Genomic DNA, 288,358 nt, shown 5'->3' on the forward strand with positions numbered 1-288,358 from the left:
AACTCTGGACACACACACACACACACACAGACGCATATATACACATGCAGATATACACTCATCCCCCCCTCCAAACGCCTTCGACGCTTATTCCCTTCCGATGCTGACGGTGGATCAAGGAGACCAGCGCATGTGCTGCAGGCCCGGATGCACTGTCTACACTGGCTGTCTCTCACCCTTTACCCACCCCTGTTGCTTGTCATGTGTTTCTTTGGTGTATTAAGAGTTTTTTCATGTGCTTCGTGCAGAGGTGTTTTTTTTTTCTGTTCTCAAACTGATCTCCCTGTTGGAGCTCAGTCTGGGGGGAGTTATTTTTTTCTCCTTATCCTTCCTCATGTGGTGCATTTTCCATTGTTATACCTCTCTGACCCGTCTTCCCCATGTGATGTTTTGTGTAATGTATGTATGGTCGGAGGGTAAGATGGCGCCGCCATTGCGGGCAATTGGTCGGCAGCCTTAACATGAAATTTCCCACTCGTGGGACTAATAAAGGTATCTTATCTCTTACTATAACGCAGAGCCATAAAGATACTTGCAAAACAGGTCATTATTTTATATATATCCTATTATCTAAACCCTGTTCACTACAATCTATTTACTAATATAAGCAAAGATTTACACATGAAAAACACACAGAAACATCAGATATCACTTTTTTGGCTCAACACCTTCCGTCTCCTTTCAGCTTTACATTTATTAGCTCTACAAATGCACAGCAGCCTCACTCAATCACTTGCATTTTCCTCCCTCTTTGTTGGATTAAACCTGCTACACCTGCAGGATTTGCTATTAATTTCAGTTAATGTAGGAGGATGCTTGATCCATCAAAGACTTGCATACTGTACAGCAGTTTAAAGGTCCATGTTTTCGCACAAGTTTACCACAAATCAAAGCTGAAAATATAGATTTAAAAAAGGTAATTGCTGCAAAGTAAACATTGACCCTGGGGGAGCTCAGAGAGTTTTGGGCTCCAGGACAATTACCTGTTTTCCTTGGCTGCTAACCCAGCCTGGCCTCTACAACGAATCAAGGCAAAAACTTTTAACTTATCAAAGTTTACATGTTCAGGGTCATTAGGACCAACAGGATAATTTAGCTCCATCTCAAACAACGGAAATATCAGCAAGTAAATTTTTTTCCGTTTAGCCTCTAGGGGGCAAAAGGAGGCTTTGGAGTTTGGCTTGTAGCTCCATCTCTGTGGGTGCTGCTCTTCTCAGTGCAGTCACAGTGACTCCTCTAGTTTCATAGAATCAAACTAAAGTACTCTAGATTCATCCACAGACGCATTAAAGCAGCAGGCAGCGAGTCTGCGTGGTTCAACACCCACTGCTGATACATAACAGCGGCCTCTGCGTGGGTGACAGCGTGTGGATGGAGGATTCGTTTTATTTTTTTAAATCATAGTCTACAAAACTTATGAGATTTTTATTTTTTTTAAGGTCAGCTAAAAAAAATTCACAGAAGCGGGCAGACGGAGTTAAATTAGGCTCAGATGTGATGATGCAGAGTGCGGACATGTAATCAAACTGTGAACCACAGCTCCAGAAATAATGATGATCTCATGACTTTATGCTGGTTCTCACAGGACGAAGGTTGAGAAACAGAATAAAGTTCCCTACAAAAAAGAGAGAGAGCAGAGTTAGAGGAACTGAAAACGCCTTCGACATCTCAGTGGGAGCGTTATGAAAGTCTGGAGTAGATTAAGGATCGTCATGCTGCAATTAAGACAATAATCGGTTTAAGAGTTGCTTCCTGAAAAGTACAAAGTACAAAGAGAGGCGAGTCTTCAGCTGTCAGGCTGCTCTCCTGTGTTACCGGCTCTCAGGTTGAATCGAGCTTACACCTTCTGTAGTTTAAGATTTGGCTTTAAACTTTCATTTTGATAACAGTTATGCCTCTGCTGCATGTTATTAATGTTTGTCTACTCTCTCCTGTGTGTGCTTCATGGTCTCTCTATGCTACTCCCCCCCCTCTTCCCTTTCCCTTCAATCACCAATCAGATGGCGGCCCCCCTCCCTGAACACGGCCCTGCTGGAGGTTTCTTCCTGTTAAATGTTCTTCCTTCCCACTTTCACCAAGTGCATTCTCACAGGGGACCATTTCATTGTTATGTTCTTTCTCTGCTATTGTACTGCGTTTATTTCACTACACGAAGTGAATGTTTTTTGTTAAACGCTGACAGAATTGAATCAAAGCTGTGAAATGCATTTCCCCCCGATTCAAGCATCCCCCTTCGTCAAACTCACAATGGCATTCGCTCATAAAAACAGAAGTGGTTCAGGGAAAATACCACATGGGTTAGATCACTCTCTGACACCAGCTGCTAAACGATGAGTTTCAACAGCCATGTCAGCAAATGCATACCCACAGCCAGTGGGCAAAGTCTGCTGAAGCCCCTCTGAGTGATATTTTACTGGAATTTAACAGCACAGTGATACAAACACTGAGTATGTGCATTTATTATACTTCAGGGCTGTAATTAATTGCAGTTTCAGGGTAGTTGTACTTGACAGTTGAGTATTGAGCACTGGATTTCTACTGCTCTATGGGAGCTCAAAGGAAGATGAATTTTTTTTATTTCACAGCGTTAGTTTAGTAGTGGATTTAGACATTTTGACACAGTAAATTAGGTGGCAACAAGTATTTGTGCATACTGTTGCTGCTATTCTTATAAAGATTGGAGTCTATCTTCCATTAATCATATGTTTTCCATGGGAGCTTGTTGCGTTCCTGTGGAAAACACATGATTGTGTAATGATGGTCGATGTCAGGAGAGGCTTTTTACTCACCCACAAGCAAACAACACCTAATTATTCTGTTTGATTTACGCTCCACAACATGCCGTGAGGCTCTTATTTTAAAGCTGTGGTCACGTCAAGTTTCTCCTGCTCACAAATCAGCAAAGCCTTTTATTTTTTTCATGTTCATTCATAAGGTGTCACTTAAACCAGAAGCCAAAACGGATGAAATGGCGTAAGAATGTATTAACGGCTCTTTTACTTTGCATCTGACATTTACCGAAATAAAACGCAAACACAGGTGGGCGGTGGCTTTTCTCCCAGCCGGTTGCGACACAGGGAAAAAGCTGCCAGTCCTGTTTTAACTTCATACTGGGTGGGCAGCCTCCTGCAGGCCTGTAAAGTCACCCACTTCCACATTTCGAAACGCCCAAAGCTCTGAAGCAACCAAACCCCTCCCCTCCTGAGAGTCCACACGCTTTCTTGTTGCTTGTGAAAATCCCACCCATTATCTGCTCTAATAAAATTACAGTTGCTATATATTAAAGCAAGGGAGAGGAGAGAAGCCAGCATGTGACCTCAAACCAACAACCTTCATATCATTGATCTGCCTCCCCAACCTTTGACCTACTGGACCCAGACAGTCACCAGTTAGTTCTGCAGCCCCATCCTGATACAGCGGGCTAAAACCACCTGTCATAAAGATACCCCATTACAGTAGTGTCACACTTATCCTTGATAATAGTTGCCTAATTAATTGTCAATCATCATTTGTGCATGCCTCTGTAATGAGTGACAAAACAACAGCTAAAACATTCCTTTTAAGCTTATCTTACCTGCGTTTCACACAGACTACACAAAAACTACAGCTGGCTTAGTCAAGTGTGAAATCTGGTTTGAGCTAATAATTAATGAATGATTCAGAGGTCATCTCAGCGAGGCTGCTGTATAATCTCACATTAAGGCTTTCTGAGCCTATATGTTAACTCTTTGCATGCATTACAGTATAAATAAAAGCGACTGTGGTTTGCTTGAGGGCTAAAAATACATTTTGTTAGTGATTTGTCACAGTACACGGCTCTATGCGGAGTAGTGGGTGGGGAGGAAATGAGCAGAGAAAGGGGGATTTTGTTGGGCTGGCTTCAAATTTGTTCTCCTGGAAAAAAAAAGCAGCCTATGTGTCTATTAATAGCTGCGTGGCTCTTTAAGGCTGACTAACGGCTCCTTTCATACGACGCAGGGAGAAAAGCGGAGCGCTGCCAGCGTTTTCATCAGCGGCCTCTCTGGAGCTGCTGATGACGTGCTTCAGACGCCACTGACCGTTTTTACAGACGCACTTGAGGACTCACATGCAGTCAGAAGCAATAACACTGCATTAGTCAGTGCAGTGTGAGTGGGAAAGAGGCCACTGATTGGGCTCTACGCCGCTGACAAATGCTACAAAAACCCTGAAAAAAGCATTGGTGGTGCGCAACAACACAACTCTCATGTCATACTTATTTAGCTGTAGGTTACTAGTGGTGTAGAGAAAGTAATTATACAAAAGCAGTATGCAGTGTCTTTACTTCACAGCATTTTTTTTAGCTTGGTCCCTGCAGCTTTGGCCAGGAGCTGCTTATCTTAGGAGAGATTTGTATACTTTCTCTGCCTAAAGGCAACAATATTTATCTATTACAACATCTAAAGCTCATTTAAATTACATGTTTGCTTGCTAGTCAGGCCAATATCCTTTTATAGGCAAGTCCTGAAACTTGGTAGCCAATTTGGATTAGATTTAGGCAGTCATATGAAACTATAATGTTTAATTTCAGAGGTCACTGGGACACAAACGCATAGAGGTTTCAGTCAACATATCAAGGCATGATTTGAACATGATTCTTTAACTGGTACCTTTTTCGCTCTTGGATTGGCTCTTTGGGGACAGAAGCAGTACAACTGCCATCTTTAGCTTTGTAGATTTCTTTCTTATCAGGTTTCTTCGAGTGTCACGTCTCATAACGTGCATTTATACCATCTCCGGTCAAGCTAGCTGTTCACCTTATCGTCATTTGTTATGCTAAGCTAAGCTAACTGGCTAGAGAGATAAACACAATCTTCTTCTCAAATAGTTCATGAAAAAAGCAAAAAGAAACAAACAATTTTTCCCAAAATGTCAATCTATATCTTTGAACATGAGTTAATTCTTGAAGTGTCTTCATAAGGCTTTGGATACACACACCCACAGGCCTAGAGACTGGTTAACGACTACTGGTTATAAGAGAAACACATGTATTCTGCAATTAGTCGCTACAGTTTTCTGGCTGTCACCAAGAGAAATTGATCAGAAAGAGCATACCACCAAAAATCTTCTTGTAAATGTTTTGGTTGCTAGCAGACTGCCACAGTCGACCTGACTAGCCTGCAAAAAACTCTCCATTTGCTCACTGAGCTGTAGTGAAACTTGAAAAAGCCTTTAGTCTTTATTTACGGTTTATATCGCACTTTTCACAGGGTCAGTACTGCTTACTGAATAGTTTGTGAACATTTGGACACTAATCGGTGTATTTCATGTAAGCTACATGTGGCTGTGCCAATCTGCTAGCGACCAAAGCAGATTGCGGCAGCACCTCCTTTCAACTAATTTCATGGAGGCAACAGCAAACAGTTGTGAAATATACACTTTTTCCTAGTGACCAGCGTTTAGTCGGGGCTCCCTGACCACTTGTAGGCCTGTTGACTGAGGCTTTAGCAATGTATATCACACAAACGCTTGCTAACTGCAAGGAGGATGCTAGATGGTTGCTGTCTGGTCTCTAGGCCTGAGTGACATCTCTTAAACTCCACTGGTGGCATGAACACCATTTTTCCAAAAAAAAATCCCCTCATTAGGTTTACATAACAGTGACTCACAGCTTGTCCTGCTCATTAAACCATTTAACTCTTTGTCGTCCTTGAAGAGGCTGCTCACATCGAAATGACGTTTGTCATCATAAGACAAGGATGATCACTCAGACCAACTGTATGTGGTAACGTGCTTCCCTGTAAGGAGATAAGTGAAAACGATCTGCTAAAAGTACCACCCCACAGCATAACACAGTCACAAGATACCCTCGCTGCAGGAGTCAGGCTATTTTTTTAATTTGTGGCTGTCAGTGCAGACATTTGAAACATTTTCCATTTTCACTTCACCTCCTTCAAGCTCAAATTAAAGTCAAGCAAATCTAAAAATGATGTCATACGAAAAGGTCAATCAAAAAAAGGAACAAAAAGAGGAACATTTTTGGTTATGACCAGTGAATGACCAATTAAAAAAAAAAAAAAAAACAGCGGCTGCACAGAATTTCATAACTGATCTGCTGATGGATCATCAAAGGGATGTAATGCACCAAAACACAATGAGCACTCACTGAAAGCTCCTTCCTCTTCAACGAAATCCTTCTACTGACATATTACTGCCATATTGTGTTACATTGTGCCACATTATGCCAAACAGTCCTTTAGAAACAATGACATAAATAGAGATGGTTGCATTGATTTTGCAGATATTTTTAGATAAAGTGTCAAAGACACATTTCCGGGAAGTTGTTTAATTTGGGCGATATCCAGAACATGTCTATCATAATAGCTGGCGCCAAGCTACAATAAGGGTTTTGATCTCTTATGACCTCATTTTAAACAAGTGATGCTGAGGTACAATTTCATATTGGAACAATGTAATTATAATAGTTATAGTGCATCCAGCATCCGTCTGGCCACTCTACCATACAGGCTTGATTGTTGGAGTGCTGCAGACATGGTTGTCCTTCTGGAAGGTTCTCCTCTCTCCGCAGAGCAACGCTGGAGCTCTGTCAGAGTGACCATCGGGTTCTTAGTCACCTCTCTGACTAAGAGCCATCTACCTCGATGCTCAGATTGGCTGAGTGGTGCTTCCAAACTCTTCCACTGAGGCCACGGTGCTAATTGGCCACCTTCAGTGCTGCAGAAACTTTTCTCTACCCTTCCACAGATCTGTGCCTCAATACAATCCTGTCTTGGAGATCCACAGACAATCCCTTGGACTTCATGGCTCAACTTCATGTGCTCTAACATTCACTGCCAGCTATGAGACCTTGTATAGACAGACGTTTGCCTTTTTAAATAATTTCCAAACATTATAATTTATTACAGGTGGACTCTAATCAAGATGTGGAAACATCTGACCGATGGTGAGGGGAAACAGGAAGCCCCTGAGCTGACTTTTGAGTGCCATAGCAAAGGGTGTAAATACTTATGTACATGTTATATCTTGTTTTATACTTTTAATAAATTTACAAGAATGTTATGCCAACTTTTATCACATTATGGGGTATTGTGTGTAAAATTCTGAGGTGAAAAATAAATTTAATCCATTGTTGAATAAGTCTGTAACAAGTGAATACTATACTATACTTTCCTGATGTGCTGTATGTACTTCTCCAAAGTGATTACTGTGGAAAAGTACCATCTTTTATGGCAAATACACCTTTTGAGACAGTTAAAAACTTTCATTCTTTTTAACTGGTAAAATTGTACCATTTTTAATAAGGACATGATGCAAAGTGATGGTGTTAACCGTCACTCGCTGTCATCCAGCAGTCACAAGCACTAGAAGAACCCAAGGTCTTCTGTTTAGAATAATGAATAGAAGACGTCTTACATAACACTGGCATTATTCACACCCCTGAATAAAAAGAGAATTGATGGCATTTTTATGCCAACTTCAGAAGGTCAATATGGAAAAAGCTTTACAGTCAAGTCCTGTTAGTGTCATTACGCAACCGTTTTAAGAGGAAGGGAAACATTAAAAATGATTTCTAATGGGACATTGAATATGTTGTAAGTTGTTTAAAGATGTCATGAACTCAGACAGTATCCTGTTCAGGGTGGAACAACACCTTTCAGTGATAGTAGCCAGGACAGGCTACAGCTAAAAATCTACAAGCAGGTGGGCTTTGACAGAAACTATTCTTGGCTTTGAGGTAGCGACTGAAGCAATGAGGGTGCAGGATACAGGAGGGTTAATGACATGGTAGTACTTTCCTAGGGTTGCCTAGGCAACTGGAACTTGCATATCCGCTAGTGTCCAACCATCAGCTTTAAAGATAAACGCAACAAATGAATCGTTCGCTGTGTAGATGTGGCTTTAAGGGCAAAAGTATGGCATTGTGTAATAATCCCATCTTCATTCTCACCAGCTTCATCCCTGTCTTACTGATATTTTGAGAATTTTCAGACCGTGACTCGTGAGGTTCAATTATTTTATGGCACTGCTTCTGCATTTTGGTTTAGCTTTGGTTAAATTCTGTCACGTTTTGTTCCACTGACTTTATATTGACCTAATTTCAGGATCAGACGATTTTTTTTTAAATAAAACCTTATAACTGAAGGAGGTTGTACTTTCTTTTTTCCATGACTGTATACGTATAACGCTTTAAGCCTCAACGAGTTGTGATAAACATGGTAACTTTCGCAAAAACGTAATCGGTCTGATGGTCTAGAATTCAAAATGGTTATCACAAAGATAGCTGGACGTGTTTTTCTATAAATGTGCTCACATTTTGTTTCCTGTTTCCGGTGACCAATGACTTCATTGCTCACTCATGTGGTTTGGATGGGTGGATCTTGAGAAAAGGGCAAAGAGTTCTTCCTGCACAAGATCAAGCCCAATCACACACACACACACAGGCCTTATGAACTAAACATCATAATTGCCTGTCAATACTAGCTGTTTCCCCCGTCCGCCCCCATCTTCATATCTGGGACTTCAGATCTGGAATTGATCTTTTAATTCAGCTCTAAGGAAGGAAGTGAAGCTCATTCAAAAATGTTTACTTTAACAGTTCAAACGTGGGTCTTAACCATGTGACCTGGATTACGTTTCAAACAGTAAGACAAACAATAGCTTGATGAAATCAAATTGTCCCAGTACACTGGAATTCAGTTACACTCCACTCACAAATAACGGTAGCCAGAACAGGAAGCCACCTCCTCTTCCTGTTTAGTCTAAATTCTGATTGGTCCCTGAGTTTAAGAGCATTTCCATAACAAAGCAGTCAACACCATATTCTTCAAGTTCTAAAAAAGAGAAAAATAAGCAACGGATGCGGCTGAAATAAAGACAAAACAAAAGAGGAACCAGAGATTAAACATGCCTCCTTCAGCTTCCATAAACTCCATTTTTGGACTTTTTGTGTGTGTGTTTTCAAAATAAGTGCCCTCAATAATAAGCTCATGAGAAGGAAAGCAAAGCCAAGTTCAGGGAAAGTATTGTGATAAAATCTATTCAAGTGGCTCAGTGTCTTTTGTGGTGCTTATCATGAACAGGTGACTGAGAAGTGTGTCAAGTTTTATTTTTTCCGGGATGTTACATAATTGGCCAATCTCTCTTTTTGGTATAAAGTTTCATGGTGGACCAAAATGCACAAGAAAGTCTTGAAAATACACCTCATGATATGAGGAATTCCCCCAGACAAACCCATCTTCCTGTCTGACCTAGGGGAGTTAGGCTTAATCTGCACGAGTTTTTTCAGACTGAGCAGGGAAGAAAAAGGAAATGACATCATCAGCAGACTGATGTAACCCTCATGTAAAAGATTACTAGGTGAGTAAAAAGCAGACATGGTGTCATTCCTTCTGCTCCACACGGGCCCATTAAAATGCCTTATTAGGACATCTGTGTCGGAGCGGTCAGCTGGCAGATGTTGGTTTTTGTTGTCACTTGTTTTTTTTCGGTCAGCCTATCTTTCCTAACATCCCTCACACAGCCCTGAGTCATGTGATTCCTGTGAAGGTCAGGCGACTTGGCACTTTCTCGCCATGGGACTCTCGCCTAGTGGGATGTTCGGTAGAAGATTAAACAATAGCCCTGCAGGTTCATTTTCGGGAAATGATAAATAGACAACTAGCTTTCCTGTAAATCAGAGAAAGAAAGGGATTTATTACTCTGGCGTGCCTCCATGCCAGTGTCCAGGTAAAGATGCAATTATAGCTCCGGGTTTCACATGGTAAGCTCCTGGCAAACCCTAAATCTGTGCTGTTAGTCTGGGATAAATTACAGCTTTCAGTCCCAACACAAACAACTAAGTGTTATTTATAGACCTGAGTCTCATATGTCTAGTCCAGTGATAACTCTTCTTTAAACCTCCCAGCTTCCCTTTCTGATCCCAGGTCTGTCAAGAGGTACATTTCCTGTCACCGTTTCATTCTTAATTAATAGTCAAAACCGAGGTCTACAAAGTTTACAGTCAACAGCAGCATACGTAAAAATGTATTGCTAATGCAAACATGCAAACTGGCCCTGCTGTCAAAAATGTTAAGCAGTCTCTCATGTTTGCACACAAAGGTAAACCTGATAAAACTTTGAAACAACAAACTCTCTGAATTTGTGTGTTGTTGCTAATTTATGCAGCTTTTACAGTGCACTAAAAATGCCCACGAATAAAAATATAGCAGGCCACAGCATTTAAACCACTTGCCTGAAATAGTGTAAGCCCCCAGCCTCTTTTTTTTTTAAAGGCTTGATGCTTTTTAAGACGTTTACACAGAACTTCTGGGTCTAACATTTAAAATTAGCATGTCGTGTTAGCATTTGTCTCAAAGCACTACTGTGTTTTAGGTGAGAGTGTAGTTCTACATATAGGCACAGTTCTCACAATGAAAGAGTTAACATACTGATATTTAGCAATAATGTTTACCGTTTCTAACTATCTTAGTTATGTTTGTTAGCATGCTAACATTTGCTAAATAGCACAAGTGCTACATCACAGAGTAGCATGTAGTAGAATAAGATGATTTTAGAGCTTGGATTTAATAATGAAACAGCTAGATTTAATGGTTTTGAAGCATCTGCACATCTTTATTATCAACGACTATGTGAGATATATGACTTGGTTATTGGATAAACAAGCTGCAATAAGTTAATACATTTCAATCTGGCTTTTATAGAGCTCACTCCAATGAAACAGCTCTTCTTATGGTTTCCAATCAGCTCTGCTGAGACTGGACCCCAGCGTTTGATCATTAAACTGTGCTCAATTGACTGACGTACTGGGTGTATCAGCGTTAGCTTTTGAGTGGTTCTAATCATTCCTGTAGCTACTCCTAAGTTCTCTTCCACTTCCCTCGTCTACGGTGTGCCACAAGCTTCTGTTTTGGGGCCTCTACTCTCTCTGTTACATCTGCTACTTCTTCAGCATATTTGGAGTGCTTTTAGAGACATTTTTTATCACTGCTGTGCAGATGACATTCGATTGTATATCTTTTTTAAGTCCCAAGATGTGCTTTGACTCTATTAAAAGTTATGTGGCTGATAACTATCTCCTGCTTAATAAAGAGAAAACAGAAGTCAATGTTTGTGATCCCAAATGAATTATGCCTTAATCTTGTTCTCCTTGCTACGTTTGCTAAATCTTCTTTAAGGAATTTGGGGTAAACACTATTGCTTGAGCTCTATTGTATCTTGCTCTGAAATGGAAAAACTGTTATTTGTGCCTTTATTTTGTCATTCTACATATTGTAATTTATTGTTCACCTGTCTTAACAATGTCTGCAGGTTATTCAGTACTTGGATATTATAAAAGTCCTTTTAGCCACATTGGTAGCCATCTTGGTAATGTCTTTATTTTATTTGGGCAGCTCTTTTTAATTCTTATTTAAATTTCATTGGTTAGTAGGACATGGAACAACTCGTAGAGACTGACCAGTCAAATATGATCCATACTTTGCTAGCGCTGTCCCAAAATACGATTTTAAGAAGACTTTTCCTCCTGGCTGTTATAATGCCATGTGAGTCTTTAGACATTTCTCTGATGTTATGCTACATAAAAACTATATTTTATTGCATTGTGGTATTAACCTAGCAAATACCCTGCTATTTTCACAGACTACAAACAGTAAACATCAGCTCCATAAACATCCTGCATTTCCATTAAAGCTTGCATGAGGCATATCTTAACTACAAACACACTGACTTACATAAGCTAAGTAACATCCTGAGGAAATTACCTCTCCCTTAAAACCTACAGTATGGGTGTTAGCTTCAGGCCACAAAAAAAGAAAGAACTAAACAAAGAAAAGGGATTTGTGTGAGGTTAAATAGATTTTCAACTGGCTATACAACAAATATACAGTATTTTAGCCTCCTCAGACTATACATTTGTGATGTTTCAATCCTTGTCATATGCTGAAACACCTCATTTCTTCTCTTCCTTCTTCTTAAACCATTTCCTTTAGTTTTGGTTAAATAACAGTAAAACCTGACTGTGAAGCCAGACTGTAAAACAAAGCCCCACCAGTAACTTCTTTTGAAAAACAGAGTCACTTCCTTCTGAAACCAGAGGCCTGTTTCACTTGTCCGGGAAGGTGTGACCTGAAGCAGATAAAGGATTTTTTTTACCTCCTGATTAAATCACTCTGAGTGAAAGACCACCTCTCGTCACTTAAATGTGTCAAACCCATAAAAGTATGTAAATAACTGTTGGACTAATTGCTTCACTTTTATTGCGCCACAGAAATTCTGTGTTATTTATATTTTTCATGAGTAAAGTTAGGCCATGTTACTGATACTAATTACCTTTCCAAATATGTGATCACTGTAGTTTTGTAATAAAAAATGTATTTAATATTTGTATTTAATTTATGGTTTTGTTGTTGTTATTGCATTGCATTGCGTTGTGACCTACATAGGTTTTAGGTTTGTATCTTTTACGTTATATTAATCTTTTATGGTTTAATTTTATACCAACCAGGACTTCTGAGAGTAGCAAAACATAAGGGGACAACTGGTCGTACTGTTTATGTATTAGCCTATCAAAGCATATGTCCGAGCTAACAGTACATTTACACAGAATATATAAATTACCATTTCTATTTCCTTTCCTTAAACTCCTTCCTATAACAATGTAAACGAATGGTGTGTGTGATGGTGTGCATGAAGAAATCTGAAATAATCACAGTCTTATCAGTGTCTACAAATTGCTGATCATGTCTTAACGTGCCAGTATTAATGTCTAGTCATGCTTGTTGCAGTCAGTTCTCACCAAATGAGCGAAGGTTAGAACCAACACCTCACCTTTCCATACCTAGCTTTAGTTTTGTTATTGTTTGCTTTTAGAAAGATATGTTTTATTGTTATTGGCTCCATGTACAGAAAGTACAAGATAATTGAAATTCAGCTTCTCTCTCACCTTAATATAAAAAGAAGACTTAAGAAAAGATAAATGATGTTTAAGGGAATATATAAAAATCAAATCTATGTACAATAGTGGCAGTAGTGCAAGTGCAGTAGCAGACATTTGCATGGACAGTAGTGGAAACGACCAACAGCAGCAGGAATGGTTGCAGTAAAGTGCCAAAGACAGTCGGCAGCGTTAAAAGATTTGAATGTGTTGATTCCTTTTTGAGTCCATTATGTAGTAGCATGCTTGCTATAACCCTCCACTTCACAGGCACATCATTTAGAGCAGCTATTCTAACATCAAGGAACACAAGTTGTTGTTTTTCTCCGTGCCATGACCCAGCCCATTCTCAAAACAACTCAAGAATGACAAAGTTATGTAAGGCGTCTACTTGATCGCACTCGTCAAACGGGACACTTGTCATACCATACATGGACAAAAAATCTACCCCTATCATGTTGTCTATTGTAGCAGATGTTTTGCAACACAACAGACGACCCATAAATCTATAGTTACCATTCCTGTTTTCATAACTCCACGCCTCAACCAACTTCCCCTTACAGGTGAACTTGTTTATCACTGAACACAGTTTACCAATGCGTGTGGCGCTCGAGTAAGAAAGCGGGCAGAAAAAGGCACTGCTGTCACACTGACATGATGCTCGCATTTGGATAAAATGGATTTCGAAGGTTTTTTGGAAGCATATGATGCGATTCCTGGTCAAGGACTTAGCAACAAGTTGCAAACGACAAATGTGATACAAAGTAACAGATACAAGGTACAATATATTTCCTTAAATGTAAGTATAACGTAAATACAGAAGCTCTAAGTTAAATGTATTAATGGCATTGACATTTTGTCTTATATAGACTTTTGAAACAACCAAATAAATAAATAAACAAATAATTTGGTAGGCTAATTAAAATTCTCTGCAACCATATTTTGAATTACTCCCCCAGTAAAAAGACGTCAGTGGTACCTTCTGTGCTCTATGCTTGTTTTCATGTTCTGAGTCTACTATTGATCGCTTTAGTGAAGTATTTTTAAAAAGACTTAGAGTCTACCACCATAATAACGGCTCTGTGGGCCTTCATAGGAGTATTAGCATGTCAAACATCAGCATTAAAGGTGTCCACCGGGAGCTTCTTGTAATGGGTTTTCATGCCTGAGCAGTTCTTATATTTGTAATTTGCAGGTGGCCCAGTGATTTTGTGCATATCCTCCGCATGAACTTGAAGGTATTAAATAAAAATCTGTCCTCAGTAAATTTCATAGAAATCTATTCAGCAGCTTTATGGAATTCTTAAAGCAAAACTTGAAACACTGAGTCACTGAGCATCATTTTTCATATCTCTGGGTCACGTCAGCACGTTATTCTGTTTCTTGTACCTGGAGGGTTTCAGCCTTGACGCCAGACTAACAGGTAGGTTACTTCAGGCCAATGTGATGCTCGGCATCTGACAAGGATCGTTTTAAGGTAAAAGTTCACAGCATTCTTTTTAGCGTTCTTTTTATAGTGCTTGCTGCGATAGAGGCTGGAGGAACCGCTATCGCTTCAATGGGACTCACAGATAGCAAACTGGAATGCAGCCTTCATTGTTGAGCGCTGCAGATAGGCATCAATAAATGGCATTTGATTTAGAGCACTTGGAAAAAGGAGAACTGGCCATAACACAGCTCTACCATGAATGGATTCAAGTTTACAGTGTAATTTTACTTCCTTAAAAGTTTTCTGCTTACTGAGTTTCCAACTACAGAGATGGTCCATCTATCGTTTTTATGAGGCTGCATGACAACCAGGACAGAGGTTACAAAAAATCCTGTAAATAAGAGGGCAACTCTCATAACAATTTGTTCCCAGTGACCACAGAAACCTGTTCTTTGGAACAAAGCCTAATTTCAAGTTTCAGGTTCACTGGAACTGGAATGGCCTTCAGGTCTGGGTCACTCATTATCCATTTCTATAGCTTCCACACCTTGGCTCAGGCGATTAGAGGATCATCAGGGGGTCCTTTTGTCCCTCTGTGGGGGGTTACTCCCACTAGGTTTATATCTGGGACTCTCCACCATTTGACCTTAGAACTGAAGAAGCTTCTCGGATGAGAGGTGAAACGTCTTCAAGTAATTTAAAGAAGTCCAGACGCTTTTCTTTGCAAGCTCCTTTGACTGTCTTATTGGAAGTGCAAATTCCTGAATCCTGTCTTGGCTCAGCTGTGAAGAGTGCTGACTTTGACCATTCGAGCAGCTGTTTTGTTAGTGAAGTGTTGCAGTATCTTGGACTGCCCGTTCTCCTGAGGATGCCTTTGTTTGCCAACAATTACTTATAATTACTCCTTCAAAGACTCGCTAATTGGTTTCAGTCACAAGCAGGAGTCGGGGGATTTGAAATAAGAGGCGCCAACTGGTTTTTGAAGAACTGGGTGTGCCTGTATCCACCAGAGCCCCTGGTAATTATGTGGCTAATTGTAAAATCTAAAGAATAATTTGTCTTTGACTGCTGGGGATTGTCATGCTTTGTGTGCTGCCCCATCCTCTCAACTGGGGGAACAAAGAAGCAGTCTCTCCAATGCAACATGGTGCAACATGCCTTTACATGCTCAAGGACTGCAGCTGCACCCCTTCCTACGGGACGTCTTGGATGGATGCTGAGTCTGTTCTTGCCTCCCGGTGTAACATACGTAGGTGGGTGGGTGCATGTCTGAGATGATCCATTATGTCACCAGAGCCCTAAGAATAGTTTCTGTGTGTCCCGCTAAGGTACTGAGGCAAGTGTGACGTCCAGAACTTAGCTGTTGTTGGGCCAAACCCAGCAGAAACAGAGGCCCTACTGTTTCACAGCGTCAGGCACACCCAGCCGCACACACACACGCACAAATATACGGACACATGGAACCGTTTAAAGTTTTCCTCTGCCACTGTTCGAAATGCCCCCAGAATAAACACCCAGAGCAGATCTGAACCAGCAAGGCCAACGATCCTCATTAGAGAGGCTGTGACGCAATGCGATGGTAACGAAAGTTAGTGGGTTTCAGATGTTTGCTCAGTGTGGTATTGCACATGTGGTTAAATAAAGAAATGTGAAACTGCTGGAGGAGCACGGTGACACAAAATATCACAACTTTTTCTTTTTTTAGTTTCACCTACTTTTGGAGAATGACAAGAAATATAGCAAGTCTTAATCTTCTTCTTCTCCTTGGATCATCTAGCTCCATATCAACCGCTGTCACACCAGCCGTCTGCGTGTCCTCATTCACTTCCTCTAGATTCCAGCAAATGAAAAAGGCAAGACTGACAGAAATAAAATTAAAATTAAAAACAAGCTGTGTGAAATACCTATTTCAAACTGAATATCTATGGATGTTTGACCTTTACTTGGACGAAAGGAGCTCTCTAAAAGTGAGAACCTGGACCAAAAAAGGGAAATTTAGATCATCAGATCATTAATTTCCACATTTCGCGACTAAATGTGCAGGATTATATTTGCATGATAACAAACTGGGTCAGTGGATCAGGTTGCCTGGTTAAATAACGCTGCTTTTGATTACTCTGTGCACTGTAGAGCTTTTTTTTTATTTTATTGTTGTCACCCATATTCTATATAATGTGAAAATATTATTATTTCTGGAGAAGTGTGTGTAAAAATGACAATGCTTCCCGTTGTGAGAAAAATATAAAAGAAAATCCAGGGTACTTGACCGCCCTGATACTACAGTGAAAATGTAAATAAGTCATAAATTAAGACAACAGTTCCAGTAAGTGAAAGCGGGTCTATTGTTGCCCGCCCCGTCTTGCCTGTAAATCCCTCTCTTATAAATCATCGCTACTGCCCTGTGGCCCCCACCACAGCACCCCCGCTCTGCTCGGACGCAAACGCTCGTTCGCGTGTGACGTGCTCGCGCCTGCGCTGTTTAAAAACGGCGGTCCCACGGGCGCTCGCCTCATCCAACGTTTCAGAGAGCAGAGAAGAGAGGTGCGAGTCAGTCAGTCAGTCAGTCAGTCAGTTCTCTAACCGCACAGAGTTCACACAGAGAGGAGCTTCGGAGTTGCTTTGCGGTTACAGACAGCCGCACAGTTCTGTGCAGGATTGCAGAGTTTCACCTGCCCGAGATCACGGGACGCTACGGTTCACCTGAGCGGCACCAAAACGTCGTTTGCATGAAACTGAAGCCAGGTAAGTTTCACGTCCTAACAAGTAATTTGGTTGTCGTGTAGCGCTCTAAACGATGTATAGAAAACAACAACAGTTTGATAGGTGTTGAAACTCTGCTGGGAATATCTGCTGAGCAAATATAGGAGGGTTTTCTCAGCAAGTTTTAAGCCCAAGTTTGGAGACACGTCGGGTCTAGCCGAACCCCGCAGCAAAATCAGCTCTTTTAGAGTTATCTCGTTTTTTCTAATAATATTCACTTCGCACGCTAACTTTGAGTTATTTTCAATCATCTTTTAGATTTTGGTTGTCAATTCGGCTTGGATGTATTGAGCGAGGAACTGAAGCAACTGCTTACTGACAGTCTTCTGTTCTTATTTTCTACAAACGAAAGCATCACAAAGCGTACGTGCCACTTATTTTGGATGGAGGGTTATTCCGGGCATCTATGAACGTGTTCTGCGTGAAATAAACAGGCTCACATGCTCGGGGTAAATGTAAACAAAATGTTCTTTCCACTTCCACTTGTAGATATTTGCATGAGCTAGTTTTATATTTGCGTGCACGAGAAAACGACAGTGTATTCTGATGCACGTAAAGTGTTACCTGGATGGAAATTTGGGATTACATTTCTCTGATTGTGCGTCAGAGACTTCGGTTAAATGCAAAAGTGTGTGTGTGTGTGTGTGTGTGGAGGTGTGTGGACCCACACAATTAACTGTACCTGTCCATGTGTGCACTGGTCATATGTAACTGTACCAAAACCTGCAGGTTTGGGCTCTACCTTTGCTGTGCTGTAGGCTGAACCTGCAGCTCTTTCATGAGATGACACACTTTTCATAAGCATGTCATTGTGTTGCGGGAAAAATGCTTAGGTGGTGGGGGGGGGGGGGGATGCAAAGCTGTTTCCTGCGCAGGGGTTTGAGCAACAATGGCCACCACCTTAGAACAGTCGGCGGTTCTCTGTGCGAGTCACTTCTGAGGAGGGAGCTAGGATGTTGAAAGAATGGCCAAGAAAAGGGAGAGGAAAAAATATAAGGAGCAACACAATGGAGAGCAGGCAGCTCTGTCGGTATGTAGGATAGGAGAGACAATGGGTGGCCAGATGTGGTTGCATAAGACTTTTTTATTTTTTATTTCTCTGCAAGATCACAAAAGCCTTTAAGTCCTCCAGAAGTGGTGTAATTGAGTTTGCAATGCACAGTTCGTTTTGAACATGGCCTTAGTGTTTGCCTGTGTCACTTTAGCTTTTTACAGTAATCTTCCATTTGTTCTGGCACGTTTCCAGTTCCATCATTGTGTTTGTTTCTTAAGAGTACAGTGACAGCGAAGCCCAAGGCAAACCTGTCTGTAAATATTTAATGGGTGCTGTCTGTCTGTAGGGACTGAATACTTCACTGACTGTGCAACTTCTGTAACCAAACCTGTTTGGTGACTTTGTCTCTTTCCCATTTGCGAGTTGTGATGACTTGTCTCTTTTTGCATCATAAGTGCAACCTTGTTTTTGTTACTTAATTTATTAGAAAGTACATAGCCTCTCATTTTGCCTGATTTATCCCCTGCTCTGCTTATCGGTCGTCTCTGGATTTGCTAACGTCACCGTCTTCGTCTGCCTCATTTCAGATAAAAGCAGTGGATGCAGCCACGCTCCATTTAAAGGAGGGTGGAAGATTGGGAGACGCGCTGACGAGAACCCGGTTACGACTAAAAGTTCCAAGCCCAGCCTGAAACGCATCATGTCCCTCAGCACCTTCCACCTCATGCAGACCCTGAAGAACTCGCCCGCCGAGCTGCGGCGCAGATTCCGCCGCGACCAGACGGAGTCCTTGTCCCACGGCGACCCTCTGTTCAAAGTGCACTACCTGGGGACGGAAAAGATCTTTTCTCTGGACCGGGAGCAAGCAGAGGAGGCCATTTCTCACTTGCTGGAGGGTATCGCGAACGGGAAGAAGCTCAGGAAGGACCACGCCCTTGTCGTGCGGCCCAGATACGTCGAGGTCAAAGAGCTGAGCACGGGTCGGCAGCTCACGAAGACCTACCTGCAGGACATTGCGTACTGCGCCGCCGACACCAACCGGCCCAACGTCTTCTTGTACATCTGCAAGCACCGGGGGCAGCAGCTGCAGTGTCGGGTGTTCTGGTGCAGCCGTGCGGAGCGAGCGCGGGACATGACCGCCTGTCTGGGACTCTCCTTCCAGCGGGCGATGAGCGACTGGCAGCAGACCGGCGTGGCCACGATGCCGTCGGGAGAGGTGAAAGGAAAACTTGCAGAGGACTCGTCCAATTCTCAAGTCAAAGCAAAGAGCTCCACGCTGCCAGCCGGTCTGGGAAAAGGTGAGAATTCAGCACTGCCACATAAAAGTTGAACCAGGAAGACTTTAAACTCAAGCTAGCCTTATTTGGTGCCAACTTACCCAAACAATCACACAGTGTGCTTCTCTCAGATAATGACAACCTAGGCCTGTCTAGAGGCTGGCTTTCACTGTTTATAATTCAGCTGCAGCAGCCAAGCCAACATCCCTGACTCTGTCCTTTTCCTTCACAGTTCGCTGGAGGAAGAGAGGCTCTGTATCCCGCAGCCCCATGAGAACAATCACCAGGAGAGGATCGTCCTCTGACAGCTTGAACTGAAACCTGTTCTTTTTTCTTTTTTTTTGTTGTTGTGGTCAGATGTGGGACCACTTTATTGACAACCTCGCTGAAGGGAAGCGACTGATTGAAAAATACAATGAAGACCACAGTGGATGTTAATGAGACATGAGAAAGGTCCATATTTGGATATAAGGACTGGTCATGGGTGGATGCTGCCGTAATCAGTGAGGACTTGGAGATAGGAGATTTTTTTCTTTTTGACTGGGCAGAGTTGCCTTTGGACTTTTGCAAGCGCAGAGTCCAACCGGGCACAAGATACTGAACTGTGACAGGCCGCAAGGCTGTGTGAGGACTAGACTGGGACATACCCAAACTGTCTGTCATGGGTTTTTAATTTTGTTTTTGGGCTTGTTTGATGTTCTGTTTGATGCTGAAGCCACCAAAGACTTTGATCTGCTGGAAAGAGACAGTTAAACCAACCAAGTACCTGCTCTTGGCCAAACAGTCCCCCGGCAAAACTGGAAAAGCACCACGAGAACCTGGAAGTCCTTTTTTTTTTTTTTTTTCTTCTTTTTCGAGATTTATTTATATTTAAGTGACACATGTGACAGAGTCATGAAGTAGTTATTTTCTTTTTCAGCCTGTTCCATTAATGAGCATTTCTTTTTTTTGTTTTTGTTTTTTTTTCCCTACTTTTGTAGTTGGATGAACAAATTTAAGACGACTAAGACAATGCGGGCATGTCATACCAAAGTAAAGTTTAGTTTGTTTTTTCCTTTCCCCACCAAGTCTGTGATATGCATAATTAGTCTGAGCACATTCGAGTCCTTTTTAAGATGATCTCACTCAGGAAATTGAAGTTTTATTGATATGAGGTCAGTTCTCAGTGTAATGCATGCCGGAGGGAAAATGGACATTATCAGAATAGAGGTGTTAATAATAATAATAATTTTAAAAAGTCTCTGCTTAACCTGCAAAACAAAAAAAGGTCCTAATTGTCTTTAGCAATAAATAATTAGCATTTATGTGAGGGGTGGGGAAGCCTCAGCAGTGACTTGCTGGTTGTTTGTGTCCCACACTGGGAACACTGTGTTCCTGTGTGAAGCCTGCGTGAGGAATGCCGGGCCATGCACCTGCATTCCAAATAGGGGGGGGGGAACTTGAGATGAAGGGTGGCGGCGCCTTTCTTTCCTAGAAAAACCCCAAATTCTTCTTGTCCACCCGTGACTTTGCATATTGAGCAGCCTTGTCGGTAAACAGCACGCCGTGCTTTTTTTTTAAATTGCTCCTTCACATCAATAAAAGCCATAAAAGGTGCCGGAGTCCATCTAGAGTGACCGTTCTGGTCACACACGTGTGCCGTGTTGCGTAACTTGTGCCATGATGGTAATTTTTTATCTCTAGGTTTACAAACATGAGAGACAGGAGGATTGTTGATGAAGCCAGAGGTTACTGTTAACTCCATTTTCTGTTTTCTGACCAAAACGAAGCTAAAAATGTCTTTTCTTTTTAAACAGGGAAGGTTTTTTTTTTTTTTTTTTCCTGACTGATGTGCAACCAGGTTGTTATCGGTTAATTTTAACATGATGTACCTGACTTTTTAATTACAAACGGCACAAGCCTCATCTCAGAAAAGGCGTCGATGTGCCCGCTTTTAAGATGTATTTAACGAGTGTTCTGTTTTTATGTTGTCGTACATATTTAAATATGTATTTTATGGAATATTAAAAGTTTTTTATAAAGCATTTGTTTGCCTGTGCATTTTGTACTCTTACTACTCTGACCCTCGATTAATCATTCTGTTTCCAGGCTTCCAGTTTTAAAATGCTATATTTGGTCTGATGAAAACCGATTTAAGTATGTGGGAGTGGGTGGAGAGCAAGAGATTGAAGGTTTTAGGGGTTACGGGGCAGCACGTTCAGATGTCCTGGGATTTATTTAGAATTTTAGTCATGTGACTCATTTCCCACGGTTATTTCTCTAGTTCTTTAAAATTGTTAATATCTGACACCTGCAACCAAAGGTGATTCATCTCCATCTGCATGGGTTACTGCAGCGTTTGAGAATTTCATGCCTCACTTTGGAGGAAAAGTGAAGAAGTCCATATATTTTGGAGTTAATTTTCCTAATGATACGGAGCTCCCCGATAGCCTGCTTCTGCTTCCTTCCTATTTTGTACCATGGCATGATTTACAGTTCAAAATAATCCTTATTTCTCTCATACTAGGCTTCGTGCAGCCCCTCACCTCATCCTCTGCACCAACAAGATACTTTAGCCCCTCCCCCTTTAAGCCATCTTTCTCTTGATTGGCTGCCCCTTGCAAACAGAAGCACCAAGCACATAGAGCACTCTGATTTCTGAGCTTTTGGCTCACAAGGATTACTAGTTTTGTTTTTTGTTTTTTGTTTTGTTTAGTTTTGTTTTTGTTCCTACATTAATAAAAGGCCAGCTTGATGTAGCTCACAGTATATGCAAACAATCAGAATCACTCTTCTGCAGAAGAGCCGTGCACCGCGGCGCTGCCGGAGCTCTCTCTAAGTCGCTGCAACTCGAGCAGGGAGTGTACATGAAGACGCCTGAGAGGCTTCACCTCTTCCACCACTGAAAGGAAGAACAAAACAAAACATCATCACGGACACTCAGCAATGCTCTTAAATGATTATGTATCCAAGCTAAGTATGTTAGGAGAAAGGCTTCAGGTTTCATGCCTTTAAAATATAGCTAAACAGCACCACCTGCTGGTATAGTAAACCAAGAGTGATAAAGGTTCGCACCTTTATCATAATGCAACTCGTCCCGGTTGCCGTAAACCACGTACATCTCCAGGAAGTTAAGGAGAGCTCCCGTGACAAGAAAGCGTTCGGCGAGAGGAAGACTTTTGATGTAACGCATGTCCAGGGCGAACGGGTTGGACGGAGAGGGAACGGTGCAGAGGCACACCAGCTCACTGACAACGTCCCACACACGAATTGCTGACGAAGGACAAAAGAAAGAAAAGTTTGATGTTTTTATTGTGAGATGTCATGCACTGCACATAAACATATATGCATTAACCAAAGCACTAGGAGCCTTTTTCCACGGCCCTAATCCACCGTAAATACTGATCTCCGCGAGGCTCGAGCTGCAGCACAGACACATCTGCATCTGATTTAGCTCATGGAAAATGGTGTAATTATTGAATCAGTGCACTAAAACAATAACTTTCTCCTGTTAGGATTCCACACATTGTTTCCATACCTCGCGTCTGCCAGTCTGCAATGGACTTGAGTTTCATGGGCGTGTCTTTGACCATCGAATCTGTGCCACCGATGTTGACTAGGCGCTCGTGATTGGAGCGTATCCACGCGTAGGGGCGTCCGTATTTGACGTAGCCGGCCAATAGAAACAGAGTGCAGTTGACCTCCTGTTAGAGGGGGACAAAGTGTGGGCTGCGAGGCTGAGTGAGCAATTTAAATAACAGAGGCAAGAGAAGAACGCTTATACTGGCTTCTGCACTTCGCCTCCTTGCAGGTACTTACGGGTACTGCTATCTCCCTTTCACTGGGAGATGCTGGGAGAAGATGCTCCTCGATGCAGGCCTCCCTGTGACTGCAGAAAGAGCTCCAATGATTTATCAGTTTCATGCAAACCTGGAGAGCCAGTAGGAAGTTTCTACTCATACTTCCACATCTAAATCCTCTTACATGTATCATTTTTTACCCAGTTAGGAGGAGATTACTTTCCACGATGCACAATAAAAAATATTGCAATTCTTAAAATGCCTCAAACAACCCAAGCTGCCCTCTGAACCCAAGCACATATGTGTTACTATCCACACACACACACAAACTTGCAGTCAATCACCTGGCAGTCTGTGGCTGTGTCTTGGTATGTGACCGGGAGCCTCGTGGGCCCGGAGGCTCCCCGGGCAGGGGGGAGCTGCTACGGCTGGTCAGACTGGGAGAGCTGCTGCTGGGAGAGACATCACTGCTGTTACAGCTGCTGGTGGAGGAGTAGGAGGAGGCTCTGGACACCATAAAGCCTGGGGAACGCCAACCCTGCGAACAAAAATAAAGGGAAAGGGAGAGAAAGCTGCTGTAGAAGTCATAGATGTGCCCTAGATAAGACAGTGAGACTGGGGAGGTGTGTGAATGTTTCACTTGGACTGTACTGCCAAAAGTATTCACTCACCCATCCAAACCATTGAATTTTGTAAAAATCGAGCACCTAGGCATGCAGATTGCTTCTACAAACATCTGTGAAAGAATGGGTCACTCTCAGATCAGTGAATTCCAGCTTGGTACTGTGATAGGATGTCACCTGTGCAACCAGGCCAGTTGTGATATTTCCACACTACTAAATATTCCACAGTCAAGTGTTAGTGGTATTATAACAAAGTGGAAGTGGAAGAGCGGGTTCAACGAATGACCTCTGCACACCAACTTTCTGCAGAGTTAAGACGCGTTCTGTGGAGTGGCGATTCACGCTTCTCCGTCTGGCAATCTGATGGATGAGTCTGGGGCTGGTGATTGCCAGGAGATGGTACTCGATGGTGTCTGACTGCACTGTGCCAAATTTAAAGTTTGGTGGAGGGGACAATTTCATGCTTCCAACTTTGTGGGAACAGTTTGAGGATGGCCCCTTCCTGTCCCAACATGACTGCACACCAGTGCATGAAGCAAGGTCCATAAAGACATGGATGAGAGAGTTTGGTGTGGAAGAACTTGACTGGCCTGCACAGAGTCCTGACCTTAACCCGACTGAATACCGTTGGGGTTAATCAGAGAGGAGACTGTGAGCCAGGCAGTGTCTGACCTCACAAATGTGCATCAGGAAGAACTGTCAAAAATTCCCATAAACACTCCTGAACCTTGTGGAAAGCCTTCCCAGAAGAGTTGAAGTTTTTATAGCTGCAAAGGGTGGATTGACATCATTTTAAATGCTAGGGCTTAAGAACAGGATGACACTCAAGCTCATATGCCTGTGAAGACAGATGAGCAAATACCTTTTGGCAGTATAGTCTATATAATCACCCAGTTTCTCTACAGAAACTCACCAGATCCTCATTAACAACTGTCAGCAGCAACTCCTCTTTCCCCCTGAGCCAAGGCTGGAAGTATTTAAAACCCTGCAAAGGAAGCAATGTGATTTTGTGATTTTGCGAGAGGTGAGCCGAGCGTGCACGCGCATGCTGGTGTGGCCAAACCTGCAAGGATCCGAGCAAAGCAAGGTCACCGAGGAAGTGCTGCAGTTTCCTCTTCTGCTCCCTCTCTCGTTTCTGTTCACACATGCACACAGACAGCACAGCGATCTGAACATAACGATAAAAACGACGGCACCACTCCAGCGGGCATCAGCACCCTCTCCCTGCCTGGTATCATAGCAACACTTGCAACGCCTCCTCCTCACCCTGCAGGAGCACCCTGCACCCCCATCAATATTAGTGACAATAAACCCTCCGTTTGTGAAATGAGTCAAAGCACGGACACATGCTGAGAACAAAGAGTGGCATGCTGATATAAAAATGGATCGGGCTGCTCTAAAATCGCACCGATTCACAAACCCCTCACAGCTCATCGTGAGGTAAACGATACTCACACCGGAGCTGCTCATCTTAGGCCAAACTGCGGACGTCGTCGTCTCCCTCACAGGCGCGCACGCTGTGTTTCTATAAGCTGCTGCATGTCAGCATTGAGCCGTGTATTCTGCTGCTTAACGCCACTTCGTTTCTGGATGAACGCTTAGATTTGCACAAAGAGCCTCGGCTTTCAGCGGGTGTTGCCTTTCTTGGTCTGTCAGTAGCATCAATTTGGGGGAAACGAAGCCCCTAGCGGCCGTATCTGCGTACTGCAAGTAAGCTATAACTTTATAGAACTGATGCTTGAAACACACAAAAATAACTTAACTCAGTGGTCAGTTCATTAGGTACACCCTTTCGACTGATTGTTAATATGTAAGTATCTAATTAGCCAATCACATGGCAGCAACAGAATAGGTTTAGACATGCAGTTATGGTCATGGTGAGCTGCTGAAGTTCAAACTGAGAATCTAAAGGGGATTTAAGTGACTCTAAAAAGTCACGGTTGTTGGTCAGAACTGCTGATCTGCAGAAGCACTGGACATTTTCTCTGGAAGGAAATATTTTGTTGATGCCAGAAGTCAGAGGAAAACGCACAAAGGCACTACACATGGGCTACAGGACTTATGTAAGAGTGAAGTCAGACATTTGAACCAAAACAATCATTTTATTCTGATTCAACAGGCACAGCAAATTCACATCTGATCAACAAATCAACACATGTGCAAAAAGAGCATTAGTGAACAGTGCAGCAAAGGATAAAGAGGCTTTATATTGTGCTGCTGTGATTTAGCTAAAGCTTGGTGATCTTCACAGAAGACAAAGGAAAGCTCAGCCTAAAAGTTCCTGGAGACAAAGTGAACAAAGAAGGTCCTGATCTCTTTGGGGGAGATGGTCACAGTGAAATTGTCATCCCGCGTCCGCTGCTGTTTGTTGTCTGAAGGAGAGAGAAAGCAAAAATGGGTGAAGGGATTATTTTTGTTTTGTTTTTTTATAAAAACTGAATCAGTTCAGATATATTCTGTGTTTCTCACCGTTTTCCAAGTTATCTGCAGTTTTCCACTTCCACCTCTGCAGACTGGTGACATCCCAGGTCCCTGTCAGAGAACGCTCCTCCACACCCTTCACTTCGCCCATGCCTTGCAGAGCTTCCTGTTCACCGTTGTAAAAAAACAAAATAAACAAGAGTAAAAAAAAAATGAAAATCTCAACTTTTTTCATTTGTCAGTATTAAATTTTCTTTTTATCTGCACCTTTAAGTTTATGGTGACCGGCTTCGAAAGCTCGGGGTCCTCTCCCTCTTCGAAGAGATGCATAATTCTCAACAGGATCCGATCATAGTCTGGCTGCGAGTGCAAATCTTTACCTGGATGCAGGCCACACGGAAATTAAATCAAACAGTGGAAATCTGCAAAACGGTAATAAATACTAGCCCACAGTTTCTCACAGCTGACCTGACTGTATGTGGCTGAGGTGAACGCTGTGATTGGAGCAGTAGTTCCACCCGGGGACGCTGAGGCTGAGCAGGTGGAGGTTGGGCGGCAGAACAACCGAACGCAACAGAGAACCACGCTTGGGCTCCTTCACCTGCCAGGGCTTCTCTGAGTGTACAAGAGTTTGAGAAGTGGTGTGAAAGGTTGAAATTAAGCTGCTTGTATGGACATTTTACTGACGTGACAATGAAAACCACAGATGAGGATGATGACTCGCAGGGTTGTACTAGTGGCCCACCACTGCATGTGGTAAGCACTTACGAGGCTGGTCTATGGGCATGACGACAGGTCTGTGCTGCAGCTGCACTGCCTCCCTTTGGTACAGCTTTGAGGTGGCACTCACAGAGCCCAGCATCATCCACAGCGTGGGCCTCACAACAGAGCTGTCATTTAGAGTCAGGTTGTACCCGAGGTTCCACTGCAAGTTGTTCCAAAGCCGCCGATGGAGCATGACCTGGAGCAGAAGATGAGATGTTAGGTTGCCTTCTGGGTGAAGGGGCTGCACGGCCAGCTTGTTTGCACGTCTTTTTGTTTTCTATACCTCCAGCTGTCCGTCAGTTTGGCTCGACACACCGTGAGCTCTGTCGCTGACGAGCACCAGCCTGCTGAGGTCATCCTCAATGTAAGCCGTGCGCACCATAGGGAAGTAGTTCTGCAAAACGTGACATATATAGATTATTCGACATGTTGTGCTAGAATGTCTCAAGAAAGGCCTTCCTGAAAACACCTACTCGTGCTAAAGTGTTGTTTGTGAATTTCCTGTATGTCCTCTTCATCATCTGATAGCCATTGTCGTCCGAGTACAGAGTCCTGTTGTTCTTCACTGAGGTGCTGGTCCTGAGTACGACCTCTGTGTTGAGGCTGAGTGGGCCCAGAGAGTAGGTCTGCTCCAGCCTGTGGCACGGCAGCTTGGTCCCAAAGCATTCTGGGACACGAGTGGTAATGGAGTAGGCGTAGTCTTTATCGCTCTCCTCTCTAGAACACGGAAGATTTCAAAATGTGAGCATGATCATAACAACTAGTGGTACTTTTAGCAGTAAGAGAAGAGCAAGATAACTCCCATAACAAAAAATATAACCTACGTAAATAGATGATAAACTACTCGTCACTGTTGCTCACCTGTAGAAGTACTGCCTGATCTCAGTGACAATCTTCCCTGGGATTATCTCCATTTCCACAGCCTTGTAGGCCCGCACAGCTGAACCATTAGCGCTGAAGATGTAGTTATCAGAAATTGGCCCTGCTTTTACGTCTCCATTGGCATCATATTCCCAGAAATCCTGTGTGATCATTACTCTCCTTTTCTCCTCACTGCCGTGTATGAAAAGAGTTGCAGAAATGTGTGAAAACAACTTCTGTTCATTGAAGTATGACAGCTGAACAAGAGTTATGAACTGATGGAGGCTTAAACCCTTACAGATAGGTGATGCTGTGCAGTAGATTGGTGTCCTGGTCGAACAAGAGTTCGTAACATTCGCTGAGAACAGGAAGTAGTCGCCTCCCTGCTTTCGCCCGGTCCTTCACGCTGCGTCTCTCGAACGAAGCGGCCTTAGCTTCAAAAGCCTTGGAATTCTCTGGGAATTTAATTAAGTATTTCCTGTACTGAAGGCCTCCAAGTTCCACTACGATGAAAAGGTCGTAGGTCGCATTGGAGTGTGCTGACCCCTGGATCTGAAAGAGAGAGGGGAAGAGTTGAGATTAATACATACAAATGCAGATAAAACTGCTCATTTAGGAAAAATTAATCACTTGACTCTTAGTTGGTCTGATATAATTAAAGAGGACTTGATGGCTGATGCTGCCAGCTTTAGCTATGCAGATGCTTCTATAGGTACTGATACACTCTGCTTTAGCATTGTTTACTATCAACATACGGTACTGTGCAAAAGTGTTGAGTGACTCCTCAAAGAGATATTAGCAGAAAACTTGGCACATCTCAACCTGATATCTTAAAGAATGTGAGGAAACTAATAAATGCAGGACAAAGGCCTTAAAAGCTTTCAGCAAGATGAAGAGTATCTGGAAATTACATCCTTAAGAAATATGCAAAAACCCCAGTAAAGACCTTTTAGAGCACCCGAGAGATGCATCAGGACCAGTATGTACTCCATCTATTGTAAAAGTGATGATACCCCCCCATCATATACTGCATTTTCATGCATGTTTGCACATTTCTGTAAATCTCTGCACATATTTCCCATTCACCTATCAACATATAAAGAAACCATCAAAACAACAGTACCTGCGCAGGGACGGGCTGTCCATCATCATCAAACACGGCAGCGCTCGGCTGCGTCACGGTTACATTGACGATTGTGGTGATGTTCCACGCCAAAGGGTTATAAACGATGACATGCTGCTCCAAAGCCTGATCAACATCTGCTACAGAGCAAATCGATGAGCAGTTTACTTCCTTTTCGACTTTTACATGCGAAGACATGCACTGGCTAAAGTGCTCTGTTTAGCTCAGTTAATTACTATAAAAACTTTTTCTTTTTTTTAAAGTGGAAGCACTGCAGAAATATCAGATTATTGAAACCTTTTGTAGGGTAGTGCTCGCCAAGGGTGCTGGGACTCATGAGGTTGTGGGGCAACAGAAAGAGAGCAGCTAGGAGCTCCTCTGCTCCCATCATGGCCTGCAGGAGATGCTGCTGGTACATGTCAGCCACTTTGGGAGACTCCGTGCCAGTGATGCCATCGTGATGCTGCACCTGGAATACCAAACCACTCCAAACTGAATGTTCAAACTTAATTACAGAGAAGTATTTAGCATGATGATTGCTTTGCCTTCTAATCCGTATATATTTATTGGACCTTCAAAGTCTTGCAGTATTTGTTATTTCACTATTTTTCAGGAGTACCTCGGAAACAGCCCAGCGCAGCGCTCCGAGTTTGTCCAGGGCCCAGTCCTTGGCCACAGGTCCATCTGGGAAACTGATTCGGTAGCGGGCGAAGAGGGTCTCTGCTGCGTACAGCTTTGAGCTGGCATGTCGCGCCACGCCTTTCAGGACGTTTCTGGAGGCGTAAAACCCCGTCCACGCCTGGTAGGGCTCTAAAAAGTGCGACACATTTCCAATTTACATGAAGTTTGTACGAGACAGCGTGTCGTGTTTTCAAATACACAGTACTTTATGTGAAGAGGACCTCTTCACCGTTTCGTGTTAGGATATCGATTTGTTACCAGTTGAATATGGCAGGAAGTCTTCACTCCCACGCACCTCCCAGGTTAGATTTGATTGGTAGATGGCTTGGAAGTATTCACTCAGAGTGGCGTACTGGACTGTTACCCCAAACTCTTTGCTGTTCTGGTTGATGTACTTCATCAGAGGGTCCATGTTGTTAAACTGTACTGATGAGTTGTAGAACTGCTTGTCACAGCCCTAAAACGGGACGATCGCACATGTGAGTAGGCTGTTTCACAAAACTAACTCCTACATTTTGTCCCGAACCTTAGATACGTTTACCATAGACTGTATATAAAAGATGGACACTTCCACAGTAGAGTCCCACTTTGAAACTTCGTTTTGAAGTTTCCCATTTTTTCTTTGTAACAGATCATATTTGGAAAAGAGAGTGAAGTGGTAAGTCATCAGCTAACAATATCTAGCTTGATTAGGGTCATAGTCTCTCTGAACAAATAAAAGATTGCTTCTTTTATGGTTTATTGGTGCCGTTACCCACACCAAGCAACATTATTTGTCAGATAACATCTTTAAAAACAAGAAAAGAAGTTCTTTAGTTTTGTATTGCAAGCTTTAAATATGCTTCTAACCCAAAGTTTAACATTTCTACAAAGAGGTTCTCACTTTTTGGAGCTTGCCTTTTTTGGGGGCTTTAGACGAACTGCATTTCATCCCTTAAGATTGTTACTTGGATTTGATACAAGATGGATGGATGGGCGGGTGGATGATTTACAGTTCTTTTTGACTTACCCATGGCCAAAGCACATGATGAGTTCTAAACCACGCTGCTCTCTGCTTGATGTTCTCCACCATAGTCTTGGCGTAAGCATGGACTGTCTCCTTGGTCACAGGTAGGCTCATGTTGGGGTAAATTCCATCTTTAGGTGGGTCCGGAAACAAGGCAACTCCATTCCAATAGAAACCAGACCTGAGACATAAGAGGAAGAACAAGAATAGTTATTAAAGATATACCGTATTAATGACGACCACAAATGTAACATAAGGCACCAGAGAAGCTAAAAATGAAGCACCGGTTGGAGAATGGCAGGTAGGATGGAGTGCAATAGCTGAACTGGTCCATGGTGTGAGTGAAGATCTCTTGCTGTGATTTCAAAGAGGGAGAGCCTCGCCATACAAACTGCAGTTTCTGTGTTGGAAAACATAAAACTAGATTAGCTATAAATATTTGGAGCACAGATTGAGACGACCATGTGACTGTTGTTTTTATGCTGCGCTACCTTGTTTTTCTGCATGGTATCCTTAAGGTCATAGTCAATGCGAGAGATGAGATGTGCATTGAATCCAGCCAGGGCAAACAGTACAGGGGTGGTGGCAGAGGCTCCGAAAGGATCCACATGCCATGAGAACTGAGGACGCACCCCAAACGTCTCATACAGGAAGCCGTGACCCTCTGAAACAGCAGGGAGGTTCTCAGTTACTGTGGATTTTTCCTTCCCGCTGTCACCAAGCGCTTACTTATATGCTGTCACTTGATCATTGGGGTTTTCTCACTATTACTCTAGGGTTGTTACCTTACAATATAAGGCACCTTGAGGTGACTGTTGTTGTGACTGTGGTGTTATATAAATAAATAAAACTAAACTGTGCACACCCCTGTTAAAATCTCAGGTTTTTGTGATGGTTTATTGTGGTCTTATTTTTATTTTAACAACAGAAACCTGATATTTTAACAGGAATTGTTCACATCTTTAGAACCACTGTATGTTATTGCTGCAGCTGTGGACTGAAGGAGCAGGAAGTGTGTGGCGTTACCCATCATCTGCAAGATGTCATCGTCCAGGTCAGTTACAGCCTCATCGTGCATCACTTGACCTCCGATGATGAACTCAAGACGACCTTCTTTGATAAGCTGTCGTACCTGGAGAGAAAGAGAGAGGAGTTTGCACAAAAACCACAGCAGGGTTAATCTAAGAGAAAACAGCTGGGATGTTTAATTTCTGGGGCGTTATCGTGTACCCTCCATAGTCACGTAGCCGTGAATATATATCCTCACCTGTTTCTTTTGTGTGACCGAGGCCACGGTGTCCCACCAGAGACGGAAAAACTCCTGCTCCACAGCGATAAACCTGCGCTCTTTAACCTTTGACAGCTCCTCAGTCACACTGCTGTACACATTAGCTGCATAGGCGTGCATACTCTCCTGCACTCACATTTATAAACACATTTACCCAGATTAAAGCCCAATCTGCGCGTTATATGCATCTCAACTTTTTAGCCGGGTTAAAGACACCTACCTGGATAGTGTACACCCAGCCAACATCCATGTGACTGTGAGGGATCACAAACGTCTGAATCGGCTCTTCTTGCCCTGCCACTCCATGCGAGAACCAGCAGCAAACAGCAAACACGACAGCCGTTACAAATCCCATCTTTGAATCCCATACGAGAGAAGACGGCTTAGATAACTTGGCTGACTTCCTTATTATTGTTGTGCTACGGCATGTGACTGTGACGACGGAAGCCCAGACAGGCCAAACCGCCGACTTGTCGTGTCGCCTTTTTTTTAAAGGCACCAGTGACCTTTTCACCGGAAGCAGTCAGTGTAAACAGTGCGCACATTTGGAGGTGAGAGCGATATTTTTCTACCCAGCAGAGAAAATGTCTAAAAACACGAAAATAATGTTGGTGTTTGGAGGGTTTGTGACGGCCGTTGCTGCTGCGTTTTACCCCATATTTTTTTACCCCCTCACACACAAAGACGAGTACAGTAAGTTGTCTTTCTTTGCTTTCATTTAGTTACACAATTAGTTTAGAAAGCCTGGCCTAATGTCGTTTACAATTCTCCTTAGTTACGGCTGAGCTAAATGTCATTTTACTCCACAAATGATAAGCAGTCCGTGTAGGTTTGTTTAGCTTAGCTAGCATAAAGAGTGCCATTGAGGTAACTCATGTAATCTAACACATACATTCAGTTAGAGCGCCCGTTAAGAGTCAAAGGTGATTATGAACATTATTTGACTTGAATAAATCCAGCTACTACATTAATACTGCTACATTTCTTCCCTGTTTTAAAGGAAGTTATGTCAGCTAAGACAAATATAGTCCTTATCAGGTACATGGAGAGCTGTCGTCCTGACATACATGGGACATGAAGACAGTAAAGACTGGTAATAACCAGCTGTAGTGTTTAAAAAAACAAAGGAAATTGTTTATATCAGTGACTTTAGCTGCAAGTTGTTGTTGTTTTGTTTTGTTTTTTTGGTTTTTTTAGCAGATTTACCCAAATTGCTCTGTTATTCTGTCCTTGCTAGGAGAAGTCCAAAAGGTGAACCGGGCAGGGATCAACCAGGCAGATGTGCAGCCTGCGGGTAAGTGTGAGCTGTTATCAGCTTGTTTGTACAGCTTGCATACTGTACATACAAATTCATGAATTACAACATATATCTTAAGAGTAAAGGGGATCGCTATTGTTATATTTTCTCTCTAGTACAGTACTGTGCAACGGTCTTAAAACACTCCTCATTTCTTTATATTTTGCAACGAAAATGGGAAACGGCTTCAGTAAGTTATTGTGCAAACATACATGGAATTACAGTATATAAAGGCAAAAACAGAGTTTGTACAATCCTAATGAGTTTGAAAGTCACTATTTGGTATGACCACCTTTATTCTTCATCACAGCCTGAACACTCTTACGCAATTCAATTTTATTTATATAGCGCTAAATCACAACAGCAGTTGCCTCAAGTTAGCTTTCTTGTCGTTTCTTTAAGTAGTCTTCAAGAATAGTTCTCCAGGCTTCTTGAAGGACATTTAAAGCTCTTCTTTGGATGTTTCTGCCTTTTGTTCTGTTGTCTGTTAAGATGATCTCACACTGCTTCAACGATGTTGAGGTCCAGCATCTGGAGAGGCCAATCCATGACTGATAGACTGATTATTATTAATGAGAGCTCTCTGTCTCTGTGTCTCTTTTTTTGTCTGAAGGTATGAAGATATGGTCTGATCCATTCAAGGCTGCAAGCAAATGATGACCACAGTGACCCCTTCACTGAGACGCTGCTGCAGACTCTGAGTACAGAGTGTCTTTTTGATATGTGCTTGGTGTGTGTGTGTATGTGTGTGAGTGAATGACTGTTGAGTGTTAAGTTACCTGTTAAATAAACTATAATCAACTACTTAAGAACCCAAACGTGGATATCTTTTTATTATATTGTGTTTAGATGGAGGACGGCTAGCTACACAGAAGCACAGATACAAAACAATGGCTGTTTTGTTTTTACCCTAAATTCAACCTAGAGCCACCTGCTGGTCTCCTGTTGCCCACATGAGGGCGCACCACTCCTGTGTGTTCCCGCTAAAGGCAGTGGACTGTGTAATGTCTTGTTTGTGCATCTGAGATATTTTGGAAAAACCATTGTATTTCCAAAAAAGCTTTGCTCTGGTATGCAGCCTGTAGGAAATTATAATAAAATGCAGTGGTTTGTTTACCCATCTCATTCACAGGAATCCCTTTTGACATTTTATTTTGATTTAGTTGATGTGAGAGTCATTAAATCGGTTCAGCAGATGAGGGACAATGTCCAGAAATGTGCGGTATCATCTTCCAAAATGGAAACAGTAGAGACAGAGTTATTCCAGGACACATCGCTGTATTATCATTTCCCTGTCACGCAGGCGGGGTTTAACTGTTGCTGTTTAAATGACATGTGACCGGCTATGTTTTGCCCATAGGCTGAAAGGACGGGGCACGGCTCCACCATCCTCTTGTTCAAATCCTACTCGATGTGATCCAGACTGGCTTTACGAGTCCACGGGTGCTGTAAAAGCAGAGAATTCCAAAACTGCCATTTTTTTCCCCCTCCTGTACTTTTGTGGTTTCCTGACATTGACCAGCTTCCCCCTTTCAGAGTTTGGTCCATCAAAGTCCTTCTGGAAGAAAGATAGATTAAGAAAGAACTAAAGCATGTGTTTATGGTCCTTCAGAGATGGGGCATATTTAAAGTTGCCCTTAAATCTTTCACAGTCCTCGATGTAGCCTGTACTTTCGAGCTTTTAGGGCCATTCGCGAGGCCCGCTGCCAGCAAAACTGACAGCGCAGGCCAGCAACGGCCACTCTCCTTCACAACCCCCAAATCAACAAGCCCCATTGTTTATGAGAGGTTGTTATTGTTGGGCTGCATTCAGAAACAAGAGAAAACTCAAGAGCCCGGCTGTGCAGAGGCGTCCAAAGTAAAGAGAGCGAAAGGAGTGAGGGGGTGGTTAAGGAAAAACGAAAAGCAGAAATTCCTCTCATTCCCCACTGGTGTTTTCCAGATTCCTCAAGCGACAGCTCCTCGGCTGTGCGAGTGAAGTAAGCAGGCAGAGGGGGAAATTGAAGCAAACGGCGAGAGGAAGAGAACCACATTCTTGAGGGGACGCGTCACCTACACGCAGGATAGAAAGACACTCGATCTCTGTTTCTCGCCTGGCAGTGTGTAACAGGTTGTGCAGCATGTACCAGGCTTTTATGGCTGCTTGTTGTGGAGTCCTCTTTATGCTGCCCTTATCCCATGATAGACACCCTTCTCTATAAAACGTTCAGCAGGGTCACAGCGCACTATAAACCAACATGAACTCAACAATGTCGCCTCTGCAGTGCTTTTACTATCCCGCTATTAACCCATCACACAAATCTCTCTCAGCTATTGAGGGGGTTTAGGAAAGTGGTGGCACGCCGTCGGCCGCTCTGAGCACTTTGTTAAGCCCGAGTTTGAGAGCGGCCGATAATTGGCAAAGGTTTCTAACTAATTGCCATGGGAACAAGGGTCGACAGACAGGTCAAGGGGTTGCAGCGGCAGCAGCAGTGTTCGGGAAAGGGTGGAGAAGTATGTAAAATACGAGCAGCGAACACCTCGTACTATATCGAGTGTGGAAAACCGGAGCGAGAACATCAGAAAGCTCTCAGAGCGTTGCGATGGCACATATGACGACACAACTGTGGTATTTGTTTCTCTTTCAGGAAGTGTGACATTTTGGGAAGATGACTCCTGTTAAATGTTTCGCAGTTTATGCAGTACACGAGTAAACAAAGACGCTTACAACTCAGTCGAACCTCCTTGCAACTAGGAAAAATCGGTGGTTGCACAGTGATTGCTTGAATTTGTTCAGGTTCGGCAAATTGCAAATAGCTGCAGCACCCAACTGACTGTCCAAAGGTTGAGCACGCAACTGCCTCAACCTCTGGATGACCATTTTTGGAAGAGGTTAACTGGTGGGAGGCAACCTGTCTCCAAACAATTGGAGTCCAAGTTGGACTGACTGTTATCACTCTCAGACAGACTGGTAAATGATTGCCAGTAATTGCTTTTTAATTCATAAATTAGATTGCCAACACATTGCGATCAGTTTGAGTTTGTCTGCAACTTGACTTGATTAGTTAGCAACGTAGCTAACTTTCCATATGTTGGTAATGGTAATGGTGCATACAGATCAGTTGAGCAGTTACTAAATTTCACCAAAGACGATGCCAAATGTGAAAGGACAAGAATCTCCTTGTCAGATTATCACTTAAAAATAAATGTATCACACACTGGTACAAAAATACCCCCACAGTTAGCTTTATCGCAAAAAATTAACAGCATCTACATTTCACATCTCGCATATGCCGCTAAGCCTCGTAAAACAATGTACCCGAGTGCTGTCCGCATTCTTGGGTCAGCAGGCGCACGGCTGTGGAAACAGATAGTAAGTCTGAAGCAACGTCTAGGACAAAAGACGCAGGCCCGGCCCACAGCAGGCCGGCAGAGCAAACTGTCCCATGGACACCAAGACCTGTGAGCTAGTGTTACGTTTATTGCATGCAGGAGTGTATATGTATGTGTGTGCATGCATCTTTCAAGAAAGAAAGCGAAGAAGTTCAGCTAAGAGGAACCCAGAATCCCCCCGAGACTAAACTGTGGTTGTGGAACTTACTGGAACTCCAAACATCTTGTGTGTGCTTTTGTATTATGTTCTTTTTTGCCCCAAGCAGGACCACAAATCGATAATTATGGTTTGTTTTAGGTTGCATCCCCTTTGCCCAGTCGTGAAGGCATTGCAGTTCATTGCTGCGGTGTGTCAGTTCTTAGTTAAAAGGGGACGGTGGGGTTGTGCGCAGAGAGCCAATGGTAAAATAGAGATGATGCAAAGATGCATTGTCTTTGCATCATGTGTGCTTCTTGTTTCCTGCTGCAATCTTACAGGAACTGGTTATAAACAGACTGCATGGCCGTTTGGCCACCCAGCAGTGCACGTGTGAAAACATGTTCTGTGGTTTTTGCCACTTGCAGTCTGTTATTAGCCGAACTCATTACAAACATTCATGTAGTAATTAGTAACAGTTACATTTTGTGGCATGGTAATTTTCACATTATTCAGAGTAGTCATTAGCACAATTCATGCTTTCAACTTAAATGCACTTCAGTCATCCTGAGCTTTTTTTTTAAACATAGTTTTAGCCATGTTTAAAAACAGTGTGCGCCTCCAACCTGACCCCTCCTTAGAAAGACACCATTTTTAACTTCAATATATTTAATGAAGCCATGCGCAATTTAATCTTTGTATCAGTGACAGGCCTGAAAAGTACATAAGGGTTGGTGGAAATCTGGTGCTTTTGATTTGTCTTATTGTTTCCAGCAAGTTTTTGAGGCCTCGTAACGTACATGAGTGTTGAGGCATGACATTTTCAGAGCTCACAGTTTCTCAGCTCTGCTACAAACTGCAACCAAATCAATTTTACATCCACTTTAACTGTCACAGTCCAAAGCAAGAAATCTTGTTGTTTTTTTTTTCAGAACTTTTTTTTGTTTTTCTGTAATCAGCAAGAAGGTCGTAGGTTTGAATCCACTATCTTCACGTGTAATTTCTATGTGGAGTTTGCATATTTTCCCTGTGTTTGTGTGGGTTTTCTCCGGGTACTCCAGCTTCCTCTCACAGTACACTTAGTAGGGTTAGGTTAATTTGTGATTTTAAATTGCCAAAAGGTGTGAATGTGTTGTGTGTTAGTCCTGCAACAGACTGGTGACCTCTCCAGGGTGTACCCCGCTTCTCCGCCCATTGTATAAGTGGAAGAAACTGGCTCGATGGATGGATGGACCAGCTTTGAGCATCAGTATCATTGGATGAATAACAGTTTCAATGGCAAAACTGCACTAATTCAATATCTGGGATGATCTCTTATCCAATAATTCACCAATGACGACTTCAAAAAGTATTTTGGAGCAAAGCTTCGAGGGTACCTTTCACCATGTGGGGATAGCTAACTTGTCTAAACAATGCTCCCTAGAGTATGAATCTGCATAAACCTGTGATCCATCCACCCATTTATTTTCTTAACTGTTTATGAGATTTAGGGTTCACAAAGAATTTGCAAACATAAACTGACATTACTGTGAATTATATTCATGCCACTTTTATACCACATGTTACATTAAACAAGCTCAAGAAGATGGTAATATGGTGGTAATAAAGGCTGCTTTACTGCTGTAATTTAATGTTCAGTTCAGTTCTTTTTTATTTCAAACATATACATTCACCAACGTTTCATAAAACCATTCCATGCAGTTGTTTGAAAAGGAGTAGGCAGAAGTATATACTTATTTAGCCCTACCCCCTCAGGTTTACATCCTCATCATCTAAATTTAAACAACAAAAACGTATACAACGCCTTCAACTTAGAACATAACATCACAAAAAAAATATTTTCTCATAATGTAACATGGTCAGCAGCGATACTCAGGGAGGCCGCGTTGTTTAAACGCTCAGTTGGCACTAAGAGGTCTAAAGTGTGCCAAGAAAATATCCCCCACACCATCGCGCTACCAGCAGCCTGAACTGTTGATACAAGGCAGCATGGATCCAAGTTTTCATGTTGTTTATCCCAAAGTCTGACTCTACCATCTGAATGTTGCAGCAGAAATCGAGACTCATCTGACCAGGCAACGTTTTTCCAGTCTTCTATTGTCCAGTGTTAATGATCCTGTTTGAACTGTAGCGTTAGTTTCCTGTTCTGAGCTGACAGGACTCGCACCCAGTGTGGTCCTCTGCTGCTGTAGTTCATCTGCTTCAAGGTTCAATGTGCTGTGCGTTCAGAGATGCTCTTCTGCAGACCTTGATTGCAATGAGTGGCTATTTTGCTACTGTTGCCTTCCTATTCCTAGTCTGTCCATCCTCCTTTAATCAGCATTTTAACTGCCACGCACTGGATATTTCTCTTTTTCACACCATTCTGTGTAAACATGTACATGTGGGAAAATCCCTGCAGATCAGCAGTTTCTGAAATACTTACACTAACAACCATGCTACGTTTAAATTCACTTAAATTATGCTTCTTCCTCATTCTGATGTTCAGTTTGAACTTCAGCAGGTTTTCATGACCGTGTCTCCCTGCCTGCCCTGAGTTCCTGCCATGTGATTGGCTGATTAGATAGTTGCATAAACAAGCAGTTGAACAGATGTCCTTAATAAAGTGACTGTGAATGTACGTTTTTCTTTTATTGGCTAATATCCCCTGTTGCAAGTGTATGCAAGTCCAGTCGTATACAATTAGCTGATGTTTTGCTTGTTCTTGGATGTGTAAAACTGTAAAAATGACAAAACACGAAAGCCTGCAAAGATTGCTAACTTACTGTGGGTCTCCGGGGGTTAAAGAAACACCAGTTGAACTTCATAATCCTCATAGTTTAACTCATTTGGGTCTTCTTTCTTCATGGCTATTCAGACAGGCAGTGAATGTGATTGAGCAACACCTCTGAAATGAGGTAAGTAGGAAATTCTCAAATGCGGCTCAAAGAGAGCCAAAAGCCCGCCGCTTTGGCTCCTGTTAACATATGGATCAGTGGAGGAAATGTTTAAGCAATTAATTATACGTTTAAGGTTGGAAAAAATACGCAAATTTCTTTTATAACATCTTTTTTTTGCAGAGGAGAGGAAAATTTTTGTTATGGACAGACCTCATCATCGCAGGCCATCTTTTCCTCTTTTGTAGCCCCATGTTCCCTCTGTTGATGTGGAAGCAAAACGCTGAAAACCACAATTACATTTAAATCAGTCAAACTGTCTGATTAACAGAAAACCGCACACACGCACACACCGCTTGAAACGTTACTGTCACCCATCCTAAACACACACCATTACGGCATCGCAGTCTGAGCCCGTGTGAGGCTCGGCCGTCAATCAAGGCATATAGCAGGTTTCCGTCTTTGAGTCCCAAATATGATATTCAGTATTTCTTATGCAGTAAAGCAGCGGGGCCACTGTTGACTTAGGCAAGGTTACTGACAAAGAGGGTCAGAGCTGTGAGCAATCATGCTGTTCTTCCAAGCCTCTCGGAAAGGTTTGGAAAAGAGAAAAGAGGGAGGGTGATTTATTAGGAACCTCAATATTTGACACACTCATTTGTGAAAATAAGTCTGCAGCCTATCAAAGCCATCGCTTACATTAAAAAACCCATGGAAAGCTCTTTTGAAACTACTTTTGTTGTTTTTTTTAACTGGGCAGGCCGGTTTTCATTCATATTTCCTGGCACGGCACTTTACTCCCTCTCCATCTGAGGGACTATATCAAAATAAACAGCTTAACCCCGAGACGGCATTTAAAAATTATATTGTGAACAATACAGAAGGTATGCCGTTTCCCAGAGCCCGCTTAACAGCATGTAATGCAATAAAGCTCGATTAAAAATGTGTAATATTATGATCTAATATAACCACTGAGTCTTTAGTTGGAGATGCCGTGCAACGGGACCGAGTGATTCATAGTGCTGAAAATATTCACAATACCCTCTTATTTTTTCTTAATATTCAGCTACAGGAACTGGGTCTTATTATTAGTGGTTTACACACAATGTTAATTAATTCAAGGAGTCAAACTTCTATGCATACAAGTCACTGTATTAAAGTGAATTAAATCGTTTTAATGGATATTAAATAACCGCAGGGGCGTGCAGTGAGTCATATTTGGAGTGTATTTTCATTTTAGTGTAAATGGCGTGTGGGTGAGCAGACAAGATCCTGCCCCTGTGCTCCCCGTGGGTTTTTATTAGGGCCTTGACAACAGAATATATGACTTGGCTTCGTATGGGAATTCTGGGAAAGTCATGGAATTTTGGACGTCTTGACGGAACACAGGCACACAGGTCTTGGCCCATTCCCTTGTGGAGATGGAGGAAAGAGGAGGAATCCTTCTGCAGTGTGCGTTTGCGTCCTTGTGCACATATACGGTGGCCCTGAAGGAGATCCTTATGGAGCTGACCCAGAATAATGACAGGTTTACAGCACAGCACCAAGCAGCAGGCCCACATGTGGCTGATATCAAGCAAAGAGCAGGAACGCGCTGACGCAACCAAGTCGATCATCCCGATGATGATTAGAAAGGCCGGTGATCTGTATTACTGCCCAGGTACAGGATCTACTCTGTCTGTTTAATGCATTTATCTTCCTTTAGTCACAAAAATCTGCAAGCCTCGTAAAAAGACAATCTTCCATCTCTAAGGATTCACACAGTCTCTTAAATTTTGGAACAACCATGATTTAGATTTTTAACTACTTCAGTTTTCCAAGTCAAGTCACATTTTATTTATATGGTGCATTTTAAGTGGTTTACAGGGACACTCATTTGTAAAGCCAGGTCACCAAGAACCCAATTACAAATATGGGACTCACATAAAGAGACAACATAATACAAATAACATTTGAAAAGATATAAAAATAAAAGCACAACTGAAGTCTAATAATGATTAGACAACAGTCAAACCACGAGGGACCTCAGGCTTAACTCTTTACCTCTTGAAAGCCTACTAGGAATAACTCTTGAATCTCTGTTCTGACACGAGTGGTTTCTGTCATATTTCAGTCCTGCTGTCAGAACAAAGTCGATGTGTTTGCATCACTAGTTAATGAGAGTGGTCTCTGCCTATGCAGCTACACTTGGAAACACCTAGAAAATAGTCTTATGCTTGTCAACCAACATCTTTATTGATAGATACCGAAGTGTCAAAACTGTGTACATCGCTGAATGCAGTTAGGCCCTTGTTTTAAAGTCGTCAATCCACCGAGTGCGTGTCCTAATTTGTGCCCAGTTGTCATTCTGGCACGCCATGAAATAAATTTCTAAATGTCATTGTTGCACATTCTGCCATGTGGTGACACGGAAACTTCTGTAGCACCTCCGTTTGTATCTTTCACTTGACAACTAAAAATAAAGTGTGACTTTAAGTTTCATATCTGTGCTTGTAGGGCTTTAGACCTGAAAGTTCATTTGAGAAGTCAAACTGAAGTCACAAAACTAAGGACGTTTCAGCTGAGTGCTGTGAAAGTCCTTCTGTTGTCCTTAAAGCCCAAAGGCCGGAGACTATGTCTTGTATTAATATGTGTTTTCCAGGAACTCCATGCCTTAAGAACCAGCATAGTTTTTTGTCAGGTTTAGAGAGTTGTTTGTTACGTATTGGTCGCAGTATGATTCTGTGTTATTGGTAAGATATCGTGCATTATAATCATGATGGGCAGAATCTGTGGGCTGCATCTGCGAATACTCTCCGGCTGTCTCGTCGTAGCCCCTCCCGGAGCCACTGATGTCATCAGTTTCCAGCAAATTTGCGGCGTGTGCTGGCGGTTTGGCATCGGCGTCTTCAGCAGAAAGGCATTTAACAGCGTTCAGATTCTGCAGCGCTACGGCTTTTCTAGAAAAGGGGAAGATGAGACTCATCTCGGACCCGTCTTTAATTGCGGTGACTTAATGTGAACGTATCTGTCGGGACTTGAAAGCCTTGAGACTCGACTTGAGTGTTGCCGTTGCAAGAGCTGCAGCTTGAATGATTTTGTCATCGGGGATTCGCGATGTAAAAGCAGAAAGATTATTGCTGGGCTTGACGCTCGTCTCAAACTCTTCATGAGTAACTTTAGCTTCGGCTCGTCCCAAATCGTTTTTAAATTGAATATGACTTGTTCTTGGCCGCAACCACCTATGACTTGATGCGGTTCATACGAATTTGAGACTGCAGAGAAGTGATTCATAACATAGATATGACCTGAGGCTTGTCTTGGACTTTGATTTTAGTTTAGTTTTAATTTTAGTCCTAAGTAGAAGACTGACTTCACAAAACTAGACACTTCGGACTTATCTCAGATGAGTCCAGACAGTACTTGAAGGCTTTTTTTTAATAAAGAGTTCTTTTAGGATGTGCTATTAGAGGAGACCTTCAGAGAGACTCTGCATGTTATGTTTTCCCAATAGTCAAGCCACCAAGGACAGGTTCATAAATTTTAATTCAAGCCTGTGGAAATCCTATTATTGGATCCTTTCAAATCACTTTAAAGCCTTGGAAAGGCTTCACTTTCCACAACTGCCGAAGAACTTCATTATTTCCTTCATTTGTTCGCCTGTACGTGCAACGGAGGGTCAAAAATAAACCATGGTCATGTCATGTGCATAACCCTAAACCCAACCACAAGATTAAATAGCACCCATATGTCCTGATGTCAGTAGGAAATTTGCAAAAACGATTGAATTGCATGTGTAAACCTCATCCTCATATTCTGTCCAAAGGGTATACTTCTGCTATTTAATGCCATCCACAGAAGAAAGCCACCCTGACATGAAAGCAGAATCATATCCCACCTGAGCTACAAATGATCTCTCCCTTTGGGCCATGAGCTTACTTTGTGGTCTCCCATTTCCCTGCTCCCTGTTCTCTTCATCCATCCATGCCTCCGTCTGAGCTCCATTCAGAGAGAGAAGCAAACCACATGTTTCAGGGAGGAATCCTCAACGGGCAGCATCCCAGGCCAAAGTACCTCCAGTTCTCCTGCCCCCTGGCATCACTTAGTTCTACCCTGTCATTAAGGACAAGGCTGGATGATTTGTGTTGGAACGCAGCCCTTTATTAGAGCAGGATGGGTGCAGAGAGGGGAAACAGAGGAATGATGTCACCTCAGGTCGGGGCTGGAAGTGGGTTGAGACCTGCGGCGGCAGGATCGGTGTTGTCTTTGGGCTCCAATGCAGGAAAAGATGCCGCATTTGTCTGCGTGGATGGAGATGGAATGATGTGGAATATGGAGAACAAGACTGTGTAATTTGATATGTGTGTATTTGATCTGTATCTGAGTGAATGTGTGTCTTTTTCTGTATTGCGGGCACGCAAGTGTGTGCATGTTGTGTGCGTGTGTTTTTGCTACTCTGTGTGTGCAAAAGCATGCGGTTGGAAAAGTATAGGCTGTTTTATGTTGCATTCGTTCTTTGTTTCAGTGTTTCTTTAGTGGGCGGATGGTTGAATGAATCATTTGGACAGAGGCTGAGGTATCAGAAAGTGTGGTTTGGCTCTGGGGGAGAAAGGGGGAGACAAGAGAGAAGGAAAACCAACTTGTACTTGTGGCTTCTGGAGTCCTAATGTGCACTACTGCACAGTGATGTGTGTCTGCCTCCCGCTACCTACTGCATGTCGTGTGGAACGTATCACACAAACCACAGACAGCAAAGACTGAAACTAATTATGCAAAGCATTTCTGTGCAAGTATAATGGTTAACAGTGTTGGCCAATGTTAACTTTATATGAAACTTGTTATGTTAGAGGCAATTTATTGCGATAGTGCGTTACTGGGAGAAGTACCTCAGTAGAGTACTTTTTTAATTAAGAAAAATGAACGTCTCCTATCCAGTTAGCCATCATATGTTAGTTACAGTTAAGGTGAAAAGTTTACACCCACCCATCGTCGGTGGTAATTTGGGGCTTTTAAAGATTTTTTGAATTGTTCTTTTTCCAGGATGGAATGATTGTACGACATACATCTTTAATGACTTTAAAAAACAAGAATTGAGTGCACAAATTTGAATATATTCTGGATTTTCTCTAATCCACACAGTCTCAAGGATATACATACACCCCCACTAATATTTGTTCCACTTTCGGTAGTCATCGACAAGCTTCTGGAATAATTCTGGCTGGATGTTTGACCGCTCTTCTTGGCAGAATTGGTAGAGTTCATTTTAATTGGTTGGTTTTCTGGCACAGATAGATTATAAGCGTAATCCACAATTTCTTTAATAGGTTTAAGGTTGGGGCTTTGGGAAGACCATTCCAGAGGTTTAATGGCCCATTTCTAAAGAACTGCAGATTCAGACCGCAAGCAAGACTCCTTGCCTTCAAAGTAAAAGCTCCACTTTTTGAAATGTGTTGGTTGCAGCAGTAAGGCAAAACTTGTACTTTGACCTCGAATGTTGTACGCTTCTGGTTTGCATGACACATTTTGCTTCCCCCCCCAAGTTTGACTATTGCATAGAGATCAAATGCAGAGTGTTTGAAGACAAGTCGGCGTCTTCCATGTAAGCTATGGGTGGCCGCAACAATCTGCTAGCACCTTAAGCAATCACAAGAAGGTTTTTGGTACAGCACCCTCTTTGCCACCAATTTAATCAAGAGTCAGCCAGCGATCACTCACAACGACTTAGGGAATACACATTTTTCCCATGTGACCAATGGTGCCATGATGGTTGCTAACCAGGCCTGTGCAGCTAAGGCCTTAATACAGGGTGGGCTATTTATATGGATACACCGTAATAACATGGGAATGGTTGGTGATATTAAAGTCCTGTTTGTGGCACATTAGTATATCTGAGGGGGCAAACTCCTCAAGATGGGTGGTGATCATGGTGGCCATTTAGAAGTCGGCCATCTTGGATACAACTTTTGTTTTTTTTAATAGGAAGAGGGCCATGTGACACATCAAACTTATTGGTAATGTCACAAGAAAAACAATGGTGTGCTTGGTTTCAACATAGCTTTATTCTTTCATGAGTTATTTACAAGTTTCTGACCACTTATAAAATGTGTTCAATGTGCTGCCCATTGTGTTGGATTGTCAATGCAACCCTCTTCTTCCACTCATCACACACTGATAGCAACACCGCAGGAGAAATGCCAGCACAGGCATCCAGTATCCGTAGTTTCAGGTGCTGCACATCTCGTATCTTCACACCATAGACAATTGCCTTCAGATCGCACATCCTTGTGGGATGTGGAACCAAATAATGTATTTTTTGAGACTGAATCCATGAACATTAATCCTGTGGCCAGCTCCAGTGTTAATGGCCTTGATTATGAACTGCTAGGCAATGCTTCCATAGACAATGATATTATTGGCATTTTTCATGTACCTGAACTAAGTCATTCAAAGTCTGACACTCTGCCAGGGTCATGTGGTGAGCAGAGATGGGCAGTAACGCGTTACACGTTACTGTAATCTGATTACTTTTTTCAAGTAACGAGTAAAGTAAGGGATTACTATTGCATCCATCCATCCATCCATCCATCCATTCGCTTCCGCTTATCCTTTTCAGGGTCGCGGGGGGTGCTGGAGCCTATCCCAGCTGTCATAGGGCGAGAGGCAGGGTACACCCTGGACAGGTCGCCAGTCTGTCGCAGGGCTAACACACAAGGACAGACAACCATTCGCACTCACATTCATTCGCACATTCACACCTAGTGACAATTTGGATTATCCAATTAACCTATCCCCACAAGCTGCATGTCTTTGGACGGTGGGAGGAAGCCGGAGTACCCGGAGGGAACCCACGCAAACACGGGGAGAACATGCAAACTCCACACAGAAAGACCCCGGCCTGGTGTTGGAATTGAACTCAGGACCTTCTTGCTGTGCGGCAACAGCATTACTATTGCAAAATCGGTAATTAGATTACCGTTACTTTCCCGTAGGAACGCTGCGTTACTGCGTTACTAAAACCGTGATTTTTTTGCGAGAATGTCTCATGACAGTGACGTAAGCGAGTGCGCCGTTGGTGACAACAGCTGTGTGCAGATCAACAGTGCATCATATATCGACTGTGGGAGAGAGTATGAGCGTGCAGCGTTTAAAGCGTGGAAGTATTGACCTTATTTTGAGTTTGATTCCATAAAAAGTGACAAAAACATTAGTGTCCATCGTGCGTGGGAAGAAAACTTCTTTTTACAGCGAAAAAAACCCTAAACTTCCAAGCAAGCACCGAGTGCGCAACGACGTAATGGGAAACTCACAGAGAAACTCGCGGATTCTTCAACTGACCGCGGCACACCTGCACCAGCGTAAACCTCCGCCTACTCTACTCCTGCTTTACAGGTGAAAGTAGAGCAACAGGACCTCTAGTCTTTGACTTTATTTATTTTCTGCTGTGTTTTACTTGCATCTATTTGAAAGAGTGAGTGTAAACACAAAAAAAAAAATTTATGTGCTGGAATGTCCTGGCGCGTCAGCTGGAGGGTCCGAGGGACCCGTCCAGCATCATGTCTCATCAGCTGGGGGGTCCGAAGCGGCCGTCCAGCCACCTGGGCCACCACCTGTGGCCTCCACGCAGTTGCCTGCAGCGCCGACGCCCGGTCCTGCCGACGCCCGGTCCTGCCGACGCCCGGTCCTGCCGACGCCCGGTCCTGCCGACGCGCCACGTCCAGCGCTCCCCACGTCCGCCGCCAAGCCATGTCCAACGCTCCCCACGTCCTGTGCTCCAGCATGGCTGTTTCCAAGGCCTGTCAAAACAGCCTGTCCATGGAAACGCACCAATCCACCCAAGGGGTCATATCCACATCCACACCGCCGTCGACCATCAGCCAAGTCATCAAAGTTTGGTCATCCATGCCTGCTTCACCACCGCCACTTTCCACGTGGCCGGCCCCCTGATCTGCTCCATCGCCTTTGCTGGACCCGTGGCTGGCCGCCTGAACTGTTCGGTCATGAACTCCTGTGCTGTCGGCCTCTGGGTCGGCCCCTGAAATGTTTATGAACTGCTCCCTGAGCTCCAGTGTCTTTTGTGGACTTTTGTTTTGGACTTTTTTGTGAGCTCCATGTTCTCTTTTGCTCTGGCTTTGGTCAGTTTTCGGTCAGTTTTTTGTTATGTTTAGCTCACCCAGTTTAGGTTATGATTTAGTTTTTTCTTTGCTTTAGTTTTTCATTGCTCAAATCAGCCTTCAATAAACGGCTCGTTTTCAGTTAATAGTAAGTCTTGTTATTTTGCGTGTACGCACTTGGGTCCAACTTCTTCACTCCCTATAGTTTGCCTCTGCCAGACTGTGACAGCTTCTAAATAGCCATAGCCTCAAAATTTCACCTGACGACACTGATGGACAGTTAATATTACCCCGGAATGAAAAAGTACAAATGTTTTCAGCGTAACATCTATTCAAACATGAACAACAGGGATGTAAGTTCTTTCTCTATTTTTTTTTTCTCTAGTTGACCTCCAACTCTGAGCACAGTCAGTTTTTACTTTCGATTATAAATGTTTATTATTTCATTTTTTGCCAAGCCAAGAACTCTGAATTTGATTATTTTAGAGTAAAGTCTGTGGGGCAAAAACAGTTTGAGTCATGCCCCATCCCCCAGGAAAGTGTTTCATTCAAGTGGAATTGCAACATCCATGGATGCAACAGCTCAATCAGCCTCTTTCTGTTTGGTCTGAATCTGCGGGCACACTGAGTCTGCTCGACATTTAAAAAATGTAAGGCCAATACTTTTCAGACTTATATCTGAAAGCCTTATGTTTATTTATACAATACCAACGGACTTGCACATAGCTAAAATTGGTCCATGACTAAGGTCTACTATTTATACATATAGCACTGTTATTTGTTGTTTTGATTTATCCGCCATTATAAATGCAGATAAATATGGAAGCGTTCCACCACTGGAAAAATAAATCCAAATTTCAAGTTATCTTAAATATTTTTACTCAAAATTTCAAAATATTTCTAAGTAAGCTGAAATTCTCTATGTGTGTTTCCTAACTCTTCCTAGACACATTAATCAGTCTTGATGAAACTCAGTATATAAACTCCCTAGGGTACAATGATTATTAACATCTTTATAGCTTTTAGGCTCTATATTTATAAATTTAATGTAGAAACAGATCTGAAAATGGATTTATGTACGTTACGTATGCGAATGTTGTTGACATTATGTGCATTATAAGTGTACTTTGTTGACATGGCGCCTACCTTACATGTATATGTACATTGTGAACGTTACACCTGCGATACGTCTACATTACGTGCATGTTGTTAACATTACATGTATGTTACGTGTACATTGTTTGTAAATAAGTTTTGCTAAACACGTTAAGCCCCTGCAGGCTAGTTTTTCTGTGAAATAAATCAAATGACTATCCTCTTTTCCCCAGCAGTAGGGCTGGACTGGGACAAAAAATCGGCCTGGGCATTTTGACTAGAGACCAGCCCCCCAGGTATTATAGGAAAAGCCTTTGAATGAAACAGACGCTGTTGTGACAGTGATGTACAGTCTTGTTGGTATATGTATGATTTCTATACATTTTACGTCAGATAAAAACTTTGGTTGTAAGATTCAGATAATTATTTAATAACAGCTAGACATTTTAAATGAGAATAAGAACGCATTTCTTTGTGCCCCCCTTTCCCTGTTAATGCCCTACCTGGCCCCCTGGCAAAACTTTGCTAGACCCGCCCCTGCACAGTTACCAGCTGTCAGCTACTTAGAAAAGGATCTTGGTGTTATTTGTCTCTCAGAAACAGTTCATAACTTCCCTTCAACTCATTCATGTCACCTAAAAGGTAAACCTGTTTCTCCATCACCTGTTCAGCTCTGATGGTTCAGTAAGGACATCTCCTGGTTTCATCTTCACGTTTCCCTCTCACCAGATATACAAACCGACATCATGACCAGCAGCTTTACAGCTGTGGCTCCAGCAAACATCAGCTGATCCTAGAAATTAATATTAAATAAATTCTAACCTGTTTAGCGTGACATCCGCTGGTTTCTTCTTTCTGGCGCAAAGTGGGCGATAAACAAACAAGAGAGAAAAGCCGATCAGCTGATCATTGATCAGTTTCATGATTGAAGTAGCAACAGGAGAGGGAGGGGGAGAGAATGAGCAAAGAAGAGGCAGCTGACAGCGTAAAGATAGAATAAATCCAGCTTTGTGTCTTTTTCCATCCTAGCTGAAGTACGGGACAAACTGTGTTCCTTTTCAGCTCAATACGAAACGCGTAATATTTTCTCTGAATGCGGGACGATTCCGTCTTTTTACGGGACGGTTGGCAACTCTACGGACTAACCTTATGAATAAAATAATGTTCACTATCAGTAACATCATAGCACCGACCCAGCTGTATAGAAACTCTGTCATGCTAGCTAATACGCAGTATGAATTATTGTAACTGGCTGTAAAAAGTCAGCATAACGAAAATAAACTCCACCTAAACTTGGTTTATATCTGACCCAGATAGACTGCAGGTCATAACTTCTTACCTGAAGTTCAGTTCACCGCCTCGGGTCTCTCCTCCTCCTGCCTCCCCTCTCCCTCATCTGGCCTCCACCACTTGCTAATGTTACTGAATCTGTGGAAGCTCCACGATGCCACCACCAAACAACCGAGTTATTTTTACACACCGGCCAGCATCTGGCCAATCCACCACCTTTCATTGTTTATACCGTTACCCAAAAAAATAAAAAATCATCGGCCCATAACAACGAAAAATCCCCATGCCCGATGGCCAGTCCAGCTATGCCCAGCAGTAGACTTATCTGTTCACCTTTGTTGTTACTACAGTTGTCAGTTGCTTTTGCAGGGAAACCACGTCATTGCTGCATAAGGATGATGCATCTTTTGACTCTGAGCCATCTTTCAGAGCGAGCAATCAGATTAACCGTAAATGGAGCGCAGACAATTTAACGTCAAGGCCAACTTGACGTTGGCCTTACTTACACATCCTTACTGTGAAGCGCACTTTCGTTGACCAGCTTTACCAGTACTCACAGCCAACTGTGGCTTTTGAACCAGGAACTTCACTTTTACACTAACATTTTTAAGCCGCTCCACTGAGCCAGCGGTTACATATGTACCCCTCTCGTATTAGCACATTCATTTCAAATGTAAACGGCTAAGGAAGTGGACTTGCTGTGCACTCTCAGTGTTATTTCACATATTTATTGCAACTTTTTATTATCTCTGCCTCCAATAATATTTAGATGGAAGGGGACTGATAGGAGCAGAGTTCCAATAACAGAGATTAAGTGCTCTGGGGGTGATTGTGCAGCGTTTTTGAGGAGAGAGGCGTCTGCCTAAGTAAACTCAGCCTAACACTGAGGAACTGCGCTCTGGAAGGTGGTGGTGTAACCCGAGCACTGGTTTGGGAATAGCCCAAGGGAACTAGGCTCACTTTTCCAAAAGCCTCTATCTCCTGCGATATGTAGCGTGATTTGAGGAGAAGTGAGCTGTGTGTGTGTGTGTGTGTGTGTGTGTGTGTGTGTGTGTGTGTGTGTGTGTGTGTGTGTGTGTGTGTGTGTGTGTGTGTGTGTGTGTGTGTAACAGGGGAGGTGGATGGAGGGCTTACGGAACGGCTAAGTCAGGAAAACAACCCTCAGGAAACCTTATACTGCACTCTGGCACCGACACAGACGTTCTTTCTTTCTCTCTCTCTCTGTCTCACGCTTTCTTTCTGTCTCTCCGTCAGCCTGCCTGTCTTGCTGAACCTCTTCTCTGCCATTTTCTGCACTACAGGAAAGCAGGGTGAGAGCAACAGCAGAGAGACAACAAATATTTCACACTTGGTGCTGTTGAAACCTTTGTCACGTGTCAGCTTTTTCTTTTGCCCTTCTTACATCGATATGGAGTCTTTGGGAAGAAGAAAAATAAAAGTACAATCAAAACATGAGATAATTCCCAACGTAGCATAAGGTAGAGATCACATGGACACGTGATGGATAAGCAGTCATCCTTCTTATGCTTTATTCAATTTTACTTGAAGAATAGTAGCAGTAGGTGTGCATAGTTCCTAAAAAAAACCTGGCATATGGATGTCCAACAAACCTTGTATTCATGTCTGACAGAAAAATTTACAAGGAAGTCAAGCATCAGTTCAATTCAACTGAATTTTATTTATATATGGTAAATGGCCTGTATTTATATAGCGCTTTACTAGTCCCTAAGGACCCCAAAGTGCTTTACATATCCCGTCATCCACACATTCACACACTGGTGATGGCAAGCCACATTGTAGCCACAGCCACCCTGGGGCGCACTGACAGAGGCGAGGCTGCCGGACACTGGCGCCACCGGGCCCTCTGACCACCACCAGTAGGCTACGGGTGAAGTGTCTTGCCCAAGGACACAACGACCGAGACTGTCCTAGCCGGGGCTTGAACCGGCAACTTTCCGATTACAAGGCGAACTCCCAACTCTTGAGCCACAATCGCCCCAATATAGCACCAAATCTGAACAGTAGTTGCCTTAAGGTGGTTTAACTTGTAAGGTAAAGACCCTACAACAATACAGAAAAACCCCAACAATCAGATGACTACCTACGAGCAAGCGCATGGCGACAATGGGAAGAAAAAACTCCCTTCTAACAGGAAGAAACCGACTAACCTCATGTTGTGCATTTGTGTCTCCCCATCGGGGACCCTTACATTGACTTTTATCATAAGGAAAAAGTTGACACTCATCCTCCATCTTCAGTTTGCTAATGTGCTTCTATTAACCTAAATATAGCTCTTTAGCTAGCAAACAGGTAACACGCTATATGCCAGCTGGCCTAACTTCAGTAATCCTTCAGATACTGCTGCTGTTTAGCTCTGTCTTCATTTATGTCCAAAGTCATAGCCGAGCTCAACGTTTTAGGTTTTTAGAAACTCCTCAGTCAGAATATGGTATATCGCCTTTCAAGAGAAACTAGCAAGCTAACTTCCTGCTAACTTCAAACTCGTAAATCCTCTTTTTCATGGATAACATGACGTTAAATTTTATCCTAACACCTGGAATAGCATCCACACCAAACATTTTAACTCCCAGTGATTTGGTTGAGTGTTAGAATAGGAGAAGAAGTTAAATGTGAAAATGACGTCAAACTTAAAAATAGTTTTTTTTAGGGCTTTTTGTCAGCGTAAACCAAAACAGGGTTAAAAGACATTGAAACCTGAAGCTAAGGAGTAGTACAGGCTCGATCGATTGATTAATTGGTGTTAAAAAAATAATAACATTAAAATTTTTAAGAATCTGCATGTTTTTACGAAGTGTTTCCCTCTGGATCTAATAGGTTTGTTATTTCTGTGCTTATCTTTTCCCAGCCTTTTATCCTTCTCAAATTTCCTGCTTTATCTCTTCCTCTTGCCCTCTTGTCATCTCTCTATTGCCTCAATTAAAAAATACTTTGTATGTTATCACTAATGTAAACCACATTAGCTACCTCTCTTTCCCTCTTTGTCTCAGTCTGTTGTCCTCTCGGCCTCTCAAGCACACATGCACACTTCTCCCTCCTGCGCTCCTTTATCTTATCCCTTTTCCACTATGCTTAAAGCACTTGTCTGTCACCCCCCCCCCCCCCCCCCCTTCCTCTTTCCACTGCTTTTCCATTCCTTTCTCTATCTTTTCTCATTATTCCTCCCCTTTCTCTATCTCTGGACCCCTCACTCCACCTCCCACTACAACAAGCACACCAATGTATAACCCACCCACACCTCCCCTTTCCTTTCTTTCCATGTGTTTGCTGCCATCTTTTTTTCCTTACCCCAAACCTTCTCGACACATCATTCTCCCCATCTTTCTGTTTCCCCCCGTCGTTATCAGCCTCTGTTTTTCCGTGTCTCTCTCGGTCTCCATCCTTATCAGCTTGTCCTCTCTCTGCTCTATACAGCTCTTCCCTCCGTTTCCCCCTTTTTTTATCCTTCCCTCTCCAGCTCTCTCACTGTTTTCCTCAGTGTGTCTGTGGGGGCAGCGAGTGGTCAGGCCTGCCCGCAGGCATCAACAGCACAGGGCCACAGCCTCGAGCGATGTGTGTGTGTGTCTGCGAGGATGATTGGAACTCTGCCCAGACCCACCTCCTGTGGTGAAACTCTTTTTCTTTGCAGTCTGGACTGCTGCCCAGATTGACCCTCACAAACTCACGCACACATACAGACATGCAAACACATTCACAGATAAGCTGAGTGGCACACAGATGTGGGCCCTTATTACACACTGTGACACACACACACACACACACTGAATGTAGAGCAAGAAGCTAAAGGTTTATAGTTTATCACTGAGAAAACCTCAATCAAGATCGCACTGACATTTAACATTTTATATTAAAAACTATAGAATTGCACAAAAGTCTCGAGCTAGCTCACATTACTTTATATATGCTAGGAAAATGCAACAAAAGGTGCAGTGATTTACTGAAAAGCATGTGCAAACACAAACGAAATACAGCATTTCAAGGGAAAAACTGAGTTTCTAGAAATCCAAGGAGCTTGAAAGTCAATATTTGGTGTGACTGCCTTTATTCTCCAACACAGCCTGAACTCTGTTAGTCAAGCTTTCTTGTTGGTTCTTTAAGCAGTCTTCGGGAATAGTTCTCCAGGAAGGACATTTTGGATGTTTCTGCCTTTTGTTCTGTTCTCTGTCAAGATGAGACTCTGCTTTAATAATGTTGAGGTCTGCAAAGGCCAATCCATGACTGACAGAGTTACAATGTGTTTTTCTATCAGGGTATGTTTTTACTGCACTGATATTCGTGCTAAAACGCAAAAGACACTGTTGCCAATCTAATAATTTCAAGATGGTATTACATAGTAGATCAAAATCTGATGGTACTTTTCTCCATTTATAATTCCATCAGTTTGCTTTGCTGCGACTGATTTTCAGTCCAGTTCTTGTGTGATTTGTAATACCCTGTTTCCCTTCCTTAGGATTGTCTTTTTGACAGCCACGCGTACACTGAGATCATTTCTGATGAGGCTTCAGTGAACAGTAGAGTCAACTGAAGGGCCAGATCTTTTTTCCTGTTTCTTAAGGACATGACTTTCGGATACTGTTCATCTGCTGTAAATAGTTTTTAGGCCTGACACTTCTTTTTTACTCCACTTGTCCAGTTTCCTCAAATCTTTTAAGGACGCATGGCATATCTCAGCAAGGTGTATAAGGTTTTAGCTGAGCTATGCCATGCCGATAGTACCTAGGGAATATTTGCACAAATATCATTTTATGTCTGTCAAACTGTGCTATCTTTGGCAGCGTTCATGAATTCAGCTAAAGAAATTAGAACAAATAATGCAGTTTTGTGAAAGTCTACAAGCGACAAAGTACCGAAAGATACAAATATGTCTTTGCTAAATTAGGGAGCCTTTTTGTGCCTGAATGATTCATCTGTTGGTGTTAACTGGCTTAACAGACAAAAAAGCATCCATCCATCCATCCATCTTCATCCGCTTTGTCCGGGGCCGGGTCGCGGGGGCAGCAGCCTAAGCAAAGAGGCCCAGACCTCCCTCTCCCCAGCCACCTCCTCCAGCTTGTCCGGGGGAATACCAAGGCGTTCCCAGGCCAGCCGAGAGATATAATCTCTCCAGCGTGTCCTGGGTCTGCCCCGGGGCCTCCTCCCGGTGGGACATGCCTGGAACACCTCACCCAGGAGGCGCCCGGGGGGCATCCTTGTCAGATGCCCGAACCACCTCAGCTGGCTCCTTTCGATGTGGAGCAGCAGCTGCTCTACTCTGAGCCCCTCCCGGATGGCCGAACTTCTCACCCTATCTCTAAGGGAGAGGCCAGCCACCCTTCGGAGGAAGCTCATTTCTGCCGCTTGTATCCGCGATCTCGTTCTTTCGGTCACTACCCACAGCTCGTGGCCATAGGTGAGGGTAGGGACGTAGATCGACCGGTAAATTGAGAGCTTCGCTTTTACACTCAGCTCCCTCTTCACCACGACGGACCGGTGCAGCGTCCGCATTACTGCAGCTGCAGCCCCAATCCGTCTGTCGATCTCCGGCTCCCTTCTCCCATCACTCGCGAACAAGACCCCGAGATACTTGAACTCACAGAAAAAAGCATTCCTGTGAAAATGCTCAGGTACAAGGACTGGACTGGAAATGAGAGAAAAGGCAACCAGTATCCAAACAAAAACTTCGAAAGACCTCCAGAAAAGCAGAAGTATTGCTCAAGATCACTTTAAAATATTACAAGAAAGCCTGGCTCCTTGGAATCAATATTGAAAGAAATGAGCGGTGACTCAAGACTTTGCACAATACTGTAAAAATGGAGCCTTTGAACAGAGTTTTCCTCAAAGGTAAGAAGTGGAGAATGCTTGTGCCTGCGGAAGTCTACCACCAGTTCCTTGGTTTTACTGGCGTTGATCTGGAGGTAGTTCAGCTGGCACCAGTCCACAAAGTCTTGGGTCAGACCTCTGTACTCCTTGTCGTCCCCATCAGTGATGAGGCCGACTATTGCAGAGTCATCAGAGAACTTCTGCAGGAAGCACTGGGTGGAATTGTGGGAGAAGTCTGCAGTGTAGATGGTGAAGAGGAACGGAGCCAGAACCGTTCCCTGTGGGGCCCCCGTACTGCAGACGACCCTGTCCGACACACAGCCCTGAGTCCTCACATACTGTGGTCGGTCGGTGAGGTAGTCCAGGATCCAGGTAGTGAGGTGATGGTCCACTCCAGAGTTCACCAGCTTGTCCTTTAGAACCGAGGGAAGAATGGTGTTGAAGGCACTGGAGAAATCAAAGAACATGATTCTCACAGTGCTTCCAGCGGTCTCCAGGTGAGCGAGGGAACGATGTAGGAGGTGAATGACACCGCCTTTGCCTCCGCGAACACATCGGACTACAAACACGCACATTACCAACTCCGGAAGACGATCAAAGCAGCCAAACGTGAGTACAGGGACAGGGTGGAGCAACAGTTTGACAACCCTCGGAGTATGTGGCAGGGACTAAACACGATCACAGACTTTAGAGGGAAAACCAGCACACCGCAGACCACGGCCTCTCTATGTGAGGATCTAAACGTATTCTACGCTAGATTCGACACAGCGAACACCATGAGACCGGACAATGTGCGCACCGCGGATGACGTCAGTGCGCACACTGTGTCTGAGGAGGATGTGCGGAAGTGCTTCAGGAAGGTGAACGCACGCAAAGCTACTGGTCCGGACGGGATTCCCGGCCGCGTCCTCAGATCATGCGCGGCTCAGCTGGCTGGAGTGTTCACGCACATCTTCAACCTTTCCCTCTCTCTGTCTGTAGTCCCAGCCTGCTTCAAAATGGCCACCATCGTCCCTGTACCCAAATCCTCCACCATCTCCTCATTGAACGACTGGCGACCTGTAGCCCTGACCCCCATCGTAAGCAAATGCTTCGAGAAGCTGGTCAGGGACTTCATCTGCTCTGCACTACCCGACTCACTGGACCCTCTACAGTTTGCATACCGCCACAACAGGTCCACTGATGATGCCATAGCCCTGACACTACACACTGCCCTGTCACACCTGGAGAAGAGAGACACGTATGTGAGGATGCTGTTTGTAGATTACATCCATCCAGAAATGCATACACTATTATATATTGTACATATATTTATTAGTTTCAGGTTGGCCATTCTTGTATTTTGCTCGTTTGTGTTGTTGTGTTTGCACATCTCTGTTGCTTGTGGGGCTCGCACACAAGAATTTCACTCGCATGTGCTGTGCCAGTGTGCCTGCACATGTGATGTGACAATAAAAGTGATTTGATTTTGATTTGATTTGATTTGAAGTGTGGCTTACTTTACATGTTTACACAGGGTGTGGTTCAACATTTACATTATTCATATGTGCGTGTTTGAGAGTTTTCTTGACAGCCAGTGTTTGTTTCCATGCTGCATACAAGGTGCGGTCAAGATATTGTCAGAAACCAGACTTCATTTAAATTTGGCCACAATCCTCAGCACCCCCTGAGTATTTTGATGCGCTCTTTCAAATCAAATCAAATCACTTTTTATTGTCACATCACATGTGCAGGCACACTGGCACAGCACATGCGAGTGAAATTCTTGTGTGCGAGCCCCACAAGCAACAGAGATGTGCAAACACAACAACACAAACGAGCAAAATACAAGAATGGCCAACCTGAAACTAATAAATATATGTACAATATATAATAGTGTATGCATTTCTGGATGTGTATACTAAATATTTTCCTACGTGTGTGTGTGTGTGTGTGTGTGTGTATACACATTTTTACAAATTAAATAGTAAAAAAATAAAATAAAATAATAATAATAATAATAATAATAATAAAATATATAAAATATACAGAGTTGAATATGTGCAAAACAAGTGGCATTTATATACAGTGTGGAGTGCATAATGTTGAAGTTCCAGTAGTGAAGCTGAGGTGTCTATGACGTGTCTATGAATCCTCTGGATCCCTGCCACTGCGTTGTGTTGTAACTCAAACGCGTTTTCTCTTTGCTGAAGATGATCAAGTCAATTCCAGGGTGGTGAGTGATGATTTTGTTGGTGTGGCCAAAAAAGTTCTGCCTTTTCATTGACACACTGTGTAACTGGTTTGCGGTAGATGTTTTGGCAAAGGTTACAGCAGAAGTCAGCATTTCAAGTCTGGCCCTAGGGGGTTGTTCATGTTCATGTTTTGTGTTGCACAGCCAAGTAAGGAAAAAAACAACAAGCACACTGCCAACCTGATGCACCAGAACCTTTTGATTATATCTTCTATAATACTTTTATGGTGTTTGAATTAAATTGCATTGTATCTGCAAAAAAGCGAAAAGCTCTTCTTTGCAATAAGTAAGAATTCCACCCTCAAATAAATACCATTCATCTGAAACCACCAGTGATTTCCCAAGTGTTACTGTCCAGTTAAGGATTCTTCCAAAGATTTCAATTGCTGTTTTCTGTGTGAACTTCTTGGCCTTATTTGTGGAAAAAACTAAGGTTCAAAATGCTTTATGTGCCTTGGAAATTGCTAACTTTAAAAATAATCACCTACATTTCCAAAGTATTCAAAAGGCCTTGGCTGAAAGTGGGTCATGCAACAGGACAATGATCCCAATCAATTACTTAAAAAGGAAAGAACTGAGGTGCTGCAATGGTCCAGTAAACATCCAGACCTCATCCTGACTGAAATCCTGTTGTGGGATCTGAGTTTTATATGCAATAAAAAATAAAATGTGTCTGCTATCAACCTTCATCACAGTAAGTTCTCTACGGTTTTTCAATATCGACCCCTTACGTGAAAAAAAAGGTTTTCTGTCAAACATCACACTAACTGAACTTGAAGCATTGCGATGTGATATTGATTTTCTGTGTGTAAACAGGAAATTCACTAAACCGCACTACAATATAAGCGTTACTAAATTCTTCTTAACGTGTCAGAGTCGATTCTTTTTTTCTTCAGCATAAAAGTTAACAGAGCAACGCCTCCGAGCAGAAATCATACGAGGAGAAGCTTGTATTTTATCAGTCCTCTGGCACATGTTGCACAGCTGTGTCACTCTTTCCGTGTCACGGTCAGATAGCATGTGGCTGCTGGCCTCCACTCTCCTGTAGCTGCTGCTCGAGGCCTTCGAGGCAGACTCTAAAACGCAAAAAGCAGTTCTGTTTAGTCTTTCTGTCAGCTGCAGCCTTGGCGCTGCCTTCTATTTCGTCCCAGTCGCTCTTTTCATTGCTCCGTATTCGTTCGCATTAGTTAATACTCGTTACACTTGTTTACACATAGAAAGATGGAGAGATAGACTGAGAGCTCCTGCAACTTATCCCAGATGCTTTCCCCAGCTGTGGTGCAAACGAAGGCCGGCGTCAGGCCACTAGCAACCTCGGCTGCTTGTTCCCTGACACTTGGATGCCAGCTCCTCTGTGGTTTCAGCCAATGAGCTCACCCCTCTTGAAAATAACAACAGTGACATCACCGTTTTGGCTCATCGCAGCTCCCACCCAGTGAAGAGTCCAAGGTAACCCGCAGCGCAGGGAGCAAGAGACTGAAAATGAATGGAAAGGGGAAAAAAAGAGGGGGAAATGTTTTTTTTATTTAAAGGTAATAAGGTTGGTTTTATAGGCAGAAGAAAGGGAAGGAAAAGGGAGAGGCCAGACTGAGGACAGACAACGGAGACATATAAATAGATACACATTTCTCTGGTGACCTAAAATGATGTTTTGGGTTCACTCCTTGTCTGCTTGTATTAACATTACATTTTTCTTGGTGAGGGTTTATTTCCAGATCATCTAGACTTTTACTTGCCTGTCGTTCTGTCTTCTTTCCTCTCTTTTTTAAAATTGCTGGCATAATATACACACAGCAGCTGCTGTTCACGACTCTTTCTGAAGCTGATCTTTTGACCTTTCAACATTGACCTAAGCTGGAGTCCCCATCCCCCCACACACACTTTCATTGTTAAAGCAGTAAATCTCAGTCAGACCACCTGACCCACATTTAAAAGGACACTTATCCGAAGTGTGTAAGCAAAGTTACATTGTGCAATAGAAATGTAAGGATTAAATTGCGAAAGGGTAAAACTGGGCTGCATAAGGGGTTAGACCACACTACAGTCCATCTATCAATGACTGTATGTGAGTTGTCAATAAAGGAACCAATAAATGATTTAATATCTGACAAGAAAATCAATGCATCTGACACTCTTACTGGTTTATCACGTGTGCAGATGAGCCATCTAGGGCCCCGCTCACTAAGACCTAGAGAGTATGAGTATTTTACCTAATTAGCCGGCGGCTGCTTGCCGGAAATCAGAGTGAAATCAATCGCTAAAGCCACGGTCATGTAGGCCTAGAGACTGGTCAGTGATTCCCACCCCTACTCCCCAGGCAACCACAGTTCCCTAGGGTGTAGTCCCCAACTAGTTGGCAAGTGGTTGCTGGAGGTTGCTAGGTAAAATTACTCGTACTCAGCAAGGAGGTCAGGGTGTCTGAGAGTGAAGTAAGCAAAGCATTAAAAATGAATGGTGCTGCTAGCTGGTCGCTAGCAGATATCCAGAGTTGCCCCGTTTGTAAGGAAGATGTTGACTTACCTGCAAACACTTTTCAGCTACTACAAAACGCAGCCTTTCAAAATGTGTTGGTTGCAGTGGTAAAGAGGCAGTTTGCAAAAAAAACGCCAACGCCTCACCCAGCAGTTGCAAAACTGTGAAAAGCGCGACACAAACCGTAAATGGAGCCGGTTAACCTTCAAAGTCAACCTTTTGAAACATTGTGGTTTCCGGTTTAGGCACAACTTTTAGTTTGAAGGTGAACATTCTCGGTTTCTGGTTTACGTTGCAATTTTCCAAGTTTCACCACAGTTCGGTGGTCTGTAATATTTCACGCAAATCTGAGTCTTTCATGCAAACGTGCTGAGAGAACAAGAAGCCACTCGCTGAATGGGTGAGTAATGCACATTTTTCCTGTTCAATTTCATATAAATTTAATTTAATTTAAACAGCAACAAATCACAATTAACAGTCATCAGGCTGCCAGGTGTTTGTGAACCAGCGTGTTTCAGGAGTTGTGTCCCTTTGTAGAGGTATTTGCTTACTGGATGGGTGGGGGGTTCAAACATGCTCCTGTGTAGTCCTCTAAAATCCCAACTGCTTGATGTTGTTGACGCTGTGTTAGTTGAATGCTGCCAAGTTGGCTGGAATATTGAAATAACCTCACAAAGTGGCTGTAGTGGACACTTTTCATTGTTTTTAACAATCTGTTTCACTTGGGGCTTTTTGTACATTATAACTTTGGTATTCTCAGCAGCTTGTTGATGGACCAGTAAGCAAGAGTAACCCACACAGCGGTTGTACCAGATACTTTGGACACAGCCCCCAACTGACAATATATGCTGTCTGCAAGCAGACGGGCAGTCCAAAGCTACCCACGGAGGAACAGCTTTACAGATTTAGCCTGAGGGATGAATAAGATGCAATATCATAGACCAGTAGAGTGCACAGTGGAAGGAGTTCTGAGCGAATGGATGAATCAACAAAACATTGGACTTTGACACAAGAGACCACTGTTTGTTTCTTGTCTCAAACCAACAGTCAGTGCTCGTTATGAAAACTGAGCACCATACATCGGTGTAACCCTAACATGCTTCTTTAAATACAGGCCAGAATCTTTCCCTTTCCCATGTCTTTCTTTTTGTGTGGCTAAACCAGTTTGGACCATAGAAAAATATAAAAGTCTCATCTTTCGACAGCCATTTGCAGTGGTTTTAGAGTTCACCAACAAATGTTGTGGCTATATATACATATATGTATATATAGTGGAGTGTACAGACAAATTAGGTATATTGTCAAATTTATCTTAACATCCATCTAAACCAGGAAACTGCAGCGTGACCATCTGAACAGAATATTTAAAGATGCTGCGATCAAAAAAAGGTTAACTGCTACCTGTTTTTAGCCTTTTAACGCTAACAGCTACTACATATAAAAACCACATACATCGAAGCATATTCTTCCAGCCCGTTGGCGTCAGCCCATACTTGATTCTGTTGCAGGCTTCACAAAGGAAGTCAAGTGGGACCATATTCGATTTTGGTAAAGCTTGAGGATTTCTCCAAGACGCCCGCCAACGTGATTTGAATCACCAACCTTGCAGTCACAACCTCACTTCATTAACCTTGAGAGGGTTAATGTCACCCTCTCCAAGCAGTGATGTCATGTTCGGTGATGGGGGGGTGGGTGGCAGGGCGCTCTAAAGGGGATCTGTGTGTGCGTGTGTGTGTTTGAACTTAGTAGTGGAGGAAAGGAGGAGGGGGATCCTATTTGTTTGTTTTGCCCTCCAGACGTGTCCGAGAGCAGATTAAAGGATTTAGCTTTGGGGGGTGGCAGGAGGGTTTTAAACTCCCCACTATCTACATGCATTGGCTGATGAACACTCACACACCCTGAGGAGGTCAAAGAAATCAGGAAGTTTTCTTTTGTTTGAGATAAAAGCATCAGAGGCTGCTGGATAGATGTGAGGTTAGGTTAGAAGAAATTTATTAGGAGATGAGGTGCTAGAGCTTCATCGCCATCTGATCTTCTCTTGTTAAACCCCAAACCCAACTATAAGCACCAACACAATTAGGATCCCAAAGTCTAGTAGTTCTGCACGCTCTCGTATTTGATGGCTTTGTTGGTGGATGGGAACTCCCGTGACAGCAGGTAAAAACAGTCTTCTTATTACTTCATATATTTAAATTTTACTTTAAACTGCTGTTTAAAGGACTATAATTTGTTATGCTCACTCTAAAATGTCTTTCTGAGAGCTGTAGTCACATATAGTCTATTTAGGCCAACTGATTAATTGACTAATAACTGCCACCAGACATATGTTACGGACTTGGCTTTGTCCTTACAGTAAAATGAATGCAAAGCACCTCACCACCACCGCTACCTCCACGCAGCGCCAGCCTGCCACGCGCACATGCAGGCTGTGTATGTAATTTTCTGTGGGCTTCAGAGGAAGGGGGTGTGGTTGCGAAGGGAGAGGTAATGAGGGTGGTGGTGGTGGGTGGAGGGGCGCAAAGGGCAAACAAACGAATGAACGCCAAGCTCAAATTCAACCGCAGGTTGGCGAGGCTGAGCCCGGGGACTACCGTGGTGTGGCTCTTTTGTAATGTATATCAAGTTCAGCAAGGGCCTTTTCATCTGACAGGCCATTGTTAAGGAGCGCTAGCCAGCGTTCCACTCCCCTCTTAACCCCACCCACCCGACACGGGAGCAGGTTGGCTTGCAATTGTTTTATGGAAATGCACGCGGGCCTGGCCGGGTGTCTGTCAGGCGAGGACGGCAAGGGTGGGGTGGGGTTTGATTTTGTGTCTGTGGATGTGTGTGTGTGTGTCTGACTGTGAGTAGGTGGGGGGGTTGGCGAGGGGCAGTGGGGGTGGATGTGACGCCGACCCCAGCGAACGCCCCTGACCCCGAGCAGATGGCGAGGCAGGGTCTCTCCGCTGAGCCAGAATTAATAGCGTGTGCCATGTCACATTGTCTGAGACAGGCCTGACTAAAACTCCCCCCCCCCCCCCCCCACTTCCATCCTGATTTTTGCCCCCCCTCCCACACACACACACACACACACACACACACATATCTGTTTGAATATCTGCTTCACCATTTCTTTTTGCTTGCCCCCCTCCTCTTCCTTAAATGTCCCCTCCACCCTGTTCTCCTTCTGGATCTTTTTTTTTTTTTACCTCCAACACATCACTCGTCTCTTCCTCCTCCCCCCTCCACCCACCCATCATCCACAATCTTCTCCAGCTTCCCCACAGAGTGCTTACTCTTCCAGGCACTCGTTTGCTCATTCATTCACTCATTCATTTATTCACGTGCGCCTCATTCATCCCTCTTTTTAACAGACACTCATTCACAGGTTTGCCCACTCGCCGAGGCTTTATTGGAGGACAATTAAGGCACCTGCGTTTCTAAAGCTCCCCCACTGAATGCCTGCCACCCCATTTCCTCACCCGTCTGTTCACACTACTACTACTGTTCCCTCGCTCGCTTGTTCTAATATCCGGCCTCGCTCGCTAATGTACAGTGTCGCTGGCTCAGCCCAATCGCTCGCCGTCATTCAGTCACGCCATATAAAAATGCAGGCAGAAGATCACTTTTGGTCTTCCATTTATGCTGAGGCCACTGAAAGCTTTTCAAAGATGCATCCCAAAGTGAATACATCTGAAAGTGTTGGTATCAAATTGCCCTGCAGATGGGAGAAGTGGTGATTTATGACTGCCGTGTGATGGATTTATGAGAATCTTGATTTACTGGTGCATAAAAACATTTTTCGCAGTGAAAATCTACTTGCAGGTGCTGCACCAAGTGGCCTTCACGGGGCCAAAATGGGGATTAGCAATTTTATTATGTATTGCAAACACGCACATTGCTCCAAGCGCGAGGCTGTCTTATCAGACCTTATCTGCTTTGTTTTGTCGTGCTGTACACATAAAAAAGGTTTCACCCCTCTTTTGGTCAAAGGTGTTATCTTGGACCGTTCCCCAGCTGGTTGCTGAGTAGTTGTAAACCCCAGTCACGGCTCGCCAGGTGCAGCATGCTTGTAAAGTGTGTATTTACTGTAAACAGTCTTTATTTGATGTTTCCGACTCCAGCCAGACAGCTTCCCAGTTGTCTTCCCTCCGCTCAGGTCCTGCCGTCACTGAAATGGGAAAGATCGTGATTACTAAATTCAACACAGCTGCCCTGCCAGCCTTCCCGGCACTGACTCGCACTGCCCCTCGAGTCCGCTGCACCACCCCTTCCCTGCAGCGGAGCCTCTGCCACAGTAGTGCTGGAAGTTGCTGTCTGTCACTTGGTGAAATCTGTGATAAAAAAGGGTCCTTGTTGCAACGACGACCGTTAATATTTGCCTTGAAGGTAAAAGTTGAGCCTTTTTAAAAATGTCATTTGCAGCAGTTTTTACTCTGTTTCCAGTTTGTGTCACGTTTTTATTAGTTTCACTATTGCTTGGCGAGCAGTTGGTGAGCGTTTGCAGACAAGGCAGAATCTTCCATGCAAACTACTGGTAACCAAAGCAATCGTAAGGAGGTTTTTGCCTCTTTGCAATTTAATTTCTCATCAGCGGGTTGCCGAATAATCACTTTTCCATAGAGACCAGTGACTATCAGGGGGTCAGTGACCAGTTTCCATGTCTGCATGATTCGGTCTTAGAAATCAGTGAATACCACCATCTCCAAACCATCATAGCAGGTCTCATTACCTCTAAACCAAAAACAAGACTTAGCACTGAAGTCATCATGTTGACTGTTTATTGTGAAAATGATAACACCCTTTTTGGTTTAGTGTGAGCATGCTAAATTTAGCTCATTCGCACTAAACACAAAGGGCAGCTGGTGTTGCTGGAATTTTAATAGATTTGAAGGCATTGAACTTGATGCTAGTCCATGCAGCAGTTGTTAAAACAGAGTCTAAATCTGCTCGACTTACAGACCGACTGACCGGCATTGCCTTCCATGGAGCCGTGCCACTAGGTTGGCTAAAATCCACACCCATGCCGTGCTGTCTTTCAGAATGCGGATGTTCACTATCTAGTGTGTGGGTGTGGAACGATCACAAATATTTGCAGGGTCTTTCTCTCTCTTCTCTCCTGGAGCAGCAGGGTGGCTGCCTGGAATTGGACAGAGGGTCAGGGGTATGATCATCCCCCCCTCCGTTCCTAATCACCAGTCCTCTTCCTGCCCCTCAGCTCCTCTCCGACCCCTGCCTCCATTCTCTCTATCAGCCCCCAGACGGATAGCTGGGAGATGGAGGAGGGAGGGAGAAAGGAGCACAGGGTCACGGCCCCAGCGGTGCAGCCACTTGGCCAGAGATTGTTTGTGAGTGTGCGCGTTTGGATGCTCCATGTGTGGGCGTGTGTGCAGCTTGCACCGACTGTATCACCTCTTCCTCTTTGTGTGTCAGAGATTTTTTTTTTCCAGCTTAATTTTTGCGGACAAGGCAGGCGCTGCAAAATGTTTTGTGATGTGCGAATACATTTGTGCAAGCGTTCGTGTGGAGACAGAGAAGAAGAGAGAGAGAGTGTGGGCGTCAAGGAGGCAAAGGTCAAGGTTTGAGAGGTTCACTTGGCTGAGGTTTGTTCCCTCCAAAACCCCCACCAGCCAAATATGCTGCAGTTAACAAAGTAAAGCTGTCTGTCTAAACACGATCTACTAAACAATTGCAATACTAGCCCAGACTTTTTTAAGTCATGTAAATATACAATATATCATGTTTTACAAGTTCACGAGTGCACGAGGAAGAGGAAGCTGGGAGCAAACGTACACGGATATTGGTTTAAGAATCACTGGAGCAACTGATATTTTTCGTCTTGCAGAAACAATCCATTTGAGATGTCCTCAACAAACAAAAAATGCACTTCTTTGAGGTTTGGGCTGAGCTGAGCAAGAGTACTTTGTGCCCACTAATAACTGTCTATCAATCTTTTTGTCATGATATAATACCACCTGTCACTTGCTCTTGTTAAAGAAACATTAACATTGTGTATTGTAACATTATCGGGCTGCTTCTGCTATGAGCCTTCACCACGCTTTGGCCTTAGAAGTCTTAACTGACGAGGGCGGCAGGCCAAGCTAAACGAGTCACGGTCCTAGTTTACTGAATGTGAATATATCCCGGGAGGTTTTTCACAAAGTGGAAAGCCTTACTTTTGTTGGAAGCGTCTATTGTTATGACATTTTTGACCCTGTTCCTGATTAGTCTCTTAAGGGTTTGCATTTTGGAGACGTTTTGGCTCTTTTTCTGGCAAAGAACGTCACTGGCTTCCGGCCTAGCCGACCGTGATACTGGATCCGTAGGCTCAGAAGATGGTGTTTCAACCACATCCTGACAACAAACAAAGTAGCTCGTGTTGAAGTTAGAGAATTTTTGCAGCATATACTCCTTACATCTTCCATAAATCATGCTTTTGATCCACGCGAGGGGGTCAAGAAGAGATTCGTTTCGGGGCTGCACGCATCGATTCAGATTTTCTGAGGTGGAACGCGGCCATCGCTCACATCCATAGAAGCTTTGCATCGCAGCTAAATCGCCAAAGAAGGTGTTGTTTGGATGTTTATGACGAACATCCTGATGTTTGAAACAATTAAGTTGAGCTATTTGAGATTTCTGACTCCTATTTTGTTTGTGAGTCATTCATTGAAAGTTTTATGACTTATTACAACACACACACGATATTATTACACACACTTTTGGGTTCCTGGCTGTCGTCTCTTTACTTAACAGCTCCTCTTGAGAAACAAGGATTTATGCTTAATAAAACGGCTTATGGGAGTCTCAGCGGTAGTTGTTGAGGGGCTGGATTGCAGTACACATTTACTTTCCTCACTAACAGTCCCTTAGCTAGACTGAGAGCTGGAACCGGCAACCTTTAGGAAGCCTGCTTGGCTGACTTTGTAGGATCTTGTGCTTGTAATCCCTAAAAGAGCAACTAAAATGTCAGCTTACTATCTTTATTTCCAAGAATGATATGATAGGGTAAATATTTATCCCAAAGAGATGGAAATTGGATATGGTTAGCTGAGCTTAGCATGACCAGAAGTAGGGGAAGCAGCTAGCCTGTCATTTTATCCACACAGGACAAGTATATTCCTGTCACTGATTAGCTTTTCCTGCTATAGTTTACCATTTTTCCAGCTTGCTGAATTATAATATATGATGATGTTTCAATCTTCTCAGTAGAGGTGAACCAGTCAGTTAGCTTAGCTTAGCATGAAGACTGGAAAAGGGAGGAGAGGCCAGGTAGACACTCAGTAAATGCAAAGCTTCTCAAGAAATACAGGGAGTGCAGAATTATTAGGCAAGTTGTATTTGTGAGGAATAATTTTATTATTGAACAACAACCATGTTCTCAATGAACCCAAAAAACTCATTAATATCAAAGCTGAATGTTTTTGGAAGTAGTTTTTAGTTTGAGCTATTTTAGGGGGATATCTGTGTGTGCAGGTGACTATTACTGTGCATAATTATTAGGCAACTTAACAAAAAACAAATATATACCCATTTCAATTATTAATTTTTACCAGTGAAACCAATATAACATCTCCATATTCACAAATATACATTTCTGACATTCAAAAACAAAACAAAAACAAATCAGCGACCAATATAGCCACCTTTCTTTGCAAGGACACTCAAAAGCCTGCCATCCATGGATTCTGTCAGTGTTTTGATCTGTTCACCATCAACATTGCGTGCAGCAGCAACCACAGCCTCCCAGACACTGTTCAGAGAGGTGTACTGTTTTCCCTCCTTGTAAATCTCACATTTGATGATGGACCACAGGTTCTCAATGGGGTTCAGATCAGGTGAACAAGGAGGCCATGTCATTAGTTTTTCTTCTTTTATACCCTTTCTTGCCAGCCACGCTGTGGAGTACTTGGACGTGTGTGATGGAGCATTGTCCTGCATGAAAATCATGTTTTTCTTTAAGGATGCAGACTTCTTCCTGTACCACTGCTTGAAGAAGGTGTCTTCCAGAAACTGGCAGTAGGACTGGGAGTTGAGCTTGACTCCATCCTCAACCCGAAAAGGCCCCACAAGCTCATCTTTGATGATACCAGCCCAAACCAGTACTCCACCTCCACCTTGCTGGCGTCTGAGTCGGACTGGAGCTCTCTGCCCTTTACCAATCCAGCCACGGGCCCATCCATCTGGCCCATCAAGACTCACTCTCATTTCATCAGTCCATAAAACCTTAGAAAAACCAGTCTTGCGATATTTCTTGGCCCAGTCTTGACGTTTCAGCTTGTGTGTCTTGTTCAGTGGTGGTCGTCTTTCAGCCTTTCTTACCTTGGCCATGTCTCTGAGTATTGCACACCTTGTGCTTTTGGGCACTCCAGTGATGTTGCAGCTCTGAAATATGGCCAAACTGGTGGCAAGTGGCATCTTGGCAGCTGCATGCTTGACTTTTCTCAGTTCATGGGCAGTTATTTTGCGCCTTGGTTTGTCCACACGCTTCTTGCGACCCTGTTGACTATTTTGAATGAAACGCTTGATTGTTCGATGATCACGCTTCAGAAGCTTTGCAATTTTGAGACTGCTGCATCCCTCTGCAAGATATCTCACTATTTTTGACTTTTCTGAGCCTGTCAAGTCCTTCTTTTGATCCATTTTGCCAAAGGAAAGGACGCTGCCTAATAATTATGCACACCTGATATAGGGTGTTGATGTCATTGGACCACACCCCTTCTCATTACAGAGATGCACATCACCTAATATGCTTAATTGGTAGTAGGCTTTTGAGCCTATACAGCTTGGAGTAAGACAACATGCATGAAGAGGATGATGTGGACAAAATACTCATTTGCCTAATAATTCTGCATTACCTGTAGTCTGAGGATTAGCCCGATTAGAGGCTTAGTGAGGCAGTTTCAGGTATACCTGTGGGTTTTATGAAGGTGGTTCACTTCTTATTGGGATACATCAGAATGTAAAATAAGCCAGGCCAAATATATACTGGGTATGCTGACAATGCAACATTATTACATTTCAGTTCTTGCATGGATTGAACATGCATCCATCCATCCATCCATTTGCTGTGGCCACAGCAGTCTCAGCAGAGACCTTACACCAACCTCTCCCCAGGCACTTTCATCAACTCTTCCATGGAGTCATCAAGGCACTCCCCAAGCCAACCAAGAAATGCAATCTGTCCAGCATATCCTGGGGCTCGTCTGGCACCTCCTCCTAGTAGGACATCCCTAAAACACCTCACCTAGGATGTGCACAGCAAGCATCCTAGTCATATGCCCACACCACCATAAATTATTCATTTGATGGTTCCTAAAAGACCAAGGTCTTTACACTCAGTTACATAGAGTGGGTCTACCAATAAGGAGGCTGATGGATTGATCCCCAGCTCTTCCAGTCCATCTGCCAAAATATCCTTGGGCAAGATACTAGATGCTACTATTCGGGAAAGATCAGGTTTCCTCCAATTTTTCTATCCGATAGAAAGCGTGACTGGGCGAATGAGACACGAGGGGGCTCACATTGGTGCAGCTTGCAGCCCACAGTGAAGCAGCAGGAATGAGAATCAGCGCCTCGAATCAGTGACAAAAAAGGCTGAATGTCCCCAGAGTGATCTGCCTTAAGTGGGGGAGTTTAAGTATCTTGAAATCTTGTTCTTGAATGATGATGCGGAAAGTGTAACAATCTGTTGTGGCAAAGACAGAGATGAGAACGACTGCTAAGCTGTATTTAAAATACAGATTAAAAATGTGTTCAATGCTAATTAGACTGGTTGTTACATAGCCACCCTTATTTTCGTACTAAGCTTTTGGTTGATGGACTTTTTCACTGTTTGAATGAGGCAGACCAGTTATTATCACCATTAATGTTAGCCTTTTAGCTAAATGAAGCTAACTAAATGCTATTTTCAGACAAACGTGTGAGATCGGAACAACTTTCTTTTATTAGTACGCATACTTAGGATCCTTTTATGCTTGAGGAACACTTTAAAGGTGTGTAAAAGTGAAAAGAACTTGCAGGTGATTTAAAAAACCTTTTTCCTTCCTTAGGCATATGAACAAATAACTCGACATGATGAATGAGCTACATTTTCTGTTGAACGTAGCCTACAGTAGCCTGACCGTTCCCATTATGTCTTATTTAGGTTGCTGCAGAACTCCTTCAGCATTATTCTGAGTAGCAATAATATGTCATTATAAAATGTGTTTCATATACAGAAAAGGGCAAAATTTATGTTTGGCTGCTTTGATTAAACCCATTGGCATGCATCAATATTCCGAATATTCCCCTCTGACATTGTCACGTTTTCCACCGGACAGTCTTGACTTTCCATAACATAATGCATTCGGCATGTTTTCAGAGCTCACAGTCAGCTCTGCTTTTTTAATCAAAGCACAATACCCCGAGGCAAATGCTGATTTAAAAAGATGGCGACAAGAAACAAAGCCAAGCCGGCCCAGAGCGAGGCTCACATAACTTTTTATGAGAAAGCCTTCCCTCTGGTGAAAACAAGAATGAAATCCGCTGTGCGTGACCCACAACAAGATGATCATCAAAGTGCCATGGCTGCAACGGTGATGTAACTCCTCAGGTAACGGAGCGAATGCGCTATTTTTACTGATAACCATCGCACTAATGGATTTATGGGTCTTTGTGATCGTGTCGTGCTTGTGAAAGTCTGTAATCTAGCTCTATTACAGCATGTGCGAGAGGATAATTAATGAATACACGCTGTGGATTTCTGTGATCGCTCTTCATTATAAATTGGGAATGTGATCAGTTATCAGACAAACAATAGATCATAAAGGCTCTTATTAAACCCATAAGCCCTGGATTGTGTTTCTTAAAGCAGCGGTGTAAGTCAATCATATAACATTTCTTTTCTCTTTTTTTTTCCTATGTGATATCCAAGCTGTGGGTTAAGGAAGTGTCAGAGCTGCCAGATAGCGTGCCTGTGCAGTTCTCGCCCCACATACGTTTGGCAGCTTGAACTCGCCGTGAACCGTTCAGAGTCCAGGAAAGGGGAAACGTCTCTTTCCTCATGCCTCCCATTCGCCTCTTTCTTTCAGAAGAGCGGGCTTGCAAAACAGGCCCTTCAGCTCCCTTGGCAGTCTGCAAACTTATCACCCTGTCGTTCTCTGCAAAAAGCAGTTGGGCACTGCGATGTCTTTGGGACCTAATTGTAATGACAGTCATGTGATAAAAGTGAGGAGGCTTTGAATGGAAGGGCGAGAGGGGGAGAGAAGGCGCGCCCCTTACTCGGACACATCGTCCTTCCCATTTGTCAAACTGTCTGCCCTCGTCCGCCCCAGGCTTTTCCCACGAGGCCTCGGCAGCGAGACAGATGGACCTGACGGATGGACGAATAGACAGGGAAGCCCTTTTCTGCCGTGAACTCAGACTCACACGAGCCAGAGTTGATCAGTTTGTAATTTTTATTCTTACGATAACGCACTGATGAGTTTGTTTACAGCAGTAAGTGGACTTTTCCTGCAACCGAGTCCATCCTTCATGTCCGCATCCATCAGCTCGCGTGTCTTACATCTGACCCAGTGTCTCTCGGCCCACCTTCCTCTGTCTGTCGCTGCTTTGCACTTCTACTGTGCTGTAGCGTGTCAGGAAGTTTCACCACCCCGGCTGTAATGAGTAAGTCGAAGAGTTGCTCATAAGGAAGCTCGATCTGCACTTCCCTAATTGGTTCACTTTCTCTCTCGCGCTTTGTTCGACTCGTCACATCTGCTGATGACAATCATTTCCCTCTTTTATGGCTTCTTCTTTTTTTTCTTAGAAGTGTTACTAGGGCCTTCAGCTTAGCGGGATAAGCTGGATGTGAAAATTGGCCAAACTCACAGAACAATAACGCGTTAATTTTGCAATTTCAACTCAGTACTCAAAGGAAGGGGAATTGTGAGACTTTACTGTCGATTGGTGCAACACCACCCTTCAGCCCAAACCGTTCAGACTGCGGCGCTGATGGGATGATGTACGAGTTAGTGGCGTTTCCGCTGGGGACTAGGATTTCTCTCGCCCTCTATCTCAATCTGTCTTTCATTCTGAGCCACAAGCTTAAAGCAGTCAAGTGCGGGGATTTATAGACCCGAGGCTTACGGCTTAGTCATGATTGCCTGAATTGGCCCTGGCTCTGGTAAAATAAATGGTTTTTCACTCCTAATGAGAGAACGGGACATGGAGGGGAAGGAGGAAGTTGAAATGATGAAGAAAAATGATCAAGAATCCAAAGCTTGGAGCAGGAGAGAAACATGTATATGACAGGAAAAAGCCTTAAAATTGTGTTTGCAAGTGGCCTTTTAAATCGAGTTACGTTTAAAGAGAACCAGGAAAGGTCAAAGATCAGACTTCGAAGTTTTGGAATTGCTAATAGCACTAAAATGTAAAAGTGAAGTAGCTTCTTCTCTTTTTCTATTTGACTCTTATTTTCTCTGAAAACTGTAGTTGCTCTTTTTTTTTTTTTTTAAGCTTTTTTTCCTTTTACTGTGTTCAGCTGTAAAACATTTGAGGAAACTTTATGCTTCCCCTTTCAGCTCTGAGTGTAACTGGAGGTTCTCGGATGGCTATAAAAAAAAAGAAGGAAAGGAAAAATGGTTGAGGGCAGGATGAGGTCCTCGTCTCTGAGGTCTCTGCGTCTTCATAGAGCGGGCTGCAGGCCAGGCACACTCTATGCAACTCTTTAACTCGCCCTCCTTTTTTTCTCTTTCTCTCTGGCAGAACAGTGAAGCTCCGTAAAAATGAATTATGCATTTGAAAGATATGAAATGGGTAGATTTATACAGTGTACGCTGGGGGATATCACATCTGCTACTTTACACAGAGAATCTGTTTGGTGGTGCTGCGCACTGACACTGATAGGTTATCTGTCACGGACGGAGGTGAGCAAAAACTGCTATTTCATGCGCTCACACTTTTTTGATTTCTTCTTGATTCGTATCATATCTCACAGCGAGCGGAATAGTTTGATATTTTGGAAACTGTTTGCTTTAACAGTTCATTGAAAAGATACCACGCTCATGTTCCTGTGCTGCCTTTGCAGCTGGAGCCAGCAGCCAGTTAGCTTAGCGCAGAATAAAGACTGTCTAAGAGACTTATATAATGCAGGTACTGAGGACTTTAAATCGCCAATGTCACCAATTTAGTGTCCTATCAACAACCTGTTTCGTGATGTCACAGTGGCCTTTTACTGACAGACTGTATATAAAAGATGGTGGTAGCCAACACCGCATCACCCACTGACTCTGAAGCCTCAGTTTTAGCATTTGGACATCATAGTGGAGCCAGACAGCCTAGCATGGTCAGAAGTGTGCATTCACATAAAAAATACAGATATCTGCTAATCAGCAGGCAGAAATAACATATCACTGATATATAAAAGGTCTTGGGTGGTCTTTCAGTAAAATTAAGTGCACAGCAATATGTATTATTTGTCAGGTAATTACCATAAAAAATACTTCAAAAATCACCACTGCAGAGGCAGATGCTGTCAGTCAAGTCTTAAATTTTATTAAGATTTGACTAGCAATGTCAAGTCTTAATAAAATTAAGGTGAGCTATAAAGGTAGCGCTGAGATTTGGTGGTTAGCACTGTTGCCCTACAGTGAGACAGTCCTGGGACTGAATAAACCAGCTGTCTGGAGCCTCTCTGTGTGGAGTTTGCATAGTTTTCCTGAACCGTCCTGAGCCAGAAGTACCGGGAGAACTACATCTACACTCTAAAGATATGCTATAGTAGCTGTAGGTAGTAATATGGTAGCAGTTTAAGTAGAGACACTCAGATCTCCCTCTTCCGGGGGCTCTCCGAGGCATTCCCAAGCCACATCATCTATCCAGCATGACCCCAGGGCCTCCACCCACTGGGATATGCCTGGAAGACCCTCTAATGTGGAGGAGTAGCAGCACTATACCAAGCTCTGCCTCCTGGACTCAAGTGTTAAACTTTGATTATATTTTCCACACCGTGAATCCACTACTGTTGCTTGGGTTAGAGTGATGCAAGGTTCATCATTAAACGTGGAGTGCAATGGTTTGAGTGGAAGTGGATGTCCATGTCTGTGTCAACAATAGAGCATAATCAACGTTTTAGCCCTGCAACAGACTGGCGGCCTATCCAGGGTGTATCCCGCCTCTCACTTTATGACTTTTGGTTGCCAGACTTCAGGAGTCTGGCAACCCTGAACTGGATGGAGGACATGGATGGATGAATCCATTCACTTTCTTTCCAAACTGCTTAGACTACCATGACCTGGATGACTGAGAACCTATACAGACATGTTTATGTCTCCTGCAACGTCTGACACCTTAACGTGGAACTCACATTTGAAGCCTGCCTCAAGTGGCCATTTGAGGAAATGCACTTGTTTGCAATAGAGATTGACAGACCACGTGACTTTCGCGCATTGCACGCCGGGTACTCGTGGCAAAACAATCCAAGCAATGCATCAAACGCAAGCATTTGCAGCACCGCAAAACGTTCATTCTCCGGTTCCAATACCTTCTTGCTTTTTCTTTGCCCCCCCAAAAAATTTATGTACAAAACGAAGTAGAACAATGCCGGTCCGTACAAAGACAGACTTGATGAAAAGTCAAAGAAAAGATACGAGGAAAAAATCAAAGGAGTGAAAGGGTTAGACCCTTACGAGCACGTCTTCATTTCAAAACAACTTAAATATCCCACAAAAACTAATGTTAAGTTGATATTTTAATCAATAAAAAACAACTAACTGTAAAAACTCAAATATAAAAAGATGAACATATTTCCCAATATATTAAATTACCCATCTGTCATTACCCATATATTTTAATACCTTAACAAACAATTGCCAGATGGATTATTTATTGACCTTTTTGATTAATTAAAAAAAAGAAATTAAATATTAATTTGGATATATGAGTTTTAATATATATCATATTTGCAACATTCAGATTTTGTGTGTGTGTGTGTGTGTGTGTGTGTGTGTGTGTGTGTGTGTGGGGTTGGGGTTGGGGGGGTCATACTGACAATTCAAAAAGCCTCAAAAATTGACAAAAAAGTGTATTGAAAAATATACACTTGACATTACAAGGTTAAGAAAAAGCTTTAAGCTTAAACTATTTTCCTTAAAAATATTGTGTGCATTTACACATAACAGCAAATCTCCCAAATATCCCTTTGGTGTTTGTCTATTTTTTTTTCTTTTTGATCTTCTTCATTCGCCCAAGAACCACTTTTTCCACACAAAACAGCCAGAGGCAGATCACTCACACAACATCTAACAAACGAAAGCATTGACTTGCCATCGGTGTGGTCTCAGAAGCCTTCTTTTCCTCTTTGAAGTTGGAAAAATTCCCACCAGAAGTCACTTGTTAGCTGAACAAAAATCCCAAACAGGTTTAAATGAAGGCTGTATGGGCACAAACACACATGGGGATGGGGACCTACATGAAGGTTTATGGCTCTTAGACCCCCTCCCAGATAAACAAGAATGGCTTGAGCTGTTTGTTGTGGGGATGGTATAACACACAAACTGTTGGAAATGCACTTGAGGGAGGGGTGGACGGGGTGGAGTAGGGGCAGAAGCAGACAAGAAAAAAAAAGGGGGGGGGGGGGCGGGGGCTAATAAAGCTTATGCCACATTTGCAAGCATGATCATTCTAAATAATAGCCTCCCTTGTACTTTGGGCTGAGGTTTGGTGTGGAGGGTGGTCATGGGACTGCCCAGTGTGATAGCAATGCACTAATCTTCTCTGCATGGTCCATTCGCATGTGTTCACACCATTGTTTCCACATTCTAAACAGGGACTGTAATGTTACCCAAGGGAATTGTATATTTGGGGCGTAGAAACCCTCCATTAATTTCTACTCTCATTTAAAGTCAGGGTACCCTTGCAGGTTTGCTGTCTGCAGTCAGCTGGGGAGCATATATGGATGACAATTTGGCTTGTAATTGCACACAGCTGTAAACGCAGGGACTCCACATGGAGACAGGATGCCTACAACAAAATGCGCGTGAGCCTGGGAAAACAAAAATCAAGGCTTTCCTCACCACTATCGTTTTTCCCCCTCTCAAACCAATCGGTGCTGTAATTTATTACCCGGTGAACACGTGGGAATAGTATTTCAGCGCCACAAGATAAACAAGTACTCGATTTCACGCATATCTCGCGATAGGGGACGCTCCCTCTGTGCTCGCCTATTGTGAGAGTTTTCCAATTCTCGCGTGAATTCGGAAGTTTCCCACGCCTGTTGTTGTGGCGTCTGCCCTTTTCGCTCACTCTCTCTCTTTCAGTGAGTGTGTGTGTGCGCGTGTGTGTGAGAGAGAGAGTGTGTATGTGTTGCTGTTACCCGCCGCCTCCCCTTTTTTTCTCTCCGTCTTACTCACCCACCCCCTTTTCTCTCCGACTCCCTCGTCCCTACACCTCCAGTCCTGCTCCTGTTGTCTCGGCGGATTGTTGGGCTGTGGGAGAGAAGGGGATATCGCGAGTATTGGAGTTTTGGTGAGAGTTTGTGGAAGATGGCGCCTGTTGTGACAGGGTGAGTCTGAGATTCGGGGCGGTGGGGAGCGGAGTTGATAAGAATATAACTTATTGCCATGAAATAGCTCACTTTTAACCCACGCGTTGTATCATCGAGCACACTGCACGTCCTCTGGCCGATGGTTTAGTAGCCAGAAGGCGTTTCTTTGTGTCAGTGTCTTTGCGTGCGAGTGTTTTTCCCCCTCTTTGACCAGTTACTTGCTTGAGCTGACTGTTGCTGCAGTGTTTTGTGAGCTAGCCCCTCTGCTAAGCGATACTTCACCCCCGGTGGTCCTTTTCTCCCAGACAACGGCGAACTGTTAGCTGCCAGGCTAAACAGCTAGACATGTTTGCGGGAGTAATTTGACGTCGATATCGCCGTTTCGTTTGAACCCTACCGACTGGGCTCACGCTGAGAGCTCTCGTTTTAATTCCTCGCCCTGTATTTGTTTTCGAAACGTGCTCAACATCCAGCTAGCCGGGGCAGCACGCTTACGAATCGGGACTCACGACTTAATGCGGCTAGCTGTCCGATAGTGGACGCTAGCTAGCGGTGTCTGACTGAAACACGTTGCGGTTTTGTGGCCAAACTGTCCGTTTAGCATCGTTTTTAAAACACTGTTGGCGCCGTGGTTTTCGCTTAATACGGCGTGTTAGCCGTCAATATTGAAGCTACCCCCCACACATGCATATACACACACAGTGTATAGCATGTACTTTTATGACTTCAGCTCTCTCCAAGAAGTGTAGCACTGTTGTATTTACTACATAAACTGCGACGTGGCTCTTATGAAAACCTAGTTCTCAAATGTGGAGTGCATCTAAGGACAAAATGCACAGCTCACGGCCATGTGTTTTTTAACCCCATCATCGCTGAAGAAAAATGTCCATTTTTCTCCAGTTAACCCGAGTGATCCGTCTCGTTTGTCTTATTTATCATATCTGTGTGACAGCTGCGACTTTTTGCTAATCTACACCGACATCCCTAAATATTAGACGCCCATCTTCGTAAAGTCATAAAGCATTGTGTGTAACAGTCAAATCTAATGTTTTGTATTTCCACCTTGAAATTTGTGACTGGGTATAGTTGGCGAGGATTGAATAATTGCAGCATCTCCATACTTTTAATAGGAAATGTGACTTGCTTAACATTTTCAAACATCCATTGATCTGAATGTCGCTGCTTGTTTTGTCATCACTCATCAGTACTGTGTGACCGTGTTAATTCAATGTAAATGGGCTGTAGACCAGGTGGTGCTGTGTATAACTGAGCCGATTGGCTTTTCTACTCTGGTCAGGCTTTAGAATAAATCCTGATTAAAATTATTTGGCTTCACATTAGCTAGACACAACCTTTTTTTGTGGGTCTGGTTGGCTGCTGCACTGTGCAGGCAGTAATCCCCACAGACTAGGCACAGTGGGTGACAGACATGGTGCAGGGCTTGCTGGAGGTGTGTGTGTGGTGGTGGTGGTGGTGGTGGGGGGGTGCTGCTGCTGCTGTGTATGTTCATTTGGGGTTTTCCAGCAGAAGTGAACTGATTTTAGTTGGGGCGGGGGCAGAGGGAGGGAGCACGCAAGAGGGCAGGCGGGTCAGGTCTGGGTGGCTGGCCACCTGTCCAGATGATAGCTCCAGATTCGTGTGTGTGTTTTTCTGCTAGTGGGAGGGGAGGGAGTCAGTGTGTGCGAGAAGGATGGGGTGGGTGCGTGAGAGGTTCAACAGAAAATTAAAGTGCCATAAGGCCTTTTTTTTTTTTTTTTTTTTTTTTTTTTTTCTTCTTTTTCCAGCTAGTGGCAGACCTTGTTCATTGTAACGGTCAGAGGGGCACCAATGAGCCTAAACACACCCTGTTGCCCTAGTATATGGTTTGTGTGGTTCTGGTTTTAAACTGGGAGGGGCTCTGTAACCACACAGTTGTTAATAGTATCACAGCTCCTCTGCTGTGTTGTACAAAGGCTGCAGACAAAGATTTGTTTGACTTTGCTATCGTAGTCTCTAAAGGTGGATGCTGAGTTGTTAGGGGGCGGGCCAAATGTATGTGCCAGAAAACAAGCATCTGTGTCGGGCTTTCAGTGCATGTCTCTATAGCTCTGGTTATTATCAGATACATTAGAAAACACATGATAAATTATTCACAATTTATCTATCAGATCTCAGGCAGGCTTGAAAAATGTCCGAGAACAGTTTGTAATTTCCTCTTAGACAAAGATGAGGAGCTGCGGTCAGCTTGAATTCGTGTTATTTACAGCCTATTCGATTCCTGATAATAAAGAGGTCCATTGATGAAGTTCCCTGCAACATGTCCTTTTCCTTAGTTCCCCTTGATCTGCTTTCTAAGCTAAACATGCAGCATTAAAACATGAATAGTTTGTGGAGCACCTTGATCGGGTTTTCTTTATATGTTAATTCACGTTAACTGCACATTAACTAGGTTATACATTGATTTGCTAAGCTAATGGTTGTTTTCATTGTTGACTAATTTGTTGATTAAATCAATCAATACATCAGTTCATCATTTTGTCTGTGAACATGGTTTTTCCTGTGCATGTAAAAAAAAAAACAAATTGGCACCCTTCAAGGTTTTTTTTTTTTTTTTTTTTTTTTTTTTTTTTTTTTTTGGCCTTCCACCAAAGAAAAATCGTGGGCTTTTTTTGTTTGTTTGTTTGTGAGGTTTAATTTGCTGAAGGTTTTTATTTATGGTCAGAATTGCCACAAAAATGCGCAGACTTCTACACTCACAGAAAACACAGACCATCAGCCTTGACTGTATATGCTGACTTGTGTCATGAGTGCCCCCAAAGCCCATTTTGAGCTAACAAAAAAATGTATGATGTAAATTTCTAACTAAATATGTAAAATGAGGCCAAACGAAAATGCATACATGCGGATTCTGTTTCGTTTTTGGTTGTTTTTTTTTTTGGGGGGGGGGGACACAATTAACAGTGCACACAATCTTCTCCCCTGATTTAACACACTCATATGTTGCAACCACAACACAAATTAGCTACCCCCCCCAAAAAAAACAACTCTCGAGCCTTCCTTTTTTATGTATTATTATGTATTAGAAGACAAAAAGAAACACAACCATGACCATATATGGCGTTGCTTTCGTAATCCCCCCTGCCAGAGAAACTGATTGTGATGGCTGAAAGAGCAGCACTGTTCACCTGGGATGATAAAAGCATGAATCACTTATTTCAACACTGCTCTGCCTTTGCTGTGTGCCCCAGGGGGACGAGATTCCATTTAGCTCACCCCCCCACACTCCTCGTCTGTCCCCCTGCCAAAAAAAAAAAAAAGAAAAAAAAAAAAGAGAGAGGAGTCTTTCAGGCCAAAAGCCAAGTGTCTCTGTGCTGGTGTAATGATAGTACTGAGCCTGTCTTTGAGGCGCAAACTTGTGTTCTTGTATTTGTTTGGATGAGCGTGTGCTTTGAGCTCCGGGTCTGTGTTCATCCAGTTTAATGTGCACGTTTGAAGGGTGTACCTAGACATTAAAGTTGATCTGTGTGTGTGCATGTGCATCCACTCCCCAGAGTCCTCTCCTCTTCCCTGCTTCCTTTCATAAAAGGACAGATTCAGAGAGAGCAGCAGATGTCGAAGCGCTGACCTTTATGGTGGCAAAGGCTCAGGCTAGAGTTAAAAGACATGCCGAATCACCCCCCTCCCTCCCTGCTCCACACTTCTACCCCACACTCATGCACACACCCCTCAAGGCAGCAGCAGCCCCATGTCCACCTGCGTGTGCACACACACACTCAAAGGCAGAGCGCTCCTAGATAGGTTAACACTGGAGAGGATACTGGAGAGAGCTACCTGATCTGTAAGCCACCTCAGGATCCTACAGCCTCCGCAGCTGCCTCCTATCCACCCAGAGCTGTGAAAATCTTCAAAGTGTGTGGCATTTGGGGGTTACGAGCCAGGGGAGGGGGGCGTGAAGCTGCACAGAAGTCACAAGCAAAAGCACCAAAGCAAATGTGCCACAGCCAGACATCTTTAGGGGAGGATTTATTTCTTGTGCACAGTAGCCTATTGTTTTGGAAGTTCATACATATCCATTACTTCACATGATTGAAATATTCCCCGAAGCCTATAGTTTCTTTGAGAGTTCAGATTTGGCTTGTTTGTTTCGAAGGACCGCGGGTTGCTTAAAAGCCCCACACGCCCTGCTTGACTCAGTGTCTTCATTCTCTTGTTTCCCTATTCAGGCTGTTTGTGTGCGTCTGTCTCGGGGGAGCAACCACAGGAGACACCCAGGGGGATAGAAATGCACATTTTTTCGTAATTTGGCCTGGATCGCTGCCAAGTCAGCCGTCTTCGTTCTTGGTCCTCAGCCACGAGCATAAGTGTGCGCAAACTAGACATACCAGCATAACACCCCCTCCACTTCTGCTTATTCTAAGTGGCTGTATGTGTTTTAATGACCTTTTTTAACATGGGTGCATGGCTGGAAGGGAAAAAAAAGCCTGATAACAGAGTTGGATGCTTCATGCAAAACCACAGCACGAGGGGGATTTATTTACTTGTAGAAGGCGTACATTAGTCTGAGCTTTTTTTTCTTTCTTTCTTTTTTTTTTTTAAATCTCTGGCATTTCCCAAAAATCTCGCTGCTGTTTGGTTCAGCAAGGATGAAACAGATCGTTCTGATGTAAGTTTTGAAAACATCCCTGCCCTCATATTTGATAGAGGCCCAGCTCTTATTGGTAGTGTTGTTGTTGTTCTTGGCCTCTGCTTCATGTCTTAGCTAAAGCTGGCAAGAGAACCAAAAAGCTAAGACAAGGCGAACACGACAAGCGGCGGTACATACTCCTCTGCCGATTCTGGTTTTGGAGCGCTTCTTTCTCACTTCCAGGAGAGTTTCCTCAGACCCGGAGTTTGCCTTTCCCTGCCCCTTGTTCCTTTGCTGTTTGTTGTGATTACAGCCATGCCAAGGGAATGGTGGTTTCTACTGTGTCAGCACTTTTTGCCCCCGCCGTCCGTCCACATTCAGGATGTTTCATTCAGAAAACACGAGCTGATTCCCCCTGTCTGACTCCTGTTTGCGTTCTCTCTGGTTCAGTGAGCAAACCATTGCCCACTTCCTAAGCAGGAGCAGCTGAACTCGTGAGGAAAAAATATTAGACTGAAGGCTGTAACGATTGTGTATTTGCTTCTCTCTGCCCTTTTGTTTTTCTTCCATAAAAGGATATAAAAGCAACAGGGCAGTCGTGATATGCTGCTCTAGATTTCAGGACAATTACTAGAGAGATTTATTTTCTTTATTCTGTTGACTCAGGTAATTGGCCTTTGACTATCATATGTAGTTTGTGGGGCTCAGAAGCATTGTTGTTAGAGCTTTCTGTTCTCAGATGACCGCACTCGGCTGCTTCATCCATTCAGAGGAAGGGTAGAAATATACACAGGATCTCCCGTGTTGGGAAAGCCCCCAGTGAAGCCGCCTCCCACAGCTGTAAGCAACTGCCACTATTTCTGTATTAGATAAGAAGGGAGTGGCAAGCAGCAAATCAGCCTGTAGTAAACCTTCTACAAACAAATGTTGGTTTATTCTTGGGTTTATGATGCAAGGTCCGCTGATAGCCACACAGCGGTATCTGACTCGTGCCTGTGCTGGATACAAACACTGCTTTTTGGCTTTGATTGATGCTCGCAAGTCTGTTTTTGAACAAGCAATTTAACAGACCAACATCGGTTTATGTTCAGGGATGCATCTGTTTTTGTTTTTGTACTGTCAGTGATGAAGTTTGTGTGTACCATGAGCTAATCATGCTCTTTGTGCTTATTTTTTGCAAGTCATTTCATTGCACGACTTGCAACACGTGTTTGTTATAGGTTTGTCCGACCGTTGGATGAGATTATTAAATGTTGTTGTCCAACCTGGCAGCAGAATGTAGGTTGGCTCATATAAACACTTGACTGGAGTAATGTGTAACAGGCTGCCAGTGAACACTGTAAATTTGATTGTATGAATTGAATATTGATTTTAAACAAAATTATGACATTTGCATGTGAAAAAGAATAAGTGTGTGTGTGTGTGTGTGTGTGTGTGTGTGGGGGGGGGGGGGGATAAGCAGCACTACACTACCGGTGGCTCTGTGTCCTCGATAGCGGCACAGAATTTTAACCCAGATTTCCACTTGAAAGGTTAATACACCCAACGATGCTGGTGCCTTAGCAGGGCTTCATTAGCTCTGTGGTGTAGGCGGAGGTGCGGGTCTCGCTGTGCAAGACTTCTGACATGCCACTCCCAATGTTTGAGCGAGAGAGAGAGGTGTACGATTGAGACTGCTGTAATTGGTGAACATAAGCAACTGAAACAAATTATGTAAAGCCATAACATCTGTGTCGTTTGCTTTCTTGCTTGTTTTTTGTTTTGTTTTGTTTTTATTTTGTCGTTCTTGGTTCTTTTGCGTGTGTGAATAGGTTACAGTAAGCTGACTGCATGCATGAGCTAGGTTAGTGATTGTAGTTTGTCTGAAAAGACAATTCTCTGATGCTTGGATATGATGTGGGTGTAATGGGTTTGATTTGGTGTGGAAAGGGTCTGCAACATTGCTATAATAGTCTATAGCCTCGTCCTCAGCTTGGCTCTGTTTCAGTTTGTTTTCCATTACATTTGAGTACCACCTTGATGTGGGTCAAGTCGTTATAGCAAGGCAGCCTGAAAGTCTGTGACGTCATTTGTACACGACACAAACGCAACACATCAGCAGAGGACATGGAGGTGATGGTATACCTGCTACTTGGTCTATAGCTTTTTGTCAGACTGTTTACAAAAAAAAAAAGGGTGGCTAAAAGAAGAGAGCCAGTGATGGGATGTGTAGCCATGTCCCTCATTGCTGGGTTTGAGTTGTGTGAAGGAGTCGAAGTCACTCCCTACCACCTAATGGGAAGGCCTAAAAAACGAGTGGTCGAATAGGTGCTAGTGGGAATAAAACCATATGCAGCTAAGGGAGCTACTTGGATGGCTCAGTTGCTAGCAGTGCTACGAAATATTGGCTACACTGTTTGCACATTGTACGATCCAAACTCACACATGCTTTGGACTTGGTGGCTGGAAGGTTTTAGGCTGGCTGATATCCAATCTGATAGCGATGGGAATTTGTGCTCTCACATGCACATGTATCTGATAAGTCCTAGAAAAGTTCAGGGCTTTGACGCACATGATGAATGTGTTACATTCGACAGATAAATTTGATGTGTGTGTGGAGTGAGATGTATTTTGAAAGCGACATGTAAAAATAAGGTTGGATCACTGAAGCTTGTGATCGTTTTGATATCGCTTAAAGACACTCATTATTTATTTATGAACGAAGTTTAACCTCATCTGTTAGACTGTGCTCCACTGTGACTGTTTTCGGGTGTGTTTTTTTTTTTTTTTTTTACTCTTTCTCTAACATGCAAGTTTAGAGAAGGTTATATTTTCTCCAATTTTAATAAATTAGTATATCGATCTCCAGGAGCATCCCTAGTACGTTTTTGTGTTTTTTCAACCAGACTATTTCTGCAAACCGGCCTTTGGAGAAACAACCAGGGAAGTGATGGCAGGCCTGGAGAGATGAGCAGTCTGCACCCCCCCTCTCTGCAAAGGAGAGAGCGAGGGAGCAAACAGTGCAAGTAATCAAGTGTCAGGAAAATAACAGAGACTGGGGATCTGGGATTCCAGGAAAGACAAACTGTTATCTCCAAATGTTGTTTGCATTGTCCGATTGTTTGACTGAGGCTGCTGGAGAGTTTTACTGAAGAATCTGCCTGGTGGCATTCCTGTGGCTGTTGACGTCAGGAGGTTTTGGCCTTTGCTTGGAATCACAATGAAGTAATGGACATGTGTATCGTATTCTGGATCGGTCTATTGATTGTGGTTTAGGAAACAATGCTTTTTTTGGTCTGGTTCATGTTGTGGACGATCATCTTGCACTTGTGGCTGTAGTTTCAAGTCCTCCACCGTTGCCATCATAATGGAAGCACTGCTGAAGAAAGTATGTGAGGTTTCCCATGAGCTCATGGAAGGAAGCTAACTTGTTTATATATTTTTTCTTTTAAAATCTACGGATTTATTTAAAAAGTCACCAGCAAAGTTTCCCCAACTTATCACTACTGGATTCTTTGGAATTGAGCCTCAATGAGCCCAACTTGAACACCAGCTGCTCTTAAATAAACCAGACTCTGCTTCATTATGAACCACTCTCTATCAGCAACTAATGAATTCCACACTGTTAATATTTTTTTTAAATCAGAAAGTCGTAAAAGTAAATAATTTTTGTCCAGTGTGTGTTTGTGTGTGCGGCTGGCTTAGATTCTTGTGTCACATGCTTTTAATGACAGCGCTGCCTATTTTGGGAAGATGTTATGTTTTGAAGAGGAACAAGTAGCAGGAACAACGTCCCCTTTCCCCAACACGACAGCAGCAGCGAAACCAGACTGCAGACTGGAGCTGACAAAGTCATTGCTGTACTGCTAACGTACACACAAGCACACTGAGGTTTCTTCGTTTTGTTCAGTTTGCAGCGGATCATCTCACAGCCTGTGAGCTAAAGGTCATGTCTCGCTCTCCCTCGGTCTCTGGTTCTGCCAGGAATTCTATTTTTTCCTCTTGTTGCAGCGCAGTAAAGTCCTTTGGGTGGTTTTTGAGGCAAGGGCAGGGCAAGAAGACAGTGGTTAGTTTGCCTGAGCTGATAAATGCCCATAAACTGAGCTTAATTTTGGACCGTCCCAATTTAAAAGGCAGACATGTACGCTGAAGAGATACAGTCCAGTTTTTGATCACAGATTACTCATTCAAATCAGCTTACAACGAAAAAACCAAATAGCTTAAGGTGTTGACTGGACGAAAAAAGACATTTATAGAAAACGTGTAGTTTTGTAGGAAGCTAACAATCTTTACAACAACAACAACTAATTCATCCAATGAGAATGATTCAGCAGGTTTGATTTGTAATTCATCTTTTGCCTTCAGTGATGCTAACTGGTCATTTTGTGGCAGTGTTTGAGCGTCATGTTAAATGTTTGCATTACATGCAGTTTGTGTGTGCAGTTTAACACCGCGGTGTTCCTACACAAAGCCTCGCTCTAGTGCAAGCCAAGCTTGAGATGTTTTTGCAAATGTTTTAGTAACAAGGCCACTCGACCTGTTTTATGGCGAGGCGACAGGGAAAGGGTGCACGCTCAGAGGAAAAAAAAAAAAACAAGTAGCATTCGAGTCGGCTTCACGCTTCAGGGTGAAATGCAAAAATATTAAGTTTGTTCTGTGCGATCGGTGTCTGGTTAAGATGAATGATATTGAAATTCAGTATGTAGGTAACAGGCTGCTGTAGTTGTGAAATGGGACACCTGTGACGGCAAGCATCTGCAGAAATCTCCTCTCTAGTTGATGAATGTGCCCTGGGCTTTGTGGAATAAAATAAATAATGCATCCAAAATGGAAACATTTGTGATGTTTTCAGGAATTTTTGAAAGATTCAAGAGGTATTCTGAAATATTTTGAAGCATATATTGTCTTGGTTACCTAATTGTTTTGTGTACGTAAAGGTTGATTGTGCCTCCTCCCAGTCTTTGGTGTGTTAGGTGAATGTGTAAACCACTATACCAGGGATGGCAAACTCATTTTAGATCGCGATGCACATACCTCCCACTTTGATCTTATTGGGGTCTTTATCAATTGGATAAGCTTTAAAACTTATGAGAATACAGTTAAAAGTTCAAAATCTATGCACTTATTTCTGAAGATGTCTAGAAGGTGGCTTATCTTATCTTTAACGCCGCTGCACTACACTACAGAAAGAAACACCCAGGTGTATCCTGGTGTAGTAGTTAACACATTTGGCTAATGGCTGAGGTTATTAGCCATCATGTCTTACCTTTAACCTCCTAAGACCTAAACTCTTCCATGGCATGCATTTTTAATTTCTCTTTGATATTTGGGCATATTGGTACCCGATGAATTTATTTTTTTTTACCTGATTTTTGTTTCTAAGACAAATAAGAGCCACATGAGGATATTTGTCTAAAATTTCAATAGAACAGTAGCAGTATAATGTCCTCGTAAGTGGATATCAAGCCCTTGTAGAGCAAAATTTAGTATTTTGGTCTAAACGACCCAAAATGTGATGTCCACATATGTGGACACCAGGTCCTAGGAGATTAAAATTAAAAGAGCTGAACTTTTAACCTTGAGTATAAGCCGGTTTGTTTGTTCCGTCCAGCACGTTCAAGCACAAGTGCAAGTACATGCTTTTTAAAAAAAACAAAAGGAGCCGAGTCTCTGACAGTTCACACATATAAACTGCATCAAGTTTCGTTCTCACAGCAGCCAGTGTGGTTAACGTCCTTGACCAGATCAGCTACCTGCACATACATTAGTACTGCTGCAGCTGATCTCCACTCCTCACTATACCTCCTCCCTGGGTTCCCATTCGTTCCAGCAGTGAGTCATCAGCTCAGCAGAGGGGGAGAAGGGAGCGGGAAAGGGTGGTTCATTCAGGGTTCAAGTGTCCCTTGCCTCGTCCCCTCTCTTCTCATTCCTGACAGTCTCCCCGAAGCACATGACCTGTTTCAACCCCAAACCCCAGCCGCTCTTTGTGGTTTCTCTAGGCTGTAGTCACACTTGTCACTTCTGTGGATTTTTTTCTTCTTCTTTTTTTGCTATCAGTGTCTAATTCTGTAAGATCATTTTCCTCTACATCTTTGCGTTTGGCCTATTTTATTTATTTTTGTTGTTTTTTTTCCTTTCTGATGTGGCTGTGCACATGTATATGTGCTATTTCTATTCTCCACCATTTGTTTAAACCTAAAAACTTGTGTGGTTTAAGTGTGACATGATTGGGTGCTTGCGTTGGCATAAGCTTTCCCTTCTATTTTTCTTGTGTTTTGAGAAACTGTTTTAATAACAGCCACACAGACCTGGACAGTGGGGGGAAAAAATCATGTCGAAATGATCGCACTCTTATTAGGATCGTGCAAGAACAAAGTGTTCATGTAATCCAAAGATGTTATCTGCTCTTTTGTTTTGCTGCACACTGACAGCAACATTTTTACTGAGCTGCAGGTGAAGATGCACAGTTAAGTGTTGAATTTCATTTACACATTGGCCTGACATCCTTTTACGCTCTGTTCGACATCTTTGCAGTGCTTCACAGCTTTTGACTTTAGTGTTTCCTGCCCAGTCGTTCTTCCTGAATAGAGATCACTGATGACTTTTGGCCTTAAAATGTGCATCAGTTCTCTTTACCTTTACCAGCTACACTCTTGTTCCTACTCCACACCTGCCCTGTACTCACACTGATCTTAACAAGCAACCTTCAGTTTGCCTCAGTGTCTCAGCTCCTGTCTCGCTCTTTCACATGCTGTTGAAAAGTGTTCCTGCAGAGCTCGGTGAGCTTCATAATTTTAAGATTTTGTCTTAATTGGGCCATTTTTTATTTATTTTTTGGTTTGGAAACAGTGGGACAGTGCTCTGTCACATGCCTCATAGATTTAATTGTTTAGTGCAAGGATTTTCATTAAGGCAGTCATCATTGAGGGTAGGACTAGAGATCAGTGCTTATTTGGCAATTTTAAAGAGCACACTAATTGCTTAAAATGCCAAAATCTGGCCCTGCTTCTTCGAGCAAGTCTTGAAACTGAACACAGCACTTACACTAGCCAAGTTAGCTGCAGGTTCGGATTGGTGCTAGCACAGTATGCATTTCCTAGCTTGTTTTTTAAGAACTGTTAACTAAGTATTAACAAACTGTATTTCTCTACCCTGCTGCTGTTCATTTAAATTTACTTGAAAGGCAGATGGTTTGGTTAAGAAGCAAAAAATAAGTCCAATAAAAGACCAATAAAATCAATCAATATCTGTTTTTACCTCAAGTTCAAGACTGTAAATTCACTGGTTCTTATGTAGTGCTTTTCACTCAGACACACTTTATACCACTTGTCTCAGTCACCCATTCATACAAGACCTCCATGCCTAAGTGTTTTCTATCCATCCTTCACAACTTGGGCTTCAGTATATTTCCCAAGGCGTGAGGACGGGAACAAACCTCCTGATTAGTTGATGCCCTGCTCTACTACCTGAACTATTGCTGTTCATTTATGTTTCCTTATAGGCATCACTGTTGTGCATGAAGGTGGTTTCCCATGATTCAGTGCTCATACTCTGGTATAGCTTATATGACTTTGTCATCATGCTGGAAGTGGAATTTTTCTCCCACCCCCTGCAACAGCGTAGCAGGAACTGCACATACACTGAACTGTTTGTCTGTACAATGGATGGATAGGGCTGTGTTGATAGAGTAACAGCTGCTGGGTGGTTGAACAACCTTTCATGCAAAAAATCCTGCTATTTCCTTAATGCAATCTGACCTAGGATATTTAACCTTCTGCTCTGTAGCACTGAGTTTCCTGTTGACTTTTTAAACCAAGGCAAATGAATTACTTGTTAGATCCACTGTGACTGGGCAGAAGTGTCCTCGGTTTAGGACGCATGGTTATCTGAGGACTGGGTGAAGGCAGGTGGCAGGCAGTATAGAGGAGACCAAGGAGACTTCACTTAAGATAGAATGAGCTTTAAGGTTTTTTTGTAAGTTTGAGTACTGGTTGGCTCCACAGCACTCGCTGGAAACTTCATTACTTTGTTTTCAGGCCTTTATTATATATGCAGTAATGTAATGGAGTATGTATTTTCTCAGTATGTTCCAGCGCCTGTGCCAGATTACCCTCGTTAAAGCTGTACAGTTGGTGTGCAAGTAAGTGTACGTCTGGATGTCTTATTGATTGTGTGCCAGGCCAAGAGGAGTTTTTAAAAAAAAAAAAGCCTGTCCAGAAAGCTCCATATGGAGCATTGATGTTGGAGAGTGCGGTCAAGAAGGAGAGAGATGGAAGGGAGGAAAAATGAAGGGAGGGAGGAAACGAGAGACACGACGAGAAGGCCTTTTCTTTGGCTTTTCTGCCTCTGTCATTAAGCTCTCCCATGTCAGAGACAGATGGAGCTGGTGCCTTGTGTGTGTGTATATGTGCATGCAAGCACTTGCAAGTGCAGGCTGATGTGATCCACCCAAATGCACACACAAACACACACGCACAAACACACACACTACTGAGCCCTGCCCTTGATTCTGCCCCCAGCGGGGCGTCTCAGGGCAGCTACCAGACTTCTGCCATCTGCAGTAAGTCAGCCTCGAGGGTCGGACAGCTCATCAGCAGTCAGATAACTTAGTCAGGTCTGCATGCAACTGCTCACGCAACATAAAGGTTTTTCTTTCTTTATTTCTTTTGTGGTTTTTGATCACACTTTAATCTTCTTTGTTGATGAAGTAGCAGTTTGAGTAATTTTTTCCTTTTGGGGGTTTTCCACACAACCTCTATCACCTTCACATTGTGCCAGTCTGTTCAAAGACAATAGATTAGCTGAAGAGTGTGTACAGAATTTGATGAAGCAATGCCTGAGATGCTGTTTTGCACGAGTGTGAAAACGTCTGCTGTCGACTGCAAGGAAAACATTATTCGTGCTGCATACCCAGCCAGCTCCCTCTCCCAAAACAGATGGAGTATTTCCAGTAGTGAGAATGAGAGTGAAGCAGAATATCTGCCGTGTGGTGTGTCAGGAAGGGCATCCTTGGACAGTTTGATATTTATTTGTTTTAAACCAAATCTTCTGGCATTATGTGAAATATGAGTTTAGTGCTTCGTCTCGGCTGCCATCACAGCAACAGTTTTGTTGTTGTTGTTTTTTATTCAATGATTGAATATATGCATGTGTGTTATATCCATGTTATGGGCCACAGACAGAATAAAACAGTGTAGTGAAGGCAAAAGACTGATTTTAATGCTTGATTAGTGTTATAACTGTGCAACACTGTTTGTGACATCAACATGCAGGTATTTTTTTAAAATAGGCTCCCAGGACTAATGTAGCCGGCAGGTATGAATTTCCACATTTCTCCCTTAACTTTAGTTCCCTCCACACCTCTCCACATCCACTTGCTTGGTGAGACTTGTTGTTTCCAACCATTTTTCGTCTCTGTCTGGTCTTGAAGTTTTGAAAGCGTGTCGTTTATAGGTAACAAGGAGCACAGTTTCTCAGTCTCAGCCTGTTCTTGTCTTTCAGATGGTGCTGATTTATTTATTTTTTGGCTGGGCTTCACTACGTTTACTAACTTCAGAGCATGTTTGAACTCCTCACAAGTCTTTTATAGTTCTTTTAGTAGTCTAGCTTGGTAACTGTAGCCCATAATTTTTCTTTAGTTATTGTGTCTGGCATGTGTCAGTGCAGTAGTTGGCAGGTGTTGACTAATGCAGGTCTTGGGGAAATTAATAAATAAATAATTTGGCATTTCAACTGAAGACCAGTTTATGTGCTCAAGTAATTAGGTGATTACATGAGTTCAACTAAAATCTAATGAGAGAATTGGGATTCAGATTCCAACTCAGTTCTACGTCAGAAGATCCTGATATGATGGATGGTTTTGGCCAGATTGACCAGTCTTATTGCTAGTTTCCTTCTGCCCTCACGCATGAACTCAAACACCTTTTCCACCTCAACGGATGAACGCACGACCTGCTCTGCTAGACTGACACAGGTGTGTGTTCACAACAAAGGCTCCATTCAGTATGACTGATGCTTTACTTTTTTTTTTTTTTTTTTTTTTTTCCTCTTTTGGAAAGTTTTTTGGCACTAATCAGATGAGATCAAATCCAAATCGACCGTGTTTATGCCTGATTTGTATTGGCAGCACCTTAGATGTCAGAATCGCATGATGGCAGAAGTGTGTGTGGTAAAAAATGTTTCAGTTTGAGTCCCAGAGCAAGTTAAAGAGGAGGAGCGTCACCTGTAACATTTTGGCAATATGCCATGCGGTATCTAGCACCTACAGCATGGTGGCAGGGAGTCAACAGCTTATTGTTGACGCTTGACTGTAGTAGTAAGAGGATAACAGGATTTTTTCCCCCCCATGATTACTTTTTTCAGTTGCATAAATTGAAAATGCGCTGAAATATAAAAATTATTAAACTTTAAAAAACAAAACAAAAGACATAATGAAAAATAAATCTTATTACCTTTACACCCCTAGTGTACCCCATCAATACTTTGAGTTGTCACAATACTGGTATTTTAAACTTGATACGGACACCCAGGAAAATACTCAATACCATGTTCAGTACCACAGGGAAAATTTTAACCCTGGAGATTTAACAAAATAAGTATTTTTAAAATTAGATTTAGAGGTTTCTTTCATTTTATGAATTATTTAATTGCATTACATGTAAATAAATAAATAATTATTTATTATTTATTTAATAAATAATTAGTAAAATATATTTACTAAAAAAAAATATATACCCACTAGCTCGATAGCTAGCCGGGGGCAAGGCTCACTAGAGCCCGTGAGAACACCGGACTCCCGGCAAATCGTTTTCAAACCCCCCGCCGTCTTTCGCTACTCAGGTTAAATATATATGAGTCACTTAGATAACTTCAAAATGTTATTGTTTGGCTTTTTTTTAGTATTTTATTTATTCCTGAGTAAATCGGTTTGGCTGAGATTAAAGTTATAGTTTTTCACAGCTGAATAAACCTCAAGCAGACAGCTGATTATCAGAAGTGTGAGATGCTCGAGAATATACTCCGGTGTCCCGTTATATTTTAGATAGCAAGGAGTTTATTAAATTTTAATGAAATTTGCAGATTGTTTCGGTGAAGTTTAATAAACTATCATCTTGTCTTTATTTTTAGTTAGCACAGACCTTAAACAGTTAAAGCTGTAAGCTAATGATAGTTATATAAGAGCAGATGCTGCTGGTGCAATAAGCTATACGTTTTATGTCCAATGGATGATGATCTGATTAGTCGACTAATCGCAAAAATAATCCGTGACTAGTCGACTATCAAAATAATCGTTTGTGGCAGCCCTAGTGTCTATTGGTAAATGTAGCTATTGGGTAATTGCTTATAGTTTGAGGGCTAAAGTTCTCATGTGTGCCAGCTAGCAGGTTAACATTTATGGTGAGTGTTTAATGCTTAAATGTTGTGGAAACTGAAGCTTGAAAGCTTTTGAAATTCCTCCTGAAGTGTTGTTCAGTGTTATGAATGTTACCTACTTCAGCTGTTATTGAGGGGGAGGAAATGTGCGTCTGTCTGGAGGCGGCAAAGAAGGTACCATTTGTATCGATACTGTTGCAAATAGGGCTGGGCCATATTATACCGTTCACGGTAATACCGGTATAATGTTAGGCAACGATAGGAAAATGAAATATCGCGATAGAATGGGAGTAAAACGCGCATGCGCAGTGCCTTTGTTTTCATACGCACATGGCCGATTGTTGAGTGAAAGAGATGAACCAGAATTGGTTTGTAAAAATGGTGCAACTTCAGTGATGTGGAACTGGTTTGGTGTTTGTCCATCAGATACACAACAAAGCACATTTTTTTGCAGAACATGCAAGCGGCCGTTGTTATTGTCATATTTGTCGGACTAAGATGCTCTTAAATCTGGGAGTAATCTGGGTCCTAAACTCCGTATGCTTCAGGTCAAACAACACTGCAGCATCACTTAGAGTTAAAAACTGTCTAAATTCTTTCATCTTTAATAAAACGATCAGCATTGCTGCTTTACCAGGTGTAACTATAAAGTTTAACTTCCAGGCATCCATGAAAACAAAAGTTATTACATTTAACGGAGTTAGACGTTAGCAAGAAGCTAGCGGAAGTTAGCTCGCTAGTTTCGCTAGTTACCTAAGCATGATATAGCATGTTCTGACGGAGAGATTTCTGAAAAAAATCAAACGTACAGCTCTGCTATCACTTCCAACATAAATGAAGACAGGAAACTAAACAGCAGTGACGTTTGTAGGGTTACTGAAGTTGGGCTAGCTGGTATATAATGATGTGCTACGTGATCGCTAGCGACACAGCTATGTTAGCATAACATAAACAGTGAAGCTGGAGGACGAACACTAACACTTTTCCACTTATAAAAGTTAAAGTGAAGGTTCTTCATGGTTAGAGACAAATGCAATCGCATGGCAGGATACTGTAAACGGACCAAACTTCAGTCAGGAGAACAACTGAGATAATCCATCCACAATACGAGGTTAGTCATTAATATACTGCAACAAAATGGGAATAGAGCAGCTGCCAGAGAATTCAACATTAATGAATCAATGGTACAGAAGTGGAGGAAGCAAGAAGAATGAGTTTAATAAAGTTTGATTTATCTGACTGCTTTGTTTCGCTTAATGTGCCTTATAATCCCGTGCACCTTATGGTCCGAAAAATACGTACTGCACACTGCAGTTTAATGTTGCAAAGCACCTCTTTTTAACTTCAGTGGATATTATACATGGTTATGCTCAGGATATGTCAGCCCATTTCTACTGGAAATGCCTTTTGGTTAAACTTTCAGCAAGGAATTTGCATTTGCACTGTTACATTTTTATAAAGCTTTAATGTACATAAAAACCAGCTTCTTGTTTAAGTGAAAATAAATGGAAGGTTGTCTTTTTGCGCTAGTAATGTTGTGGAGTTGTATTTTGTCTCGCATCAATTATATCGTCAGTTATATCGTTATCGCAAATTTTCAAATATATATCGTGATAAATATTTTTGGCCATATCGCCCTGCTCTAGTTGCAAATGCATCTTCATTTAATATTAATTTTAGTCATGATTAATATCGTTTTATCATTTTTTTTTTTTTTATCAATTTTTAAACACAATTTTTGAGAGGGGAAAACCCTGAAGACCAGCTACATCTAGTAACACTTTTCAGAGAACAGTTGTATTTTCATTTCATTGAAGTATATAGTATCTTGCTGTATTTCAGGAACAAATATTTAAACCACGTGAATGTTGGAATTGAAGCATCATGAAAAAAATTAAAGAAGTGAAAGTATCTGCAAGCCGTTCACTGAATCTGTTTATAAAACTGCTGATGCCGCCCGTCTTGCTCTTTTTCCATTCCAGCTTTTAGCTTGTGTTTGACCTTTTTTATTTTATTTTATTTATTTATTTTTATTTTATAAAAGGTATTAGGACCAACTTTGCACACAAAGAATATTTCCCCCCCCATGGAGGAGCCCTTAAAATCAGTTAAAATCAACTTTCTCCAAGCTTATCAGTTCTTGCATCAATGCAGGCATGTTTTTCTGACTGTTGCACATTGCAAAATGATGACAACAAACTTGTGGCACACCACAGTCACATGCATGCCTTTCTACCACAGTTTCTCCAATGTGTTCAGGCTTACATGAGTGTGCAGTTGCACTGATGATGAGAACCTGTGTTGTCCTGCACCGATAATCAAAGCAACAGGAGAATCTACAAAGAATGAATCATGTAAGTAGAATAGGGCTGCGACGATTTGATTAATTTGAATCATTAGATTTATAAAAGATCCTCAACACACATGCTTTGCTTTGATGCAGAGCTGTTTCTATAATCACAGTTAAACCACCTGGTCAGTAACTCTGTCATGAAGAAAAGCAAAGATTGTAGCTACTCCATCCTCCGCCATTTGTTTTATGCAGGGAAAAATCTGCAGTAAGCCTCCAGTGGTTAATTTAAAATATGCAGATGAGCTGTTAACTTGTCTGACAGCTGTTCTGTTTTATATGGACGATACCTGCAGCAAACAGGGGTGAGTCTAAAGGGGGACATGGGGTCTACTAGACCATATTAATTTCAAGACTTTCATAATATTTTTCAGATTGAAGGTGCAATAATATAAAATATTGTGTTAACTAAACTGCTTCTATAAAAAGGAGAAGCTTTTGTTCACAAGCCAGTAAAATGTACGTGGGCCAGTAAAACTCTGAGGCACTGACCTGAGGGTTGTTAGGTTGGACATTAAATGATTATTAATTAACGCCCACACCATCATAACGTCTTGTTTTCAGCAGCGCGGAAACTTTGCATCAAAGCACAGGGCAAACTTTAGAATGCTGATATGCTTGCTTCTCTTTATTGCAGCCACCACATCCCTCTTTAAATGCTTACAGACACAAACGCATTTGTTCAGTAGCACACTTAAACATGCAGACACACATGCACAAAAACTCTTAAACACGAACACACACCAAATCTGCCTCGTCCAGGAGATAAAACACTGTCAAAACTCATTTTGCCTCCTATTATTGTCAGAAAGCTTTCCAGGAAGACAAAGTAAAGGTAATTTTTTTTCCTCTTTATTTCTCACTAATAAGACAAAAGTATTTCTTAACCGATTAATTGGTGGTATAATCTATAGATTGCTGGATTGCTAAACTAATCGTTAGCTGCAGCCCTAAAGTGGAATCCATAGTTCTTTTTCTACATAGTCTGTAGACTCATGCTCTGGTTGTTTGCAGATTTCTGCTTAACAAATGTTGTAAGAAAGAGAAAAGGAGTTGCATCCAACTGTGGACCATGTTTTTAGCCTCGTTTCGAGCAGGGTTCATATATTTGGTGTCACTCAGAGGGCCCGTGGCTACAAAGGCCAGTGGAAGCTGTGAGGTGGCAAGGTGTTGAAAATGAGGTGTACAGCCACTCCATGGAGTTGTGATATCTGCTATCAGCCCTCAGGCTGGGAAACCAGGCACCTTTTTTTTTTTTTTATAGGCCTAATCCCTCATCTTATCCCTCCTGTCTCCTTCATGCTACTGTCGGGTGTGCTCTGTGTTCAGCGGCTAAAAGGTGTAAATGCAAGTACATACATAGATTCAGACATGTGGTTTCATATTCACACATGGCCTCTATCAGAGTGTACTCGGCCACAAGTGTGGCGGATGTGTGAAAAGCAGCTTAATTAGGTGCGGATTGAAATGCGTACTTGGTAAGTACAGGGTGACTTAGTCATAAGAAATTGCTTTTAATGAAATGTCTGGAAAAAAAATAGTGATTGGAACACCTTTTTAATTATGTTGCGGTCTGCAGTTAACAGGGGAAGCCTCGTGCTTCTGCTTGGAAGGTGGAGAGCAGTTTGAGGGCAGACCCGTCATTGTTTGGTAGTATAATGTGGATCAGGCCACGTCCACACGCACCAGCGCACCAACACCCTGCCTTCTAGTTGACCCCAGAGGCTACACCTTAACCTTTGACCTCGATCACATGAATGATGGCGTCTGGCGTCTGTATGTTGTGTTTCGGTCCCCGGGGAAGCGAGTGGGTCTACAGAAGGCAGATGTGCGCGCTTGTCTCTGTGCATGTTTCTCTCTGAAATGTAGACAAAATATGGAAGTTCTCAACTAGAGATGTCATCATTTCCACAGCATCGGAGCTGAAGTTTAAATGACGGCGGAGTGATTTGTATTGTAAACTTTGGAGATTTTACGAGACATGCTGTGTCTTCATTAGCAGCCGCGTAAGCTGGAGCAGCACAGAAACCCCCGTCACTGTTGATTGTTTTGAAAAGGAGCATCAGCTACAGTAAATGCATTCATTTGAAGGGCATATGAGTTGCAGATTGCTAAGGCTTCTTTATAATCTAGCAGTGTCACCTGCACAGTCATTTTATATCTGCTTCTTACTCATCTAACCAGTGACCTTGTGGTAAGGAAATGTAAGAAAATATCCTGCAACTGATGTTGTCGTCATCAGCGCCGACGCTTTCTGCGCCGTTTTTGTCAACGTTGGTTCAGAAAACAGCAACAGGACCTGTCGTCAGCAGGCTTAACTTTTCAGTAGTGCTGGGTTTCCTTTGAAGGAGTTTTTTTTTTCCTTCGCCACTATGATTTCATGTTGCAATTGCAATTAAGACTGTATATATTCATTATATTTATAGTTACATGAGCTTCACCTCCTTAAAATGCCACAAAAAAAAACATGTTGTGAGGGCAGGGAGCTAAATCTACAAATCATCTGCCTTGGATGATTTGGGTTTTGTTTTATATCTGGTGCTTTTTGTGTGCGTGTTGCAACACTTCTAATCATGTTATCTAGAAAAGCTGCTCTAAGTGCCTTTTCCTGACCACAGATATCACTCTCCATCAGTATTATGTGAGAAATTTTTTAGCTCTTGTGTATATATATATATAACGTGACGCCGCTCGGCTTGATAAGATGCACCACCTTCGTCTGGTGTTGCAGTACTTCTCTGCTGAAAGCAACCACTTCTTCTTCTGCTGAACTTTGTCACTTCCTTCTAGGGATGCTTGAAAACAAGCAGGTCTGAAATGTCAACGAACAGCAAAAAATTTGCATAACAGTTTATGCGGCCTGCAAATATCACTCGTTGAAGGGCATATAGTCTAAAAAATGTCTCCTTTTTAGAATCAGGACTTGAAATTGCTATAAAAATGGAGTCTTCTTACTACATGTGTTTCCAAGGACTGGAGAAGTTTGAGGAACAGAAAATGCAACTTTCCTCTTGCTTGATTTGTCGTATCAGATACATGCCTGAGCAACAGAGCAAAAAGCATGTATGTGTTTTTGGATGTGCGTTTTCAGTCGAGCACACACCGAGGCCGTGTCGGGGTGTGCATTTCGTGTCTCTTCTGAGCCTTCGGGTGTTGACGTGTTTCTTTTTTTTCGTTCCTTCCTCAGCACTGTTTGGACTGTCAGTCACAGCTGTCAAACACATCCCCGTCTGAACGGCAGGCGGAGTTCACACTCTCTCAATCAGCCCCCCGTTGCGTGTGCATGTGTCGATGTGTGTTAACGTGCGCTCGCGTGCTAGCACGCGGAGGCGGGTGGTGGTCCTCTATTCATAGTAACTGCCAACCCTCTCTGTCACAAATACCTCATATGTCATGCTACCTGTCAGAGAAGGATGGGAGACAACCGCCCCGTTTCCCCACCACGCTCCACCCAGAGGTTAATTTTATTCGAGAGGAATTACAGATGTGTTGTTCAGAGTAATAATTCATCAAGAAAAGCACCCCCCAATTAAAATGTTGATGCCAGCTGCAGACTGGGGGGAGGTTTAATATTTTTTTTTTTATTTCAGAGAAGCTGCAACCAGCAATTATGGTGTTTGATGAATCAATTTAACTTATTGGCTCTAAAGTTGCATTAGAGAGTCATTTGATGGGAGTGGATGAATGGTTTTCTGTTCTTGTAGCATTTCGATTTGCATCGAATAAAGTGACTCAAATACTTGATTCAATCAGATTTTTAGGTTTCATGTCTTGACGTCAGCTGTCTCTTGTCTACATTTGACAAACGTGCATGCTTTTGTCTTAGCGATGGTCGCTATGACTTGTGTGCATATGTTGTGCGGAGGAGGCCCGAGGGGAGGTTTAGCGAGGAGTTTCACTCTGCGTCTTAAGTCGTGTCTGCTGCTGGTTAGAGGTTCTGGGTTTTAATAAGCTACCACAAGAATACGGTCTGCCACCTTGTCTCTGCTCCTGTGTTCACCCTCTGAGAAATTAAAGTGTCAGTCTGGTGTCAGTTTGTGAATATTTGTGGCCATCTGTGTGCACTCCCAGTCAGCCTGAATCACAAAGAGGTGCTTTTGGGAATTAGTAATATAAACAAATGATATTGGCAGTATTGGGGAAAAACCTTTTTTCATTTTTTTTTTCCTTCTTCCTTTCGGTACGGTTTTGCTCCAAACACTATTAAGAACAATTCGTTTGGTGAACCTAATCCATCACTGGAAAGGTGAAGCTTGACAGTCTTTGGTTTGCAAAGCTGCATAAGAACGGAAATACCCAAACTATTCTGTCACGTTCCCTTCAGCATCCTAGATTAATGCATGCGTTGGTTCAGGCAAACAAACAGGTGACATGACAGAAGGGAGCACTCCTCTAACTTTGTGCTCCTCAGATTTTTCTCTGTCAAAAACTTTCAGCCGGTAGCTATCTGCTGTGCTGTCAGGACCCTCATTCTGTCACTCACAAGCCAGTGAAGCCAACAGACGGCGCAAAGCGAGATGCTTCTGGTAGTCTGGTAGTAGAAAATGCAATAGAAAAGAAATGCTGATGTCAGACTCGGTGTATTTTTGATACTGAGAATGTGCGGTTGTATTAAGTCGGCCTTTATCTTGAGGAAAAAACCCACAATTGTGGTAAACTACACATCAACTGTGCATGCAGTTGTAGTTAAAATGTGGCTGTGCATTATTTAATATATACAGAGGGGGTGGGGGTGGGAGGAGAGTGCAGCAAATTAAGAGGAAGAAGTGTGGGGTGGACCTTTTTGTTTGTGATTTTTCTCCCAGTGATAACACCATAAAATTCCAAATCTGAAAACAAACTGCCCTTAAAACTTGATTACAAAAATCTTTTTTTTTTTCCCTTCTAAAAATATCAGTGTCAAGTCTATGCTACAATTTTGAAATCAGGGCTGTGGTTAATATACATCATCTTTGACTCATCTGTCTTTACTTTCCACTTAGAAGGATTTAGACTGTAAGAAATTCTGACAGTATGATGAAGTGTGTTTAGATTGTCTTTGTTTAAAAAAAGTCCGAAAGAGTTTGAGTTAACCAAAAAGAATAAAAAACCCACAAACACCATCAAATTCTCAAGTTTGGAGAACCAAAAATAGGAAGCGGTGGGCATTTGCTTTCTTGAAAATTCATTTGTCTCTCAAAAACGTTGGCAAATAAATGACCAGAATTGCCTCACAGACGTGTCACAATACCTGAAATTTAGAAGTCTGTGACAGTAGGGTTGCACACTTCTCAGTACCCACAAAAACCTGCATGTAATCCTAAATTAATTTTATTTAAAATATTAATTTCATAGATTTATGAGAAGACGGACCGAAATGTTAGGGTGGTTGCTGTGTAGCCTGCTATCGTTACTGTGAGGTATAAAGTTAGTTATATTATGTTCGCTTGAGCATTTGGATAACCTTAGCTACTGCAAAATTTAGCCTATAGAACGTAGCTGATTTCACAAAGTCTGTGGCAAACAAATTGGAAACCACTTTCTTCTTCCTACAATACTAAACTGAAAACCCAAGTCCCATAACATTTTCAGATTTTGTGTCCTGACTAACTCCATGCCTGCTTAGCATGATTATCGCTGTCTGTCTTTTCAAAATATGGAATTAAAAACATTCTCTTATTGTACTTATCTTTAATTGATTATTACTGAATTACATATACATACAGACCAAGACTCAAAAGGCACCAATAGTACACCTTTGTAAGCTGACAGAGACATCACTCATGCTTTCCATTGGAACTCCAGAGTAAGGGCATAGCCTTGCACTGCACACTTGTAAATAGACTCACTGTCCCTGCTCATATCTATTCACTGCCCTTGGCACACTAACCCATAACTAACCATGCCAAGGTAAGCTACTAGCAAGTTGGCTTAGCATTTTAATGGGCCTATCAGGTTCCTAATAGGATATGGCCACAATACAAAGGGCCATTACAGGGTTTATAAACACACATGTAAAAGACTGAAAAAGGGGAGGAAACAGGGAAAATATTGGTGCTTGCAGCAAGTGGGAACCAAATGATTGAGGAGGATAAAAGTTTGGCTTTAATAAGTGAGTTTTAAGACAAATTTAGAAAGGAGAGCCACATGTGGAAGGAAAGGTGACATAACAAAACATGGGTTTGAGTTTGCAGCACATTTAAAGGGGTTACAACAGATACATGATAAAGCCAAAACAGACTTTTTTTGCACTGTTGCTTTGAAATTCTCAGATTGTCTTGAGTTATGAATCACATGCAGCCCTGTCTCTTACAGAGTTGCGCTTTCGTCACTTCCTAAAAACCCAATTTCAGGGTGGGGGTTTTCCTGCTGGAGCAGCAATGACTAAAAGACAGCCCCGGGTCACAAAATCTTTGTTGGTTGGTTGTCAACTTTCCTTCATCGTTTTTGCCCTAACAAGCATTTGCTAGTATGACCTCACTCCTTCCTGGTTAACTGTATCTCCTCCACCGCATCCACCTTCAGTGACGGCTTAATGAGGTTTTATTCTTTTCTTGTTTTCTTCTTCTAAGGCTACCAACCTACCTGTTGCGGCTGGCTATTTAGCAGTAACTCAACTTTCAAATGTCCCATTTAAACTGCTTATGAAACCCTGTGTCTCGTCATGTTCATAGGAAAGTGTTAGAGGAGGAGGAAGAAATCAGACAAAATTCTTACTCATTCCTTAGGTCATGAAGTCCAAAGGAAAAGATGAGACATATTTTTATGTTTAGTAACTTGTTGTCTAGCACCCCAAGGAGATGCAAAGTGCATTAAAATGCTGGCGCAAAGTGAGGCATCAGCTGAACAGGAGTGATGAACGCAGTGAAGCATGCAACATTAATAAGTGAATGAAAACTATTCAAGAAAGGCTCAAGTGTAGCTAAAAATCTCCGTGCACTCCGAGGATTCGCTTTTGATGGGGTTCAGGTTGCTTTTTGTGCTACCCTTGAGTCACCAAAGCGCGAACTGAACTTTGATGAACTTTGGCACGCAACGAGACATCTGACTGTAGGCAAGCCTACCCGAAAACTGCAGCTGCAACAGTCAGCATGCCTTTCTTTTGCCATTGCAGCTCTACCTTTTGTGGTTTCCTGTGCTAGGTCTTTTCTTGTTGGTGTTTTGTGTCTCGAGTCTGTGGAGGTGAATGGAAATGTGGACTGTGGTTTTTCACAGAACTTGCTAACTCTTTAACAATTGACCGCCTTGATCTCTGTGCTCTACTTTGCAGTAAAATCAGTCTTGCCATCCGCAATGTTTGCATATAACCCCAATGAAGAATCAGAATGTGCGAGATTAGAGATCAGTGCGTATTGTAAATTCTGTCTATAATCAATTTTGCAGGCTTTACTTTCATTTGATAGTAGTGAATTCAATACACACACACAAAAAAAACTAAGTGCAGACATAGAAAAGAAAGGAAGCAGTCTTTATTTTCTTCTTCCATCCACCTCTAAATCTTTAAATTTGATCTCCTCACCCTGTATCCTCTATGCACCATCCTCTCGGTGTTGCTCGCCTCTCCTGTAATCTCCCCTACACTTTCCCCGTATTGTTCCTTCCTCGCTCGGTCCCTGCTTTCAGTGGTTCGGGTGAGGTTTGGAAGCAGGGGGAGAGAACAGAGAGCCGTCTGGAATCCATTAGCTTGTTGAGGCATCAGTGTTTCACTGTGGGAACCTTATTGATTGTCCTCCTTTATAATTATTCCACCTCCACTCGCTCCGTCTGTCTCTGGCACAGATCATGCTTTCAGTTTCTCTCCCGTTCTCCTGGCCTTCATCCCCTCTTCCCCTTGCCTTTTTTTTGTTTTGTTTTTTCGTGCTATTTTTATCCATCTTTTTGTGGCATCAAGACTACTTTTCTAAAAGTTGCGCCCAAGGTTTGCATGCTAAAACCCCTAACCAGTTGAGTGACACAGTATCTCTGTGTTTACTGATGCTATCTACGATGTAGTGACATACTTACAGGCAGCATGCAAAGCTACCACATCCTACACGAGAATGAAAATCCTAATCAACTTTAAAATAAATAAATAAATAAATAAATTTCTTTGTAGAGGCACTGGGCACTTTTATATAACCACCTTTTAATAACTTAATATGTAGATCTGCAGACATAAGCCCTTAAACCCAGCCAGTTTTGTGATAGCAGGTATGTGTATGTTTGAAGGTTTGACCAACCATTTGCCTTTCAGACTCATTCTCGTGTGTGACGGTGAACCGATTCTTTCTTTTTGGGTTAATGTCCGACAAAATGGGATATTTTAACGATGGGTCCTTGGTCTGTGTGAAATTTATTTTGCAGATTCTGATTCTTGGGGTTTAAATTTAAATAAAACTTCAGCCTTGAGTCAATAAATAGAAAACCGACACTGTTTTCAAGCTCTTATTTCACCGAGCTGTGCACAAAACTCTGATGCTTCCAAACCGCTCTATTACAGTATAACTGTCGAGCTAACCGGCCTCCGTTGAGATCACTTGATTCGCTGGTAATTAAGCCACACATTATAAAGAGTGTGCAGCGTTTTTCATTTGAGAAACTGTTCAGAGAATATTGGAGCCTTTTGTGTGGAAGAAAACAAAAAAAGTGTAATTTCCTGACCACCGACACCCGCTCTTGTAAAACAGAAGGTGGTCTGAATGTTGGATTCTTACTTAATTGTATTTTTTTACTTTATTTTTTTGCCACCCACTATTTTTTGATTTAGCGCTTGTAATTTTGACGATTTCACGCTGCTTCACATCCAAACCCTTATTACGATCGTTTAGAGGCTTCATCCAACCCGAGTACACAGGATCCGAGTCGTAATGGTCAGTCTCAGACAAATGGCTTTTCTTTGTGCTCCCACTGAGGTTGTAAGGTGTAGGTGCAATCAAGCACACGTATCCATGCCGACTGTTTCTACCGTACTGTGCAAAAGTCTTGGGCCCCTTTTTTTCCTTTTCCCTTTCCTTCCTTTTTTCTAAAGCATGTTTTTGAGCGATACCCCTAGGCTTTCTCTACATCTGTCAAAGCTTTTCTTTGGATCTTGGCTGCTTTTTCAGTCCAGTCCTTATAGCTGACTAATTCCAACCAGTAGTGTAATGTTAACATACTTAACTCTGACCTGTTTAATCAGAGTTTAATTAGAGAAGCGCACCGAACTCGACAGACAAACCAGTGTTGTGTCTACAACTTGGCAAAGAAGTCTTTTTAAATTGTGTCTTCAGATACAGCCTGTCACAAAACCACATCATTTGTTCCCCTTTTTTTACATGTTTTCATTGGTTAGCAGTGACTTATTACCCTAAAGAGATTTTGTTCCTTGCAGATTTGTTTCTTTTTTTCAGTCCTGAGGAGAATAGTGAAACAGTTTCTCTGTATTGCGTGTAAAAGGCTCGACGTGTTGCTTTACAAGCATAAAAGAAATAAGTTGACCATAAAACCGTCACACTCAGCTGAGATATGTTGTAACTTTAGACCCCATCGTCGCACATGTGGTTGTTTGCGGTAGTTTCCTTGCTACATCTATTACTAAGAGTTTGAGTATGACTCAGTGACAGTATATTGATTCATCAGTTTTCCAGCACACTGAATTTGACTTCAAGTCAGCTTTCAACATTTGGGGCAGAAACTTTAGTGATTGGTAGCGTGTGACGTCTTCATAGTCACGGAAATTTGAGGACTTTAAAGTCGGGTCATGAACCTTAAGCCGAGGGCGAAAAATGGTTACCTGACTGATCCTGTAATCTTCTTCTTTTGTTGCGTTTGGGTTTAAACTGTGCAGAGCAGCCCACTCAGCACAAACTCACGTCACTTTGTTCCGTTTGGGTAGAATAAACGATCTATCCATCCCAGTCATGATTCACCCAACAGTTTGAGTTAAATTCAGGCTTTTGTATCATGACGAATGTTTGCAAAATCACCTCGGCTCGAGAATAAATATACAATTCACAAATTCTTCCTTCTCTGGTCACCATGCTGTCTTCTGTTAATGGACATTGTTTTAGGCACACACACCTTAAAAGCTTGGACTGTGCCCTTAGTTTATTTATGATGAACTGTATGCGTTTTAATTAGCGAGTTTAGCTGCTGCCTACCAACCAGCCCCTGCTGGGTCCTCAAAGCGCCATTTATTTGCTTCTCCTGTTATTCTATCAGAGGACCTGCTGACTGAACTGCAACCACAGCGTCTTACACGGCTGCTACCCACAGCAGGCCCTGCTCTGCTTTCAGAGTTTATCCACATAGAACCTGCAACAGGACAGGATAATGTAAATGTGGAGCACAAAAACATTTTAATAACAAAGGACTGAACTGAATTTTGCTCACTGTCAGACAAAGGTAGATGTAGCAGTTGTAGTAGAGGTTTGATATTCTTTCATGCTTTTAAATCAGAGGGTTAAGCACTTCCTCCATGTTTGTTCTGTTTCTCTTTTCTTATTACGGATGTTTTGAGTTGGTGTGTAATAGAGTAATGACTCCATACATGGAGGGAGGGGAAATCATCAATCAATCAACCAAACGAGTCAGTCCAGCTCTTGTTTCATTATGGTCCTCGGCTGACTCACATTAACTAAGCACGTTTACCTTCTCTGCTTATTTGTATCGTTTCCCTGAAGAATCATTGAACCGTCAGTATAACGGAGACCTTTTTAACCTGAGGAGTGCCGTGCCACGGAGCGGTCTTTCTTTACAAAATAGCAGGCAGAATGTCAGTGGGTTCAGCTAAAATGCTTTTCGATCTGTATTTTTGCACACTCTGAATACTTTAGAATAATTTGCATTCACAGGAGAAATTAAAAAGATCAGTTTTCTTGTTGAAATTCACGCTTTTGCTGTTAATTCAGAAATACCAATGAAGTAATTAAATTGCTGCAGTACCAGTATTTAAAAATGAGAATTTCTGTCCCCGTGGTTTGTAATTTTTAAATCGCTGCAATATGCCTTCAGCACCAGTGCATTGGAGGCACTGCCAAAAAATTCATCAAGTCAATGTTCTTGTTCAGGTTTTACAATTTAGATTTGCAAACACAAAGCCAGAAATGTGCGTGCGTGCGTGCGTGCGTGCGTGTGTGTGTGTGTTGGGTTTTTTTTCTTTTGTTTTTGTTTTTTTTGTCTTTGGGGTGTGTGTTGTGAAGATCCTATTGATAGCAAGGCTAAATTAATGTGTTGTTTTAAGATTATAGCTTATAGTCACACAGATAAATATGGTTAGGGCTTCTCTGAGCACCATTTAAAATCTCTGTAATCTCAAACCCTTCACACCTGTTTGAGTGCGTCGGCTATTGAAGAACCGTCGTTTGTTCAGCTGCTGAACTTGAGTTTCTGAAATTCAGTAGTAATACTAAATATACCGATTAGCTGATCTGAACCCAGTGGGGGTTTTTTTCCCATTGATGTTCAACGTGTCTCAACACGACGGCAATTAGTTTGAACAAAATTCATTCGCTTTAAGTCGTGTTTTCACGGCAAACAAGCGGCGCGACGTTTGGCACAGACTCTGTTTGAACACGCTGCCATTACACGCTGCCAAGGCCACGCTGCTTTTTATGTGCGTTTGTACATGTGCTGTTTTTTTGGTTTTTTTTGCCATGCACTGTTTACTGTGCGTGTGTTCGTGGTTGATAACCAACCCACTCATGTTTTCTTCTCACTTTGTGTCTTTGCAGGAAGTTCGGGGAGCGCCCTCAGCCACAGCGCCTAACAAGGTGGGTGTGCACACGCACTCGTGGTCCCTTTAGAGCTTGTTTTCTTGTCATAGTGCTGGGTTTTGTGTGTTCCTTTGTTTATGTATGCCGTTGTGTTCTTGTGAACACCTATTCTACGGACCCGCCCCTCCCCAAGGTATTTGCTACCTTTTTTTGTTTGTTTGTTTTCTAGATTTGATTTTGTTTTGATTATTACTATTTTGGACACATTCTCAAAAGAATGAAAGTATAGAGACCCTCTGAAGTAACCCTAATATGTGGCTTACTAATACCACTCTGGGATTACCAATAAAAAAGAAACCTTTGCAATAAAAAACATCAAAAACTACACAGTTTTTTTCCCACCCTGTCGTTTAACTCCACGCCCCTCCCCTTTTTTCTTAAAAACATAAGCTTAAAGCTACTTCAAATCACTTCACCCAAACCTAGTGTTGGGTGATTACATTAGTGGGTGGATATCAGCTGCAAGGCTCTAAAGTTATTAAGTGATTTATTTCTCTTTTCTTTTTTACTTAGACTGTTAGTTCTGCTTATTTATCCAGTTTTTTTTCTTTTCTTTCTTTAGCCTGTTTTCTCTTGTTAGATCATGATTATGATTGGTCCGTGTAGCCACTACACCCACACACACACACGACACACGCACATTACCTTCAAAGCGTGCAGAAGTCCAAGCATGAACTTTGTACACGCGCTGGTGCACGCCCATACCCGTCTGTTTTGTACATTGAGGGCACATGTGTAACTGTGGCGTTGCAGAAACAGTTTAAAATGAAACTCATCATGTGACAGTGTCAACTTGATGCATCGGTGGGGATGTTAGTTAAAAAACCTCCTTAGTTGACAAACTGTCACTATTAACATGAACGATTCTCGACATTGTCCACCGGCACATCCCCAACTGACACCATGTGAATAATAAATACCTCGCTTTTTTCTTTAACAGGAACTTTTTTGTTTTTAACTACGATTTCCACGCCTAATTTTTACAAGCGTTTTAATAATTTTATATTCACCAGCAGGTTTGCCACATAAAATCTGTTGAGGCAGCGAGGAGCTCATTTCAGGCTGTGATTTCCAGAAGCGGAGAAATGCGTCTATAACAACCGCTGCAATGTTGTTGTTGATACAATAGCGTACGACATGTGCAGCTTTACTGTGGAGTCCTGCACAGCTGCTTTCTGTTGACCCCAGCTTTGCTGTATTACCTCATTTTTGTTCTGCTATTGATCGCTCATTACTTAGATCTCTGCAGACTCGCCTCCTTTGGGACTGTTTTAATGTGCGTGTGTTGAAATGAACCGTGCTATTTTTGCCGTTGTTTGTGGAGAAACATGCTAGAGAAGCAATAAATAACCCTTTCTGAGGCCTCACGGTCCGAATGTGCGCTCTCTGCGCTGTACTCGTCTTACTGTGTGTAGCTTTTTTGACGAGCCGTACTGCAAGTTTTTGATTATTGAGTTCGTCTTAAGTTTGCTCCAAGTTACTTGGAGTAACATTTGGGTGAATCCAGACCGTTGATGGATGATGTGGGTTGCTTTTTAGGGATTGTGTGTGTGCGCGCACGCACTTGTTTGCTTATTGGTGTTTGCTGTTCTGAATAACAAAGAGTGTGTGTGTGTGTGTGTGTGTGTGTCAGTGTCACTCGGCTTTTGCGCGTGGCACTCAGCGGGGAAAATGAGGGGGTTGCGTGTTGCTTGGAACAGCCGAGCGTGGTTTTGGAAAAAGGGGCCCCTGCACCTTTTGATGTGTCCCCTCTTTATTCATGTGCTGCCAGTCCGCTGGCTCGCACTGGCCCTTCGATTCGTCTGATGGTTTTTGATGGCCAGAAATATGACCGACACAAAACACTCTTTAACAAACAGCCGAAAGGCACAACAGAGCTCGTTTAGTTCATGTGACTATGGTTATGGTCTTTGTTGGCCTGTCAATCTGCCGTAGAGTCTTCGCGTCCGCAGGTTTTCTTTGGGTGCTGCTCTAAAATTTTGCAGCATCCCGCAGGAGCTTTTTATGGCAGCCGAACCTCCAGGTCCTAGAGGTTCACACTGTCAGGGAGGCTACTCGACTGGAACAAACACTTCTAGGGTTCAGACACATCCGCTTGCACAAATTTACACAAACGGACTCAACATGAGAATACAGGCTGGGTTGCCAAGTTTACTGGCAACTAATTTACTGTTTGTTTGGTTTTTTTTAAATAACAAGCAAAGCAACAGAAAATGGATCAATTTACACATTCAGTCTAAAAAGTATAAATTTGCTAATATAAAAATTTGGAAATTAGTCATAAGGGATTACAGTCTAATGGGCACGTAGAGTTTGACTTAAAGGACTTTAAAACCAATACTGATTTTGATATTTGGTGATTTTAACAATTCAAGATATGGGCCAATATGTTTATTTTCTTTCAGACACACAAAAACAAAAGCAGTTTCCCTAACATTTTTGCCATTCATCAGTTATAAATGCTGATACCAGCATATCTGCAGGAACTGTATTGTCAATAGCATAAATGAGCCATTTCAAACTGTTAATCACAGCTACAACTAGAAGAAAAAGCAGGTATTTATTTATTTCACTTCTCTGGTCACAGTGGGTTGATCTGGCTGTTTGATTGTATGTTTTAGGATCAGATTACACCTGCCATATCATATATGGGCGATCGTGGCTCAAGAGTTGGGAGTTCGCCTTGTAATCGGAAGGTTGCCGGTTCGAGCCCCGGCTTGGACAGTCTCGGTCGTTGTGTCCTTGGGCAAGACACTTCACCCGTAGCCTACCGGTGGTGGTCAGAGGGCCCGGTGGCGCCAGTGTCCGGCAGCCTCGCCTCTGTCAGTGCGCCCCAGGGTGGCTGTGGCTACAATGTAGCTTGCCATCACCAGTGTGTGAATGGGTGGATGACTGGATATGTAAAGCGCTTTGGGGTCCTTAGGGACTATTAAAAGCGCTATATAAATACAGGCCATTTACCATTTACCACTGCAATATTCTCCTGAGTGATCGGTGACGCTACTTAAGCAACGACACCAGTGCTGTTTTAATTCGGATTCTGTTTGCGTATTTTAATTTTCTCACGTTTTGTCGTTGATGCAGAAATGTCAAAGCGGAGGATTTACTCTGTTTACCGTGTAGCAAATGATCAGAGCTGAGATGAGTGCAAGCTGTAGCAATATCCCACAGTTGTCAGCAATTTTCCATTTGTGTGTGTGTGTGTGTGTGTGTGTGTGTGTGTGTGTGTGTGTGTGTGTGTGTGTGTGTGTGTGTGCGCGCGCGCGCACGTGAGCTTACACGGCTCATCCGGAGGTCAGACATCAAACAGTGAGGGGTGTGTGTGTGAAGGCCACGTCTCCTAGCCTTGTAAAAGGAGGCTAAAGTGGCTGATTGTTAATGCTTTAACCCAAAGCCCCACACTACAATTGTGTGTAATCTACCTTTTGTGATGCACAAGGTGCAAACTAATTACTGTCTGATCATCTTAATTGAGCTGTTTCACCGCGCATGTGTGTATTAATGGGGCCCCGCCCCTCTGCTCTTCGTGTGCGTGTGTTTGAGTGTGTTCACAGGGGGTCCTATGACAGTGCTGCTCGGCTGAAGACGCTGTGGCAGATGTACGGGGCAGATGCCTGTCTGCTCTGCTGCATCTGTAGCCTGACTTAACCTCACCCCTCCTTTCTCTCTCTCTCTCTCCCACACACACACACACACACACACACACACACACACACACACACACACACACACCGCCTGCTGTTAAAGATATGCCTCTTTTTATAAATCTGTCTGGCACATTTTTGTCTCACCTCTCAAGCGTCTCGTCTTTTGTTTCGTATGTTCCGATTTTTCTTTTGCCCGATCTCCTCCCCTCACGTTTTATTTCTGACCTCCCTCCTTCTTTTCACTCGCTGTCACAGACTGCCTTTTAGCACATTTTTTGGACCTAAATAAAGCTCGTCAGAAATTAAACCTGCAGCTCAGATGCTGTTACTTTTCTGTGTGAGTGTGTGATGTAGACTCTTATCTGTGGTTATTGGTTTTATTACATGTGGGCGTACTCGGTTTAAATGAAGTGACCCTCGTTTCCTGTCTCTGCATGAATGAAGGGCTGATTTATTATTTATTTATTTATTTTTACCCCCAGTTTTGTTTTTTAATCCCTCAAATACAAATGAACACAGTGTAATGTTTTGAAATTTGGTCTTACTCGTATTTTGATTTGCACTGGAATTTCGTGCATCTGCTGCGTGCTAGTCTTGCACAGGAAGTAGAGCTGATTCTGGTCACAGTCTCTCTCACTTCTCCTTCCGTCTCCAGCGCTCAGTCTGTGTGGCGTGCGTGCGCTCGTGTTTCACTCTGTATAAGCTACAGATGATTACTCAAGACGGCCCTGTCGTGTTAGGGTGAATGTGTTAGATCAAAGCCGCGTCTTTGTCGATATCGATGCGAGACGTACGAATAAGAGTCATTTAAGAGACGGGAATCTCGTTACTCTCCTGCTGCCACCTGCATTTTCTAGCACGAAAAAGATTTTGGAAGCATGTCCCGTTTCCATTGTCTTTATTATTAATACACACATGGGCATAACTGTTTGTGTATAAAAGAAAAAATATATATTTCTGGCACCTCTGTTTGGAACAAAATGTATGTTAGGCAGTAAATATCATACTGAATTGTCTGTTTTATGCTTCAGTAAGAAGAAAAAAATTTTTTTTTTTTTATTACACTCGTATTCCTTCAGGGGGGGAAGCCCAAACGTTTTGGGTGGGGTGACAGGAAAAACCCTGTTGACACATTACTGAAGACTGAATAATAATGCACAGCGTAACAGTGCAATATAGAGAACAAATGCACAAATACTGCTTTAATCCATTTTTAGGGTTTTCCCCCTCTGATACACAGCTCCCGCGTAAAGTCCTGATGTTTCTGGTTCACTGCCTCGTGATAGTCATCTGTCATCTTTTTTTATGTCTTTTGCATCATTTTATACTCGTCTCCCCCGAAATCCTTCGAGACATATTTGGTATCTTTATAAAGCTCTTGTTCCCCGCTAGATTTTCATATAAAATTCTGCGGGTTTGAACAAAGCTTGGCTACACAGCACAAGTTTGGATCGATGGACCCAGTGTTGGGGACTTTTGTGTTGTTGCTTTTTTCTTTTTTCCATCTGATCATAGGATATTCAGTTTCACATGATTGCTGCCACATGTGGTGCATCTTTGTTATCTATTCAGTGGTTGTTTGGAGGCGCTCTGAAGTGAAAATCGGCATGCATAAAGAGCCGCTGTGAGTCAAAGCGCGATCGTGCCAAAGCATTTGTGTCTTGATGGGGAATGGTCTCTCCCCAACTCAGCCACAGTGGTCTGGAAGGGTTTGGTGAGCGCTGAAACGGTGTCAACCACAAGCCGAGGCTGTCGCACGACACTTAACAAACACTAGCATTACATTTTGTGGTCGTGCAGTAACTACGTGCCATTGTATTTAAATATTTGATCAAACTGCTTCCCTTTTTTATGAGCGTGACCCTGAATCTGAGGCTGGCTGATATCACGTTTCTTTTTTTTAATTTGGTGTTTTATTTCCTTTTGTCAGGAGCACAAGAACTGATTCCAAAGTGTTGACAACATGAGCTTCAAAATGAGTGACGGAGCCCAAAGATCTCATTAAGTATGGCACCGAATGCATGGTCTGAGTGGACCGTTATAGTCGTGCTGCTCTTATAAGGAGGTCAGCACATGCATAGATGATCTTTGTAAGCCCAAAGACAAGGATTTGTGTTTTGTTTTCTCTACTCATGACTCCGTATGAGATCAGTGAGAGATGATGTCACTTACATGGTCCTATACCTATTGTTTTCTGTTTGCAAGGTGCAGCCAATCAGAAGAAAGCTGGTTTAGCAGGAGGGGGATGGCAGATAAAACTGCCTGGGTGTGCACCCAGACCATTATTAAAGATAAACATAGATTATTTTAAGTGTGACTTATATAAAGCTTCTCCATTAGTGAGTCCAAGATTTTAAAAAAACACAGCTGAAAATGGGGGTAAAGCATCATTTAAAGATGTTCTCTGATTTATTTAGGTGCTTGAAGCTAACACTGTTGGATGTTTTAAAGGTTATGCAAAACTGATAGGTTTAGTTTAATGTCAGATGCCATTAGAGAGGCTGTGTTCCTGTGTTATAGAAGTTTCTCATGTGTACTTTGCTCAAGGTGTCTGCCATATTGGACACGATGCGTCCTCTGGTCACCGATTGGTGGGGGAGTGGCTCCTGGAGGCTGCTGGCTGTCACTGGGTGAAATGACAAACGGGGCGAATGCACCAAAAATCTTGTTGTGACTGCGTTGGTCCCTCGCAGATCGCCACAGCAGCCTGTAGTTTACATGTAAGCATATGAAGTCACTGAGCGGTAGTATAAACTAAAAACCTGCAGAAATGTAAAGTCCATCCTCAGAGTAAAAGTTGTATCTTTTGAAATGTACTGACTACAGCAGTAAGGCTACAGCTCTGAGTAGTTGGAAACTACGGCCAACTGTGGCAGTCTGCTATCAGTCAACACAATCGCACGGAGATTTTCACCATCTGGTCTGTGAATACACTCTTCTTCCATCACTGGTGTTTGGCAGACTGTTGCAGAGCAGTCTCTAGGCAGACAAGCTAAGATCCCGCTGTTAGGGGGCCACATGATTGCCAAACTGAAACTGTTCATGTATTTTACTTGTCGCTCCAAATTGTATATCTTTATCTTTTTTTGGCTTGATCTAAATGTTTTTATTTAGGGTCTTTAGGACATGCATAAGATGCAAACCATCTTTTAGAAGCTTCCTCTAAGTCAGGGGTCCGGTGTCCCTGCAGGTTGTAGATCTCACCCTGGGTCAACACACCTGAATCACATGATTAGTTCATTACCAGGCCTCTGGAGAACTTCAAGACATGTTGAGAAGGTAATTTATCCATGTAAATCAGCTGTGATGGATCAAGGACACATCTAAAACCTGCAGGACACCTGCCCTCGTGGACTGGGATTGGGGACCCCTGCTCTAAGTGGTAACTGCCCTAATCCTCTGTGTGTGTGCGCGTGTGCGTGTGCGTGTGCGTGTGCGTGTGTGTGTGAGTCATCCTGCCTGTGGGAGCAGTAGGTCACAGGCCGTATCAGAGGTGTGACATGTGCCCTGCAGGGTCTGACATCAGCAGGCCTGGACTGTGTTTTCTCTCCATAATCAATCAGAGCTTTGAGCACAGGAGTCCCCCCTCCACTCCACCCGGCGGGATTAGAGTGTGTGTGTGTGACACCAGCGATTCACTTCCCAGAGAAGGGTTACGTCCTTTAATAACGTAATCACATTCTAAATGCATCCGTGGGGAGAAGTCCAACGTTTTAACGAAACCACTGTTTTCCACCGAGTCGAACTGGAGTCGTACGCACTCCCCCGTCCACCCCGGCTTGATATCATTTTCTCCATGTGGTGTTTAAGTGATGTCAGGCTGTGTGGAATTCCAGGATCGTACCTCTATTAGTCTCATTTATAGCTGCTGGCGATCAGCAATTTAGAAAAAAACAGATTTTTAGTGTTGCAGTGAGACTGAAATAATCAGAAAAATAATTGCCTCATCATGCTTTCTCCTCTTCTTCTGTATCGCCCACTCCCCCGATTGCCCCTGTGTCCCGCACACACACTGAGGAGGCCCCTTGCTTATCATAACAAAGGGCATGTCTAAGCAGAGTGTGCGGCCTAGTATAACGTGCTAGAGTGAAAAGCCGTGTGTGTGCGTGTTTGAGTGGGAAGCCCTGTGAGGATCCCCTGGCGTGTCAGGTGACACTGACATCTGTGCGTGTGTAGCGATCGGGTCAAAGTGTGTTGCTCTCCATGCGCATGACGTGCTTTAATTGTGCGTCTAAGCCCGATCTTTCACCTCCGCGCCTCTCAGTCGAGCAAGCTTTCGGCTCGCGCCTGTGAAGGGGGGGGTGAGGGTGTAGCGGGAGGTGAGAAGTTTTGGCAGAGTTGACAGAAGTAATCGGAGCTCGACCCTCGCAACATTTTTGACACGACATGAGGAATCTTTGGTGATGAGCTCAGCTCTGTTTTTGTTTTTTTGGCTCTGGTGTTTTCTTGCTCCCCCCTTAAACCTCGGATGGACCCAGGGAGAGCTCAGCTTCTCTGCAAGCATATTGTGGAGGCTCTGGCTTTTCAGAGGTCGCTGCAAGTGCATGTATGCACAAGGAGGGTGGCCTCCTCTTAAGTCTTCTGTGAAGTTGCACTCACGTCACTTCCTCTTTCAGATTAGAACATAGCTGGTTTAATTTATCTCTCTTCTTTTTTCTCTTCCTGCAGAGAAGCGATGAGGAATTACCTGAAGGAGCGAGGAGACCAAACTGTCATGATCCTACACGCAAAAGTTGCACAGAAATCCTATGGCAATGAGAAAAGGTGAGTTCAGTATGAAATGGGAGCTTCTTGTCTAATGTTTTTTTTCAGGTTTTGGGAATCCTTAAAAGATTTTGGTCTTGAATCTAAAGCAAATCTATTAATGCCGGTCAGTGTTTCACCCTCACAGTAACACATCACACAATTGATTCTTTAGCGGCCCCTGCTACATTTTATCCTGGAGTCTGCAGTTGTTTAGACGCGTAGGACTTTGTGGGGGAGGATTTTTGTTTTATTTGAATATTTTAGTGGTCTGCCTCCTTGAGAACGTCTCACTAAATAACTGATGATCGCTGGATAGCCCTTCACGTGACCAGAAATGCTCATTATTGTCATCACTGCCATTGTATGGATTTCACCATGGAGTGTATTTGCGATCATCCAGTCTCTCATTGGTTTCTGTTTTTAAGTTGTCAGCTCGGTGGTTTTGTTTGGTTTCAAAGAAGAAAATGACGACTGTAAATCGCTCTGATCAGCCCTTTTTAAAAGCTCATCAGTCTGCTGAATGTTTAACCCCTTCTTACAAACTTAAAATCATAAACAACACTCTGAGATTGTGCGACTCACCACACAAACAAACAGACTTTTCAAATTTCCAGCTTCACTGTCTGCAGACGCGTCTCAAAAAGATGTGAGAAAAATACGCTGGGCACAGCCACACACACCTGTGGGTGAGATCTGGGTGGTCAGCAGTGTTGGCCAAGTTACTTAAAAATAGTAATTAGTGGATTAAGTTACTTAAAAAAAAACATGACACACAACCTGAATATGTTATAAAGCAATAGACCTTTCAGCCTGCTGCATGGTCGTACTCTCTCCCACACTCCATGTTATGCATTGTTGATCTGCACACTTCGATGTCGCACACTTGTATGTCATTGTCGTGAGACACTCTCACAAACAAAGTCATTGTTTAGTAATGCAGTTTGCTTACGGGAAAGTAACAGCAATCTTATTACCTTTTTTTTCAAAGTAATCCTTTACGCGATACTTGGAAAAAGTAATCAGATTACAGTTACTTTTAATACGTTACTGCCCATCTCTGGTAGCCAGCTGGCTAAATTTACTTCCTTAGTGATGCTGGCGGCTTCTCGTCTTCAGCCCGTGGCGATAATGCTGCTTAGATTGCGATCAGCCGACAGTTCTTGTAAACGCAGTTTATTTTTCCTCAGAAGTTTGATTATTTATAAACGTGCTACAAGCACTTATTTATCTGTTTGCATCACAATAATTCAAAGAACGGACACAGTTTAACATCTAGTTAAAAAAAGCAACAAAAAAAAAAGTTTTTAAATTTTAGTTTGTTTGTTTTTTTTAAAGGAAATTTGGATATTTTTGTTTGTTTGACCCTTTAGCCGTCCCCACTGGTTGCAGACACCTGTGGCCCAGAGGCATTTATACTATCCTCTAATCTATATTCAACTATTGTGGCAAATACAGGTAGTGTACATTAGTCAAGAGGGGTCGGGCGAAAGCACATTCCTCAGCACGGTGCCTCTGTGCTGAGAGGCTGTGTTGACCCCTCTGACCTCTGATATCTGTGGAGGTCAAAAAAGGAAGCGAGAGGCGACCTTTTCCACGAGGCCACGTTAAAAACCACAGAGAGCCGGAAGAAGAAGGAGCTGCGACTGAGAGCTACGAGAATAAAAGAGGAGGAGGCGGCGTCTCGCAGCACCGTGAAGCCTTTCGGTGTGAGCTTTCACGGGCGAGCGCACGTGTGACAACCTAATGTTGTCATTTTCATGCCGTACCTGATGCTGCTGGTTAAACGCAGGGTGATAGCTCGCCATCGTAACACATGCTTTTTTTTTCCTTTTTTGGATCTGTTCCTCTTAGCTCATCTTCCTCGGGCCCTTCCTGTAACTATGCACTCACCTTTTTATCTCTCACTTAAAAGCTTTTTTTATAGCGCTCCTCCACACCTCATGCTCATTTTGCAACTCTCCTGAGCCCCCCCCCCCCCCCCCCCCCCCAATCCCCCCCACCACTCGGTTTCTTGGCCAAGGTGCAGCGCTGCTTGCGATCTCATCGGGGCCTATCTCTTGGTAAATCGGCTGTTGTGCGCCAACTCCCAGACACCTCTGAGAGTTGGAGCGCAACAGAAGACGGAGCGAGGGAGAGAGATAGGAAAAGAGGTTGAGACGAATTCTTCTGAGGACTTTTTAAGCCATCTCATCCAGTTAAAGTGACAGCGAAGAGAAACATTCAAACACATCTGTCACACATATTTAATGCTGCTCTTTTGTGCATTGAGGTTGAACTTTTTCAGGTGATAAGCAACTCCCAAAGGCCGTGTTCGGATGTAGCTGCAGGTATTTGTTTAAACATCCTCCTGGCCTGCAAAAGGCTGCGTTCATGTTTTGCGTCAGACCGCTTAATTCCTCCTTTTTTGTGCCTTAACAAGAGAGCGCCCCAGGAAAAAACCCCCAAAAGTGGACGCACTGAGAATGTTAATGTGCCGTCTCCCTCTTTCTAAGCTGCCTCTCTCGCTGTCTGAGCTTTTTTATAGGAGGTGAAAGTAGACAAACACCCACAGAGACAGACACTGGTGTTGCGAAATAGGTCGCTTTCCAGTTCCACACTGACGCACATGAATTTATTTGAAGTGTGTGCTCGTTCTGTAATGAGTGGATTTCTCTTTTAACAAAGCTGAACTTGCGAGTTATTTCAAGGCAGTTCTTGTTTTCACAGTAGTAACGTGCGTTTGAAAGGAGAAGAGAAGTAAATGAGGGACCTTTTTAAAAATGGGGGAAGGAAAGTTAGATTTCATTCAAAATGCTGCTTCTCGTTTCTTGACAAATCATTTAGGTTCTGGACCGATCACGGTAACATCTGCAGAATGAAGTGTGACAGCCTTTAGATGTTTTACTGTAGCTGTACACAACAGCTTGTTGACCCAAGTTGGACTCCAGCTGGAGCTTGGTGCAAGAGTGCCCTCTTCTGGTTCAAATTAGGAAGTGCACATTCAGGTCTTTTCTGTTCCTTCTCTTATTCCTCCTCTTCTCTCTTTTATTTCCCCATATTTACACCTATCATCTGCTTGTTAAGCCACTTAACATTGAGCTATGACTCCTTCCAGCCTAAAAACGCCCCCAAATCAAGGAACGAGCCAGAGTTAAAATTGAGGAAACTGGACAAGTTCAGGACAAAAGAAGCAACAGATCTAAAAACCACCTGCAGCAGATGAACAGTATCTGAAAGTCATGAGACTCAGAAATGGGGGGGGGGGAGATCCGGCATTGCCAGAAACAGGACCTGAGAGATGCATGTGGCTCTTCATTAAAGCCTCATCAGACATGGACTCAGTGGAAGTGTCAAGAAACCGTTCATAAGGAAGGGAAACGGGATGAAAGGCTGAGGTGTGCCAGAATACCCAAGAACTCGACTAAAACTCAGTGACAGCACATCTGGTTGGATCTTTTTTTTTTTTTTTTTTTTGGGTTCCAGTCATCGTGTATATTGTGCAGAGTTCAGGAAAGATGTACAACCTGAGTGTTTACAGCTGTAAGACACAGTGGAGGCTGTGTCATTGTCTGGGCTGCATTTCAGTCAGTGGTGTCAGAGATCTTGTTAAGATTAGAATTATGAACCGAGAAAAGTACCGTCAGATTTTGATCCACCGTGTAAAATCATCTGGAAAGCATCTGATTGGCAGCAGCTTCATTTTTCAGCATGACAGTGATCCCAAACACACTGCCAGTGCAGTAAAAGCATACATGGGTAGAAAAATGCAAAGTGAAGCACCTTCCGACATGGATTTGCTTCCCCTGAGCTCAACCTCAACATTATTGAAGCAGTGTGGGATCATCTGCACAGAGACGAGAGTAAAAGGCAGAAACATTTAAAGAAGAGCTTTGGTGCTTCAGGTTTTTTGGCAACTCTCAACAAATCTCTGTCTCAAAAAATCACCACAAAAACAAATTTATTTCATCACCTCTAAAGATTTAGATGCTGGCGTTTATAGCTGCACGTGTGTCGTGTGTTCCAGGTTCTTCTGCCCTCCTCCCTGTGTGTACCTGATGGGCAGCGGCTGGAAGAAAAAGAAGGACCAGATGGAGCGAGACGGCTGCTCCGACCAGGAGTCGCAGCCTTGCGCCTTCATCGGCATCGGCAACAGCGACCAAGAAATGCAACAGCTCAACTTAGAGGGAAAGGTACAACACGCACCCACCCACACACATACTGTCACTCTGTCACTTACCTTGGCACAGGAACATGGAGTTACTCAGCAGAAGCTGCCATAGCCGTGCGGTATAGCCTCCAGGCACCCTGCAGTACAGAAACAGGAAGTCTGTCACATGCCTCCAGCACATTTGGAGCTTGTTTTTCTCCTGTAGTGCTTAATATGTTTAATATGCATGAACAGAAATGAATCTGATTGTTTATGTCTTTCTTTTTCTGCCTCCTCATTCAGAATTATTGCACAGCCAAAACCTTGTACATATCCGACTCTGACAAGAGAAAGCACTTCATGTTGTCTGTCAAGATGTTCTACGGCAACAGCGCGGACATCGGCGTCTTCCTCAGCAAGAGGATCAAAGTCATCTCCAAGCCCTCCAAAAAGAAGCAGTCCCTCAAAAATGCTGACTGTGAGTCATTTGTGATAAGTTTAGAGGTTCGCTGTGAGTGTTTACCTTTTAGATTCACTCTTCATGTCAAATCAGTGTGTAGCTCAGTCTGCCAGAGCTGTAAATTTAAACCCTGACAACAGCCTTAAACATATTAACATGCGCTTAACATGATTTACTGCATAGCCAGCTAGAGCGTTTCATGGGTCTCTCTTCTGGTTGGCTCGAGCCGCAAAATCATTCAAGATATTCGGTACAGACCACGGCCCGGACGTGCCGGCCTCGTACCCTGACGTCTGTTTGTAAAGTGGCTCTCTCTGTGAGCCTCTCGGCACTTTTGCGGTTTATTTTATGGTTCGTTTTCAGGCCTGTCGGTGTTGTAAGTTACTGCCGATGTAAACTGTTGCTGCTTCACACTCAGGGCAGGATGCTTTTATTGTGAAGACTTGATTGGATTTACCACAGAGTCAGCAGAGCTTCATTAGCAGCTCAGGGAAAAGTACTTTGATTCTCACTGCAGCTGGAAAACATTGGATTGGTTGTATCTCTTCTAAGATTCGCTTACCCTGTAAAAGTATGGATCAGCTGGAGTGAAGATGCCTTTACTAACACGCGTGTGTAGGGGGGGTGTTTAGACAAAGTAAGAGCGTAAATGAAACCACAATCCAACCAGAGTCCAAGCAGAAAGACTGCTTTGATACAAAAGACTAGAAGTGAAGGCAAGAACAGAGGTTAAAACCTTGGATGAACGTTAAACAGGAGGAGGCGGCACGTAGAAGACATAGTATTTAAGCACCAATGGGTGTCTCCCCAATTCCTGCACCAAAACATTTAACAGTGAATAAGGTTTGATTTCTTTTCTTCTTTAGGGAGCCAATAAGAAGGCACATGTGGGGGTTTTCTTACAGCCATTGTGAGGATATTGAGAAAAAGCTTAAAACCTTGATCAAAGCCTAAATTAAACTGCTAATTTGCATTGTTTCCATCTTGCACTGAATATTCTGAAATGTAAATGATATTTGAATTTGTCTTCTAACTTCATTTTTCTACTTGTTTTATTCTTGCATATTTTATAGCCTTAGTTTGTTCATTACTTTTTAAAATATGCTCAGAATTTTATGATTTAATGTAATTTTTTTAAAAACAAGGTGTTTTGAGCTAATCGGTTAGTCGATCAATACTATTTCTAACCACCAGAGGGCAGTGTAGTGAAAATGGAGTGTCCAGTAACCCAGTTATGTCACATGTGGCACACCTGTGCTACACACAGGACACGTCCTGCCAGCTGGCAGACGTCTTATCTCTCTGTTATCGCGCCGACCTGAAAGCAACTTGTTTTTGGTGCGTTATGTAACCGGCCGTGTCTCCACGCTTTCGTCTCCGCCCACAGTGTGCATTGCATCGGGGACCAAGGTGGCACTGTTCAACCGACTGCGCTCCCAAACAGTCAGCACGCGGTATCTACACGTGGAGGGTGGCAACTTTCACGCCAGCTCCCAACAGTGGGGCGCTTTCTACATCCACCTGTGTGAGTCTCCATCAGGTTTCATATCTGTTACACAAGCTTCTGATCATTGACGAGAACAGCGATGCAGTTTGACAGCCTTGTCTACATGTCACCCTCTCACTGTTCATTGTAGTCGTAGCTTTGTTCTTTGTTGTAGTAATTACACACGTGATTCATCGCAGACAAAGAACGTGACGGGCTGATTGATAGATTGAATGTTGGCTTTAGTGTATAAACCAAAGCGTGTGCGTGTGGGCAGCTGGTTGCAGCATTGACTGCCTGTTCCTGTGCTTGGTGTTTGCAGTGGACGATGAGGAGTCAGAAGGAGAGGAGTTCACTGTGAGAGACGGTTATATCCACTACGGCCAGACGGTCAAGCTGGTCTGCTCCGTCACCGGCATGGCCCTGCCCAGACTGGTAACAATCACTGTTTCACAACAATGACACAATATGAAACTGTAATGCAAGGATGGACGAATCCAGCCTTTCCCGGTTAACATACTTAAGGTATTGAGTCAGATGAACGTGAACTGGACCAACCAACTAGTCTAAGACTAAGAGAAACACGTTGATATCGAATAAATGTGAGAGCTGTTTAATAGACCATATCAAAAACTGTCCAAACAACAGTATTTGAAACCATTAATCACATTCTTCAGTGATGAGTCATGCAACACTGCGGCACGTCGCATCGTGCATATTGAAGATGGCACGTTATGCTTCAAACACACTTAGAATAAACTGGCTACTACAAAAGATGTTCAATTATTATTAAAATATGGCAAATTAAGGGTCACCTCTGTGTTTTAATCTGGACCTCGAGACAGGAGCATTTGTTCAGCAGATTTCCCTGCTCTAGAGGGACCTTAAAAGCTACTAATGAAATCTTAAAACTGACTGACAGCCAATACGTGGTATCACTAGCACGTGCCAACTAATGACCGTGCTGCAGCGTTTTGGACCAGCTGCTGTTGGCTAAAGCGGTGACAGACTGACGTCCAAATACAGAGCGTTACTTTGATCGAATCGAGATGAAATCGAGGCATGGATAGCTCAGTCTCAAAGTCTCTGAACCAGAGGAAAAGCTTCCCCTTTGCAGGTGACTGGAGATGAAAGAAGCTCGTTCCAACAACATCATTAATTTGTTTATCAAAAGTTAGATTGATGTCAAAGATCACTCCCGAGAGTTTTATAACTCCTTAAAAGGGCCGCGGTCATAGAGGTTAGCGGCACCAAACGCAGTGACCCCTCTTTTCCGTTTAAGTTAATAAAATTTAAACCTACCTTTGTGACGTATCCATGGTAAAACTTGGCAAATGCTGACCGTGAAATAGCAGAAAGCCTTTTTAATACTGAGTTTTTCTGAAAGCAGCAGCCTGATGTTTGTACCGTATTACTCATGTTTTGACTGAACTTCTCGTGACATTGTTTTCTTTTCTTCTGTCTTTTCTGCTTGTGTGTCCTGTCCCCCTCCTCCTTAATCTCCCTGCTCATGCAGTCCTGCATTTCATTCCCCCTTGCTTCCAGATCACTGTCATTTTTTCCTTAATTCAGTTTCTTTCTGGTTTTTTGCACTTAATTTTCTCCAACGCTCACCCTGCCCGATTCCTTTTTCCCATCGTGCAGTCGGCTAATCTGTTCCCCTCTCATGTCCTTTCAGATCATCCGGAAGGTGGACAAGCAGACGGCGCTGCTGGACGCCGATGACCCCGTCTCCCAGCTCCACAAGTGTGCCTTCTACCTGAAGGACACAGAGCGCATGTACCTGTGCCTTTCCCAAGAAAGGATCATCCAGTTTCAAGTCAGTGTCACTCTTATATCTCTACGCATCATTTCAGGGTCGCGGTCGTGTCACCCTCAGATTAAGTCAATCATACTATTCACCGATGACTGAGGATGATTGCTGTAGCGTTCTGAAAAAGGCTCCAGGCAGCCTGACTTGACATTGAATTTGAGTTCATTTCTTCTTCTGTGCCTGGCTTATTTTCCTGTGGGTAGATGTTTTGGTCAAGTTGTCTTGGGTCTCCCCCCCCCAGGCCACTCCATGCCCAAAGGAACCAAACAAGGAGATGATCAACGACGGCGCCTCCTGGACAATCATCAGCACAGACAAGGCCGAATACACCTTCTACGAGGGCATGGGCCCCGTCCACTCGCCTGTCACCCCGGTGCCTGTGGTGGAGAGCTTACAGGTATACAAAAGAGACAGTTTAGATTTTTTTTAAATTCCCCCCTTTAACAGGACATTTCACCTGCACTACATCCCAGGTTTGTTTATCTTGTTTGTCTGCAGCTAAACGGCGGCGGGGATGTCGCCATGCTGGAGCTGACGGGACAGAACTTCACTCCAAATCTGCGGGTCTGGTTCGGAGACGTTGAGGCTGAGACCATGTACAGGTGGGGCTTTGTTGGGATTCACTGGGATGTGCTTTGTGTCTCAGCTTTCTGCTGCTTTTTGAACATGTTCTAGGTTACCAGGTTAAGTGAAGGGGGGAAAAGAAACCACCGTGGCTAGCTTTTTTCTTTTTTATCCCAAGATTGTTGTCCATTATGAGTAATCTGAAGAGGTAATATGCACTGTAGTTACTGATAGTTTTGGTTTGCTAATTTCCACCTTTATTTATGGACTTCACTAGAGTTGCTTTGCATGATTCAAAGTTTGAAATAATCCTCACCTGTTCTTTTCCTGACCTTGGTGCAGCCGCTCATTGTAAAACAAGCCACTGTCCTTCCCTTTAAGCCAGTTGTCTTTTGATTGGCTGCCCCCTGTAAACCACAGCAGGTGGGCGGGACTTTTGTGCTCATAGACAGAGTTGTGGCTCAGGTGGTGGAGCAGGTCGCGTACTAATCATTGGTGGTTCAATCCCCGTCTGCTCCTCTATGCTTCAAGGAGCCTTCCGCGAGATACTATCTCCAAGTTCTTCTCAGAAGAAAGCACTTACATAGAAAGTGTGTGAGGGTGAATGAGGCAAGTGTAAAGCCATTTGAGTGCTCGGAGTAGAAATGAACCAATCCTTTTACCATTTACCTTTTAGCTGTGTACCTGAGATGGACACATTAGGAGTATCCCATTTCACTGATGTCATACAAAGCCCCTATAGTAGGAAAAAACAGCTGAGGTTTTAGAGCAGTCTGATCATCAGAGAGAAAGAGCCATCCATCTCTTTTCCTCTGCTTATTTAACTCAGAGCTGTGGGAACAAGGAATTTCTTGTAAATACACTGTCTTCATGTTTTGAGAGTAAGGCTCATATTAAACATGACCAATGTTTAATATGAGCATAAATGACGGATTCAGTTAAAGAACAAAGTGTTTACTCTCTTGCTCTTAATACTTATTAGTGGCAACTTCAGATTAGTTAATATAATTTGCCCATTTTGTGTTAGCTGTATGTATTTATTAGACAATATACCACACATACCTTGTAAAATCCCCCTTAACTTATCCTGTCATGTTGAGTTTCTCCGAGCGACTGATCTACATGTGTTTATCGTTGCCACACACGCAGTACAGGAACATCAAAGTGACCACCTACCTAAGTCAGTGCAGGTCTACCGAGCCTCCAACCCATGCACTCTGTGGATGTGTCTAAACATATACCGAGGTCCCCACACTGCTTGGGTATAGAATAGAATAGAATAGAATTCAACTTTATTGTCATTGCACATGCACAGGTACAGGGCAACGAAATGCAGTTTGCATCCATCCAGAAGTGCTTTAGTGATATAGATATATTACAATATATATTAGCAATAATATAGATATGTGAGTATATTACAGAAATGGGTCTATTATGGTATGTTATCATGTACACGGTATGAAGTATGTTGTGAATATTCTATAACTATAAGTATGTACAGGCTGTAGTGAGTACAAGCTATGTACAGGATATGAACAGGATATAAATATGAAAAACTATACAGAATATGAAATAAATAACTTTACAGAATCTGGGATATACAGCTATACAGAAATGGGAACTATGCAAGTTGTAAACAGTTGTAGGATTAAAGATTATCGAATGTACAGAATGATTATTTACACAGAGCTATACAGTAGTGCAGTTAAGATAAGTGAGATATAATTCCTACAGAGGCTATATAAAGTGCTAGTGGTTGTGAGTGGTGGTTCAGTCCATGTTATTATTGTGTTTGAGGGTACAGTTGTCCATTGTGGGTGTGTGTATGTTCAGTCCATGAGTTTAACGTGGGTCAGATGTCAGGAGGCAGAGTTCAGGAGTCTGACAGCTGTGGGGAAGAAGCTGTTCCGGTACCTGGTGGTCTTAGTCCGGAGGCTCCTGTAGCGCCTCCCAGAGGGCAGGAGGGTGAAGAGTCCATGTGATGGGTGACTGGGGTCTTTGATGATTTTCCCAGCCCTTTTCGGACACCGCTTCCTGTAGATGTCTTTTATGGCAGGAAGTGGTGCTCCGGCGATGTGCTGGGCGGTTTTCACGACCCTCTGCAACGCCTTCCGGTCCGAGGCAGAGCAGTTCCCGTACCAGAGTGTTATACAGTTGGTCAGGATGCTCTCGATGGTGCAACGATAGAAGTTCACCAGGATGTCTGAGGACAGGTGGTTCTTCCTCAGAGTCCTCAAGAAGAAGAGGCGCTGGTGAGCCTTCTTGACCAGCTTGGAGCAGTTGGTCGTCCAGGTGAGATCCTCGGAGATGTGGACTCCCAGGAACTTGAAGCTGCTCACACGCTCCACAGCCGTCCCCTTAATGTGGATGGGTGGATGTGGGTCAGCATTCCTCCTGTAGTCCACGATGAGCTCCTTGGTCTTCTCGGTGTTAAGCAGCAGGTTGTTTCTGTCGCACCACTCAGCCAGACGATCCACCTCCTCCCTGTAGGCGGCCTATATATTTAGGTATATATTTAGACTTATAGGTGATAACGTTGGGCAGCAGGGAATTTGTCAGCTGATATATTACTCACTGTACATTATGCCATGTGTGAGCTGGAGAATCTGTAAACAGCACTGCTTTATGGCAGTAATGGGTTTGTTATGGTTCGGTCATGTTTGCTGAATTAACCAGGAATCCCAAAATGGTTTTACGAGTTGATTTTCAGTGTTATGTTTCTTATATGTAAAAACCCAATTTTCCAAAATCCACAGAGAGCTGATTTACTGAAGCGTGAGCTCCTTGTGACTCACTGATTTGGTCTAATCCTTATAAAGTCAAAGTAAAAACGAATAGAAGCTCCACCCTAACTCCAGACGGAGTCTTTCCTGCAGTGTGACTCCATCATCGTGTCTCCCTGCAGGTGTGCCGAGAGCATGCTGTGCGTGGTGCCCGACATCTCCGCCTTCCGCGAGGGCTGGCGCTGGGTGCGACAGCCCGTCCAGGTGCCCGTCACTTTGGTGAGGAACGACGGCATCATCTACTCCACCACACTGACCTTCACCTACACACCAGAGCCGGGACCGAGGCCACACTGCAGCGCCGCCGGCGCCATCCTGCGGGCCAGCAACTCGGGCCTGCTCAGCAACAGCAGCCAGGAGGCTGGCTCCAGCGTCTACGGCTCCAACAGCACTTCCAACGCAGGAGTCACGTCTTCTTCCTCCACCGCCGCAGCCGTGGTCTCCTAACGCACACATGGGGGGGGGCACTCATACATGCCTTGAGAGCAAATATACCCTGAGGTATATGAAGACTATAGGAAATAAACAAAACTGACTCTAAAAGTGCTGCGTTCATTTTGGATACAAAGAAGCTGCAAAGGAAAACAAAACAAAAGAATCGGTGGGACAGGGGAGCCCTACGCAGAGGGAAATCTGAAGGAGTGACATCACAACGTTGTCAGCTGATGGGAATAAACGTATATAAAGTGCTCCTTGACACGCCTCCCCACCCCAGCCCCCCCACTCTCTTCTCCTGTGGTTACTTTAGGGACCTGCCTGTCCAGTTCTGGTGTTGGGAATGAGTGAATTCCTGCAGGCTCAGAGCACCAGCACCTTTCTACAGCTGTGAGGACGGAAACCACAACAACAGTACATCCACCGTGTGCATCCCACCTCCCCTTTATCCTCCCCGCTCCGTTTTAATTTTTTTGTAATTATTCCTTTTTGTTTCTCACATTCACGTCTGAAACCCTTACCAGGGGTGGGGGCGGGGGTGGTTTGGATGTGTTGTTGTTGGAGGGAGTGCAAGGATGCAGAGGGACACACATAAAACGTGACGATAACATAGTTTTTATGGACCAAGGATCTTGTATAAGCTTTAGTAAAGGTACATTTTTCTCCATACCTTTTTTTGTATTAAACATATAGTACACTTTTGTTACCAAATAGTTTCTATTCTTCCTCTGAGCTTGGGCTTTGTTTTTATTTTTATTTTTTATTTTTTCTCCCCTTCGAGGTCCAAAATCCCAACCTGTATGTTATTGTGACCTTACTTCAAACGCCTTTTTTTGGGTTTCATTTTGATATACTTGCTTCTTCTTTTTGGGGAAAAGTCTGAAGTCTTGGGTTGGGTTTTTATTTTATTTTTTTTTTTTTTAAGATTTTACATAAGCAAAGATCTTTTTGTTTGTTTTGTTCTGTTTTTTTGCTTTTGAAAGGGGACAAACCTCAGAGGGCCTATTTTTATCATTGGTTTTTAATGAAGTCTTTAAGAAAAAAAAAAAAAAAAAAAAGAAAAGCTTTAAGCAACGCCTCTGCCTTGCCTGCAATACTCTGTGTGCGCTGTGTCTCCTGGAAAGTATACACATCAGTACATGTCACACGGAGCCATAGCAACATCTGCAGAACACGAAAGCGGTCTTCTGCGAGAGCAAATCCGTCTGCCGCTTTCAAACTAATGTACCGAGCGTAGTCTTCGACTTCAAAGGATAGCCTTAGTACTGTATATTCTTACTGTGTATACAGGTAAGCCAGTCACATATCTGATAATATCCTTTATCTGTCACTGCTAACGTATCCAATAATGTAGTGTCTCGAAACTTGCACCTAGCAAAGGTGTCTTCCAGTCCGTGCTGTAGTTCTGGTGGCATTTATCTCCAAAAACACAAAAAACAACAGAGGGGGGGGGAAAAGACACTTTCAATTTGATGTGGCCTTACTGAAAACTTCAAATAGAAGAAGGAAAAACACTTCAGTTTTCTTATATGCTGTTTACTCACCTTGGGAGAACCTGTGCATAGCACAAAAGCAAGCCGACGCCTCGCTTCTCTGCTGTTTGGAGCTCATCGCCGCGGCTCTCCAACCACCTTCCCCGTGCAGAGCAGCCTTCTGAAGGGAGCCTTCATTCCCAGTGTACAAGTACAATAACCCACTTTTTTTTTTTAAACTCTCACACTGGTGCCCGGCACCTTCTCACTTTTTGGTACAACGTCTCACGAGCACTGTAAGCTCTTTTTCAGCCTTCTTCTTCTTTGGTTTTTCTCAATGTTATTTTTCTTTAAAGAAAAAAAGTCCTGTGGTTTAATATGTTGGCCGAGCAAGCGTGTGTACATTGTGAACTCACTGTCCGAGTAGTTGCACTCATTCATGTTCGATGGCGAGACCTGTAGGAGTTATAAAGGCCTTCTAAAAGTGTATTACTGAAAATGTGCATTTCCAAAACATAACAGCAATATTGTACAGGTCATCTCATCAGTTTTTGTTTTCGTTTCGGGTTTTGTCCGCCTGAGCACTAGTTCACCAGCCAGCAAATATATATGTGTATGTGTGCGTGCGTGTTTCATATACAGTCGCTGTAATCGGTGTATTGAGTCAGACTCGCTCCGCGTCCTCTCCGAGAAAAAGGAAAAAACAACTTTTATTGGTGTTTTTTTTTTTTTTTTTTTTTTTAAATGTCTTCCACCGGGATCTAAACGTCTGATAAATGTGGATAAAACATTCAAAGGCAATACTTGTGATCGCAGTATTACAGTACAACTGTATACAAAGAACAATACTGTGACTTGAATGTGTGCTTAATGAAGTATTTCAGTTTTTCTTATTCGCGCCCTCGAAACAGGAACACACAGACTCATTTGCCCCCCCCCCCCCCCCCCCCCCCCCCACACACACACACGCTTCCATGTAAAAAATAAAATAAAAAAATAAAAATATTAATAAGAGAAAAGTTTAAATTATGCCCCTCCCCCTTCTTCCCCCATTTTGCCGTTCTTGCCCACCTGTGTGTCGTTAATGTTAAATGTTTTATATTGTAATATTGATATTTTTTAAATTATTGGTACAAAGTTTCCCCTTGTCTTATGTCCACACACAAAAAAAGAATTAAAAACGGAAAAAAAACCTAGAAAAGTGCATTATTGGCCGTGCTGCCTGAGTCTGGCCGCTTCCCGTTTGTCCTGGAAACGTGGAGGAAGTCGTAGAAGGTGCTGCAGCTGCCGCCGCGTAGCATCAAAAACCCAACATTTGGCGCTTCTTCTTCTGCAGCGTGTCGAGCTGCAGGTCCAGCCCTCCCCGCCCCAAAGCCCTTTATTCTGCAGGATGGAGGTCACGAAATCTGAACTGTAGATTTTTAACTTCTTTGTCTTCGAGCTCTAAATTCAGCGTCTGCATCGCCTCCGCCGCTTTAGGCTGACCACCCATCCTCCTCCTTCCTCCCCTTTGGCTACAGAGCAGCTTCGCCACTTTTGTTGTAAACTAACACACACAAATAAGGGGGTGATGCACGCTTTTCTCTGAAAATGTGTCGCCTTGACAATCCGAGCTGGTTTACAGTTTTGTTTTGTTTTTTTTCTCTCTCTTAAAACATCTGGAGTTTTAAGGGACAAAGGGAGGATACGCGTAACCAGATTAGAGGGGTGATTTTTAAAAAAAGAAAAATGTTACATGCCTTCTTTAAAGAAAAAAAACTTTCGATAAAGCTTTTTCACGAGGAAAAAAAGCAACAAACCACCATCTCATTGTCTGTTTTGCAGATCTTTTTCACATTGTGTGCATGTGTCTGGTCTTTTTTTTTTTTTTTTTTTAACACCTCCAAAAGCAGCTGTTTTTTGTTTTTTTGTTTTTTTTAAATAATGAGCTCTGAACAATGTATGTATCCTCTAATATGCCAAATGTCTTTTATAATGTAGTTTTCATGCACTGCTAAACAAAAACAGGGCAGAGTGAGAGGCAGCTTTAAACAGACTTTTGTTTGTGTGTTTAAAAAAAAAAAAAAGTTAAAAAAGGAGTGTGGAGCCCTTTCTCTGTCGCACTCAGCCTTACTTCTCCTCAAGACTTATTCGGCTGTTTGCACTACAGAGCGCTAACTTTTCTATTTCTCTCACACGTTTCATCCTCACTCACATTTTCCTCGCCTTTATTTTCTTCTTTTCCCACCTTTTTAACACGCAGCCTGTTGCGCTTAGCTTGCAGATCACCTTTTATTTATCATTTCCTCCTCCTCTTCTTCCTCACACCCCTCCACTATCTTCCACTTCTCTCACTGTATCTGTGTATTATTCTAGTAAAAATGGTAAGCAGAGGTGTCATTGTGGTAGTATACTCAGTGCTCAAAGGGTTGCTGATGGTAGAAACCTGTGCCGTTTGTAACATTTAGCAATAACGTCAAAAACAAAGGGGACGGTTCTTTTTTTGTTTTGTTTTTTATAACATAACGTTAGTTTGTTTTTTGTACATATTGCAGCTCCAGATCATTGCTCAAATCTGTATGTCATTAAAAGAAGAAAAAAAATGAGAAAAAAACTTGCAATATTGGCATAAAAATGAGAAATAAAAAAAAAAGTGATGTAAAATCTCACTTTGTGTGTTTTTATGATGATTCTTTGATTATTTTTAGCTTGAATCATGATTGTAGCTGAAGAGAAGAAATAACCCATTATTGACATTTATTTATTTATTTGGTGTGTAAACAACAGCGTCCAATGACGCTTCAACATCTGGTGGCTGCAAGGTGACTGCAGGTGGGGAGGTTTGGGCATTTACCAAGCCCAAATGGAGCTCTTATCTGACGAACTCCCAGTGGATCGTCTTTCCTTTAAGTCCTCTGTCTTTAAAGCTGTTAAAAGCTCTGAATCGCTCTGCTGAAGTGTGCGCACGCACTGACTTTATATGGTCGATGGATCGCAGATTTGCAGGAGATCACAACATCTTCCACCAAAGCCAAACTCAGGTGTATATTACAAAGCAATAAAAATCACTTGACTCACTTTTGTACATTCAGGTCTGAACCCATTACCTCGATATTGAACGAAACACGCAGCCATTGCACTTTAAAGTAATAATTTACAGTGGAACATTAGGGCTATATTTACAGTGAAAAAGTTGCTACATCAGTGCTGCTATATTTAACATTTAACTGGAAATTGGATGGATAATACCAGGAATTGGCCCTTTGAAGAGGAGTTGCAGGTGTTTTGAGTCCCAGAAAAAGATAAGGCCCCTGCGTGCCCACGAGGTGGGTCAAGGACAGCAGCAGAGCAGTTTGTGCAGCGAGCGATTGAGTTATGGCTGATCTGCAGCGTGGGGATCAGACGACACATAAAATGTTGTTTTCAAGCACAAGTTTACACAGCTAGGTGCTTAAAATTCCTAAATATCGATATTATAGCTCATTTCGAGCCTGTTTACACTTGGTTTGAAATGCATCTTGGGCAATCGGGTCACAAGCGGACAGCGTTATATACACGCGTAAACAACCACAGAGATGTGATCACTCAGACCCATTGCCTTGGTGGTCCGGGACACATTAGGCAACGTGCTTTTTGTGGTGTAATAGTTAATGTTTCCTGGTCTGTGCCCAGCGAGGACGTCATTGATGCAGGATGTGGTGGTAGCAACTGACCTTGTCCTGGCTGATATCAATTGCCGGAAAACCCCATACAAGCATATTGTTCATTGAAAAACATTTCAATTTCATCCAGACTGGCGCTTGTCTAGTGCTTTGACCTTCTTGAGCAAGGATGGGCAATTCATTTTCCCAAGGGGCTACATAACAAACTGGGACTGTTGTGGAGGGCCCAGTTTGTTATGTGGCCCCTTGGGAAAATGAATTGTCCACCCCTGCTCTAGTGGGACTTGTGGAGCTAGTAAGAAAATGAACTGAAGTGGTTAGCTGAACACCTCGAAGATGCATAATAGGTGTTAACAGCAACGTGTCTCCGCTATCCACTTGTTTGATTCATTGAAATGCATCTTATAACCAAATGCAAATAAGGGGTTTGTTTTTTCTCAATGTCTTCTAGAGGTGCTTGTCACAAGCATCGAGCTAAACATCAAGCTAAATGAGCTAAGCATCTTTGCGTTAGCTCATTTAGCGCTCAGAAATTTTAAACTGGCAACACTTAAACATTAAAGGTTACTCAGTGTCTTTGACTCAGATTCTGCCTAATAAAGCCGACATGGTAATCACCAGCTCAAAGTAAATTTAATTTTATTGATTGATTAGGTATTCTTGGCTTTGTAAAACTGATTAGATAAGTTTGAATTTCAATCTGTGGTGTAATTGCTAAAGTCTCACTAATAGAGGGAATTTTGGTAGCAAATTAGGAACAAGTAAAAAATTATACATTTTTCACATCATTTGAATATGAATACTTGTAAATTCCAGTGGGAAGGTACAATTTGTGCAGCTGTAACAGTACAGTTGGACTTTAGTGACAATAAGCTTTAAAGGTTACATAAATAAAATACATTCCTTCAGCAGAGAATCTGTCACACTAATGGACTGTAAAAAAAAACATGACGCTCCCAGCCAGTTTTAAATTAAAGCTCTGAACATAACCTGTCCCAGACAAGGTTATAAGTTGTCATGGAAATATAGTCAGACTAAACAAAAAAACAAAAAGCATCTTGCTAACTCGTTATACAACCCTCTAATCTTCAAACTATACTTGTAGCTTGAACTTTTTTTTATGTATATATAAAATCTGGAATTGCATGTTAAATTGTTATGTCATTTCTCGTAACAGGCTAGCTATGCAGAAATCATCGCACTAGTTTGCATTGAAATAGCTTAACACAAATAGCATAATTGCAAAACAAATATTGCATTTGTATTTGTACATGTGAATTACATATAAAAGCAGCAAAATATTAGTGACCTTTAGAGCCAGTAATAGTAGGATTCTTCACGAGTATTTATAGAGTATCTTTTATCTGCCATTAAAAGCATTTTCCCGCCTTTTCCTTCAAAGCTTTATTCCACTTTCCCGCCCTAAATAGCCTTTTTAATGCTCTTCCCACCATTAAGAGCTTTATTTCAGTTTTTCTTGCCATTAATAGCTCTGTTTTACATTTCCCACCAATAGTGTTTTCTAGGTTTCCCGCCATTAATAGCTTTACTTTACTTTTCTTTCCATTAATAACATTGCTAATTGCTAAGCTAGCCACTTGATATCCAGGTTAAATGTTTTCTTTAAGTCGGCCTTTACTTATGTTTAAAAACTTGCTGTTACGCAACAACTTTAATGATTCTAATAATACAAAGAATAACACATATTAAAAGCTTTAGAAAGCACATTTGGATACATTACAAAATAACTGGAAATCAGTGGTTGTCATTTATAAATGAAAGCTAAAGCGCATTTGTTTAGTTTCTCATTTGTCATTTTATAAAAGATAGTTGGGTTTTTATTTATTTATTTATGCTTAAAGGTCATGTTGGCTTAAAAGGTCATTTTTCACCATTGTAATTTATTGGGATTAACGTCATCAAATCTTTAGATCAGCTATTAAAAAAATAAAAGTAAAACTTTATTGAACTTTCAGTGCATCAATTAACCCATTTAAAATGATAAAAATTGACCTCTCTTTGGCACTGCGTGTTATGTGAAAAGCTGCCCACGTAATGCACGTGGATCAAATGAAGCATGTGTAAATACTGTTTGGTTACTGTACAGTTCAGAAGCAGTTTCTAGCGTGTATAAAACAAAAGCAAGTAAAATGAAAACTGATTCTCTGCTTCATCAGAACTTTGCACTTTTCCGACAAGCTTGTGGGCCCTAAAAGCAAGTATGAACAGGCATCACTTGGCCACTCTGCAAGCTTTATGGAAACATTTATGATAAAGTCACAGCTGTGACTTTACGGACGGCACACCACATCTGCTCCACAGTCTCTGCCTACTTGTCACATTAAAATAGTGGCGCTAAAGCAACATGTTTGCTTAGTCTCGAAAGCACTGTGACAGCTTTTCGCAAAAACAACAAACCACAGCTCTCCATCTTATGCTTGCACTTGGGCCAGTACACTTGGTGCACAGACGGATCAATCCGACTTAAGTCAGCTCACTCCAGGCTGATGCACGGATGCCTGTGTAGGTGAAGCGTGTGCTGCTTCCACTTGGCGACGTGTGACCATTCTGCTCAGGGCTCTTGGGCCCTTCTCGCGGTCTGCCCGCTTCCCCTTGGGTTAGTCTGCTTCCAGCTGACCTCGTCAAGCCGCTACTGCCTCCACCACCCCTCCTGAAACAGCTGCAGCAGGAGAAGGTAGCCAGCATACCCTGGCGGAAGCGCTTGTTCATGAAACAGTAAATGATGGGATTGACGCAGGCCGAAGTGTAGGAGAGCAGGTGGATGAAGGAGATCGGCGCGCCGGTGAGACGGTAGGCCGAACGCCGGTCGAAAGCTTGCCATGCATTGACCACGAAGACCGGGGTCCAGCACAGGAAGAAAAGAAACACAATGACCAGCAGCATTCGGATAACGCGTTTCTTAGCCATCAGGTTGGACGTGGAGCTGCCGCTGCCACACACGCGGCCCATCATGGAGCTACCGGTGTTCATCGTCAAACTCTTCTTTTTGGATGGCTGCAGGTAACAGCCATCGCTGTCACCTGGCTTAATGCTGCTAGTGCTGGACTGTCTGTCTGCAAGGGAAGATAATAATAAACGGATTTATCGCTAGCATAAAAAAGAAGTTCAAAGCCGCCAATTCCATCAGTGAGCAAGTGAAGCAGTCCCCCCCAAATAGCCCATGTTTTCAGAAACTTTAGCTAGAGTGCCCCAATGTTAAAGTAGAGAAGATACAATTCATATTAATCGATCTTTGCTTTTAACTGTTAACATTCAAAATAACCACATTTTAAAAACTTTTGTTACTTTCTGTGCTCAGGTACCATACCTCTGCCAACTTTCCTGTTGGACATCTCAAACTTGATGCCCCGGTAGAGCTCTATTGAGATGAGTCCATAGGCTGTCATCATTACGATCCCAGGGATAAGGAAGAGCAGCAACAATAGGGACACATACCTGGAAAGAAAGATATTTCGGGTGGGGTGAGAGAATCCATGAGCTTCACACATACCTCAAATGTGTGGTTTCTCTTACTGTTTGTACTTAGTGAATACCAGAACCCCCTCATCAGTCACTTCTACACTATTTTATACATTTAATTGCTTAATTGTTGAGCATTTAAATTTTAAATCTTCCTGTGCAGCATTTGTCTTGACTGATTAACAACATTAGCAGCAACTGAAAAATGAAAACTTTTACTTTGAAGAGTCAAATCTGTGTCTCGCATAAACATCTTCCCAAAAAGATGTCTCTCGCCAGCAGCACCAAGCTGAGAAAATCAATAAAGTGCCCATCTGAAATTAGCAAAGGGATATTTTTTGCTACCTCTCAGGCCGAGTACATCCAAGCGTGAAGATGCCTCAGAAGGACAGTTTAGCACTTTTTTTTGGGGGGGGGAGTTTCAGCTCACCAGGACTGCTGGATGATGTCGTTGGGCCACACCAGGCGGCACATGTGCCCAGTGCTGTTGTTGAGGCGGGTGAAGGGCTTGAGGGTGCTAAAAATGGGGTAGGGCAGCATCAGTATAAAAGACCCCAACCAGGTGGCAGTGATGACCTTGGCAGCGTGGGATTTTGTCTGCCACACCCTGGAGGTGAGGGGGTTGCAAATGGCACTGTAGCGCTCCAGGGAGATGGCCACCAGGTTAAAGGTGGAGACGCTCACAGAGACACCTGCAGAGGTCAGAAAATCCACACAGTTCTGATTGGCTGAAACTTCATTCATTACATCATCATTACAGACTAATGTAGAACACTGCATTTTTTTCTAATGTGTTACATTTGTTTTAAAAGGAATATCAGACAAACCAGCAGCAGCTGCGTGACGCTGTCATATCAGCAGCCTGATTAATCTGTGCCGTGAAGAATTAAAGCAACTCTGTGTTTGTGTGTTTTACAGAATAGTCATCGGAACTTGTTTGGCTTTACCACCACATATAAAACCACAACAAGTGCATTCACTCTTTACAACGAAATTACAACCAAAAGACCATTAACCTAGCTTAGCATAAAAAAAGTAAACTTAATAAAAAAGGACAGCTTTACCCCACATTCATCTATATTTATTAAATCTGCAAATTTAGAAAATTGTATATTTAAAAAATGGCCTCAAAATGACTCGTATGATAATTTACACTTTGGTCTTATTATGTTTACGTCTCTCTTCTCTTTGCTTGTCTCCTCTGCCTTGTGTCTGCTTTGCCAGGACACACAGAGGTGAGCAGAGAAAGACCAGATAGTGAAACAGAGAGCAGAGGAGTGTGGCTCCCAAGGGTCTTAAACCTGCTCTTTTTTTAGCCAGCAGGGGGCGACTCCTCTGGTTGAACCCAGTTCTGTCGAAATGAAACAAATACGTGTGAAGTAAGAACTGAAGTTTAGGCATCTGTAATCCTTTGACTACCAATTCTCACTTCATCCACAGACCTGCTTTGCATTTTTTAGAAAGATGCCACCGCAACACTAATCGTCTATTAATAAGTGTTAATCGTCATCTTTCTCTCCTCCCCCTGTGTGCTGCATCTCCCACAAATCATCCTCACAACATGTCACTGACTTTACAGTAATGTCGCTGCACACGTTAATGCTCCACCACATTAAATTTAACTGCTGAGCTGCGACAGAGCACATCCTGCGCTGCCTGTCAGCGCGGCAGCAGTGGCGCGCTCAGAAACAACAACAGGATGCACAAACACACTTGAAATAGCTGCTTTGTGCAATCCGAGAGGACACACAAACAGACAGATGATGCAACAATCCCGGGAGAGCTTTGTGATTTTGAGGAATGAGCTAAATGAAAAATGAAACTCACATTTCCTTGCGGACGTGTAATTTAATGAAAATGAAATATTAGCAGTCGATACAACATCGGTAATGAATGCACCTTATTACAGAGCTCGCAGCGAGAAAATGTGATTCACATGTCTGATGGGACTGACTCATCTCCTTTGAAGCTGTCAGTATGGAAGTTTTCAAATGCCCGAATAAAGATAAATGAAACTCTGAAAGGAAGTGACACAGAAGGACAAACTGAGGCAGCGAGTCTTAAAAAGCAAAAAACTCCAAAGAAAAAAGATTTATGTTGCTTTTTGTTGAAAGTACTTGAAAATATTTTGATTGTGACTTTTGAAAAATGTTTAAATCTTCCATAGATTGTGGCATCTGCTGCTAACTGCATGGAAATGATAAAACTTTTTGACTGTAAAACAAACAAACAAGAAACAGGAAACCCCCAAACACTCACTGACGCCATTCGGCACCACAAACCACAGATCTACCTGTGGGGCTTCGTACTCTGTGCAACGCGCAGCCCTCTCTATCTTTAGACCCTTGTTTCCGGTTTGGAAATCCATCCTCCATAACAGAGACCTCAAGTCTCCATAACAGAGACCTAATGTCTGGTGATGGTGATGAGCTAAATTACTGGAAGCAGATGCATCATGGTCTTCAGCTGTGCAGCCTCAGTGGTATAAATTGAGGCTGTGCAGTCCAGAGGGGCTGGATGAATGTTACATTTGATGTCACTGATCCTTTCAGACTCGTGTTGGCCGGTTGGATGCGTTTAATTAGAAACGATTTATTTATTTTTCTCCCCCTCATTGAAAAAAAAAAGAAGCCATGTGATTATGCAAAGTTGCAATTATTTTTTGCACCTCACCATGATTGGTTTAAGAACTTGCAATAGATGTGTGTGGAACGATCCAAATATCGATAGTATCGATACCACCGCTATCGGATCGATACTTTGCATCTTTACTCTGAGCTGTGTTGAATAAAATTACACCTCAAACATGCACTGTGGAAAATGTCTGAACCTTTTTTGTTGACTGTCATGTGTATTTTATTTATAGCCTATAGCACATTTAAACAATAGAAGCTGTTGGGTAGATTTCAATTTCAGGTCTCAAAAAAATCCAGTTTCAAAATCCATGAAAAGCTGAAATGAGTGTTTTGTTGTGTTAACTGATTATTGTGGAAGGTAGAAATGAAAGTTTTTTTTAATGGCCATTAAAACGTCTACAAAAATTTGTAATCTGAGCTGCCTTCCTAGTGTAAAAGTTTCAGTATCGGTGTTGGTATCGTGCCCTTGCATTTAATTGCATTTACTTGATATCTGACCGATACCAAAATTACTGCTCGTTATTGCACAGCTTTAACTATCGATGATATCCCAGAAACCTGCTGGTGTGGTGCATGCATGAACGCAAATTCCGCCTTTTCTGAATTCATCTTATAATACACCCTGATTTTATCTATTTTTATATTTATACTGACAAACTCATAAAAAAAGCTCCACTCTCGTGTTCAGCGTGTCTGAACATCTCTGAGCCACGCTGTTTTTAGCTGACTCTCATTAAAGCTCCGGGAGGATTTGAAAATACAGGGAAATGCGGGCTCTGGACATGCCCTCAGATTACTTTAATTAGCATCTGTATGATTCCATTACCAACACAATTCAAAACACGATAATAACTCACAGAGCTGGGGAACTGGGTCATGTTTGTGTGGCATGTTAGGAAGCCTTGAACTGGAGGACAGATGTGCACTGGTGTGAAACTTTATTTAGTTCATTCAGACGCATTTGGACATATTTTAACTGATTAAATCAACTAAAATAGTCATGTTTTAACAATCACAACAATAAACAACTTGGGCTGTCGATTAATATGAAGAATCGTGGAGGACACGTACCCATGAAATACATCACCAGCTTGCATGTGCCGTTGCCGAAGATGAAGTCCCTCATGAGGTTGGGGATAAGGGTGAAGGGGATGCAGACTAGGGACACCATCAGGTCGCTGACGGCCAGAGACAGTAGGAACAGGTTGGTGACGGTCCTCATGCGCCGGTTCCTGACCAGGACGGCGATGATGAGGCTGTTCCCCAGCACGCTGAGGAGGAAGATGAGGCTGTAGAGGGCGATCCGCACTGTCTGGTTGATGTCTGTGGAAGTGGGGCACAGTACGAGTTTACACGCACACAGATACCAGTTTCTATATTTATTTAAATGAATGCACAGCCCGTATGCTAAAACCCCCCATAATGTTTATAAAATAGCCACTCATATGGAATATCTTCAGGATTTGTATTCATTTTGGGGGTTTTAGCCTCAACAACGTCGCCACTGATGCGTCTTTGGTCTCTATTTAAGTCCTCAAAGTGCACAAAGATAGTTCAGTTCATTTGACATATGCGGACTCAGTGAGCAGTGACAGCATTATGTGTCACTACTCACATACAGCGGACTACATTAGCTTTGAGAAGGACCTGAGCCATATGCGTAATGCGCACTGACGCACGAAAAATGCCCAAAGCAGTCGCTCTTACGGTACAAGCCCGAGTAGAATAAACGCGGTTTGAGCAACTAAATAAATACTTTTTTTTAAAAAAAAGGAACATCGGACTTTTGAATGGAGTGGTCTAAAATTGCACAAGATGTCCCTCGGCATTTTGCTGGCGGATAAAGTCGCTGTACCTTTGGGTTCTGGTAAGATGTCTTGCTCGCTCTCGCACTCGGAAATATTCTTGATCCCAAAACTGCACAAAATCCTGTTGAGGTCCGTTGAGTTTATCAGCATGTCGTGGATTGTAAACGTCTCCATTTCGCAGTTTCTCCTATAGCCTCGAGTAGAAATCAGTCATATGAACATCAACCGGAATGCTCCTTCGAGAAAAGAAAAATGCTCCAGGGTATTTGCACGGAGAAATACTAAGCATCCATAGTGATTTTATTATTATTATTACCTTATTTAACGAGGCAATAAAAAGTAGAGGGGATGAGAATAATAAGAGCAGGACTGCTCTCTACAAGTTCCCGTGCGCTCTCGGCGTAGCGTGCTGGGCTCCTCTGGTGCTCCACATTTCCAACTCCTGACAGCATGTGGAAGGGTCTCGCTCTTGAAAGCTCAGCCCGCCTCTTTGGACCCCCCCCCCCCCCCCCCCCTCCTCCTTTTCTTTAAATCACCACGTGTCAAACCATGGCACTGATAGAGAGAGAGGGAGAGATAAGAAGGGCTGATAGATTATAGTCCGGCTCATTTGGAGGAAGGTTGAAGCCAAAACGTCAAAAATTCAAATGTACCGAATTGCAGTCCTTCACCTGCCGTCGGCTATCCATATATCCCACGCCCCCCCGCCCGAATTTCACCGTGGAACTGCAGGACTGGAGGAGCTCTTTTACCTTTTACTCTAGTTTGAGTTGTTCTGACGGGTGGAGGAGCAGGCTGTCGTTATCGCCAGCTCCAATATTTAGAAGTCAGTCACACTGACTATTGTTTCACTCCCTCACACGAGAAGAGACAAGTCATAATTATAGTCTTGGGAGTTGTTTGATGAAATTCTTAATAGCGAGAGAGAGAGAGAGAGAGAGAGAGAGAGAGAGAGAGAGAGAGAGAGAAAGCTGTTCACGGTTCTCAGAAGCAGTTGGTGGTGTTTTGGGTGGGTTTCTGCTGTAATCTGTTATTATTTAAAGCCGCTTCGACACAAACCCCGTTTAGTCTGGTTACAGCAGCACCTGCAAAAAAAACAAACAAACAAAGGAAGTGAAGAGCAGAGAACTAATAGGCTATCTCAGGTGCATCTGGCCAGATGTGAGACCACAGCAAATAACATGAAGATTTTTTTTTTCTATTTCACCTCCAGTTAAACAGATGCAGTTATATCATTTGGGTCATTTCCAGTTATCCTCCAGAATCATGAGCCTCGGCAGTTTATTAATGGAGCGCATTCAAAAACATCTCATGCTGAGCAGGTTTGCTTAGTCTGGACAGAGATGCTCGTTTATTACAAACTCAAACACGTGTAAATCATCTGTAGTGTGATGGTAATACATGACGTATCACTGTGTGAGAAGCTTTATAATGGCTTTATTTCATGTTTGGTAATGTATAGAAATCCTAACCTGCAAAGTTTTATTTTATTTTATTTTACTTTTGTTTTTTTTGTTTTCAGTTTCAGTTTTATTCTCATTATTTTAAAAAGTGTTTGTCTTTTAATTTAAAAAAAATATATTTTAGAAATCTTTTGTTATCAGTGAGATTTCAGAACCTCACGCAGTGTAAACACTTTGCTCACACACAAGGCATAGTTTGTGTGAATTCCTGTTTGGGCCTCAGGGGGTTTTATTGGGGTGTGTTCCTGTGAAGAACTGCTGACGTGATTCAGTCAAAGTCAGCTTGACAAGTCCCAACCTGAATAAGACTACATTTTAAACCCATGAATTTTTAATGTTTCTTTTTGTTTTGTTTTGTTTTCCAGACAATTAAATAACCACAATCAAGAAGAACTAGTTTTCACTTATATTAGCTTTACCACTTCTCAGTAAGGCTATAACAAGTATCCATGCAAAATAGTGCTTCACACTTGATAAACACCTTAGACTTACTCAGTTATGATGACTGTGTATTTATGATACAAGTACCTGGTATACCACAGGTCAATGGCATCCATGACAAAGATGCACAAAGGTCAGCCGCAGAGATTTTCTATCACTCGGTTGTGGTGAGTGCAGTGTACTTTGCTGTGGTCTGCTGAGGGAACAGCATTAGAGTTGGTGACACGAGCTGATTGAATAAAGTGATCAGGAAGGATGGCTCTGATTGGCTGCAAACCAGATACTTTTGAAGCAGTAGTGAAGAGGAAGAGGAGGTGACTGGACAAACTGGACATGTTTATATCTACGTGGCAAAAAATATTCTGCCTCACTACTACTACTACTATTATTATTATTATTATTATTATTATTATTATTATTATTACATTTAATCATTAGAGTTGGCGCTCTTCTAAGGTTTGTTTGTGTTTAGAAGCTCGATATCTGCATAATATCTTACATTTCTCTCTCTGTACTTAAATCTATATTTTTGATAGTACAATAAAAACATTAGTTTCGAGTTATCAAGCCAAAATATGGAGATATTAACTAGAAATTTTGACATTTGGATGGGAAAAAAGGAGGTCGGAACTAAAGTGTGTGGTTCTTGTTTCCCCTGCGGACACGCAGCCCGTCCTCAGTTGCTAAGTAACCTCTGCAGGGGGCGGCTGCTGGATGCTGACAGTTTAGCCGCAGTGAAGCGAGCCGCTCGGCTTCAGACGCATAACTGAACGGGCTTTGACCAGAAGGAGGATGGACGAGGGCATCGAGCTGTCTCTGACCATCGCTCAGATCATCCAGCGGCTCAGAGGAAGCCATTTACACTCTCAGATAGAGAGGCAAGCCAAAGTGAGTGAGCTAGCATGTGGCTAACGACACGGTGCTTCTGCTTCTAGCTCACCTTTAGCTAAAACCACAGCATCCAGGCCACATCATGTCTAAGAATGTGAAGCATTGATTTCCCCATGTCCCCATTGTTTTCAGGAGTGTTTACACCAGCCTGACGTAAAACTGGAGTCTCTAAAAGAGGACGTCCGCAGTTTTCTCAAAACATCAGGTAGCAAGCTGCAAGAAATCTCTTCTCACAAAGTCATAATTAAGCTGTTGTCTCTTGTCTGTTTAGTGATAATAATATTATAACATATAATAACAAATTCCAATGTTTTCCAGGCTGGGAAAGAAAGCTGCAGAATGCAGTGTACAGAGAGCTGCACATGTAAGTGACATTTGGTGTAAAGCTGTCCATGTATGACGAAGCACTGCACACACACACACACACACACACACACACAGTGGGGTTGAATTTACTCAAGCATGACAGTCATTGTGTTTGGGGTTTCTCAGCCTCAAAATGATTCAAAGCTAGTTTTGTGCCATGCTTGCGTTTGGTATCACTCTATAAAAACTCATCATGGCTTCAAGCATTCATCCATGTCTAACATTCGCATTTATTTCGAAATTTTTTTGTATCAAATTTGAGCTTTTTCCCGAGATGAATTTTCCCAGGATGATAGTAAAATGGTCACCTACTCAACCAGTGAGCTAAACTGATGCCCATAATACATTTTAAAATAGATATTTTGAAATGTGTTTAATTTGCTCGAGCATAAAACTGTTAAAAAAAACCAAATAGGCAAAACAGAGAAAAATGCATTAAAGTAAACAGTTTTTTCTTGTATATAATAAAAAAAAAACCAGAACTATTTTATCGGGTTTTTTTCTAAATTGGGGATTTCAAACAAACAAACAAACAAACAAAATGCCTCCAGAAAAGAGCAGATGTGTAAGTGTAAATATCAGATAGAGCGTCCTCCATGCGGGCCAGTCATGCTTATGTGTGTAGTCACCTGTCAAAGGCTCGTTGTGAGCCAGGAAAAATCTCTGCATTCATAAATTAAATAATGTTAGGCTGTCAAAATAAACATTTACATGTACTAATAGCCTCTGTGAGGATCTCTGTGCATTTCAGTTTAGATGGAAACTGAATGCTTACACATTAGGGATGGAAAATTTGTAAACCTCTGCTCATGATTAGCTTATTAGATATAGTGGAAATTTTAATTTGTTTTGTCTCCTAGCAAACTAAAGATGCACAGCTCGATCTGCTGAGTCACTGCTGTGTATTGCTGGCTAATATCAGCCTACTGATGGTTGCTGGTAGACTTCAAAGGGGTTATTGCTTTTTCTATGGAAGATTCATTTTCCTTGACAGAAAAGTAGGAACAAACAAAAATAAAGTTTCCCCAGATTCTATAGTTAAACTTTGGTATCTGCATATGACAGCAAATATGCGACATATGAAAGTCTGTCTTCATCATCATCATTATCAGGCACACAGAGGATGCTGTAAAGACACATGAATGTAGTCAGGAGTCAGGACACAATCACTCTGTATATCTACAGAGTGAAAAGCCATCAAATACAAATCATTTTATTCATCATGATTGCTAAATTTGATTTATTGGCATCTTTGGGTAAAATTTCTTGTGATATCTGTGTATATGGCTGCTTGACAAACACCCCACAATGCAGTAGGGCATGTTTCTTTATTCTTGATTATATGATTGATTACGTGTACCTCCAGTGAAGGAGATGCTAGCATTGGGAAACTGCTTCAGAAGAGCTGGGCAACCTAGACCAGAAATCCTGTCTTTGTATCTTTTGGCTTGATGGCGCCAAAAACGATCTCCCTGTTTAAAAATGTAGTACACCGAATATCCCAATATCTTGTAAAGGTGTTGCTAACTTCTAATGGAAAGTACAGTGGTGGTTAGAAGTTAACATCCACTAATCATGGGAATTAATCTCATGGAAATTTTGGGTTTCAATGACTGTTCTTTGAACTGTTCTTTTCCAGGTTGGTATGATTGTACAGCATACATCTTAGAACACTTTAAAACAAAAAGTGGGTGTACAAGTTTGAATTAATTTTTAATTTGATCTAATCTACTATGGAAGCCCGTTTCTGGCACAAAAAAGTATCCATAACTCAAAATTTCGAGTTATCTTTATCAAAATTTTGACTTAATTTTCTCAAAATTTTGAGTTAATAAGTCAAAATTTCGAGTTTGCGCTGCCAATCAGTAATCTACGTGAATAACGTAATTTCTTTGTTACCCGGAAGCTGAAGCCCTCAGCTACAAATGCTGCAGCTAAGTCACCAGTATTACAGCCAGTCATGTATGCACAAATTGCTGATTATTTTCAGCGTGGCTTCACAAATGATGAAATCCTTGTGTTATTAACTACATCACATGGCGTTACTATCAGCAAACGTACTCTTGAAAGTGCCAATATGTTCGATCTGGTTTTGAGTGCGCATTCCTCTACGCTAGATCCTTCCAGGTAACAAGAAAATGATGTAGATTACTGATTGGCAGCGCTAACTCCAGATTTTGAGTTAATAAATCGCAATTTCGAGTTAATATGTCAAAATTTCGAGTTATGAATATTTTTTTTGTTTTTTTTACTGGTGGAAACGGGCTTCCATAAATCCACACAGGGTCAAAGTATACCTGCAGGCTCAAATATATACAAATATATACATACACTCACTTAATCTTTTAAAAAGTGCTCTTAAAGGTTCTACAGTGTCTTTTAACTTGACAAACCCAAGGCCTATTAACGAATGATCACTGGTTGATCATTGTAGTCAACCAGTGATTGTGATCGACTACAACCGGTCACTTCTCTTTCTAGCACAAAAAGGATTTATTTGACACCATTCGATGGATTGAACAATACGCAGAACACTGGGAAAGTCCAAGGAACTCAGTGAAGATTTGAGGAGGAGAATTGTAGATTTAGACAAGCTGGGAAAGTCTCTTAGAGCTCACCTTCAAGTTCAACTGAAATTAGCAGCTACATGCGTGGACAGGCCACATACTTTCTGGAGAAAAGTTTTTGCCATCACAGAGTGGATGGAATAATGAGAAAGTAGGACTACCTCCAAATTCTCCAACTTCACCTGAAATCAACAACGTGGTTGAAACCTGGACACAACTGGGTCTTCCAACAGGGCAAGATCCTAAGAACACATGGTTTTGGAGCGGACAAAGCAAGCTAATGTTAAATAGCTGGAATGGCCTTCCCAAAAATCTGACCTCAACACTGCTGAAAATCTGTGGACTACGCTTAAAAGCCAAGAAACCAAGAAATTTAAAGGAAATCTACCAGTTGTGCCAAGAAGAGCGATCAAATATCCGCCAGAATTATACCTGAAGCTTGTTGATGACTACAAAACGCATCTGGTCAAGGTGCAAATTGATGGCAACCTTCTTTTGTGAAGAGTAGCAAATGTTTTCGAGAATAGTCGGGTAAAGTCTTTGAAGTCTTTGAAACACATTAGGGGGATAGAGATGATCTATATAAGACTTAATGTAAACAGAGAGCTGATTATAGAAGGAGACAAGGTTGGATCAAATTAAGGTGAGGCTGACAGTCACAAAGGAAGGATGTCAGGCAGATGAAGACAAAACACCATCGGGGAGTCAGAGGGAAGACAAACTCAAGAAGTCAAGGCAGAGAAAGACGCACAAGGACAAACAATTACCAAAACACAACAGGAAGCAGTTACACGAAAGATGAGAGAAGTCGTGAAGAAAAAAGAGAATCCAAGAGACAGTGGGGAAATGATCAAAATCGAAACAAGTAGGAAACTCAATAAAGTCCAGCACCATGACAAAGGTTTGTGCAGAAAGTCGCTGCTTTTTTCTTTTCTTTTTTTAAAGAAAGTTTCCAAATAAGTTGGAAATAATGAAGACGTGTGAGTGAGTGGAGCCAGGTTTACTTGCAGAAGCAGAGGGAGAACGGGGTCAGGAGCGTGCAGTGACTCAGAGCGTGCACAACAACACGGGCACGGCTTCATGGAAGAGACTGGTTACGTAACCCAACATCAGACTGCGTTAATGTTATAGATTCATCTCATTCTACACCTTGTTTACACATAAATCCAACACGCACAATATAATAACACAATATATAAAAGCTGGTACACTACTATCTATTTAAAGGTGATTAATGCAGGGTTTTTTTTAAAATTTGGTAGAAATGTTGCTCTCTCCTGCACAAGTTTGGCTCCTCTGCCTTTCCCTCTTAGTGTTATTGGTTTACCTTTAAAAAAATGTTTGGTTTTAAACACTGAAATTGTAGCTAAAAAGCCATTGTTCCCTGAACGTTAAAGACTAACAATCCCTCCACTGTTATCCACATTTATGCACTCTTTTTATCTGAAATCTCCGTTTGGCTGGAGGCCTTTTTGTCTCTTCCGTAAAAAGCTCGGAAACGTGTGCTGCACTCACTTATCTCGAAGAGCACCGGACTGTCTCTCCTTAGGCTCAGTCTGAAACAAGGACTTAATACGTTGCTTTGAGAGGGTGACATATAACAGTGACTAATGGCTCCTTCTTCTGGCGCTATGTGCTCTTATAGGTGTTTAGATTGGGGTGAACGTTGTTTAACGCTCTGAGACCTTGAATCATTCGGCATGCCCTAAGCAGGCTTAGCTGGGGGGGGGTTTGTGCATTTGGAGATGTCTTCTGACTCATCTGGTGTCCATTTGTGGGCTCTAATGGAGACTGACTGCCTGCTTTTTGTAAAGGGGAAAAAAAGTAAGATTTCCCTTTTGTTTGACAGTTTCCTCCTTTCAGCTGTGTTTCTTTTCAAAATAAGATGCTCTTTGTGCCACGACCGGCTTCATTTTCCCCAAAGCTGTAAGTGTTTTGTGAAAAAACACAGTGGTGTTATTTGTGTGTCAGTCGGCAACGTTGTCTTACTTGCATTTGCTCATTCCAGCCAGCTGCCCCCGAGGCATCCCCCGGCTCCCCCGGAGCATCTCAAAGAGCCGCTGGTCTACATGCGCAAGGCACAGGTCGGCCCGTCTGCTTTTATTTCCTCACTTTCTCTGCTTCTCCCTGACTCCTATCATTTTTGTCTGCCAAATTCACTTTTAAATCACTAAGGTGTGCGCATGTGTGTGTCTCTTACACAGGCCAGCTGGGAGAAGCGTGTCCTCAAAAGCCTGAACAGCATGAGCACAGAGCTTGGAGTGCCTCTGGCTCACATGGTAACTAAAACATTGACAATCACAGCCAAGTTTATAGATTTTAGTTTGTAGGGTTTTTTGTTTTTATTTTGCAACATCTTCTCTAGAGATGTTGCAAATAGAACAAATTAAAAACCCTGCATCATTTTAACCCTGAGCCAACTGAGCTATGAGCTGCGGCTAAACCCGAGCAGCTTTTTTAACTGACGATATCCAGACTGTGTTGTTTGGAGTCTGTTTATCAGTTTTACTGCTTGCTTCTGCACAGGCACGATTGTATTTATGACTTATTATTTCGAACGCAATACTGACGTGACATTTTTAAGACGGGATGTGCGGCATTTGTTTGTTGAAATCTTGTCTTTCCGCCTGCTCCACAGAGGCACGCGGCGGAGCAGAAGGAGCTCACCAACAAATGGAACGAGATGGGCACAGATGAACCAGGTCTCAAGACACTACCCAGGAGATTTGGCCTCGAGCAATCTGCCTTTTATGATAGATTAGTGTTGATGCGTTCAGGCGCTGCTGTATTTATCGCCAGCTTAGAACATCTCAAAACCAGATCTGCTACTTCCGTGTTTGCTTCCTAAGCCGCGCTAATGCAGCCAAGGCTTTCTAAGGCACTCGGGCTCTGTAACATCTGCATAGCGCACAATGTAGCTTTTTGCAGAGCACACGCTGGAATTGTGCTGCCAAGCCTCCCCATAGATGACTGAGCCTGTGCTATGAATTCATTTTTGTTGTTTAAAAAGAGTTTTTATTGTTGTCAGAAGATACGTACCACTTTGACTTCAGGCCACCGCGTTTACAAAGAACACCCTAATCTCGTGTCCTAACAGTGCTATCAGTGCTCAGTGGTGTATAATAACATTTAGGATGTGCCGTCCTTCGGCTGTAAACATTTTGGATCGTGAATCTAGAAGCTGTCCAGACTCCTGGTAGGGAGATAACCAGCAGCACCCCTTCCTCTCGTCGAAAGCCTTAATGTGGCCTTGTTCTGAGGATGACACGGGACTGGAACTTACTGCCGTGCTATGAAGACGGTGGACAGAAGTTCCACTTAGAGCTGGCCTTTAATTTGCATAGATGTGTGTTTAAGTTGAAGTTGATAAATTAAGTTCGCAAAGAAATGGCTTTTTTGACTGCTGTTACATAACACATTGTAAAGATTGTTTACGTGTTTATATCGCTGCAGATTTGAGTCGCTTCAGGCCTGTCTATGCTCCGAAAGACTTTCTGGAAGTAAGCACATTCCTCGCCTTGTTTTTTTACTGCTATTATCAGGATTGAACTCCATTATGTTACATAAATGCTGTCTAAACAGGTCCTAATCGGTTTGCGGAACCCCAACCACGATAGCAGCGAGGACATCAGCGTCAGGAGTCACTGGGGACTCATCCAGGTTCCTCTCAATGTCAGGGACATCCCACACCTGGTAGGGATCTGTGTTCCTCCCCACTTCACTTCACATGTTTGTGGGTCATAGGGATTTGGAAAAACTTGTCCTTGTGAGTGGGATCAGACACCAGCAGCTTATTCAAAGGATAGCTAACATCACTCCAATTCCTAAGTCTCTGGCTGCCAGTTTAAAGGCTTATTAGCTGTTTCTCAACCTGAATATCCCTGATATTCTACAGCAGTATCGCCCAGAGAGGCCTCGTAGCTCAGTGGTAGTGGTGCCCAGAGCAAACTCTGAACAAGGGGAAATAGCTTTTTGTCATTATGCAGCAGTGAAACTCCCTGGCTGCTCTTCAAGCTATTAAATCCTGACTAATAGCTGTGTTGTTTATCACTTATTTTCATAACTCGTCACTCATGCCTTATAAGCAAAATATGAAGAAGTCATGGGTGTCTTAATAATGTCTCTTAATATATTTCTTTTTCTTTAACGTTTTGTGTTTATTAATAAAAACGTCTTGCATTGTGTTGAGGTAGAAGTGTATTCTTTGAACTGAAAGAAGAATAGATTGTACATTTATTCATGTGTTTTGTGTCTGTTGTGTTAAACTCTCAGAGAGAGGCCTACTCAGAGCTGAACCTGACCAGTGGACAGATGGGGATTGATGACCACGCACTCATCCATCCAGGTATTACTCCTTTCTTGGAAGGAGAAGGATGAGAAGGCTGATAGCAGATACTTAGCTTGGTAGTTATCATGCCCTAAAAGACATGTTCAAACTGTAACGATAACATGCTGGTGGTTGTAGAGTTTTGTAAGTTTATGGCATACATATGTGAGAGTGCCATCAATGTTTTCATCTAACCATCAAGAAAAGAAGCTCCCTGTTACAGCGCTGTGTCAGCCGTTTGGCAGAATCAGAGGCTCATTAGTTTTAAAAACTTTCAGAGGACTTTTTGTCCTATAAAATACATAATTTGTAGGCAAGCTTAGATCATAACAATTTTAATTATCACTCAGCAGCATTTTAATACCAGACCTAAACACATTTCTGGTTGTGATTAAGAAAGAATACTCTAGAATAAATGTGTTTACCTAATGAACAGAGAGCTTTAATGGTGTATATACCACAGGGACTTCATATCAGTCCTTGTTCCTTTCTTGTGCCACAAGGGCCGTCTGGGATTTCTCAAACAACATCTCGGTGAAGGCCACATATCGACATTGTTACACTTTGGTGTTCAGGCTTGAAATAGAATCCAGCATGTCTGTTTGTAAATCGAGCAGATAGCACCACTGATGGATCTGTGCTTTCTTTCTCGTTCCTGTACAGACTTGTTTGAAAACGAGTATGTGCAAATCGGAAAAAAAGGTCAGTGTTTGGTTCTTGTTTTTATTCCTTTTTTTTTTTTTTTTTTGTGGAAATGCTTTGTTGAGCTCTATTTTCTTCATGAGATTTTGTTCATTGTACACTAAATTACCAAAAGTATTTACTCACCCATCCAAAATGACTGCATTCAGGTGTTCTAATGAACACTTCCATGACCACATGTGTATAAAATCAAGCACCTAGGCGCACTATACACCTCACCTAGGTTGAGGTGTATAGTGCGCTGAGGTCGCCCACTTTTGCAGAATCAATAGTGACGGACCAACAAACTTCATGCGGCCTTTGATTAGGTCAAGAACTGTGCGTAGAGAGCTTCGTGGAATGGGTTTCTATGGCTCAGCAGCTGCATCCAAGCCTGACGTCACTAAGTGCAATGCAAAGAGTCAGATGAAGTGGTGTAACGTCAATGTGGTGTGACTGAACCTTATTTGTCTGGCAATCGGATGGGCGATTGGTGGAGGGGTCATTTTAGACAAGTTCACGCTCCCAACTTTGTGTGAACAGTCGGGGATGGTCCCTTCCTGTTCCAACATGACTGCACACCAGTGCACAAAGCAAGGTCCATAAAGACATGGATAAGTGAGTTTGGTGTGGAACAACTTGACCGGCCTGCACAAAGTCCTGACCTCAACCCAATAGAACACCTTTTTGGATGAATTAGAGTGAAGGCGTGTCTGACCTCCAAATGTGCTTCTGGAAGAATGGTGAAAAATTTCCATAAACACTCCTAAACCTTCGAAAGGTTTTCCCAGAAGAGTTGAAGCTGCAATGGGTGGACCGGCATCATATTAAACCACATCGACTAAGAATGGGATGACCCTCAAAGTTCATTTATGCGCGTGAAGGCAGACAAGCGAATACTTTTGGCAATGTAGTGTAAATCCACATCCTATTGGTCAAGAATGTACCAGTTTGTTTGTCTTTTGGGAAGGCAAGGAAGGAAATACATGTCCTTTCAATGAATATAACATGAAATTTCTCTTAAGAAAACAACAAAAAACAAGGATATTTGCTTTGAATGCCATTTTTGCCCATACATTCCTCTATGCTAAGTACAAATATGTAGCAGCTTAAGTGTCCTAACAGAGGCAACCAGGAATGTCATTACCTCGTCATTTTTTAAGACTTCTAAAGGATAACTCCAAATAAGACAGAAACTTGATGAGCAGACAGTCTTGTTTCTAATTTTTGTATTTAAGAGCCTTTTTATGGAGATCTTTTCAAAACTAATCTAATTATATCAACTGTGACCCATTTATGGAAGCCCCAAAATAGGCACAAGTGTTACAAGCAGAAAGTGTGATGCAGAAAGAGTACTGAGAAGTAGTGCTGTGAGATATTGTATGTTTTGGTACTGATCCAATACCAAGAGAAAATACAGGGCTAGTACTGCCACTACTAATATTGATACTTTTAGCCTACAACCTGCGTCTGTCTCTAAAGGAAACCATGTATCCATCCTATCTCAGTAGTACTGATCCAGTACCAATGCCAGCGTTGCATCAACAATATCGATAATTGGATCGATGCGCCCACCTCTAACAGTGAATGACTGCCGCCTCTGAGTGGAAGCACGAGCATTCAGATTGGTAACACTTTAACTGTTAGCTCGTTGCTCTGTAACAACGCCACCTATATCACAGCCAAATCAGATATCAGCCAACAAGAGTCTTACAAACACAGGCAGTAGTTTATTTACACAACCACGACCCTCGATCTACCGTTCGCCTCTGTGCCTAAGCTGCGCCTTGTGGTCCAGACGAAGCAGTAAGTGCACTCGAATACGAAATGTAGGAAACGAGGAGCGTGTTCGTTTATGTTATGACTGACCAGCACCTTAAGTCAAGAGCTGTGTGTTTTTGGCTCCTGTCACAACAGAGATTTAGGGCAGAATGGGGAAGTTCAAGAGTTTGTTTCCAGCATGCGCCTGAGTGATTTCTTGGAAAGCTACGCAGAATTTATGGGAATGTCTTTGTTAATATTTTTGATATTTATACATTTTTTTGAGGAGAAAAACATCCTCCACACTCAGTCTTTTCATTTTTGTGCTACTTGTCGAGGATTCTTGCAGAATTCTCAATAAATGTTGAATATTTTGAATATCTTGTATACAGTCGTGAGCCACCCTTCATTTATTTGTTTTTGCTAGGACAATAGGAACGTCCTATGTCAGGTCTTTGCTTTATTCAAGATTTCTTCAAGCTCTTTAAGGACATGACTTTCAGATACTTTTCATCTGCTTTAGTTGTTTTGTTTTTTTAGGCCTGCCACTCTTTTCTCCTCCAGTTGTTCATATACATACATGTGTTCTTCCTCCAGTCTACTGTTTTACCTTTATATAGCCAATTGAAAAAGAAAGTAGACCCTCTTTTAATTCTAAGGTTTTAGGTATGAGGACTAGAACGTATCTTCTGGTCCTTAGGAGGACTTGAATGAATTTAAATACAGCACAACAGCACATATTACACTGTGTCATTATTTAACAGTAACTAAGTCATTTCCAAACAATCTGAAGTCCATCATTCAGCAGTGAGAAAGATTATTCACAAGTGGAAAACATTCGTGACAGCAGGAGAGCTTCCCAGGAGTGGACGCCCCAAGGCTGCAAATAACTGGAGAAATCCTCTTCTCTATAAAAAGAACATATCAGCACGGCTTAGGTTTGTAAAGGTGCATCTAAACAAACTTATGGAACAATGTGCTTTGGACAGACGAGACCAACTTGCAGATATTTAGACAGCATATCGGCACAAACGCCTCATAACATCTGTCAGCACGATGGTGGAGTTGTGATGGTTTGGGCTTGGCCACAAATAACATTCGTGTATTTACATTGAACGTTAAGACGTACTCTTACAGCAATTACAAATACCGACACAAATCCAACTCCTGTGTAGAAGAAGAATACATCATTTGAAATTCTCGCTTCTGGAATATGACTAATTTTTTTATGTAATCCATTATTATTTCTTGAATTCATCTGTCATTTAGTCTGTCAAATGTCAGAAATTTGTCACAGTTAACCAGACAAAAACACTGACTTCTTAATAATCAAATGTTTTATCATCAGGGTTCAGAAGCAGATTTTTGTGATATTTTTTTTTCACTTCATGAATTACTGAGAGAAGTTTAACATTTTGGGAACTTTTTTTTAAACCCTCTTTCTGAATGTTACGTGGGGAATTGCCAGGTGAAGGAAGCCTGGTCCTAAGGTGAATAACAGCTGTGCTATGCACCCATTCTCTGTTTTGTCTTCATGTCTCTTGTGTAGTGGTTATGGAGGAGGATAGCGCAGCAGCACAGCAGTACAGCAGGCAGGGCTGCCCCACCGGGCTCCGGGCAGACCTGTGGGCCCTCATCCTTAACGCCACGAACCAACCACAGGTATAGTACACTGTGCACACACACATGGCCGAGTTGCACTCTGGTGGCCACCGTCAGCTGGCTGTGTTTGCTGTAGAGCAGCCGTGCACACACAGCTGCAGTGATTCCCAGAGGGCATGTTTACTACAAGGGGAAATTTTCAGCTGCATCCATATTCACGCTTAACGGTTTGGAGCTGAGGGGCCATTGGACCTCAGGTGTATTCGTTTCCCTGGAGAACGGCACCAGGATTAAACACTTTGCATCCTTGCATTTATACCATGCACTAAAAACCAACACATGATGTATAACACCAACTGAACTGCAATTTCTACACTAGACAATCCGTGCATTCGCTGGTGTGCTGCTTATCGGCTCGCTGCGACTGTTTGTAGAAACGTTAACATAATCAGATGCTGGGGGGTGTAGCACAGTTAGCACAAACAGTGTGGCTCCCTGTGTGTGTGGCAGAGGTCTGTGTAAACGCTGCAATCCAGAGTCTCATGTTGGTGGCAAGTTGCAAAAACAATGCTTGTGATTAAGAGATTGATTCGTTAGAGAGAGCTATGTGGGCAAACCGGCTGAGGTCTGGAGAGCGTTAGCACGGCTTTGGATACCACAAGGGCAAACACATTAAACAGTCACAGTTGGTTAGTTACAGACAGGATAAATGTGGCTGGTGCAAAATTGTCTGCATTGTGTATATTATGAATTAGAATTATCTTTCAGTAGATCTAATATGAAGACTGTAATCTCTTCAGTCAAATGACTTGGGTGTTGCTTTGATAAATGTTAAATAGTCTCAATCTAATTTCGAAAACAAGTTTGGGACGCGGTGTAATTAAACTAAATAATGCAAAGTGCAAATCATTTAAATCTTATATGTAACTGAAGAAGAGTACACATTGGCATTGTAAACAGTTGTTAACAAGATCTGCGATGGTGTGGCGGCGCATTTAGCGCAAATGGCACACATGCACAACTGTGGAGGTGTCATTGATGCTGAAATATAGACATTTACAGGCCATTTTAATAGGCACACCTGTTCAACTTGTGTAAATCTCGAATCTCTTTAATTTCTGCCAATCACACGGCAACAGCTCAATGCATTTAGGCAGCAGATGTGGTCGAGATGAACTGATGTCAGACCAAGGCTCAGAATGAGGGAGAAGGCTGTCATTTTAAATGTTGCATGGTTGTTGGTGCCTGATGATGAGCTGGTCTGATTATTTCAGAAACTGATGATTTTCTAGGAGTTTCCCCACACAATCATCGCTAGGATGTGGAAGAATTTGTCTGAAAAAGAGAAAATATCAAGTGAGTGGCAGTTCTCTGCCTTTGGATGTCAGCGGAGAATGGACAGACTGCTTTGAGCTGACAGGAAGACAAAAGCAACTCTACAGTCACCAGATCTCAGTTTAATAGAGCACCTTTGGGATGTGCTGGTGAGCTGCGTGATGCTGTCATGTTACTTTGGACTTAAATCTCTGGGCAATGTTTCCAGCACCTTGTTCTTCCCCTGAAGGGAGGAAGTGTGCAATCAGTTTGTTTGTTTTGTCTGTTTGTTAGCAGTCTAACGTTCAAAGTTTTCAAGGTATAATTTTCAAATTTTGTGTGAGGGTAGATGCTAGGGATGCACCGATACTACTTTTTTGGAAACGAGTACGAGTACGAGTACTTGCATTTCAGTACTCGTCGATACCGATACCGAGTACTTAATAAAAACATGATTTAAATTTGCAGGTAACAGCTTTAGTCCTACAATTTAACAAAAAACAAACAAACAAGGGACTAGTTTGGAATTAAGAACATTTATTTAAAATGAAAAGCATGTTGTATGCAACATATTACAGAATAAATACACTGAACAAAAATATAAACGCAACACCTTTGTTACTGCTCCCATTCCCCATGGGATGGACGTAGAGACCTAAAATTCATTCCAGATACACAATATAACCATCCCTCCCAAACAGTGGTCACAAATCAGTCCAAATGTGTGGTAGTGGGCACATCTGCTATATTGAGATAATCCATCCCACCTCACAGGTGTGCCACATCAGGATGCTGATCTGACATCATGAGTAGTGCACAGGTGTACCTCAGACTGCCCACAACAAAAGGCCACCCTGGAATGTGCAGTTTTTTGCGCTATTGGGGGTCTGGGGACCCAGAACCGGTCAGTATCTGGTGTGACCACCATTTGCCTCATGCAGTGCAACACATCGTCGCATGGAGTCTATCAGATTGTCAATTGTGGCCTGTGGAATGTTGGTCCACTCCACTTCAATGGCTGTGCGAGGTTGTTGGATATTCGTGGGAACTGGTACACGCTGTCGTATACGCCGGTCAAGCACATCCCGAACATGCTCAATGGGTGACATGTCCGGTGAGTATGCTGGCCATGCAAGAACTGGGACATTCTCAGCTGCCATCTGCCCTGAACAATGTGAACCATGATTCATCCGTGAAGCGCACACCTCTCCAACGTGCCAGACGCCATCGAATGTGAGCATTTGCCCACACAAGTCTGTTACGGCGACGAGCTGGAGTCAGGTCAAGACCCCGATGAGGACGACGGGCATGCAGTTGAGCATCCCTGAGACGGTTTCTGACAGTTTGTGCAGAAATTGTTTGGTTGTGCAAACCAATTGTTCCAGCAGCTGTCTGGGTGGCTGGTCTCAGACGATCTTGGAGGTGAACCTGCTGGATGTGGAGGTCCTGGGCTGGTGTGGTTACACGAGGTCTGCGGTTGTGAGGCCGGTTGGATGTGCTGCCATATTCTCGGAAACGCCTGTGGAGACGGCTTATGGTTGAGAAATGAACATTCAATGCACGGGCGACAGATCTGGTTGACATTCCTGCTGTCAGCATGCCAGTTGCACGCTCCCTCATTGCTTGTGGCATCTGTGGCATTTTGCTGTGAGACAAAACTGCACATTCCAGGGTGGCCTTTTGTTATGGGCAGTCTGAGGTACACCTGTGCACTACTCATGATGTCAGATCAGCATCCTGATGTGGCACACCTGTGAGGTGGGATGGATTATTTCAATATAGCAGATGTGCCCACTACCACACATTTGGACTGATTTGTGACCACTGTTTGGGAGGGATGGTTATATTGTGTATCTGGAATGAATTTTAGGTCTCTACGTCGATCCCATGGGGAATGGGAGCAAAAACAAAAGTGTTGCGTTTATATTTTTGTTCAGTGTAATTATAAAAAAACAAAATTTAATTTTACATTTGTTCGTCTGTTTCTCTGTTTAGAAGTCTCACTAGCACAGTCACAGCTGGGATGACATCAGAGGCTAGTGCGTCGTAGCTGCTCACTTTTTTAGTTAGTTCCTCAAAGGGGGCGAGGATGGCAACAGTCGTCTCCATAAGAGCCCATTGGTGAGCGGTGAGATAGTCAGGGAGTTCGTGCTCGGACACATACACGCCCAGCACTTGCTTTTGCTCAATGAGGGACTGGAGCATGTAATACGTGCTGTTCCAGTGCGTCTGTACGTCCTGCTGCAGTCTCTTTATTGGCTGGTTGAGCTGTCCCTGAATGTCCTCGAGGCGGGAGTAGGCTAAAGCGGAATGTTTAAAATGCCCAACTATTTTCCGTCCCACTGCTATAGCATCAGCTATGCTCCTCTGTGCTAATAAGCGTGGGTAAACTCTTTGTACTCGTTGTTGTGTTGGGATTTTAGGTGCTTGATTAAATTACTTGTGTTAAATGCGCTACCTTTAGAGCCTCCTCTGGACAATTTCGCTGAGCACAATTTGCAGTCCGCCTTTGTTTTCGCGTCTTCGTTCACTTTGAAATAGTTCCACACAGCTGATATGTCTCGCCTCGCTTTCTCCCCGCTCTGAGCTGCAGCCGGGGCCTGGGGGCGGGCACTCGGGGCCTTTGATTAACCCCTTACATGCCGCTCAAACATAGGCAGGTCTCAGACCGTGGTATCGGTCCTTGGTATTGGGGGACTTTTAACGAGTACTTTAGAAAATGTGGTATCGAGGCCGATACCCGATACCGGTATCGGTGCATCCCTAGTAGATGCCAATAACAGCTCGACCCTAAAGGTCAGAGTAAAAACTTTGTATTACCCACAGTGTTTTTTGGATCATCTTCACAACAATATATTGGGCCTTGGCGGACATGAGTACCTAGGTGGGCTAAACATTTGACCAAGGTCAAAATTGATCTTGAGCGCTAACACTACTCAACACTATTGATTAATATATCATATGATGGGGCACAGAGAGAGCTTATTTTTTCAATATGACGCTCTACGAGGTGACGCCACAGCAGGCTGACATCACCATAAAACATCAAAGTTTATTATTTATTTACAACAAAACAAACCGGTATACACAACACACTTTGATTCAGCAGCGTAAATACAGACTCTATAAACAGCAGGACTTTGTAGTAAGAGCCAGGCTGCATCCCTACTTCTGAATAGGGATCCTCAGCTTCCTGAGTGCTGGTCATAAACATGCACTCTTTTTGTGATCCTATTGTATCACACAGTTTGCCATTTTACACCTGATTTAACACAGTGGGATATTTCTTATTTTTTTATCTTTTATTTTTAAAGTTTTGTAGAGTGGTGTCCAATTCAGATCTATTTCACTATCCACGAATCTAACCTGTAACGTGAACTGCTGTGACCCATGTTTCCACTCCATACCAGCAGGAGATATAAACTTGAAGTATTTTAGCAGAAGTTGTCGGAGCTATCTTTTGCTGACGCTGTCCATATTACCACAGTGCTTTCTGTGTCCTCGCTCAGCTGTCAGAATCACAGAAACGTCTGTTTTTGCTCTCAGTTCACTGCCGATCATCGTGTAGATGCTCTTTCTTTGGTTCATTTATGATAACCTGTCTCAAACCGGAGGCGCGCTTGATTTTAACCATGCGGTCGGAAACACGTCACCTCTGCGTGAAGCCTCGTTCAAACCTGCTGTAGTCACAGACAGAGAAGGTGCATAAATTTGACTTAGAGGGATCTGTTAAAGAGAGTGAGGTATATTTTAAATAATAAATGGGGGGGAATATTCCTGTTACGTTTGCGATGCGATTTATGGATTCTGGATGTGAAACCGCCTGAAAGTTGACATTAAACCTGTTGGCTCTCTGCTGTTTCAGGATGTGATGCATTATGAACAGTTAAAGGCAGGAGTCATACAGCATAACCTGCTGGTGGACAACCTTATCTATAAGGTAAGTTACATTGTCACTGTGCTCATCAATAATCTGTAACGTTACGTCATTCTGAGATCATTGTAATTTCAAAACGTCCTCTCCGACAGGATGTGAAGCTCACCGCCAGTAATGACGACTACTACTTTGTGTTTGAAGATTTCCTCTATCAGGTAGGCTCTCTTCTCAGTTTACTTACCACACCAGGAGTTGTGTTTCAAAAAATGTTGTGACCTGAGCTCAAATATTAATGAAGTGCTTGCTTGGAACTTGTTACTGTTTAGCATTTCAGCATAGTTAAAACTTTGTATCTGTTGACATGTTTCTAACTTCTATCAACAGAGTTAAAGGCTTGAAACCTGCCCGTGGCCTCCCTTATCAATTTGTTACACTTATTTTGTTGTACAGTTCAGTTGTTTACACTGTTGCAGATTAAACAAAGTCACTGTTGTGTCTTCCATATTCCTGTGAGATAAGAGCTTCTACGTCACCCAGAAACCGATTGCCCCAAACATTAAAACTCGTTTTAGCTAATTGTCACTTAATAGCAACGCTCATCTTTATCTGCCTTACTTGTTCAGCCCAGATGCGGATACGACCTTGTATTAATAGCTTCACTGGCACTCACTGCTCGGTTTCCCTTTAGTGCTCAGCTGATAAACACTTGCATGTACTGGGCAACCGGTTTATTCAGCGACTGTTTGCCCATCATGCTCCCTAATGCTAAACCGACGAACACATACGTACATGAACAAAGCTACAGTATTCCTGTCAATGTTGACTAATGTTAAACTCACTAGGCACTGAAATAATCCACGTATTGTTGCTCTTGAGCAGCTACGTAAGCAGAAGTTTAGAGTTTTCCAGAAATGTTATGCCATATTATAAAAAAGCCACACAATGAAACACTGTCAGTCTTGGATTAGTCTGCCCAGAGACTGGAACTGAACATTATTGAAGCAGTGTGGCATCATCTCGACAGAGAACAGAACGAAAGGCAGAAACTTCCAAAGAAGAGCTTTGAATGTCCTTCAAGATGTCTCGAGAACTATTCCTGTAGTCTACTTTGTCACAGTCGTTTAATGAGGCAGGTAACAAAGGTACAAACAAAGGGCAAACTGAAGCAAAACCAACATTAACCTAAACTTGGTGAACTAAAAATAAGCATGAAAAAACCCTCAACATGAAACTTGGCCTGGATGCAACAATACCTGAAACATGGAACCATGACGTGAACAACAGACAACCTGACCCCAAACAAAGGAGGACTTAAGTACACAGAGAGATAACAAAGGGATGGGGAACAGGTGGGAATAGGGCTGCTCAATTAATCGAATTTTAATCACGATTACGATCTGGGCTTTCAACGATCATTAAAAATGACTGAGCCGATTATTAGCCCCTCCCTCATTTATCCGCGACACCTTAAAGGCCGGTCCGTGAAAATATTGTCGGGCATAAACCGGTCCGTGGCGCAAAAAAGGGTGGAGACCGCTGATTAAGAGGACCCGAGGGAAGCTCGGAAAGCTAAGCAGAAGTTATTTGGAGAGTGACTGCCGTTGGTTGAAAAGAGAGTTTAAAAAAAAAAAAAACTTCAGTGGTGTTGCACACTATTTTATATTATTTTTTAAAGTCATTGTTAACCCTTTAAAGCCGGTCAGAGCAGCACGCTCCGTTTTGCGTAACTATTTTTAAATCCCTGTAGCACCTGAACCGCGTAAGCTAGCGCAATAATTTGTTTTGCATATGAAACCGGAGGAGTTGTACTTACATCTGATGCCATCAGCTTGTCCTCGGTCACGGTTTCGTTCCACATATAGCTTTGCAAAAACTGCATAAAAAGCGCTTGCAGGAACAAAAACATAATATTCCAGAAACACGTTTTGCCGTTCCTATCAGCTGTTCGTAACACTTCCCACAGTGAAATGATGCACATGCTGTTTTCTTTGCAAATTTGCATCATAGGATTGTTTTTTGTTTTTCCTGCAGTATATAAAAATTGCTGTATCTCCAAAATAAAACTATGAAAACACTCAAAATAAATTTCCTGTGGTGGGAAACTATTTTTTGCAACTTTTTTGTATTTAAAGTTTTGAGGGATAAACCTCTTAAACTTCTCCAAGTAGAAATATATGTAAACAAAACAAAAGCGATTTTCAAATTTTTTTGTAGTTTATTGCACTTTTTTGCAATTTATGTAATTACTATGCACTTAATACATACATATTATTAAAATATGGGCTATAACAGTTGTATTGATGTATAGCAACTTGAAATGCTCCCACAAATGGCACTACAGCATGTAAAATAAATAAATAAAAATAATATAAGCTCTGGTGGACTTGGTTCTATAGTAGGTCTTAAAGGGTTAAATAAATATCGTCAAATAATCGTGATCTCAATTTCAGTGAAAATAATCGTGATTATCATTTTTGCCATAATCGAGCAGCCCTAGGTGGGAACACAGATGGGACAAATCAAACCTAATGAGACAAGGGGAAGCAAAACTAGATGCACTGCACATAGGACAGGGACCTTCACAATAAAACAGGAAACAGCATGGAACTCAGACATTGCAACACAAACTTGGTAACATACAACACATGGCATGAAACATAAATGGTGAGGGAAACTTAGATACAGGGGTAGAAAACACAAGGAATCTAATAAACACCAAAAAGACCAAGGAGATCATTGTAGATTTCCGGAAGAAGGGTCATAACAACCATCTGCCTCTCTTCATTGGCAGTGAGGCGGTGGAGAGGGTGAGCAGTTTTAAATTCTTGGGGGTAACTGTGACCGAGGACCTGTCCTGGGGCAACCATATCACCTCAGTTGCACGGAAGGCCCAACAGCGCCTCTACTACCTGAGGAGACTGCGGAGCGCACACATACCCAGATCTCTGATGTTGAACTTCTACAACTGTGCCATCAGCAGCGTTCTGACGTATGGATTTCTAGTGTGGTTCCCCAGCTGCACCAAAGCCGATCAGCAAGCACTCCAGCGGGTGGTGAAAGAAGCTGGCAGAATTATTGGAACAAGTCTGCCAGAGATCAGTAATATCTTCCCCACTCGCTGTCTGAGGAGGGTGCACAGTATCCTGCGGGACCAACATCACCCTGCGCGCCACCTTTTCCATCTGCTGCCCTCAGGGAGAAGGTACAGGTCTATACAGGCCAGAACATCCAGACTGGCCAACAGCCTGTATCCACAGGCTGTGAGGCTCCTGAACTCTCTGCCCCCCTCTCACGGACAATAACCATATCCAACTTCTTAATAGCAATGAACTGGTCTGCATTGGTGCATCATATCTTTATTCTCTTCCCCCTCCTGCCCCCCCCCCCCCCCCCCCCACACTCTTTCTTAAATAGATAACTATCATATCTGATATCATATCTCACAGTACAATAATATTGAATGGGTTGCATTGTTGTACTCTGTCATGTTTTCTCAGGTCTCTGTCTGAATTTCTACGAACATTACGTGTCATGTTCTCATGTTATTGCTAAGGATTGTCTTATTGCATTGGAGTCACACTGGGTTAAATATGTACACTTGGGTTTTAAGGGGTATTTATTATTTTCTTCTTTTTTTTGGGTTGTATGGAAGCCCCAAACGCAATTTCATTGTTCCGACAATGACAATAAATAAATACTACTACTACTACTAAACAAATGAACTTAGCTAACCTAATGAACTTAAACATAAACATCAAAATAAACTAAAACTTAAAACGCTGGGTCCACAGCCCCAGAAACTTGACATACTTAAACAACAAGAAAGCTCAGAGTTCAGGCTGTGTTGAAGAATAAAGTCATACCAAACTCTGTTTTTCCTTCATATACTGTATTTCCATGTATATTTGGAGGTTCAGTAAATCAGTGCAACTATTTCCCTTTTCCATTGTAAGATATAAAGAAGTGAGTGTTGTCTCGAGACATTTGTACAGAACTTTATATGTCTGGAAAAATCCAGATCAGGTCTTTTGGATAAACATATATTCACGTGACATTGTTAAAGTCATTAAATCGACATTTAATACAAAAATGTAACTGTCTTGATTTGAGTTTGGATCTTTTTTTATGCTTCAGTCAAAGACTTTCCACCACAGCACTGTTCTAGTCATACAATGTGACTGCATTGATAAGACTGCTTTATTGTCTGTGTGTAGAAATGGTGAGGGTATGAAAGTTGATTATATAGAAGTCTCAAAAACTCACAAAACTCATATCATCTAATGTGATAGACTTGGCATTAGAGGGTTAAAGATGGCTAAAATGCATTTGAATTAGACCTGAGAAGTAGTCCCACAGTGACATCCCATCAAATAATCTCAAAGGTCAAGCAAACTCACGATTTGCTGCAGTCCTCATCCGCCTTCAGTCTTAAGTTAACTGTACGAATTTCTGGTTTCATCTTTTCTCTAGAGATTATTTTTCCGCGCTGATGTAATTCAGCTTAAGTGGCTAGAGGAAATGAAATTTGTTCGCAGAAATATACAGAAGTTGGACTGTAATGGAAAGATCTCTAACTCATACGGTCCTTTTGTGAAACAAGCAGCCACTTAAGGCTCGGTAACTGCCTGCTTCAGTACATCCTGAAACCCTAACCCCAGATGTTCTGCTTTAATAGATTTCTTACCCAAGAGGAATCAGGGCCACTCAAGGCCATCACCAGCACAGAGCAGATAAGAGTATTAACTGCTGTCTGTTTTATCCCCGGTTGTCAGGCGGGGGATACTGTTACATATTAGGAACATATCCTATATACATCCCTCATGAAATTTAAGCATCGCAAACCTTAAATCCACTATCTGATACCATCATTTTTAATCAGTTCATGAAAATGTGTCTGACTCCGTGTGTTTGTCCTCCCAGGTGTTGTTGTGTTTCTCCCGTGACACGGCCGTCCTGGAGCACTTCAAATACAACAGTGCCACACCTCCCAAGTCATACATCCAAGGTGAGATTATTAGCTAAGGACAAATATACACAGTTACGCATCTCTTCATGGCGCGAGGCCAGAGGAATGCCCCTTCACACGTATAACATGGGTTCTCATACACCGATGACTTTGCATGTTAGCTGTGTTTATTTCTTTGAACCTGACCTAAGACGAGTGTGGGATGCAGAGGGGTGAGCATGTCTGTATGGTCAGGAGTCTGTATTTTCCAGGTCATTTGAATAAATGCCATTATTGGAAAAACAAATCAAAACACTGTTAAATGTATTTTCACTAAAATCCTGGTGATTTTATTTTCAAGAAAGTCAAAATCTCTTTGGTAGCTGCTACAATTTTTTATTTCCATGATAAGCCTTGCATGTGGTTAAAATGACTAAAAGATTAGAAGCTAATGTCATTGCTTGTCTGTCTCACAGGGAAAGTGGGAGATGAGGAGTGTGCTGTTGTTTATCCTCCCAACGGTGAGCTTTAATATTATTTCACATGTTCTGGTAGTGTTATTTCTCTGTTCAGCAATATTTTATGTAACGGGCCAAATATCTATTGAGGGAGTGATTAACTAGAAGAATAAAAAAGTAATAACTGAAAACGGGAATTCAACATATACCTGTAGTAAAGATAACAGCAAGAATTACAAGTGAAAATATGATATAATGTTACAAAATGTACATGTAATAATATGCTAAACAACCCAGCCTTGCCTAAATGTATTTTATTACACTTCTTCCTTTAAGTCACTACCTCACTGCAGACTCAGCTCATCTACATGTTAAATTAGAGAAAAGTAAGATGGCTTCGCTAATGAGATTAACTTTCCTATAGCTACCACTCTGCAACTGGTTGCAGAATACACAGTTTCACATAACAACCAGTGGTTGTCATGGGTCATGACCGGTCTCTAGGCCTGCATTCAGCCAATGAAATTGTTTTCGCTGCCAGCAGCCACTCACAAATAGCTATTGAATACACACATTTTTCCCTAGTGTCCAGTAGTTGCCACATGGTTGCCAACTGGTCTCTTGGCCTCCCTGTGATTGAGACCTAAGCCGATTATGTTAAGCACTGCAACATGGATCTGCTATTTCCAGCGTATTCCTCCATGATATTTTGTACAAACTGAGTACAGTGGTCCCTCGTTTATCGTGGGAGTTATGTTCCAAAAATAACCCGCGATAGGTGAAATCTGCGAAGTAGCCAACTTTATTTTTTACAATTATTATAGATGTTTTAAGGCTGTAAAACCCCTCACTACACACTTTATACACTTTTCCTCAAACAGGCATGAACATGTTCACACTTTTCTCACTTGTTTAAACACTCAAAGTTCAAACCTTCTGTCTTACAAAGAATGAAACCAAACACACCTGCGGCTGCCTTTGATGGTGCAAAATGTTTCATCGACATGTGTTGTGTTTGTTGGGGAGAAAACTTACAAACATACAGTGCAGCACTTCAGAGTCACACTGCTAGAGATCGAAGATTTATTTAAATTTGACAAGCTGAACGCATTCTGTACTGGACAGGAGACACAGCATGAGATTGAGTCACAATGGTCTACAGCCAATCAGGACACAGAACACAATGCGCTGTACTACAAAAAAAAGCATCAAAACAAATCTGCGAAACAGCGAGACCGCGAATGGTGAACCGCGTTATAGAGAGAGACCACTGTAGTGTGTTTAGGAGTTTACCAGTGATGTGTTCATCAGTTTTTGTGTTTTTTTTACTGTTTGTGTTATTAGGAACTGAAGTGAAATACAAAGTACTTTTGGATGTTTAAACTTCCTTATATACTTTGTCAGTGTTCTACATTCTGGCAACGGTGTGTACTCTTATTTAGTATGGCAGCTAGGCTCACATTGCCCTGATCTCTAACCTATAAATCCATGAAAATAAAGACGATTGGCGCCATTTGTTTATCAAACCATCTCTATATAGTTTAATATTATCATCACCGAATGCTTTTCTTCACATTAGATTGAAAATCTTATATCATCACAGGCGGTATGGGGGCAGAAGCACAGCATTTACACAATTATTCACACATTCAGACAAAAAAAGTTTACCTGGAGTCTAAAGTCAATATGGCTTGTCACGCTGAAAACCTAACTGATGTTTATGTGTAAGAAATTTACTGACTTGCATATCTTTTTTGAACAGGTGTGATTCCTTTTCATGGCTTTTCAATGTATGGTGAGTATGTTTGTGATTATGAGCGGCACTCTTGCTGCTTTTTCCAGAAGTGAGACAGTATAAGCAGGATGTGACAGGGAGTGTGTATTTGAATTTCTCCCACAGTTGCGCCTTTGTGTTTCTTGTACAATGAGCCTTCCAAACTGTACAACGTATTCAGGGAAATGTACATCCGATACTTCTTCAGACTGCACTCCATTTCCTCCCACCCCTCGGTAAGATTTTGTGTTTGCTAAAAGTCAACATCCAAACGTTCTCTTCTTCTGTCTTCATGTGTGTACTTGATGTGGTTTCTCGTGTGCTCCTGCAGGGTATACTGTCTTTGTGCCTGCAGTTCGAGCGGCTGCTTCAGACCCACCTGCCGCAGCTCTTCTACCACCTGCGACAGATTGGGGTGCAGCCGTGAGTAGCACACTCCACACTGTGGTCCAGTGTATCTCACCAGGAACATGCGGCTAGCAATGCTATTGAATAATTAGCTTAGAATAACTTCCTGTCCAATCAATCCCCGCTGTATCCAGTCCAAAACCAGTTTAAAAGTGTGCTTGGGATCATTGTCCCATTGGTTAGTTTTAACGATCTAGTGGTTGCCTGTCCTCTTCTTTCATTATGCCATCCACTTTTTGCAATATACCAGTACCGCTAGCAGCAGAACAGCCCCAAAGCATTGTGTTACCACCACCATGCTTGACAGTTGCTGCAGTCTTCTCACCTTTACTCTTTCAAACATACTTCTTGTCAAACATACATCTTGTTGTGGCTAATTGTTTGTGTAGCTCAGGGGGTAGAGCAGATCATCTGCTAGTTGGAATGTCGGTGGTTTGATCCCTGGCTGCTAGTGTCTGCATGCCAAATATCCTTGGGCAATATCCACAAATCATCCATCGGAGTGTGAATGTTAGATGCACTTATGTAGAAAAAGCGTTGAAAAAAGTGCTTGTGTGAATGGGTGAATAAGGCAAGTTTTTTAAAGTGCTTTGAGAAAGAGTAGAAAAGTGCTATATAAGAAGCAGTCCGTTTACTAAATAGCTCAATCTTTGTCTTGTCTGAGCATAACATTTTCCTCCAGAAGGCAACTGACTTGTCCAGCTGCAAATTTCAATCAAGTTTGAAGCTTCTTTTTTATGGCGTTATTTTTGTGCCACTATTCTGAGCACACGTAAAAAACAATTGAGCGCACGTAAAAACATAATTTGCAGGGGCAAGTGTTGCATTTTGAGGAGAAATTTATTTTGAGCAAAGAAAAGCTACATTTGAGTGAACAAAATTCATTGCTGCTTGCAAAAAATGTATTTCAGTGTTTGCTATTATCCACACACACACACACACACACACACACACACACACACACACACACACACACACACACGCACACACACACACACAACAGCAGCCCCTCTCGCTCAGTTTTTGCATTTGCGCTTGCTCGCAATGTGTTGCTCGCGCTTTCAGCATTTCTGCCCGTGTGCGTTCAACTCTTTCTGTACACCGTTATATTTGTGCCACAAAACCAGCCAATCACAGACTTGGATGCAAAAAAATCCGATTGCCTGTTTTGGTCTCCAATCAGCTCGAAATTACAAAATGCAATATCCCAGAATGCATTTCGTCCAAAAAAAACTCAAACGAGGCAGTGGCGGAGGAACACAGAGTGGCAGAGTTTGAAATATTACTCTGGGTCACAAAATAAACTTTAAAGATATTTTCATGCGAGAATGGTGCTGTGTAAACTTCAAATATCTGCTCGTTTAACAAGACATCACATATTTGCAGTATTTGCCATACTTTTTTGGTGGGTACCCTCTGAGTCCTCGAGGAGATAAAACTGGTCACACTGTGGACAGGAATGCTGGTGTGCCAGCATTTTCCAGTTCATGGCAGGCTTGACCTTTGGTGGTTCCTGGGTTGTTCCTGAACATCCTCACCAATTTCTTCATCTGAGGATTACACTTTTGGTCTTCTTCCAGACCCACATCAGAAAAACTTGTACTTGAACTCAGAAAAACCTGTTTGAACTGATGATCTTGGAATCCGCAGTTGTTTAGAAATCCAACAGACTTTCGCAAATTGTGTAAATCTACCATTGTCTTTCTTGGATCTCCATAGAGTTATTGCACTTACCCAATGTTCTGAGTATTGGTCAATCCAATGAGTGCTGTCCAATAAATCCTTTTGATATTGCAAAGAGAAACTACCAGTTGTAGTCAGTCAAGATTACTCATGAGAAGTTAACAGACCTTGTCAAGTTAAGATACTCTTGAACCTTAAGCACCACTTATGAAAAGTTAAGTGAGTGTATGAAGTATATATTTAAGCCAATATCTGTACTATTGACCCTGTGAGAATTGGAGTGCATCCAGTTCTTGTTTTTTTAAGTCGTTAAAGATATATACTGTACAATCACCTTGGAAAAGGATAAATGCAAAGAAATCCTTAAAATCCCCAAATTAACATGACATTCACGCTCACAATCATTGTATTTAAACTTCATGCATTCAGTCATAGTTGCTTTATGAAGTATGACAACTGGCATTAAAAGATGGAGCATCACATTTAATTTTCCCCACTTAGCCTGAAAAGCTCGAGGTATTGTTGTCACCATGCCGGCTGGTTGGGTCGGCACTGGGCGATGTGAACATGATAGCATAAGACTGAAACAACATAGGATTTTCAAATGAAGTGGATCTACTAAAAATCTCAGGTAAGTTCAAATGTCTATGACATTGATCTTGAGATCAAGGTCAGAGGTCAAGTTGAATGAAAATCTTGCATTGGTTAAGGTATGCAGCTAAAATACTAGTAATGCGTCTTTTCATTTTATGACCACCCAGCAAAAATGGCTTCAAAAAAGGGTTTCATTTACAAACAACCCAGCACTTTAGGATGGAAAAAAGGAGTCTGAGATTTGGCTGTGCTGGCCCACAGAATATCTAATCCGTGCAAATTTAAACACAGGATCTAAAAAGCTTTTTAAGGTTTATTATGACAATGTTGGTTTAGTAGATTTAACAAATGGAGGGTGAATGGGTGGATGGATGATTTTCTCTATACATTCAGATAAGGACAAACAGTTGCAATTAAGGACGAAACCAAATCACAGTGCTACTGAAACGTTAACACATGGCTCTGGTGTAACACAACCATACATGTGAGTGATGAAATATCTATTTAGACCTCATGGTAATTACATATAAGGTTAAACAGTCTTCTTAATGTAAAGAGTCTTTGTTCTCAGCCTGGTGGTGAGGAGGTAAAAGCCTACTAGGCCAAAGGGGTGGAGTCATAAAGACTCCTGGGTATTTCCAACAGATTGACAGGATATGATGTATACTGGTGTGGGGAAGTTGGAAAGGGGTTTTAACAGTATATGTAATAACTATTCTGATTAGTCACTCCAGGCACTTGGGTTTCAGTGTTATTTCCATGGCAATATAACAAAAAAACCTATAATTCTTACCATTACAAAAAGTGACAGTGTTTTTAGTGGTTTTTATTTATTATGATTTTAGTATTTATTATTCCTGGTTCTTACGTAGACATTTTCCTTTGAATTGATATAGTAAATAAAGTCACTAAGGCTCATATGCACCTCATTAACCTCTACAGAGACCTGGTAATTGTCTTCTAGAGCTTGTACTCCCATGAGATTTGTGCCATTTACAGATTGTACTGCCAGGAGGCTGAGTGGTAGCTCTGGCGGCCACCGGTTTTTTGGTTGTTGTTTTTTTTTGGTCTAGTATTCTTGTCTGTTCCTGTTTAGGCCATCAACATTCGATGTTTGCCTATTCGTATGGTATAAAGACTTATAGTTATCAGCTGCTCCCATCTAGTGTTGAATTACTGGAACTACAGTCTTAGTACTGATTCAGGGATCCTTTAAAAATCACTTACGATTAGTATAGTACAAGATGCTGGTATTTTACCCCGAGTTGCTTGCTAATATGACACATTTGCACAACTGTAGCCATAAAATCAGTTTACAAACAGATGTTTTTGTCTCTAGGTTGCGTCTAGCCTTTAAGTGGATGGTACGGGCCTTTTCTGGCTACCTTTCCACCGATCAGCTGCTTCTTCTTTGGGATCGAATCCTTGGATATGATTCACTGGAGGTAGTTGCAGGTAAACAACAGTAACATGCTTGTCTCGTCTTTTTTTTTTTTTTTTTAATTGTAATGCCCTCCATGCTTGAGTCTGATTAGCTCTTCCTATCCAACTCCCATCCTTCTATTCCAGTTCTAGCAGCTGCTGTGTTTGCCTTCCGAGCCGAGAACCTGATGGAAGTGACGTCGCTGGCTTCAGCCGAGGTACATGTGTCTGTTATATTTGACTTGTACTTGTGTGTGTGCATTTGAAACTTTTGACTTCAGTCCCTCTCCCTGTCCTCCTCACATACTCCTGGAAGGCTGTAAATAGCCTCTGATGATCATTCAGTACCAGTAACCCAGTCATCTGAATGCAGATGTCTGTAAAAACCCCGACACTTAAGAACCCTCTTACCCCGCCCTGTGCACAGCACACCAACTTCTTCATCCAAATCCCAGCAGCACTTAAAAGGAGATTTTGTCATTAATTTCAATTATTGCTGGAGGTCTTGTAACAAAAGATCAGCTGCAGAATCATCATCACAGCTTTGAATTAGTGCAGCCTGCGGTGACTCCTGCACTGTCGCTCGTGTTACACTAAATGCAGGTCTTTAGCATGTTTGTACTGTACGCTCCGTCCGCTCCCGAAACCAGGAGCAGACCATACAGTGACTCCCCTCCCTCCATCCACCCTCCCTCCAAGGGGTGAGGCTGGGGTTAAACTATAATATGATGCATGAGACCGGCACTATTTGCTTGCTCATTTACCACCTGCCCCAGTAGAGACAAGATATCATAACACACTGCTCCTTATATTATATATTTAGAACCTTGGGGCCTGCATTGAAATGGTAAACCTTCTCTCTAAACATGATATGCTCCCTAAATTTAATCTCTCACTGACTCTCAAAAGGACAGGGTGGGGAACGGTGTACTCTTAAGCAAGGATTGTCAGTTCCCAAGGATCCTGCGTCGTCATTATTATGCGTGTCGGACCTGTATGGTTGCATTTTTTTGTCTGTTGAGAAGTGGGGCGGGGGAGAGGGTGTGCTTCACACAGGTGAGATGGGGAATGAGGTCAGAATTCTTATTTGTGTTTTCTTTGACAAACTCACTGCAGGCTGTCCTCGCTGACCTTTCAACTCTGAAGGTCATGCCGCTCATCCAGGTCTTTCTGTTTGCCACGGCCATGTGAGGAACGCTGACACGGCAGCACGGGCCGTGTTACGCGCATACCATCGCCGGGAGGGATAAAGTGCCACTTAGCTACTACGCCACACCCGCACCGACATGATTAACGGTCCGATAAACAGACGGTTCAATTCCACACCGCATCTCGCACCGCATCCCAAGGAGAAAGTCGAAGCCACCTTTAGCACATAAACTGTAAATATCGTGTTATGAGATGCTGTACAGTATATAAGCATAGACTACAAACTAGTAAAAGGCTAAGCTGGCCTCCTTAAGCCATATGCTCTGCAGGGAAGAAGACACGCACACACTCGCAGGCAGCAGCGGTTGGATCAGCTCATTAGTAGACGTGTTGCACGAAGCAGCGATTGTATTGCGAGAGAGAATAACAGTAACGTCTCCAAGCTTGGCTAATGAAACGTTAATTAGCGCATGCAATTTATTCCGCTCTGTGGCTCCTGCTTGTTACGACGCTATTAAATAATGCCGATACAGATGAACGAGGAGACCGGGACGCCCCCAGTCTGCACCAGCATATTGAAAGAAAGCCACAAACTGAATTACGCTGTTGCTCATATATACAGTAATTAGAAGCTGCTGCATACGTACATGGTTTATTGTATAAGGAAGGAAATGCAAATCACTGCACCCTTAAGAGACGTTTAGCGCCTTCAGTGCCAGTATTTAATTTACACCATTGTCTGTGCTTTATTATTGTATTTAAATTTTAAATAATGTATTTAATTCCTGAATGTATTCAATTATTTATGCAGTTTTTTTTTAAATTCAGTCAAATCCATTTTTGTCTGTACTTGGGTCAAAGTATTCTCTGCCAGTCAGTGTCAAGATCGTGTTTTTGGTGGTTTTTCTGCACCAGTTTTCAAATAAAATCTAATTTTGGTGAGTTTCTTCCTCTGTGATCCTGTAAAGTCGTGAATTATGTCGACCTCTGTGGGGTTCCTGCTTCTTTGGGACCAGTTATTTGGACATGCCGTACTGTAATCTGGACTCTCACCATAAGTCATTTGCAGAGAGGGCAGAATGGGAAAGTGACCAGGAAGCAGCACCGAGGGACCCGGTTGCTCTCCCTCCTCCTACATGCGGCATCTGCTCCATTTCTCCTTGGTCGCTGGCTACTCTCCTCCCCTCTCCCTCCCTCCGCAGGCTCGTATCGAATTATGCTGTTCTTCTCTTTCGTCTGCTGCTCTCCGCTGCATCTGCCACCTGTTTACTAGGACTCCCACGGCTCACTCTTTTATCAGCCGTTACACCTCCTTTGGCCTCCTGCAAGTCTGTTACTCTTGACGAGCATCACCTGCTGCTGTAGCTCGCTCACGCAGCAGTTCCTCCTGGTGGCTGAAGTGTTTCATTGCAGGGCGGCATGCGTTGTGTCCGTCAACACCGAGGCTGGCCGCCGCTGAAAGATTTCTTGTTGAGAGCCGTATCAAGTACAGTGGGCTTAATAAGTGTTTGGACAGCAGCATGAATTGGCTCTGTGCTCTTGTTACTGCTGATATGAAATGACTAAACATTTATGGGGTTAGAGTTTTAGGCCATGGCCGCTAAAACAGCCTGCCTTACATTCCACTGTGCTAGACCGCTTGGATTACAATTCCATACAATAAAAATCTTATTTATAAGCTTGATGGAAGGTAAAATGCATGTCACAGTTTTCTGACAACAAAAAGAGGAATGAGCGTAAAATCAACCAGCAATGAAAGCGTATGATATGCAGAAACATGTCATTCTGAGTAAATGTGGAAATAGTATACTGGGAAAAATAACATGGAATAATAAAGGTCTAATCTTTTGTTACAATCCATCTTTTGCGACAGATAAAGTTTTTTATGAGTGCTTTTGTTGCGCTCGCTTTCACCAGCCAGGTTTTTGGGTGAAAATATTCGTGAATAAGACGGGGTTTTGTTCTCAGCATATCTATACCCATACATCTCCAAAAACGATTGAAACTCCCCAGGAGTGGCCGGCCAGCCAGAACACAGAACGGCATCTAAAGAACTGCAGGCCTCGCTTGCCTCAGTTAAGTTCAGAGTTCATGATTCATCAATAAGAAAGAGACTGGGCAAAAATGGCATCTATGGGAGAGAATCAAGGGGGAAACCATTGCTGACCACAAAGGCTCATCTCACATTTACCAAAAAACATCTTGATGATCTCAGAGACTTTTGGGGAAATATTCTGTGGACTGATGAGACAAAAGTTAAACTTTTAGAAAGTCTGGGTCCTGTTACATCTAGCACAGAACTAGCGCAGCATTTCATTAAAAGAACATAACACCCTAACAGTTAAACATGGTGGTAATGTGATGGTCTAGACCTGCTTTGTTGCTTCATGTCAGCTTGTAGTTCTTACTGCCAAGTTTAAGGGTAATTACTTTTTCACACAAAGCTGGGTAGGTTTGGATAATTTTCCTTTAATAAATAGGATCATCATCAGGTATTTTTCTTTGTATGATATTAAAATATGTTTGATGATCTGAATCATATAAATGTGACAAATATGAGAAAAAAAAACCCAAATACTTTATAACCAGTGCGTTTTCTAAAATTGAACCTTTACTTGTTCATCTTAAACTCTTGCATGGGATTATCAGGGTGCTTTCATATACTCTCTGTGGGAAAAGTACATTAAAAAGCAAATACAAACTCAATTTAAATCAACTTATGGTTGGTTCACGTTGGTCAATGGAGTGTCTCCAGTAGGGTTGCCAACCGTCCCTTAAAATACGGAATCGTCCCGTATTTCGAAACAAAAGTACACGTCCCGTATTGAGCTAATAAGGGACGCACTTTGTCCCGTAATACAGTGAGAATCAAAAGTAGTCTATAAATGTTTATGGAATTAACACTTTGTTTGAAAACATAATTCCCAGCCCCTCTCCTGCTTTGTGACCAATGCGCTGACAGCACACTTATGACAATTCGAGTATGACAATTCAGATTACCGCTCATCTCATTGGTCGAGGAAAGGTCGCTTGCGGAGAAAATACCGGAAGACAACAGATGACCACAAGAAGAAGCATGGCCAACAGGGGAACAAACGCCGACACTGCGGTGCACGTCTCGGATGACAGTACACCTAAAGCTGGGCAGACACTGTGCGATTTTTTTCAGTCACGTTATTCAGCTCCTGCTCAAACTGCACGATTGACTCGCAGGGGTTAGAAGTTCGTATGTCACGATGCAGGTCTCACACTATACGGCCCGATGCTCTGATGCGACCTGAGTGCTCACACTTAGGGTTGCCAACTCCCTGAAAAATAAATAAGGGACACCTCGTGGCCAGGGCCGGGCGACCCAGTTGTCTTCACCCTTCCCAGTGTGGTGAATTTTCTAGCTCTTTTTTTGTGTGTGAAATTATTTTTTTAACCATTTGACTTGAAGTTGATTTAAGTAGATGCATATTCTATTCTTTGTGATATGAACACATGTGAAACAAATGATCATTTAGCCATTTATTTTTAGCTCAAAATGACAACATTAACACAGTAAAACAGGTCTCTTTCTTAAACAGAAGCCTGTCATGCTTAACTTTTGAGAATATAAGTAAATCTTTCTTTAAAAGAACTCTGTCCTGCTTAACTTAAAATTATATAAATTAATAGAAAGCAATAGAACGAAAAATATTCTTGTAACAGTGCACATTTAGTGCATTTAGTACAATTGGCTTCAGCTGAGGTATTATTTCAGCTTTTCTAATGCTAATCAGCTGCTCCTGTTTGTAAACCCGCTTGTTCCCATGATTACATCTTAACTCATCATCATTATTCATCTATGTATTACTTTTATGTATTAGTCATCTATTTGTTGTAATCATCTATCCTTGCAGTTGTTTATTACACAAAATAAGTTATATTATCACACTTCTGGCCACATAGCGCTGATTTTCACTGCACATGCCCATATTAACTTTTTCCAGCCAGGTGTTTTCCTTTTCCCCATTCTTCCCTTTCTCTGAGCGAACAAACATTGCTGCTCTAATGCTGGGCTTACACTGTGCGGTTTTAGGCCCATTTTGAGACGATTTTTGAGTGATCTTCATCGTGCATCGTGTAGTATACGTGGGGTAACGAGAAGCGATTAACACCTCACGACCAGCTCCCGATCATCAATCGCTCGTGAGCCGCTCACACTGCTCACTCGCAAACGTAAACGTCGGTGAAAAAGATGGAGCAGCACGGCTGTGCAGCGTGTGATCTGGACACAAGCGATGGAGGCACAACTTGTAGAACTTTGGAAAGCTCATCCGAGCCTTTTCGATGTGGCCTCACAAAATTATCACGACCACAACAACCTGAAAATAGTTGGATTTACACTGCTGCTCAATCACAGCTGCCTGATCAATGTTTTTCATTAGCAATTTAGCAAAGTTGATGGTGGTGGTGTGCGTGTCTGTGTGAGTGAAAGACAGAGAGGGAGAGAGAGCGACAGATTTTCTGTTATAACCTTCATGTTATGGAGGCACAGTGTGAGCACTCAGGTCGCATCAGAGCATCGGGTGGTATAGTGTGAGACCTGCATCGTGACCTACCAACTTCTAACCCCTGCGAGTCAATCGTGCAGTTTGAGCAGGAGCTGAATAACGTGACTGAAAAAATCGCACAGTGTCTGCCCAGCTTTAGGTGTACTGTCGTCCGAGACGTGCACCGCAGTGTCGGCGTTTGTTCCCCTGTTGGCCGTGCTTCTTGTTGTGGTCATCTGTTGTCTTCCGGTATTTTCTCCGCAAGCGACCTTTCCTCGACCAATGAGATGAGCGGTAATCTGAATTGTCATACTCGAATTGTCATAAGTGTGCTGTCAGCTCATTGGTCACAAAGCAGGAGAGGGGCTGGGAATTATGTTTTCAAACAAAGCGTTAATTCCATTAAAAGTTATAGACTACTTTTGATTCTCACTGTATTACGGGACAAAGTGCGTCCCTTATTAGCTCAATACGGGACGTGTACTTTTGTTTCGAAATACAGGACGATTCCGTATTTTAAGGGACGGTTGGCAACCCTACTCACACTGTGCCTCCATAACATGAAGGTTATAACAGAAAATCTGTCGCTCGCTCTCCCTCTCTGTCTTTCACTCACACAGACACGCACACCACCATCAACTTTGCTAAATTGCTAATGAAAATCATTGATCAGGCAGCTGTGATTGAGCAGCAGTGTAAATCCAACTATTTTCACGGTTGTTGTGGTCGTGATAATTTTGTGAGGCCACATCGAAAAGGCTCGGATGAGCTTTCCAAAGTTCTACAAGTTGTGCCTCCATCGCTTGTGTCCAGATCACACGCTGCACAGCCGTGCTGCGCCGTCTTTTTCACCAACGTTTACGTTTGCGCGTGAGCAGTGTGAGCGCCTGTGGTGACACCCTCACGAGCGATTGATGATCGGGAGCTGGTCGTGAGGTGTTAATCACTTCTCGTTACCCCACGTATACTACACGACGCACAATGAAGGCCAAAATCGGTCCGATCACTCAAAAATCGGCCAAAAACCGCACAGTGTGAGCCCAGCATTAGAGCAGCAATGTTTGTTCCCCTCAGAGAAAGGGAAGAATGGGAAAAGGAAAACACCTGGCTGGAAAACGTTAATATGGGCATGTGCAGTGAATATCAGCGCTATGTGGCCAGAAGTGTGATAATATAATTTATTTTGTGTAATAAACAACTGCAAGGATAGATGATTACAACAAATTGATGACTAATACATAAAAGTAATACATAGATGAATAATGATGATGAGTTATGATGCGTAATCATGGGAACAAGCGGGTTTACAAACAGGAGCAGCTGATTAGCATTAGAAAAGCTGAAATAATACCTCAACTGAAGCCAATTGTACTAAATGCACTAAATGTGCACTGTTACAAGAATATTTTTCTTTCTATTGCTTTCTATTATTTTAAGTTAAGCAGGACAGAGTGCTTTTAAAGAAAGATTTACTTATATTCTCAAAAGTTAAGCATGACAGGCTTCTGTTTAAGAAGGAGACCTGTTTTACTGTGTTAATGTTGTCATTTTGAGCTAAAAATAAATGGCTAAATGATCATTTGTTTCACATGTGTTCATATCACAAAGAATAGAATATGCATCTACTTAAATCAACTTCAAGTCAAATGGTTAAAAAAATAATTTCACACACAAAAAAAGAGCTAGAAAATTCACCACACTGGGAAGGGTGAAGACAACTGGGTCGCCCGGCCCTGGCCACGAGGTGTCCCTTATTTATTTTTCAGGGAGTTGGCAACCCTAGTCTCCAGTCAATAAAGATGAATAAATGAAATGCTTCTGTTACAATATTTAGTTTTGCAGTACATTTTTGTGGATATGAATGTAGAAATGCCCGAAACAGAAGTAGCAGCCACTTTCCTCTCAGTAAAGCACCGAGTTTACTCGTAATAAACCCAGTATAATCCCTTAACGTCGCTTTGTTTCCCGCGCTAAACATCCTCAAAAGAGACAAAAAAAGATGCCATGGGAGGCATCCAATCAGATTCTGCCATGTTGGGACAGCGCAACCAATGAGAGCGCTCAGCACGGAGGAAAACTTGGCTGTGCCTGGAGAACAATGAGGCGGGCATCACCGAGACGAGAAAAACCCCAAAGTTTCTTTGGAGGGCTCCTCCGTGACCACCATTAAACTGCCCGAGGGAGTGAGTAAAGAGCGGGTACCTCTGCGTGTAACACCGGGGTGGTGCAACCGGGTGGCGGTGCTCGTCTTGGCTCGACAAGCTTCGCTGAATTTCCCTAAAAACAAAAACAAATCCCTCCCGTGGTGACCTGCACGCGGCAGTGGTTGGGGCAAATTAACCCCCCCTCCGCCCCGTCGTTGCTTCCTCTCCCGGCACTCCTCCTCTCTCCCTCCTCCTCCCCCGGCTCCTGATGTCAAACCATTTTGCATACCGACTTCCGCCCCGCTCGGCTTCCCTTCCTACTGGTCTGCATCAGCCGGCGAGCAGCTGATATGACTGGAGGGGGATACAGTATCGCGCCGAGCCATGAGAAGCTGACTTAAAAACTTCATTTGGAAAGTAGGCGGATGTCGTGTGCGACAGATACCGGTCGGAAAAGGTCTAAGGGACAGGAAACGGAGCAAGAAGAGGCGCATATATATTTATATTTACATCTAATATTTTTACTTGATGCAGTGGGATTTGCTGCTTTCGTGTGAAGAGGCGGACCTACGAGACACTGCGAGTTCAATATGCTGAGGCTGTCCCCGGTGTTTGTATACTATACGTGGAAGTACAGAGACTATTTTCTTCCAACTCACTGCTCCACGTAAGGATTTAACAGAGCACTTGGCATTAACTGTAGCTCCCGGATATCCTCGGCTGCTACCATTTTTTGAGTCTGGTTTTGTTTTGGATAGGGAATTCCTACACATAGGCTGCATGTGCTTCCCTCTAATACACAACCTGGTCGTGTTTGGTAGCTAACACATATAAATACATAAATATATATTTTTGAATGCATAGATTTGGATATGGGGTTGTCATTTGTCCTGCCTCCCAGCAGACACCCCTCTGAAACAGCCAGTAAAGCCATTAGAGGCTATTAAAGTGATTTCTTTTTTTCTTTTTTCTTTTTTAAAGAAGGGCTTCTTTCAGGGTAGTTTGGCGAACAATGAACTATTATTTCGTGGGCTTTTTCCACGCTCCTGTGAGGTTTTGTGCCGGCAGTCAGTGACTGGCTCCTGTTTTTAGCTGTCAGTCCACTGCAGGATTATTATTATTGTTGTTATCTTTTGAAGTTCAGGTGCCTTTTTTGTCGTGACACCACATATTTTCCGCTCTAAAAAAAGACTAGATTTTTATTTTTACTGGGGGTTTTTTAATCGTTGGCTGTGTTCACCAGTCTGTCCTTTTTTTTCTGGGGTATTCCCCCCACCACCACCTGTGATTTAAATCTCCATCTACACTGTCAGTCCCACGGATTACTAGATTTTCACCTCATTTCCACAATGAGTTACATCCACAGGGTAGTGAATGTATTGCTACGTGGACTCGTCATCTATGCGGTACTCGGCTTGGAGTGCTCTTACTCGAATGATCTACCCAGCCGCTCGTCTGATGCTCAAAACGTAGCCACCACAGGTAAGCGCAGTCCATGTCGGACACAAGTGTCTCTCATTTATTTACGCATGTACAGTGTTACCCCCCACACTCACCCCTCCCCTCCCTCTGTCTCCCTTTGGGAAAGCCGAGGAATGCCCTGCGCAGCAGCCTAATGGAAGTGATGCATCTTATGTCGACTGTCACCTCTCTGTCTCTTTCTCTGTTTCTCTTTTTTGAATTCCTCTCCTTTCTGTTCATTGCTGATGAATGCGTGACATGACAGGAATGCAGGCTGCACTCACATCCGTGCCATCAAGGCTGCTGCGATGACATGACAGGTGCCCTTATGGTGTTATAATGCACAGCATAGCTCTATAATGCTGTGTGTTTTGAGCCCGGTTGATCATTTCCAGAAGGCCACAGGTGACTAAACCCTCCCCAGCTAAACTGTACTGTTGACATAACCTTATTAGAGCAGGATTTCCATCAATTTGCATCCAGGCAATATTTTGAACCAGGCCCTTTTTTATACACCATGCTGTCCTGAACTGACAGCATTATAAAAAAGCCTTGTACTATTTCCTTCTCTGTTTGTTAGAGTTACCTTGACACAAGGACTGAAAGGGATGCTGAAGCTAATAAGCAGCACCTGGCCTTGTTTTAGGGCCTTTATAGTCGAGTTTAAAACGATACACCGGTTGGTTTGACTGCATACCCGTGTAATGACATAACAGTTTGTTTCTGGAGGCACTTGACATACAGGTAAATATATATGTATATAGGTGTTTGCTGTTTGAGCAAATATACATTTCAGTGTTATGTAACCGACCTCACTGAATCTGAAGGCTCATGTTGAAGAGCAAATTAGTAAGCTACAGTATAAGATATTTAGTGGTGGTTAGTGTTGGATTACTAAGGGGGTGGATCACTTCTTTTATTGTTCTTTGTGTAGTGGGGAACCCCTTGGAACCTAATAATTAAGTAAGTGACAATGATCTGAGTGCAGTATTATACTGAAGGCATCTGGTGAATTATACCTGGATAAGTTCATATAGATACTTTCATTGTGGTGTCCTTGCTAATGTATTGGGACATCCCAGCATAAATTGTTTATGGCTGTGTGCTGATCCTTGACCGTTTGTGGTAAGTCTCTGTTAACTGAACTGAGCATTTAAAGGAGTATTTTAACATTTTCAGAAGACTCCTTTTTCACTCTCTTGAGTGGGACCTGTTGCCAGGCAGTCGGTGGAATGTCCAGGAATAGTTGGGAGCCTTTACCGTCCACTTTTGTACACATTTAATCAAGGAAGATATAATTATGTCAGGATTATGTCACCGTTGGACTGACTCAGTTTGTTTCCATTATGTAGGCTTCATGTGAAGCTATGTGCTAACAGGCGGTTGGCTGACAGATGAGAGTGGGATAACTGTTTCCTCCTAATTTTCTGCAGAAAAAGTCCCCCACACATGCATTCAGATAAAAGACTAATTTAAGCAGATATTTCTTTATCTGGTTAAGTGAACAAGCTCAGGCATGTATTAATGGTTTGATTAACAATCAACCAAGTCATTCTAGACCAAAACAAAATATCTGACAAAAGTATATTTGCTGGGAAACTTCTGGAGCATGTATATGGTCAGGGCAATCAAAGTTAATCGATATTTTGTCACTTTGACTATCTTCAGACTTCTTAAGCCTGCTCAAATGAGCTTTGTCATCAGAACTCTAACAAGTTATGCACCCTACCGGTAACACAAAACAATTCAAATCAAAATGCTCTTTATGGGAATTCGCTTTGAAAAGACTGTTTATTCCCACTTTCCTAAGCTATGAGTTGACAGTCAAAAGGCTGACAAACAGGAATCAACCTTAATCCTAACTCTTGGCAAAAAATATACAGGAATTTCCACAAATGTCCAACTATTCCTTAAACTTAGTCTGGTAACGTGAGCGTCCAAAGGCATGAACAACAGATTTGACTGAAAAATAAACTCAGTCATATCTCTCTTGAAGTTATGCAGTCCTGTCACTGTTAACTACATGGCATTAACTTGTCCACCACTATAACTCTACATGGTAAACTATAATTTTGGTATGCTACTGTTCAGCAGTTTGTTTAACTGCTTGTAGTAAAAATAGTATAAAAAGGTATAACACTGGCTAACTAACCCAGCAGTAACATTTTCTTAAAGTTAGCTAAAAGTCATGAACTAATAATCAGATCAGAGAAGCTAAGGCTACTGAGGTTTTGTAGATATGTGACCATTAACCACGAGATGCTATCTTATCCACAATTTTGAAAGTGTGGCAATCATGATGACAAGTGAACAAGGCCCAGTCATACAGGTATAACCTTCTAACATGAAAATGGGTACTTCCCAACCAGTTGGTACATGGTTGCTTGCAGTCATTATGAAATTGACTTCTAAAGCCTTAGTGGTGCAGCCCTAGAAACTATTTAGTGACCCCTGGCAACCATGCGTTGCTAGGGAAAAATATGTATTTCTCGACTGGTTGGAGAAAACCTCCTTGGGATTGCTGCAGTCCTTAGCAGATGGTTGTAAATTCTAGGATGGAAGATGGTGACACGTCTGCAAACGCTTGCTAGCTATTACTTGAGCGATAGTGAAACTATGTGACAAGTTGGAAATGGACTGGCTGCCTTCGAAGTAAAAGTTGCACCTTTTTGAAATAGGTTGACTGCAGCGCTGGGGCACAACTTATATTCATTTTCAAGTTTTTCTACCGCTTGATTAGAAGTTAGCAAGCATTACAGGCAAGCTGGAGTCTTCCATGTAAACTAAGGGAGTGATTGCAAAAGTCTGCTAGCAACCAAAGCAATCACAAGGAGGTTTTTGATGCAACACCCTCTTTGTTGATGTCCCCCAGCAACAGGTAGCAACCCCCAGGAACCACTCAACAACCATTATCCATGTGTGACGGCCCACGAGAAACCTTAATACATAGAATCCAAACAAGGTCTATTTACAGGGAAATTACAGGATTGTACCATTTCAGAGATGGGGGTTAGGATTCTTGCCCTACATATCTGATAATCCTTTACCAAATACCAAAACTTAAGCATATCATTTTACAGCTAATATTTGATGTTTTGTTACACTTTGTAGCCTTAAACTCCACCCTAGTTTAGTTATATTCCTCACTTGCATCTTCTGACATACCCTCACAGGTAGATTTTAAAGTGGAAAGTTGTCTCTGAGCCAAATGTTAGCATGAATTGTTATTACAATTCTTTAATCGCATGAAGCTTAATTTCAAATGTTAGCTTTTGGGCTTTGTCTTTGACTTTTTGCAATTAGGGACATTTGCACAAACTCAAAATGAGCTCTGTGCTATGTTAACAGAACACTGCTAGGCGCTTCAATTGAAGACACACAAAAAGCCTCATAAATAAAGGCAAATAGACTAATTTATATCTTTATTTCATCTGGTGCATCCGTGCATGTCTGTAAAACCTCCTGAAGGTATTAAACCTTGCCCCAGACAGCTATTAAGCATTTGTGACTGTTTACAAGTGTCAAGCTGCTCCTGAAAAATCAACCAGGGGTTTTACAGTATATTGATTAATAAGGCAAAAGCACAGAGGTCCTGTTCCACAACAGCATGACAGTGTAAATACGAACCAAGGGATGAGATCAGCTCTCTCTTCCCATGAACAAGAAAACTAATGAATATAGAGACGGTGGTGACAGGAAACAAAACCACACTGCTAACCATTTCCCACTCAGTACTGTGGAAAGGTCAGCTTTTCATTGAAAGGTCAGCTTTCCATGAAGATGGCCTTTCGATAGTATAAGCTGAGGGAAAGCACATGCTATATGCTATTGCACCCTTTCACCTTACTGGTTCTTCAAAACCATTAATAATGCATTTGTCATTCACCCATTTACACACACTAACGGTGGCAAAGCTACTATGCAAACTACTTGCCTGCCAGTGGAAATAACTTTAGCTTCAGCCTCTTTTCCAAGAATACCTTAGGATGTGGAGATGCTTGGGATGAAACTGCTAGGCTGACAATTGGTAGATTGTTTTCCCTGAGGCATGACCTATCTCGGTTTCTATTTGTATGTTTAACAAGTCCCTCAAATGTCCTTGTTTTTAATGTACTTTTAATGAATATTTAAAATGCTTAGATGCAAAACAAAGGTGCATCACATTTTATTCTTATGATAGCTTTGCTTGCTAACACATTGTAACATTTGTAGTTTCCATGGAAGATGCCTAGTTGTCTAAAAACACTAACTATTAACCGAGCGGTCGTAAAACGAAAAAGTGCATCTTGCACGCGATCTACTGCAGCAGTCTGTTTGCAGCCAGCAACCACTCACAAGCCAGTTGGGAAATAAACTTTTTCCTCCTAGTGATGTTTGTCAGATGGTCAACGTGTGCTCTCTAGGCCTGTGTGACTGTGACCAGATTCCCATTTTGAGCCTAGAAGGAGACGTGAGTGACCGCAGTAATCTGGTTGTTTTGAGAATACTCGTTTTCCCTCATGACGGCTGTTTGCCATCTAGTCACTCGAGCGACGCAGTCTCGTGAGACTGGGGCCAGATTCACTTGACCCGTTGTCACCCTGATCGTTACAAATGCAAAATGGAAAAACTGTAGTTTAGCATGAAGGCACTCCAAAAGTTTGTTTAGGGAAGTGACTCGTTAAATATATAACCACTTACACTGTACATATTGTCCTAGCATGTTATTACATAAAAGGTTTTTACTACTTATATTTGTCGAGGCATATATAAAGCCTGTGCCTAAAGCCTTTAGTGTTTTCTATCAGCAGTGGTGATACAAGTCTGCTATTTTTAAACTGTTCCAGTGTGGAGGTAGGTAGTCCAAAAGGTTCGGGTTTAACTTCTGACTGGCCAGAGATGGGTTCCTTGGAGATTTGTGATTCCCAAAGACAAACCCAGAGGAACTGAGAGAGTAGAAATTGATTCGACAGTGACGGTGGTTAAGTGTGCAGTTTATCATGAGCGTATATTTAATAGCTCGTGAGCATATTTGTGTACGAGGAACCAGGTGTTTTCATATTGAGCGCCAGCATCATTGTTGAAGTTTATAATTACGTGATTTTAAAGTTACTAATGAACTTGTATCAAAAGACAAAAAGAGGAGATGAAACTAGGCCTGAACTAGTAATCACCAACAGTGGTGTTGCAGATAACCAGGGACACACAAATTGAGTTGAAGGTCATAGTGAACAATGGTTTTTGTGACGCATTTGTCTTTAAAAAGAGTAAAAGTACAATGTCCTGCAGTGCTTTGTTTGTAAAACAACACCTTTTTCCTCATTGTTGGCCTTTTCAGCTATGAGGAGAATCTAGTGTGTTATAAATCTATCCAAAATCAGCATGTTTTTCTAACACAGGCCAAATCCACACCAGGTCTAAACAATAGGAGTCATAAATCATCACTGGAAGCAAACTGGGTATAGATTTTTGGAAAGTCAGCAGAAGATGCAGTAAAAATGGAAGAGGTGTTTGCGAGCACACTCTGTAGAGCGGTACTGTGAATGTGGTCTACCCTTGTTTTAATAGTTTTGTGTATTTAGCGTGTTGGCATTTCAACAAACAAAACCCTTGTGCCTGCAAGGAACATCCAGTGTTGAAGTAATGTGGCTGCTCGCTGATAGCTGAATCTGATACAGGAAGCCCATTTAGTGTAGACTTTTTTTCCAACCTACAGATTGAGGTTAATTACGGACTTGGATGTATTGAAGCAATTGTGATTAGATCTCTGTCACGCCCAAAGCTTGGACAAGTTTGGAGAAGGTTTGCTTATATGGCTAAATCAGAGGTGACATTGGTTATCTCAGAGTTCAGTGGCTGCATTGTTAAAGAGATTTGCTTGGAAAGGAGGTTCGGCATTTGCCTATCTTGCCAGTGCTGGCTCAAGTGCTGCGCCAAGCATGACAGTTTGCATTTTATACTGCTTCCACCGCTGCCGGCTGGCCCCTGCTCTATCAGACTAACACGCACACTCGAGGAAAGACGGTCGAATTTGGGGGTTGTTCAGGGGGCTGATGACAAAATATCAGCGTGAATGTGAAATAAGTCATAATGTTCCTCTGTGGAGTACAGCTCAACACGCAAAGCCATTTCCATTTTTTGACAAGAACAGACTGTTCTGGAGGGTTTCTCTGGGCCAAAAAAAGAAGTAATACTGTTACCAGCCCACATAGTGCACTGATAGATTTCCACCAAAATGATCCTTTGAACACTTCACATTTCCATACTGCACTAATCAAAACTTGTATGATGGAAATGGATCAAATGACTGTGTGTAATGTAAAAGTTGCTCACTCTAAATTTCCTACAAGTCACCAGCTGGATTTAACTAAGCTAATTAAGACCCTTACATTGGATATTTACTTCAGTTAGTTTGTTTCAGCAGGCAGCAGGTTATTTAAGCCTAACTGATGCAGTGAGTAACTTGTCATGTCTTAAACAACCGCATCGGAAGATACATGGTTGTGTAAAATGTGTTACTCCATTTCAGAAGGGTCAATTTATTGGCTGGCATCAAGCAAATGAAAACACCAAACGAGATTCATCAGGCTAATAAAACTGGGTTAACTCTGAAACACATGATTAAAACCTCGAAGGATAGTTTTGAACCATCTTAGAAGAAGACATGTGGCTGAGGGTGAGATCAATGAAATCTTTGAAATAAAAAGAAAAATTAAAATCAGCAGTAGATCTCACTAGACTCAAATTTGGAGCTTTTCCACACATCTCCAAAAGTTGATTCTGTTCATCTGGACGTAGTGTTTTCAGTGGGAGAAACGTTTTGTCACTCATCCAAGTGACTTCTTCAGTCTTCAGACTGGATGAGTGATTCTGTTCATCTGGACGAACAGAATCAACTTCAGGAGATTTACGTACCTGGATGATTGAGCATTCATCAAGACATTTTGAAAAAAATACATCTTTTTGAAAAAAAAGACATAAGAAAAAAATACCACAGGGAATGGACGTCACCAACAAACCTCAACGTGATCAAGTGTGACGTTTTCAGCTCTTAGTTTTGATGCCATGTTGGCACACACAAAACCAGAGAAAGTTAACAACTAGGCGGGCTCTGCAGAGCACAATGTGTTTACCAATTAGGCATGACTAACTTAGCTTTGTACCAACGACAAGGCCAATTTGCACCTCTTTAACTGGATCATCAGTGTTGACGAGATATACCGCTTTTGGAGGGAAGGCGCTTGTTTACTCCAGCGAGGCAGTAAGCAGGTATTCTAACAACAGCCCCATGTATGGCATGTCGCTAGCATAAAAGTCCAAATATGCAAATACTGTTTTCAGATATCGCTGAAATACTTATCATGGTAAATGGCCTGTGTTTGTACAGCGCTTTACTAGTCCCCAAGGACCCCAAAGCGCTTTACACATCCAGTCATCCACCCATTCACACACACATTCACACACTGGTGATGGCAAGCTACATTATAGCCACAGCCACCCTGGGGCGCACTGACAGAGGCGAGGCTGCCGGACACTGGCGCCATCGGCGCCCTCTGACCACCACCAGTAGGCAGCGGGTGAAGTGTCTTGCCCAAGGACACAACGACCGAGACTGTCCAAGCCGGGGAACAAACCGGCAACCTTCCGATTACAAGGCGAACTCCCAACTCTTGAGCCACGATCGCCCTGGATCACTTTAACATCTTATTAAAACATTTTTTAAGTGTATTATTGTTGCTCACAGCGTGGTATTTTTCCATCTGTGTTGTGTTTACAGCGTGTATTTGGTGTGAAACAGTCGCAGCACTGCTCTGACACAAGTTGGCCCTTTGGCTTTTCTCAAAAGTGGGCAACTGCTGCCCGTCTCAGTTGGGGGCTTTAGGGTGGTGATCCAACCTAATGAGGCCTTTCACCAAACAAACAGACCCCTCGAGTGCATTTAAAATTTTAGCCACCATGCTTCCTGTTGTGGCTGTGGCTTTAGGGCGATCCTTTTTATTATTGTGGCTGTCACTAGAAGTCTGAGCTGGACGATTTGCTCTAGCGTGCCCGCTGTCAGCAGCCATGGTGGAGAACAGACTGGACTTGAGTGTAGAAACAATCAATGACCTGATTCACTGTAATCAGGGCATTGTTAGGCTGCTATTTCCTGTCAATTTTACTACCAACTATTGTTTTTTCTTAGATTTCTGTGTCTAAGTCGTTGTTAAAATTCCTCGTATTGCATATTAATGACCTTCTCTGAATAATCTCTGCTTTTTCATTTCAGTGTCCTCTAACTTAGAGATGAGGCTGAAACAAACCTTTGTTTCACAGTCTCGACTCGCTAATGCACACACCAGTACGTTCCAGATAATTCATTCATAAGCAGACAACACTGGCTGACTGTAAGCTGATTCACTTGTGCAGAAAGCGCCTTGGTGGAAGATGTAGGTCACTGTACTCAGCTGTACAGTGTTTCCTGTTGCGAGTGGCCTACAGTAGCAGAACTGTGCCCTCTCCCATCTCACAGGGGGCTATTGTTGTCCCCCAGCACCACACTTCAAGGTGTTGATCCTCTAGCTGGCATTACATGAGCTCTTGGCTGGGTGACCCCTGTGTGACAGATGCAACAGGCATCACTACAAGCCAACAAGCAAAGAAAAAAAAGCGCAAACACTGATGTGCATAGGCACCGTGTAGGAAAACAAATTTCTTGTTTCCCCTTTTATATCTCACTTCCTCTGTTTTCTCCTGCTGTTGTCGTGTAGTGAGATTTAGACTGTAGTGAAATGGTTAGAGGCTTTACAGCGAACTCTAAAAAGCATCTGTTTTAACCTCAAAGCCAAACGTTCGCTTGGTCTGATTGACTTTACCTTAAAAATCCTCGTGAAACAACATGAAAGGCAGTTTCACCTCCATGCTTTCGAGAATAAAAGGCTGAGAGCCTCGTTCTATTATGGGACTGTGCTGTGATAATACTTGTCGCCTTAATACAGGAAGAGGTCAATGCTGTGACCTTCACGGATGCAGTTTTCTCACCATTACAAGTTTTGCATGCAAAATTTACATGATTTCGGTGAAAAGTTACTTGTGGAAGTTACACACAGATACTTCCTGTTTAGACCTGAAGAAGTTGGAGCTTTCATGCGTTAGCAGCAGAGTTCCCAATAAAAAAATAAATCAGGGTAAATGCATCTATATATATAAATTTAAGAAGTATTTAAAGTTAGATATTGGACGTCAGAAGCACTCCCCTCTGATTTCAGGGACTTTCCCTCGGTGGAGGGCATGTAATGTGGTGGTGGCCTCGGCGCGAGGGGGCAAAGAGCGGTGTGGATTTCTTTGGTATGCTGCCCCCTCGCAAGTCTGCCTCCACCGACATTCGTGCTCTGACCTGTGCTCATAGCAAAAAATGATTCACAGTTAGAAACCAAGCGTAACGGGCAGACTTAGATGCAAATCTGGAAATCATACGGGTGCCTGCTTGAGCTCCTTTCAGCTTTTATTTCTGCCATCTCTTGCTTCCTGTTTTCTCCACTATTACCCTAATCAGCCATAACATCATCTACTGGTGCCTCGTGCTGTGTAGGCCCTCTGTCTTACTGCGTGTTGCATGGATGGATTGTAAAATAGGAAGCACGGTCAAGCACCTCTGCTGCACCCTTTTGGTCTTTGAAGTATTTTAGCATCTTTTAGCTTGTTTTGGATTTTTCCTCCACTCTCACTGCTCTTATCAGCATTGTTTTATTATGCACCTTTATTATGTAAGATCGAAATCAAGTTTCTCCCACAACTCGAATAATCAAAAGTATAGAGTTCAAGCAAGCAGTTGAACTATGTTTTTACCCTTCATTTCTTGGTTGGGCCGTGCTAAGCTGGATGCTAATCTGTCTTGGCCTTACAAACGGCAGCATGTCCGGACTAACAGGTGACTTCTTTGGAGCCTATTTGGATTTCCTTTGATGTGGTCTGCGATGGCACCAGTTCGTATTGCACATCAAAGAGCTTGGTAAGAACTAAATCACTTACATGTGGTGGCTTCTTCTGTATCTACAGTACCAAATGGGTGAGTGGTTAGCTAGGGTGTAGGTTTTTAGTCAGTGCATTTTTCGGTCTGAGACTGTTGCCTCACTCTTTTGTTCTGAGAGGCGTGCAGTTTGTGTGAGACGAAACTGGCAAGCTGAGGCACGTGAGCGAGGAGTAGTAAGTGGTTATGCTGGTGTAACGAAAAACACATGCCTAGCTTCCTTAGTGTGCTTTCCAAGGTAGCCCTTTAGCCTTATAATTGCTGATGGCCAACATATTTGTTCTGTTGCCGGCCCTAATGCTCTGCTACATGTGTTATAGAAACTGAGGAATCGACTTGACAAACCAACTGAAGAAACCATGAAAGTTATGTCTTTTCTGCTTGAGATCACCCTTTCCCCCACAGAACTCAAGGCACACAGTTTATATCTGTGATAGGCCAGTATCAGGTGACGACTGGCTCTGTTTAGAAGTATATTCCTGCAAGTTAGAAATGCATCATGTACAACAGCGTCAGGTTTGATGGCAGTGGCTGGCGCTTATCTGATGTGTTCAGTCGAGTCTGAGGTCCTTGTGTCTTTGACCCAGTGATTAGATTATAGTTTGATTGCTTATTCAGAGATTGGTGAGAGAGCTCAACTCACTTCCAGAGAAAGGAGTACTCCTTTCCTGGAACAAGTGGGGTAAAAACAACAACTGTCAGTAATCTTCAGAAATTTTATCAGCTCAGAATATGATAATCGGTACCTCCTCAGTAAATGTCAGATAACACGAAAAGAAATCAAATAGATAAACTCATTTTTCACATACGCCAAGTCCAGCTATGTGAATAAGATACTGGACCAGTATCCTATGTTGAATCTATACTTTTAGTTTTGTCTGTGTGTTACACCACATGCAAAAACTCCGGCTCTTTATCCAAACTGGGAAGGTGTGCTAAATAACTTTGCTGCTGTCTGCAGTGTCTCACTTATTCTTGGTGTCCGAACTTGCATCTGTATTTAGAACTGCTGAAGAAAGAGAAGAAAAAAGAACAGAAATAAAAGGAAAACGATCAGAGTCCTGTCAGACAGGAAGGCAGAGGACATACACAGGATGCTGGCCGAGAGCCAAACCTGATGTCTGCTGTCAGATACAAATCTTCCAGCTGAGACATGGCCGCGCTGCTGCGGTGACAGAAGAGCCCCACAGCATTAATCTGCCGCTTTTCAGAGTGAAACTAAAAGCGTGCGTGTCATTTTGCATCGTGCGTGCAAACCCTGCAGCTTATCAAAACAAACCAGCATTTAAGATGGCTGTAAAACTTTTGAACAGGATGTTTCAGTGTTCCTTTCATTCGCAATAAAGTCACGTAAAATCCGTCTCATCTGAGCGTGTGCAATGGCCAAAGCTAAGTGCAGGAATGTGAGCTCCATCGAGATGAGGACGAGTGTTAAACTTCTGTATGTTACATTCAATTCAATTCAATTTTATTTATATAGCGCCAAATCACAACAACAGTCGCCTCAAGGCGCTTTATATTGTAAGGTAGACCCTACAATAATACATACAGAGAAAAACCCAACAATCATATGACCCCCTATGAGCAAGCACTTTGGCGACAGTGGGAAGGAAAAACTCCCTTTTAATAGGAAGAAACCTCCAGCAGAACCAGGCTCGGGGAGGGCGGGGCCATCTGCTGCGACCGGTTGGAGTGAGACTCACGTGCTTACATTGATGCCACACCTTTATTGAGCTCATCTTTACAAACAGGTGCTTGAGCTGAGTACATCATGTTTGAATAAAACCACTAATTTACTTGTTAGTAGTGAAACATTTTACTCACTTGTGTACACACACCTGAGAATGGCTCGAATTTCCACAAGAAGCAACATGAAGAAGGTTTTGGTGGAGCAAGGTTCTGGTTCTCCCTGGGATGGCGTGGGCTTCCTTTGGACACTCCAATTTCCTGCGGCAGTCGTAAGTCATCCTTGTTAATTGGTTAATTGGTGATTCTGAATTGGTCGCAGGTGTGGATGTGGAGTTGCCCTGCGGGGAAGGACTTCAGCCCACATTAAAGTTGGATCAGCTGTAAAAAATGGATGTATGGGGTTTTTTTTAAATTAAGAAGGCGATTAGGTCAGATCAGAGGATTTTTTTAGGTCTGATTATATCTGATTTTATTCTGGTGTGACTTAAAATCGGGTCTCTAGATTTTCTCTCTGACTCTTTGTGAGCTCTGTATCTAAATTCCTCAGTTGATTGCTCAGCTTTGATCATCAGATTCTGCTGCTGTTTACTTGTGCAGATCTAGCTCTTTCTTGGTGTTATTTTGTTACATTAATTTTCTTTCTGTGATGAGGCCAGAGAACATGGTGTACCATACCTAAATAAAGTGCTTCTCAAAACTCCACTGGGAAAGTCTTAACCCCCAGTTTTCCATCCCTTAGGCCATGTCACAGACCCAGGAACACTTAATCCCAACTGGGATTATGCGGGATGCATCTTTTGCACGCTGGTGTGCACGACTTGGATCGTTGTGATTGGTCACCTTATGCACACATTCTATGCTTCATTCGAGTCAACGTTATATCCAGAGGAGCGTGTCTGAAGCCGGGCCGGCTAATTAGGGCAGCGCTCGGCCTTTTGTCTTTTCCGTCTCTCCCTTTTTCTTTTCTTCTTCAGGCCGGCTGCATGTATCACACGTCTCGTGTTTGAGGCTGTTATTCAAACATTCCACGAACTCCGGGGCGCAAGTAGCGTCTCCTTTTCTGGAAGTTTTCCTCTAGTTTTCTTCCCTCCTTTATCTGCCCTCTTTTTTTGAGCTGTGACCTAAGCAGAGGATTACTGAAGCCCATTAAGGTGGCTCATGTGGGTCCATCCCAAACATAAATGGAAATGACTGGGTTCAGAAGGTCAAAGACAAAAGGTCTCCTCAACCATCTTATTGAATCAAAGATAGAAAGGTGAAAGTCTTTTTGCAAAACTGAAGTTGCAGAGTGTACAGTGTTGTGCAAAAGTCTTGAGCCATTCCTCGTTTCTTTATATTTTACCAGACTTTCTTGTAGGGCTGCTCAATTAATCGAATTTTAATCACGATTATGATCTGGGCTTTCAACGATCATTAAAAATGACTGAGCCGATTATTAGCCCCTCCCTCATTTATCCGCGACACCTTAAAGGCCGGTCCGTGAAAATATTGTCGGGCATAAACCGGTCCGTGGCGCAAAAAAGGTTGGAGACCGCTGATTAAGAGGACCCGAGGGAAGCTCGGAAAGCTAAGCAGAAGTTATTTGGAGAGGAGAAAGTGACTGAAAAGAGAGGTTAAAAAAAAAAAAACAAACAAACTTCAGTGGTGTTGTACACTATTTTATATTATATTTTAAAGTCATTATTCAATACATTGTTATTGTTAACCCTTTAAAGCCGGTCAGAGCAGCACGCTCCGTTTTGTGTAACTATTTTTAAATCCCTGTAGAACCTGAACCGTGTAAGCTAGCGCAATAATTTGTTTTGCATATGAAACCAGAGGAGTTGTACTTACATCTGATGCCATCAGCTTGTCCTCGGTCACGGTTTCCTTCCACATATAGCTTTGCAAAAATTGCATAAAAAGCGCTTGCAGCAACAAAAATATAATATTCCAGAAACACGCTTTGCCGATCCGATCAGCTGTTCGTAACACTTCCCACAGTGAAACAGACGTCAGCGCGAACTATCACATGTCGGCCATTTCCTCCCCGAAACCGGAAGTGACGTCATTTTCGCGGAAATGTAGTTTTTTACTTGTAGGCCTCAAAAGCCTATACTGGTCATGTTTGACTTTTCTGAATAGTTTCTGAGATGCTTAGAACTCGAGTTGCACTGCTGGAAATAGTTTATTTTGATGCACCCGCTGTTTTCTTTGCAAATTTGCATCATAGGATTGTTTTTTCGTTTTTCCTGCAGTGTATATAAAAATTGCTGTATCTCCAAAATAAAACTATGAAGATACTCAAAATAAATTTCCTGTGGTGGGAAACTAATTTTTGCAACTTTTTTGTATTTAAAGTTTTGAGGGATAAACCTCTTAAATTTCTCCAAGTAGAAATATATGCAAAAAAAAAAAAGCAAAAACGATTTTCAATTTTTTTTTGTAGTTTATTGCACTTTTTTGCAATTAATGTAGTTACTATGGACTTAATGCATACATATTATTAAAATATGGGCTATAACAGTTGTATAGCAACTTGAAATGCTCCCACAAATGGCACTGCAGCATGTAAAAAAATAATATAAGCTCTGGCGGACTTGGATCTATAGTAGGTCTTAAAGGGTTAAATAAATATCGTCAAATAATCGAGATCTCAATTTCAGTGAAAATAATCGTGATTATCATTTTTGCCATAATCGAGCAGCCCTACTTTCTTGTAATTGTTTTTTAAATGGTCTTGAGGAATAGAAGAAGTTTTGTGTTTAAAACATTACTCACAGCAGATGAAACATATCTGTAAGTCATGTCCTTAAGAAACAGGAAAAAACATCCAGCAAAGCCCTGACACAGGACCTGAAAGATGCATCTGGCCCGTCACTTGATCCATTTACTGTTCATTGAAGCTTCCTCAGAAATTGTCTCAGTGGAAGTGTGGCTGTCAAGAAGCTCATTAAGAAAAGGAAACAGGAGAAAAGACTGAGGTAGGCCAAACTTCACAAGAACTGGACGAAAAGTCAGTGACAACAGGTTTGATGACCTTTAGGCTGTGATCAACCCAAATATTGATTTTCAAGCTAATTAGAATTGCCATATATATATTTCCATGTATGTCTGCACATGCTTCAATAACTCATTTCCCATTTTCCAAGCAAAATATAAATAAATGACTTGTGGACGGTACTGTAGTTTTCTTCTGTGTTACTTTCAAACAAAACTGGCTCTCGGTAGGCAAACAATGCTGCACAGCACTGCTAGTGACAAAAGAAAAGAAAACATTGTACCAAAACCAAAAAATAGACTTTATTTAAGAGGTGGATGTGAGTCTGAGTCTAAAAAGTAAAATCTGCATTATATCTAGTGGCCAAGCCTGATTGCATAGACGTCTATAACAATAACACTGGTACTGGTCGCTCGATTTGTGAGCACAGGAAACACTTTCCTGATGAGCTTATGTTCCTAAATGTTTTAACACTTGTTAAATACAACATTATATTAATTTGGCAAATTATCTCATTTAGAGTGAAACAGACAATGAAGTACGGTTTGCTTCACGGCTGTCTTGTGGTTTTGTTTTTTTTTAACTCAAATTCACCTTTTTCTGATGTTTGAACCATGATGGCGACGACCTAAACTCTCAGCTGGCGTCTTAAGAATGGAGCTCCACAAACCAGTAGGTGATGTCGCAATCTCTGTGTCCATCTTTTATGTACAGTCTGCTCAGTCAGACTGCAGATGTGCATGTTGGAGTTTTGCACTCGCTGCATTGCTTCACTGCGCCCATGCTTATCCACCTCCACCTGCACCATCTTTTGTTTCCACTGCTTCGTGCGGGTGGACGGAGCTGCAGTTCAGACATGTTAAACGCCTTTAGCCGGGACAGCGTGGAGCTTAGTGTGAGGTTTTCCAAGAATTCGTCGAGGCTACATGCGTAACTCCTTTTTTGTGTAAGCGGTTCGTGAACAATCTGAGTCATCCTTTAAAAAAAAGCCTGTCATTCACTTGTCACTCCCTACCTGGAAATGAGTTAATTATACAGTCATGTGTGGCACTTTACTTTGTGTTTGTCTGCCATGCCCAAGGCACCCACAGGAATGTGAAAGCACACCTGTCAACAAAACATCAGCTCAAACATAACAAAAGCCTCAGAGCCTGAGAAATAAATATTTCTTAAATTATTGCTTCTTCCAGGGGAAAAAAAAAGTAGTAGAGAGAAAGTCTTGTTTAATTATTGTATCTAGTTTATTGTTTATCCGGTTCGTTCCCCTTCTGCTGGCCAAATCTCAATTTTAAAGTGCTTGTTGAGTAAGAGAGGTAGGTTTTTAAGTGCATGTCTGCGATGCGTTCATTTTAACAGCTTGTGCAAAGCGAGAGTAACACACGAATACTTTCTGTATCTCGTTTCTTCCTCTTAACTAACCACCTCTCTTCCTCTATCTGGACTAGTGGGTGGCATTTGTAGGCAGCTAATGATATTTGTGTCTTATTAATGGCTGCTGATGAGCTGAAATGGTAGACTCTCTAGAAGCTTTATTTACTTGCCTTTAATACTGACCCGTCAGCTTGACTTATGACACTGCCATATGGGCAGTGGATACAGGGGACATGCCTGGTACACACTGACATCACATTGCTCCTTGCTTTTATACATTTTGAGCTTCTAATAGGTGTGTTTACCTGTGCACAAAAAAAATGGTAATAAAAGGGTTCGCAGGGCGGGGTCAGACATAAGGAGGCGCCCCTTGCAAGCAAGCAAAGGCTGTCTGCAGAAGTTCACGGCTGCACAAGACATTAATAAAATAGAGCAACTTATAAGGGTATTCTTAACATGTCATTTATCATGCACACGGTTAAGGCATGCATTGTAAACGTGTGAACGCTGATAAGAGTTTGATGTGTTGCCAGCGGGTCAGCTGAAATGGCCGTGGCAGGTTTCCGTGCGGAGGAAGGTGCATGCATGCACTTCACAGAATGGCCGGAGAGCCGAGCGACACCCAAGCAGGAGGTCACCTGAGCTCGTTTTGTAACTGGTGTTGTTAATGCTGGAGCAACGGGGTCATGTACATGTAGCGAAATATGAGCGCAGAAAGAAACCGGTTAAGCAAGACCGCGGGCCCGCTATGCTGAAGTGTCCACGAGCAAGCTGGCTTTCTCCTGGAAATCAAAATTATGAGAGGATTTTATTTCATAGACTGGAGAACTATCTGGGATCTTTTTGGGTCAAATTAACAGAAATATATATTTGTAAAAAAACATTTGAAATCCAAACTCCACCAGTTGCCCCATCCTGATATTCTGCTAGCTTATCTACAGAAGCTCCAGTAAGTGTTATCTACATCTGAATTTATTGACTCAGTAGCACAGTGGAGATATCTTGCAGACAAACAAACATTATGTTTACACTCAGTGTTTCCCACCAAGTGTTGTTTGTATTCTGGAAGCCCTACACACATGTTGCAATTACCCCCTCTGTTTTTTAGTGTCCTACTCGCCTTACTTGCCTTTCTTTGTAAAAGTGTTTGCACTTTATTGAGGTTAAGTTCACATTTATTGAACAGTTTCTGTATTTGGAAATTGATCGTAACTTTTGCATCATCGCGTATCTTTAAATGTTCTTCTTAAATTTTCTTTCTTCTTTGGGATTGTTAGTAAATAGTTAAAGGTGCTTTAAAATGAAACGGCAAACTGCAATTTTGGGCATCCAAGTAAAGAAATTTGCACTTAATTTAGTGCAGCGTGTAGTACAGGTGGGACCAAATCAATCATTATATCGTGCCGCTTCCTTTTGCGCTATATTAAAAATACACTGATGGCAACTATCATTATTAAAACATGGAGCTATTTCACTCATCACAACCACTGTTATTGTCTTGGTCCTGAGCCTGTGGACTCAGTGGTTTTGGTTTTGATTATTATCTTATGTTTCAGGTTAATTGTTGTTAGGATTTCCTTGTTCTTAGGTTTGGTTTCTGTTTCGCTTTGTCTCGTCAGCTCTGATTTCTCCCACCTGTCTCCCATTCCCCGATTGCTCCTGTGTGCATATAAGCCCCGTGTTTTCTTCTGCTTGTTACTGGGCCGTCTGTGTTACCTCCATGTGTTCCACCCTGTATGGTTTCCTGTGAGTTCTGCTTTCATATTTGTTGGTTAGATTGTCCCAGTTTAGGTTTGTTCTTAGTTTCCGTCTGTCCCATCTCTGCTCTGTCTGAATTATCACCTCATGTAAATAAAGCTCAGTCATTGCGTCGTCAGTGCCTGCGATTGGGTCCTTTTCCCTTTAACCCCACACGACTGCTGCCTGCAGCAGTGACAGTTATATCATTTATAGCCCAACTGATGTAAGACTTTTAACACCAAAAAAAGAAAGCTATTCCCGATATATTGGCCGAAATCCTTTCCTTTTTCAGACACATTAACCATAAACAGCTTTTTAGTGTAGCTATTTAATATGATTGATATCACAATATGAATGTTTCATTGCCACCATAAGGAGTACTCGTTCACGCTCTGCTGGACTCTTCTCGAATCAGCTAGGTGTTTTTACTTTTTTTTTTCTTTGTTTTTGGCCAACTGGGAAGTTGTCCCCTGGTGGACAAACTATGCAACATCAACAATCATAACATGGTTGCAGGGTGTTTCTCCTGTCTCTTCTTTACCTTAATCTTTACGTATCGGCCGTTATACGTACTGATAAATTGGCATATAGGCCACCGAATCAGGCTCTTTCTATGACTCTTATCAGCTAAATTAACCGAAAGGGAAGAAAAGTTAACTAAGTCACAGCACAGAAGAAATTCACAGGGGGATGATGTGCAGCCTGAGAGCTGAGGTATGACTTGGAAGTAATGAAACTGAACAACGATAAAGACTCACTGACGTGAATAAATACATCATTAATGCTGTTCTCGTATGTTAATGCTCTTTAATCTCCTGTTACACAGATACGGTGATGTGTCATAGATGATTGCTGTGTCATGTTACAGATATTGTGGGCAGTGCGTCCTGAGATGCTCATATTGTTAGTTACTGCGTGATTCTCATGTTCACAATAAGGTAAGCAGGGAGCTGGACTAGTGCTCTCTCTCAGCTGTGCTTGACACAGCACATGCGTCACGTGACTGGAGGGCAGGGTGGCTCACTCGGGTATAAAGCGGATGCAGGTTTATGCGAAGTCCGATTTTGCCAGGTTATTATCACAGAAGTATCTGCTGTAGTTGTTTAGGGAGTCATATTCTATGACTTATCATTCACCTCTAGTAGTTGCATGCTATGCAAAGTGTTGGCGCAGTTTAAGCAAACATTTTTAACTAAATGTGTCTCAGTCAGGTTTATTAGCGTCTCCTCAGCCTTTGTCATCTGAGTATCTGAAATGACAGGAGGCTTCGACGCGAAGAGGCGCACGAGTGAGCTCGCTCTCGTCTGCTTTAGCATGCGCCATGTTTGCTCTCAAGCCTCCTTCCCCGTTACTTGATTGCGCCATTCAGACACATCGCTGTCTGCTTGAATAAGCGTTGGCCGAGGTGTGTGTCTGCACTCCAGAGAGAAAGGGAGACGTCAGCGTGTGAGCGCAGGACGTGGCTGAGGACGCCGAGAAATCTCAAGCAGTTTGTGGGAAAGAAGAGGCCGCTTCAGCCCCCCTTTGGCTCCCCAGAGTCAAATGTCAGGCCCATCACGTCCTGCTATCTTAATTCCCCACTGCCTCTGCACACACCCAACCAGCTCCCAGATACTCTTACACTGAATCTTGGCTTCTCACTCTGGGCTACGAGGTGCTGACGTGACGCACCGCTGGTACTCTTCCTGTGTAACTGAACTAAAGCCTGTCTGCAGAGATCAGAAGTATACGAACTAAATATTGATTGTTATGTATTTCACATGTTTTAAGTGTAATCCTCAAGGGCTTAAAGGGCCATGTTGTGATATGCAGTCTGGTCCGTGTATAAGCAGACGCTCTCTATTAGCTCCCCTTCTTTACATCAGCCTCTCGTCCTTATTTATTTGTCAAGAAATCTGCAGCTCTCTGCCAGATCCACATCTTCAGTGAAAACAAATGTGTGTGTTTAGAGCTAAGTAATATCTTAAGACAGCCAGGCGCTTCATTTTTTTTGGCAAACGCTGCTTAAACAGTGGATTTGTGGGCGACTATTTTAAGCTGTGGAATCAAACACACTATGACAGCTGCACAAAGATGTATGTGGGATTGACTCAAATCAAGTGGTGCAGCGCTGTGACTCATATCATAGAGGTCAATGGGACAGATGAGTAATACTTAAAGCCGTTATAGCTGAGGCATTATTTGGAACTGCATGTGAGGATGCAAGGTGGTCTGAATTGGACAGATCGGGCGTTGAACAGACGTTTTTCAGACTTTATGTCTGATTGAGCCAGTTTTAAGAATAGATTCTGTACAGGCCGCGAGTCCTGCCTCCTATAGACTCCACCTGGGTTTCCAGTATGGGGAAAACATCTTACACATGAAGTTTTCTGCAGTGAGGATGATTTCAGACCACGCCTGGACCCCTTTCACTCCGATTTAGTCCAAAAGCATCAGGCGAAAACAGCTTTTGTTAAGATTTGCTATTTACACAATGCTCAGTAGGTTATAAAAGTAGCTATCTTGATGGATCGTGTGCATTGATAGAGAACAAACTCCTGCCTGGGCATTGATCTCAGGTGAATAAAAGCATAGGAGAACAGAAAGGCTTGTCAAAGCTCTCATATTAGCACATGAAAAGATTACAGGGGCTTAAAGATCAGCGAGTAAAGCTGTTTTTATTTTTTCTGTAGGAGACATGTTTGTCTAACATTTGAACAGACCACACACCCAGAATTCAGCGGGATGAGGTCTGGCGCATCGATTCGAGCGTTTAAACACAAAAGGCCAAATGTCACAGGGATCGAATTGAAGGAAGTTCCCCCCTCACCCCACAGCTCCCACGGCAAACACATCGAACATCACAAACACACACTCCTCTCTGTCTGCTTCTCACTGACTTCACATGTTTTTTTGTCAACATGAAACAACACCCTGTTAATGTCACGCATATAGAGCAGGAAAAAAAAGGTGCTGGAAATGACTTTAAAGCGAGCAGCTGACAGATAAATGCTTTAGCTATCAAGTTCTTTTGAAGTACCCACCCACCCCCACGGTGACAGCTTGCACACATTTTGTGAGTTATAGCAAAGCAAATTACTGTACAGCCGCTTTCCTGCTCATCTGTGTGTGTTTGAGCAAGGGAGACCTCTGCCATTGTTGAGCGTTTACATCCTGACAGCCGGGAGCCTGATAGGTTAAAAATAACCCAGAGCTTTCCAATTTTGTCATCTTTCGGGACCGCTTGTCCCGGCTGTTTTTAATTTGAGTATTTTTTTTTAGCAAGCGTCCCCCTGGAACGCTCAGGGGGGGTCACCGACGACCACTTCCCGTCACATGGTTTCTCATTGTAGTGCTAACAACTATCCTCAAACGTACTCAGAAATGGGGGAGAAAAGGCCTGCGCTGTCACATTTCTGGATGTCTCAGCAGGTGGGACAGCTTAAATCCTGCGTGTGAATGACAGCTTTTTAAAATTTCTTCTTTTGTTTTATCTTGGAAGCATCTTTTCCTTTATGCAGGGGACAGAATTAGGCCAGTAGTACTTATAGAGGAATGAAAACCAACATCACAGACAGTGAAAGGGTGCTGCTGTCAGTTCCGACATTCCTGTAAAAGAAAGAATTCCGGCTAAACCGCGGCTCTTGTTTTGCTTCTTTCTCTGCATAAAAAAGTCAAGTCTTTTTGGGTTCCTTTAAATAACCAAACAGCAAACTAGATGTGCATGCTATGCAAACAGCAGACTATGTAAACTTTTCTGGCAAGCTAAGCAAATGCATTATGTAACTTGTTCTCGAGCATCAGATGGCTTTTGACCGAGCACAGGCGCACAGACGCTGCCCAAATGAGGCTTATCTAAAGCAGCCTCGTTCGCACTGATATTACTTCCTGTCACTGACAGATACGCTTCTTCATCTACTGTCTTCGTTATGGGGACGGAAGTGGTTTGGAGTGTTTTGTGGTTCTCTTTGTTCCTGTTTTTTTCCCCCAACAGCACACAGCCTTTAGGGGAATCCTAGTAAAGGTCTGTTCCTGATTGGTGCACACCGTGTTGTCAGAAAGAAAGTGATTTTTCTATTTGGAGCACATCAGTCAAAACAAAAGTTCAGTTCAAGTTAGCCCAGCTCTGTCACTGTATCGTGTTGAGAGGTGGAGACTTTAAAGCCTCTGTGGTTTCACTCCCTCAAACCAGTCCGCTGTATCTGTTTGCACAAGAACAAATGATCACCGTGTTATCTAACCTCTGGCGGCGTATCGCTCCCTTCTGCCAATCGTGAGGCCACTCGCAGCCCTCTGCCAGTGCTGGTTCCTTCGCTCGACACGTTCATCCCTACCCAGTGTCCTCTCATCCAAACTTAGCCCCGGGCATGCGTCCAATCAAATGCCTCTCTTTGCTTCTTCTGTAGATTGCCAAGTGGCAGTTCTATAACTAACGTGTCAAGTCTGGCTTTAGTAAACAGATCTGACATCAAAAACCCACAGAAAATATCACATGGCTGCCTGCGAGCTGTACATGCTCATCAGGGTGCTTTAAAAAAGTGGAAGCTGCAGATCTAATGGGGCGAGTTCACACAAACATACACGCCTTTCCTCTGGTCTCGCAAGTGTGTATGAAGCAGCATGAATGTGTTAGTGAGTTATTGTCTCAAAGGTGGCTTTCTTTTAACCCGGCTTGCCTGCGATGGGAACCTGTGCTGAACGCAGCCTGCTCCAGGGCAGGTTATGTAATTAGTCAGAAGCTGCATTTTTCTGTTTCTGTGAACGCGATCCAAGCGCACCACAATTTCTTTTCAGCTGAGAGAAAACATTTTGGATGAAATTCTGCAGAAAGCACATGAATGCGCTCGCTAGACGCTTTGTTAGGTACACGTTTCTGGTGCAGGATTGGGCCCTTTATGCCTCCAGAGCTGCTTTAATTCTTTATGGCACAGATTCAAAAAGGTGCTGGAAACATCCCTGTGAGATTTTGCTCCATATTCACATGTTTGGTGTTTGATGTGACAGCGTCACACAGCTGCTGCAGATTTGTCGGTTTCACATCCGTGATTCGAATTATTCGTTCCACCTCGTTCCCTAAGGTGTTCTAGTTGATAGAGATATGGTGACTGTGGAGGCCATTTGAGTACAGAGTACAGGTACTTTGTCACGTTCAACAAACCAGTTTGCGACGAGCTGAGCTTTGTGGCATGGCGTGTTATCCTGCTGGAAGCAGCCATCAGAAGATGGACATGGTCAGCAGCAACACTCAGGCAGGCAAATGTGTTTAAATGATACTCAGTTCACAGCAGAGGGCCCAAAGTGTGCCACGAAATATCCCTCACACCTCCAAGACCAGCCTGAACTGCTGATATCAGGCAAGTTGAATCCATGCTTTCACGTTGTTCACTCCATATTCTGACCCTACCACCTGAATGGCCCAGCAGAAGTTGAGACCATGCGAACTGAAGCCTCTGGCGTGGTCTTCTGATCCTGTACCCTCCGTCATTCTGATGCTTGGTTTGGTCGTCTTGACGATTCCTACATGTCTAGATGAGCTGCTGCCACATGATTGGCTGATTAAATACTTGCGTTAGGGAGCAGCTGAAGAGGAGTACCTAATGGCCAGTGAGGGAACGTACTTGTGCTCAGTCCTGATTTGCAGTCTGATCAGTTTGCATGTTTTGCAATGTTCCAGCATTAACTTGGCAAAAAGTGAATTAACTTCCGCGTCTCCTGCAGTGTGAGCTCTAAATTTACTTGTTGAGCTTCATTTAGTGGTGAAATAAATATATTAACTCGTGAACTGACAGCATTTTCCTCTCCGGCATTTCTCTCGTCTTTTTGCTGTTAGCATTTTTTGATATTCCCATAACTCTCTGTGAGCCATTCCTCTGATGTAAGCGGGACTCAGTCCGTTCATTTTGTGCAGAACAAGAGTCAAATGATGCATCAAACACCAACACCCTCTTTTGTATGAGCACACAGCCTGAAGGGTTAACTAAGAAAGCTGAAAACCTTGTCATGATACTCATGATCCCCGACTGAGTTTCCAGACTTTGTCAAGCTGTCTGTGTCAAACACTCTTTGCACTTTGTGCTTTTTAACCATTTGCTGTACACTGATTTAGTTCGCGTTTCCCAGCTTCTCTCGGATATAGTGGAACCAGTTGGCTCCTGTGGCACTCAAAACGCAAGAAGTACGTTTGAAAAGCTCAGCAGCAATTCCTCTTAAGAAATCATGCCCTGGTTAACAATCAGATAAAACTCAGAAACCTCGCGGGTGTTTTCACGTTCACCAGGTACTATTTTTCTTTCTGCCGAGCTACACCTGCAACCCGCATCGCCTAGCAGAAAGACACGTGCATCTACCCATGACGAGAAGCTCGTGACAGCGTGACGAGACGAGATGTTTGCTGACACGGCTGACACGCTTTCACATGTCGACTGATTCTTGTCCTCGCGTTAAAATTAAAGAAGACTGTTGAACTTTTGCTTCACGCCTTGAGAACATTGCTACAGTTTGTGCATGCGTTTTCCTTTTTTGGTCGTCGGGTAAATGCACGGAGCAATTAAACATTGAAAACGAATCACTTTCGAGGTGTGCGGTTGTCCGAGTTGCCCAGCTGTGCATTCAAAAGCGGCGTGTCCATTGGCTCTCAGGGAAGAGCTGTTATTAGCCGTATAATGGGATTTCTTACCGCCTCTTGTTTGCATTCTGTGAAGCCGTCACGGTGGCGGTCGTGTACACGCACTCGGAAACGCCGCCTGTTGCCAAGAACACTTAAAAACCTGATGCATGTGTTTGGGTGTGTGTCTGTCTCGCTGTTGTATTGTTGGCCTTCAGTGCTGTGCAGCTCTATAAACAGCAGGGAGCATCATTATTTGTTAGGCCTTGGGATGACTCGGATTCAGTTGTTTTTTTTTTACAATCTAAGTGTTTTAAAAAATGCTCTGTCTTTGTGGTTTACAGAGGGATGTCTTTGCACTTGTGATGCATGCATTTGTCTTTTTTTTTTTCTGTGGTTGTACACATCTGCCTCTGTGTGTGGTTTTGTGGCTCCATTGAGACAGTTTGGCTCTTAGCCAGCTGACACTGTCCATCGCTAGGAAGGCTGGAAGTAATGGGCTCATTTCGCCCTTTGGGACGGGACAGGGCTGAATAAAAACAAGAGAGAGAGGGGGAATGTCTGGGGACGCTGCAGGAATGATAACAGCACGCGACAGAGTCCGGCAGGACCGCCGATTCGCCTGCGCTGCTGTGACAAAAACACAGACATCATCGTCACCTCAGCGTTTGTAATAATTGAGCTATCGAAGTCTTTAATTAAACAAACACTAGTGAGCACGTGGAGGAGTCTCCTGTAGTGCGCTTTCACGTCACGAGTCGCGTCACGTGTCCATTTCAAACACGAAAGTGGAGCTGATTTTAATAAATGCCTGGAGCGTGGGTGTGGTCGGGGCTGTGAGAGCAGGTGAAACTATGTAAACACGCTGTCAGAGACTTTATTATCATAGCCCTGCATTAGCATATCACCGCATACCCATCCAGCGGCATCTTAAGCTTCTTTGTTTCATAAACAGTCAGCAAATAAAATCTAAACGCTATAAGAACGTTGTTCCTCTCTGAGAATATAAAAATAACCGCCCGGTCTCTGTTCGCTCTTTTTACTACATATCATCCCGGTGTGCTCTTTGTTTTGTTGGCACTGTAACCTACATTCTGCTCAATGTGCTGCCTCCATGTTCCAAGTATGCAGCGAGTGAACAACATAGCAGAAATTCCTTGAAAGCCTGGGTAGCATTTAGTAGAGCCGGTTTTACGAATGCTCGCAGGTGTAACTTCCACCTGTTTATACTCAGACGAGAGTACTGCTTTTGTTAATCTCAACCTTTCCCTTCTCATCTCTATTTTTCTGTTTTGTTTTGTTCCGCAGACCCCTGCCTCATAGTGATGCCGCCGTGCATGGGCGAGGCCGACCGCTTCAGTTTGGAGGCGTTGCGACACATCCACAAACAGCTGGACGATGACAACGACGGGGGGATAGAGGTCAACGAGAGCGTGGAGGTGAGCTCGGGGCGTACACCTTTGAGATTCGGGCGGTTACGATGAATCTCAGAAGATGAGTAAGCAGAAAGTGAGCTATGAAGAGGGTGAAGAGTTGAAAGGTGGCGGGTCCAGATGACATACCTGTGGAGGTTTGGAGGTGACGCGGAGAGAGGGCAGTGGACTCGACCGGATCTTTTAACACAGCTGATCTGTTCTAACTACAGAGGGATAAGGATGATTACGTGAAGCTGCAAGGGTGGAGGTAGTGAAGGTGGATGAATTATAATACCTGGGGTAACCCATCCAAAGCAGCGGACAGTTCACTAGACAGGTGGAGATGAGAATTCAGAAACTGTGCAGCAGGTGGAGATGAGTGTCAGGGGTGATTGGTGACAGAGGGTAAGCAGCAGGAGTGAAGGGGAAGGTTTAAAGGGACAGCTCAGGCTGAGGATGTTGGAGATGTGAGGCTGAGATTGTTTACACGTGCGCAGTGGTGGGATAGTGGATAATAGGGGTGCAACGATACACAAAATTCACGGTTCGGTTCGATACTTTGGTGTCACGGTTCGATATTTTTTTGATACAAAAAAAAATGTTCATGCCTTTTTAATTTGTCATTTATTAAAATTATAAATATATATTTTAACTCAAAAGTACAGTTTTTAAATTTAATGTTGCTGAAACAACAAAGTAATAAAAATAAATCTATCTGATTGAGGAATCACTCATCTTTGGAAAAGAGAGTTTATTACAGAGAAATGTCTCTTTCCAAAATAAAAGCTATACTATACGCTTCTTCTGGGCTATATTCTCAGCAGCATATTAAACATATCAGGTCCCCATAAGGAGAATCCTGTGCTAACGGCTGTCTAAATGACTCGGTAAAGTTTGTAGCATGCCTGCTTGTTGTTTTTGTCGGCTTCCACTTGTCTTTGCACTAGGATGATGTCGGCGTAAATGTGCAGTCATATTCGTTGTGTTCCCACTAGTGCTGTCAGCGTTAATCTCGTTAAAATGACAACGCCACAACACGGCAAATTTCCGTTAACGAGTTACCGCGGATCGCCCCGTGAGTGGGGCTGGACGGCGTCAACATGTTAACGAGCTAACTGCGCTAACACACTAGTTCCCACCAATTGAGCATTGCATGGCACATCCGACATACTGTTTTACTTTAGTCCATGACGCGCTTACCATCAGGGTCATACGTCACATGAAAACCAAAATAGTTCCAAACGCCAGATCTGAATGAGAGTGGGGGAGGTTCAATTTGCCATGTTGCAACGAGCTTAGCTTCTGTCTTGGTAGCTTGTGCTGCACTCAGTGGATCTGCACTCGACAGTGCAGCCTAGGCGGAGTAGTCGAACGCAGATCCACTGAGCGCTCAACACAGACAGCATCGTCAGAAGAAAAGTTGATAAAATAAATAAAACATTTTGTATTGTTCGATACATATGCGTACCGAAAGCACTGTATCGAATGGTTCAATACCGATACGAGTATCGTTGCACCCCTAGTGGATATATTGGACAAAGGGTGTTAAAGATGGAGCTGCCAGGCAGAAGTTGAAGAGGAAGACCACAGAGGAGATTCATGGATGTAGTGAAGGAGGACATGCAGAGCGTTGTCGCAACAGAGGAGGATGTTAGGGTTTGGCTGAGGTGGAGCCAGATGATCCGCTGTGTCCCGTAAGTGTAGGTGAGCTGTTCTACACAGTCATGGTGAAAACATTTGATTTACACGAGGCCTAGTCTCCATCTTCTTTTTATATATTTTGTCCTCAGCACATCTCCTTTACTAAAGTAATAAAATAAATCCCTCCAGTTTTGTTACATTCCTAGTTTTCTGATTTAATTACTGCTTTGCTGTAAAATTTTTGACCTCTCTGACTATAAAGAAACGTAATATGGCAGGAGCTAGGCTGATAACAATGAAAACACATTTTATAGTACAATAAGCTGCTGCGGTTACATAATTATTATACCTAAATTGCATTTCTGTGAAGAAGATTTCACAAAGTGTATTTTGCCCTCTGAAACACACCCTGTTGTTTAACAGGCCACCCAAATGGTTAAAGTTGACCTATTTTTTTTATAAATGCAACTTGCTCCAACTGATTGCTGAAAGCTGGCAAATCTGAGTAAATGTTTAGTTTACAAAGCTAAGAGTGAATAAAAGCTTGTGGCATTGGATCAGTCAAAGGCAATAAGTCATCGGAGGAGACGGCCAAGTCAGCATTCCTAACATACAGACACATCATCAAAGACGCACACGACTCTTTACTTACAGTTTCATACGACTTGTGATGTAATTTATCATTAAATGTTGAAACTGTTCATATTTATAGTTTTATCGAGAGCGTGCGCTGACTCTTTTTGAGGTTAAACTAAAAGCGTTTAGAGCTCCAGAAAGTCGTTTGGAAAAGTTTTACTTCTGAGTAAATGAGCTGATGCTCCGGATAGTTGAAGAGGTGAAAGTATCACCGGTACGGTAGTGTGTGTTTATGCATGGATGGTGTGTGTGTGTGCTGGAGGGTATGGCTGACATCTGAGATCACGCTGACCTGGTGTGCCCTGTGGGTCTCTTGGTAATCAGCCACCTCCTTACATTCAAAAGCAACCACTTGGGACTGCAGTCACATTTTCTGTGCGTGTGTGCATGTGTGTGTGTGTGCATGTGTGTTTGCTGGCAGAGACGTTTTTAACTGCCTGAGAAGTGCTGGTGTGAGAAACCGTTTATACCCCACAGCCCTGTGGTGGCGCCTCAGTAAAGGGCCGGATGCTGTGTGAATCCCGTCTAAAGACCTCCGAGGGCTGGAGTGTCGGAACTGGACCTCAGCCCACACGGAGGAGCTGTGTGTCCGTCTGTGTGTGGATTACCGACGCCTGCGTGTACAGTATACGAGTGCGATACTGAATGTCCCCCATGCTTAGTATCACCTTTTGGCTCAGTAAAGGCAGTGGCTGATCGTTTCTTTCATGTTGTTTTTGGCTGTTTATTTGTTACCTAATATTTTCGAACCTCTCCTCTGGTCTCCTGAGACAAATGGAGCCGGGTTTCAAAGCTGGGCAGATTTATTTTATCAAATTAGTGGCTGCCCATCCGTTGGCTCTATGAAAGACGAGCAGGAGACTGACTGAAAAAAGGGATTTGTCTTTTTTCGGCCTCATCAAAATCCGGCTCACATCACGTTCTGACCTTTATGACCACAGACACACTGGATGTGTAAAATATTTTATACGTCAAAAATATTTTTCATACAAAGAGCATTGATTTTTTTCAAATCGAGCGAGGATCTAAATCAACAAATCTGACCAATCAGACCACTGCAGAACCAAGTTAGTTGGTGCTTTACAAAGATAAAACAGTGCAGTAGTGCAGATAAACGAGAATATACAGTACTCATTGCAATTCTTATTCTGAGAGCACGAGTGCATTCACACAAACAACTGTGGCTACATGGACTGAATCTTAGGCTACATCTACACTAATCCGAGTTTTTTAAATGGACTAACAATGAGGTGGAGTTGTTGCTACGGGTAACACAAAAGTACAAAGTTGCAAAAGCGAGTGAGAATTAAGGAATTTGAAGAAAAGCTATGTGGAGCAAGTACAAACTGGTATTAATCCTTAATAGGGCTGTCAAAATTGAGAGGAAACAAAACAACTTCTGTATAATGCCCTCTTTCATCTTAGTTTAATTGGTCACATGACTGCATCACATGACTAAAATGCATTGTTTTAAAAAGTCTCTGTTCACGCAGTCCACACTGTGCTGCGAAAACGACGTTTTCAAATGTATCCACTTTGGAGAGCATTTTCAAAAAGCTCCATTTTCCTTGACCAAAAACGCCGTCTCAGTGTGGACGGTGTGTGCTTTCAAACGAAAATGTATTAGCGTGGACGTGGCCTTATGTAACGCTTTTCTATTCAGTTGAGCACTCCAAGTGTTTTCCTACTACAGGTCTCACTCACACATTCAGAAATCACTTTTATCTATGCCTCGGAGCTTTCCAGCATTTACACACACACTCCCACTTTGATGGAAGCATTGGGGGACAACTTGGCGTTCAGTACCTTGCCCAAGGATACTTGGGTATGTGGAGTCTGGGATCAATTCACTGATCTTCCAGTTGGCAGACAACACGCTGTCAGGTCGTCTTCCCCATGTCTACATGCCTAAATGCACCGAGTTGCAGGAAACTGGCTGATTAGATATAAAAGTGAGCAGGTGTACCTAATAAAGAGTCCAGGGACTGCCGTGTGCTAAATAAATGTGCACCCAAAGAAGGAAGTGAGACACAGTGTTTGTGTTTTTCAAAGTTTGGTGTGGTCCGGCAGATTGCTCTGCAGTGAGTGGGGCCGACAGGGCCGAGCCTTTAACCTCAGCCTACACAAAAACACAGGGCAGGATCATAGGCTGCTCTCAGGCTTATATAGGCTTAGTAGGCACGGATGTAGCGCTATTAATGACGCACAATGTTAAGTTGCGACTTGTTTCGTAGGTTATGCATCCACTGCTTCCACAGCGGAAGTTTAATATACATTTATATAAGTGACTGCGCAACAGGACGAAAGAATCTGTAACGTTTAAGGTGGAATTTTTACCTGTGTGTCTCTCAGTGAGTCAACATCATGAGCACTTAAAAGGTGAATGACGTTCAGCTGGATCATGGTAACTCCATGTTAGTTATTTCCTGAGAAGGACGGCAACCCCATGTGTACCTCAGTGATCCCACAAAACCTTTAAAATGTAATCTAAAATTCAGATGTGAAATAGTAACTATGTAATAGTAATGAAATTCTGCATGTCTTTTGGATCTTGTTGTTAGTTTTTCTGAAATATTTATGATAAACTGAAGCCTGGTAAGAGAAAGAGAGCTCTTAATGTAATAAATGGTAATTAATACAACTGTATTTATGATGTGAAAGTTTGGTTTAGGGGTTTGTGGGCTACAGTTAGCCATTCGATCCCCTGTTGTGGTATGTGGGACGACTGGTCGCATTCTACCAGCAGTTTGATTTACAGTCAGGCTCTTTCTAGCAGTGATGAGCTGAAAGGAGGTACACAGTTAAGAGGCAGACTGACGTGTGGGGTCAGCTCACATCTGGCCTTTGGCAATCAAGACCTAATCACACTCTTGCCCCTTTGCCACCTGGCTGACACCCTACACCCTCTGTGGCACTTCCTCCTTTCCCTCTTTCCCGCTACCTTTATCCCAGTAAGGTGACATTGATCATGTCATGACCACGAGCATGATATTTGTTTTTCATGCCAAAGATTTCAAGAGAATCTTAAGGTGGAAGTCAAGTTCAAATGAAGTCATGTTTCCACAGAGGCGATGACGTATGTGACAGTGACGCAAGTGGCTTTGTGGTCATGTTTTCCTGTGTCTGTATATTTGATAGAAAACATGAGAAAACCCAAGTGGCATCTGTGTTGAGCCCATTTATTTTACACACATAATCCTCTATTCAAGCTCTGTTGGCTGTTCGTATATCAACATCGCTCAAACCTTAAGCACGTTTCCACGTTGAGTAAATATGATCTTCACATCATTTGGAGAAAGAAATTAATGCTTAGCAAGGCAAGGCCGTGACAAGCCTGGAGAACTATTCCCGAAGACTAAAGAAACGACGAGAAAGAAATAAAAGAGGGCAAACCGAAAACTGACTTTCAAGCTCGTTAGTTTGTACAAACTCTGTCTTTGCCTCATTTCCATGCACATGTTTCAGTAAACTGCTGTCCCTCCTATTTCCCATTCCCCGAGCAAAATAGAAAGAAATGAAGGGGTGGCTCAAGACTTTTGCATTTCAGTTGCCCACATTTGAAAAAGCTAAATATTTCCATTACATAGTAAAGCTTTGTTTCGCTTCCCTAGCATGATGAAAATGTCATTACATTGATTCTGAAAGTATGAAGGCGATCTTTTCACACAGTTGTCGGTTGCCTGGCAGCGCTGACACATGAACCTGTTTCACCTTTAAAATTCTTCTGTAACTTAACCACAATCACTGTCGCTATGGAAGATGGAAATGAATCCACAGAGACAACACTGACCGCACGTCATATCACCACACAAGTAATAAAACATGCGCACACAAACACACACACACACACACACAGGTCATACACAGTCTTCGCCTGTATTTGAGTACAGATTGAGCTCTTTTTGCTCATTTTGACCACAATCTCAATGTCTGCCTCACTTAATATCTAGTTTTTAATACATAAGTTACCACCTTAAATGTACTGTCAGCACGGGGTGATAGAGGAGTGAGAGCAAACAAGGAAGTATAGAGGCCAACATATCTCTGTTCCCTTTGCATTGGCAGCGTTTACTTGACGTGTCACGCCACATAGATATCAACCAGGATGTTAAACAAAAAAAAAAAAGGCTTGGGCTGCTCTGAAAGTTCACTTTAAGAGAGGAGAGTCATAAATAATTGTCACAGGAGGGTGAAAATTTACCAGGATTCAATGCAACTATTTATATAGCACCAAATCTACTGTCGCCTCAAGGTGCTCAAGGTAAAGACTCCACAATAATAGAGAGAGAATCCCACCAATCAAAGCGTTTTTATCATCATCACGTTTGAAGTTGTTTCATATATAATATATTTATAATCTGCACTCCCTTAATGTGGGTCTCCAATCATCCATCAGGTTTTTCTTTCCTCCCTCTCTCGTTATCCTAAATATATACCGTTAATATATATATAGAAACCCACAAGTGTCACAGTAATATTTTTTTACAGTCTTCTAAAAGCATTTGAAATTTGACGAGGAATCCAGCCCAGTTAAACATAATCCCGTCTCTTATTACGCTGCGAGTCTGGGTCTTGTCGGGTGGTTTTGAGTGACGTTTCGGGGTCTGTTTCTGAGATCAGTCACCGGGGACGGCAGGTGCACGTCTTTGCCTTCAGGGTGCTGAGCTGTGTGCTGCTCGACTGCCAAAGGAACGTTCGACTGGATCATGTTGCATCACTTGAAATCACATGGACACAACCCAGATCACAGCAAGGGGCGATGCGGTGGTGCTACTGTGTGCGTGCTTTATTAGTTCCTAACAGGCCGTGCATTATAACTTAGCGGCAAAATTAGGATTGCCTGTGAGAAGCCTGTACCAAAATAAGCGTACATTATACAGTGGGGCAAAAAAGTATTTAGTCAGCCACCGATTGTGCAAGTTCCCCCACTTAAAATGATGACAGAGGTCAGTAATTTGCACCAGAGGTACACTTCAACTGTGAGAGACAGAATGTGAAAAAAAAATCCATGAATCCACATGGTAGGATTTGTAAAGAATTTATTCGTAAATTAGGGTGGAAAATAAGTATTTGGTCACCTCAAACAAGGAAAATCTCTGGCTCTCACAGACCTGTAACGTCTTCTGTAAGACGCTTTTCTGTCCCCCACTCGTTACCTGTATGAATGGCACCTGTTTGAACTCATCATCTGTATAAAAGACACCTGTCCACAGCCTCAAACAGTCAGACTCCAAACTCCGCCATGGCCAAGACCAAAGAGCTTTCGAAGGACACCAGGAAAAGTATTGTAGACCTGCACCAGACTGGGAAGAGTGAATCTACAATAGGCAAGCAGCTTGGTGTGAAAAAATCAACTGTGGGAGCAATCATCAGAAAATGGAAGAGATACAAGACCACTGATAATCTCCCTCGATCTGGGGCTCCACGCAAGATCTCATCCCGTGGGGTCAAAATGATCATGAGAACGGTGAGCAAAGATCCCAGAACCACACGGGGGGACCTGGTGAATGACCTGCAGAGAGCTGGGACCAAAGTAACAAAGGTCACCATCAGTAACACACTACAACGGCAGGGAATCAAATCCCGCAGTGCCAGACGTGTTCCGCTGCTGAAGCCAGTGCATGTCCAGGCCCGTCTGAAGTTTGCCAGAGAGCACATGGATGATACAGCAGAGGATTGGGAGAATGTCATGTGGTCAGATGAAACCAAAGTAGAACTTTTTGGTATAAACTCAACTCGTCGTGTTTGGAGGAAGAAGAATACTGAGTTGCATCCCAAGAACACCATACCTACTGTGAAGCATGGGGGTGGAAACATCATGCTATGGGGCTGTTTTTCTGCCAAGGGGACAGGACGACTGATCCGTGTTAAGGACAGAATGAATGGGGCCATGTATCGTGAGATTTTGAGCCAAAACCTCCTTCCATCAGTGAGAACTTTGAAGATGAAACGAGGCTGGGTCTTCCAACATGACAATGATCCAAAACACACCGCCCGGGCAACAAAGGAGTGGCTCCGTAAGAAGCATTTGAAAGTCCTGGAGTGGCCTAGCCAGTCTCCAGACCTCAACCCCATAGAAAATCTGTGGCGGGAGTTGAAAGTCTGTGTTGCTCGGCGACAGCCCCAAAACATCACTGCTCTCGAGAAGATCTGCATGGAGGAATGGGCCAAAATACCAGCTACTGTGTGTGCAAACCTGGTAAAGACCTATAGTAAACGTTTGACCTCTGTTATTGCCAACAAAGGTTATGTTACAAAGTATTGAGTTGTATTTTTGTTATTGACCAAATACTTATTTTCCACCCTGATTTACGAATAAATTCTTTACAAATCCTACCATGTGGATTCATGGATTTTTTTTTTCACATTCTGTCTCTGGTGGCTGACTAAATACTTTTTTGCCCCACTGTATATTTATTATTTGTGATGAGGCTGCTATGATGAGAAGAAACTTGAGGAGGAGCCTCATGGAGCATGGAGGGTATGGTATATCTATAAAAAGAAGCTTCTTGAAGGTTTGTTGACTTGTCTGGGAATGCCTTAGAGGGAACATTCAAATGAGATTTTAGTCACAAGTCCAAGCTTTGAAAGAGGACAGAGTTTGTGCATTAAGGTGTTAGCTGCAGTGCAGCAATTAACATGTATCCCTTCTAATTATCTCTTGGTACTACAACATTGCCAGAAGTGTCAGTACTGCGTCAGCAACTGCAAAGTGATTGCACACTCTTTGTCTTTCTTTATAATCGGGCTGGTTTATTTATTTTGACCTGAATCAGGCTGGCAGTTTCCCCTTACGTCTGAGAGCTATGCTAAGCAAAGCTAATCAGTGCTGGTTCTAGCTGCATGTTTAATATGTAAATACAATAAAAGGTAATGTTCGTGCTGATCTCTCTTTAAGCAGTTAAGCATATTTGTTCCTAAGATACTTCCTTCTTCTACTTACTTTCCCTAAGATAAGATATCTCCCCTTGCAGGCAAACTCAATTTTAGATCTCCACATGTTAGCTACTGCATTGATGAAGCGCACAGTAACAGCACAATTACCCAAGCATGTTTTCGATGGTGGGACGAATCGCAGAACCAGGACAAAACCATGGAATAAATAGAAAAGATGTACACAGCCACCTAATGTCATTTACTGGTTTCTGTTTCCCAGTCTTCCCCTTTGATGCTAACATTGAGCCTAGCATTAGCATTTTGGGTGCTACTGCCTTGGTTTCTTGGTTGTTTAAACTAATGTTACAGAGAACAAGAATATTAATTAAAGCATCAAAGGTCAAAATAAGTAAAACCACAAGGAGAAATGTGTCATCTGTGGATGTGGATGTAGCAGTGCTAAAACTATGCTAAAACACATTTTTATCAGCTGTTAATGTTACATGTGTTGTAGCATTGTTTGATGTTAATAGCTCTCTATGTGTGGTCAGAGGCTCAACAAGTTGTAAATGCTGGCAAATAGCAGCGGTTAGTGAGTCAGTCACAGTTAAATGCTGCTTTCACCATTTCCGCCACTCTCTATTTGAGATAACCCCATGATATTCATGCTGTGTAAGCAAACAGTCCACTAAATCAAAGTGTAATAATAGGAGTAGAGAAATTGAGACACAGTGACTTTTTCTGAACGTTTATTTAAGAAAGGCTCTTGTCACACAGGCTTAGAAATTTATTCATGACTCCATGGCAACCGCCAACTGCTAGGGAAAAATGTGTATTCCCTGATCCGGCAGCAGTTCCTAGGTGAAAGGAGGAATATGGTGTTACACCGGAAAACTCTTTCAGGTTGTTTTGGTCGTTAGCAGATTGCTGCATTTGCCTGAGTGGAAACAAAACCATGAGTTCAACACAGTCTGGAAACACAGACGTTTTCCTTTAGAGTAAATGCTGCGACTTTTGAAACTTCCTGATTGCAGCGTTAAGGCTCAGCAAGTGGTTGCCGAGCGTTTGCAGACAAGTTGGAGTCTTCAATGCGAAGTGTGGGAGACTGTAGAAATTTGCTAGCAACCAACTAGAATCACAACAATCACAGGGAGCACTCTCTTTGTGACTGAGTTCACATGGTGACAACCAGCAACTTCCACCAATTGCTCACCAACCGGTGGGCTGCATCAGGAACGGCATCCAGTTTAAAGAAAATAAAAATAAATAATAATAATAAAATCCGCTAACTCAAACTACCTCCTGTGGTGACTCCTTGTGAATACGGATGCATTAGCCTGGTGATCGATGGAGATATTGCCATTGAGGGGCAAATGGTTCTAAAGTTAGGGGCATTAATGGAAGAAAAAATTCTTGGCAGCAGAAAGCAGTATGATGTCATAGAAAATGTCCTGCTGGATGTTGGATGGGGGGGTCAGTACACAGAAGGTGTGGTTTGTCCTCTTGGTACCAGTGAGGCGAGACAAAAACCATTGTCTGAATCTCACATAAAGAAAGTTGGAAGAATAAAGGCATTATCTTGTGAAAGGCCTTCTGATCTCCCAAAGTAAGGTTTTATTTTTGCTGTCGAACTGATGTGAACGGAAAAAAAACCTGCTGCTAACGACAGAACAGAAAGTTCAGACCTCGGCTGTTCTAAGAATAACTTGATAAAACCCGAAGAGCACGTGACATGAGTACAATGTTACGCAAAACGACACCCACTTTGATCTTGAGCGAAGTAACAAGCCTGACTGCACAAAAAAAAGGGATGAAAACGATTTTTTATCATGAGAGCTACAGTTTCACAAAAGTCTGCCCAGCTGTCATGTGAGATAAATCAGGTGTACCTCCTGGTAGTTCACGTTATAATGAATTGCAGCCAAGTGCACCTCACCTTTTGTTCCAAATCTGCGACATATTAATAATAATTAATCAACTTAATTATCCTCCTTTTGCAGACTCACAAACTAATGACTTTCATTAACGCTGAGGTATGCTGTTGATTAAAAATATCATCACTCCGGGTTATGGTGATAGATAAGTGATGGGTGTAATAACTTCCAGTAATATTAGATAAGCTGATGAGGACAGATGGATTGATACAGTAGATATTTGGGGGGGTGAATAGAGTCTAGACTGTTTAGAGAAAGCAGAGACTCATGGGAAGTATGTCGCAAACTCCCCCCAATCTGGAATCTGATATGAAGAAATCTGTCTTTGTTTGCTGTGTGCGTGTCTGCCTCGCTCTGAACATGTGCCACTCTCTGTCTGTGTATGTAGACGTGTTGTCGTATTTTCAGGACCGAGGCTGTCTATCCCTGGAAACATAAAGGACGTTTAATCACTTTGCAGAAATGTATTCTGCAAGCTACACACTGTGTCTGTAACTATCACAGCTATCGGGCTATCTTAACTGTTAACCACAGAAGCCACAAAGACCTATCATTGCATTCATGCCTCTTAGCTTACTTTATATGGTCCCATAAAGCAAAGGCAAAGCTGCCTTTCAACATATGCAAAGAGGCCCTGCTAGTCTGCCTGCAATTAGTTTCATGCTGCAGCAGTGCAACCAATTGCTGTTGCTTTTAATATAACACTCGAGCAGCTATTTGTCTTATACAGTTGTTCATTTACTAGTGCTAATGTGTTACTTGTAGCATGTGTTTTTTCTGCTTGTTGTTGAGCAAATGTGGCCATTAGGATATCTCTCAAGGTCTGCAACAGAAAGAATGTCTTCATATTCGCCGTCCTTTGTCTTTTCTTATGTGGTGAAATGTCCTTGAAGTTCACATCTTTGCCAGCACCACTTCATATTTTTCTTTTCATAAAGTGAGCATTAAAAGGCTTTTCGAGACACTAATTTAGAGTAGCGTTGCACACATTGCGGTCCCTCCAGTGACTCAGCAGGCCGTCAGTTCCTTCAGCTGGTGCCCAGTGTTACGTCAGTAAGAAGACAAATTTGCATTTCTATTGTGAAAGAAGAACATGGCAAATGTTCTCAGAGGATTTTTGTTCTCAACTGATGCAGTGAAACTGCCTTTCAGAACCAAATTCGAATCCTTTGATACGTGCAGACACAGGCAGCAACACGTGGACTACCAAGATTTTAGGTACAGTGTAAACTGTAGTTTGTAGATTTGTTACTCTTAAAATGAAATTCCACTGATTATAATTTGAATAGTCTGTGCTGTTCCATGATTCTTTCATTAATGAAACCAAATAATTGGACTGGATTCCGAAAGCTTTCCATCTCTTTTTAGATCACCCGATAATTCAGTTTCTGACGAAATACATGCAGAACTAACGACACATCAACCGGGTGCATCTGCACTTTGTAATAAGCCTAAACACATAGGAAGGAAATTTACCTAAAACTGACTTGTCCTACTGGACCTCAGTTCAGTGTTCGATTATTATTACAGAGATTATTATTACAGAGAGGATGCTGTAGGTATTAAAGGTACTGCAGTGCAGTGGTTTGAATCATATCTATCTAATAGACTTGATTTTGTTCATATAAACACACTAAGGTTAATTATGGAGTTCCACACGGTTCTATGCTAGGGCCACTTCTGTTTGCATTACATACGCTTCCCTTGTGCAGAATCATTCAAATACCCAGTTTCATCTATTCAAACCAGATGACACACACCAATTAGTTAGTCTGCAGGAATGTCTTAGACATAAAGACCTGAATGACCTCTAATTTTCTGCTTCTAAAGATTAGCGGTAATAAAAGCCGAGGGAGGTCAACAGTGATCACTGACTGTTTTAGGAGCTTTTTGAGATTAAATAGAAGAAAATACATAACATTAAACATGTTAACAACACAAAAGCCATATTAAACGCAGACTACTTTAGGCCCGGAAGTAGGATTCGTCACGTCATCACTTAACGACCGGATAACTCGAAAACGAAGCAACACAGGATTTTCAAATTGGTACAATACAGGTGCAGTTATTACTGGTGACCTCAAGGTCAAGTTCAGATTTCAGCAAAACGTGGTGGCCATGTTCCCCTGCTCAGCTGTAAGAACTACAGCCAGGGACCCTGATTCGTGTCTCGATTAATGCGCTGAGTCACACACCAGGTTTGTGTGTGAAGGTCGGATCAAGCTTCTGAATAAACACACAGCTGACGCACTTTAATCTCACGTATATTGACACAGTCAAATGCAGGAAGAGGCCATAAACATGAACATTTTATGGCCTCTGTTTCTTTTTTATTTTTTAAGTTACATGTCTACATTATCACCCTCTCTGTATCATGTCTTGTTTCTCTGTTTTTCATGCCAGTTATCCATTGTGTGTTAAGAGATGTATGACTTTGTGTTGACAAAAGAAGCGATTCGGTCACTTTACTCAAGTTAGTGGATTCGAATATATGAGCGTACATAGATACGAACCGCGCAGAAGGCTTTCAGAGAAGACTTAAAAATGATCTTTCTCCTGTGACAGCAGGAATGCTGGGAACATTTGTAGCAGACAGCCTCTCAACAACAGACAGCTTTTATGTATTCAATGTCAAACTCACGGCGCTCCTTCAGACTCTCTCAGCACGCTACAGAGATGCGTGAAAGTGCCAGTTGATTTTCGCGATAGATTCCCGTGTGCGCCTATACGTCTGTGTCACACGTGCACATCGTTCAAGATGTGTCATTAAATGCTTTTAGGACTTCTTCAAAGGAACGCGCAGTCGAGCGGTAATGACAACAGCTGTCTTGGTGCGAGCACACGATATTTTTTCTAGTTGTTTTAGAGACTGGGTGTGCTGTTTTATCCTTATCAAGTCAGATGTGAAGCTCATTGATTCATAATTGTGTGAAATGTCAAAACACCCTCGGCTGCTGCTCAAACATTCAGTCCTACGTGATTAGAAGTACCATTGTCTGCTGCTGCTGCTGGTGGGGCAGTTTTGTGCTTCTTGCTCCGTCGTCAGGACGCTCTGAACCTGCGGTTCATTTTATTTACCTCAGACATGTACAGACAGTTTTTCTAGAATTGCGAACAGTATATTGAGCTCCCTGCAGATTACACCTAAGCTGAAAACTCAGGAACTTTTAATTCTACAGCTCGGGCATCTTTACTATTAATTGCATAAGCTTCTCTTTATCTGTCCCTTAACTGCAGTTAACTGCATCGAGGTGCAGACGTGTCTGTTCCTGCTGTTCTTAATCTAAACTTGATTGCATGCGTAAACAAAAAGGGTGTTTTTGCTTAACATACCTGCATAAAGTTAGATGCTTCTTTTATTAATTTTTAGATTTGAATAGAACCAGTAGCTTATGTTTTTATTATGTTGGGAAATAAAGAGTTAGGTGGGGATTGCAGGATTACTTTGATATTTGGTCATACTTTGCATCACATTAAGGCTTCCTAGGACAAATATTTGTACATGGAAAGGTACATGAATAATAACATGTCATTCATGCATTGCTCAGGTCGATTTTTTATCTTTTCAGAAACAGATTAAAAGGGACAAATCATGGCGAAATATAAACTAGAAAGAAAACCAAGTGTGTGTGTTCATTTGAAGAAAACTGGTTAGTGATTTTTCCGTTCAGGACATTTTCAGAGACTGTTTTTATTAGGTCAAAGCACTTATTAAATACTTATTATACATTCATTATTATAAACAGACCTTTTCTGTGACTTGTTTCCAACTTTTTTGATGCAAAACAGGCGATACACAAAAGACGGTGGACAAAAGAAGTGCACAGTCCTTCTGTTCCGTTACAAGATTTTAGGTGTTTGTCACATACAGATAGCTTGTAAATGTGTTGTTGTGGTTCTTGATATTGCCTTAAATCTATCAAAACAGCTCTACACCTTATTCAAATGAGTCTAGGAAACACTCACAGCAATTTTTAGACGTCACGTTTGCAGGTAAGCATGATGCAATAGGACCGAGCTTTGCTGTGTGATATAAAAGGCTAATTACCTATCAGAAACAACGAGGTTTGAATTAGATGGCAGATCAGGTTTTACATCAATGCCAAGGCCACACACACATACAAATATTGTTCCAAGATGAGTGCTTTGAGGTGTTTTGTAGTCAGCCATGATCCTTGTTGATGCCACCGGTGTTCTGGCAATTCTTTGTGGGTTTGTTTGCTACAGCTCATACTCCACAGGGGCATTTTTTAGTTTTAGTCTACCAAAGGAGGACAGCTGGAAGCTGAAAGCACACACACAGGTGGAAGTGGCGCCTCTGCCATGGGTCTGTTTCTCCTTTCAAAGTCCTTAAAAGGAAGAAAGCTGAGCAAAAACAAAGTGTGTGTGTGTGTGTGATCCAAATCCAGACTTTTAGGCAAAGCCAACTCTCTGCGGCTCCCTCTGTCAAAACCACACATGGACATACAAAGACAAGCACAGCCATCTGCATCCCCCCTGGAGATCTTAGTGAAAAACACTTGTTTTAAAATGTTCTCTGCAAAAAACCTACAAATACATCCATCAGGATGATTCTGAAAATCTGTTGAAACTCACTTGTCTTTCTCTCTCTTTTCCTAGTTCATAATAGAAGATATGAAGCAGCAGCAAACCAACAAACACAGCAACCTGCACCGTGAAGACCAGCACATCACTGTGGAGGAGCTGTGGAGGGGCTGGAAAACCTCTGAAGGTAAAAAGCAAGCAGGTCGACTGAATTAATGTCATTAAAAACACAAAAATCTGCATAACTGTCCCGCATGAGATGGTTGGTACTTTGACACATGTAGGGAGGCTTGCTATAAGTGATACCTGTACTATAATTATAGTGGAGATAACAGGGAGTGAGCAGTTAAACAAGGAAGCACTTAAAAAAACAAACAACCTATTTATCGGGAAGACGATATATACCAGTTTCCTGCAGGGAAACAGGAAGACAGCCGGGGGGGGCAATCCCTAAACAAGTGTCTGTTTTTATAGCACTCAACAGTAGTCGTGCATGTTCACTCCTGGAGCTTCCTGTTTCAGAAATTCATTTAAATTCAATTCAGTTTAATGATATAGTGCCAAATCACAACAACAGAGAAAGCCCTAACAATCACATGACAACTGAGCAACATTTGGCGACAGTGGGAAGGAAAAACTCCCTTTAACAGGAAGGACTTGCTGCAGAACCAGGATCAGGGAAGGGCAGCCATCTGCCATCGTTGTGGATGAGGGGAGGGGGACAGGATAAAACACATCTATATTTATCCTTTATGTTTAATAAAAGCCTTATGCAAAGATTTTTTTAATCTCGAACCGAGTCTTGAAAAAGAAAGAAATTAAAAATATGCTGAAAGTAGATGACGGTGTACATAGGAATGAACTCCTCATCCCATGATGCATTGCAAATCGCAGATTCCACAGCAGCCTTCTTGGATTTAATCATTCTCATTTTTATGTATTGTATAATAACAGTTTTGAATACATGCTGTAGTTTGTGACGTCTGAAGTTTCAAGCTCACTAAGCAATCTGATGCTTGTGGGTTTAGTCGACAGTGACCTCCACCAGTTGGAGAAGTTGCTGTTTCAGTTTAGGAATGTGAGCAGTGTGGTTACGAATAAGCCATGTTTTTGTTACAACATACTGTTGTTTCACAGCGTCGTAGCTAATACTCATAATCAAAACCGCTACGGAGAATGAAATGCTACTTCTACTATAGCAGCGCTGGTGCTTTATTTGGTAATATAATAATACCCAGAACCTTCTTCTTTTGAGATGACTGCGCTAAAGTGACCTTAAACAACTTCATGATTCTCTGAGACGTCAGACGGACTTCTGCAAAAAGCCAGGACTGAAGGAGCGAACAAACATCTACTGACATTTACTCAAAGAAAACAAAGCGTGAGCTTTTACTCACTCTGCAGAACGTAGAGAAAGTGAAATGAGAGTTTAAGCAAACGCACTTCCATTCAAGAAACCCAGCTGAAATTCTGAGTCGTTTCAGTCATCCTTTATTTGTAATATTGTAATTATCAGGTTCTCAGGGGCAGTAGAAAAAAGTAACGATTTGCCTGATGAAATGTCCTTGTAAATGGCAAAGTGAAGCTGTGTTTACGCCACTGTGTCTCATCTCCTCTCTAATTCCTTTTTTATAACCCGTGACATATGTGGCTTATCTGCAACCACAGTCTGTCTTCCTCAGCTTGTTTGTGCCTGTTTGTTTATCACGCTGATGTATCTGTGCAGCTAACTGGGTTTTAGAACAAGTTCTTCACATGCACTCATGTTTGAAGCAAAAAATAAACTTCCTAGATTTATGTTGTTTGAATGCTTCATGGGTCTTGGTAAAATAAAATGTAGGTAAAGCCTGAAGCTTGGTGTCTTATCCTGAATCATTTTTCCCACCGTTACATCTCTTCATTTAGTCACCACAAACTTAGTGTGTGTCCCAACATAACTCTGGGACTGGCTGCGGCCCAGAAAGTAGAGCCTCCTCCAGTCTGCATTTTGAGGTGTCCCAGGGAAAGGACACCGAACCCTAAAAAGTGCTGTAATCGCACTTCGAGTGCTCAATAAGAGTGGAAAGCTGTGCATTATAAATGCCAGTGTGTTTACCGTAACAGCAAAATGATGCAACGGCAATTAATCTCAACCTGGTAATGAAACATATACTCATTTACCCGTCACACAGGGAGGGTTTGTGTGCAACGAGTGCTTTTAACTTTGATGCTTAAACCTGCTTAAGACTGAGAGTGCTGTCGTGCTTTGGGGAATTTTGGAGGAATGCAGAGGAGCAGATAACGAGCAGTAAATCATCTTAGTTACTGATCTGTGTGTGTGTGCTTTCAAAGATAACAAAAACATCTTCATTTTTCTCCTCCCCTCTTTGTTTTTATCAGTCCACAACTGGACCACAGAGGACACGGTGTGGTGGCTGAAGGAGTCGGTGGAGCTACCGCAGTATGAGAAGAACTTCCGGGACTTCCGGATCACGGGGAACACTTTACCTCGGTCAGTACCGCACGACGCAATCGAACGTACCAGCTCTGCTTTTTTTTCTTTTCCTGGGGCAACAACATAATGACACAACATCTGTGGGAATTTGCAGTGTGACACATGTAAATGGAGTCTTTTCTTTTGTCATTTGCTTCTATTGAACACACTGTTTGTGCTACAGCATCTGAAAGCAGCCTTAGCTTTCATTAGTCTGTTCAATGCTGCCCACTGCTGGTTGTAAAAGGCAACACAGCCAATAATAGCACAACTTAAGAGCCCTTCTTTTGCTCTTGCATGAGAAAACTTTCCAAGGCTTGTAGGTTTTTTCTTTTCCAAGACAGGTCATGAAGTCAAACATGCAGCAGTACCCAAAGATCTATGAATGCTCTTGAACTCAGAGTGATGTCCCTGACTTCTCACGATCTGCTGTGAACCTAATCGTAGGTCGGTGGCTCAGTCTTTTAAAAGCGCTCCCAGGATATTAAAAATTCCCGCACGCAGCGCAGTGAAGATGAAATTTAATGAGCGTCGACATTACAGAAAAATATTCAGATGGACTGTGACTCACTGCACTCTGTATTTACGGCATGAGTAGACTGGAGGATGGTGGGTGGCAGGTTATTGAAGAGCTTCATGTTACGCCACAGAGCTTATAGGAGCTGACTCATGAAGTGATGTCACAGCGAGAGGGGTAGGGTTTCATCAGCCTGCCATGTTGTCTGCGCCGATTAAGACGGTGGTGGCGGCGGTGGTGTGAAGAAGGCGTCCTGGGAGACGTCGGTGTAGAGAAGGATTGAACTCTTTTTCTGTCACCACGTCGAGTGTGTTTGAGCTGAGAGTGTATCACTAACTCTGTTACACTCACAGGCTGCCTAAGAGATGCAAGTCACAAACTGGTTTCAGCGTTTTGGTTGCAAACATGTTGGTTTTTATGGAGCTAATGCTAGCTAGCTTTGTTAGTAATCTATAATCCATAAACTATAAGTAACGACAAATTAAACACACCATTATACAAGTCAGATAAATGCATTAAATGTTCCACCCAAACAGCTGCCCCCTGCCTGAGCCTGCCTCTGATGGAGGTTTCCTCCTGTTAAAATGGAGTTTTTCCTCCCCACTGTCGCCAAGTGCTGTATGGGGTATCGACTCATTGTTGGGGGTTTGGTTCTAATATTGTAGGGTCTTTACCTTAGTTTAAAGCACCTTTCAGTTCAGTTGAGTTTTTCTTATTTAGCTCCACATTCATGACAACAGCTGTCTCGAAGCACTTCATATATTAAAAAGAAATCCAAACAGTCAGATGCAGCACTTGGCGACAGTGGGAAGGAAAAACTCCATTTTTACAGGAAGGAAACTCTGATACAGCAAGTATCTGCTGCCCCGGCTTCAAAAAAGAGGTGAGGGGAGGGGCCCAAAGACACACTGCGACAGAGAGAGGCAGGGTTTAATAATTACAAGACGACCTTTAAGGTAACTGTTGTTGCGAAATGGAACTGAACCCTAACAGGCACCAGTAGTACAAACACAGATGTTGATTAGCTGCACATGCCCGTGTCAGCCCACCTGTCAATCGAAGCTATTTCTAACTCCAGTATCCAGATAAATTCAAACAAAAAGTTATAGACATAAAGGGAGGAAGCTATCTATGGAGGTCAAGGCTGTCTTGTTTATCTGGCTGTAAATATGCTTTTTAACATGGGGGTCTTATGGGGAAACAAGCTGGGCTAAGTGGCCAATAGATAAACTGCAGTTTTTTGCTGTTTTCGTGTTGTGTCTTCTCGTCTAGTGTGATGTTACTTAGCTGAGTCGTTGTTAGGAGCTGCTGTTGTAATGGGTAACGTTTGTGTTGTTAGGATGAGGTCATGTGAACTCAGAGTCATTGTAGTTTGTATTGATTTTATTTCATTTTTAATGTTTCTCTTCAGCTCAGTGTGGCTTTGGCTGTTCCTGTTGTTTAAAGCTGCTTGTGTAAGGTTTAGTTTTTATGCAGAGTGTGTTTGTGTGATGTTTAAGAACTGCAATGCAAACACAACTTCACACTCATGTGAACGCCCCGGTCTCAATAAACATGTGCATCACGTGTCCCTCTGATTGTATCGTTAATGTTGTGCAGATAACAAATTGACAAAGACTAAAACAAACAGCAATTCTTGTATGATGTTTAAAATGTGTTTTTTGCCACATCTAGTTTTAGTTCACTTTGAAAACTTTGTTTAGCATTCAGTCCTGTGTTTTCTTCTCCCCCGTTTTAGAATAGCGGCAAATGAACCGTCGTTTATGTCGATGCAGCTGAAGATATTAGACCAGCGGCATAAACAAAAACTAAACCTAAAGGCGCTCGATGCAGTGCTGTTCGGCCCCCCGCTACGTAAGTATAAAGCCGCGTGTCATCACACTTCATGAATATCAGTGGAAAATGAGCTTAAAGAAAATGTATGAATGCATGAATCCATCACTCTTTCTCCTGCTCGTCCTTCCCCGCACAGGTCCGCAACATAATTGGATGAAAGACTTCGTCCTGATGGTGTCCATTGTGATTGGTGTCGGGGGCTGCTGGTTTGCTTACGTGCAGAACAAGTCCAGCAAGGTGCACATCTCACAGATGATGAAGGATCTGGAGAGCTTGCAACATGCTGAGCAAAGCTTGTTAGACCTGCAGAGTCGGTAAGAGAGGGACGTGTATTAGACTTAGATGAAACACTGATTTAATGGTCACGTGCTGCCGCTCTCCTTTCACAGAGAACAGCAGCACGGTGGTGCAGCAGTTAGCAGTGACACCGCTATGGGCTGAGGCATGTTCTTCTATCTGTCCTGGCTTTGTATCACTTAAAGACTTGTTATCACTTGTTTTCATCATGCAATGACTTCAATACAACAACGATGTCACCTTAGTTGAACACCTTAACTATACCCTTAACTAATTAAAGCCTGAACCATGAAACAATTTTCAGAAAATCAGAGAGAAACATGAAGATGTACTTAATTCTTTGTCATCTAGAGCGGGTGAAATCCAAACTTTGTTTTTAAATCATGTAAAACTTAAACCGCCTACAGCAGCTATTCCCACAGGCAAGAGTGCTACGGCCCACTTAAAAACCAGAAAACCCCACGGAGAGCAGCCAAACTTCACTCTAATCAAAATACAGAAGAAAGTGATAAGTGATTTTATTCCAAAAACATAAACAACACAGGCTCTTGGCTATAAATTCCTAATGGTACCAAGTAATAGGCAAAGTTTTTTAAGGTCACCTGCTGCTGGGACACAAACTTCAATAGGAATCAGTCAATTTAGGTCCGAATAACGAGTAATATCACAAACTAACCACCTCCTGTTACCAGTTTTAATCCACTTTTTATATAAATAAATATTTTAAATATAGTGGATTTCTGTTATTACTTTGGCACACCTGCAGTACCAATGCGGTCCACCGTTGGGCTCCAGCTCACACTTTGGAATTCATTGCCCTACAGTACTTATAAAGTCCTTCTAAGCATACAAATACCCCTATTTCTTCTTCTTCAGTTGGCTGTGTTCTAACCTTCCATCCCAACCACACGAACCCTCTGCATCCCCTCCGTCACCACATCCACGACTTTCCTCTGTTCCCGTGTTCCCATGTTTCCGCCTCACCGTGTATCCTTCCCGTCCTCTTCCAGGCTCGAAAAGGCTCAAGAAGAGAACCGGACAGTTGCTGTGGAGAAGCAGAACCTCGAGCTGAAAATGAGGGATGAGATTGACGGGGCTAAGAAGGAGGCTCACAGGCTCCGAGAGCTGCGAGAGGGCGCCGAATGTGAGCTGAGCCGGCTCAAATATGCCGAGGAGGAGCTCGTACAGGTACGGCTCGTTGCCCCGGAGTCCTGCTCGCAAACAGATTTATTGTTAGTCAGAGTGAGGGAAACACAACCATAAAACTGCTCCTATTGGCTGTTGGCTACAATGTAATTTCAGATTCTATGGCGCCATAAGGAATATCCAGTGTATTCACATATACAACAGTCACATTTATTATCATTATGTAAATACTGAATTGTATATTCGATTCAGAGCATGAAATAAAGGGATAGAGGCGAAAATCTGGGACATCGCAATATGCGGATGTAAATGTATTCATTACTGTGGCGCAAACAACTTGAAATGAAAGGATTAATTTCATATTTTCCGCATTAAATTTTCATTTCTTCCATAAAACACCTACTTTGCATATCCTCGAGATTGCCTCATTTCCCCTCACATGGAAATACAGCACCGATATATCTCTCTGTAATGAGTTCTCTCCGTGCAGGCGAGCCAGGATTGGGCTCATTTACACACGGCGAACGCAGGACTTAAACAGTAAATGGAGTTCATTTGAAATTCGCTGAACGCTAACCTTCGCTTACTGATGCGTTTGATCGATATCCTGTGGGAAAGGGTGCTTTCTTGTTTGTTTGTTTGTTTTGTTTTTTGGCAGCGAATCTGATTGGCCTCTCGCGTATCGCGCTCTTCCCCGTGTAGGTACGGAAAGCTCTGAAGCGAGCGGAGAAGGAGATGCAGTCGGAGCGCTCGGTGCCCGAAGCTCTTCAGAAGTGGCTCCAGCTCACGCACGAAGTGGAAGTTCAATACTACAACATCAAGAAGCAGAGCGCCGAAAATCAGCTGTGCGTCGCCAAAGACGAGGTAACCGGCTAACTTTTGATAGGTTATTGCCAAGGCTCAAAAGATTACACGAGAAGGACACGAGGTGCTGGACAGAGAGCAGAAGCTGCTGCTGTGAGGATGTGACCACTAAGCTCTCCAAAGGTTACGTGCTGTGATTTGGCATGATATCACACATCTCATGAAGTGTTAACGTTTGGAAATTACTAAAAGATCAGCACTGGCAGAGATTTTAAAACATTAAAAGAAGGTCTTGCTGCCTGTTTGGATTACTTAAAGGAATGATGTTGGGGAGAAAAAGCCATTTATATTATGGAACTGCAAATCTGACTGAGCAGGACACACTACTACTACTACTAAACTACTACCATTACACCAGGGGACTTTTGTATATCTCTTTATTACAGTGGCCCTGAGAGTTCAAATAGAAAGCACCAGCAATCAGAAAAAGCTAAAGGGGAAAAAAACGTGAAAGAAAACGTGTTTTTGGGGCGACAATAACCTGACGGACCAGCTGAGGAAGTGACAAGCTAACAGTAAACAGCTAATAGCAAACATGTATCTACAGTATTATATAAATCATGTGATTGAAGCGCATGCTAGCCCACAACAACACTAATGAATCCTCTGCTTCTTTTAAGCGTGTCTCAGTGCGATATGTCACATTCTGGTTTCTGTCAGTTCTACAGCTGATCCATCAAGTCACTGTGTCCCCAGAAACGCTTGCTAGCTATTTGCTTGTGGGTTTTTTGAGCTGCAGTGCATTTGGCCTCTCAGGGCCACCGTACTTCATCTCAAGCACTGAAGTCTCAGCAGTGCGTTGCATCCTAGCAGGCGCGTAACTACTCTGTGATGTTTTGCCTGGTAAATAGTGAAGAAATAGGACCAAATGATTCAGCACGTTTTTCTTTGTCACCTGCGTCTGGCAGAAGCTCATAATGGACTGGAGCTGAAGATCCTCTCCATTAGATGCAAATAGACATCAGTGAATGAGTTTACATCAGCTACATTAATCTGGCTTACAGCAGAGAAAGATTTAGTGCAGTGATCAGCCTTTTTAGGTAAAGATGCTGTGTGTTTTTTTTGTTGTTGTTTCCACTCAATTTAACAAAAACTTGGGAGGGAGTTTATGTTCTATCATATTAGCTTCTCTTAATCGGCTTCCTGCTCTTTTTTCAGCTGCTTCCTTTAGCTTGTCTCATCCTATCCCCAACATCCTCCTCTGTCACAGCATCTCTCCTTCATTACATCCAGGAATCTCTTCTGTGGTCCGTTTTTGTCCATTTTATCCACTATCCCTGCGCTGCACATGTCCAAACCATCCCAGCCTTGCTTCTTTAACTTTACCTCCTCTGACTCACTGCTAAGAACAGAATTTGATGTAAATGTCATCTTTTTTTCTTTCTCACATGTCTGGGGTGTGTATTTACATCACATGGTGTATAAAGTCCTTTGAGATGATGGTTGTTCTGAACTATCAATATTAAAAAGAAAATTCAGCTTATGTGAAGCTGAAATTCCAGCCAAAGTAACTCTATGTTTTCCCCATTTCAGGCAGAGAAAATAAAAAAGAAGAGAGGTTCTGTGTTTGGGACTCTTCACGTAGCCCACAGCTCGTCACTGGATGAGGTGGACCACAAGATACTAGAAGCAAAGTAAGAAAGACAGACTCTAATGTGCAGATTACAATAAGAAATATCACCTGATATAGATTTATAAGGAGGCATTTATAACAGAGGTGCTGCACGCTTCATGACGTGATCATAAAGGTAATTCAACAGCTAAAAGTAAACACGGGAAGAGAGGATTTGTTTCAGCCAGGTGTGATCTGGCAGTCAGGAGTACAGACAGTCGGTGAGGCTTTCCGTGCCTTTTTACACCAACGACGACTTTATCCTTGGCAGCTTTGCTTTGTGTGGGGATTAAATGTAACTGTAACTTCGGTCGTTGCTGTGCTTTTTGGAAGTCGAATTTCCCAGAGGAACCCACCCGAGGGATTAATAAAGTTCTATCTTATCTTATCTTATCTTATCTTATCTTAAATACTTTTGTTTGAGCCATCAGAGCGCTCAATGCATTTAAGAAAAACAGCTCTACAGTGTCGAGTTCTTGCCTGCTTGTGTGTTTTTTGCTCGTTTTGTCTTTTTTACCACATAAAGCTTTTACGTTCATGGGTCGATAAACACAATGAGATGTATTTAATATATTCAGAGCTCTTGGAGAAGCTAGGTAGCGCCACTGAGGTAAACAATTCATCTGTGTTCAAAAGAGGAAGATCAAGCGTGAGAACAGAGCGAAAGTGTTAGACACAAGTTTAAATCCGTAAACCCTGATGGATCAAAGCAAAGTTGGCATCTTACTGAGTCTGACTGGGGAATGTTGATCGGTAATCTGAAGCAGAATAAGCTCAGTGTTTGCATGCTTTTCTAATTTAACTGAGTCTGATTTATTCATTCGTTCGTCTTCATATTAGGAAAGCCCTGTCGGAGGTAACGGCGTGCCTGAGGGAGCGGCTCCACCGCTGGCAGCAGATCGAGAAGCTCTGCGGCTTCCCTGTGGTCAATAATTCGGGTCTGCCGAGCCTGACCGCCAGCCTTTACTCAGACCACAGCTGGGTGGTGATGCCGCGAGTCTCGGTTCCGCCCTACCCCATCGCGGGAGGAGTGGACGACCTGGACGAGGACACGCCTCCCATCATTCCACAGTTCACAGGTGAGCGAGGCGGCAGAGCGCGCCGACGCTTTGTAGCCGCAAAAGTGGCACGGCATAAATATTGACGTCTCCGTTTGCCTCTCCTCGTTCGTCCTCCAGGGACTACGTTGATTCGGCCCGCACTGACACGCAACAGCAGCATGTGCCGTTCCCGCCGGAGCCTGCTGAGCTCCCCGCAGTCCTCGCTGATGTCTGCAGACCCAGACCTGCTGTCCATGGCGAGCTCGTCCCTCTCCTATCGCCCCGAGGCGGACGACGACGTTATCATGTTCAACTCTGAGCGAAGGGGGTATGTGTGGCGATGTGTTTGTGTGTGTGTAGTTTTTAGTTTGCAAAAGGACTCAAAAGAGAAACATTTTACAAACTTTCTTCATTCATTTTTAGCTCCTAAGAATAGGATTTCACGCGCTAAAGTTTCAAATACATACATTTCCTTCTGCTGTTAGTTGCCGTAGCACCTCTTTTCCGACCTCTGTTCAGCACCTCATTAAAATACCCCAGCTGCCCTGATCAGTCAGCGGGTCTAGCAAAATCTAGTTTGGTTATGTAACAACATCACAGCATTCAGCCCTTTGTTTGAACCACGGACAGACCAAGAGCAAAGGAGCGGCTCGGCCTCGCTGAAGTTTTCAGTGAAACTCGAGACATTTTCAGGATTATTTGTCTGTCAGCAAAATAACTCAGAACCTGTCCAGCTGCATTTAGAGAGACTTGATGGTAGAGGCTGAGCCTGACTGAAGGAAGAATACTTTACAGGAGTTTTAAACTTCTGTGTCAAATCTACGCTGTAGTTAGGTCGTAACCTAACACCTCTCACGTCCACCTGTTCAGTACTTGAGATTCCTCCTGTGGACTTTTGGCTGCTTTTGACCGGAGCGTTTGAATTTATCAGTGAGAGAATAACAATCATCACATTAATATAAGGAAAAACAATCATACTGTCAAATATAAAGACTCTCATATATTTGCTGAAACTATAGGAATGTACCAAAGAGGTAAACTTGAGGGTCAAGCATGAATGCTGGCAACAGTGTCGGCTACTTTCCTTCAGTTAGCCTCCACAAAGATTCACCACAGAAGTCAAAATGAGCCGTCAAACGTCGGTGGGATACAGAAAAGTTTGTTTGAACTGCAGATTATGTCCATAGACCTGGAAATGCTGAAATTGCTATTTTTTTGGTTCCAAATAGTGTTTAAAGTCTTAAAAGTTGCTGTTATTGTTTGTTTTGTTTTATAATTCAGAGCTCTCCCGTGGATATACAAGCCACATTAGCTGTGCAACATGCGAGCACCAGTGATTTTAGTAATGGATTTGGAGGGCAGCCAGAAGCACAACATTTGCTCTGTGTTCTCTGAGGCGGATACAGAGTTAGCAGTAGGGGCTCCAAAGAGCAAGTAACTGTGGCAGACTGTGAGGTACCGCCTTGTTTTATTTTATCAGGGCGTGCATGCTAGGTGCATGTGCTACGTAGTGATGCCGGTAGGTCACAGGACAAAAGCCTGGACTTCAAAATAAAGTGTTACAGGGAGTTCAAGTTCTATGTTTCCTGTGAGAGAGAATAAATCCCAGATGAGGACTGTGGAATTGTAACATCAAGGAAAGGAAATAATACACCAACATGTGATATCCCAGCAGACATTTCTACGCTGAATAACCGTCCTCAACATTTAGTTACGGCTGAAAAATGGTTCCAAAAGTTGAACTTGTGTCACAGACGTGGAGTCGAGGTACGTCTTAAACGGTGGCTGGACATCCCAGATAGAGACGGGCTGTGTTCAATAAATATTTTCTCTTATCTCTAACTGATAAAAGAATTAATAAAAAATAACAAGAAGGAAAAAAGTCACAACTCTTTAGTGACTCACTCTGACATTGTGGGTGCAGCATCTCTGTACAACCTCTTTCCCAGTAACACCAACTCGGCTCACCTGACTTGTCTTTTAGGGGTTTCCATTAGGTGGTAGTAGCTGGGAGCCAATAATCTGATTTATATTTCTCACTTTGTCAGAGACAGTTTGTAAGAGACCCGACCTTCACTCTGCACTCAAACAACGTCGACATCCGTCTGCGGTTCGGTTCTTGGGGTCTGAAACCCCCGACACCACCTGCTGTGGTGGTGACGGGGAGTTTCTATCATGTGCTGGGATGTTCACTTTAAATCTGGCAATAAATATTTGTCATTAGGAAAATGCAAAAATGCAAATAAAAGCGTCTGATCCAGGATCACAGAATGTTCTCAGGAGCGCCTTTCCTCAGATGATTTTAGCATCGCTGGAAGACGAGAGAGTGGATATTTAAGGCGATTCAGTGCCGTGTCGTCCGGTCGTAGAGCAGAGACAAAGACAATGAGTCCATCAGGTGATCAGGCAGCAGAGAGGGGAAGTGACTGAACATGGATGCAGGCGCATTTAGAGAAAGGCTAACTTTAAAATAGCACACATAGAAGATGTTTTTCAGTGTTGTTTATCAGTCTGTGACCAGCCTTGTCTGCTCTCCTTTAATAGGGAGGCGTCTCAGGAGGGCAGCTCCGACACAGACTCTCTGAGCTCAGTGGGCCGCAAGTCGCTGCACAACCCCTGCTCAGCGGCCTCGGAGATCCCCTACCGCAAGATCTCCCGCGAGGAGCTGCTGCTGTTCACCCAGACCGCAGAGCGCCCTGCATCCACCACCTCCACCACCCACACCAGCAGCAGCAGCAGCAGTCTCAGGGACACGCCTCCTCCTCTGCCTCCCACCACACCTTCAGGCCCGCCCTCCACCTCACCTTCCCCGGCCTTGGAGCACCATCAGTTTGCACAAAGAGGCTCGCCCGACCTCACCCGCATCGTACCCGAGTCCCAGAGCGGACCTCTGGGGAACGTCACCTCTCCGACGGGCAAGGGCATGTACAACGGCATCCTGGAGAAGTCCTACAGCTTCGGCCAGCTGCCGGCAAGCATGCTGCCTAATGTGGGGCGCCACCCGTCTCTTACCTCCCTGGACTCGGAGGGCCGGAGTCTGGGAAGGGATTACAAGCTCCAGAGCACGTCCTCCCAGGACTCCTGCGACAACGGAGAGAAAATCAGGCGCACGTCCTCTAAAATCAAAAACATATTTAAAAAGAAAAAATAAAACTTGAGTGTGTCTGTGTGTGTGTGAGTGAGAGAGAAAATCAAATCTTAAAAAGTTGTTTTAGCCCTAATATTAAAACAATGGACGTCACTGTAAGCTAAAACATTTCATTTTCTCTCTTAAGTTCTTCTTCTCGTCATCAAAGATGGAATGTAGCTCAGCCTGGGTGCCTTTAAACGCCTCCCCAGGCTGATAGCCTTATTTTTCAACAATGCTTTTTTATTTAGTCACTCACAGGGAAACCTGCAAAAGGTCAAGTCAGCGAAAAGGTCAAAGGTCATACTTGTTCACTGTCTTCTCTTAATTTTATCCCGAGTTTGAACCAAAAAGCCACTCATGTCAAAGGATGTAAAAGGTGCAGTCTGTGTATGTTTAGTGTTTCACTGTCGACATTGAGCACAGAGGGAGAGAGAAGGGAGGGGGGGCTCGCTGTTCCTACCGGGACGCTCGCTTTCAGTGGCGACAGCGGCACACGAGCAAAGCCCGGAAAAAACAAAAGGTTGTGCAAACCATATTTCGTCCAATTCCTTTCTCACGCGCCCCGACTTACTTCTTTCCGATCAAATGATGAAATTGCATCTTGCAAAGTGTTCGAATCCTAAACGTGTACTTGACTAATTTCCTTTGATGGGGGGAAAAAACAAAAAAAATCCTGCTAAAAGTTTGTTGCACTACTGCTTTCCTGCTGTTCTTGGAAACAGCCGCTGCTCGCGGAGGACATTTGGAAATCGACACAGAGATGAGAAGAATGCACGGGCAGCTGCACTGAGGATGCAAGCGCATAATGCCAGAGCCAAAATTATGTGATCGGTCCCAGTGCCACTGTTTATGCTCGTCTCCGTATATAAATATATATATATCCGTACTTTGTTTTCACTTTATTATGTTCTTACAAATGTTTTTAAGTGGATTAACGGTGGCGATGATTTGATCTTAATGAATATGCAGACTTAACTCACACCAGTCACTTTCCCTGTACTCTAGCCTCCCCGTTATTACTTGATTACCTGCTTCCTGTAGCCATAAATAAACGTTAAACGTACATTTCTGTTTCCAAACTTCTAGATTTTTGGTCAGATTGGCTTTCAACATTCATGCTGTATTTAAAGATGCACAAGACAGTCGCTATCAGCGTTCACAGACACTACACAGCGATGATCATCTGTTCAGGAGAACAAAAACAACGATAAAATAAGAGACTTTCTGATCTGGATCTGATCAGTACACCAGTCCCCGCCTCTCTCTCCCCACTACCCCCAACCGCCACCACCACACACTAAGCTCGAAGGTGACCCACGCAATACGGTCCCGCTCCTCACCTCTGGGCCCGCAACCGAGCGCACTGATGTCAAAGAGCTCCTGCTTCACACTGTGATTTCTGGCTTCTTCCCCTTCATCCCGGACCTGGCTGTCACTGCTGCAACTCCACTCGACCGGGCGCGTGCCTGCAAACGTGATGGGGTGGGTGTGGAGGAGGGCGATGCCACGCATGAGGTTGCGTCTCGAGTGTCAGCACGGCACAGTGAAGCGAGTGTTTTTAAATAAATATATGTTTGGAAGCTTGTGGACGAGGCAGCACACGATGAAGGAAGACAGGCCTGCGAGACGAGGAGGACACGAATGTTTACGAGACATTAGTTGTTTTTTTTTTGTTTTTTTGGAGAACATTTTCTGTGTGAATATTTGTATACGGTAGAAGAATTAATAAATAAATAAAAAAAATGGAGGCATCGGAGATGTTTCAGTGTCATGTTTGCAGCAGCGTTTCATGTCTCCCCTCACCCCCAATCGGACGTGGCAGATGGCTGCCCCTCCTTGTGCCTGGTTCTGCCAGAGGTTCCTTCCTGTTAAAAGGGAGTTTTTCTTTCCCACTGTCGCCAAAGTGCTTCCTCGTCTGATTGTAGTTGTAGGTTTTTTAATCTTACAATATACTGTTTTGAATTGGTGTTATATACATAAAACTTAACTGAGTCACACAAACACAGGAGAAAACCTAAAAATCCTACGCTGTCACTATAAATAATGGAGGTTTAAAGCTCCTGTTTTAAAAACAAGAGCAGATGGAACGAGCAGGCAGTGTTGCTGCTACCTGATCGAAGCACCTGGAGCTCAACAAGTAAGATTCTCACTTTCCATAATGATGGCTTTTGAGTTTTGAAATCATTTAATACAGATGATGAAGGTCAGGAAGGATGGCATCAGAGTTATTATAAGGCTGGGAATGTTTTTCTTGATCAGCTGATGGTTGAAATGATCAATTATCACCCCTCAGAAATCTTTGCTGAACTAAATCGCACCAGCATTTTGAAAGTCTTCAGCATAGATCTAAACCCACCCAGCTGAGCTAAAAGTTTTACTTGTGACTTCCCACAGGAATAAAACCTCCCTGATCCGGCTTTTTTGAAGCCCTACATCCTCCTCACAGCGGTACACAGAAGTGCGGGGTGGTGGGGGGAAATATCATTCTGACACTCCCATTTGTCTTGCGAGTCGGGAAACAGTGAAACACAGAAGAAAAGCATGCATGATTGCTTTATCAATATAAAGTGAACGTAATGAAACTTGCGTTGATGGTTCATCAATTTGGCACACCAGGAGAGGAGCGGGGACGTCTGCTGGTGATGAATGTGTTGTTTGGGTGCTACTGTACACAGAAACAAACCCCAGCCTTTCACACAGGCCTGCCTTTTCTTTCTTTCTTATTTTTTTAAGCCCCCGCCCGGTGGGATGCAGTTGCAGCTACACCCACATGGTGTCAGCAGAGCACCAGGAGAGAAAACCCTCAGGAGCCACTCCCTAACGGTGAAGTGTGAGTGTCAGTGCAGGCTGGTGAATGCTGTGAAGGACCAGAGTCAGGCTTGTTTCTTTTGTCAGATGGAGCACGCACAGAGAGACACAGAGGAAGCTCCAGACCCCGTGAATGTGTTTTGATCTAACGGCTAATCCGATCATCTTTTAGTTCACTGTAATTTGGTATAGAAGATTGATTCTGCACTCACTCTGCGAAAATTGGCTTCCTATACGGATATAGTGCCAAATTACATTTCTTGTAATAAGTGTAGAAGCTAGATGCAGTTCAGAAGCTTCAAATTGCATGTTTGCAGTAAAGTATTACCCCAGTTCCAAAGGTGCACCGATACTCGACTAGCTGCCCAGCAACAAAACAGGAAAACACCGGGAAACTAAGTTCTTATTAATGAGAAGATGAGAAGTGAGCCAATGAATGAGGACAGACACACTGACAACAGTTTCCCAGTAAGATCTCTGTGCTGGTATGTCTCGGCCTGGGCAGTTTAGCAGTGCTGCAGAATACACAGCTGTTATGCAAAAGAATGTGCATGTGTGAATATGTAATATGTGTACGTGTCCACATACTTTTGAACATGCATGCTTGTGGATGCACGATGCAGAACCAAACCTTTGAGACCAATCTGGAGCGAGATGAGGTCAAAAGTATGTGGACACTATTTTTTAAAGCCATTTTTACTTCTCAAATATTCACTCCCAAATCGTGACATTGCTCAAACGCAGGAGGCTAGGTCATCTATTCCCGCACCTCCACAATATTTAAAGCGGTGCGTGACTCAGCTCGTAGTTTCTTTTCTTTGCTCCTTAAATATTGCTGCATTCAGCTGCTTCTTTGTCCCATATTGTCTTCCTACTTTCCTCCTCTCTGCTTCCTCTGTATCCTCGCAGGAGCACTGCAGGTTGGGGGGGACACATTGCGGATATTTATGGCCCCCCAAGATCGGCACTGCAGTGTTGTAATTGGCCCCACAATGACGCTAATGCTCAGGAAGAGGAGTGTTGTGTACGGGAGCAGAAAGTGATGCAATGCTCTGGCAGAAGATGGCAGATCCTCCCCTTAATGAATGCTGTTAGAAAAGGTAATGAATAGACGGAGGGCTTAAAGGCACACATACGTAAAGGGAATGTGTATCAGCGAGGCTTTTACCCAACCTGCCACTGTGCTATATCTCTCCCTCCTCACTCTACCATTCCTCTCTGCCAAAATCAGCCTCTCTCCTTTCTTTATCCCCATCACTCAACTCTCTCTCCCTCTCTCGTTTGGATCCCATTCCATTGCGGTGTAATGGGTTTATTAGTGTGGTTAATGCACTGTGACCTACTGGGGCTTGCCGTCTACCTTTTTCCATCCACGGAGAGAGAGAGAGAAAAAAGGGTTGAATGTTTTTTAAAAGGGAAGCAGAAACAGGAATGAGCTATAAAAGGGTCAGCATTAAAGGAAGGGAGAAAGCCCGTTTTTAGGAACAAACTCACAGTAAAGAATGAAGTAAATGAAGACAAACTAACAGAAATTGTTCATCACTTTGCCAAATCCAGTAAAAAGGAAAACAGAAGCTGTGAATGCCGGGTGCCAGTGCAGCTTCGCGCGCGCTCTCGACTATTATACTCGACAGCAGCAGAGAGACGTCCTAAACAGCCTGGGATAGTCAAAATTGATGGCTGCCGTGTTTACCCAGACTGAGGCAGACAAAGTCAGCTTTGGAACCAGACGTGCTCCCTGCAAATTAATGTTTCTGCTCCAAAACTCTGCGACAGAGACCTGCAACCAGTTTGTGGTATAATGAAGCCATTTCAGGTGGGACTGTGGTGTTCTTCTGTCACCAAGAGTGGAGCCAAAACCGATTTAGAGAGCGGAAGGGCTTCACCTGCGAGGGGGTTCGGGTTCATACAATTACAGCTATCAGATCACATTTTCAGGATCTAGAATTTAATTCAATTCAAATTTAGTTCAATTCCATTATGCCGCAATAATACAGAGAAAATCTGAAAAATGAAATAACCAACTATGAGCAAGCACTTTGTAACAGTGTCTGGAAAATAACCTGACTCTCAACATCAGCAAAACTAGAGAAATGATAGTGGACTACCGGAAACGACCAGTCAGGGAACACCAGCCCATCCACATCATCGGTGTCAAGGTCGAAAGGGTCAGCAGCTTCAAATTCCTTGGAGTCAACATCACCGAGGACTTCTCCTGGACCCTTCACACAGACACTGCTATCAGGAAAGCTCGCCAGCGGCTTTACTTCCTGAGGAGGCTGAGGAAGTTTGGCATGAACGCCAACATCACCTCAAATTTCTACAGGTGTGCAATCGAGAGCTTGCTGACGAGCTGCATTACAGTTTGGTATGGAAGCTGCTCTGCCAGCAGCCGTAAATCACTACAGAGGGTGGTGAAGGCAGCAGAGCACATCACTGGCATGAGGCTTCCTGCCATTCAGGACATTTATCTTCAGCGATGCTTCCGTAAAGCACACAGCATCATCAAGGACCACAGCCACCCAGCACATCAGCTGTTCTCCTTGTTACCATCTGGCAGAGTTACAGGAGTCTGTCTGCTCGGACTACAAGACTTAAAAAAGTCTTGTAAAAAAAAACAAAACAGTTTCTACCATCAAGCTAACTTGCATATGACAAATAAAACTGAAAACAGTGGGAAGGAAAAACTACATTTTAACAGGAAGAAACCTTTGGCCAAACTAGGCTTAGGGTGGGGCGACCATCTGCTGTGATCAGTTGATGATGAGGGCTGGGAGACAGAACAAAAGACACATTGCACACAGAAATATTTTTACCTGGTTCTGCCGAGAGGTTTCTTCCTGTTTAAAGTGAGTTTTTCCTTCCCACTGTCGCCAAGTGCTTGCTCATAGGGGTAGCCTGGTTGTTGGAGGTTCACCTGTGGTTACAAAAACTGAATTGAATGGAAATAACTATCGAAAAATGAATTATTGTTAACTCGAAAGGTATCATTTGTAGTGACAAACTCTTCGGGGAACTGTTACCCAAATCTGCAGTTTGTACTTTTTTGTGTCTTTTAGCTCATAGTTTTGGTATCGCCACCTTCAACTTTCCTGTTTTGACTTCCAAAGTTTGCACCATTTTTCCAGCACATAGTCTGCATAAAAACACAGCCATGTCTTACACTGTTTGTGGGCCATTTTAAAGCCAAAAGTTTGGCCTTTTTTGGCCTTTTTACTGTCATCCCCCAAGAGGCGGATCTGAATTAATACTCAGGGACACTAAATTATACCCATGGTTTTAGTCTAATCAGGACGATAACTATCAAAAAGAACATCCTGCTGAATTAAACCCTTATGTTACAGCCACACTAGGAAAAAACAGCGGTTGGAGACCATTGCATGATCCAAATTATGCGACTGTAAGCAATGAACTTGTGGTCTTGCTGCGCTTGAAAGAACCAGTTCAAATCGATGACTATATATGACCACTTGCAGTCAGCTGCAGTTTTCAAAGCATCTGCTATTGAATGAGGTCAAGCCGGCAATTAAATCCATTCTGCTTGTCCTTCCTGGTTTGGTGAGGTTCCTATCTGATATCGTAGTTGTAGCGTTCTGGTCTGGAATCAGAATTATAATCCAGACCATGGATTTGTTTAGACTGACAAAAGCTCTTGGATGAGAGTCCAAGTCCACTTCCCTTTGTCTCAAATTCTTAAGACTACTACAACCTCTATGACCGAGAATCTATGGAGACAAGGCAGATTAGAAGTGTCCATAAAAATAGAAATGCTGTTCTCCTCTTTACATTAAAAGGGATTTTTTTCTTTCCAAATGCTGCCAAGTGCATACTCAGAGGGGGTAATCTGATTGTAGGGTTTCTTTCTAATATTGTAGTCTTTACCTTACAGTATGAAGCTCCTTGAAATGGAGCTATATAAATAAACCTGAATTGAATCTTTGTTTCTTCAGACTTGTTGCTCGTGTGGAGCCAGGACCTTCGAAAAACAAAGTGAACTTGCCCCCTTATTCCACTACTTTCTATGGCGTTGGTACATCGGCTCCTCCACTTATCAGAAATAAACAGGGAACAAAATTTGCTCAAGTAGCTTAATCAGTATTCATATCACTGCTCAGAATCACTCAGATACCAAGTCCAAACTCGGATTTGGGTTATTAAATATAAGATCCCTCTCAAATGAGAAGTCTGATCACTGAAAAAGAATTAGATTTAATGTTTCTTTGTTGAAGCCTGGCTTAGAGAGGATGGTGTGGCGGTTAGAAATGAAATCTGTCCCCAGATTTGAGTGTTTTTCAAGCTGCAAGACAAGATCAGAAGGTGATAGCGTTGCAATTCTCCACTGAAACCAACCTGTATTCAAAATTATGAACCTTGGTACTTTTAGTTCACACTTTGCAGTTGATTTGCAAATTAAACCAAGTGTCCTCATTATCGCAATTTATAGTCCACCAAAGCAAGACACTAATTTCCTTCCACAATTTTCAGGATTGATGGCACTCATTACACATTGCTATGACACAATCCTATTGGATGGAGGTTTTACTATTCATATAAACAACAGCAATGGCCTAAAAGTCAACACCATTTTGAACCCAAATGAGAACTCTGACTTTATGCAGCATGGTATCGAACCTTCTCATAACCTTGGTGAGACACTTGATCTGGTCATTAGCCAAGATCGCCAGCGTTTAAGTCTCTGCTGCTGCTGTAGGTGACCTTTATGCTGTGTCTTTTGATGCTGTTTTATCTGCAACCAAAACCACATGATAGTTTAGAGTCAAGAAACAAGTCTTTAAATAGCACTTATTAGATATTGATAGCATTTATTAAATATTCATTTGGACATATAAGTTTGAATTTGTATCATGTTTTCTACATAAGGCTTTTTTTTTTGCAATTAATTGCTTAAAATGTATTGAGCAATTTATTTAGTTTTTTCAGGGGGTTAAAAACTCACAAAACCCATGTATCAGACATGATACACTAGACATTGACAGGTTAAATCGTCCCCATGGCTGAAAAATACTGTCTGCAATCTCAAAGGAGTCTGCAGAAGGCTGCTCTGCTGAGAGGAGACAGAAAAAAGCACAACTAGAAGTCCATCGTCTAGCCTATAAAGATTCTGTCTCTTTAGGACAAAGCTACCAGCAAAGCAAGAGGAGAATACCTTACAAAGAACTCACTGTTGACAATGGAAGTAATCCCAGAGTATTGCTCACTACAATCAAATGGTTTCTAAATCCTTCTACAGATGAGGTACATCAAGACCTCTGATAAATGTGAGGAATTTCTTCATCTTTTTTTCAACTGTAAAATGTCACGTCAGAGTGTTAAAACAGCCGTAATGAAACCACTTTTACAGCAATCAAACTTGGACACAAATATATCGAGTAATCACAGACCAATATCAAACCTTCCTTTTTTTAGGAAAGTATTAGAAAAAGCTGTATTTATGCAAATCAGTGATATCCTGCTAGGTTCCAGTCTGGTGATAGAGCAAATCACAGGACAGTGAATTCCCTCACCAAGATCGTTAGCAGAGTTATTATAGTTTAGTATTTTCAAATTGTTTTCATTTAGACTTTAATTCTGTTTAGTTTCAATTAGTTCCCAGAGTGGATTTTATTGTTTCACTTTAGTTTTTTATTAGTTTCAGTCACTTTTACTCTTTTTGAATTATTATTTCATGTTAAAATCAGTACAGCTATTACAAGAAATCAAGTTAATTTAATTTTTACCAAACTAACAAATATAAACTAAGGATATTTCCTCAGTACTTTGATTTTATTTTAATTAGTTAAGTTCACAAACTAATTTCAGTGTTAGTTTCTTTCAAAAGTCTAATTTTTATTTTAGTTTCACCACATCTAGGTTTAGCTTTTAGTTTGGTTTTAGCTAACTATAATAACCTTCATAGTTAGGCTAACTTATGATAAGATTGTTGTCCGTATTTTACTTTTTATAATTGTGTTTTTGAATGATTTAGATTAACGGTCACCGACAGGAAATACTTCATCTTTGGAGGTCAGCTATCAGCCACTCGTGACACTTCCTATGGAGTTCCACAGGGCAGCTATCTGAGCCCGTTAATGTTCTCACTATACATGTGGCCGCTTGTTAATCAGACAGCATAATATTTGCTACTGTGGTTATGCAGATGATACACGGCTATATGTTTCTGTAGAGGCAGTGATGCTTTGACTAAACTCTCTATTACTGTATTTAATTGACAGTAATATCAAATATTATCTATTCAGAAGTTTGGGACATTAGCAACGAGTGTAAAACCACAAGTTAAAAGTTTTTTTCTCATTCAGATTTGAGCTTTAAAGCTCATATTAAAGACAGCCCTCTTCTATCTCATGAATATTACCAAAATACAACCTGTCCTGACTCATTTTCAGCCGTCCTAATTGCTACAGAGCTCTTTTTGCTGGATGATCAGTAGGTTGCTGCTTAACCTGAATTCTGCCTTGGTTAACAATGAAAAGGAATATCACAGAGCACATCCGTCGAGGTTTAGCAGAGCTACTCTTGCTTCCAGTATCCTGCAGAACTGATCTGAAAATACTCTTACTTGTATATAAAATCTTACATAGTCTCGGACCTGCTCATACTTCTGAAACTCTGCTAACGTCTTAGATGTCTAGTTATCCTCACAAAGGAAATTGGTGCCATACCCACTAAGTTAAGTCACAATTAATAGTCTGGTAGATTCTTCTTCATGTTGGCCGTCTGCTTCCAAGGTTGTTTCTTTTTTCGTATGTCTGTTTGCGTTTCTGTATGATGTATTTTCATTCAAGGATTATCTGTGTGTCTGTGGCTGTGTATGTATATCTGATGGGCTCTGACTTTGTTTCTTAATGTGTTTTTATACCTGCGAGGCCCTTTGAACCTCTCGATTTAATATTAAGTTGCACAAATAAAATGGGATTGAACTCAATTTTAAATACAGTCTATGTTCCAACAATAGGCTGCAAGTGCCATTGTACACTTCCTGCCCCACACTACAAAGCAATGAGGCGCCTTAAAAGCTGGATTTCTTTTTTCAGTTGCCTAGCTGGCAGAAAACATGATATACAGTGCTGTGATAAAGTATCCCCCCTTTTCTTTTCTTTTTAAAAAAAAAAATCAAAGATAACCCAACTAAATACAACATTCAGTGTTTGAATAATGATTTCATTTAATAAGGGAGGAAATAAATCCAAACCTACCTGGCCCTGTGTGAAAAATTAAGTGAAGTAAGCTAAAAGGTCTCAAAAAGCAACACATCATGCCACAATCTAAAGAAACAGCTGAGAAACAAGCTCATTGACATCCATCAGTCAGGGTTACAAAGCCATTTATAATGCTTTGGGAATCACGGTGAGAGTGATTATCCACAAATGAAGAAAACTTGGGGCACCTTCCCAGGCTGAACTTTTTGGAAGGTTTGAGTCTCGTTACATCGGGTGTAAAATGAACAAAGCATCTCATTAAAGTAACTGAAGGAATCATTAATTCTGCTCTGAAGGAGAATGTCTGTCCATCAGTCGTACCTTGAAGCTCAAAACTCAAAATCTGGATTTCTGACCTTAAACAGGCTGTTCATGCTGGAAAATCCTCCAATGTGGCTGAATTACAAACAATTCTGCGAAGAAGAGTGCTGTGGAAAGCTCATTGCCAGTTATCACAAATGCGTGATTGCAGTTTGTACTTCCAAGGATGGCTCAACCAGTTATCGGGTTTATGGGGCAAATACTTTCTCACACAGGGCCATGCTGGTCTGGATCATTTTTCCTCCTTAATAAAACGAATCATCATTTAACAACTGCATTTATTGTGTTATCGTTTTAATATTAAAATCTGTTTTACTTCACAGCACCGTGTGACACAACTGCAGCGTTGCGTTGTCTCTACTGATATGGATTTGATGTAATACAAGTAAAAAAATTTTCTAAATTTGGTTGAACAATCAGACGAGAAGTCTCAATATAAGTAACAGTCTTCAGGCTAAATGAGAAAGTTATCAGTTCTGTTCTAGCTACATGTTAAATTTTTAGTAAATTTAACTTTGAAAAAAATAACCCTAATATAACTCAGATTAAACCAACTGAATCATGCTGACTGGGACAGAACAGTGAATAAATAATGCAGAGAAGATCCAGCACTAACACTTCTGCTTAGAAGCTGAAAGCTAAGGGAAATACGACTTAGATAAGGTTGTCGTGCTGGGGAAAAAAAGAAAAGAGAGAAGAAAATCCTCCAAACCAGTATTCCCCATAATACCACGGACATATTTGCTGAACTACAAGAAGGTTCCTGATACTATAAATGTCTCTACACAGTTAGTGTATAAGAAACTCTAATCGAATGAGATATTTCATCAGAGCAGCACATTACATGTGTCGTTCACACACATAGCAGGTAGATCCCAAGGAACAAATATTCAGCTTGAATTTCATCTTTAATTTCTAGCAAAGGTAGGCCTGATTAAAATGCTGCTAAAAATAATCTCGCTACACTTGAGCGCTGCATGCATCTTTTTATTAAGCAATTACAGAGTTTAATTTGTTGGCCCTAAAGCAGCTGAAAGAGATCAAAGACCTCATTAATAAACATGAACAAATTGTAAAAAATGTTTGTTGGGACCGGAGTAGTCTGAATGTCTTTTGACATGAATGACACTGCTCTGATTGATTTGGTGTGATTAAGCTGAGCTTAATCAGATTTGCATAGGCGATCACAGCAGTCGCATCAGCTGCATATTAGTCCTCCACACCTATCAGCTGACACAAATAAGCAGCGTGACTTCATCGTGCAGGATAACCCTGCGAGGCCCAGTGCTCTCTCTCCCCCCGTTATTTCTAATTAACCATGTGCACATGCTTTGGCTCTAAAGTAGTCTGATTTATGCAGCGCTCCAGTTCCTGAAACACTTGTGAGGACAAAGGTGGGTCGGTTTGATCCCAAACTGCTTTCAGGATCAGGAGTTTGTTCCATACTTGATAGGAATTAAGATTCTATACTTGTGTTTTCAAAAAGTACACTATTTAGACAATGGGGGGATTGAACCTTAATAAATGAAGAGCGGTGAATCGAGTGCACACTATGAGATAAAATATTTCACGGTTGAGGGAAAGATGCATATCTGTGGGTGAAAACCTTGCATTGCATGAGCTTATTGTTGACTAGGCAACTTTAAGGATGTGAAGGCCATTAAAAACAATTTAAAAATAAACGAATCAATCAAACAAAAAGGCAACGTATAGAGACACATTACAATGCAATTTAACCCTGTAAGACCCAACCCACCAAAAAATAGAAAGAAAATTGAGATTTCTTGGAACTGAGATGTTTACTAACCCCTATAACAAAATCCACACTTTTTCTTGCTATATTATGTTGTGTACGATATATTTTTATTATAAATTTATCAGATATTTTGTGTAGTGCATTTGATACATTGGGTGTTTTTGGCAACTTTTTGTTAATAACAATGTTAATTTTAGACAAACAAAAGAGTTTTGTCCATAACATTTTGAAATTATGGCAAATACTGATCATGGTGATGAAATAGAGAAACTCATGCATCAAATATGATACAAAGGGCATTATAGGGTTAAAATGGGAAATGGAGCTTCAAACAGCATTAAGGCACTAAACAAGCATTAGAAGTTATTTAGCTCCAGTACTAATTTATTGAAATGCAGTGGCAAATAGCATTTTATCTGTTCATCCATCTGTTTGACATCCATCCAAAATCCATCCATGTGTCCAAGGTGTTATTGAAGTTAGTGTTTGTACAGGTCAGCCAAAAGCCCAGGTTTGGCTGGCGATGGAATTCTTGTAGAACTTAACGATGAAGATGGTGGCGGTGCACGTAACCATCAGCAAAACTGTGAAACTTGTAATCTTTACTGTCATCGTCGTGTATCTGCAAGATGCAAAAGACCCACAACAAACAAACAGGAATTGCTTGTGATGCATCAGTGACTTGCTAAGCAGCTGCTTTCCTGAATTTTCCAACTACTTCTACTGGAACGCAATCAGCTTGGGGGTTGACTCCGTTCTCTAACATCTGACTTCTAAGGTAAGTAGAATACAGCATAAAGCAGTGGTTTCTAACATTTTTTTCTACTCTTGGCTCTACAGGATACTAAATTACTAATGCTAAAATAGCAACAAATAAAAAGCTAACAAAACTGCCCACCTACTGTTAAAATCTTTTGTTTGCAAAGTGCAACCAATCAAAACAAAGTTGAAGTTAAAGGGCTTATTTCAGTCAGTGGATAAATGGAAGAGCTGCACCAAGGCCCTTAACAAGATAAATAAGGATAATCTTGAACTGTGAACCATACAAAGCAGCTCAAGTCCAAGAGCTGAAAATAAGCATAACAAGTCTCCTTTAATGCTGTTTCTCATGACTATTTATTGCTTGCTGCTCTGATCCTGTTCCTACGTCCCTCCAGCTAGACCAACTGAAGCATTTCAGCGTTTCAGCTGATGCCTAAATGTAGACTTTTTGCCTGTCACCCTAAATTACATTTGATAGTTACAGTCCAGCTCTTTAAGTGATGCTGCAACTTAAAGAGAAAGCCCCAAGCAAGTATCAAAAAGCAGCTACTAGCAAGGAAGTATGGTATTCTAATAGGTGTCAAGATCTTTTCCGGCGCAATTACCTTGTTGTTATCGCCAACACCGTGTCAGACGACATGAAGTCCAAACAGAGTTAGTGTTGAGTCATGGTGAGGTCTAACAGATGTGACATCCAGTACCACAGACTGACTGCAGCACCTATTAGATTAACAAGGCAAATTCCACTTAGACAGAAGCTCAGCATCTCCCAGTGTGGGTTTGAAAAAATGCCAGAGGATGTTTCTTTGACAGGCCGGTCGCTCGCCTGAAAGGAGTTTTATTCTTCACTGCCACTTTGCTTAATTGATATATTCTGGGCACTTAGCGGGACATTTTTCAGGTTGACCTGTGGTTAAAAACAAGCTGAAATGCCCATTACTCAGTTTGAAAAAACGATTCAGGTCCGTTAAGCTCTTTTTGGTGTACCAAAGCTTAAGCACATATTTTAAATATTCATTTTCTCTGCACTGTTGTCACTTGTATTTCATTAAAAAAGCATTTGATGCTGGTATAAAGACAAAAGGGGCCTTCTTTTGTATTATGTTTGACAATAAGTAAAACAACTGATATTTATAGTAATACAAATGTACTTGTGTCAGTGTGCATTTGTGATGGTGTAATGGTCTGCCAGTTTGTGCTGTACATTTCTTCTACTGTGTTAATAGGTGTAGTATTAGATACCTAAATGCTTTTGAACAACCAGTGGCAGTACCAATGGGCGACCACACAACGAGTGGTAAAAGGCACAGACACTATAAAAATGTCATCACCACTGGTTTCGGACTTTAACATAGGCAGCACCACTATCCTGACTGCTAGGTCGAGTGAAAAGTCCAAAAGTTAGTTTCTATGGATGAAATGGCGGAGAGCTAATTTATCAGCTAACGCTAGCTAGCTTAGTTCATAGCTGTATGCAGCTACAGCGACGTCCACCACTGGTTTACGAGGCCTCGTTTTGAAGCCTTGAGATGAGCATTTTTAATTTCACCATCTTGGTTGCAAAAATCAATTGTGATGAGTCTGACTGTAAACTCGCATCCTTGATGTTAGCCAGTTCTTAGCCAATGATTGTGGAGTTTCATGCAACAGATTCATCTCCATTTGGAAATATAGTTTGAACAAGATTTCCAAAATAGACTTAACTTTTATTCAATATGACCCAAAATAAGTGACTGAACCAAGCAGGGCTTTTGTTGTTTGCTAGGCCTCATCCAGTACTTAGACTCATTAGACTCTAATGAGTCTGACTGAAATGATTTTATGGGTTTAGACCTCTATAGGATCGCCACCTAGTGGTCTTTAGATAGAATGCAGGTTTAAGGTACTTCCATATTTGGCGTTTTTTTCTGGCTACTTCCATATCCTATACTATCTCTGGCTTGGTAAGCAACCTGCTTACATTAACTATATGGGTGCAATGCAGGGATACAAATATTGGTTAATTAATGCCTTAATGGTAGAATTTCACTCACCGCAACTGATGCACAGACAACTAGGATAGTATGTGCCACACAAAATGACATAATATTAGTCAATAATCCACTACAAATAATCCTGAAAGCACCAGTGGCATATACTCAACACATATTCAATACTGTAAGTCCAGTTTAATGAGTCTAAGTACTGGATGAGGCCAAGTAAACACCGATGGCTCTGCTTGGTCCATAGGCTAAAAATTCACAGGGAGTGCCTCCAATTAGCATCCATCACCATTATGTTATAAAATATTCAAACACCAATATTAAAATTGTGTTCACACTCTGGGATTTGGCCCCATCAAAACCAGTAGAGCTGTACACCACACCCTGCTCTGCTAGCAAAACCCAGAAAATTATGTGATGCTATTGAAGTTACATTATTCAAGGGACTCGCCCCCGACATTTATGTAGGAATAGTCGAATTTGGTAATTTTGCATTATTTTTCTTATTTTGTGCTCCATTCGCCGCCATCACAAGAATTATGCGTACAGCTTGCAACAGGTGGGCTCCCCTTAGGGAGGTCAGGCCTCTCCTACTGCTACTGCAAACACAACACACGTTACTGCCACCACTGTATTTGAAAGTCTGTCAACCCTCACAGGCCCAGAGCAGTCGCCTGCATTGCCTGGTAGCAAGCAGCACATTTGGGCACAACTGTAGATCGCTGTGGCCACACCCCTAACTTAATGATCCAGGATGATGAGTTATAAAAAACAGTCTCTGCTAGTGCTCTGTGATACTGCAACTTATGGTATCATCCAATACCAATATCGCAAGTATCGATCTGATACCAGTACCATTGTTGGTATCAATACTATTCATATTACTTAAATTATGCACAGAGGTAATGGTTCTAAACACGCTTTTTGATGCTGTAAAGTTGGACATCTTAACCAAGCATGGGGATTGACTCCTTTGTGAAGCACCGGAGGCTGCCCTTAGGGCAGAAACAGAGTAATCATAACTCATAGAAATGGATTTACATCAGGTAACATCCACTGTTTGTACACCTGCACTGTCACATTTTAACAACACACTGAATTGTAATCATCTTCTGACCTTTTATCAGTAATTATAAAAGAACGACTTTAGCAGCTATTCAAGTTTTAATCAACTGAGATAAAAAAAAAAACTATTACGTGTGAGTCCTGATGAGTCTAAATTGCTGTCATGCTGCATAAACAAATGATAAGAGTGAGTGACCATTAAAAAAATGCATTTGTCCCACAGCGGTTTGGTAGGCAGAGGAAAAGAAATTAACAAGACATAATTTTGAGCCTGACCGCTCTTTTCAAACATTTCCATGCTCCATCACTGTGAATAACAAATTCCATTTTTTTCTCTGTTTACACTGCGAGAATGCTTCGCTGTGTGAAACGAAACAAGAAGACTTTTTCTTTTAGCGTGCTGTGTGTGGGTGTGGGTGTCAGAATTATAACTTATGTGTTTTATGTTTTTCTTGCTTTGTGTTATGACTGAGAAGCTATAAATAAAATGTTCAAACGAGCATGCTGTGAAAATGTGCCGTGCTTTGCCAGCTCTCGCTGAGAAATAAGGATTCCTTGTTAATACTACTACACTGTCTGTAAGTTGAAGTATCATACATGTTGTTACAGTAACTCCTGAGCTGGAGTTGTGTGGCTTAACCCTCGCGTAGGAGTGAGCTGGAGAACTCAGTGGCACTTTAACTGTGTGACATTGCTACAGTGACCTGGATCCCATTATGAGTCCCTCCTGATACGTGGAGGGAATCTGTGGGGTTTTACTTTAATTTACTTAAGTTGATGAAACACACTGAAACGAGTCAAAAGATAAAACGAGAATAAAAAAGGGAACTAAAAAAATTAATAAATAAATTTTAAAAAAGGAAGAGAAAATATGAGCAGATGAGATTTAGACCTAAAACGTGCTTAATAAAAATTCACTCCTGATTTTTTACATTCCTGCGGGAGCCTCGGCTCGGGTTCATCGGCGCACTCGGTTACAGCGCTGCCCCCAACCTGAAACTAAAACAAATTCAACTTTTTTTTTTTTTTGCAAATCTCATCTGACCTCTGTGTTCGCAACTCAACAAAAAGTATTAGAATTTCTTTGACAGCAGGAGATCTGAGCGGGTGAGAGGAAGGATAGAAAAATGAAATGTGAAAAGGAGAGCGCCATGAGAGAGAAACGCACGGGATGAAAGAATCGCAACAAAACAAGAGAACCAGCGGGGTGCCAAGGTCACCTGAATTTGAGTGGCTGATTTTTTTTCTTTTTTTTTGGAGACAGCACTGGAGTGGCTCGTGTGCAGGACTGAAGCAGAAGACAAAACACACATACACGATTTGTATTGTTTTTATGGCTAGTAAGTGTTTTCAAAAGAAATCATACATTTGTGAAAACGTGCGCCGCTTTTAAGTCAAAATTCTTACATTATTTAAAACGTAGCTATTTTCATCAACCACCCTCCCCCTCCTTTTCTCCCCTCTTTATAACTGTCCCCCTCCTTTATTTTTTCTTTATTTCATTTAATTTTATTTTTATAACTCTAAGAAATCCAATCATTTCTATGAGTGTCAAACCCCAAGCTTGATCTCTCAAACAAAGGCGGGCGAATTTGATTTGAGTGAATTCAGGAGCTTTGTGCCGATGAATAAAACATTTCTTCTCCTTGATGTTACCCGGACTTATCAAGTCACAGATTCCCCCTTTGAGCTCTGCGGTGACACAGTATAGGAACCCCTGTGCAGGATGAAACAGAAAAGATGAAGTTTCTTACTGTATATCTTCAGCTCTGGGTACGAGGAGAGATAACCGCACAATGTGAAGATATACAGGTAGGGGCAACGCATGCAGGAGGGTGCCTTTAGATCAGTTTTTTTTGATGAATGATGCATTGCACGGAAAAAGAAAAACAGAAAGAAAGAAAGAGAAAGAAAGCCAATCTTAGGTTTCATCTGCCATGTACAACTTTCAATTGTGCAAAAATTGGATGTGTGTAGATTGAGGTGACTGTGTGGGAGTTTTTCTCCCCTTATAGCCACAGTTCCACAAGCTTTGTGATTAGTGACCGTATGCGTGACATTCATATTTAAGTTTGCTGGAGGCTGCTTTGGAGACGTATTAGTAACCGAAATGAGATTTACTTTTTAAAGTAATCAATCAGAAATGTAGTTAACAGCTTTGGATGCAGGAATTCAAAGTACGCCCACACGCGATTATTCAAACTGATTTTTATTTTTTTTTATCCTCACTGTAGCACATTTGTCAGCGATGCAGTACTGTAGGTGGTCAAATTGCTGCTAAGTCGTTTAACAACTGATGGAAACTGCAGAGAAATAATATTCTCACTGGTTCTCACCCATTTCACACCAATCCTTCCAAAAGTCTTGAAAACTGAAAGGAAGCTGCTTTTATTTTTAAGCTAGATGCGATGCAACAAGTATAAACACTCATTAACACTTCCACTCGCAAAGTGTTAAGGATCAGTGTTTGGAGTGTTTTAATGTGTTCAATATTTTAGTAGTAATTACTGTCTCTTTGTGTTTTTATTTTCAGCAGAGCCACTCAGAGTTCAGTCACTGCCACCTTTATTTGTCTGCCAGCTGGTCAGTCTCCCACTTCATGCATTTTCATAAAGTCTTGTGTTCCCCAGAGGATTAACGCTACTGGTTTGTACCATCCTTACCTTTTCCTCTACAATCATAATGTTTGTGATTGCGTGGTTTTCAGCTCTTGCAATTTTTGGCACCAGACACCCACTTTCAGGCTCCGTATCATGCTGCACAAATAAATCTGACGCCTAATAAAAGTGAAGCCTCAAGGCCCTTCTTTCATGAAAAAATATAAAGGTTACGCAGGCTGTTTCTGGCACACAGTCTACAAACAAAGCTCCTTTCATGTATGTTGAGTTTTGCTCCAAGTTACAGTTTTATAATATGATCACAATGAAAACTGAGTTTGTTACGGGCTAGATTAATGAGACTTATTAATAAATAATCTGGGTTGTTGCTTACAGCTGTTTGAAGGAGTCTTTCTTCTGACTTTATTACATACCAACATCTTTCATAGCCTACAGCAGAAGGATCCATATGAGCACAGGCACCTGAGAGCAAAGCTAGAGTTTTGCTATGACACTTTTTTTTATAATCTTTTTTTTTTTTTTATTTAAATAATGAACTAGTTCCTGTAATCATGCTGTCCACATTTATGAAGGTATCCTATATTTATGACAAATTTTTCTGATAATTTCTCATGACATGCTTCAGCTGCCTAGTAGGAAGGAACGTGTTGGGTTTAGATAAACTATCTGAAAAATGATTGTACAGCTGCTGAAATGTCAGACCGATTTGTGAAAGGTTGACTTGGGCTAGCAAAACTTATAACTTGTAACTTATAATATATTGTATGATCCTTTATAGCAAGAAAGAGTTGTTAGTGAAGGTTTTTCATGCCTACAGATTCAACATTTTTAAAATGTTTACCATTAAACTACTAAAGTATTTCATTTTACTCCACAGAAGTTTAAATATTTCTGACACAGTGAAAATGATTTGAGATTGGACAAAGATGCATCAAAATACAATACCAATATGCACAGGCTGAGGTATAAAATACCTCCACTCTTACTTTCAGTAGATGGCAGACTTGCCCTGTGCAGGTTTCCAGACTTGCACTAAACCAGCTCTACCCTGAAATTATTAACAGCTCCCATATCCCCACCAACACCATGTGTGTGTAAGAGAGAGAACATAGAGAAAGAGTTCAACATGTTTTCCTCACACATTGCATTTATTTTTTTATTTTGCCTGGTCAGACACACCAGTAAACACTGCAAGGTTCATAAATCATTGCAGCTTTTAAATTGTCCTTGTCTCAAATTTCTGCCTCGGGAGATCATTAAAACTTCATTTATCCATATTATCTCACAACAGCTCAAGTCTAAAAAGTGTCAAAGTGTCAAAACGTGAATATTTGTTCACCTTTTTAAAAGGGTTTTCCTGCATTTGTGAATCATCTTTCTGGTTTAGACAAAGGAGTATCTACACACCATAGCTAGGTTGTCTAGATAAGGACAAACACAGACATCAGATTGACTTTGCTGCTCAGTCTTACTGATTAAGACAACATCATCAAATCAAGTCAGGATAGGCGCTTGGCACAAATCAAATCATCCCGGTGATTAGTTGACCGAACTAAGTGCCAGAGGTGCAATGGGGAGCAAACAAAGAAGCTTCGACTGATTCTGTGAGACACATTTTAATTTAAACAGTGCCCCAAAGGTAAAAGGGATGGATAAATCTCAGTAGCATAGACCATGCAGGATACAGTGTTAAGTGGTGGCTCCTGTAGGGATTTCAATACTTGCAACTGCACAACAAAACCTGCATTTAGTTTAGTCAAAAGTTTTATATTTTCATTAGTGGTATTTTATTTTTGGCAGCATGACTCATACCTCCCTGCTCCTTTATATGGATAGATGGGAAGCTGAAGACCACCAGCATAGCTCAATGGCAAAAGATGCAACACTGAGTTCCATCTAAGTCATAAATATAAAAGAACCAGGGTGGAAGCGGGTTGCAAAGCAGCCTGCAGCCTCACAGTAAATGCAGGCAACTAAAACAGCTTCAAGCAAGCAATCTGATGGAATTTTTTTAAGACTCTGTGCTTCTCTGTGTTAAGCTGACCCAGCTAAATAGAAGATGGTATAGTATCACATTAACAATTACAGATAAAAAAAAAAAAACAACTAAAAAAATATAGAAGCATGGGGTGACAATGTAGCTATCCTAAGATTTTTGTTCAGCTTAATGTTTGAATATTGATAAATATTTCACCCTTGTTTCTACAAAGCTCATCTTTTGTCAGTTACTTATTTGCATAGCTCAAAATACTATACTATAATCAGTGATGGGAATAACGGCGTTACAAGTAATGAGTAATCTAACTAATTACTATATTCCTATCGTTACAACGCCGTTACAGTTACTAACAAGAAAATGCGGTCTGTTACTATTTTTCAACAAACAGAAGGTTAAAGCTGTGTTCAGCTTACCGCATCTTATATCATTTGCACGGAAGTAGCTGTAAGTAATCTGGACGCTACAGCTTTAAGCAGCTGCGCGTGCTCCCGCGGACGGTAATCACGATCACTTTCTAGCACACCACCTGGAGCTAAGGGGGCAAAATAATCGCATGAGTGCTGCTGTTTGACTGAGGAAGAATAAAGTAGTGGTGGTACGCCAATCACATGACCACTTAAAGACAAAGCAACAAGGTGATATATAGCAGTTTTTAAGTCATGATAAACAATATATACACGGCGTTTTTTCCTCAATAGTTTCCTCATGTTTACTGTCTAAGGACAGCGCTAGCAAGCACTCTGCTTGTCAAAGGAGCTTGCAAAGAAAAGCGTCTGGACTTCTTTAAGTTGCTTGAAGACGTTTCACCTCTCATCCGAGAAGCTTCTTCAGTTCTAAGGTCAAAGCACTCTGCTTATGAGCAAAAAACCAAAACAAAACAGGGGAAGTTTTAGGAGTGACGGAGCAGAAAAAAAGAGAGAGCGAGTTTTGACATGTGAGAGATTTGTGACGTTTAGCGTGTTTGGATTGTGTAGTTAATGTGTTGTCTTGTGTAGTTAGTGTGTAGTGTTGTGGTTAGTTTTGTGTTGTGTGTCAGAACAATGAGGCGACTGCTGTCTCCAGGTAGAAACAGGAGTGATACACCTGCTGCTGTCAGACCTGCAGGTATCAGGCTGTGATGTTCTCCTTTATAGTGGATAGAAATTATGTTTTTGGAGTGGCACAAATAATTTGTGTGGCATCTTATTGAATAAAGAACAGCTGATTATTCTGTAAATAGTTTGAAATGGTTATAAAAAAAAGGGTAAAAGGTAAATGGATGTAAATAACTTTGTTGTTTGCAAAACTTATTTGCATTTAAAGTTATGAAATATGATTCAATAAACATGTTTGTGGTTGTTACAGTTAAAAAATATCACTTTTTCTACTCTGATTTCATGGTTTTTGTCTGATGTTAGATCAATTGTGTTAATACAGTGTGTCAAAATGAAAACATAACTGTAAATTCTCACACGTGAGGTTGTGCTGAAAAGAATGATACCAAACAAGGCAAAGTAAATAGTTTTTAAAGGTAAAATGTGGAGGGAAAATCAAAAGTAGTTAAAAATGGCCAATTATACCCTGGACCCCAGAGGGTTAAACGTTTTTTTAAAGTAATGCAATAGTTACTTTTCAAGTAATTAATTACTTTTAAAATATTGTAACTCAGTTACTAACTCAGTTACTTTTTTGAAGAAGTAACTAGTAACTGTAATTAATCACCTTTTCAAAGTAACTTGCCCAACACTGACTATAATGCAGTGGCATTCTCTCAGGGCAAGCAAGGTAAGCTAAGCACTGCTTGAAATCTAAAACTAGACGTCGATTCAAGCATAGCAAAGTGAATGTTACGCATCAAACATTCGATCATCTTGTGGCCACAGTTGACTTTTGTCTCCAGAAGCTAACTTTAGTACAAGTCACCAGAATCTATAGTTTCTATAATTTGCATTGGTCAGTGTCCTGTTAACAGGTAGTTTGCTCGTGCATTATAGATAAACCTTTTTTCTTTAATGGGAAATGGGGCAGGGATAGCTCAGTAGGTAAAGTGGTTGCCCCGTGATCGGAAGGTCGGCGGTTCGAATCCACTTAACGGCTACCCTGAGGTACCCCTGAGCAAGGTACCGTCCCTACACACTGCTCCCTGGGCGCCTGCTTAGTGGGCTGCCCACTGCTTCACTGAGTGAATGGGTCAAATGCAGAGAGAAAAACAAGTAATTTCCCCATGGGGATCAATAAAGTATCCATTATTATTAAATTGATGGCAGTTTCCCGTGTGGGAGAACCACTGTGTGGGAGAACAACTGACCCCGGCTTTCACTGCTCAGAGATAAGTTACAATCTGCGTGCATCATACATATGGGCAGACATGTGTGAAAACAGCGACAGCTTTGGTAAGTAAACAAGAAAATTAGATTGTGATTTATCAACAGATTCAACAGAGAGTTTTCTCATACTTTGGCCAAAACGTGTCAAGTAGAGAAGTTATAAGGCATTATGAAGAAACTTTTAATAACTCCTTTTAGCACATTTCCAATGAAACCTTTCACAAAGACGCCTCCGATCACAAAAGGGGTCATCGGCTCTTACAGTGCTGGTTTTAAATCACGAATAGGCGACAGCTCAGTGTCTATATATATATATACCAACGTTCAGTGTTGACACAAGCTTTGGAAAGAGCACATTATAAAGTTTGTATAGGCTGACGTACTCTTACAGACAACTAAACTAAATATGATACAAATCATACACTGGAAATTCACCTTGAAAAATACTGCTTGAATAACAACTGTAATTCTACTTCTACTAACAGAAGTGCTTTCCTTTAGCTTTCAAGTGTTTAGTATTCAAAACTATGTTTTGACCTTACATTTTTTCATGTGTATGTGTTTTTGCATGTGCGTGTGTGTAGTACACACTGTATTTTTCATGGTGCAACACCTGAAAATTATCACTGCTCACACAAGTCAGGACTTCTTACTGTAGTGTATGAAGTGAAAAATGTTCTGCTGAAAATGTGCCACTCCAGACCAGTCGTTGTGTTTAGCATTTCCTTTGACTGAGCTGGGATTGGATGTTGGTTGCACCAAAAGACTGCACCACACTTGAAGCCTGTGTGGAAAATGGGGAAAGTGTTCTGCTTTTCATGAACTCATGAACTAGTAAGGCAGTCAAGGAATTCATGTTAACATTGGGTCCTATGCTGCTGAATATTTTTGAATAATCCAATGGAAGTAGAAAGCTTTCTGTATAGCTTAACTGGTAAAGCGTGACAGTAAGACTAGTTGGGGTAGTGGTTTGATTCCCCTTGTGGTCGGGCGTGATAAAACTACATGTGTATGCATGGCAGCAAGACGTGATAAAAGCAGCTACCAAATGATATGTGAAGTGAATGCTAATCATCACCAAACAGCAGCAATACATCTAAGGGTTCTGCAGTTTGGCATCAATGTCTCTTGACTTGCACAGCAACTGTAGATCAGTGTAGTTATAATACAGCCCTGGCCCTTGTTCAAGGTAAAATAACAGCCTGATTAGCCCTGTCAAAAATACAGCTGCTACATGGTCCATTCGTGTACCCTTTGGTGACGACAGAGAATGAGAGGAGGACAAAAGAGGAGAAGAGTGGTTTAAAAGACAAAAAGGAAAAGTGCAAGAGGAGAAAATTTAAAGTGCCGATGAGCTTGAGCGGCTGTGTTTCAGAAAAGTAACGTGTTAAAGAAGAAAAGAAAAAAGTCTGAGTTTTGTGGTATAGGAGAGAAGACGGAAAGAAGGTGTGAATGAATGATGAGAAACAAGATGAACAATGGTCCTTTGAAAAAGTAAGACATTAATGAAAACCATTGTAAATGTCAAATTGCCTTTCTGGAGTTAAGAGCCTATTTCAAAAAATTTAAGCTGAAAGAGTATGAAGTGTAAAAGGTGAATAGCGAGGAAGAATAGGCCTAAGATCAGACTGACTGCGAGTTAATGACAGGAAATCGTAACAGGAACAAAGAGGTCGAGAGGCAGCGCTGCCTTATATTGCCTCAAGTATCTCCAAAGAGTCCAGCATACTTATATTTAGCAACCCTCTGTGTGAGCAGTCATGTTTGTACCATGCCCTTTCTAACAGGAGCGGCCTCATAGGCTACATAGGCCTAGAAACTGGCCAGCATCCCTCTGGCAACTGTTGGTCGCTAGGGATAAAATGTAGACTGGACCAGTTGGTTAATGGTTGCTGGCTGTCAGGTACAATTAGTAGACAAGATAGTCAATCAATCAATTTTCCTGTTGACTCCTGGGGGAGCATAGGTCCGCAACAACACCACACCAACGGACTCTGTTCTGGGCTGCTCTCTTTAGCTGGGTCCACGTCATTCCGACGGCCTTCACTTCGCTCTCGACAGATCTTCTCCACATCTGTTTGGGTCTCCCCACTTTCCTTTTCCCTTGTGGGTTCCAGTCCAGTGCTTGCCTTGCGACGTTGTTGAGTGGTTTTCGAAGTGTGTGGCCTATCCAGCCCCATTTTCTCTTCTTGATGTCTTGACCGACCGGGTTCTGGCTGGTTCTCTTCCACAGGTCTGTGTTTGAGATCTTCTCAGGCCATCTGATGTTGAGGATGTGTCGCAAGCACTTGTTGATGAAAATCTGTATCTTGCTGGTAGTGGTCTTGGTCACCCGCCACGTTTCGGACCCATACAGAAGGACTGCTTTCACATTGCTGTTGAAGATGCAGATCTTGCTGTGCTGAGATAAGGCTTTGGAGTTCCAGATGGGTTGCAGGGTGTTGAATGCAAGCCTTGCTTTGTTGATCCGGCTCCTAACGTCTTCATCTGCACCGCCGTCGCTGTTGACTATGCTTCCTAGGTAGACGAAGCGGTTGGTTTCCACCAAGTCTTCTCCCTGTAGCTGCAGTTGATGTGCAGTGCAGTGACAAGATAGTGCTACACCAGAATTTTTCACAGATTCACACGGTTCACACGGTTGCTCATAATAAACAGAAGACGCCAACCTGTCTGCAAAATCTCGCCATTTTCTCTCCGGGATCTAATGAAACTTGAAAAAAATGCCATGCAAACTGGAAACAGGGAACATTTAGCTTGAAGGTAAAAGTTGTGCTCAGAGCAGTTCGTGAAATAGTTGTGAAAAATGAAAGTTTCTTGCATCACTGAACAAGAATTTGTAAGTAATGTGTTTCAACAAGAGTCATACATTGTGTAAGAAGCGTCTGTTTCTTTGTTGAAAAAGCAGAGAGCTGTCATCATGGCAACCAGAGTTACAAAGACATGGCTACTATTGCGTTTTAACCCGAGCCCTAATATTTTTTCTGAAGCTGAGTAGTTTTTCATCTCTAATCCTAACCAAGTAACATATGTGTAATTACTCCACACATATAAAAAAAATGCAGTGAGCACTGTGTGTATTCAAATAGCTTTTGTGTTGTAGCCATTTAGAAGTTATGCTATTACATTTTTCTGTGTCTCTGTTTATTGTCTGGAGCTTGTTACCGTGTGTGCACTGTGTTACCGTACTTGCTCTCCATTATTCCCATAAAGCCGGCCCTTAAATCATTCAGGAAGCCTATTCAATTTCAAAAGTGAGTACCGCTGAGGTAATTTAGGGCCTCGTGTATTGACCGACTGAGGATTTCTACATCCTGCCTCTTCCTGTGATTCACGTCTCGGATCTGATCAGCAGAAGACACTCAGCTCAAGACTTAAAATATAAAAAAAGATCTATCATCATCTGTGTAATCAGATCTATTAAAACCAGATTATCTGTCTAATGAGTTGGATTTTCTTTATTTTTAGCAAAGCATATTAAGATGATGTCACATACTGTATATACTGTTAGAGAATACCGATTTAAAACCTTAAAATTGAATGTTTTGGTTATCGCCATTTATTTTTCGGTTTTTTTTATAGTTAAATGCAGATAAGGTAGTGCTAGCTTGCCTGGTTAGCAAGGTCATCCAGTTATTTATTGTGTTTTTATTTGGAAGTTGGAGACTGACATGAAAGAATGAGTCGATAATGAACTCTTTCAGTCCGCCTCTGAGTACCACAGAATGCTGAGCAACCCTGACTGAGAGACCCAGCGCTGAATGGCTGATATTTGATAACCACAGGTTAGCCCTGCTTTATCATTGGTTCTACTCTAAATAACCAAATGAACGCTGTAATGAACACTTAAAACTAGCGACTGAGACCAACAAACCCGTCTGGTCAGTTTTTAATAGAGGTCTTAAGTCATGTGACAGCTAACCACCTGACATTATCTCATCCACTATTTAAGATGTGGGACAATATAAGGTTAAATGAAAAAGGTATTGCTCACACTGATCCGCAACCACTGGTCACAGAGAAAAAAGAAGCATTCCCAACAGTTTTCTGGTGCTAGTGGTTGCTGGAGGTTGCCGGTAGTTGCTGTGCAATCGATTGCTAAAGTACCATTCATGTAGACCAAGTAACTGGTCAGTGACCCCCCCGCTAAACACTGGTTGAAAACGTCCTTGCAATTGCTTTTGTTGCAAGCAGGTTAACACCAACTCATATGCAAATACTACTCTACAAACTGAAACTGTAACAACTGCAACACAAAGGAAACAGGGAATTTTTGCCTTCAAAGTGAAAGTAGTGACTCAGCAGTAGTAAAACTTGGCTAGTTTTTAGAGTTCGCAGACAAGTTAGCATCTTCCACGCAAACTACAGGTAATCGTGAAAATGTGCTGCAGGAGGTTTTTAGTGCAGCAATATCTTCGTGGTCAATTTCACCAAGCAAAGATAATCAACCTCCGGAAACCACTTGCCCAACAGTCAGAGACAACTCTTGACCAGTTTGTGAACGATAACCCTGCGAGAAACCTCTTTAAGGCAAGTTTGAGGCACTTCTGCACACAAACTTTTCCCACTTTTATATCTATTTGCTAAGAATAAATCACAAACACCACTGAAGTGGAAAGGCTCTTTAAATCCACAGTCAAGCAGATAGTTTCATAACTACCTGAGATCACGGTCTCCAAAGGTGGAGGATGAAAACAGATATACTGTTCCACCTCTGTCTGCGCAGCGAATTGTCATTACTGACATCTGAGTTCCTGAGTATATATGTATCCCACTGGTTTGATGAAAGACAAGTAATGTAATGCCTCTCCTCGAGAAGGATGACATCTTCATAAGTTGAGCTGCTGCAATTGTCAAAGAGCATTTGAAGTCTGAGAACTTTTAGGATGTCACGGCTTTGAATTTTCTACCCAGCAGACATTTTGTCCTGAAATGTTCCTTCCTGATTTGTACCCTGAACTCTGATGATCAGTAATGTCAACTGTGAATTTGAACCTGCTTGTGCTCCAGAGTTTCGAGTCCTTCAGTCCTTTGTGGATATTGATTTGCAGTAACCAGCATTTAGTATTACTCTGGGCATTTGCTGCTGTTCTGTTCATCACAACTCCCCCCTCTCTGGTGGCATCTGCTTGACTCTCAGTTCTCATCATCTTTGCAACTCTTTTCAGCAGCATATTGCACTTTATACAATAATGGCTGAACTGTGGACTGTGATAAAACGTTGTTGTCCACGAAATATTCAACACTGGCATTCAACTCTTCACCCAGTTTGGCAACATTTTTTGGAAATAACATGGGTGAAATGAGTTTTTGGCCTACACACAATCCTTTTCTAAGGCTGGTAGCTCTGGCTAAAAGGAAATCCGCATTCACGACCAACTAACAATCACAGATAAAGTAACACAAAAACACCCCACCACATGTTTATATGCTCATGAATATATGCCAATCGTCTAATTTTAGTACTTTTTATTACATGATCTTAAAACAATGAACAATTATTATTCACTCTTCCACTAGAAAACACGTTACCCTTCGAAACTTGTTGAATCTGCTCTAATTAAGCACTTCTATTGAGTGTGTTTCAACTGGAATTCTTCTAAAAATGCCACATAAACAGCTCTACAGTATATAAAAATGCCAGGTTATAAAAGATGATCTATATAAGGTGGATTTACTAAAATGCTAGAACCAGTCTGTACCTTGTGCTGTCATACTTGCTGTGCTCCTTGACTTACGCATTTCGATGAAAATAAATTAAAATGGTCTCATAGTTGGTGCAGAATAATACAAAATACTTCTATTATCATTGTTGTCTATGCTACATCTGTTTTTCACCTGTGTTCCCGTGTTTTTTATGTAGTTTCTTTGCATCCATTTTTTCACTTAAATGCTACAAAAAACTAGTTTTCCCCTCATAACAACTCTGCGGTAATTTTTTTTATTTATAACTCATCCTTGTGCGTAGTTGAGTTGTGGGTGTGGCCACATTGATTCATAGGTGTGTCCAGAGAGGTGATTCTTTGTTTTTGAACTCATCCACCTTGATAATCAGCCGTAACATCCCAACGATTTGTCACATCCTGCTGCATTCCTGAGGTTCTTATGCTACGCGCCGGGTTATGGGTGAAATCCAGTAGAATGACGGTCCCGCGGTAATACACGTTCCAGCCATGTATTCCAGCCCTAACCATATCCCTAACTTTAACCAGTACTTTAATGACATTACCTAGTTTTCCAAAGCGATTTAAGTAAAATGATCGAACACATGTAGATTGATTCCAAACGGTTCTCATGTTTCCTCGTTTTTCCGATCTCGTCATTTAGGGATGTGTTGGGTGCCCGGAAGCGTAATATGTTGACGATTTGTCACCTAGCGTAAAATATTACACTTTGTGAGTGAGAACGTGTTGTGATAATGTAGTTAGAGATCATGGCTACTCCAGTTAGCAGAGTTCGGAGACTCAGCTATCGGCAATTAGCACTAATTAGCAGGGACAAAGCGTTGGTGTGGTGCACCTCTCCAGTTTATGGATGTAGCCTCCTAACCTAGCGTGATAGTGCTAGCTAAAAAGTTGTCAAAATGTGGTTATGTTCGGCTTCAGAAAGTGAACACGGCAGCAGGAAAATTGCTAATGCTAAGGCTTCAAAATGCAGTATCTAAAACCAGTGGCTCTGTCCAGCTTTAATATTAAAGCTTGAATTAAAGTTTTCCATTTGTTGCTATTCACCTGAGCTTGTCTGCTTTTAGTTCCCTGCTCTGATATGCCATAATGAATATCAAGCTAAAAATGAATGCATGTGGTCACTCTAACCTACAGAACATGAAATCACTTTTTAATCGCAGTTTAACATCTTTTATATATTCATTGGGGGTTCCTTTGACCTTAGGATGGTGTTAACATCCGTACCAGTGTGATGTATATTAGGCACGATTAAATGAAAAATACTGTGATTCTGACATGACAGAATTGAAGGAACATGTCCCGGCCTTGTCTCACCTGCCCTTTTCTCTGCTGTACTGTCAAAATCTCTAATTAAACAGGATGGCAGACACACTAACTTGGCCTCAGCTTGACTGTTACCTGAGGAATAATTAAATAAATATGTATGGTTAATGTAATGACACATCACTATTTTACACATCTAATTATAAAAAACAAAGCAGTGAATGTGTCTCCAAAACGTGTGATTAGAAATCCCTCCAAGTTTTATTTTTTATACATTATAACTGAATATATTTATCATGTTACACTGGTAATAAGAAAATCATTGTACAAGAACACTTTCAAGAAGACAAGGCGGAGAAAATGACAAAACGCAGGTCGCAGCAGCAGGGTACAGTAGCCATCTAATGGTACAAGACAGGTCAAGACAGATTACACAGAACATGACACGAGATGATTTATTGCACTCTGCTACTTTTTTTTGAAAAGTGCCTTTCAAGAGGTATGGCCTTGAGAAACTTCTCTCATCTACACTACAACACCGAGATTAGTTACTGAGATGTGTACAAAAAGGGCTTTCTCTTATAGATCGCGGCTCATCAGCGTCATTAATTTTCATGGTGACCGATGGCAAAGACTGATGATGGAGGGTAAACTGGGCCACCTGGAAACAGGTGCTTTCTGTGCTGGTGGATAGCGTCCTGTCGGGTATAAAAAAGAAAAAAAAGCATTCACTCTGAATTCATTCCTCTAGCAACTTTAAAAATAGATAACACTTTTGTTTCAGTCTGCAACGCCGAAATGTGTTCGTGATAAGGAATTATCTTATGCAGAAAATCCAGCAGAACAGCAAAATGCCGTTGCCGCAAGCTTGTTTTGTGAACTGACTTAGAAACGAGCTACTTTATGAGTGAGCCGACCGAGCTAATATCTAATAGCTCTAAATGCTGCCGTTGTCAGAGAGGACATTAATAAGTAGGGGAACTAGATGAAAACACAGATGAGAAAAAATAAATTGGTAAAAAATTGAAGTGGAGGGACCAAGAAGCATGACAAAAAGATAGACTCTCTGGTGGATGGAGAGCAGTGAAAAGACAAAGAACCGCGAGACAAAACATATATAAAGGGAGCGTGAAGGGGGCAGTCTGGTGACAGAGAGGGATGGCGGCAGCAGTGGAAGAACAAAGTTTGTGCACGAGATAGAGAGAGAAGAAAGGAGGATGTGACAATCAAGAAGCAACTGTGCTCATGCAAGAATACATACATCATCCTGATAGAAGAGAGAGACACAGATAGGGAACTGTTTAACCCAGCACAATGATGCTTTCCACTCAAGAGGGGTTGACATTTATCAAGCACAATACTGAAAGACCTGAGGACATTAGTGACTGATAATACCGTGTATTTCACCGAACGAGATCCTTTTAAGGACATTTAGGACATTGTCTCGTCAGTCTTTTTAGCTTGGAAAAATCCTGTTGGCATTTGTTCGCCGCGCTGCCAGGTGTGATAATAGAAAGGTTGTGCCATTCTTACAAGCACAAGGACAGCAGACTGTAGCACTTGCAGCCAGATTTAGCCGAAATCACCCGGTTGTTTGTGCTTTTCGGGCCTCAATGAGGCACTTCACCCCCTGGAAACACGGTCATGTCATAAAACTATGAAGTGGAACGATTTTTAATAATAATTTAAAATATTAGTTTTTAAAAGTGTAGCATATGACCAGAGAAAGCAGAGGAAAAGAATTGCTATCACTTAAAAGGGGAAAGTCAACTAAAATGCTTTGCAATCTGTTGTTTTCGAAGCAGCTTCTAGATCAGCGGCCCCCAACCCCCTGACCGGTACCAGGCCGCGAGAGTTGAGGCTCGGGTGTAAAATTTATGGTTTTCAGGGTTTTTATCATTGACTCTGTTTCCCTGTGTCTTTTCCCCTGTTGTAATTTTGTCTTATTTTGAAAGAAATATTTACTCATTACTAGACTTGTAGTCAAGACCGCCTAATCCGAGACCAAGACAAGACCAAGACCAGAGGGTATCGAGACCAAGACCAGAGGGTATCGAGACCAAGACAAGACCAAGACCAAGTCGAGACGAGACCAAGACCGAGACCAAGTTGAGGCGAGACCAAGACCGAGACCAAGACCGGGACAAAAAAGACTAACTTTTGTGTGCTTTTGAGGGCTGACATGATGGTACTGACTGGCCCCAAAGTCATCTGACAAAACAGCGATCACCTCCAACAACTGTCTAAAGAATGGGAAATATGTAACTGGTTTCAGTTATACTTTATATATAGATAAAATTGTAACATCAAGCTGAAGATTATAATCCACAATGTGGAGGGATTTGAGCATGGCTGAGCCACTGTGTGTCGCTGTGTGACAGCTGAGCAGCGAAAGGAAATTAATTGAGGAGCCGGCTCTCGCTCAATGGGAGTCGACTATTCTGATTCACTACAAAGCACTCTCTAAGCATGGCTCTTAGAGCTAAAGCTTTTGCGCACGATACATTATCGAACGTTACGCTGTGTGTCATGGATACTGTTGACTCCAAATCTCCCGACCACTATGTTGATCTGAGACAGCAAGACCGAGACAGCGAGACCAAGACAAGACCGAGACCAAAGTCCGTCGAGACCAAGACAAGACCAAGACCACGTAAAAGTGGTCTCGAGACCAAGACCGGTCTCGAGACATCCAACTCTACTCATTACCATAGCGACCAGAGAGCATTAAGGGGCAGAGAGGAGGATGTTACTCTCAATGTTGTTGGCGCATTTCAGGAGGACGCTGCTAATAAAGATATCCGGTCGTTAAGTGATGACGTGACGAATCCTACTTCCGGGCCTAAAGTAGTCTGCGTTTAATATGGCTTTTGTGTTGTTAACATGTTTAATGCTTTGTATTTTCATCTCAAAAAGCTCCTAAAACAGTCAGTGATCACTGTTGACCTCCCTCGGCTTTTATTACCGCTAATCATTTATTTAAGCTCAGTTTTTAAAACCTTAGGATGTAACTACAGCCCAGCCCATGCAGCAGTATATGAATGACTAACCTTGTATTGTGGATGGATTATCTCAGTTGTTCTCCTGGCTGAAGTTTGGTCCTTTTACAGTATCCTGCCATGCGATTACATTTGTTCCTGACCACCGAGAACACTCACGTTAACTTTTATCGAGTGGAAAAAAGTTAGCTTGTTTATATTATGCTAACATAGCTGTGTCGCTAGTGGTCACGTAGCACATCATTATATACCAGCAAGCCAAACTTCACTAACCCTACAAACGTCACTGCTGTTTAGTTTTCTGTCTTCATTTATGCTGGAAGTGATAACAGAGCTGTACGTTTTAATTTGTTCCCAAAACCCCGCAGTCAGGACATGCTATATTGTATTTAGATAGAAGCTAGCGAGCTAACTTCCTGCTAACTTCTAACTCCGTTAAATGTCATAAATTCCGTATTCATGGATGCCTGGATGTTAAACTGAATTGTTACACCTGGCAGAGCAGAACACTGATCATTTTATTAAAGATGAAAGACTTTAGACAGTTTTTCAACTCTCAGTAATGCCATAGTGATCGTTTGATATATGGACCTGCAGCGGAGTTTAGACCCAGACACGGCTAGTGACGTCAGACTTAACGACCGGATACAATTACACAGTGAATTCGTGTTTATTATTATATTTAGAAAATAGCACAGTTTTTGTCTTTGTTGTGCAATTTTATTTTGTTGTATTTAACCGCGACACCTTAAAGGCCGGTCCGTGAAATTATTGTCTGACATTAAACCGGTCTGTGGAACAAAAAAGTTTGGGGCCCGCTGCCAGTGTTGCCAACTTAGCGACTTTGTCGCTATATTTAGCGAGTTTTCAGACCCCCTTAGCGACTTTTTTTCTAAAAAGCGACTAGCGACAAATCTGGCGACTTTTTCTGGTGTTATTGGAGACTTATTTATGACGACTTTTTGACGTGAAAGCGGGTATCGCTTTTACTCTCAACAAGTAGCGGGTGCTGCTGTGGGTACCTCGCCCGTTCCAAAGAGCTCACGGGCGGAGAATAGTCCTCCCCCAGCTGCTATCAGGGAAGAAGATGTTCACACCTATGCGTCCGAACTGCAAATGAATCGCGCATGAGCGAAGCCGCTGCTCCCGCACTGACTCTAACGCAGTCAGTTCTTCTTTTACTGTTATGCTGTTTTGTGGATCACGAGGTTTAAAACTACTTATACACACACACACACACACACACACACACAGTAACTCCACCAGAGTGCCTATTTCGGGTCACTTTTTCCGGTCCAAGCCCGGATAAAGGAGTAGGGTTGGAATTGTGACATTAAAAAAAACAATAATTGCTAAAATAAATTTAATTTGTAGTTATAAATAAATTCTAAATGCATTTAGGACGTTCTTTACTCACTTTATGTCTCTTCCATGATGTTATTTCTCTCTCCAACAACGTAGGTTACAATTATATTAGCTTGACCAATTATGCAAATTAGGCAATGACGTCATTTAGCGACTTTTAGGACAGCCAATAGCGATTTTCCTTACTGAGGAGTTGGCAACACTGACCGCTGCTCTAGACCTTAACTTCTGCGTGTGTTGAGGTTGACTGATTAAAAACATGAAAGCACAGGTGCTTATTTAAAATAGAAACCAGACTTTAAAATTCTTTAAAATTCCTAATTTGAATGCACAGGAAAAACAGCTGTAAATACACTTTTTTTAATGATAAAAGTGTGATGGAAATCAATGAAGCTGCCCTTGGATTTCCACTCCAAGTAAGTGTCCAACATTTCATTTCACTCTCACAGGGTTAGAAATTTTTAGATTGTTAACGCGAGTTCCAGTTTAATCTGTGGAAAATGCTTGAGGTTGAAAATGTGGAAAGAAAGCCAAAGAGAAACAAACAGTATGAATGTCAGCTGTTGTCGTATTTGGCCCAAACAGGTCTTGTTTAAGTCAAAGAATAATGATGAGAGCATCAAGAAGGGTAAAACTACACTCAAGTGACCTATTTTGAAATGTATTCATACCACACAGTTTGGAAAGCTGGATTCTGTGAATCTTTATCTTCCTTTCCCCACACAGAACAATTCAATCAGCAGTTTCTACACAGTGTAATCAGTACTTTCTGGGGAGATGGAATGGGTCAACGCATGACCTTTCTGTTGTGGGACGGCCTCCGATGGTCAGGCGGGACTCTTATTAAATGCCGAGACAAAATGTGAGTGGGAAATGCTGAGTTCTGTTTTTCTTTGCGCTTGTTGTTTTCATTGTCTCTCTCACTTCAAACATATGGCCGCAGGGATCTAATTAAGGCAGCCCCAGTGTTTCCTCCGAGTTAAATCTGTAACTTTAAGGTAATCGTCACAGATGCAATCAAATGCGCTGGCTTTAGCTGAACAGCCTTGACTCCCAAATACATTTTCCTCATTATCTGTGTACAGTGAGGTACATGTCTACACTTGGGTGTTACCTCTACTGGGAACTGGGGTGGTCTGCTCCCCTCATGTTTGTGCTTTCACTTCGAGTTTTCTCTGCAAGTATAAGTTGCCTTCAGTTGCTGCAGGCATACACTAAAAAATACACAAAATTGCCCTCATAAACACAAAGTAATCATTTTGAGTAAAATGCAACTGAAATACATAAAATAAATCTGGTTTATTTATTAAACTGATTGTATGCCAATCAAGTAAATTTTATTTGACCAGTTTCTTATGAAGTTATGTAACAAGTCAAATGGAAAATTAAATTTTTTTTAATTTTAATGATTTAATGTTAACATTTTGGGAATAAATATTTCTTTGACAATAGTACAGTTGTACAAAACAATTATGTACTAATATTACTATTAATATGCAGAATTTTTACATCTTAAACATAGAAAATACTTTCCATGTTCGTGAGTCCACTAGGGCAGCGGTCCCCAACCTTTTTTGTTCCAAGGACCAGTTTAATGTCAGACAATAATTTCACCGACCGGCCTTTAAAGTGTCACGGATAAATACAACAAAATAAAATGATACAACCAAGACAAAAACTGTAGTATTTTGTAAATATAATAATAAACGCGAATTCACTGTGTAATTGTGTAACTTTATTAGCAGCGTCCTCCTGAAACGCGCCAACAACATTGAGAGCAACATCCGCCTCTCTGCCCCTTGATGCTCTCTGGTTGCTTTGGTAACCTGTAAATGTTTCTTTCAAAATAAGACACACAAGTACAATGCAGGAAAAGACCCAGGAAAACCGAGTAAATGATAAAAACCCTGAAAACCATAAATTTTACACCCGAGCCTCAACTCTTGCAGCCCGGTACCAAACAACTCACGGACCAGTACGGGTCCATGGCCCAGGGGTTGGGGATCGCTGCACCAAGGTCCCAATACGTCATCAGTCTTTGTCATCAGTCCGTGTGGACGTCTTCGGACCTACTTGGTTTTTGTGATTCGCCCATAGAGAATTTACATTAAAATGCACCACCTACACTTGCTACCCAGGCGGTGGTCTTTAAGCATACGTCAAAATATTTTAACAGGAAGGACTCCTCGACCTTCAGGTTTACAGCTGTCTGTGTCCATAACAGAGTATAATTTAGCCTTTAACGCATTAAAATTACAAATCAGTGTTAAAACCTTTGAAAATGTTTTACAAAGAACTAAAGTAGCTTTTCTCCTGCAGCTGGCTAAAATCTAGTAATTCCACAGACAATCGCTTTCTATTTATTGTTCTATAAAGCCTTAAAATGCACACGTCCATGGCAATAATTCCTGAATGTTATATGTCACTAAATATACAGATAATCGTCTTGATGCATTCTCAATCATCCAGGAATTGACTTCTTCAGTCTCTGAAGAAGTCACTTGGATGAGCGACGAAACGTTTCTCCCAGAAAACGCTACGTCTAGATTAACAGAATCAACTTTTGGAGATACACATAATCATGGTAAATGTCATTGAAGGCTGTATCTTACTGACATTTCAAATATACTATTAAAGGCTAATGCGCATTTTACATACTTCCAGAACAAAAGCCTTTCAGTGACCTTTGTTGGTGGATCTTCCTCCTTTTTGTCTCTCGCTGGTCTTCATCAGACCCGGTAAGCTACGTCCTGGCATAATAATGAATCAGAGCTCGTTTGATAGTGACTGACATACACGAGGAGCTTCCCTTTTCTTTGAAGTCTTCTTGACGTTCTGAAGACGTTTTAGCCCTCTTCTTCTCAGGGAAACCTCTGAGACATATTTTGATTATCTCTGACAACATTTTACTTGTAGCTGACTCCGCTAAGAATTTCTATTCATTAGCCCACTTTCTCGTAACAAAAGTACAACTCCGACTGACTCTTCCATTGAAGCTTTGATTATATCCTTGCAAATTATGCTGCCAGTAGTTTAAAAAAAAGTGCTGGATTCAACTTCTATTCTAACAATGTCATAAATCTAATTGCAGTCAACCTTGCAATGCTTAAGTTTTCAACTGTGGTGTGTAGGCTACAAATAATTTTACTAATTTTGGCATGATTTCAGTTTCCTCATCACTTATTAACATCAAATTAGTTTTTACTGTGTTCATTAAAATGCAGCCTTTCCGAGTCTTTAGAAAGTTGCCAATTAGCCCGTGTAGTTCTGCTTCGATAAAGCATTTCAGATTACTTTCATTTGGCTTGTGCAGAGCTTCTGACCTATTTCTTTTTTTAAAGAACAGGTGGAAACTGCTAAATTGGTTTAAAATCTTACTTGGTGATCTTTGAACCTGAGGAAATTGAAAATCATTTGCCAGGTAGAAACACGCAGTACAGTATATACAACAATATCACCTTGCCAGACGCTTTTTGATCGCACAGTTAGTTCAAGGCCTAAACATCCCACTCCTTTTCACATTTATCTCTCAAATGCTCTTCAATCTTCTTCCCTTCATCTGCATCTGTGATTAAAGAGATTCCTGGATTTGGTAGATAAATAAACAGACACTTGGATGCCTCGCTTGGAAATGCGTTTGGTGGATTTTGAAACGAATTCCAACTCTTGTTTTTTCGTTTTACTCTCCAGCTGCTCTACACAACATCGCAAGTTCAACACAATGGCCCTAATATACTACAGGATAGCAGTTAACACTGTAAGCACTGAAAGTGACATTTCCAAAATCTCCTTTATAGAGCCCTAATTTTCACACCGATAACTAGACAACTCTGAGCCCAGCCTTCCTGAGCTGTAATGAGTTTAAGTCCCTTTCTGGCCAACTGTGCTGTCTCATTGTTTGATAGCAGTGTTATCCACACTCACTTACCCTTTCTCTTAGGCACTACAGGACCTCAGGGACTCAGCTCGTTCTCTGTGTTTACCAATTCCCGCAACCTAGCCAGGACTCTTGGGGCGCCTCTTGGAAATTACATTCCATAAGGTCCCCGAGACTATTTGGCTGGGTGGTAATAATTGCAAGGCAGGAAAAATCCTGAAGTGCAACTTCACACACATACACACACACTAAATGAAATGCTAGTGGGTAGATATATGTGATATATACTGGTTTTAACTTCAGCTGGACAGGATGTTGTGTTATTCTGTGGCTCACAAAGAGAACATTGCACTGAAGCAGTGTTTTAAATGTGCGTCTGATTTTTGGAAACATGTAACCCCCTTTCACGGTTAATTTAAATGAAGACAGAACAAACAAAGCTCATTTCACATTCACAAGTTTATCAAGATCAAGCTAATTAAACACATCTAAAAGGTTTTTTTCAAACAAGGAAAAGGTGTCCCTATGGAGCTGACATCAAAGTTGTATGATATTTCTTCATAACGTCTTCTGAATATCCAGTGTTGATATCCACAGCAAGAAGCTTTAGGATTGGCAAGCACGCAGCTCAGCTGACAACAACTTTTAAACTGAAATGATGCAGTTATTAATCACGGGTTGAATTCTTGCACCTGCTTTGCACATGCACATTGAGTGCTCTGTACTCTTAGCCACACAAATCTCATATAATCACACGTCTGTCTAAGGAAGTGGATTTGCAGTGGTCCTATTCCCCTGCAATACAGCAGTGATCTGCATGTCTGCCAGATGCATCATGTAGCTGTACTAGATGAATTTGGCTATAGATAGATGGATAGCATAAAGAGCTATTAACATTTGATACAAATGTTTAGCCCTGTGACAGACTGGCGAGCTGTCTAGAATTTATCTCACGGTTTGCCTTTTGACAGCTGGGATGAGCTCCTGTCCCCCAGTGATCCTGAAAAGGACAAAAATGGATGGATGGAAGAGTTGTGTTTATGACCCCCGTAGCTATTCTAGTCCAATATTCACTTTCATTTTAGCTTACCCTGCCAACTGACTATAAACATGAGTAACTCCTTGTTTCCCAAGGCAGAGAATAACTATTATGAGCTGTGCTGTGCTCTATTTTGGTGACTACAAGGTTTTGATGGAAATGTCTGACTCTTTACCTTCACAATATCACTATATCTCAGTTTGAAAACTTTCATTAGTACCCTTCTACCTATGGCATCTACATAGTTACTGCAAATTTCTTTGGCTACAATTCCATGATGTCAATCTCTTCTTCCCAAGGTGCTCCACTGGATTGAAATCAGGTGAATTTGAAGGCCATTTGAATACAATGAACTTTATGTCATGTTCAAGAATCGAATTTGAGCTTATTTGACCTTGTGTCATGGCACAAAAAAAACAGCCATCAAAAGTTGGCTTCACTATCACCAACAGCATGAATCTTGGCTACAAAGCAGGATTGATTCATGGTTTCATGTGGAGGTTTTTTTCCCCAGTTTTTTTCTTAGTGAGTCCATGTAAATTGTAGCCTCAGTTTTCTGATCTTAGCTGACGCACCAGGTCTTGAGTATTTAAAAGTAGAATGGGAGACAGAGCCTTCAGGTTTCAGGCCCCTTTTCTGTGGAACCAGCTCCCAGTTTGGATTTGGGAGAGAGACGCCCACTGTACCTTTAGGATTAGGCTTAAAACTTTCCTTTTTGATAAAGCATATAGTTAGAGCTGGATCTTCCATTTGTTATGCTGCAATAAGCCTTGCAATAACCCCATGATTCACCGAGTGTTACTTTTTTACTCACTATATCTCTGCATTTCATTTTTACTTATTATTAATCTCTGGCTCTCTTCTACAGCGTGTCTTAGTCCTCAACCGGTCGTGGCAGATGGCCGCTCCTCCCTGAGGGTTCTGGTTCTGCTGGAGGTTACCCATATGGAAAAGATATATATAAATCTTATAAAGTTTGTATCTGTCTTGTGTGAAGCTTGTATGAAAAGCATATAAGTGTGAAAACAGATATAAGATCCCTTGAAAAATTATATAATGAAACTTGTATGTTTTGGATTCTTACTAAAACAATGTATGAAAGTAATGCGAAAGTGGCCACTTTCATGAGTAATCACATATAAGTTTTTACTATTTCTTTTCCGTATGGGTACTTCCTGGTAAAAAGAGAGTTTTTCCTTCCCACTGTCGCCAAAGTGCTTGTTCAAAGGGAGTCATAAGACCTGGTTACCTTATAGTATATAGCGCCTTGGGGCAACTGTTGTGATTTGGCTCTATATAAATGAAACTGAAATGAACTGTAGCTCATCTGCTTCGAGGTCTGACATGCTGCACATTCAGAGGTGCTGTTCTGCATACTTTGATTGTAACAAGTGGTTATTTGAGCTACTGTTGCCTTCCTATCAGCACGAAGCACTGTAGTGATTGTCCCCTGAACTCTGACAACAACGAGACTCATTGTGACTACAAGTAGTCACATAGTGTCACATACTGTGAAAGAAACTCTCATGTGAGCTTTAATGTGGGATGTATACATAACCATTTACAAAAACTAGAATTATAAGAAGCACTGACCTGATACCCTGCATTTTTAAGGCTGAATAAGTTTTTCCACTACTGTAGACAGTTTAATGGCTAACTTACTCCACCACATTTCCTCACATGAAATGCCAAATGTCTGTCTTTTTGACCTACCTCCCCGCTCTGAAGAACACAATGACTGACTGACAACACGAGCCAAAAGGTGTCAGGGGCGAGGGGCGGGAGAGGGAGGCTGATAGAGCGAAAGGCCATTATTAGACTCATTCTGCATTTTTGGTGGGGAACGTCTCTGGAAATTGGAATTGTGCGACCTGCCAGTGACCGATAGGAGCTCTTTCAGTGAAATAAATAAACCAAAAATAAATAGATAACTTGGGTTATTTTTAAATTAAAACAATCAATCAAAGAGAGGGTGAGGAAAAAAAGAGAAGAGGAAGGCAGAGTGTGCTGAGACTGCCCATTAAGGCAGCAGTGGGGTTGTTATTTCCGCACCTGTGGAAGGACATAACTCAGGCGTGTGAGCAAAGCTGAATATGAATAAAGCCAGGCACGCTGGACGCTGGCCATTATCTGCAGCCGACACATATGCAGGGTGTAAGCCATCGGGAGTGTTTTAATCTCAATCCTGCGACTGTCTGCTCTCGCTGTAACACGTTACGCTGATGATATACATCATGAATTATGCACAGGGCAGGATGCTTCGTCTCTATCCTTCAGCCAGCTGAACTTAAGTTTCCCGGTCATATTTATTAACGTATACGTCAGAATTTTCCAATGAGCGGCACAACACGGATACTAGAATGAGTTCTGGATTTTGAATGAGGTTTTCTGGGATGCTTTTGTGTTTCCCTCTGTGAGGAATGTGTAATCCAGAACAAGCAAAGGGTGCTGGGATCAATTTCAGCAGATAAAGCTGCATCTACTTTGCTATAATGGAGTCCCATGTGTGACCTTATCACCTTGTCACACATTCGCCATAACAAGGTGGTTGATTTTATTGTAAACAACTGATATTGTTAGTCCCCTCAGCCTCCTGTCCTCTTCATTCAGCGTGGGCCTAATTAAGGCTGGATTTAGATGGTGGCATTTGGGTTTGTGTGGGCTGAGCGATGCTTTCTGGTAAATGACCACATCAGCGTGATGATTCCTCACTCTGTCTTACCCCAGCCCCCTCATCCTCATCCTCCACCTTCCATCTTCCTCATATCTTCCCCTCCCTACAGTCTGTCTCCTTCTATTTCCCACCAAGGCTGTGATTCAGCCGGTGATCCATGCAGATGTGAGGGGCCCACACGCTTCGGCCTGTCTAATTGTTATCATATTTTGTCATCTGCGGCCTGTTATTTTAGCCAGCTGTTAGAACGCATATAAATACCCGCTGACGTTTATTGAATGTCAAAGGCCACTGGGCAGCTGATTGATTCTGACCCCTTTTCAGTGATGTCAGAATGTGATTTGTTGCCACATCATGGCAATCTTAAAAAGCTATTTTCTCCGCCAGTGGAAATACTAACTATCACTCTGAGAGGAAAGCGAGACTCGGATAAGTCCAAAATTAAGATTAATGGGCATTTTAGGAAGCCTGCCAGAAACTATGAAGATATTTCTTGGATACATTTAAAATAGAAAAGAGAATGTCACAGACGGCAATAATTAATAGATTTTGGGTAAAACTTTAGAGAAAGGGCAAAGCCTTTGTATTAGCAAAGCTGTGTGTTCAAGCATGTAATAACAGAAAGCTGGAGTTAACAGCACATAAAATAATAGCCCTGTGGATTAGTATCCAGACTTCTCCTGATTTTCTTAACTTTCTTTAATTAACATTTGAATAGAAGTAAAGTAAAAACACATGTAAGTGGAAAGACCCAAATAAATAAGTTGAAACAATCTGTAGGAAAAATAAATAAATTAAAAATCGATGTTACATGTACAACACAGAGTCATGATAAAAACTGTTCTTTAATATTTAGCATGCTTAACTCAACTGTAGCTCAGAGGCTTTTTTGCAGTTTCTCTGAGCATTGCACAATCTTGGGGTGAATTTTCCTGGGATGTACACTCTTGGGACGAATGGCAGCTGTCTTCATTACAGTCAATAATCTTTCACACTTTACTGAATGTTGGACTTCAAATTGTGCCCTAATAACCCTTCCAGATTGATGGGCAACAACAATCCGGTCTTTAAGTTTGACGTTATTAGCCGTGTTTGGGCCCAAACTCCGCTGCAGGTCCCAAAGTCAAACGAACATTGTGGCATCACTGAGTTAAAACTGTCTAAATTCTTTCATCTTTAATAAAATGATCAGCGTTCTGCTCTACCAGGTGTAACAACTAAGTTTAACATCCAGGCATCCATGAAAACCGAATTTATGAAATTTAACGGAGTTAGACGTTTGTAGGAAGTTAGCTCGCTAGTTTCTGTGTAAATATAATATACCATGTTCTGACTGAGAGATTTCTGAAAAAAATCAATAGCTCTGCTATCACTTCCAACATAAACGAAGACAGGAAAGTAAACAGTAGTTGATGTTTGTAGGGTTACTGAAGTTGGGCTAGCTGGTATATAATGATGTGCTACCTGATTGCTAGCTACACAGCTATGTTAGCATAACATAAACACAGTGAAACTGGAGGATGAATGCTAACTTTTTTCCACTCGATAAAAGTTAATGCGAGGGTTCCCGAAAGTTAGGGACAAATGCAGTTGCATGGCAGGATGCTGTAAAAGGACCAAGCTTCAGTCAGGAGAACAACTGAGATAATCCATCCACAATACGAGGTTAGTCATTAATATACTGCTGCATGGGCTGGGCTGTAGTTACATCGTCTTTGCTGGTGTTTTTCCTCCTTGGCATTGTTAACACACAACAATATCACCAAACGAATAAAAATTATATTTCTGTAAAAGGAGTCAATCAACATAATGTGCTTTAGTTAACATGAAGGTATATTTATCTAATTTTTAGACCTGCTAAGGATCAGATGATTTTTATTATGATACATTTCAACAGTCTACTTTTCAAATACTGAATATGAGTGCACAGTGTTTATGTGATCCTCTTTAAAGTCTAACAGCATTTATTAGTCATCGTTTAGTGAACAATGCACAGTACGGTGTTACAATAGATCGGTCGGCGAAGTCAGCAGCACTGACATCACAATGGGAGACAAGCCTAACTTGTTATTTACCACTCAATGCTAAACAATTATTCCTGAGCAGACACTGTATGGATAAAGCCTATTTTTAACTGCAAACACGTTCGGTTTGAGTGGCGTCACAACACCCAATTAATGGTCTGACCTATGTATACCTGTTCAAGCAAACTGTTATTTTGTTCTCGTACCAAGCTTCTCTTGACAATATCGGATTATTTATGACGTCAGTCGGCTTGACTCTGACGTTTTTGGGCAAAGTGGAACTTCACTCAAAATTGAATGCACCAACAAAATATGCTGGTCCTAACCCCTTCCTTGTTACCAGCTGAACTGACCAATAATACTTTTTGTAACCATGTTGACTGTGCAGTCAACATCTCTGTACAAAACTGTACAAAGGACAAATTAGGGTTTACTGTAAATACCCATTTTGTGTCCGATCGATCTCTACTTTGTGAGCATGGAAACGGAGAGAGCCAAAGTGAGGTCTGACACGCCGATGATGTTTTTGTTCTAATGCACTGAGTAATAGTTGGGAACTGTCCACTAGATGCTTCAAAGTAACCTTTTGCTGTGATAACAGCCCACTCTCACTTACTCTCAACAAGCTTCATAAAGTAGTCACCTGGAATGCTTTTCCAACAGTGTTGAAGGAGTTTCCTCATATGTGCACAAGGATGCTTTTCTTTTACCGCATCCCAAACCATTTCAAGTGGGTTTAGGTTGAGTGATTGCGGGGGCCAGGCTGTCTGATGCAGCACTCAATCACTCCCCTTTTTTGGTCAGATAGCCCTAACCCGGAGGTGACGTTAATTGGCAATTGCTGAGGATGGTTAACTGTAACAAACTCATCCTCTGCAGAAGAGAGAACTTTTGGTCTTCCTTTTCCTTTGATGGTCTCCATGAGAGGCAATTACATCACCATGTTAGATTTAGTTTACGAACTGACTGACCCATAAGTCTTTAAATAATGATGGACTGCTGATTGCTTTATGGGTTTGATGATTGATTGATTTAATTTTTTGCCTTATAACCACAGTAACAGAAAAAAGCCATTTGCTGCATAGAAACGGCACAATACGAGTTAAATTTCACCAGCTAACAAGCAAAAGTTAAATGCTAACATCGTACGATTAGTGCAAACAGTTGATATTTTCAACTGTGATGGATTGGTGACCTGTTTGGGGTTTGCCTCGGCTCTGTCCCCCCTGCCACCCTGAATTGGATAAATGGTTAGAAAAATGGATGGCTGTCTTGTTTTGTGGTTGATGCTATAAATTGAAATAAAAAAAAAGGCTGACAGAAGAGACAGTACCATCCATACACATCAGAGAAAGCAAAACTTGAATATCAATATATCAGATTTGGACAATGCAAAGCTAGTTTAAAAAAAATCCTAATCAGCATGTTAGATGAAGAGTTTCTAAAGCAATCCATCTAAACGTTTGGGGCGATTCCACATATAAAGAACAAAAAACGTCAGTAAAACTGTGGTAGGAGGAGCACAAGTCAAAGATATTGTTTTGCCTTTTTTTTTTTTGCTTTACTTCAAAACACTATGTGGACAGGTTTTGACCCCAAAATCCTCTAGTTTAGGAAAGAACAAGTCTGCGACATTAATCACATGTTAAAAAGTCCAATTTTCTGGCCACAAGGAATGTAGTTGCATTTGAAGACGGCTACAGCAGCTCACATTTTACATACACTCATTTATAAAACCTCTGGAGTCCCACAACTTTAAAACACAGCTGTGGGTCATAATAACAGCCTGTACAAACAGCCCATGCAGTCATTTTCTGTGCAGGGACAGTGTCCAAATGGTAGGTGACAAAAAGCAGTGACCACTTTGGCAATTTTTTTTCACTTTCTATGTAGTGCCTGAGCAGTTCAGTTATTAAAGCTTAAATCAATGTGGGTAGGGCATTTATTTTCTGTTTCAGAGGTGCTGAAAGGAGGGGGAAAAAGACCTACCTTGGAATTACTGACAGGCACTTTATGGACAGAGTTCTATCAGGACTTTGGACAGCTTTGTTTCTTCAGCTTCTTGCCCTTGAAAATATCATTAAGGCCAATCAATTGTGCAGCTGGTTGGAAAACGTAGGACAACACAAACTCGGGCAAGCTATTACCCGCGCATCCACCCATGTTGTATCTTTTATCACTTCTTCCTACTCTGAGCGGCAATAAAAAGGGATGACCAAATGACATTTTAGAATATGGATTAATGAGCACAGGAGTTTCGAAAGGAGTGAAGATGACATGGGGGTCAAGCATGTAATGACTGACTTTAAATTCAGCGGTACCCAGCAGGCAAAACCTCGTGTGTGTTTGAGCGCTTGGTTGACTCTTACTTTAAAAAGCTTTCCAAGTTTATTCAGCACCTGCCATTTTTTTTAAACTTGATAGTGGCTTGTGCCTTAATGTCATGTATAAATGTCTGAGTCAGTATTTTACCATGCCAAACACGACAAATATTAAACAAAGTCACATTTGCTAACGTGCAATTTTTGTTGAAACAGAAGATAATGTATGTGGGATTTTTCATACAAATGTAGTCAAGAGCTAATTGAGTGGGCCAGTGTGCTAGTAGTAGTGGTAAACCCTTCTTTTTTGCATGGTGCTGACAACATTATGCCCCTGTTCTAGTGACCCCATAGTAACTAATGGTCTAATGCAGGGGTGGGCAACTCCAGGCCTCGGGGGTTGGTGTCCTGCAGGTTTTAGACGTGTCCTTGATCCAACAAAGGCGATTCAAATGGCTAAATTACCTCCACAACATGTCTTGAAGTTCTCCAGAGGCCTGGTAATGAACTAATCATTTGGTTCAGGTGTGTTGACCCAGGGTGATTTCTAAAGCCTACAGGACACTGGCCCTCAAGGCCTGGAGTTGCCCACCCCTGGTCTAATGAGTGGTTGCTGGAGGTTGCTAGGTAAAATCCGTTGTAAAGAAGTTGTTGCTTTTAAAAATCTCCTTGTGATTTCCTTGTTCACTAGTAGATAACCACAGTCACCAGTAGTTTGCATTAAAGACACTGGCTTAACGATTGGAGCGATAGCAACATATATTGAAGCTACAAGGTTTACTTTGAAGGTTGAACTTTGTGGTTTCAGTTTACGTCTCTCATTGAGACGACTCCTGGTGTCCACGACAATCTGCTAGCAACCAAAGCAATCACAAGGTTTCTGGAGCACCAGTCTCCTTGCAACTCTTTTCACCAAGCAACTACTAGCAATCTCCAGCAACCACTCATAACCACTTGCGGAATATAAATGTTTCCCTACACGTGGTTGTCGCCAACCAGCATCTGGGCCTATGTGAAAGGGGTGGAAGACGGATAAGCGACAGAGTCTCCATCTGCTCACTAGTTTAACTGAAAATGACATGTGCACATCTTTAAATTCTGATAGGCAATACCGTTGTTATTCCTTCCAAGCTTGTTTGGACATCAGCCGTCTTACTTTGAAATGAGTCTTCTTGTGTTTTGTGATTATCTGTGCAGCTGCACAGTTAAGTCAGACATTAATATTCAAACTTTAACGTTCTTCTCCAAACTTGAATCACTGTTTGCTCAGAGAGTCAGCTCTAGAGGCGGGTGCTGCCTTTATAGCACCAGAAAAATGGGCCAATCTTCCAGCTGTACCCAGTGCAGGTACGAGAGGCAGCCCAGTTGTGCTCGGGAGTCTGCTCCCTCTTCTAACTGTAAGACAGAAGCTTTTATACTCTGTAGAGTAGGATGAAAATAGACACGTGTTAGACAGGAACACTTTAATCTTTCCCTCTTTCCTTACTCCTTCTGCCACTGACACACAGCTGAACAATGTCTTGGGATATAGGAGTCTGGGATTTGAAAACCTATATCTGCTCCACGAGACAGAACTGGATCCCGCTCTTCTTTTGTGTTTTGCTGCAGTCATAAATTTTGCACGTAGGAGCACGGGGAGCGCTGCTTACCGAGCGAGCCTCGGCAGGCTGCGTGCCGCGCCAAGAGAGGGTGGCTGGGGCTGCTATTAAATAGCACACAGTGGTTCTCAGGCTGCTCGGGGAGAAGAAGGCATTTCTGTGGGAGGCAATTGGTGTGCAGCGAGGAGAGTGACCACATGCAATCTGTTCAGCACAGCGGCGCTGGAGGTGCAAGCCAAAGCCTTGTTTGGTATTCAAAGCAGCGGGCTTTAATGCATTGATCCGTGAAGGGACGGGCTACACAGGCAGAGTCGCACACGAGTATAAATCCACAGCCAGCAAGCTTTTAGGTGGTAATAACACTGACCGAAGAGATGCATATGTCTCCATACAAAAGAACCTGAGCAGCAGAGGATGTGTGTTCTTAACCTTAAATGCAGGGGCAAAAAAGTGCAACCGTCATGCATAAACATGCACCGCTCCATGCGATCCTCGCCGGACACACCAGTGCACACAGAAGAGCCAAAAGGATAAAGGTGTCTGTTGCTTTCATGGTGGAGCGGTCTTATTTGTGCTGCTGGAAAAATTAAATGTTTTCTTTTGTGTGTCTGTGTTTGTTGCTGCCTGTGTGTGTGTGTGTTAAAGATTCATCAGGAAAAAACGGCCCTGCGCTGCTTTCTCTGCTGGTTGCAACTCACATCCCTCCCACACAATCTCCCTCTTTGCTACTATCTCACACACACTCCCCATAATCAAAGCTTTTCTTCTCTCTCTCTGTCTCTCTTATATGTGCACACACCCACAAACACACACACATCCACAAACACACCAATGTTTGCTCCCGTCCACCTTTCAAAAGCAGAAGAAAGACGAGCGCGGGAGAGGTGAGAGAAGGAGGTCATAATATTCTGTGTGATCCTGCCTTCACATCTTTGCCCTGCCTTCTTCCAGCCTCCCACGGGATCATGGGAAATAAATGACGGCCTTTCCCTTCGCAATAGCTTAGCCATGATCGAAGGTGATGTCAACCTGTCTGCTGGTGAGGGGAGAGTTTGGTGGTCCATGGATTAGTGTGCCAGGCTGGGTGTTTTAGTTTATGAGCAGCTAGGAAAAATGCTCCATTTTTTTGTCCATAAATTACCTCCTGGCTCTCCTCTCCTCCCACCCATGCCGGCCTGGCTGGATTTATTGCACCCAGCCAGCACCCAACGCTAAGGATTTACTTAGGAGGGCTCAGTTTCTCTCTTTGGCTGAGTTTTCAAGTAAGCGTTTGTTTTGAGAAGGTGAGAGAAATGCAGTAGAAATATAAGAAGAGCATGCAAAAGTTGTCAACGGAAACTGCTGGCCTTCAAATTCAAGTGCAGCTATTTGTGTTGGCCAAATAGACACGTGGATGTTTTTACATAATCTTCTACGCCTTCTGTATGGCCAATCATATTCTTTCTATTTGCACGCTGTACTTGTGGTCTTCTTGTATTCCACCTTCTGCCTATATTGAGCTCATTGTTCAAAATGCCGACCAAAGAACGGAGGTGGAGACGACAAAAAATAAACATGGTGGGTTGACATGTCATAAAGACGTGCCTCTCGAAACTTTATCCACTCCATGTAGTTTAGCACCGTGTCTGGATCCCATTGTGTTTTGCTGGGCTTTGTTGCTATGGACACCCCTCACTGCTTTAGGTGGAACTTTATTTAAGACACCCCCACAGACTGACACAGACTATTCACTTTGGCTGTGTGGAAACCATCGAGCTCAAACATTGAATCAGACAAAAATCTTTTTGTTGAAAAGTCACACACTCTAATATTTTGTTGGACGGCCTTTAACGGTAAAGATGGCTCACATGTTAATTTTTCCCATCCAAAGCTGCATTAATTTTTCACCAAGATGATGGGAGAGTTGCTGTTAGGGATTGGAATTAATATGAATTTAGCAATTCCGATTCCATTATCAAGTCGATTCCTTATCGATTCTCTTATCTATTCTATTTCTATTTTCGAGGAATAATCTGAACAAGGGTGCATAAGGAGCCATGAATGTGGAGCCAAGATTAGCTTCTTACAGGAGATGTTGAAAGACAGAAATCCAGCGACGACACTAGAACAGAAGGGAACACAAAAGCGAACAAGCTAAATACTGCTTAACCATAACACAGAGACCACAGGGAGATGAAGGAAAGTGATAAACAATACAAACCAAAACAGAACCCTAAACCGTTCACAGAAACTCAAAACTCTGGGTCCATGACATACTTGTGAGTGCAATTCATTGGTTTTCTTAACAGCAATTCAGGGCTGTGGAAGTGCTAGAGTGCAAAAATCACAACACTTTGAAGGAACAGCACTTTTAATTGGCTGAGTTTATTTCTATCTGGAGCATTGTCTTATTGTGTACATCACACTTTTTGAGGCTTAAATTAACGTGAGACATACCGCCAGACATACATATGCCTTTGTGGTTTAGTGACCTGACACAATTTATACAGTTGGAAAAGATAAAGTACGCTCTCAAGGGGTCGAAGGAGAGATTCTTTGCTGTTTGGGATACATTGCTAAAACATTTAGAGAAAATTAAAACCATACCCACCTGAAAGATGCTCGACAGCTGCTGTAAATCCTTTTTTTTTCTGTGTGATTGGGATTAATTTTGTGTAAACTATTCCCCTTTAAGTGCACATCTTCAAATATGGTGAACTTCCTGGTACCTCATTTAAATTCACTTTATTCATTTATTTATTTTAATTTCTTTCCCCTTCTGGATCGGTGTCCAATATGTTCTTGGGGTGGGGTAAATATATAAAAAGGAGCATTGTGGCCTTTCTATATCTATGTCTTTGTACTATATTGTTGATGCTCAATAAAAAAAAAGAAAAAAAAAAAAAGAAGACATACATATACGCCTGAATACCAGTGACAGCAACTACTAAAGGCTATCTGGATAAGCTGGAATAGTCTAGAATAGTCTAGTACTCCTGAGAGAAAACTAGACTCCTGCACTTCTCGTGGGAAGTGTTTTCAGACTTTAAAAAATATAACCCTCGACAGGAGATGTAGGCCTATCTTAAGTTTTTTTTTCAGACCATATATCAGGTGAGTGGTATAAAAAGTCCAAAAAGGTTGATACTGGTTAAGCACGGGGCACTCGCTTGGCAGAGTGTGGCTTGAGTCCCACGTGAAGTCCAAATAAAGCACCGACTTATTTTCTACGAAGTACATGCACATACCCACACTCTTCCAGTGGCAGAAAGTTAGGATTGGGAGGGGAGAGCTGCAGGAGAAAAGCCGTGTATTTCCAAATTTTGGAACTCTTAATCTTCACTAGATTTCTACCTACTGCTGTTTTAATGCACAACTTTAAAACCGTTTTTCCATTTTATGAGCACTTCTAGCTTTTGCAGGACAACAGGGAGGGAACTCTGCAATGACCTGAGAGCACTGTGTGCAGCAAGACAAAAAGACACGAGGCCTGATCAACAGGTAAACTTTCACGTGCAAACTCAATCTATGTTGCAAAAACTATTTTTGGAGCTTTCGGAGCATGTTTAACATCACTGCGATGGTTTTTTTCACTCTTCAAGTATGTTTAACACTAGAAGAAACACTTATCCATGCTGAAGTTGGGGAAGTGCTGACAAATGGATAAAAGTCCTAATGGAAAAGGGAGAAAAATAAGAGCTACGCTATCTTCAATGCTTCCAGTATGTTTATTAAAACTTTTCTTTCACTCTGTGAACGCACTGGGAGTAGAGAAGTCTGCGCGACACAGCTGCAGCTGTCGCTTTCTTTCAGCTCCCGAAACTATGCTGCCTTCAATCAAACAGCACAAAAGCAGACAGTAAAAAGGATAAAGTCAGAGATGGAAATCCATTCTCCATTCACTATGCACAGCCTGTAGACAGGGGAGGTGCTTGACTTCAGTTCAAGGATTCTCTGCAGACAGCTTGTGAGTAGTTGCTCTATTTTTCCATCCATAATTCTCATCTTTCTATTAGGAGTCGAACAATTTATTAAGATTAGATGTAACTTTAATGATCCCTGTCGGGAAAATGGGTCATTGCACTAGCAAAAAATAGTGTGACAAGAGAACCCACTGAATATTATTAAATACTGGAAACAATGAATGGTTGATTGCCGTGTATAGGCTGAAGCTGAACTCAGATTCCATGCAGTGGGTTTTAGCATTATTCTTGATAGTATGTCGTTTTCATCAGTGATGACAATTTCTGTGCAGTTTATATTTCAGTTTATTGTAACTGCAACCTTTAAAATGAAAAAAGAAAAGAAAGAGAGCATAAACTATTAAGTACTGACTACTTTTAACGTGCTGCATCCAGTTTTGGTGTTCTTACTCCAAAAACAGCGATCATCAGCAGGGGCTAAAGGGATTTGGGAAGTAGGGCTGCAATGTTGGGAAAATAATCACTTAGAAATAAGTCACATAATTTGCTGTGTGTGCTCTGGTAGCTATGATTTGCTGGCCTTTGCTGCTCCTCTCCATGGATTTAGCTTAAGTTAGCTGAGCTAGCATAGCAGATTTCCAACCCATAAAAGTTACTAAGTTTACTGAATCTAATCAGTATTATCTTTGGTGATTTAGCCTGATGTCATCTCAGACTGACCACAAAGACCGCAGCCGCTCTGCACAAATGCAGCACTCTGTAAACTTGACCACAATGCTGCTAACCAGATTAGCCTACACTAAACTAGCCTATACTAAACTTCCTAGCACAGTGTTTTTCTTAGAATAACCCATAATTACCACACTGGCTAAAACAAAATCTAGTCCTGAGCATAACCTGGTGTGGAACGCTTGCAACACAAGTCATCCCATGATTGTTTGATTAAATTAATTCAAACAAAGCAATCACAAAATTCCTAAACTTAATTTTAGATAACGCCTTACATCACATCACATTACAGAGAAATTTGAGGTGATTACAGAAATAATAGTACTTAGAATCAGACTTAGCAACTAACAATGAAAGATATAGTGTTGAAATTAGTCAGCGTTAATCTTGTTAAAATGACGTGGGGCTGCATGGCGTCAACGCGTTAGCGTGGTTAGCTCGTTAACGCGTTAGCACAGCAGTTATGGCGTTAACGTCATTTTAACGAGATCAACGCTGACAGCACTAGTTGAAATGTGACATTACAGAAACAAACATGCCATACGCAACTAGTCAACTGGAAAATTTCAGTGGTTTGAAGTAATTAAAAATGTAGTTTTATAACAAGACAATAGTTTTATTTTTAAAAAGCTGACTGTTTTTACAGTTGTTAAGCAATCTTCTAGAGAGTCAGGATTTTTTTTTATAGACAGGCGACAAAATACTGTATGAATCTTCAAAAACAAAAATGGAATCACAACAAATCCAGATGCTTCTATGGAGACCAAAAAGGGTCACTGATTGCTATGAAAAGATGCAAATCATTTGCTGTGACCAACGAAACTAAACACCTGCTACACATCAGATTCATCCAGCAGTGAAGGACTAAATGAGGTAGAATTTCTTCCAGTGGAGACTTGTAGAGCTTGTCCAGAGGACGAAAACTGTGCTTGTCAATAACGAAACTGTTTATGCTACTTGATATCTTGTGGTATATCTCACATCTGCAAGCAGTCCTCTTCTTGGACAGTAGTATACGATCCGACAGATGTTATAGCACAACCAATAACGAATTACAAATGACTGATTTCTTTATTTTGCCCTCAAAGGCTTTCCATACATCTGCGGGTCACTGCTAATGAGATGACTTGCTTTTGGCCAATAGTTTAAAGGTCCTAATGTTGAAGAAAGGTTATTTTTTTGCCAGTGAGAATTGTTAATTACGAGGCAACACCCAAAAGTACATACTTTTACTGCCATATCTTTCTGTCAATCAGCACCCATCTGTCCATTCGGCAGCCCTGGCACCCTCCTTTTACAAACCTCTTCAGTGCCAGCTCATCCCTATCACCGCTCCATCAGACGTCTACCACCGCTCCAGCGAGAAGCCACGGAGCCATCCAAGTGAACCTAATCAATTCCTCCTTCAATGGAGCACAATGCGGCCGTTAAAGCCCCTCGCCCTGCCATCCATCCTGCCGCTGCTCACTGCAGCAGCAGCGTCCGTCTGCACCACACAGATGGGCCTCTGCTCTGCCATGAAATAAGCTTTGCGCGTGTGCTCTTACATGCCGTGTACTGGTCTGTGTGTGTGTGTGTGTGTGAGACGCACAACAGTGGCAGGTGACAGTGATAAAAATGTGTGATATATTCTTGTGGGCTACAAATGAGAGTCACCATAAGACAAAGTATTGCGGTTTTCTATCCCGCTCCATCAAACT

At 42.2% G+C, this 288,358-nt stretch overlaps 8 protein-coding genes across 15 annotated transcripts; 5 read left to right on the forward strand and 3 right to left on the reverse strand.

The window, feature by feature from the left end:
- The first annotated feature begins 16,835 nt into the window (after positions 1 to 16,835).
- Positions 16,836 to 21,446, forward strand: LOC147335690 (protein FAM43B). Its single transcript, XM_086281070.1, has 3 exons — positions 16,836 to 17,081; positions 18,681 to 19,391; positions 19,603 to 21,446. The coding sequence occupies exons 1-3, from the start codon at positions 17,066 to 17,068 to the stop codon at positions 19,686 to 19,688; spliced, it is 813 nt and encodes a 270-aa protein (XP_086137196.1). The 5' UTR covers positions 16,836 to 17,065; the 3' UTR covers positions 19,689 to 21,446.
- LOC147335691 (uncharacterized) lies at positions 19,695 to 25,452 on the reverse strand. Of its 3 annotated transcripts, XM_086281049.1 has the most exons (8): positions 25,228 to 25,452; positions 24,836 to 24,907; positions 24,686 to 24,757; positions 23,494 to 23,687; positions 23,169 to 23,238; positions 22,888 to 23,053; positions 22,425 to 22,622; positions 19,695 to 22,251 (listed from the first exon to the last, which is right to left on the reverse strand). In XM_086281049.1, exons 1-8 carry the CDS (start codon positions 25,240 to 25,242, stop codon positions 22,136 to 22,138), a joined length of 903 nt encoding a protein of 300 aa, XP_086137175.1. In that variant the 5' UTR covers positions 25,243 to 25,452; the 3' UTR covers positions 19,695 to 22,135. The 3 variants fall into 3 exon arrangements, with proteins under 3 accessions (XP_086137175.1, XP_086137170.1, XP_086137185.1); XM_086281044.1 differs by having other exon boundaries at positions 24,686 to 24,907; XM_086281059.1 differs by lacking the exons at positions 24,686 to 24,757; positions 24,836 to 24,907.
- Positions 25,453 to 25,866: 414 nt separating this feature from the next.
- Positions 25,867 to 32,516, reverse strand: man2b2 (mannosidase, alpha, class 2B, member 2). Of its 2 annotated transcripts, none has more exons than XM_086281092.1 (19): positions 32,138 to 32,516; positions 31,897 to 32,043; positions 31,656 to 31,761; positions 31,121 to 31,293; positions 30,914 to 31,029; positions 30,633 to 30,810; positions 29,882 to 30,080; positions 29,562 to 29,752; positions 29,240 to 29,411; positions 28,943 to 29,079; positions 28,118 to 28,371; positions 27,820 to 28,011; positions 27,432 to 27,675; positions 27,242 to 27,352; positions 26,962 to 27,154; positions 26,662 to 26,808; positions 26,461 to 26,573; positions 26,242 to 26,359; positions 25,867 to 26,144 (listed from the first exon to the last, which is right to left on the reverse strand). In XM_086281092.1, exons 1-19 carry the CDS (start codon positions 32,270 to 32,272, stop codon positions 26,044 to 26,046), a joined length of 3,027 nt encoding a protein of 1,008 aa, XP_086137218.1. In that variant the 5' UTR covers positions 32,273 to 32,516; the 3' UTR covers positions 25,867 to 26,043. The 2 variants fall into 2 exon arrangements, with proteins under 2 accessions (XP_086137218.1, XP_086137210.1); XM_086281084.1 differs by having other exon boundaries at positions 28,943 to 29,082; positions 32,138 to 32,514.
- Positions 32,242 to 34,397, forward strand: smim20 (small integral membrane protein 20). Of its 2 annotated transcripts, XM_086281115.1 has the most exons (4): positions 32,242 to 32,610; positions 33,155 to 33,211; positions 33,828 to 33,915; positions 34,064 to 34,397. In XM_086281115.1, exons 1-3 carry the CDS (start codon positions 32,502 to 32,504, stop codon positions 33,869 to 33,871), a joined length of 210 nt encoding a protein of 69 aa, XP_086137241.1. In that variant the 5' UTR covers positions 32,242 to 32,501; the 3' UTR covers positions 33,872 to 33,915; positions 34,064 to 34,397. The 2 variants fall into 2 exon arrangements, with proteins under 2 accessions (XP_086137241.1, XP_086137230.1); XM_086281104.1 differs by lacking the exon at positions 34,064 to 34,397 and having other exon boundaries at positions 32,247 to 32,610; positions 33,828 to 34,026.
- A 42,465-nt stretch (positions 34,398 to 76,862) lies between these two features.
- rbpjb (recombination signal binding protein for immunoglobulin kappa J region b) lies at positions 76,863 to 129,333 on the forward strand. Its single transcript, XM_086281127.1, has 11 exons — positions 76,863 to 77,096; positions 107,053 to 107,091; positions 115,410 to 115,505; positions 119,491 to 119,656; positions 119,917 to 120,091; positions 121,461 to 121,598; positions 121,882 to 121,994; positions 123,238 to 123,378; positions 123,614 to 123,769; positions 123,871 to 123,974; positions 126,842 to 129,333. The coding sequence occupies exons 1-11, from the start codon at positions 77,077 to 77,079 to the stop codon at positions 127,164 to 127,166; spliced, it is 1,473 nt and encodes a 490-aa protein (XP_086137253.1). The 5' UTR covers positions 76,863 to 77,076; the 3' UTR covers positions 127,167 to 129,333.
- Positions 129,334 to 131,100: 1,767 nt separating this feature from the next.
- On the reverse strand, positions 131,101 to 140,672 carry cckar (cholecystokinin A receptor). 2 transcript variants are annotated; one of them, XM_086281140.1, is made up of 6 exons: positions 140,508 to 140,672; positions 140,239 to 140,385; positions 139,455 to 139,706; positions 136,178 to 136,439; positions 135,596 to 135,723; positions 131,101 to 135,341 (listed from the first exon to the last, which is right to left on the reverse strand). In XM_086281140.1, exons 2-6 carry the CDS (start codon positions 140,363 to 140,365, stop codon positions 134,752 to 134,754), a joined length of 1,359 nt encoding a protein of 452 aa, XP_086137266.1. In that variant the 5' UTR covers positions 140,366 to 140,385; positions 140,508 to 140,672; the 3' UTR covers positions 131,101 to 134,751. The 2 variants fall into 2 exon arrangements, with proteins under 2 accessions (XP_086137266.1, XP_086137274.1); XM_086281148.1 differs by having other exon boundaries at positions 140,239 to 140,427.
- Positions 140,673 to 142,786: 2,114 nt separating this feature from the next.
- On the forward strand, positions 142,787 to 172,872 carry tbc1d19 (TBC1 domain family, member 19). Of its 2 annotated transcripts, XM_086281175.1 has the most exons (21): positions 142,787 to 142,983; positions 143,119 to 143,191; positions 143,305 to 143,350; positions 147,928 to 148,003; positions 148,124 to 148,198; positions 148,558 to 148,621; positions 149,373 to 149,419; positions 149,502 to 149,612; positions 150,192 to 150,264; positions 150,910 to 150,948; positions 154,238 to 154,350; positions 159,470 to 159,544; positions 159,634 to 159,696; positions 164,402 to 164,486; positions 164,903 to 164,947; positions 166,647 to 166,679; positions 166,785 to 166,894; positions 166,990 to 167,081; positions 170,683 to 170,798; positions 170,913 to 170,983; positions 171,882 to 172,872. In XM_086281175.1, exons 1-21 carry the CDS (start codon positions 142,888 to 142,890, stop codon positions 171,954 to 171,956), a joined length of 1,578 nt encoding a protein of 525 aa, XP_086137301.1. In that variant the 5' UTR covers positions 142,787 to 142,887; the 3' UTR covers positions 171,957 to 172,872. The 2 variants fall into 2 exon arrangements, with proteins under 2 accessions (XP_086137301.1, XP_086137307.1); XM_086281181.1 differs by lacking the exon at positions 150,910 to 150,948.
- A 5,665-nt stretch (positions 172,873 to 178,537) lies between these two features.
- On the forward strand, positions 178,538 to 236,094 carry stim2b (stromal interaction molecule 2b). Of its 2 annotated transcripts, XM_086281159.1 has the most exons (12): positions 178,538 to 180,057; positions 205,696 to 205,826; positions 221,510 to 221,621; positions 223,814 to 223,925; positions 226,163 to 226,278; positions 226,397 to 226,574; positions 227,568 to 227,745; positions 228,406 to 228,567; positions 230,101 to 230,201; positions 231,020 to 231,258; positions 231,358 to 231,547; positions 233,764 to 236,094. In XM_086281159.1, exons 1-12 carry the CDS (start codon positions 179,925 to 179,927, stop codon positions 234,368 to 234,370), a joined length of 2,259 nt encoding a protein of 752 aa, XP_086137285.1. In that variant the 5' UTR covers positions 178,538 to 179,924; the 3' UTR covers positions 234,371 to 236,094. The 2 variants fall into 2 exon arrangements, with proteins under 2 accessions (XP_086137285.1, XP_086137292.1); XM_086281166.1 differs by lacking the exons at positions 178,538 to 180,057; positions 205,696 to 205,826 and adding an exon at positions 207,423 to 207,506.
- Positions 236,095 to 288,358: the final 52,264 nt, after the last annotated feature.

This window comes from Aulonocara sp. 'chitande type north' Nkhata Bay, linkage group LG3 (genome assembly GCF_057382095.1).
Source record: "Aulonocara sp. 'chitande type north' Nkhata Bay isolate Kocher_YH1m ecotype deep benthic linkage group LG3, A_spYH_male_GT1.1, whole genome shotgun sequence".
Lineage (NCBI taxonomy): Eukaryota > Metazoa > Chordata > Actinopteri > Cichliformes > Cichlidae > Aulonocara > Aulonocara sp. 'chitande type north' Nkhata Bay.

Bases quoted from the DNA above. Each gene is read 5' to 3' on its own strand.
- LOC147335690 (XM_086281070.1), top strand. The intron at 19,392-19,602 runs GTGAGAATTCAG...TTTCCTTCACAG, and splicing joins GCCAGCCGGTCTGGGAAAAG to TTCGCTGGAGGAAGAGAGGC.
- LOC147335691 (XM_086281044.1), bottom strand. The intron at 23,688-24,685 runs GTGAGTTTCTGT...TTTTGTTCGCAG, and splicing joins CAGTTGTTAATGAGGATCTG to GGTTGGCGTTCCCCAGGCTT. The intron at 22,252-22,424 runs GTGCGAACCTTT...TCTTCCTTTCAG, and splicing joins CGAGTTGCATTATGATAAAG to TGGTGGAAGAGGTGAAGCCT.
- man2b2 (XM_086281084.1), bottom strand. From the start codon at position 32,272: ATGGGATTTGTAACGGCTGTCGTGTTTGCTGTTTGCTGCTGGTTCTCG. The intron at 27,353-27,431 runs GTAGGTGTTTTC...CACGTTTTGCAG, and splicing joins CAAACAACACTTTAGCACGA to AACTACTTCCCTATGGTGCG. The intron at 26,145-26,241 runs GTGAGAAACACA...TCTCTCCTTCAG, and splicing joins TGCAGATAACTTGGAAAACG to ACAACAAACAGCAGCGGACG.
- smim20 (XM_086281115.1), top strand. From the start codon at position 32,502: ATGTCTAAAAACACGAAAATAATGTTGGTGTTTGGAGGGTTTGTGACG. The intron at 32,611-33,154 runs GTAAGTTGTCTT...TGTCCTTGCTAG, and splicing joins CACACACAAAGACGAGTACA to GAGAAGTCCAAAAGGTGAAC. The intron at 33,212-33,827 runs GTAAGTGTGAGC...TTTTGTCTGAAG, and splicing joins GGCAGATGTGCAGCCTGCGG to GTATGAAGATATGGTCTGAT.
- rbpjb (XM_086281127.1), top strand. From the start codon at position 77,077: ATGGCGCCTGTTGTGACAGG. The intron at 119,657-119,916 runs GTACAACACGCA...CTCCTCATTCAG, and splicing joins AGCTCAACTTAGAGGGAAAG to AATTATTGCACAGCCAAAAC. The intron at 123,379-123,613 runs GTCAGTGTCACT...TCCCCCCCCCAG, and splicing joins AAAGGATCATCCAGTTTCAA to GCCACTCCATGCCCAAAGGA.
- cckar (XM_086281140.1), bottom strand. From the start codon at position 140,365: ATGGAGACGTTTACAATCCACGACATGCTGATAAACTCAACGGACCTC. The intron at 136,440-139,454 runs GTACGTGTCCTC...TGACCTCTGCAG, and splicing joins GCTGGTGATGTATTTCATGG to GTGTCTCTGTGAGCGTCTCC. The intron at 135,724-136,177 runs GTGAGCTGAAAC...CTTTCTTTCCAG, and splicing joins GACATCATCCAGCAGTCCTG to GTATGTGTCCCTATTGTTGC.
- tbc1d19 (XM_086281175.1), top strand. From the start codon at position 142,888: ATGGACGAGGGCATCGAGCTGTCTCTGACCATCGCTCAGATCATCCAG. The intron at 142,984-143,118 runs GTGAGTGAGCTA...CATTGTTTTCAG, and splicing joins AGATAGAGAGGCAAGCCAAA to GAGTGTTTACACCAGCCTGA. The intron at 170,984-171,881 runs GTACATGTGTCT...AACTCACTGCAG, and splicing joins CGTCGCTGGCTTCAGCCGAG to GCTGTCCTCGCTGACCTTTC.
- stim2b (XM_086281159.1), top strand. From the start codon at position 179,925: ATGAGTTACATCCACAGGGTAGTGAATGTATTGCTACGTGGACTCGTC. The intron at 230,202-231,019 runs GTAAGAAAGACA...TCTTCATATTAG, and splicing joins CACAAGATACTAGAAGCAAA to GAAAGCCCTGTCGGAGGTAA. The intron at 231,548-233,763 runs GTATGTGTGGCG...CTCCTTTAATAG, and splicing joins TTCAACTCTGAGCGAAGGGG to GGAGGCGTCTCAGGAGGGCA.